This window comes from Zalophus californianus, chromosome 9 (assembly GCF_009762305.2).
Source record: "Zalophus californianus isolate mZalCal1 chromosome 9, mZalCal1.pri.v2, whole genome shotgun sequence".
Taxonomy (NCBI): domain Eukaryota; kingdom Metazoa; phylum Chordata; class Mammalia; order Carnivora; family Otariidae; genus Zalophus; species Zalophus californianus.
In genome coordinates, this window is record NC_045603.1 from 83,779,902 (window position 1) to 84,068,259 (window position 288,358).

General features: G+C 36.8%; 3 protein-coding genes, 1 long non-coding RNA gene and 2 pseudogenes across 16 annotated transcripts; 2 read left to right on the forward strand and 4 right to left on the reverse strand.

The window, feature by feature from the left end:
- Positions 1-212: 212 nt before the first annotated feature.
- Positions 213-66,109, reverse strand: ETNK1 (ethanolamine kinase 1). Its single transcript, XM_027592597.2, is given in 10 exon segments — positions 213-6,024; positions 6,026-6,044; positions 6,388-6,461; positions 14,841-14,855; positions 14,857-15,002; positions 16,873-16,956; positions 26,197-26,339; positions 29,310-29,450; positions 48,990-49,249; positions 65,690-66,109. Coding segments are annotated over 10 exon segments (1,092 nt in total). The 5' UTR covers positions 65,846-66,109; the 3' UTR covers positions 213-5,970.
- A 26,192-nt stretch (positions 66,110-92,301) lies between these two features.
- On the reverse strand, positions 92,302-98,200 carry LOC113922296 (potassium/sodium hyperpolarization-activated cyclic nucleotide-gated channel 1-like). The gene is given in 4 exon segments (XM_035729328.1): positions 92,302-92,455; positions 92,458-92,971; positions 92,973-94,050; positions 98,166-98,200. Coding segments are annotated over 4 exon segments (1,695 nt in total). The 3' UTR covers positions 92,302-92,387.
- Positions 98,201-105,145: 6,945 nt separating this feature from the next.
- On the reverse strand, positions 105,146-135,164 carry LOC113921437. 2 transcript variants are annotated; one of them, XR_003519687.1, is made up of 4 exons: positions 134,742-135,161; positions 130,407-130,571; positions 128,728-128,797; positions 105,146-105,703 (listed from the first exon to the last, which is right to left on the reverse strand). It is a non-coding gene; the product is annotated as an uncharacterized LOC113921437 (long non-coding RNA). The 2 variants fall into 2 exon arrangements; XR_003519688.1 differs by lacking the exon at positions 105,146-105,703 and adding an exon at positions 110,037-110,089 and having other exon boundaries at positions 134,742-135,164.
- Positions 135,165-135,170: 6 nt separating this feature from the next.
- On the forward strand, positions 135,171-231,384 carry C2CD5 (C2 calcium dependent domain containing 5). Of its 12 annotated transcripts, none has more exons than XM_027592078.2 (28): positions 135,171-135,386; positions 135,543-135,661; positions 149,436-149,522; positions 154,586-154,757; positions 157,323-157,418; positions 160,514-160,669; positions 161,918-162,116; positions 167,755-167,906; positions 173,196-173,281; positions 178,972-179,080; positions 181,784-181,849; positions 191,408-191,522; positions 194,378-194,473; positions 197,162-197,353; positions 199,926-200,112; positions 204,816-204,980; positions 208,324-208,464; positions 210,616-210,679; positions 211,883-211,944; positions 212,160-212,258; positions 212,941-213,030; positions 213,509-213,596; positions 214,534-214,620; positions 223,996-224,046; positions 224,941-225,042; positions 226,356-226,546; positions 229,250-229,396; positions 230,062-231,381. In XM_027592078.2, the coding sequence occupies exons 2-28, from the start codon at positions 135,572-135,574 to the stop codon at positions 230,191-230,193; spliced, it is 3,222 nt and encodes a 1,073-aa protein (XP_027447879.2). In that variant the 5' UTR covers positions 135,171-135,386; positions 135,543-135,571; the 3' UTR covers positions 230,194-231,381. The 12 variants fall into 12 exon arrangements, with proteins under 12 accessions (XP_027447879.2, XP_027447880.2, XP_027447883.2 ...); XM_027592079.2 differs by lacking the exon at positions 167,755-167,906 and adding an exon at positions 166,649-166,773 and having other exon boundaries at positions 230,062-230,663; XM_027592082.2 differs by lacking the exons at positions 167,755-167,906; positions 181,784-181,849 and adding an exon at positions 166,649-166,773 and having other exon boundaries at positions 230,062-230,663.
- On the forward strand, positions 157,676-159,077 carry LOC113921607 (annotated as a pseudogene).
- A 41,091-nt stretch (positions 231,385-272,475) lies between the features above and the next one.
- On the reverse strand, positions 272,476-272,932 carry LOC113922933 (annotated as a pseudogene).
- Between the last annotated feature and the right edge of the window lie 15,426 nt (positions 272,933-288,358).

Consider the following 288,358-nt stretch of genomic DNA (forward strand, 5'->3'; position numbering starts at 1 on the left):
TGATGGACACTGGGGAGGTTATGTGCTATGGTGAGCACTGTGAATTGTCTAAGACTGATGAATCACAGACCTGTACCCCTGAAACAAATAATATATGTTAATAAAAAAATTTTTAAAAATAATCACTTCAAATACATAGTTACACATTTTGAAGTCTTGTTTTCTGCCCCCTCAAAAAAGAACCACCACCAAAATAAGTTGAAATAACAAGATTTATGGTACACTGCAGTTAGAACCCAACTTTATTGTTACAACCAATTTTTATTTACAGAATATAAATCTCTTCAAAAAGATACATTCCTTCATTTAATCAATGGTGAAAGGCCTTATTAAACAGAAATAAAGCCTAAACATCACTTATATTCAAACAGAAATACAAACAACTTCATTAAAAGTTTATGAACATACAGCAAAAATGTATTTTTACTTAAGCAGTTACATGAATGAGGCTGTTTTTAATTTTCTTCACTGGCAACCTCATTTTTATCCACAGAACAAATTTTACACTTAAATTAACAGTAGTAAAAATGTAAAAATTAGATTTTAAACATGAAAATATGCAATGAAAAACAGGAAGTATCTCCATTAACAGATTAACAAGTTCTCAGACACTCAGATACTTTCTGAGGCATATCAAAACACCTACATCAAAATTTGCATTCATTTGAGAGGTATCAATACATTTTCAGTGCTGAGACTATTTGTAGCACTTACAGTATATACAAAGCAGCATTATACTACTATGGTTCACATTTGATAAACACAAATTTAAGCTTTATGCCACAATTTTCCAATTCAACATACAGCTAACGCAGTTACAATTATTCATTTTGTTTTTTCTTCTGAAACTCAATAAGGAAATTATTACTTGAGAACATGGAATAATGCCATGTCTTATTTCTTATGATAACAGTATATTTTAAAATTCAAATACTTCGTATCATGGAAACTTCACCCAGCTGTAAAAAGGTTCCTCAATACAGTACAGTTAAAAAGTTTCCGCTTAGCAGATTTCACCAATTTATAGTTAGTTTAGTACACATAAACAACAGGGAATTTCTTCAGATTACTGGACAATAAAATTTCAGTGTGTCACTACCTAAATTGAAGTAGCAGCACACCACAATCATGGCAAGTAAATCTTCTCGTCTCCTCTACTGTTTTTTGGGCGTTTTCTCCAGGCCATAAAAGCTAGTTTACATGGATACTACTGGGTCTCAACCTATCTCTGAAAATTCCTTTATTAAAGAGTTTTGAAATTTAACTAATGAAACAATTCAAAGCCAGCTTCTTCTTACCCTTCACTAACTAGCTGAAATACAACATGTTTTCAATTTTTATAAACATCTTGTGTTTTGTTAAAATGATTAATGGTATTTATACCATTAATGGGTAAGATGTAAACAAAAATATGCCTATATTTAGGGATTGAGTATTTTACAGAGCAATTTTTCATAACTAGAAAAGCTGAAAGATTCATAATGAACAGAGATTTTACTTTAACCTGCTGTTTGATAACATCTATAGCGTAGTAAGTGCATTAAGTACAGGAGAAAAGAGAAAGCAGGTTTTAGGACAGAAACCTACAAAAAAAGTTGAATTTGGGATGCCTGAAACACAAAAGGGTATTTTTCTATAAGCCTGTCATTTTTTCCCAAAGAGTTGAAACCTTCTATTTCAAATTATGATCCAGAAATGAAAGTTGTTTGTGTAAAAACCGTGTTCAGAAAAATCTAATTCAAAAAAAAAGAAAAATCTAATTCATTATGTAAGATACATTACTAATTTCAGTTTTCAAGTATTCAAGTAATGCAAACCCAAGCATTTTCTTTTATATCAACACATTTACAGACTAAGCTTCAAAGATGGGGGGGGAAATATCATTTAAAATAACTGATATGCTTTTCTGTCCAAAAACATCAAACCCAAGACATAACACTGTAATCACACAAGTGATATGTAACTGGGAAAAAAAGGTGGTTCAATATAACTACATCTTTAAAAAAAAAGAAAGAAAGAAAGAAAAGAAAAGCAAAACAGGTTGCTTTAATATGTAGCTAAGTTTCCAGTCAAAGGACATTCTAAATCTAATGAACTAAGGAAGAAAAATCAGAGCACATCAATTTTGAAATAAAGAGAAAGCTGCTTTACCACATACTTATAATTCATTTCCTTTGTGTATAATAATTACTTGTGTTTGCCTTTTGAGGAAAGTAGTGTAAGTTGCTGCCCATAACAAAACTCTCCTCCTAGCATAAAGCATTGGTAACTTTGTCTATCAATTGAATGACTGATTAATATTAGAAGCTTAAGTCTCTATCACTTTGGAATGCATCTAAAATGCTTATTAAAAGCAATTTAAAGCAGAAAATCAAACTGATAGTATTCTCATTCTTATTATGAAGGAATTAAAATGATACAGAAATCTTTGTATAATATAAAAAAGGATAACCTATATAAAGTGAAGGTTTTTAATTTTTAATTGTGAGTGCTTGGGGGAATTTTTTTCCTTTAATTCTGGAAGCTTAGTAACATATTTATAAGCTGAAATAAATATTTGTAGTTCAGCAAAGATGAAAATAGCAGTCATTAAAAGATTACTCATGACTTACATCTTTTGTCTTTTACAATCCCCTAATGAACAACTTCATATTTAGAGAAGCCACATGAGATATGCTTAAGTTGAACCAAGAGCTATTATCATATCTCATATATATGGGATTTAGATTCATACAGAGACATGTAAAATTTCAAGGTTTTTTCTTCTTTGTAGAAAAAAAGTTAACAACCTTGAAAATAGGAAAGGATAATACTTCAGTCTGCAATCATCACATTATATTTTTAATTTGCTTTAGCTTAGAATCATGACTCAAAGAAAGGAGCTCTAGCAGTGTATTAATTTACTGCTTATAGGAACCTAATCTCACAAAAACTAATGGCCAACTAAAGAATGAAGAAAAGTCATATTAGGCACTGAGAGGCTAAATAAATAAGTACTGACATTAACAAAAACTGATAAACCCTATTTTTCCAGTTCCTCTTGTTATCCCACTGTGCAGCCAGAACTTTTGGCTATTTCCAGTCTAAAACCGAAGAGCTGAATCATTTGCTTACCAAAAAAAAAAAAAAAAAAAAAATCTACAAAAGAAAATGCAAAACAATACTCAATCTCATATGCAACATACAATTCACACTACTTTACAAATTTTTATTTACACCGTTTTATATACATTCCAGGCAGACCTAGTTGAGTTTTGTGCTCATGTTGATCTCAAATGACCATGTGAACAGTATGATTACTACCATATCTCTCTGATTTCCAGAAAATCAGGTGGTAGCATAGGGTCAGGAGGGAAAAAAAAAAAAAGAAAATATATATATATATATATATATATATATATATATATATATATATTACTGGTCAGGTAAGATCATACAAGTATATAAGGAACAAAAGGAAAAAATGTGGAATTTTGCTTGTTAAAGCATCCAGGCCACTATGGTCTATTGACTAACAACGAGTATACATGAATGCCACTTCTCTAACAACCATTTTCGTTATTTACAAAATGAACTTACTACCAGCTGAGTTATTAGGTAAGGCATTCAAGTTCCTTAGCTTAACATAAAAAAGCAACAGACTATCTCAGCAAGCCAAAGGACAAATTTTAGAGGGTTGTTTTTCCTTTAGAATCCTTTAAATGGTCAATAAAAAGGGAAGCAATTTTGAATCCTCTTATTAGTCTGCAGCATGATCCCAAAAACCTGTACAGGATGTGGGAGCATCATTACACCCAAAATCTAGCCACAGAGTGGGGAAAATATCTTAAATGTCTCATTTTGTTTCCAGCTTCCACTGCATACTCCTAGGGCTAAAATGAGAGCCTCTCTTCACCTTTACATTCAGTTCTGTATGAACCTCTCTGAGTATCACAGCTAGCAGCTATGCACAATCTACCAGCAAAGGCTCAGTGAATCTCTACTCAAAGTAGTTGGAAGAATATGGAGTAAAGTAGAAAACTGGTCTTCTCTCCTCCCATAGTTCTCCAAGATATATACTGTTGCACTTTAAGTAAAGTTAGAAAACAAAAAAAATAAAAAATAAATAAAAAATAAATCAAGGGTATTACATATTATTCATTGTCCTAAGAAAATGTTCCAACCACAGATGAAAATTCCACCAAAAACAATTCTTCAAGCTCACTCTAACATTATGTAAAAAGCTATTAATTGTTTAATTGGTTCCATTCAGTCAATTAGGTAAAATTCTACTGATCCTATAGTAATATGGTTTATAAAAACAGAAGTGAACATTTGTAACATTGGGGAGGTAGAAAACAAATCTTAGTCTAACACTGTTATAGACACAAGCAGATTTTAAGATTCTATTTATGTAACTAGAATTTACCATTTAAAATGGCCTTTTAAGTGTTTCTACTTACTTTATTAGCTTTAAACATCTTGAGATAATCCAAGTATTTTAAAGCACTTATCTGAGAATATAAGTCATTTGGAATAATACATCAAACTCCCCAGAAGATTTCTCAGAGGATATATTTGTAGTTGCATATTCTGAATATGCAGATTCATTAAGTCAACTTTGTACATGGGCACTTATGTGACCGAAGTGCAAAGCTTGTCAGACTAATTTTCTAAGTAAAGTTAACCATGACTGCTCAACTCCACACAGCAGCAAGCAGTCTTCAAAACTTGAAGCCTACTTATTGCAAAGATCTAACTTCCTTCCATATAATTGCCACCCTTTCATTCCCAAACGAAATAAAAAATACACAAACAAAATCAAGAGAAACTAGAACAGAAGCCCTCCTACCATGAATATTTGTTTAATTCACATTTTGTTAGATTTTAAGTGTATCAGATCAATGTCCTAAATGTTCCTTATTTCTTTTAACTGCTTTTAATTTTATTTCTCTGAAGCTACATATATCACGCAATCATTTGCTATCACTCTAAAGACGGAGCCAAACTAAAACATGAAACAAAGTCTTAAGGAATGAATCTTGAAAGGTAAAAAAGAATCTATCTAAATGCTATTTTCTTGTTCCCAAGTATGATAATCATTCTATCTTTGTTTCAAAAATGAGCATTTGTTCTACTAGGTAAACAGACAAAAACACAGAATATTTCAATAAGTAAAACAAAATTTTTGGTTTAAAAAAATGTGATATCAAATTTTAAGAACTAGCAACTTAAATGACCATATTTAGTATATGAAAACATTATTTAATGCAGATTTTGGTAACATAAAATCATATATCTATTCCAGGATTATAGGTAAATATTAATATTTATACTGCCAGACTATGTATGGAAAGGAGAATTTAATTTTAAGATATATTCCCCCCCAGAAAAACTTTCCAATATTCAATTCAAAAAGATGTACCACTAAACGTAGACAGTAAATGTAGTTTACCCTCATACACAGATACTTTTCTATGAACACCCTAAGCTATCTATACCAGTATCTGGCATTTCAAGAGTGAATGATTCATATTTCTTATAGTGTATCAAGATAAAAAGGTTACACTGAACACCTAGATTTTTTTATTAAAGTAAAACTTTAAAAAAATTTTCTCTGGAACATTTCCATTGCTTACACTCAACCAACAGATGAAACAGATGAAAGCAGTCACAGAATTATGTTAAATTTATAATAAATAATTCACATATAACATAGATTAAATTATCAAAGAAAGGATTAAACTGACATATTTATACTTTTTGCAGATTTAACAAACTTCTAATCCACCACATACTGATAGCAGTAGGTATACTTCTTGACATCATTCAGTCTATTTAAAAAATAGATTGGTTGTTTAGAGGCATAATTTGTAAAGCAAGATAACCAAATTAAACAAGAGAATTTTAACAAATATTGGCTTTTCAAAATTTCTTAAGAAAAGATACACAAGCATTGTTCAGCTACTTGAGAATAATCAAATCTCTTCTTTACTCAGGCACTTTTAATGCAGTAACTTCAGGCTTCATTTTAAAGTATTGGTTTAAAACGAACAATTGCATACCTAGTGAGAAATGAATAACAACAGAATTAATAAAAAATGAAAAACTTAATCCTTCTTCATTTTCCACTCACCCTTCTAAACCGATTTTTTTTTTAAAGTTTTAGGATTTTTCAAAGGACATATTTTTTAGTTTATTGCACCACCTACTGGACACTTTCCTAATACAGGTATTTAAGAGATGATACCAGAATTTCCTTGCAGACCAATTATTTAAATGTATGCAACCCTTATAACATTTGACTAAAATAATAACTACAGTGTACCCTATGGGTTCTACGTGTACATCGAAAGAGAAAAAAAAAAGCAGGGACAAATGTAATGCGTATAGCACAATTAAACTTACCCAAGGAAATCAAAATCAATAGTGGAGTATTTGGCTTGAATCAAAGCCCATAATCCCCAAAAGAAATGAGAAGCCTAAAAAGGAGAGAAGGAAAATCAAGAATTATGATAATATATTTCTCTATAAAACAATTATCAAATAATTAATGTTTCCCCTTTTCATCAACTCCATGCAGAATACTGTCTTGATGCTTTTTTTTATATAAAATATTTAAAACACAGGTAATACTAAAGTGTGCGGTTACCTGGATGGCTACAGATCACTTCTGTCCACACCAAAAGAGGTTAGAATATATTATAACTGCTTAAAACATAAGCGCCCAATTCCTGTAACTGCTTTGTGGAGACAGAGTTCGGCATAAGCACTAATAGATGTTGGTTATAATTGCTAACAGGCTTTCCTATAAAATACATAATTACCAAAAGACTTTGTTTTTTGACATAAAAAATATAAACAAAAAAGCCCAAATCTCAAAAACAAAAGATATATTTAAATATGAAAAATGTTCTAGACATAACATCTGAAAACAATTTTTACTGGCCCAACAATTCTGCATAACCAACCATGACATAAAGTAACATGATTTTACTTATGTCAGAGAAAAATGGGTCTTAAGACTTTAAGAGAAAAACAGATGAATGTGTAGGGACTGTAAAATAACTACTTGTGTGTGTGCTTTATAATCTATTTCCAGTTAAACACGAAAATATTTTAAGATTCTGATAATCATTAAAACTCCACTTCCCACGAAGTAGTCTATTCCAACTAGAAATATTACAACTAGAAAAAAAAGTCTTAAAGACTTTATAAGGGTCTTATTTCAGCTAAATTCCCTATAGTAACAACAAAAGTATCTAAAAAGAAATTACTCCACAGCCGTGATCTTGGTATGAAAACAACCAAACAACCCAATCTGGTAACGTAAAACAACACGGTGTATGAGAAAGGATTCTTAATTTGAATTGAGAACTGTGAGGGTTCAAGTTCAGGTCCTGTCACTAACTCCTTTTGCAACCTTCAATAAGTCACAAATTTTTAATGTCCAAATCATCACTTAAAATATGAGAAACTAGGGGCACCAGCGTGGCTCAGTCTGTTAAGCATCTGCCTTCAGCTCAAGTCGTGATCTCAGGGTCCTGGGATGGAGCCCTGCATCGGACTCCCTGCTCTGCGGGAAGCCTGCTTCTCCCTTTCCCACTCCCCCCCTTTGTGTTCCCTCTCTCACTGTGTCTCTCTCTGTCAAATAAATAAATAAGATCTTTAAAAAAAAAAAAGATGAGACTCTATTAGCCATTCTGTATTCCACACAGGATTAATAGAAATTATACATATTAAAAAAAATTTTACCCTCTAAAGATCTCTTTACAGTATGTTGCTGTAAAAATATCTATTTTAAAATTATTGCATTTGTTTTTAACTTCCTCAAAAAAATCACTATCAGAAATATATAACTTCCATCAAATATAGAAAGAATAAACAATGTTGTAAAGAGTAAACACCTAAAGTACATGTACATGAAGCCTAATGGTTAACTTAGGGAAAAAAAAAAGCTGAGCTCTGGAGTCTAACTGCAAAAATTACTAGCTGTATGGCTTTGAGCAATTTAATTAACCCATCTGTACCTTTGTTTCCCCATCTGTAAAATGAAGATGTGATATTCATCTCTTCCCAAAACACATGTGTGAAACAGAACTTTCTTTATATACTTTAACCAAACCAATATATTGCAACAGATGAAATGCAAAAGTAGATATAAGAATCTGGCTTTTATTAAGCAGATACTACAGAGATTTGCAAAAGTTTAAATAATGCCATTCTTCTAATTGTTTTTTGTTTTGGAAAACAGTTATTTTTCATTTAAATGCTGTTTATGTTAACAAGTTTTTTTTTTTAAAAGATTCATTGGAGCCTAGTCTCTATATCCAGTATGTAACAAACATTCAATAAAATGCTAATAAATATCATTATATAAATAAGAATGATAAAAATAATAAAAATTTTCAAAAATGGTCTTCTTTCTACCCAAGGATGTCTCAGGTATTGAGAAGTGAATTATGAGATGAGATGCACCTTCCTTCTTTTTAAAGTATAAAACAGTGGTTCTCAACCATGGGAGATTCCTGAGGCCCAAAACTATTTTTTATAATATTATTAATGTGTTACTTGCCTTTTTGACTATCTTAATATCTGCACCGATGGTTTAAAAAAGCAATGGTGGGTGAAGCTACTGGTACCTTACAATATGTCAAGACAGCGGTACCAAACATCCACACACACACACACACACACATCATCACTACACACAGTAAAAGGCCAGTCTCACTAAAGAATGTCCTTTATGAAGCCACTGAAACTATTCACTTTATTGTATTTCTACCCAAAGGAGGAAGATTCTTTTAAGAAAAAACATTTATGACTGAGTTGTGAACTGAACTTGTACATCTTTAATGGAAAATCATTTTTACTTGAAAGAATAACTGATATTCGAACTAGTTATTAGACTTGGACATTTGGCAGATATTTCTCAGATTAAAAAAAGAGAACTTGTCATTTCAATGAAACTAATTGACAGTAGTTGTTGCCAATGATAGTCTTCAAGTATTCAACCTAAAATTAGAACTTTGGAAAATCTGTATTTGACCCTGTGAGCTTAACAGCTTCTCAATACAGTACTTAAAACTTTTTCTGATGATACTGATTGTGGTATCAATGGATGTGATATTTTTATATAAGATGTATCAGTATTTGTAAGATCTATACAAACTCAAATCAGTATTTTCCAAATAATACTTACTTACTAATGTTAAAACTACAAAATCACACACTACTAAAAGAGTCATTCAAAGTGCAAGGTAAACCAATGGATTATACTGTACTGGAGTACAAAAAGTTAACTGATGTTTTCAGACTGCACATTACAACTAACCTTTAAGAAATGATCACTTGCTGAGTTTTGGTGAAGTAGCAAAGAGAATATCCACAATTATCTGAAAAGGCAAAATATTCACCTCTTCCAACAACACGTGTGTGAAACAGAACTTTCTTTATATACTTTAACCAAACCAACATATTGCAACAGATGAAATGCAAAAGTAGTTTTAAGAATCCAGCTTTTATTAAGCCAGATATTACAGAGATTTGCAAATGTTTAAATAATGCCATTCTTCTAATTGTTTTTGTTTCAGAAAATAGTTACCTCATTTATTTTGGCAGGGGGAACAATCAAGAGGGGTAAAGGGAAAGGGCAGAGAGACTCTCAAGTAGATTCCATGCTGAGCACAGAGCCCAATGCAGGGCTCAATCCCACAACCCTGATATCACAACCTGAGCCAAAACCAAGAATCAAATGCTTAACGGACTATGCCACCCAGGCACCCCTAGAAGTTTATTTTATTTTAAAAAATTATTAATAATTTGAATTTAATTTTCAATACGATAAATCTTCACAATTAACCTAAACAAACAAAAGCTCATAGAGGTCTTAAAAAAAATCTTGAAGTGTAAAGGGGAATCCTGAGACCAGAAAGTTTGAGATCCACTAGTCTAAATCACTTAGGTATATTTTAAGTGATACAAAAAGCATCTGTAGATGCTACTGTAATGTCCTCCTATTAGGCTAATTCTGTAAGTAGGAAAGACTGAAAGTGGGAAATTCTACACCTAAAAATAACATCAAACCAGCTCTTCCCTCCACCTCAGGCAGCATTCATTCATATAAATAAATGATTCTACACTAGACAAGAATTATACATAAAACTTTACAAAAATCTCATTTTGGCAGGTTAATACCTTTTACAGGGTGAAAAATGAAAAATTTATATGTAAAATTAGAGTCTTAAATGGATGAAAAGGAAATGCAGGAAAGAGTCCATTCATCATTTGTATTCCCCAAAATGGCAAAGAGAATATTTAAGTCCAAATAAAATAATGTAATGTTCTGTGTGATTTACCTATTTTTTTCAGATTTGGAATTTATAGATAGGTAAGTCTATCAAAGGGCATTTTTAACTTCTAAGCTACTCATCTCTGTTGCAAAAGAAAAATTCAAGGCTTTATATGATGAACAAATAACTAAAATGTATCCTTTCTGAAAAACCCCTAAAAACTCTTAAGATTTCATTTAGAAATAATCCAAAGTCTGAAAATAATGTGTCTAAAGACTCTGAACAGCTTTAAAAACCCATTATGTATACTCTAGTTGATTTTACAGTACAATACCTACTTTTGTTTACCATCTTAATATTAGTTACAGTAAACAATCAATGACACGTGAAGTCTTTTAATATTACAAGTCTGCTCATGCCCTCAGCAATAAACAAACATTTAACCAGCCATTTTCCAGGGCACTGGGTGGCTCAGTCGGTTGAGCATCCCACGTGGCTCAGGTCATGATCTCAGGGTCAATGGGATGGAGGCCTGTGTCGGTCAGGTTCTATGCTCAGGTTCCATGCCCACTAGGAGTGGAGTCTACCTGGGATTCTCTCCCTCTCCCTCTCCCTCTCCCCTTCTGCCCCTTTCCCTGCCTGTGTGTGTGTGTGTTCATGTGTGAGCATGCACACGCACTCTCTAAAAATAAAATCCTAAAAAACCCTCTTTTCCCCACTTATCATCTCAGTTTTCAGTTTTATAATGTATATGAGGTCTTTGTGACAAGTGATCAAAGAAGGAAGAGTCCCAAAGGAGGAAACGTATTTAAGACATGTCCAAATGGAACAAGAGGAACTTGTCAGAGGATGCAGGGGGAAAAGGGCAGTCTAGGTAGGAAGAAATAATTATAAAAAAGGCATATAGGCTTCAAACATCATGGATCGTACAGAAAACAAGATGATTCTGCTAGAGCAGAAATGGGAGGTGGAAAATGGAAATAAGAATTTGAAGAATGTTATCATTTGGATTTCACTCTATAGGTCACAGGAAACCATAAAGTATGAACGTGATAAAATTAGATTCATGAATTAGATCTAGTTATTAAAAAGGTAACTTTTTAAATGACAGGATGAAATACAGATAGAAAAAACCTGGAGCAAAGAGATCGGCAAAGGCTAACACAGGTGAGAGATTAAGAGCTTAGTCAAAGATCATACAATTAAGGAGAAAGGGTTAGAATTGAGAGAATCTTAGGAACTGGGAGTAACAGAACTTGGAAATAGAAAAAAATGTGAGAATGAAGAGTAACTCAAAACGTAAAAGAAAATTCCTCCTTTCCTGGTTTCAGAAAACAGAATTCAGATGATATTTTAATTAAACCAAGACAGAATAAAGAATAATAATGGGACAGAAGACAGGGTGCATGAAATAAAATTCAAGTTTGGACATACTGTGCTCAATTACAAATGGAACACCAGATAGAGGCAGATACTAATCGGGAGATTGGCAGAGGAAAGCAATTCAACTTGGGATCATTAACAGAAAGGACACTAAAAGTCATGGAATTAGGTAGGGGGACCTGGGTGGGCTCAGTCAGTTAAGCATCTGCCTTCGACTCAGGTCATGATCCCAGGGTGCTGGGATTGAGCCCCAAGTTAGGGTCCCTGCTCAATGGGGAGTCTGCTTCTCCCTCTCCCAATGACCCTCCCCCCCTGCTCCTGCCCTCGCTCGCTCTCTCTCAAATGAATAAAAAAAAAAAATCTTAAAAAAAAAAAAGTCATGGAATTAGATCACCCAATGAAAGTATATAAAGTGAAAGGAGAGGGGAGAGCCCATATTCAGGACACTAGGGAACACCAGTATTATGAAAGGATTGGGAAAAGAGGAAGAAAAAATAGAGTCAAGGAAGGAAACTGAGGAGGAAAACACAAATGAGGAGAACCAAGGAAGAATGGTTATCACAAAAGGCAATGAAAGAGAAAATTCTAAATCAATGGCAAATACTGTTAAATGATATGGGGCAGAGCAAGTAAGATAAAGACAAAGTTTACAAAAAGATAAGTCTAGGGCGCCTGGGTGGCTCAAATGGTTAAGCATCTGCCTTCGGCTCAGGTCATGATCCCAGGGTCCTGGGATCGAGTCCCGCATCGGGTTCCCTACTCCCTTGGGAGCCTGCTTCTCCCTCCTCTCCCTCTCTTTCTCTGTCTTTCATGAATAAATAAATAAAATCTTTAAAAAAAAAAGATAAAGTCTAACTGGACTTAGTATTAAGTCATTATTGGTAACCCTGACATGAACTTTTTTTTTTTAATAGTGAGAGGAGAAGACAAGACTGCAGTGGTCTGAAGAGTGCATGAAAGATGATAAAGAAAAAAGATTGAGGGTTTGCTTTTATTTCCCCCCTACCTTCCAATTATTTACTCATTCAAACACTTGAGACTGTGACAGACATTTACTAAACGACTGTGGGATGAAATTAAGAGTTGGTAAGAGAATTACATAAACTGGCTAGTGTAAAAAAAAAAAAAAAAACCTACAAAAACAATCTTGAAAAAGAATGGCAGATTCATCAAATCTCAGGAAAATTAGTAATCTCAGTAAGAGGGCTGAAGCCAAATGTGAGCATTCATCTAAATTTTGCTATATTCTTTCTATTCTGAAGATAGCAAAAGAGGCCCCTGATGCAAGAAAGTAACCCACCTCAAAAGAGAGAGGATTCCAGCACAATTTAAATAAGAGGAGGAATTCAAAGAAACTTGGCTTCATAACTGGTTCTCAATGGTTTCTTAATGGGGAAAAACTGGAAACTGGTATGAGAATCTCAGAGCATAAACTTACTGTGTAATGATTACATGAAAACTAAAGATTATGTAAATTGAAGACACGCTAAATGAGCAGCATTATTAAAAAGGTACTGAAGTTTTTTGTCTCAACCATCCTCTAATTCTTTTTCTATAAGACCTTCTACTGAACATGTGACATTTCATGAATATGTCTGCTGTACATTTCATATATTCTTTTTTAAAAAACAGGTTAAATACTGTTTTTTTTAATCAGGTTAAGTAAGTTTCCCTCCAATTCTAATTTGCTAAGTATTTTAAATAGGGATGGGCGTTAAATGTTACCCAAAAAGAAGTATTTTGTACATTATTTGCCCTTCCTAATTATAAGTACTTTGAAGAAATGCACTGTTTTATTCTTCTTTTAAGCCTCCAATCTACATGACCCAAAGTAATAATAATTACTAGATACCTGATTAATAGATATTTATAAACAATTTGATAATCAATCCAGAATTATTTTTCAATACCATGTATATATAATACAACCACAGTATCCAAAGTTGTTGAATTTTTACCATCAAAAGTTTACAAGGAACCCAAGTTAGCTCTCTAATAGTAAACAGTGGTTCTTTGACTAAGAAATTTATAAGGTATGTGGACTTTTTGTGGAAATTAATAAATTCAACGCATTAGGAATAATTTATGTTAATGGGTGCATAAAAAATATAAATTATAGCAACAATAATATTCCTCATGTTAATATAGAAACTGGCTAAACAGAAGTATTAGGGTGATTCTAAAGCTCATTAAGTGATCTTGTGAGAAAAAAACCCTACATTCCCTACTTTAAGATCATGCTTAAATAGAATATAAAGAAACAGCAGGCATCCTAGGGCCAGCTGGAGAGCATGCCATTAGTTTAGTCAACAGTTCTACTGAAAATAGATACCAGAATAGAAGATGAATCAAGTTTCTGCACATCCTCTTACTTGAGATGTATTCTGAATGGCTCTGGGAAAATGCTGCTCTTAAGACAATGGAAACAGTACACCTATGAGCCATCAACAGGGTCTATTTGTAAAGACAACACAGCAAATATTCCCCATGTCAACTGTACCAAATTATATTAAAACTAAAAATAAGTAGCTAAAATAACTTCAAACTAGTATTCAATTTAATTGTGTAACACCTTAGCTGAAAGCTCATTCTAATTCATCACATTCTCAAAAGGTAATTTAAATGAACTATTTTTTAAAAAACAAATGTGCTTAAGAGTACAGAGAAGTGGGTCTTGAAATAACCGCTTATCAAAGAAGATAAAGACAAAATACTGGTTATGAAAACAATTCTACTGGTTCTTCCAATCTACTTTTAATATCTTAAGATGTGATGATTAACTGTACTGTGGAAAAACCTCATTTCCCATAAATCTGTTCTTGATTATATGTTTTTTGTAACATAAAGAGAATAGATATAATGTAAAGAAGTGCTTCACAATTAACCCTAACTCTAACTAGAATCATTCATTAAATTATTCCTGGGCATTTACCATGTGGGTAGGCACTGTCTTTTCTAGAGGTTAGGGATATGTAAGTGAATGAAACAAAATCTCTGTCCTCAAAAGCATTACAACAGAGGAACTGTAAACAACAGTGTTTTGTCCTTATTTTGAACAAAAAATGCACAAAATTCAAAATGGGAAACTGTTTTATAAGATGATGAAAATTTAAAAGCTTTTTAAAAATTATATTAAAGAATCTTACCAAAAAAAAAAAAACTTTCATTGTTTATATTTAAACTCACCAAAGCAAACTGATTGGACCTGAATGAAGAGTATTTCCACCTCCTTTTCAGTAACTTCAGTCCCAAAGCCCTTAAATTCTTTGTAGGCTTCGAGGTAAGAACGCAGCCACTGGCCCTGTAGTTGCCTGTCTGGATAGAGACTATAGTCTACATCACTCACACCTGAAATGGAAAAAAAGTACTCTAAAAATTTTAAAAAACACATTATCTTTATGTATTTAATAATCCCTAGAGGACGGGGCGCCTGGGTGCTCAGTTGTTAAGCGTCTGCCTTTGGCTCGGGTCATGATCCCAGGGTGCTGGATCGAGCCCCGCACATCAGGCTCCCTGCTCCGCGGGAAGCCTTCTTCTCCCTCTCCTGCTCCCCCTGCTTGTGTTCCCTCTCTAGCTCTGTCTCTCTGTCAGATAAATAAAAATCTTTAAAAAAAAAAAATCCCATAGGAATCCTAACTAGATGTTAATAGCATTTATTAAAATAAACCAAAAAATCATAATGTATTCCAACTTAAATTCTAAAACACAATACATTTCATCATCACCAACATCAAAAGTGCTTTTAATAAGCACTTCAGGAAATTCTTATGCACACTAATATTTAGAGCATTTCCTAGAACTACAGCTCTAAAAACATTTTTGACCATTATGCCCGGGGTAAGAAATACATTTTATATTGAAACTTGATATACTCTCCTAGTATTAAGTTCCACAAAACAATATGTACTCTAACTATACCTTCCAACTCTGATATTTCTTCTTTTCTTTTCCATTCCTTGCTTTAAAATAATTACCCTGCAAATTGGTTTTAAGATGTGCAGTTTGAAAAAATGCTAACCTAGAAAATAAAGTTCATACTATTTTGCCTAGCACTCAACATTCTGCATAAGTTGATCCAAACTTTACTTCCCTGGTCTTATACCCAAGCCCTAAATTCTCCTTCATCAGTTTTATATCCAGAAGCAGGTACACTCACCTTGACATTTTCTTCCTCCTTCCTTCAAATTCTACCTAACTTGCAAGCTTTAGCTCAATTTTTTCCTACAGAAAATCATCCTAGGATCACTGGAGTTTCCTCTTTCATAGCAGTGACTACCCATTATACTAACAAGGATATGGTGATATCTCATTATATGCACAGCTGTTTTCCCTCCCAAAGATATGTGAAAATATGTACAGCACATGTTGTGGGGATATAGTATGTATATGAAAAGTCTGGTGTAGGAAAATAACTGAAAACATGTAAATTAAAATCCTCCCCAACTTTTTCCCAGTCTGATAACCTGAAGTATATGAAAATATAGAAATGCATGAACTTATACAAATATAAATTCAGCAATGAAAAGTTCCTACTAAGTATATACCATCCAGGGGGGAATTTCCAGGGGGAATCTTTAGTTTTAGAACATGTCGTGTTTCTAAATATAGTCATAAAATGCATTTTAAATTAATTCCTTTTAATATAAACCTAAAACTTTTATACTTAACAGTGATAAAAGATGAATTTTCAGGGATAAATGGAATGCTTTTCAATTATTCATAGCCAAAGACAAAAAAACACAAATTATTGAGCTTCTTAGTCCTAAAGCTCAAGTATACAATGGAAATAACAAAGGGCTTTTAAATGATTTAAAAAAAATTTTTTAAATCTTAGTTCTCTGTATTTTACTGTGATCTTGGTAAGTTACTTCTCCATTTGTAAACTGGGAATAACCTAAGTGACAGGATTCTTGTGGAGGAAGAAAATGAGAGGAGATTTATAAAGCACCTTATACTACATCAGGTCTTACTCTAAGCCACAAGTATTATTTCTTTTCTTATTTTCCTTAAGGAATTAAAGAAAGGGTCATCTCTTCTCCTTCCTCCAGAAATAAAAAAAAAACAAACAACAAGGTCAGAAAAGCATTAAAAAATGTTGTTCCTACTCCCAGGTGAACTTCTCTGAAGAAAAACTACAAACCAAAAAAAAAACAAAAATTCTAAAAGTATCATTTCAAAGTTATATATGTTGTTCTATTAGTTAAGCCCTGGATTTTACCTGCAAATTCATTGAAATGATTTCCGATATCATATGCCAGGTAGTTGTATCCAGAATATTCATAATCAATGAACTGTACATCACCTATGTGAGACACAAAAACAAAGACATAAGAAATCATATATAAGATCAGAAAATCCCTATGCTATTTGTAATTAAATAGCTTCCAAAATTTTGTCTCATTGTATGTGCTTGGTTACATGCACTTCTGAGACAATACAGGGTAAGGCTGTGAATTTTATGGCAATGAGCTTTACAAAATTCAAATTACATATTGTCAACAGCTTCTTTGTGAACATTAATGTCCACTATATTAAAGTCAAAATAATCATTCTCCAAATTCAAACAAAAGCAAAATATCCCTTTCACCACAAGGGGGCATCAGTTACTTAAAAATTCAAGTTTAATTAGAAATGAATAGTTATCTTTGGAAATTAATAATCTGTGCAATTTTAACAAAGTATGATAGTCCAAAAGTAAACTGACAAGCTATTTTACATATACAAATCAAATATAAACTTTAAAAGATGAATTCTGTGAACCCTGCAGTTATGCTATGATACTTGATCAACTTAATATCCCTAATTTAAGAAATTGGTTGCTATAAACTCTTATTTTCCTGCAATGTTAGGTAAATAAGATTTCCAATCGCATACCTGAGCAGCATTAAGGTGGTTATCTTTTAAAAAGAATAAAAGTATAGTTGCTTATTGTAAACTTTTTTTAATTTGAGAAATTTTTACATAAGCTAGATTCCTATTCTAAATTAATGCTAAATATATATGCATATTTCATTCCTTTTTTTCCAAAGACAATCCTGTTCCACCTGCCCAAGGAACATACTCCTGCTCAGGAACATTCATTTTTGAGTACTAAGTATTATAGAGAGTTTGTCTCAACAAAGATAATAGGTCTTTTAAAAGAGAGATAAGAGAAAAAGTTTAAGAGAGAGACAGAGAGAAAGTTAGAGACATTAAAAAAATAAAAATAAAAATGGGTCACTGTCAACACCAGGCATCACAAACTCAAAGGCTTACGGGGCCATACAGTTAAAATGGATACACAAACAGAGATGGCTGTAAGAACAGTTCCTAAGCAGCTTATACCGAGAAAATGCATAGCAAATGCCTCATTACACATTTAAACGTCAAACTGAAGTAACAAAACAAACTCCCGGTCTACACACACTGGCATTTCCTAAATAAAAGAGCTTTTGATCTGATACAGATATACATGTTTAATTTAGGAATATACGTTGATCATATCCAAACTCAGAAAAAGAGAATTACATGACACAAAAATATCATGGCAAATGGAATATTTTACATAAAAGCAAAAAAAATTTTAATGTAATTGCATTTAATATGTAATTCTAAACTTGTATAAATAAGTCTAGAGTAAATTAAGTAAGCATCTCCAGAGTAGCAAAACCCAGTTATCAAAATCTACATGCATACTGACAAAATATATTTAAGGTTTTAAAATGTTGGTGAATACAATAAATCACTGCAATTGAACCACAAGTATCATAGTCTTGAATTCAAAAAACTATCCCACAGTCTTAAAGTTAACCAAATCACTTTACTAAATTGCAGAATGGGAAGTGAGAACATGTTTTAGAGTTTGTTCTGGGAATAAAAGGGTGAAAATCACCATCATGATAAAATACTCTGCAGCCATGAAAAAAATGTTCATTTTCAAAAATTATTTGATGACCAGGAGAATTACAAATGTTATATGAAAAAAAGATATAAAATAGTAAACACAGTGATCCAAATTATTAAAATAGTATGCCTGGAGAGAGAGGAAATAACATATAATGCATAGGGGGAAAAAGATGAATGGAAATTAACCAAAACAATACATTTCAACTGGTTTCATTACAGGTGATAGACAAGTGACCTTTTTTCCCTTGTATTTTAAATTATTTACAATAAACATTACTTTTAGGAGGAAAAAAACGACAGTTTAAAAAGATTAAGATGAATTCTCTAAACAAAACTGTCAATAGATAAGAGACTAATAAACACAATAATTTGGGATATACCTATCCAACCGGTCTTATGAAATCAGGATTCAAGAAGATTCAACAGGTTGCACAACTGAGCCAACCAAAACAGTTTTAATACACAGTTTTTTAAATCGTAGCTGTTGATCACTTTAACTCTTTAAACACAAATTCTTGTAGAGCTCATATTAACTGTTACATGCCAATAAAAATACACAGCCCAGTCCTGAAGCTTACTTTTGCCACATAAACAAAAGCTTCAATTTCAATTTTCAAAATTATATTTAGAATTTGGCAAATACAGTTAAAATGGCAGGTAAAAAATGCCTGCTTTAAATACAATTTAAATAAAGCATAGATCATTTTAACAAAAGTTAAAATCTGTTTCAGTATGAAAATTTTAGCAATGACTTTTTGTAGCAGCATTAATTCATTAAAACTAGCCTTTATTTTTAAATGCAATGTTGAGTTTATAAATAATGAAATTTAAAAAATAAGAAAATGAAGCTAACAAGATACAGATGAGGCTGTTACCAGGCTCCGTGCATGTGAACAAGTGATGCGATAAACCTCCAGTCAGTGCGTTTAAGAAGCACGGGGTGCGCCGCCACATGGCAGCAACAATGGCATACCTAATCTGTAGCAGATGAAGAAAATTTGGCAAACTCACATTTTACAAGACACAAAGCTTAAAAGGAAAATTTTTTTTAAAAAATCTGCATTAACTATTCTTTTTTCAAACTATTGCAAACAAAGTGGAACTCAACCTTAAATTTAATCTTCTGCAACAAAATAAAATTAAAGAGTCCTACTTCACTTATTTTGGGTGCCAGAAAAATCAAATTACTGGAAAATGCTTTCCTACTAACAGAAAATACACTGAACTTTTTTCTTATACAAACTTAAATTCTGATTTCTAAAATTTCCAATTGTTTATAGAGGAACATCCACATCACTATTAAGAATTAATAGCTCAGATGGCACGACTATCTTGTTAATTCTTTAAGACATGAATTTTTAATTGAGGTTTCAAGGGTGGAAAAAAAATGATACTCCTTAAAATTTTTTACAAAATTTTATGTGTATGTTAATTTTCTGAGGACATTCTCAATTTTCCAGATTCTCAAGGGATCCCCGACCTCTAAAAGAGTAAAGAAGCACTGCTTTAAGGGCAAAGCCTATGTTTTATCTTTATATAATTAGCACACTGACTACACCTAATGGGTGAATCATAAGATTAATGAATAAAATTATAAACCAGATTTTTCAAAAGCTACATTTTTCCTTTCATTACTTTATTTCCTGCATATCTTCACAGAAATGAAATCCACACATTACTGAGTTTAATTGTTCAAATCTCAGTGTAGTTGAAAACAGCCAATTTTTTAAAACCCAAAAAATTAGTTTATTTAACTAAGGCTATAAAATTCACATGCTACATTTGTTTGGATTCCCTTATTTTGTTGTTAAGGAGAAAAGGATAAAAATAAAAAGCAAAATAACCAATATGAGAACTTGAAAACCTTTTCAAGTCACTCTACTTGCTCTGCAGCTGTTAAGTAAGGCAGAAAGAGAACAAAGAGAAAAAATAACCACAATTACACTACTGTTAGCAAATTGCTTTTTCTCTTATACAGAGAAAGGGAATATTCTGCTCTGAGAAACTTTCCCTTCATCCCTCACTCCAGCATCCAGTAGTACCTGTGTATACCTTCACCACAGCACTCATCATTCTGAATGTAATTATGTTTCATGATCTGACTTCTCCATTACATGGACTATGGCTTCCTGGAAGGACAATAGGTCCCTTTCATCTTTAATCATGCAATCCACAGAGTAATTTCTAGCACACAGTAAGTATTAAAATGCTTATCAATGGAGGTTTTTGCATAGAATGCTGAGACAATGATAACACACATTATTTAAATGGGTGGTAGGGAAGAAGGAATAAGCATTAAACACTAAAAACAAAGTATGGCAGTTCTGACATTCTTATCCACGTATATGCTTGAACATATAGTGGGAATGAACGTATGAGTAAATAAAGAAAAAACACTAAACTAGTAACTATTTTAGGCAGCTCTTCCTTAAGAGTTTAGTTAATAGTTTAGGCTTTTACAGTCCATTTAAGCTTTTAATAACCTGATTTAAGGATAATTTATTTGATGCTAAATAGTAATCTAGAATACAAGTTAAAACAAGGTTAAGACTATCCTTCATAAAAACTCCACCTTGGAAAATACAGGTCACCAAATACAAAAATACATTTGTATTTACTTAAATTTTAAAACAAAACCAACAACAACAACAAAAAACTATGTCATTAAAATATCAATGAAACAACCAAACCACAATATCTTTGAATAATAACTAGAGTGGGTAAGATTCAGAGCCAACTGAGTGATTGAGAATGGTGCCTCACACATTTTCTCTTTACAGTGTGTAAACTCTAAAGAAAACCCTGGTTTACATTGTAATTCCCATAAAAAGCTTCCTTTTTCTTCCACTCATGTGTATTTCTTTAAATAGCTGTAAATCAGCATCTTGTATTTCACTGACAGGGAAAATAATCAATGACTGCCATTACTGAAATTTAAAGTTCTATATTAGATCTTTATATAACTTTTAATGAAGAAATGGGGAGAGGGAGAGAAATGAAACAGCTACCAATAAACATTCAGAGAGAGCACCAAGACATGAGAAAACATACTCAAAAGCTTTAGCAATTACTTCTAACATGGCAGCAGTTAAAGGGTTAGTGGAAATTATATTAGAATTGAAGTCAGTTAGTCTATAAGCAATATTACAATTTGTTCTACTTAATATAAATTCTTTTTTAAATTAATGATTAATTTAAAAGATGACTCACAGATCTGGAAGCAAGAACACTGCTTCCAGTTCTCTTATTATATAATAAATTCTATCATCATATCATTAAGTATTCTTCCCTTACCTTTTTAAGATGTCATTTCACCGAAGGCAAGAAATGGGGCCGCTGTTTACCAATCACCTAATTCCTGGCACTAACTTTTCAAAAATATTGACAGCTACCACATTACCTTCAGAAAGGAAGCTCACTGTTCTCCCATATTCCTGTGTCCTGTCAACTGACATGGTGAGAAGAGGTAGAGGCAGTATTTCTTCCTGTGATGCCTACCATCTCCTGTAACATTCCCAGGTGCAGAAGCCTATAAACTGCAGGTGCTCACAGTCTTTGTGTATGTGTGTGTGTACAAATATGTACTTATATATTCATACACACATACATATATACATTTTTAAACTTTACTCACTCAAGTTATAGTTAAGATAAAATCTGTAAGCTGTACTTAAAAGACAAACTGAATTGTCATCTCATACCTATGAGCCATAATTCCCCTAGCTATAAGACATAGTCAACCACTGGCTTATGGTAACTATTTTCACTTTTTCAGAATCAAGCACATTGTAAAATGCATCCTGCAAACATAATAAAGGGGTTGGCAAACTATGTATGCCCAGGCCAAATCCAGCCCACTGTGTGGTTTTGTAAATAGCATGGAACACATTTATTAATGTATTTCTGTGGCTGTGTTTGTGCTACAACAGAGTGGAACAGTTGCAACAGATCCTGTAATATGGTACACAAAGCCTAAAATATGTACTATCTACACCTTACAGAAAAAAGTTTGCCAACCCCTATTATAATAGCAGCAGCTGTGAGCTGCTAAGTACCTACTCCAATCTGTGTACTTTATACACATTATCTAAAATTTTGTCAGCAACCATCTGAAATAGATATTACCTCTAAGTTAGAAATAAAGCAAATTAAAAGTTCTAGATTATCAAAAAGTATAAGCAGTGCATAGAAACATGTTAAACATGCAGATTCCTAAGCCCATTTATAGAAATTCTTGTTCAGTAAGCCTTAGATGGGACCCCCAAATCTACATTTTTTTCCAAGTACCCTGGGTGATTCTGGTGCAGAAAGTCAAGGATCAAATATAAACACTTAATAAAGAGATAAAATGCAGGGCGCCTGGGTGGCTCAGATGGTTAAGCATCTGCCTTCGGCTCAGGTCATGATCCCAGGGTCCTGGGATCGAGTCCCGCATCGGGCTCCCTGCTCCTTGGGAGCCTGCTTCTCCCTCTGCCTCTCTCTTTCTCTCTCATGAATAAATAAAATCTTTAAAAAAAGAGAGAGAGATAAAATGCAGATGCCTGGCTGGCTCAATCAGTGGGGCATGTGACTCTAGATCTCGCAGTTATAAATTCAAGCCCCATGTTGGGTGTAAGAGATTACTTAACGATAAAATCTTTAAAAAAAAAAAAGATAAAATAATTTGTCTAGTATCACCTACTTCTATATGTGATTGAGCAGGGATGTGAACCTAAGTGTGCCTGGTTCCAACATGTACATTCTTTCTAACTTCTCTTAGTTGTAATTAAGCTCTAATACATCTGCTTTTAAGAGTTACTTAGGAAAAAAAAAAGAGTTACTTAGAAATGTTTAACCTGATGACAATAAACAAAATCTAAGTTATTATGGTTGAAAATTACATATGGAGACTACAAGTTGATCCAGTATAAATTCATGAAGTTTAACTAAAATCTGCACTTCTGAGAAATGAAGGGTCTGAAACATACTACAGAGAGATACTAACCTTGATGATGTTAAAGCCAATCCCTTAGCTTTCATCTTATTATGTAAACAGAGAGATACTAACCTTGATGATGTTAAAGCCAATCCCTTAGCTTTCATCTTATTATGTTTACATATTTTTACCTCAAGTAGGTACAAAATAGTGAAGTCCTGAACTCAGATCACACGAATGACTTAACAAGTGATAACAAATTAAACACATCTGTGAATATAATATGCAGCTTAATCACTTATTCTATGTAGAAATTGTTTTAAACTCCAAAGACTTCACCCTTGGCTTTTAGATACTGTAACAAGTTAACCAGTTAAGGTAAAGAACTTTTGCAGTCCCTATTTCTAATTTTAATTATCCTCCTTGAGACTGCAGCTATAAGTACTAATGCTACAATCTTTTTGTTCATTAAATTTACTAAATTTATAGAGTTTACAATTTTTTAAGCACAAGGCATGGTATCTTCTCCTTATAACTAAAGGCAAATATGTCATAGTTACATTACTTCAAAACCATTAGCTCCTAATTTGAAAGTTAGATAATACACAGAACAAAGCTCTTGCCACACTCTCATGAGTTTTAGATTCTTACTTGAACATTCCAACCGTATTTTCTTAATGCTATGTATCAACTAATCACATAGCAATTGATTCCTTTTTTTTAATGGATGCCATAAAGTCCAAACTTGCCTTCCTAAAAGACACTATAAAACCACTGGTAAGGAAAAAGAACATATCCATAACATACAAATATAACCACAAAGACAAGAAGAAACAAATGGTACACAATACACTCCTTGAAGAAAGGAAAACTCTAAAAAAATATATCAAAATAGTTACATTTGTTGAACTGTGAAATTCATTCTTCTGTGTAGGGAAGAAAAATTAGACACAAAAATATGACTTAGGTAACTCTTGGTAAAATAAGCAAATGACAATCTTAAAATCTTAAGAGTCAAACTGAAACAGAAAGATTTTGTTTGAAAATATGAGAACTTTTCATATCACTGATAAACAATTTAGATTGGCAACTGATTAAAAGTAAAAATGCGTTTTTTTAATACCTAAGACAAAGTAATCTGATTTTTTGGTCCCTTATATTTTAGTTTTATAAGTTTGCTCTGTGAAATGAATATGCAAAAGAAACTTATAAAATAAAAATATGAAAAGTTAAAATATATTCCAAAGGAAGTAACAGATTCTCTGATTAACTTGCAGTTAAAAATAAAGCTGAGTGTCCACTTCAAACGTAAGATGAAGTCCCTCACTTGAAATTCCATTATATAGAATGTGTTATTTGGTCTTGCTCTGAACTTAAAAAGCTAATACATCGCTTTAATGTATAACTAATACTTCTGTCTCACAAATGGCATTGAGATTTGGTTACTAGTATATAAAGTAATATATACATGGCAATTAGAAAAAATAAATGGACAATAAATAATAAAGGACAGTCAAGTACTCCATGGTTTAGGACACACCTTAAGTTTTTTTAAAAAAATGCTTCCACACAAAGACTTCACAATATTCAAAATAAAGATGTCAGCTCAATGTATTCTTAAGAAATAGAATCTCTAATCCATACTAAAATATAAGATATAAAAGATACTCAAACATGTTTTTAAGAATATGTGCTTCAGTCTACCATCCTTGACAGTGCTCTTTGGTTGATTTTCTTCAAGTTAAAGTCATTTACAATATTAACAACCTTTGCATTAGAACAGTCTCAACTTAAAATCTATTAAGAATGGTCATGATAGTAATTTCATAGAATTATGACCATTAAATCAGAATTGTTTGGCTTTAGTATCTTCACAAAAACACATTCTTGACTGAAAATAATCTTCCAACTATAATGACTATACTCAAAACTGGTTTCCTTTAAAACGCAAGTTTCATAGTTTCAAACTTTTTGAATTAATAATCCTTCAACCAAAATTATATTTTCAAATTTCAATTTAGCATTGAAGGGGCATCTATGTTTTAGCAACCAAACCTCAAACCACTTTATCCAATAATATAATACAACCAGTGTCTCTTAAATATGGAAACAGAGATTTTGAATACAGCAAGATATGATCACAGAAAACATTTCACCAAAATGTATCACTATCTATACCTAAAAAAATGTTAAAACTATTTACCAAAGCTTCTTGATTACTACTTTAATAGATATAAATTTCAACCAGTACACGTAACATTTCCTCCACCTGTGGCTCTCTCCCTAGCATCAAAATATCGAACAAATCAGAATAAACAGGTAATAGAACACCTGATAATACTGCTGTCCTTCCCAATACTGAGAAAATCCTATAACTTATTAAGAGCAGTCCAATGTCAGTTGGTTTTTCAATAACCCCCATTATAAGCAGGTACATTTTCAAACCATGAATTACCAAATAGGTTTCACAGTTAAATTTAAAAACAGTCATTTTATTATTGTTCATTTAAAATTCTTAACAAGAACCAAACTTTCTAGAAACATATTTTATATAAATATATAGAGAATATATATTCCTAATTTAGCAGTTACCATGACTTTATAACATAAAGAAAATCTTTAAAGACTTCATGAATGTTTTTAATCCTTATATCTGAATTAAATTTACTGATACAAAGATCAAAGGACCACTAAGAACATCAAAGAAATCAACTTTACTTACTGCTAAGGTCAGATACCTACCTTGTTTCTCATTGTAGATTATATTCTTACACAATAGGTCATTATGGCACAGCACAACAGGTGAGCCCAGGTTGGAAAGAATCTCCTTCATCCAAGTCATTTCTTCCTGAAGAATCTGAGAGCTTGGGATATCACTTAAGAACCTTTTGTTTAAAAAAAAAAAAAAAGTGTTATATATTGTTTATATTAATGACTTTTTTCAAGTTTAAAGATTAAAATCTATTTTTAGTAAATTCTTTCCATTCAATTGCATAGACTCCTGAATTAAAACAAGCCAATTATTATGCAAGTTGGAATAAAGGAAAATCTTTACTTAATGAGCTGAATATGAATAAAATCAAACTAAGCAAGTTAAAATGCAGGGCAGAAAAGCAAAAAATCTATTATTACAAAATTGGGGAAGGAAAGTAATATATATACTTAATAGCTAACATTTACTAAGCACTATTCTAAATGTTTTACATTTATCTCCAAGACACAAAGAGTTTAATAAAAAGAAGCTTAAGTATATTAAAGTTATAAAGACAGTTTATTAAAGAACTAAAACATCTATTTCAAGCTTTGAAGGGTGAATGCAGTACAAGTCAGCTAAATTTATCTATCTATCAAAGTCAACAGACATGATCTACTATTGATAAACCTAATCAATTCTGATAATCATCAGATATTATCTATGACAATCATATCATAGAATACTCCATTATCTATTATAGAAATTGCCTCATAGTAGTGAGACTGGGAAGTATGGTAGGTAGAGTGGCAAACAGGATTGGAGATCATGGCTTTTTAATTCTACACTCTTCTGTACTATTTATTACACTATATTTATATTCATTTGATAAAAATAAAATGAAACAAAAATAGAGTACTACCACTCATTCCTCAATAGCACCATCTGGCTTACAAAATTGCTGTTCGTTTATGCTTTCTCTTCCCTTAACACTTTAACCTTAGCTTTCTTCATTCTTTCTCTACAGTCTCTCAAATTATAGCCTTACTTTTCCATTTTACAATATGATAAAGATTCTCTATCAATGAACTTAACTTTAATGAATTTGCCTAATTCAGGTGGTTGCTGCCTGTATTTTCCCACTACTGTATTCTTCTCTACACACAGCTACCAAAAGTAATCCTTATACACTCTTTTCAAGATGGTAACTGTTATGGTTCAAAAATCTATTTAAAAGATACAGAGCTGAATAGAAATAATAGAACTAAAAGGATTGAACATGGTAATTACAATCATATACAAACAAAAAGGAACAGAATATGAAACAGATTTTTAATATTTTTTTTTAAAGATTTCATTTATTTATTTGACAGAGAGAGAGAGAGACAGTGAGAGAAGGGAACACAAGTGGGGGGAGCGGGAGAGGGAGAAGCAGACTTCCCACTCAGCAGGAAGCCTGATGCGGGGCTCGATCCCAGGACCCTGGGACCACAACCCGAGCCGAAGGCAGACGCTTAACAACTGAGCCACCCAGGCATCCCCAGATTTTTAATATTTTAATTGTTTTTAATGTTTTAGTTGTATATCATGTATTAGGGCAGGGTGCTTTTTGCACGCTGTTCTACATACTTTGTATATAATAACTCAATTAACCCTCATAAAAAACTCTTAAAAGGTAAATATACTACTCTTATTATTTCCATTTTTATTTTGCCCAAGGTTACACAGCAGAACTTTTGCCCAGTTAACACAGTTAACTGGAGGAATTAAGGCTTCATCCTAGGCAGTCTGGCTCCAGAGTCTTGTACTCTTAACCCACACAATACAATACTGCCTCTGAACTCTGCATTATCTTAAGAAAATCAGGGGCGCCTGCGTGGCTCAGTTGTTAAGCGTCTGCCTTCGGCTCAGGTCATGATCCCAGGGTCCTGGGATCGAGCCCCCACATCAGGCTCCTTGCTTGGCAGGAAGCCTGCTTCTTTCCTCTCCCACTCCCCCTGCTTGTGTTCCTTCTCTCACTGTGTCTCTCTCTCTGTCAAATAAATAAATAAAATCTTAAAAAAAAAAAAGTCAAGAAAATCATACATTCCTTACTGCCACATATTTCATTATTTTTAAATTTTTCAATAAAATAGTTATTTCAAAAGAGGATTTTGCGGTTTTATGCTGTCATTTCTTGAGTATTTAGCACATTGGACACATTTACAGATGTTTGCCTATCCGAGTTAAAAGGGTATACTATTCCTATCAAATTCAAAGTTTGACAAACTACCTGCAAATAAAAACACATACACTGAGTGAATCAAACTAATCTCTGAAATAATAACTCAACAGAACAATACAGCTATTTTTCTCTAATGAATTATAATAAGTAAAAAGAAACAAGAAAAACTCTATAGGTCCTGCCTGTCTCTACTGTTCTTAAAATGAAAAATTCCTGAATACAAGTTGGGAGTATGTTTTAGATATAAAGGAGAAAAAAGAATTCCTAATTTTTGTACTAGTAGTAATCACTATAAAAACATGTCCATATAATTTAGATTCTAAATGCTAAGTTACAATTTTTTTAATAAAAAATAATGAAATACCTTACTTGGAACCTGGGGAGTCAGTTTTACAAAAGCTGAGTAAGACTCCAGTAATTGAATTTTCAACCTCATTATCTAGGACTTTAGTATAGTCTCAGTAAACTAAGACAATCCAAACTTTTTCACACTCTAATATTACTACATTGTCCCAATGCAAATCTCTAGGCCTATTTAAAACAGCTTTGAAAAGAATTCTTTTAAAAAGGGCTCCATGGCCAACTCATTCTGTGCAAAAAGCACCATTCATAGCAATCATTATATTATGTTTACTTCCAAATAATTGTTCTATATTTGTTTCTTGGCTGGTCACCTCTACCCACTCCCACCCCTACCCCAGGCTTTTGCAGGCTGTTTTTTGTTGTTGCTGCTGTTCTGTTTTGTTTTTGAATTGGCTGGGAGAGAGAGACAGTTATATTAATGTAGTGCCACCTAAGAGTCAAATAAATCAGTGCTAATTTAATCAAATGCAAAGACAGCAACCAAACCAGATTATATACACAAAAACCTTGTAAGCTATCTCTGAAACTTTATAGCAAAACAAGGTAAAACGATTTCAAATGTAAAAGTAAATTTACCTTTTATTAAGGTCTTCATCTGCAAATCCTGTGGGAATGAGAGAGAAATATTTTCCCATCTTTAGCCATAGATTAGATTTAGGAATCCAGCCATTGTGTGCATGGATAGCATGGATTTTAGCAAGCTGACGTGCTATTAGCCTGTTTGAAAACAAAACAGCATAAAAAGAAAATGTTAAGCATCATAGGGTTCACGTCTACTCATGAGTAAACTAACTTGGTGTGCATTCATTTTATAACACGATTTCATTTTTACCTAAGATTCAGAATAATTTGTCAAGTCAACTCTCACAAGGAGAGGCAAACAAATGTTTAAAGCATCAGTAGGAAGAAACACCTACAATCAATTCAGTGAATAAATACTGTGTCCAAAAGAGGATGAGTGTCTGGAAGCAGGTGGTCTATTCTGATTACATAAATAACGGTTAGGACCAATACACATTATAAATGATTTCAAGGCCCATATTAGACATTAATCAGAGACACATTTTGAATTTTGATCCTCTACAGTCACTGAGGTTAAAGGACAAAAGGGGACTAAAGTAAAAAGGTAACTGGGCAGATGAATGGGTTATAGAAGTTAATTTCTATAACTGTGTTAAAGACAAATTTCCTGAACAAACGTTAAGATTTTATGTCAGAATCAATCTTCTTGATTCAACAATAAAATTTGAAACTGTGTATACTTGTATCCATGCTATCTTTGTTATCTGTAGAACAAAGAACAGCAGATGCTAACATTAAGAATAAGCACACAAAACAGAAATAAGTTACCAGTCTATATAGACTAGTAGGTGAGAAAATGACTTAATAGTAATCTATAAATTAAAGAACTTAAAACTGGCTAATTTGGAAGATGCTCACAAGCTAATGTAATGCTCTTTTAAAATATATATATATATTATTTATTTATTTGAGGGAGAGAGAGATCACGAGCAGGGGCAAAAGGTAGAGGGAGAAGCAGACTCCCCACTGAGCAGGGAGCCTGAAGCAGGGCTAGATCCTAGGACTCTGGGATCATGACGTGAGCTGAAGGCAGACACTTAACTGACTGAGCCACCCAGGCGCCCTAATGTAATGCTCTTTAAGTACAGTTCTAGGACCTATTAACATTGCGCTACCTAGTAATGTCTGAGGCCCCACCTCAGATCCACTGAATCACAATCTTTGGGGGTGGGCCCCAGCACTCTGCATTCTAAACAAGACCTCCAGGTGATCTCAATCCACTGTAAAGTTTGAGAAACACTGATATATATCGCTTCTCGGCCTTTGGCTAAGATCAAGTGGAGAAACACTGATACAATGATCCAATTCTGCAGCTTGGCTCTATACTGAAATCAAACTGGAAACTTAATAAAACAAACAGAGGCATAAGTACTACCCCTAGAAATTTTGATTTAATTGGTCTTGCGTACAGCCAAGGCATCAAGATATTTAAAAGCTTCCTGGGGCACCTGGGTGGCTCAGTCAGTTAAGCATCCAACTCCTGATTTCAGCTCAAGTCATGATCTCAGGATCATGAGATCAAGCCCACAGCAGCTCCACGATGGGCATGGAGTCTGCTTAAGATTCTCTCCTTCTTCCTCTGCCCCTCCCTCTACCCCTTTCTAAAAAAAAAAAAATGTTTAAAAGTTTCTCAAAGGATTAAATATGCAAAAATATTTGAAAACTGCTCAATTAAGACAGAGAATCTACCACTGCAGTACTGTGATTACACATTTTTATACTACAGTGAATATTCTCTACCTGGTTTATAGTAACAAAAGAGTTCTGATGTTCCTTTAGAGAAACCTCCATCCCCTTTACTTTTACTTCATGTGGTTCATACAGAGCTGACCTCAATCCTAACTCTCTATCCTATCCACAGCACTAATTTTAGGAGTTAAGATGACACAGACTTCGCCCAGAGCATTCCATCCTTCTATACTTGTTCCACAATGACTGGTTCTGAGCATGCTACCCAAACTAAGCCAAAAGGATTTGATCTCAGGACTGTGACTGATGCTACTTTGGTTGAAGCTGTTAGTAGAAGAACGTCCCTGCTCCCTACCCTCCTCCCACCATGACTAAACTGATCAGATAAGCCTGCAACTGCTGATAATTATAATTGCCATCCCTTTTTTTTAAGGTTTTATTTTCAAGTAATCTCTAGACCTAACATGGGGCGCAAACCCACAACCCTGAGAGCAAGAGTCTCACATTCTACTGACCAAGCCAGCCAGGTGCCCCAATAATTGCCACTTTTAAGGAAAATTTGCCAGAATATAAAGCTAACACAGACTAAAACAGAAGAGTAATACTCCCCTAATGACAATGTTACAGTCCCTTGACCCACCCATGTTTAAACTCAGTATTCTCAGTTGTATGTACCAATAAATTCCTTCTTCTTCAAGTCAGTTTGAATTTTCCAATTATCAAGAGGCCTAATATATTATCAAAATATCAAAATCTTCAATCTTTTTAGGAATAAGTGTCTTGGGGGCGCCTGGGTGGCCCAGTTGGTTAAGCGACCGCCTTCAGCTCAGGTCATGATCCTGGAGCCCGGGATCGAGTCCCATGTCGGGCTCCCTGCTCAGCGGGGAGTCTGCTTCTGTCTCTGACCCTCTTCCCTCTCATGTTCTCTGTCTCTCATTCTCTCTCTCTCTCAAATAAATAAATAAAATCTTTTTAAAAAATTAATTAAAAAAAGGAATAAGTGCCTTGGTTCATATCTTTCAAACAAATTAGCAAACAGTGCTTTACATAAAATTTAATTATTGTTTACTGACCTTCCACAAGGTCACATATTCATGTCTACAAGAATACATACACAGGGGTGCCTGGGTGGCTCACTCGTTAAGTGTCTGCCTTCAGCTCAGGTCATGATCCCAGGGTCCTAGGATCAAGCCCTGCATCGGGCTCCCTCCTCAGCGGAAAACCTGCTTCTCCCTCTCCCACTCCCCCTGCTTGTGTTCCCTCTCTCACTGTGTCTCTGTCAAATAAATAAATAAAATCTTAAAAAAAAAAGATAAAAGAAAAACATAATTACGGGCCTATTGTATAACCCTGATGTTCTCCTTCAAATCTAACATGGTATGAATACCAGAAAAAACTTATGTAAAAATTTAATCAACTGAAAACTTTACATTTAATAATGACAACATGAACTTCACATTCACATTCACATACAAAGATCCTATAGACTGATTTCCCATTTCACACCAATTTCCTATCAGTTACAATAAACAGTAAATGGACATAAACTATGAAGTTACAAAAGTAAAGTTTTCCAAGTGATAGTGATTTTTATCAAAAATTTATCAAATATATGGGGCGCCTGGCTGGCTCAGTTGGTACAGCATGTGGCTCTTGATCTCAGGGTTGTGAGTTTGAGTCCCATGGTTGGTACAGAGATTACTTTTAAAAAATATAATCTTTAGGGGCACCTGGGGGACTCATTCGGTTCAGCGTCTGACTTGATTTCACCTCAGGTCATGAACTCAGGGTCCTGGGATCCAGCCCCACAAACGGCTCCACATTCAGTGGGAAGTCTGCTTGAGACTCCTTCCCTCTGCCCCTCCTCCTGCTCACATGCACATTCCCTCTCTCTCTCAAATAAATCTTTAAAAAATTTATCAAATATAATTTTCTCCTCTAAACAAATTTCTGAAATTATAGATGAAATAGAACTACTTTTACATGAAATCTTTTAAAAGTCTGCCTAAACTAATATATACCTACTCAAATGTAAAACAAACTAAAATATTAATGATCATACTATAGCAAAAGTAATATTTACAAAAAAAGCTCTATCAAGGGATGCATGGGTGGCTCAATCAGTTACGCATCTGCACTGGGCTCAGGTCATGATCCCAGGGTCCTGGGATGGAGTCCCCGCATCAGGCTCCTTGCTCAGTGAGGAGGCTACTTCTCCCTCTGCTGCTCCCCCTGATTTTGTGTGCAAGTGCGCTCTAATAAATAAACAAAATCTTTAAAAAAAAATCTACATCAAAGATTTGGATACAGAGCTTAAGAGCTAATGATTAGTATCTTTTAAAGTAGATTATAAATATATTTGCCCTATCTATAGGTACACTGATAAAATTAGATTATATAAGGAACAAAATCAATATTAAATGATAGTATCATATCTATAATAGGTAAAGGTGTATTCAGTGTTATTTAAAATGTTTTGTAGCATTTTCCCATAGAATTCAAAATGGAATAGCAGCAAATAATAATAGCAATAACTGAGACTGTTTTGGGCACCTGGGTGGCTCAGTTTGTTAGGCGACTGCCTTCGGCTCAGGTCACGATCCTGGAGTCCCGGGATCCAGTCCCACATCGGGCTCCCTGCTCAGCGGGGAGTCTGCTTCTCCCTCTGACCCTCTTCCCTCTCGTGCTATCTCTCATTCTCTCTCTCAAATAAATAAAATCTTTAAAAAAAATAATTGAGACTGTTTTATCAACGCTATTGATAAATACTACCATTAAGTTATCCTATAAGGGACAAAGACTATTCTTTTACCTCTTGTAACACTCAGCACTTGGAGAAGGTACTTTAAAAGATACTCAATGAATGAGAGTCATTATCTTGGCAACAGACTCTGAGTAGATTTAGAAACTTACTGTTAAGACCAAGGGATCCTCCCTCTATTAGATTTTAATCTACCTGACAATAAACCTATCTTGAATTTTTTCTAAATCTCATATAGTAAGAATTATAACAAAATTAATACCTTGCTATATAAAAACAAAGTGACCATCCATTTGAAATACTACTTGTTCTTCGACAAGACACATTTTGTGGTTTTTTTCTTTTCTTTTTAAGATTTTATTTACTTATCAGAGAGAGAGAGAGAGAGAGAGAGAGAGAGAGAGAGGCAGGCAGAGAGAGAAGCAGCTGAGCCACCCAGGCATCCCTGCATAAGTTTTCTCTTAAAGTCTAGAATTCACGTCAATTTCTATGAATCTTAGAACTAGTGGTCTATCTTTTCTTAGCAAAATTAAGAAGAAAATCTATGTATAATACAAATATCTTCATGGAAATAAAAAGTATAGTTCAACCACAAGCACAGCAGCTACAGAAAACTAGGCCTTGCTAAGAGTTTTAAAAAATTAAGTCCTAATTACAAGTTCCATACTCATCTAAAATTTTTGATAAATTGGGCCTCAACAAAACATGCAATTTGTGAAGAATGTCTTTGTTAAGAAAAATAGTTTTTACTAATAAATGAATTCAACACAGTTGCAAAATACAAAAGTAACATGTAAAAATTAGCTGCAGTTCTACATTAACAATAACAATCCAAAAAGGAGATTAAGAGAACAATTTCATTTACAATAGCATCAAAAAGAATAAAATATTTAGGAACAAATTTAACCAGGGAGCGGCACCTGGGTGGTTCAGTCGTTAAGCGTCTGCCTTTGGCTCAGGTCATGATCCCAGAGTCCTGGGATCAAGCCCCATATCGGGCTCCTTGCTCAGCGGGAAGCCTGCTTCTCCCTCTCCCACTCCCTCTGCTTGTGTCCCCTCTCTGTCTCTCTCTTTGTCAAATAAATAAATAAAATCTTTAAAAGAAAAAAAAAACAACCAGGGAAGGTGAAAGACTTGTATATTCCAAACTACAAAACACAGCCAAAAAAAATTAAATACACAAATAAATGGAAAGACATCCCATGTTCACGGATTAGAAAACTTAATATTGTTAAGACGTCAATACTACCCAAAGTAATCTATAGATTCAGTGCAATTCCTACAAAAATCCCAGTGGTGCTTTTTGCATAAATAGAAAAACCCATCTTAAAATTCAAATGTAATTTTAAGAAACCCCCAGATGGCTAGAACAACCTTGAAAAAAAATAAAGCTGGAGGTCTCACACTTCCTGACTTCAAAACTTATTACAAAGCTACAGTTATCAAAACAGTGTGGTTCTGGCACAATGACATACCGTATAGACCAATGGAACAAACAGCCCAGAAATAAATCCTCAAGTTTATGGTAATGATTTTCGATAAGGGTACAAAGACCATCCAATGGGCAAAGGACAGTCTTTTCAACAGCTGCTGTTGGGAAAACTGGATATCCAAATGCCTTACATCATAAAGAAAAATTAACTCAATGAATCAAAATCTAAATGTAAGAGCTACAGCTATAAAACTCTTGGGGCACCTGGGTGGCTCAGTCGGTTAGGCATCTGTCTTCGGCTCAGGTCATGATCCCAGGGTCCTGGGATCTAGCCCTGTGTCAGGTTCCCTGCTCAGCAGGGAGTCTGCTTCTCCCTTCCCCTCTGCCCCTTACCCACTCTCATGCTCTCTTTTTCTATCTCCACTCACTCTCTCAAATAAATCTTTTAAAAAATTTTTAAAAAATAAAGCTATAAAACTCTTAGAAAAAAGGAAGAAAGCTTCATGACACTGGATTTGGCAATGATTTCTTGCATATGGTATCAACAGTACAGGCAATAAAAGTAAAATTAAATTAAACTATATCAAAATTTAAAACTGCATCAAAGGATAAAATCAACAGAGTGAAAAGGCAGCCTATAGAATGAGAAAAAATATTTGCAAATCATGTATGTGATAAGGCTTAATATCCAGAATATATAAAATACAACAGCTTGACAACAAAAAATAAACAATCCAATTAAAAAATGGATACACAGCGGCTCTTAGATGGCTCAGTCAGTAGAGCCTGAAACTCTTGATCTCAGGGTTGTGAGTTTGAGCCCCATGTTGGGTGCAGAGATTACTTAAGAATAAAATCTTTAAAAAAAAGAAGAAAACGAGTAAATTAACATTTCCCCCAAGAAGCCAACAAGCATAAGATGGCCAACAAGCGTAAGAAAAAATGCTAAATATGACGAATCACTAGGCAAATGAAAATCGAAACCTCAGTGATGTAACACCTCATAGCCATTAGGAGGACTACTATCAAAAAAGCAAAATAGTAAGTATTGGCAAGGATACGGAGAAACTGAAGCCTTGCGCACTGTTGGTGGGAATGTAAAATGGTGCAGTTGATATGGAAAACAATATGGTGGTTCCTCAAAAAACTACAAACAGAATTACCATATGATTCAACAATTCCACTTCTGGTTATATATTCAAAAATTGAAATCAGGGGTCTTGAAAAGATATTTGTACACCTATGTTTGTAACAATCTTATTCACAATAGCCAAAAAGGTGGAAGCAACCCAAATGTCCATCCATGGATGAATGGATAAACAAATCACAGTATATATACATAAAATGAAGTATTAGCCTTAAAAGGGAAGGAAATTCTGACACACGCTACAACATGGATGAACCCTGAAGACACCATGCTCAGTGAAATAAGCCCATCACAAAAAGCCAAAAGTGTGATTCCACTTTTATGAAATGCCTACAACAGTCAAATTCATACAGACAGAAAGTAGAATGATGGCTGCCCAGGCTGGAGGTAGGGGAGAATTGGAAAGTTGCAGTTTAAGGTATATAAAATTTTAGTTTTGGGGGTGCGTGGGTGGCTCAAATGGTTAAGCGTCTGCCTTCGGCTCAAGTCATGGTCTCCAGGTCCTAGGATGGAGCCCCACATTGGGCTTCCAGTTCAGCAGGGAGTCTGTTTCTCGCTCTGCCTCTCCCCCATGCTCATGCTCTCTGTCTGTCTCTCTCAAATGAATAAATAAAATCTTTAAAAATTTTAGTTTTGTAAGATGAAAATAATTGTGGAAATAGGTTGCATAATAATGTGAATGTACTTAATAATACTTAATGTTATACTTTAAAAACAATTAAGATGGTAAATTGTTATATGTATTTTACAGGTAAAAAGAAATTTTTAGTTCACTGCCCAGCAGCTCTACCAAAAAAAAAAAATTTTTAATTAAATAAATCAGTTATAAAAATATTGTTCTTAACAAGACTTGATTAATTTTTTTCTCCCAACCCCCTCAGAGAAATTGTTTTCTATCAGTAAATTTATATACAACTAAAAAAAACTATAAAAAAATCTCTTCATTAATATAATTCTGCAATAAATAAACCATGAATCTTTATTTGTATGTATCAGAAGGTAATTAAAAATTACTTAAAGATTTCTGATTTTCACTATCATAGATTGGTCCTTCTTCTACCTAGTCTCAATAAATAAGGCTTCATCCAAAGGCAAGGGAAACACTGGCAAAAATGAACTATAGGGACTTCATCAAGATAAAAAGCTTTTGTACAAAAAAAAAAAGCTTTTGCACAGCAAAGGAACAGTAAACAAAACAAAAAGACAACAGACAGAATGGGAGAAGGTATCTGCAAATGTCTTATCAGATAAAGGGTGAGTATCTAAAATCTATAAAGAACTTAACAAACTCAACACCCAAAGAACAAATAATCCTATCAAGAAATGGACAGAAGACATGAACAGACATTTCTCCAAAGAAGACCTACAAATGGCCAACAGACACATGAAAAAATGCTCAACATCAGTTGGCATCAGGGAAATAAAAATCAAAACCACAATGAGATACCACCTCACACCAGTGAGAATGGCTAAAATTAACCACTCAGGAAACGACATGTTGGCAAAGATGCGAACAAAGGGGAACCTCATACACTGATGGTGGGAATGCAAACTGGTGCAGCCACTATGGAAAACAGTATGGAGGTTCCTCAAAAAGGTAAAAATAGAGCTATCCTATGACCCATCAATTGCACTACTGGATATTTATTCCAAAGATAAAAATGTAGTGATCCAAAGGGGCACCTGCATCCCAATGTTTATAGCAGCAATGTTCACAATAGCCAAACTATGGAAAGAGCCCAGATGTCCATCGACAGATGAATGGATAAAGAAGATGTGGCATATATATACAATGGAATATTATTCAGCCATCAAAAAAAAAATCTTGCCATTTGCAACAACGTGAATGGAACTGGAGGGTATTATGCTAAGTGAAATAAGTCAATCAGAGAAAGACAATTATCATATGATCTCACTCACATGTGGAATTTAAAAAGCAAAAGAGAGCATAGGGGAAAAGCGGAAAAAATAAAACAAGATGAAACCAGAGAGGGAGACAAACCATAAGAGACGCTTAATCATTGAAAACAAACTGAGGGTTGCTGGAGGGGAGAAGGTGAAGAGATAGGGTCACTGGGTGATGGGCATTAAGGAGGGCACGTGATGTAATGAGCACTGAGTATTATAGAAGACTGACTGACTCACTGACCTCTACCTCTGAAATCAATAATACATTATATGTTAATTAACTGAATTTAAATTAAAAAAAAAATTAGCCCCCCCAACCCAAAAAATAGTAAGGCTTCACTGCACTAACATCAAGGCAAATACTACCTTAAAATCCCATTCTCAGTAAAGCAAAACATTTGAAAATTTCAAGGCTTCAGAAAATTTTCTTAAATATCCACTAATACTAATTGTCCCCACTCTTGGAAGCTTTTAAAAAATTAAGAGCAAGGGGTGCCTGGGTGGTTCAGTTGGTTAAGCGACTGCCTTCGGCTCAGGTCACGAACCCAGGATCCTGGGATCAAGCCCCATGCCGGACTCCCTGCTCTCTCCCTGTCACGTGTGCTGTCTCTCTCAAATAAATAAAATCTTTAAAAAAAAATTTAAGAGCATTATAATAATAGGAATTTTTTAATTGAAAAATAATCCCTAAGCCTACCACTCTAATAGTTTATTTCATTTTTACATACTCCCTTTGGATTTTCACATAAGCCAATTATTGTGTAATTGCAGCCATAGTTCAGCTATTAAGCTGATTTTTTCTCTCTTAACCCTGCATCAGCCATTCTGCATATTTTAGACAGTATTCAAAATTATCATTTCAATAGTAGCATAATATTTGTGCTGATGTGCCTTGGTTATATCTGAATATAAGAGCTGTCATGACATAAACATATAACTTTCTTTTATGAATTATTATATATTGTCCTATTAATTTCCAAGAGAACATTACCAGTATTACTTGTAACTCACAATGTACCAGTTCCACTACAATACATTCCAGCACTGGAAGTCAGTGTTTTCTACTTATGCTTTTTGATAAATGTACAATGATTAATTTTAAACTGCATTTCCTCCTATTATGTCTGTTGCTGGGTGGTTTTTAATTAAACTGCAGGCAGGATTCCTAGCAAAAGGCAAGTTTCAAAGAAACACCTGATGAGAAAATTCCTAAACACCTGTGAATTTTTTTTTAAAGATTTTATTTATTTGACAGAGAAACAGCGAGAGAGGGAACACAAGCAGGGGGAGTGGGAGAGGGAGAAGCAGGCTGTCCCCTGAGTAGAGAGACCGATGCGGGGCTCGATCCCAGGACCCTGGGATCATGACCTGAGCCAAAGGCAGACGTTTAATGACTGAGCCGCCCAGGCGCCCCCACCTGTAAATTTTTTAAAATTATCTGAATATCTTGGGGTGCCTGGGTGGCTCAGTCAGCTAGACGGTCTGCCTTTGGCTCGGGTCGTGATCCCAGGGTCCTGGGATCGAGCCCCACATCGGGCTCCCTGCTCAGCAGGGAGTCTGCTTCTCCCTCTGCCTGCCACTCTGCCTACTTATGCTATCTCTGTGTCAAATAAATAAATAAAATCTTTGAAAAAAAATTTTTTTCTCAATATCTCTGTAATACTTGATTGCCACAGAAAAGTTCAAATAAAACATATCATGATAAATTTCCATAAGCTGAATTACTAATTAAGTGTTAACCTGGTGCAACTCATCTTTACGCATCATACCATTCCTTCACGGCCTCTTCCATATGCTCTGCCTCTTCCTTTAAAGTCCAGTTCTGGGGCGCCTGAGTGGCTCAGTTGGTTGGGCATCTGCCTTTGGCTCAGTTCATGATCCCAGGGTCCTGGGATCAAGCCCCACATTGGGCTCCCTGCTCAGCGGGGAGTCTGCTTCTCCCTCTGCCCCTTCCCCCAGCTCATGCTCTCTCTCTCTCAAATAAATAAATAAAATCTTTAAAAATAAATAAAGTCCAGTTCAAATGTGATCTCAGTGAAACACTGCCTAATTTCCCAAGTATATGACAGTAAACGATCTGTATTTTTTTGAAAAACTTTTCTGTTCTTCTGTGTATACTATTTAGCATACTTTTTTCCAAGATTATTGTCTGTCACACACTGCAAATTACTTGGAAGGAGCGCAGGGACTGTCTGAATTCTTTTTCTTTCCCTAGACTAAACATAAATATATATCAGATTTTTAATATTCAAAACAGATACTCTATAACAATCATAATACAGGCAAGTAGCTATGTCTGAATGAACCATAGCAAGAAAGCTCTGTGGACTTTGATCTAAGGCTCAATCAACACTTACTGTTGGCTGCTTATCAGTTTACCTAATAACAATGGCTCAAAATGTGATAACTAATCCAAAATTAGCAATAAGCCCTATTAATTGATAAAGACCTTTTTTATCAAAAATATACAAAATTCATTTTTTAAAGGAGAAAAGCTAAATATATAAAGCACATTATCCTATATTTGTTTCCCTAACCTCTTCTTGGGGCTCTAGAATTATCATTCATTCAATTGCTGACTTGATATTTTTTTAGAAAGTACTACCCTGTACTTACTTGAAAACAATAAAACATTCCTTTTTAAAATCATTTATACTTCAGCTATTTTATCAATATCCCCTTCCCTCAATTAGCTCTTTCTGTATTTTCTGTTTTACAGTAATTAACAAAACCTTCTGAACACTTAAATATCCCATGAGAGAATTACAACATTACCTGAAGTAAATTTAATTGCGAAATAAACTAAATAGCCAGTATTACTACTCACACTGTCAACTAACCATATCCTTACTGTCATCTTTTCCTTCCTTTCTCAACCTCCATTCTGCTTCTTTTTTTCAAAACTGTGAGTCAACTCAATGTTATTCATTGCAAGCCAACTGTAATAGAACTTAATTGAAAGTATTGCTATTTGGTCTCTAACACTATTTTTTTTAATGAAATGTGCATATGCCTGCATTAGTATCATATATTCTAAATAAGGAGATCTAACTGAAAGTATAAGAAAAGGCTTCTTCCAGTAGACCTTTTTTTAGAGCAGTTTTAGGTTCACAGCAAAATTGAGGGGAAAGTTCAGAGATTTCCCAAATGTCCCCTACCCAACACAAGCATCACCTCCTCCATTATCAACATTCTCCACCAGAGTAGTGCAGTTATTGCAACTGAAAAACCCATACTGACACCCAAAGTCCATGGTTTACATCAGGGTACACACTTGGTGATATACATTCTATGGGTTTGAACAAATTTATGACAGGTATCCACCATTAAAGTATCATACAGACATTTTCACTGCCCTAAAAATCCTGTTTCACCTATTCATCCCTCCTTCCCCACTAACCCTTAGCAATTACTGATCTTTTTAGTGTCTCCACAGTTTTATCTTTTTCAGAATGTCATAATTTAATGTAAACACGTTTATGACATGTATCAAATACCAAAGTGAGCTTTGGCAAACCTTTTTTTTTTTTTAAGATTTTTTTAAAGATTTTATTTATTTGACAGAGAGAGAGACAGTGAGAGAAGGAACACAAGCAGGGGAAGTGGGAGAGGGAGAAGCAGGCTCCCTGCTGAGCAGGGAGCCCGATGCAGGGCTCGATCCCAGGATCCTGGGATCATGACCTGAGCTGAAGGCAGACGCTTAACAACTGAGCCACTCAGGCACCCCGAGCTTTTGCAAACTTCAGTGTTCTTGATCAAAAACTGTAATTGAATGATTAATTGAATAGGCACCTGGGTGGCTCATTCAGTTAAGCATCTGACTCTTGACTTCAGCTCAGGTTATGATTTCAAGGCTGTGAAATCAAGCCTGTGTGGGGCTCCACAGCCAACGGCAAGTCTGCTTGAGATTCTATCTTTCCCTCTCCCTCTCCACTGTCCCTTCCCCATTTTACACTCTCTCACTTGCTCTCTAAAATAAATAGATCTAAAAAAAAAAGTCAAAAAAGACTATAATCTGTAATTATTCTCTTTCTACTTAAGATTACTTAAAATCAATTATGCAGGGGCGCCTGGGTGGCTCAGTCGTTAAGCGACTGCCTTCGGCTCAGGTCATGATCCCAGGGTCCTGGGATTGAGTCCCTCATCAGGCTCCCTGCTCCTTGGGAAGCCTGCTTCTCCCTCTCCCACTCCCCCTGCTGTGTTCCTTCTCTCACTATGTCTCTCTCTGTCAAAAAAATAAATAAAATCTTTAAAAAAAAAATCAATTATGCAAAGCTTTCCTTTTAAAACAGAAATTCTATAGAAAGCTTAATGACAATTATTTAATTATATAAAATGATCCCAGATCAATAAATGGGGGAAGTCTGCATTTATTTTCTTCAAGTCTTTTCACTTCAACTCTACAAATTTTCTTAAGTTTTTTTTTAATGTGCTATAACAAAGGCCTTACTATTTTCCTTTATATTTTATGATCTTTTCTCAATAAGTAAAAAGATTAAGTTACTCATTAGTATCTTTTGGGATATACTTTTACTAGCCATGTGAATGACCTTACGCAATTACTTAAAATCTTTGCACTTTACTTTCTTCATGTATTAAAATGGGATCTTAATATTAACTATTCCCTGGGATTATTGTGAGTTGAATTTATTACTACACATAAGGTGTTTTGGGAGGCCTGGCTGGCTCAGTCGGTGGAGTATGCAACTCTTGATATCGGGGTCATGAGTTCAAGCCCCATACTGGGCATAGCTTACTTAATAAAAAAAAATATTTGGGGTGCCTGGGTGGCTCAGTTGTTAAGCGTCTGCCTTCGACTCAGGTCATGATCCAACGGTCCTCGGATCGAGCCCCGCATCGGGCTCCCTGGTCCACGAGAAGCCTGCTTCTCCCTCTCCCACTCCCCCTGCTTGTGTTCCCTCTCTCACTGTGTCTCTGTCAAATAAATAAAATCTTTAAAAAAATAAATAAATAATTTAAAAACATATAGGGATGCCTGGGTGGCTCAGTCCTGGTTGAGTGTCTGACTCTTGGTTTTGGCTCAGGTCACATTTCAGGTTGTGAGATGGAACCCCGCTTCAGGCCCATGCTCAGTGGAGAGTCTACTTGGGATTCTCTCTCTCCCTCTCTCTCTGCCCCTCCCCCTCCAATCTCTCTCTCTAAAATAAATCTTTTTAAAAAAAATGTATTTATTTATTTGACAGAGAGACAGAGAGAAAAGGAACACAAGCAGGGGGAGTGGGAGAGGGAGAAGCAGGCCTCCCACTGAGCAGGGATTCCCCGACACAGGGCTCAATCCCAGGACCCTGAGATCATGACCCAAGCCGAAGGCAGACACTTAACAACTGAGCCACCCAAGCACCCCTAAAATAAATAAATCTTTAAAACACACACACACACAAAGGTCTTTAGAAGAGTGTCCAGCTCATATTTAGTGCTGTATCAGTATTAGCCACCATCATTACTTTAATATATCATTTCTCTAATTAATAGTAACATACCCATTACTACCTTTTTTAGTATCAACTAAAAATAAGTCTTGACTTTTTTAATTTTTTTTTAAAAAGTATGCAACTTTTTTTTTCAAGATTTTATTTATTTGAGAGAGAGAGAGAGCGAGAGAAAGCACAAGCCAGGCAGAGAGGAAGAAGTAGACTTCCCAATGAGCAGGGAGCCTGATGCCAGGCTTGATCCCAGGACCCTGGGATCATGACCTGAGCTTGAGGCAGCCACTTAACTGAGCCACCCAGGCACCCCAACTTTTTTTTAAGATTTATTTGAGAGAGAAGAAGCATGCGAGCTAGGGGGAGGGGCAGAGGGAAAAAGTCTTCAAGCAGACTCCCCGCTGATGTGGAGCCCAATGCAGGGCTCGATCCCACAACCCATGAGATCATGACCTGAGCTGAAACCAAGAGCTGGATGCTTAACCAACTGAGCCACCCAGGCGCCTCTAAAATCTTGACTTTTTAATATAAAATGGTCTTTTAGAGGAAGTTAAAATAAAAACCAAAACAAGGGACTACTCATGGGTAGTAATTACCTAAAATCACTTAGTTGAGAAAGACTCTGAAATCTCATCTATGTTCAGAAGTAAAGAGTTCCAAGACTGATTAGTTTTGTCTGTCACAAACAAGAAGGGGGGTTTAGTGGTGGCAATAATTACTTGTTATGCCACATCTACATGCTGCTTGCGTACACTTTAAAGAATACTACATAATATGTTATAATAAATAGTACCTAAGAGCAAAAAAGTCTGAATTTTAAAATTCAGAAAATGTGTTTCTAAAAGCACAATAACGGATGCCTGGGTGGCTCAATGGGGTAAGCGTCTGCCTTCAGCTCAGGTCATGATCCCAGGGTCCTGGGATGGAGCCCCACAACAAACACCCTGCTCAGTAGGGAGTTTGCTTCTCCCTCTCCCCATGCTCATGCTCGCACACACTCTTACTCTCTCTTGCTAGCTCAAAAAAATAAAATCTTTAAATAAATAATAAAATAAAGGCATAATAAAGTCAACTGATTAGCAATAACCATAATTTGCCTAAATATTTTAATACTTTAATTAATGTCTAAGTTATCTGCCTAAATCAGATAAAATATGAAAAGTCTTGAGGAAAAAAAATTATAATAATTATAAAACCTAATATTTACATAGTGTTTAACATATGCCAGGCACTGTTCTAAACTTTTTACATATACTAACAACTCTAATCCTTACAACAACCCTAGAAGTAAGTACTATTATTCTCATTTTTTAGATAAGGAAACTGAAGCACAAAATGTTTAAGTACTATGGCCAAATTCACACAGCCCATAAATCTGAAACAGTCTGGTTTCTACTGTGTATCCTGAGTGACAGAGATATAATACCATATATAGAATTTCACATGGCTTTAGATTCCATAACTTTCCACAATCACTCAAAGAGAAAAAAAACTGCCCTGCCCTAGGCATCCAGCTTCCATCATGAGACTATAGAACAAATAAAAAGGAGAAATCTGAATATGAACCTCTGACCAGCAAACAGTAACCACTGCCAATAGTTCAACTAAAAGTTTAAATTCGGTGTGTTAAAGACAGTTTAGGAATATCAATGTCAAATGCATAAAAGTATGTGTTTTACAAAGGCAGTCAAGACTTTTACACCAGTAAAAGTATTACCCTTAAGCAACTTTCTTCTTAAATCTTTTGGACACTGACTCTTTATAAAACTAATATTTTTCTCCCTGCTTTAGTTATACTAGGAAGCTCATATGGCCCTTCTCTAAGAACCTTATAGAATATACTTTTTGTATCTGAATCTAACTCCAGCTTTTCCTTTGGCCTAATTTATGCATCTAATCACTTTTAATCCTGTTATATAGATGTATCTCAAACATGGTGAACAAGACAGGATTTATAGGGACACCTGGGTGGCTCAGTCAGTTAAGTATCTGCCTTCCACTAAGGTCATGATCCCAAGGTCCTGGGATCAAGCCCCATGTGGGGCTCCCTGCTCAGCAGGGGAGTCGGCTGTTCCCTCGCCCTCTGCCCCTGCTCATGTGCTCTCTCTCTCACGCTCTCTCAAATAAATAAAATTATTTTTAAAAAAAAATTGAGGATTTATAAATAAATCTGATATACACACACACACACAAACCTAAAGACCACAAAAAATGTGACACAAAAGAAAAAACATATTATCTGTTAATCAGGATCCTTCAATACATTCTAAACGGTACACTCACATAAGGGAAAAGACTATCTGGTTAAAAACTGGGGTTTGAGGGGCGCCTGGGTGGCCCAGATGGTTAAGCGTCTGCCTTCAGCTCAGGTCATGATCCCAGGGTCCTGGGATCAAGCCCCACATCAGGCTCCTGGCTCAGCAAGGAGCCTGCTTCTCCCTCTCCCTCTGCCTCTCCCCCTCCTCATGCTCTCTTTCTCTCTCGCTCTGTATCTCAAATGAATAAATAAAATCTTTAAAAAAAAAAAAAAAACTGGGGTTTGAGTAGATAGATTTCTATGCCAAAATATTTTTAAATATTATTTGAAACCAGTTTAAAATAGGTAAATAGTAGGCCATTCCATTCTCACCAGCGTTAATGAAGCAACTCTCAAAATATGGTCCAGGCTCTCTCTCCATAAATAAATAAAATTAAAAAAAAATAAAAAAGAAGGGGGACCTGGGACCTGGGTCCTGGGTGGCTCAGTCTGTTTAGCCGAAGCAACTGTCTTCGGCTCAGGTCATGATCCCGAGGGTCCTGGGATGGACCCCTGCATCAGGCTCCCTGCTCAGTGGGGAGTCTGCTTCTCTCTTCCTAACCCTCCTGCCCCTCCCCCTGCTCATGCTCGAACTCACGCTCACGTGCTCTTTCTCTCTCTCAAGTAAATAAATACAATTTAAAAAAATATATATGATCCAGGATCCCTAGAGACTCAAACCCTTTCAGGTTTATGAAGTTAAAAACTACTTTCATAAGATTTTATTCCCCTTTTTCACTCTCATTCTCTCATGAGTACATGGTGTAGTTTTCAAGAAGCTACATGAAGTGATGTGATAACGTTATCACCCTGACAGCTAACAATGTGTGCCTGATATTCTTGTATTCAAAAAAAGTTTTAATTTCTGACATGGTAAATACTGATAGCTATAACTCACAAAAACTCTTCAGGTCCTCAATAACCTTTAAGAGTTCTAAAGGGGTCCTGAGAACAAAATGTTTGAGAACTTCTGGTTTAAACTATGAATGAATTTGCAGTTTTCAAATCAAGCTCATTCGCTAGTTTTTAAGAGCAGAAAAAGAACTGTAAAAGAGTAATTTTGGAAAAATGATCTAGCATATGCAAGAAATTATTCTTACAGAAAACATACTGAATTAAATAAAGTTTAAAAAGTAACATAATATACTGAATTAAATAAAAAGTTTAAAAATTAACAGTGTTAACAGAATTAAAAAAGAGGGGCGCCTGGGTGGCTCAGTTGTTAAGCATCTGCCTTTGGCTCAGGTCATGATCCCAGGTCCTGCGATCAAGCCCCGCATCAGGCTCCCTGCTCAGCCAGGAGCCTGCTTCTTCCTCTTCCTCTGCCTACTGTGCCCCTGCTTGTGAGCTCTCTCTCTCTATGTCAAATAAATAAATAAAATCTTTAAAAAAAAAAAGAATCTTAGTAATCAAAAACTCTGAAAATATGAGCAACTGAATTACAAAAGTTAGTGATAAGAAATGTATAATGCTTTGGGGCTCCTGGGTGGCTCAGTCGGTTGAGCCTCTGCCTTCAGCTCAGGTCACAATCCCAGGGTCCTGGGATAGAGCCCCGCATCGGGCTCCCTACTCGGCGGGAAGCCTGCTTCTCCCTCTCCCACTCTCCCTGCTTGTGTTCCTGCTCTTGCTATCTCTCTCTCTGTCAAATAAATAAATAAAATCTTTAAAAAAAAATGTAAAATGCTTTAATCCAAGCACTACTTTAAAAAAATTAAGGGGACCACTTCACACCAGTCAGAATGGCTAAAATTAACAAGTCAGCAAACAACAAATGTTGGCGAGGATGCGGAGAAAGGGGAACTCTCTTACACTGCTGGTGGGAATCAAATTGGTGCAGTCACTCTGGAAAACAGTATGGAGGTCTCTCAAAAAGGTAAAAATAGAGCTACCCTACGTCCTAGCAATTGCACTACTGGGTATTTATCCCAAAGATACAACTGTAGAGATCCGAAGGGGTACCTGAACCCCAATGCTTATAGCAGCAATGTCCACTATTGTGGCCAAACTATGGAAAGAGCCAAGATGTCCATCGACAGATGAATGGATAAATAAGCGTGGTATACACACACACACACACACAATAGAGTATTACTCAGCCATCAAAAAAAAAAAAAAAAAAAAAAAAGAGGCGCCTGGGCGACTCAGTGGGTTGAGCAACTGCCTTCAGTTCAGGTCACAATCTCAGGGTCCTGGGATCAAGCCCCGTGTCAGGATCCTTGCTCAGCGGGGAGCCTGCTTCTCCCTCTGCCTCTCCCCCTGCTTGTGTTCTCTCTCTCTCTGTCAAATAAATAAATTAAAAATCTTAAAAAAAAAATGAAATCTTGCCATTTCCTACAACGTGGATGGAACTAAAGGGTATTATGCTAAGCAAAATAAGTCAATCAGAGAAAGACAATTACCATATGATCTCATTCATACGTGGAATTTAAGAAACAAAACAGAGGAGCATAGGGGAAGGGAGGGAAAAATAAAACAAAATGAAATCAGAGAGGGAGACAAACCATAAGAGACAACTTAATTACAGGAAACAAACTGAGGGTTGCTGGAGGAGAGGTGGGTAGGGGATGGGGTCACTGGGTGATAGGCATTAGGAGGGCATATGATGTAATGAGTACTGGGTGTTATATACAACTGATATATCACTGACCTCTACCTCTGAAACTAATAATACACTATATGTTAACTGAATTTAAATTTTAAAAAATAAAGTAAAATAAATAAATAATTAATCAATTAAGGTGAAGTCTTGATACTCTGCAGCAGACTAATCCAAAACGACATCTCACAGTCCTTTTTTTTGCAGAGTCAACAATGAGACAGCAGACAGAAAGGATTTTTTTTTCTTCAGCAAAAACAAAACAGAACCCTAACTAAAGTAAGTTTCTAAGGTAACCAAATAGTTGCTCAAAGAAAAAGGCAGTTTTAAAAAATAATTTCCTTAGTGCGCTTAATACTCTTATTTTTCAAAAAGAAAAATTATTAGAAAAAGAAATGTACCTGAAAATGGCAGGGTTGCAGACATGCTTTGGATCCAATGCTTCTCCCTGTATAAATTCATAGCACAGTCCGTTATTGAAGGTACAGTAGAGTTGCGGTGCACAGCCATGAGCCTGCAACACTCGGAAACTCTTCACTTCCTCATCTCGATCAACTAACAACTCAGTCTTATTGCCATAAATTCGCACCAGGACTACATCCTCCATCGTATTACTCACATAACAGCCAATAAGTTTATTTGTGATTCCATCTGTGAAAAGCTGCCAAAAAAAAAAAAAAAAAAGAAAAAATGAGGGAAAAAAGCGATTACACACATTTAACGAATGAAATAGCAGATAGCTTAAAATAATTAAATACTAATTAAAAGAAAATATCTACTTTTTAACATTAAAAAAACTTTTAAATACAATTTTGCCTAACGTGTGTATAATTTTAATTCCACTTAAAACAAAAAGGAATGCTATAATTCCTATAACATTATGACTTTCTTGATCCAAAAGTGTTAATTATTCAATCTCCAGTAATTCCACATAGTGTTTTGATACCTATTATATCTCACAGTATGCTTGTCCTGCAATCATTGCAAATGTGTGTGCATACACACACAATCTCTCCTATGTCTAATAAACTGGAAAGTCTCTGAAGACAGAAACACTGCCCTCCTCCAGCATGACATATAACATATAAAAGGTCTTTAATAACGTTCCCAAGTGTAATATACAAATACAAGGCTACCATAAGTTACACATTATGGTAAATATCCAACTTATAAAAATTAATTTTAAATGTTAATTTTAAAGGTTTCTTAACACAACATGCATTAGAAATTGTTTAAAGCATTCAGGTTATAATTCAAACTTGAATGCTATGGCTAAAAAAAAAGCACAAACTTAATCAGAGGAAGTGAGAGCTTAAGTAGAGATTTCTACAATATTTTCTTTTTTTTTTTAAGATTTTATTTTATTTATTTGTGAGAGTAAGAATGAGAGAGCGAGAGAGAGCACATGAGAGGGGTAAGGGTCAGAGGGAGAAGCAGACTCCCCGCCGAGCATGGAGCCCGATGCAGGACTCGATCCCGGGACTCCAGGATCATGACCTGAGCTGAAGGCAGTTGCTCAACCAACTGAGCCACCCAGGCGCCCTTACAATATTTTCTAAAAGGGACTTGGGGACTTTTCAAGAGCTTAAGTCAAGAATTGCAAGTTCTTTTTTATATCTGAGCACAAATGGTACATTTAAAAAGCAAACAGATGATTAGCAGTATTAGTTCAAATCCACTCAAAATTTGCAACTTTTGGGGTGCCTGAGTGGCTCAGTCATTAAGCGTCTGCCTTCAGCTCAGGTCATGGTCCCAGGGTCCTGGATCAAGCCCCACATCGGGCTCTCTGCTCAGCGGGAAGCCTGCTTCTCCCTCCCCCACTCCTTCTCCTTGTGTTACCTCTCTCGCTGTGTCTCTGTTAAATAAATAAACAAAATCTTAAAAAAAAAAAGCACATGATAAAATTTAATACTCATGTATGATGAAAACATTTGCAAACTAAGAATAAAATGAAAACTTCCTTGGAGCCCCTAGCTGGCTCAGTCCATATAGTGTGCGACTCTTGATCTCAGGGTTGTGAGTTCGAGCCCTACATTGGGTGTAAAGAGCACTTGAAAATACATACATACATAAGTTTAAAAGAGGAACCTTCCTTAATCTGACAGAGTATCCAAAGAAAACCTATGGGGCACCTGGGTGGCTCAGTCGGTTAAGCGTCTGCCTTCGGCCCAGGTCATGATCCCAGGGTCCTGGGATCGAGCCCCACATCAGGCTCCCTACTTGATGGGAAGCCTGCTTCTCCCTCTCTGACTGCCTGCCGCTCCCCCTGCTTGTGCTCTGTCAAATAATTAAAAAAATAAAAAAAAAACAAAGAAAACCTACACATAACATCATACCTCATAATAAACTATTGAAAGTATTCTCCCTAAGACAGGGAACAAAATAAGGGTGCCCACTCTCACCTATTTCAACATTGTGCTGGACGTCCTGGCCAGTGCAGTAAGGCAAAAATAATAAAAATTAAAATTAAAAAAAATAATAATAATAAATAAAAGAATAGGAAAGGAAAAACAAAACTATCATTATTTGCAGACAGAGAAAAAGCAAAAAGCATACACATTAAACATAAGAATTAATGTTTGAAAAATTCAATACAGATCAATTGAATTTCTGTATACCAACAATCCTTTTTTATTAAGTTATACCTTTTATAATAATATCAAAAAAAATCAAATTCCTAGGGGAAAAAAAAATCAAATGAAACATGCAAGATCACAACACTGAAAATTTTAAAAAGTCTGAGAGAAGGGGTACCTGGCTGGCTCAGCCTGTAGGGCATACAACTCTTTTTTTCTTCTTTTTTTAAAGATTTTATTTATTTGTCAGAGAGAGAGAGAGCACAAGCAGGGGGGCAGCAGAGAGAGGGAGAAGCAGACTCCCCGCCAAGCAGGGAGCCCAATGCAGGACTTGATCCCAGGCCCCTGGGATCATAACCTGAGCCAAAGGCAGACACTTAACCAACTGAGCCACCCAGGCATCCCAGGGCATGCAACTCTTGATCTTGGGGCCATGAGTTCAAGCCCCCCACTGGGGAAAGAGTTTACCTTAAAAAAAAAGTTTGAGAGAAATAAAAGGACTAAATAAATGGGATATACATTGTTTATGGATTTTAAGACAGTATTATTAATGATTTTACTTCTCAAATATCTATAGATTCCACAAAGTATCAAACTCTCACCCAGTTTCTTCTGTAAAAATTGAAAAGCTAAGTCTGCAACTTATATGACATTTGAAAAAGTCAAGAAAAGTCAAGGCAATTTTCAAGAACAAAGTCAGAATCCTATACCAAGGACTACAGTAAGTATATCACATACCAACACCCATAGCAATTCATCAGGTTCTATGCCTGATGATGTGTGCTTTTTATTATCACTTATCCCAACAAGAAACAGATTTTTATTAAAAAGAGTTACTGTAATATTCAGATCAGGAAGAATGTACTTTCACAGAATCTTCTCATTACCTTCAATTCATAGTAATCTTAGAGAAAATTCCCCAAAGCTTTATGGTTTCCAAACTGAAAAGAGGGGCGCCTGGGTGACTCAGTCATTGTCTGCCTTCAGCTCAGGTCATGATCCCAAGGTCCTGGGATCGAGCCCCACATCAGGCTCCCTGGTCCATGGGAAGCCTGCTTCTTCCTCTCCCACTCCCCCTGCTTGCGTTCCCTCTCTCGCTATGTCTCTCTCTGTCAAATAAATAAAATCTTTAAAAAAAAGAAAAAGAAAGAAAGAAATATACAGGTCCTTCGGCACTTTCTCTAATTTCTACCTTAGTATTTTTTTAATTTTTTTTAAAGATTTTATTTATTTCTGAGAGAGAGAGCGTGCACGTACATGCACATGAGTGGGGGGAGGGACAGAGGGAGAAGCAGACGCCCCACCAAGCGGGGAGCCTGATTCGGGACTCAATCCCAGAACCCTGGGATCATGAACCTGAGTCAAAGGCAGACACTTAACCGACTGAGCCACCCAGGCAGGCGCCTTCTACCTTAGTATTTTGAGGAGATACAGATATAAATAAAGATATACAGATGGTCCCCAACTTACGATGATCTGACTTAAAATTTTCCAACTTTACAATGGTGTAAAAACGATACACATTCAGTAGAAACCACAACTTCTGAGTATGAACTTAGGGCTGGCAATATGCAGTATGATCCTCTCTCTTGATGATAGGCAGCAATAGCTGCAGCTCCCAAGCAACCACACCATCATGAGAGTAAACAACCGATACACTTAGAACCACTCTGTACCCATACAACCATTCTGTTTTTCACTTACAGTACAGTATTCAATAAATTATATAAAATATTCAAGACTTTGTTATAAAATATGCTTTGTGTTAGATAATTTTGCCCAACTATAACCAAGTATCAGTGGTCTTGGCATACTTAAGACAGGCTAGGCTAAGCTAATGATGTGCAGTAGGTTACATGTGTAAAATGCATTTTCGATTTAGGATATTTTGACTTACAATGGGTATTAGGATGTAACTACATCATAAGTCAAAAGATACACATACACATATGAAATTAAATTAAATTTCTTAGCCTAGGGGCGCCTGGGTGGCTCAGTTGGTTAAGCAACTGCCTTCGGCTCAGGTCATGATCCTGGAGTCCCAGGATCGAGTCCCGCATCAGGCTCCCTGCTCAGCAGGGAGTCTGCTTCTCCGTCGGACCCTCCCCCCCTCATACTCTCTATCTAATTCTCTCTCAAATAAATAAATAAAATCTTTTAAAAAAAATAAAAATTAAAAATTAAAAATTAAAAAAAAATTTCTTAGCCTATTACATGCATACAGATATCACCACCAAAGGAGCAAAAAAAAAAATCTTAGGTATTACAATAGTTTGTAGACCATCAAAACTCAACCCTACAAAATCCTATTCTTTGGTACATAATTTCTGTTCGGTAGAAATCAATAAAATTTTTAATTAATTTAAGCTTTCTGTTTAGAGAGTAATTATTAAAAGGGTTGAGAAACAACAGCCTAGAACATAGACATATTCAATAAATGTTTGTTTATGCAGACTGATTGTAAAATACCCTGGAAATGACCAATTTGTAGAATGAGAACACTATGGCCTAGATAAGTTCCCTTCCTTATCCAAAGTTACACAATGGCAGAACAGGTTAAAAAGCTGGTATCATGACGCTTAATCTGTTTCAAGGATATCAAGACCCACCCTCAAGTTCACTAGCATGATCCTAGACTCACTGTAATATTGCTAAAGCATTATTTGGGGAAAAAAATAAAGAAGGGGTTAGAGATGATAAATCCCTGATGCTAGGTATTTGCCAAATTACCCGGAGTATTAAACAGCAGGCATGTTGCCATCTGTTACAGGAGGTAAAAGTAAATGAAACCTAGCAATGACAGATCTAAACCCAGGAGTTTAGTCACTGAATCCACAATAAAATGCAAAATGAGAAACCGGCTAAATGCACAATTCCCTGGCTATTGTTAGCATAGTACCTAGAACAGAAAGCTAAAGACACTTAGGGCAGACTGTGACGTTACACAGACCCAGATTCCAACTGGTCCAATGCAACATCAAGCTGCTAACCTCAAAACCAACACAAAAGAGAAAAATCACACTGAACAGTAGATTTAGAGCTGCTTACCAAAATGACTCAGGTGGCAAGGAGAAAAAAAAAATCAGGAAACTACTAAAACCAGGGGATATAGCGTAAAAGTTGTCTCATTTAGTGGCTCAAGCTAGCTCCCTAAAAAACCTGTATTAATATGGCCCATAAGAATGGTTAAGAAGCAGTCTATGGTTTGAAGAACATGACATGTTTGCATTAATGCAGGACCCACAGCTCACTACTGACAGTTCTTAATGGCAGTGACTAACCCAAACAAGAGTGCTATAGTCTGGTACAATGAATGAAAGTGGCTAGAAAGTTTGTTTATCCTGAGGAGGGGAACTGTCCTGTCCTTTGCATGCAAAGTGAAGTAGCTGATATGCTATCATGCAGGCCACACTAGACCTGCTTTATAGTGACCAAGATTTTCAACCATTTAATATGTCCCAGCCCCAGGTCATGGTGAATACTGTGTGATAAAGATTACTCCTACTGGGACGCCTGGGTGGCTCAGTCAGTTAAGTGTCTGCCTTTGGCTCAGGTCATGATACCAGGGTCCTGGGATCGAGTCCCGCATGGGGCTCCCTGCTCTGCAGGGAGCCTGCTTCTCCCTCTGCCTCTGCCTCTCTCTCTCTGTCTCTCATGAATAAATAAATAAAATCTTAAAAAAAAAAAGATTACTCCTACTACATGAGTCCCCCTGTAACTTTACTATTACCAACACAAGAAACTATTCAGAATATTGGATCAGATTTGCTGTCTCAAGCTCACCATCATGAGTCTCAGGAATAATACCAAGAAAATTAGAATGGTTCACTAGCAAGTGGAAAAGATAAGGAGATGGCAAATCTACTTCCCAGTTGAATGGAAGTTTTTAGTGGTTATTGAAAAAGCAGATAAATAAAACAGATACTGATGGGGCACGTGGGTGGCTCAATTGGTTAAGCAACTGCCTTCGGCTCAGGTCATGATCCTGGAGTCCTGGGATCGAGTCCCGCATCGGGCTCCCTGCTCAGCGGGGAGTCTGCTCCTCCCTCTGACCCTCCCCCCTCTCATGCTCTCTATCTCATTCTCTCTCTCAAATAAATAAAATCTTTAAAAAAAAAAATGTGCCACCAATGTGGGAATTAATCAAGATAAAAAATGATTGATGGTAGGATCTACCTCAGTAGCCAGGGATCCAAGACCAATGCAAATATGTGGGTAAAATGGCCTAGAGTTAGAGAGAAGAAACTTTTTTGAGATTCCTTGATATGGAAGCCCAACGCATTGAATCTAACACCTATGTGAGAGACTCTAAAAGGAGCAACAGTTAAAACTGGAGATATGGGGAGGCTACTATTGATGGGAAAGTTTGGATGCAAATTAGAGTCTTGGAACAGATATTATATGAGGTGGTTTTGTCTCCTCTGCCAGAATGCATTACTGAACAGATTATGTTTTATAGGAATGCTTCCCTTATTTACTATTGTAAAACAGAAGACACATAAATTTACCCTTCAGTCTGGACTTATGACCATATCAATTGGGAACTTACAGAATTGCCCAAACCTGCCACAGATGCTATTTACAGCAATACAGAATACCTGGTGGGCAAAAAGAGTTTATAGCTTTAATGACACAGAAGTTAAACTGGTATCAATAAACTTGAAGGTCATCTTAAGACCCCCAAAACACTAATCCAATACCTTCTTTCAGTATGTGGCACTGTCCTGCAACTACAAACCCTGAGATGATAAAAATATTAAACTTTATTTAGCCACTGTGAAATTTCTTTAGTCCTAAGGATGACTTAAGATACCAAGCAGGGAACTTGTTTTGACATGTATTTATGGTCTAGGATGATAATTACTGAATTTAAATGAATAAACTCTCTCTGGCCAATAAAATAGTAAAGACAAGCTTCAATTAAGATGATTACTAAACAAAGTAAAAAGTCTAGAAAGGTGGAAATTAATACTTATCAGTTAACTGTTTTGTAGAAGAAACCATTGGATTCCATCATCTTCCAAAATAACAAAATTAAAAGGAATATAACAAACAATACCATTTTCATGTATCCCACTGGCAATGTTTAAATTTGGTATCAGGGATTGGACAAGGTATAAGGAAAACGTACTCTCCAACACTGTGTTGAGGAGTATATATTAACACAACTTTCATGACAGTTTAGCAATATTAAAGTGAGAAACAGCCTGATAGTTTTATGTGTAAACTTGGATTGGCTATAATACCCAGTTACTCAAACACTAATTTAGATGCAGCTGTGAAGTATTTTGTAGAAGCACTTAACATCTACAATCAGTTACATGGGTGGGCCTCATCCAATCTTTAAGGAATGTAAAAATAAAACAAGTTTTAAGTGTCCCTGAAGAAATTCTGCCTTAAGACTACAGCATTGGGCATCTGGGTGATTCAGTCGATTAAGCATCTGACTCTTGGTTTTAGCTCAGGTCACAGTCTCATGGGTGGTGGGGTTGAGCCTTGCACTAGGACTCCACGCTCAGCAGAGAGTCTGCTTGAAGATTCTCTCCCTCTACCCCTCCCCTAACTTGTACACACACATGGGCTCTCTCGCTCTCAAATAAATAAATCTTCAAACAACAACAACAAAAAAAGACTATAGCATTGGGGCGCCTGAGTGGCTCAGTTGGTTAAGCGGCTGCCTTCGGCTCAGGTCATGATCCCAGGGTCCTGGGATCGAGTCCCATGAGCAGGGAGCCTGCTTCTCCTTCTCCCTCTGTCTCCCGGCTTGTGCTCTCACTCTCTCTCTGTCAAATAAATAAATAAAATATTAAAAAAAAAAAAAAGACTACAGCATCAACTCCTGCCTAAGTTTCTAGCCTATTATCCTGCCCTACAATTCAGACTTAGCCTCGACAACTGGTATGAGCCAATTCTTTGAAATAAAGCCCAGACAGCATATATATATGAAGTTCTGTTTCTCTGAATGACCCTAACTGGCACAGTTTTTAACCTTATAATTCCACTAATAAAGTTTAGGGGTGCCTGGAAGTTTCAGTCAGAGGAGCATGTGACTCTTGATCCAGGACTGTGAGTTCAAGCCCCACATCGGGTGTAGAGATTACTTAAATAAATTTAAAAAAAAATTTACTCTGAGGACATATTTAGAAAAGTTATCCAAAATATACATATAAAAGCAGTTCACGCAATACTGTTTTTAATATGCAAAAAATAAAAATAAAATAAAAATAAAAACAATGTTGTTTAAAAAATATGGGCAGGGGCACCTGGCTCAGGCAGTTGAGCCTCCAACTCTTGGTTTCCACTCAGGTCATGATCTCAGGGTCGTGAGGTCGAGCCCCACATCAGGCTCCATGCCCAGCAGGGAGTCTGCTTGAGCTTCTCCCTCTCCCTCTGCCCCTCCCCCCACTTGTGCAAGCATGCATATGCTTCACACTCATGCTCGCTCTCTCTCTCAAATAAATAAATGCTTAAAAAAATATGTGGGTAGGGGCGCCTGGGTGGCTCAGTCGGTTAAGCGTCTGCCCTCAGCTCAGGTCATGCTCTCAGGGTCCTGGGATGGAGCCCCACGTGGGGCTTCCTGCTAAGTGGGGAGTCTGCTTCTCCCTCTCCCTCTGCCCCTCCTCCCCACTCATGCTCTCTCTCTCTCTCTCCAAATAAATAAAATCCTAAAAAAAAAAATATGGGGCAAAAATATGGGGCAGACTACCTATACTTATGACATAGAAGGATGTCTAAGATATATTATTTTAAAATGCAACATACAGAATGCATTGTTGTGTATACAAAAGGAATATATTTATATTTACTGATATTTATTTTTTTAAGATTTTATTTATTTATTTGACAGAGAGAGAGAGAGAGCACAGCAGGGGGAGTGGCAGGTAGAGGCAGAGAGAAGGAGGCTCCCCACAGAGCAGGAGGAACCCAATGTGGGACTCGATCCCAGGACCCCAGGATCATAACCTGAGCCGAAGGCAGTCGCTTAACCAACTGAGCCACCCAGGCACCCTATTTACTGATATTTATTAACAAAGGTAGGTATGTGCCCTAACAAATCCACAATCTGCTGATTTTTAGAAGTTCAAAAACTGCTCACCTAATTACTGTGGGGAGAATGAATGACTTGGAAGTTGAGGGAGTTAAACTTTTTATTTTTCATCTTATAGCCTTGTATCTGTTTTAAGTATTTTATTAAGAACATATGTTATTTATGTTTTTTAAACAAAGTCAACAGGCTTAGATAGGATATGAACCTTTCTAATTTTCTACTTTATACTCTTCAGAATGTTTAAACTTCATTTTAATAATTAACTCACATGATGTTTAACATGACCAAATACTATATTTATAGCTATCAAACATTGAAGTCAATAACATACCAACATCATGCGAAAGTGAAAGAAAGGCAGCATGAAAAAAAGGAATACAAAATTGTACATATGGTATGATATGTATGAAAAGTAGAAGACAACAAAAAAACAGTTGATTTTTTAAATAAAATATGGATAGTAAATGGTTTTTCTTCCTAGTCAAAGTTTCAATATTGTAATATATCTTTTTAGTAAAACTAAATTATTTCATGTTCATGTCCCTTATAAAAGGAAATTCATACACTTAATATATTATTTTCTCATAATACTGACTTGCAAAGAAATGACTATTTCAAAATACTGTTTAAAAAAAAAAAAAAAAAAAAACTGCTATTGTGACTACCACTAGAGGGAAGGAGAGATTAGGACCAGGAAGGAAAAACGGTGATATTCTGGGTTGCTGATAATATTTTATTTCCCAGGGTTTGGGTTACACAGTATTTGTTCTACAAAAAAACGTATGTTTCATGCATTTTCCTGTATCTTTGTTGTATCTCACGATTTTTAAAAGGGTGATAAAAATGTATTTATGGCCAATCTGTTCTATCAAAGAGCAACTCCTGAGAAGACAAAATCATGAGAAATAACCTGATTCCTTAAATTTAGGTCTACCATTACTTCCCCATCTTTGTCACCCACAGAAGAAAAAAACTCTTAAACTTCTCTTTTCCCTCACCTGCAAGCCATTAACTCCTGCATATTTATTTTCTGAAATGTCAAATCTGTGCTTTATTTTCATCTCCCAGGCCACTGTCCTAATTTGGGTGACAGCACCTCTTGTGTAAACTAATGTTAACAGGCTCTCCTAGGTTAAGTCTTTCTCAAACATTTTTTATGTGATACTCAGACAAAAATATACATTTATCTAATTTAGTACATACTTTCATATGAAACTAAAACAAGCTTCACCAAGCAGTCCTTACCTTATTATTTGCAAGACTCTATGATCTATCCTATCACTTTTAACTCATCTTTTTAAACTGTAGTGGTGAGCGCCTGGGTGGCTCAGTTGGTTAATCAACTGCCTTCGGCTCAGGTCATGATCCTGGAGTCTCAGGGTCGAGTCCCGCATCGGGCTCCCTGCTCAGCAGGGAGTCTGCTTCTCCCTCTGACCCTCCCCCCTCTCATGTGGTGTGTGTGTGTATATATATATATATATATATACACACACACATATATATATATATACAGTTAATAAATAAATAAACTGTAGTGGTTTCAACCCAGTATACTGATTTGACATCCAATTAGTGTGGGGTAACCACCAGTTTCAAAACCAATGTCCTAAGCGATCAATTATTCCCCAATTCAAAACATCTCATTCAACTATTGCTGCCTTCAATACAGCCTGCCACTGCTCTAAATAATACACAATATAACTCACCTGCCTAAAAATATTAACTGGCTTCCCAATATATCCTAGATAATAAAGTACCACCTCCTGCACAAAAACTTCACATCTAACAACTCCCTTTCTCAAAACTCAGTCCCACTTCTTTTCTTGTTCACACTCCATTCTGCCCAAAATACTCATGGTCTAGCTGTGTTTCTTTTCCCTCAGAGTATAGCTTTGTGAAAGTAGCCTTCATGCCCAGAAATGCTTCCCCATTCCATGTGACCATATCTTTCCTTCAAAGCTCAGTTCAGGTATCTCCTCCTCAATGAAGCCTCCCCTCCTATATTTTCCCATGCCTACCTTCTGTCATAGTTAATTGTACAAAAGAATGCTGCTTAAAATTAGCATCATGCCTGCTATAAAAAATATATACCAGGGGGCACCGGGGTGGCTCAGTCAGTTAAGTATCAGGCCCTTGATTTTGGCGCAGGTCATGGTCTCAGAGCGTGACGTTGAGCCCGGCACTGGGCTCTTTGCTCATTGAGAGTTGGCTTCTCTCTCTCTCTCTCCCTCTCCTCTGCCCCCTCCTCACCTGCCCACACTCTTGCTCTCCCTCTCTAAAATAAATAAATCTTTTAAAATATATATATATACACATACACACACACACACACATATGTCAGAATTACTGAATTTTAGGAGATTACAATTGTTTCAGATCAATTATTCCACTTACAAATGGGGGGGTTGCTGAGGGAAATGGAAGGGGAAGAGTTGGAGGCATGTAGTATTAAAAATACTATGCATAACTTTATGTATTTCATTTCTCAGGATATTCTACTATTAGTAGTAAAGTAGTAAAAATTGGTGCTGTAGTAAAATTACCATTAGTAGTAAAGCAATATTAGAGTAATATTATAGTAAAATTCTATTATTTTCTGCTAGTCTACTATTTTCCAAAGTAGATAATAATCCCATTTCACAGAGATTTAAAACTTGCCAAAGGTTACAAATAGGTGGTATCAGGATTCAAAAACCATCCTCTTTCCACCACATTATGCTGAGGCCCCAAAGAGAGATCAAGTTGTTTGTTTAGTCCAAGTCACACAGCCATTAATACCTGAAAATGAACTAGCATGTGAGGCTTCTTTTTAGTCACATTTTTTTTCAACATTTTATTTATCTGACAGAGAGAGAGATAGCAAGAGCAGGAACACAAGCAGGGGGAGTAGGAGAGGGAGAAGCAGGCTTCCCGCGGAGCAGGGAGCCCAATGTGGGGCTCGATCCGAGGACCCTGAGATCATGACCTGAGCTGAAGGCAGATGCTTAACAACTGAGCCACCCAGGCGCCCCTTTTAGTCACATCTTAATAAAAGACATGGGAGCTTATTACATCCTTGGGGAGCCTCGCTGTTGGTAGTGTCAACTCCTGCTGTCAAGGTCATGAGTTCAAGCCCCCCGTTGGGTATAGAGACTATTTAAAAATATACATTTATATATATGTATATATATATATACATCTTTGATAGGAGCCTATCAAACATCATACATCTCTCTTAGCTATATTCAACAAAGTCTTAGGGCCTACCACCCACCAAATACTTTATTATTATAAAACACTGAAAATGGAAAACTGGACCTAAATGCTGATATTAAAAGTTATGTTGAATAAAAAACTATAACCTCTTAGATTTATCTACTGGATTCAAGATTCTTATAAATATCATGTCCTTCTGGCACTCTTAATATGTTACTTAAATCTACCTAAGACTTTTCAGAGATTTCTATCACTTAAAGAACAAACTGTTTTTTTTTTTAAGATTTATTTATTGATTTGAGAGAGACTGTGTGGCACAAGCGGGGGGGGGGGGGGGTGCCTGCAGAGGGAGAGGGAGAGAGAGTATCTCAAGCAGACTCCACACGAAGTGTAGCCTGGAGCCAGAAATCATGACCCAAGCTGAAATCAAGAGTCAGACGCTCAACCTACTGAGCCACCCAGGCACCCCCAAACTCATCTTTTTAAAAACAGGAAAAAAAAAAAAACCCACCTGGGGGCACCTGGGTGGCTCAGTCATTAAGCGTCTGCCTTCGGCTCAGGTCATGATCCCAGAGTCCTGGGATCGAGCCCCGCATTGGGCTCCCTGCTCTGCGGGAAGCCTGCTTCTCCCTCTCCCACTCCCCCTGCCTGTGTTCCCTCTCTCGCTGTGTCTCTCTCTGTCAAATAAATAAAATCTTTAAAAAATTTAAAAATATTATTAAAGGGGCGCCTGGGTGGCTCAGTTGGTTGAACCTCTCCCTTCAGCTCTAGTCATGATCTCTGGGTCCTGAGATCAAGCCCCGCATCGGGCTCCGGGCTCCTCGGGGAGCCTGCTTCTCCCTCTCCCCGCTTGTGTGTGTGCGCACTCGCTCTCTGTCAAATAAATAAATGAAATCTTTTTTTAAAAAATAAATATTATACGAAATATCAAATGTCAATATTAAAATAAGAGGGATTATAGGTTTTCTAATAGGGTATTTTAGCGACTATCTCCAACATAGCTAAGTAAAGAAAAGGGGATAGGAAATCTGCTATGCAGCTACACAACCAAACACAAATACTGGTTTCCAAGATAGTATATGTATGCTTAAAAAATAATTAAAACTATGCATGCAAAAACATGAAAAACTTGTAGTACAGCAGAAAAAAAACCAGTATGCTTTTTAAATGTTCTTCTGTAGTCTTTGCACATGAATATGAATTTTCATTCCAAAAACACTATGTTGTGATTGTTTTATCTTCCCTATTAGACTGGGAATTTCAATAAAATATTATGAAATAAAAAGCACTGTGACTGGTACAGTTGCTTCTGATTTACTCTGCCTACTCTAAGTAGGGTACACTCCAAAAAGCTTACCACCCCTTTTATATTTTATTTTTTCAATCTTGTGTGAATAGGAAAACCAAAAAATTAACTTGTCGAAACCCCACGTAAAAAGAGATATAGCAGTTCATGTGTCTATAAGTTTTGGGCCCTGTATCATTTTGACTGCATCAAAGTCTTTTTTGCTTGCTTCTGGATTTACCAGTATGTTCCGAATAGTTCAGCTCAGACGTAGTAGCCAGGTAAAATAAGTATTACTAGACTAAGCTTCTAAGGTATATTAGAAGCATATTTTAATTACATAAAAATTTTAGAAAAAAATTTTCTTTGAAAAAAATGGGCTATATACCAGTATTAATCTGTTGAATATATGATACATACTTCCCCTTCTGAAGTGTTAAGTATGACTGTTTTCTTTATACTTCAAAGGAAATAAAAGCAAATCTCAAAAGAAATATTCCCATTGAGATTTACTAAAGAAATCGTGAAGCATCATAAAAAAGAGTTTGGGGGTGCCTGGGTGGCTCAGATGGTTAAGCGTCTGCCCTCGGCTCAGGTCATGATCCCAGGGTCCTGGGATCGAGTCCCGCATCAGGCTCCCTGCTCAGTGGGGAGCCTGCTTCTCCCTCTGCCTCTCTCTCTCTCTCTCTGTCTCTTATGAATAATTAAAATCTTTAAAAAAAAAAAAAAAGAAGAGTTTGGACTGACAGAATATGGGAGTCAGATTTTCTCAAGGTGAGAAACCACCAATGAATGACCACCAATTCAGAATAACAGCTGTCTCAGCTTCTGGATCAAAAGCATTGTTTGCACAGGGAAGGATTATATTTCTAACTCATAATCATCCTTACAGCAAAATAAGTGGTAGTATTTACCTTCACTGACAAATAAGTAGTTAGTTTGGATTAGGAGGCCAAAGGCCTTAAAGTCAAAAGTTGATGCATAGGAGGGGAAGAATGAAGGGGGGCAAATCGGAGGGGGAGACGAACCATGAGAGATTATGGACTCTGAGAAACAAACCGAGGGTTCTGAGGGTGGTGGGGGGATGGGTTAGCCTGGTGATGGGTATTAAAGAGGGAACTATTGAATGGAGCACTGGGTGTTATACGCAAACAATGAATCAAGGACCACTACATCAAAAACTAATGATGTAATGTATGGTGATTAACATAACATAATAAAAAAAAAGTTGCTGCATAGATAAAAGGTAGATTCAATCCCAAGTACTTTCTGACAATCAAAAAGTTTGATGTAACCACATTTGTCCCTTTTTCACCTATACCCTGGCTTTATTTCACTGAGTTTCACCTTAAAAAAGAAAAAAAGTATCTACCTAATACACTTACTTGTAGAATGAAATGATAAAATCTATACATGACCTAACTCACAACCTGGCATATTGGTACTTGAGCGTAGCTATTATTACTGTTCTACAGACAAATACATCATCAGTGGAAACACCAGTTTTCAAAGCTTCAAATTTTAAAGTCTCTACTTAAAAAGTAGCATAGTCTGCCAGTACCAAAGTTTCCCAAGAAGCAGCACTGCCTTTAATTAATACCTATTTAGTTTATAATTGACTGCCAGAATATAAATCATTTTAATAAATATAAAACTCTTCTGTAGTAAGAGGTAATGAATAATAAACTAAAGAAGTTCAGAGTTTCAATTTGGAAGTTTCGATTCTGGAAGTTTCAATTAATTTAACTTTCTTAGCATACTAATTTTTTTAAATTACACATGAAAATCATTCTGAATTGACTATGTCCTGTTTAGTTAGCTAACACTCCCTTAAAATTTCAAAATTTTTGTCTAACAATTTTCTATCCCAAAACATATGGGTCCTTTCAATATGCTCAAAACTCTTCTAGGCAACAAGAACTGAAACTAACACTTCTGAAAGCCCAAGTGTCAGGAACTGTTCTGAGCCCTAGAGCACCATTCATGTTTTATTCATCTTTGTATAGGTGACTACTTTAGAATCTGAGATACTGTTAAGTCAATAACACTGAATAGTCAACACAGTAAAGCAGATAATTGAGCTACTTCTTACATTATTGCTCGGATTTGAAACAAACACCAAATATCTCAGCCTTCAAAATTATTAACTATTTTGTATATGCAAGGAAAATGGAGGTTCACTGCCGTATATCCTGAACCTCTAAAAGTTAAAATACTCAAATGTCATACATACTAAATCATAACTTAGAAATAAGTTTTTAGAAAACACCTAGATCCCTAAGGATTTTTTTCTCCCAATTTTTGTTCTATGAATACAATGGCACACTGATCGATCTAAGATCAAATATGGTTAATTTTACTAACACGACTAAAAAAATTCAGAAATATCGATTCAAATAAAATATGTGTAGTGCTACCTAAGAAATCAATCGAGTAATGCATGACCATGGTTATTACTTTGAAATCGAGTACTCGCCAATCCGAGGATTTGAGAAGATAAAACGCAGGGTGAGACATCAATGGGAGTAAACCGCCGGGGAGGGGGAGGGGCGGGAAGGGAAAGGAAAAGATCAGAAGGATTAATTACTGCATTATCTGTGGAAGGAAAGAAGGTACCTAGGGACGACTGAAGAGGACCCCTGGCAAGGGGAATGGAAAAGGCTCCTTTTGCAGTTAGTAGGGACAGGGGAGTGGGAGGAGGGGCAACTATCAACAGGAATTTTCCCGGTGTGAATGGGTGCGTCACTTACGTAGCTGCTTCCAGAAAGAAAATTTGCCCTAAGGACAACCTCAATAAGCATTTGTGAAGGAAGGGGGAGTGACCTTCGTAGGTTTGATGGAGGAAACACACGGTCACTTCCCAAAGGACTGAGGAAGAAGACGTTCCCGTTGGTTCTCCCCGATCATCAAGGAACTGAAGAGATTGTGAGAACCCCCCCCCCAACTCAGGGCCCAGTCTGAGCTGTGAGAGACCCCGTGCTGAGATGTGGGCGTTACCTGCAGGGTCACCTCCTGAGGGTCCCAGTGCGGCCGCAGGTGTTGCAGGAGGCTGAGGGCCCCCTCCCGGCAGCGCTGCTCCTCCTGATCCTGAACCGTGACGTCCAACTTGGGCACCTCCGGGGAGCCGTGCGGAACGTGGATGTAATTGGCCATGGCCCAGGCGACGGCAGAGACTACCACCACGACGACGGCGACGGCGACCACGAGAACGGCGGGCGCCGACAGGCTGGTGGATCCTTCCGTCCCGGGGCGCCCTCGCAGGAGGGCTAGGGGCACTCAAACTGACGGGCGAGCGGTAGGAGAATGGCTGGACGCGGCACTTTAGCCGACCCGGGTCTGGACAGCAGCTGAACTGAGCAGAGGATGTTCACGGGAAATATTCCGCTCCTCTGCGCTCCACCGCCAGCGACCGCGGAGCATGCCGGGACTGGCCTGACGCTGGCGTCATGCGCAGGGCGGGGCCTCGGTCTGCGTCAGAGGCTGAAGACGACGTTCTAACCTCAAGCACAATGGGCCCGCTACTGTGAGCTCGATTTTTTAGTCATAAAACACTCAGCCAGGTTTCCTACTAGTCCGAAAACGCAGGCTCCTCCTCGGGCATGAGCCTGATTTCTGACAAGACCCGAAAGGCTGTGAAGCTTTAGCTCAGCTGATCAGGAGCGTTTGGGGGGCTGGGTTTGAGTTCCGGCTGAGTTTTTCAGGGAAGCGAGGGGCATGCCCTGAAATAACCCCCGGAAAAGTCTCTGAATTTGGCCTGAGTATGGGCAAGGGGGATTAACTGGATCGCCCTGGTCGCAGAGCTGCTCTCTACTGTTGACCGCACAGTTGGTTGGGCAACTAAATTCCCATCAATTGTATACTGAGATCATGGTATTTGGGGCAAATTTGAGATATTTGTGTAAAACAACGACAGGACTTCAAGATTTATTTTTAAGGCCAAATGTTTGACCATACTGAGAATTTTTTTTTTTTTTAGATTATTTATTTCGGGCGCCTGGGTGGCTCAGTTGGTTAAGCGACTGCCTTCGGCTCAGGTCATAATCCTGGAGTCCCTGGATCGAGTCCCGCATCGGGCTCTCTGCTCAGCAGGGAGTCTGCTTCGCCCTCTGACCCTCCCCCTCTCATGTATTCTCTCTCTCTCAAATAAATAAAATCTTTTTTTAAAAAAATATTATTTATTTCACCAAGAGAGAGAACATAAGCAGGGGGAGTGGGAGAAGCAGGCTTCCCACTGAGCAGGGAGCCTGATGCGGGGCTCGATCCTGGGACCACTACCCAAGCCGAAGGCAGACGCCTAACGGCTGAGCCACCCAGGCACCCCATACTGAAAATTATTGAGAGCCAGGAAAAACAGGTTGTAGTCTAGGATGAAGATGAAGGGAAGGGAAGGAAAGAAAAATAGTTTTGAGACTCAGCACTACAGTGGCTCCATGCCTATTTCAGGGTATTCTTGCATGGACCTTAAAATAACTACCTTAAAAACTTTTAGCTTCCAAGTTTTATAGCAGCTGTTTCCCCTGTTAAGGTAATATCGGAAAGTGGATAATCCAGAAGTAATTTACTGGGACCTCCTAATTTTCTTTATGATTTAGGAAAATGATGTAAGATGTGACATTACTCTGTCTTCCCTGAAATACTTAGGACATGGCGAATATGTTTAGTAGTGGTAAATTAAATCACTAACTGGATTCAACTTAATTAACATTCAAGTGCTTAATTGCCTCCTTAACAGAAGTTTACATTCTGATTTTTCAGAATGAACCTACTTAGTTTTGTAAATCACAAAATAAATAGCTCACTATCAATAAGGGTAAACTCATAAACTAAAAAGAATAAGAGGGGTGACTGGGTGGCTCAGTTGGTTATGTGTCCAACTCTTGATTTTGGCTAAGGTTATGAACTCAGGGTGGTGAGATCAAGCCCCCAAGGGGGAGTCTGCTTGAAATTCTCTCCCTCTCCCCCTCCTTCCCACCACATGTGTGTGCTTTCTCTCTCTCTCTAAAATAAATAAATTTTGGGGCACCTGGGTGGCTCAGTTGGTCAAGTGTCTGTCTTCAGCTCAGGTTATGATCTCAGGGTCCTAGGATCCAGCCCCGAGTTGGAGTCCCCACTCAGGAAGGAGTCAGCTTTTCCCTCTCCCTCGGCCCCTCTCTCTGCTCATGCTCTCTCTCACTCTGTCTCTCAAATAAATACAACCTTTAAAAACATAAAAAAATAAATAAATTTTTTTTAAAAAGCAGAGAAACAAAATATAGTGTTAAAATACAGCAAGGGACTTGAATCAACATTTTCTAGACTTTGGCTTTTTTTTTTAAATCACGTACTATAAAAAACATTACACAATCCTTCCAATTTGGAGAGAAATAATATACTAATACTTTCACATTTCAGATAGTATCTCTTGTATTTTTGTACAATTTATATGTATCTTATACTAAAAGAGTTGACATTTCAGGAATTTTAGAAATATATTTTGAATTATAAAATAATAGCAAATTATTAAAAAATTATTTTGAGGGGCACCTGGCTGACTGAGTCAATAGAGCATGCGACTCTTGATCTCGGGGTTGTGAGTTTGATCCCCTTGTAGGGTGTAGTGATTACTTAACAATTAAATCTTAAATTATTTTGAGAACTGCACAAGTTTGTAATTTTAAGGAAGCATCCGTTAACAGGAAAAAAAAAACAACTATTAGGTACCTAAGAATAAAACAAAAGATGTGCAAGGCCTTAATGGATAAAATTATATTAATGGACAAATCTTTTCATAAACTTCATACAAAGGTCTCAGTTTTCACTGAACTAATCAATAACTATAATGTATTAATAATTAAAATCTCAACAGGGTTTTTCACAGAATGTGTTAAAATGACATTAAAACTCATACCAAAACTTAAGGTCCAAGAAAAGCTGCTATAATTTGTGGTGGAAGGAGGGTTGCAGAATAAGTTGGGAGAACCCCTTCTGCTAGGATTTATTATGTAACAGTTTAGGAATGGGCAAATAGACCAGTAGTACCCAATAAAATTTCCAGAAAAAGACCTACACATATATGAGGTGGCATTAAAAGTTAGGAAAAGATGGGCTAGTCAATAACTATTACTGGAATAATTGCCATTCAATTGCCATTCAGATGAGGGAAAACTTATCCTTCCAGATTATGTATAAAAATTAATTCTGGGGGCGCCTGGTGGCTCAGTCGTTAAGCATCTGCCTTCAGCTCAGGTCATGATCCCAGGGTCCTGGGATCAAGCCCCACATCAGGCTCCCTGCTCTGCGGGAAGCCTTCTTCTCCCTCTCCCACTCCCCCTGCTTGTGTTCCCTCTCTCTCTGTCTCTCTCTGTAAATAAATAAATTAAATCTTTTAAAAAAATTAATTCTGGAAGATTAAAAACCTTAATGTTATAAACAAAACTTTATATAAGAGTGGTGCCTGGGTGGCTCAGCCGGTTGAATGTCCCACCCCTGATTTAGGTTCAGGTCATGATTTTGGGGGTGTGGGATTGAGCCCTATGTCAGGCTCCACACTCAGTGGGGGGTCTGCTCCTCTCCTTCTCCCTCTTCCTCTGCCGCAGCTCATGCAAACATAAGAGCACCCATTCTCTCTCTCTAAAATAAATACATAAATCTTTAAAGTATATATATAAGAAATGTCCATTCTTATCAACTTGATCTATATATTCGATGCAGTTCCAATGCAAATCCCAACAAGTTATTTTTGTGCATATTGACAAACTGATTGTAAAGTTTATATGGAAAGGAAAAGGACCCAGATTAGTCAATGAAATACTGAAGAAGAACAAAGTCATAAGACAGACGCTACCCAACTTCAAGACTTACTATAAAGCTACAGTGATCAAGACAGTGAAGTATTAGCAAAGAATAGACAAATTAATGGAACATGATAGTGCAGAAATATATTCACATAAATATAGTTAACTGATCTTTGAAAAAGGAGCATAAGGCAATTCTTGGAGAAAGGATAATTTTTTCAATAAATGGTGCTGAAAGGATTTGATGTCCATACACAAGAAAAGAGGAATCTAGACATAGACTTGATATCTTTCTGAGAGTTAACTCAAAATGGATTATAGACCTAAATGTAAAACAAAACTATAAAATTCTTAAGACAAAACATAGGAGAAAATCTAAGTGACCTTGGGTTTAGATACAACATCAAAAGCATAATCCATGAAAGAAAAATTAGTGAGTTGGACTTCATTAAAATTAAGAACTTTTGCTCTGTGAAAAACAGTTAAGAAAATGAAAAGTCAAACCACATGACTGGGAGAAAATATTTGCAAAACACTTATCTGATAAGAGACTTGTGTCCAAAGTATATAAAGAACTCTTAACAATAGGGGAAAAAAATTTTCAAAATGGGCAAAGGAGGGGGCGCCTGGGTGGCTCATTCCGTTAAGCGTCAGACTCTAAATTTCAGCTCAGATCATGATCTCAGGGTCATGAGATTGAGACCCATGTTGAACCTGCTTAAGATTCTTTCTCCCCCTCTCCTTCTGCCCTGCTCCCTAAGTGCTCTCTCTTCCTCCCTCTTTCTCTCTCTCAAATAAATAAATCTTAAAAAAAAAAAAAAGACCTGAGCTGAAATCAAGAATAAGAAACTTAACTGACTGAGCCACCCAGGCACTACAGGACTGATAAGTTTTTTATAATATAATTGCCTATGTAATATGATCAAAAAAGAACTATTATTCAGAATACCACTAATAAGAAAACCAAACCACTCAATAGAAAAATGGGCAAAGAATATCAATTCTCAGAAGATGAAATCCAAACAGCCAATAAGCTTAGGAAAATAATCAAAGTAATGCAAATTAAAACAATAATGAGATACCATTTTATATCCATTAGATTAGAAAAAATTGAATTCCTATAATGCCAATTTACATTATTATTTTCTTTCCAATTGTACATTATTGATGGGAAAGTAAATTTATTGGAAAAAAACTTTGGAGAGCAATATTGCAATATTAAAGTTGAAGATAGGTAGGTATTCTTTACCACTCACAAATTTCCAATTTCAGATACATACAAAAGTCCCACACATATACATGAGAAAGTGTGCAAGAATGTATACTGCAGTATTGTTCAAAATAGCTAAAACTCTCAACAACCTAGCTATCCTTCATTAGGGAAGTGATTGAAGATAGATAGATGGATAGATAGATAGATAGATAGATAGATAGATAGATAAGGAATATCCCACAGTGGGGCGCCTGGGTGGCTCAGTCATTAAGTGTCTGCCTTTGGCTCAGGTCATGATCCCAGGGTCCGGGGATAGAGCCCCACATCGGGCTCCCTGCTCGTCAGGAAGACTGCTTCTCCCTCTTCCACTCCCCCTGCTTCTGTTCCCTCTCTTGCTGTGTCTCTGTCAAATAAATAAATAAAATCTTTAAAAAAAAAAAAAGAATATCCTACAACAAAATAAAGATGGCAGGTGGAATATATGCATGTATTTATGCATAACAGTGGTGCTAGAAGTCAGAAATCAAGCAGTGGCTCTTGGAATCCAACAGCACCTCTGGTTAGTTTGCAAACAATTGGTTTCTCTGTCTCTTCTCTTTCCACCTGTTTTTATCTCTATTTTGCTTCTTTTTTTTTAAGATTTTATTTATTTAGGGCGCCTGGGTGGCTCAGTTGGTTAAGCGACTGCCTTCGGCTCAGGTCATGATCCTGGAGTCCCGGGATCGAGTCCCGCATCGGGCTCCCTGCTCAGCAGGGAGTCTGCTTCTCCCTCTGACTCTCTTCCTTCTCGTGCTTTCTATCTCTCATTCTCTCTCTCAAATAAATAAATAAAATCTTTAAAAAAAATTTAAAAAAAGATTTTATTTATTTATTTGACAGACAGAGACACAGCGAGAGAGGGAACACAGGCAGGGGGAGTGGGAGAGGGAGAAGCAGGCTTCCTGCCGAGCAGGGACACCTATGTAGGGCTTGTTGCAGGGCTCAACGCAGGGCTCGATGCAGGGCTCGATGCAGGGCTCGATGCAGGGCTCGATCCCAGGACCCTGGGATCATGACCTGAGCCGAAGGCAGACACTTAACGACTGAGCCACCAGAGCGCCCCTCTATTTTGCTTGTAATCTGTTTTTGCTTCCTTGTGATTTCTGCCCACTGGTTTTTCTCCATGTATGTCCCTAACATTCAGATCTTACCCAAAAATTGTTCCCAGGAGGTCTTCCCATTGCTTCCTTTATCACAACAAGTTCTTTTTTTTTCCTTAAGATTTTATTTATTTGAGAAAGTGTATGTGTTGTGAATGAGTGGGGGGGAGGGGCAGAGGGAGAGGGAGAAGCAGACTCCCTGCTGAGCAGGGCTGGATCCCAGGACCCTGAGATCGTGACCTGAGCTGAAGTCAGACACTTAAACAACTGAGCCACCCAGGCACACCCCAAGCTGTTTTATTTTTTAGGTGTCACTTAACACCATGTAAGTTATCTTGAAATCAACAAATTTACTTTTTTAGAATTTATCTTTTGTACTACAATGTTACCCCCAGGACAGCAAAGCCACAGTCTATCTCGTCTATTGCCACACTGCCTGAAATAGTGCCTAGAACATAAAAGGTATTCAATAAATAAATGCTTAGGCTGGGATGCCTGGGTGACTCAGTCGTTGTTGGGCGTCTGACTTTGGCTCAGGTCATGGTTCCAGGGTCCTGGGACTGAGCCCCACATCGGGCTCCCTGCTCAACGGGAAGCCTGCTTCTCCCTCTCCCACTCCCCTTGCTTGTGTTCCCTTCTCTCTGTCTCTCTCTCTGTCAAAGAAATAAATAAAATATTTAAAAATAAAACAATAAAAATAAATAAATGCTTAAGCCCACCTAGTTAGCTCCTGAAATTCTGCCAATCTTACATAAGAATAGCCCTCAGTCAAGGGTTATATTTTCTCATCCCCATAGAGTACTCTGATTATGTTGAGCTGTTCTACCTGATTACTTCCTAGACCACAGGCCAGCCCATTCATTATCTCTGGCTTTGGAACAAATTCTTTGCTGCAGGGTATCATTAAATCTGCCCAGCACTTTGCAACAGGTCTAGAGTATAGAAGATAGTTATGAAAATATAACATCCATATAAAATGTCTGACATGTTTTAATCCCCTTCCTGTATTTAGCATGACATTGGGGTCTCCAGTACCTACTTATCTCCCACTCATTCTTCAGAGCTTACCTGTCCAGCAATCATGTTCATGAGGCTGAAGGGGAGCAGAATTTACCATCTCAAAATATGTCACTTTGGCATGAGGATTATTTTGAGCTAAAGGCAATCAAAACCCAGCAGATTCAGGAAAAGCTCTTTACCTCCCCCTCAACTGCCTAAATTTACATTGGAAAGGGGGCCTGTACTGGAAAAAAAGCTATTCCAGAGGTACCTTTTTCCCTAAGAAACTTACCTGCATAGCAGGGCAAGCTTTGTTTTCCAAACATTTCTTCTGACTTCCTATGAATGGCCTTCCTCCCCTTTGTATTCCCAAACCACTATCCCTTTTCTTAGCTCAGGATGTTACATGAGCCTCGATTACCAGACTGTCCTTTGAGTCTCCCTATCTTTATAGGGCTCCCATATACATAATTTTGTTTGTTTTTCTTCTGTTAATCTGATTTATATCAATTTAATTTAGACCAGCCAAAGAACCATAGAATGGATGAAGGGAAAAATTTTCTATCCTTATAAAGCCTATCTGGATTTTCCTAGTCCAAATTTACTTCTCTCTTTTATACATCTTTTAGAACACCTAACAAAAATTCTGCCATATGCCACCCACATTGTAGATGTAAGTCATAAAGATTGTGCTACACATAAAAGACTAGTAAAATGTTTATAACTTGTTAAATAATGAGCATTTTGTATGAGGGAATGAAAGGATCATTGAATATAATTCCAGAGGCTCTGGTCATAATTTTTTTAATTACAGTGGAGTTAACTTTAGTTACCAGAGTAATATCATAAAGAATTTGCAGGGGTGCCTGGGTGGCTCAGTCGGGTAAGCGTCTGCCTTCAGCTCAGGTCATGATCTCAGGGTCCTGGGATGAAGTCCCACATCAGGCTTCCTGCTCAGCGGGAGTCTTCTTCTTCTCCCTCTGCATGCTGCTCCCCCTGCTTGTACTCTCTCTCTCTCTGTGTCAAATAAATAAAATCTTTTTAAAAAATTTAAATAAATGAACTTTTTAAAAAATGTAAAAGACATGAATACTCTGTTCTATTCCATCACCAGAATGAAAAAGGAAGAGCTTCTAAATGCTTAGGTTTTCAGAGATGCTATATAAAAATGAGGCTGTACCTGTTCTGCACTTCACAACTTTAAGACAGCCTAAGGGGTCTGGCCATGTATAAAACTACAACAGCCACATTAAACATCTGAGAAAGGCTGTGCTACTTATATGTGTGCTCAGTTATAAGAGCTAATTAATATTTAACTCTATAAAATATGTCTATTGGTGCTTGTTCTAGCTTGCCTGTCTTTCATATTCCTAGAATTAGATTATTACTCCATTATTTCACATAATAGATGAAGTCCTTGAGAGCAAGAATTGTATCCTTTTCGTCTTTACATCATCTTCCATGGTCTCAAGGCAGTGTCTTGCATACTGTAAATTACAATTATGGATTTAATTGAACAGAGAAATTTTCATTTTAATTTTAACCATCTAGGGACGCCTGGGTGGCTCAGTCGGTTGGGCATCTGACTTCGGCTTGGGTCATGATCCCAGGGTCCTGGGATCCAGCCCCGCATTGGGCTCCTTGCTCAGCAGGGATCCTGCTTCTCCCTCTGTCTATTGTTCCCTTGCTTGTGCTCTCTCTCTCTGACAAATAAGTAAAATCTTTTAAAAAAATTTTTTAACCATTTAAAATATATAAGAGGAAAAACTTTTAAAAATCCGTATGGTGGTGAGGCACTTAGCTGGCTCAGCTGTTAGAGCATGTGACTCTTGATCTTGGGGTTGTGAGTTTGAGCCCCATGTTGGGCAGAGAGATTACTTTAAAAAAATAAAATAGGGGCACCTGGGTGGCTCAGTTGAGCATCTGCCTTTGGCTCTGGTTATGATCTCAGGGTCCTGGGATCGAGCCCCCCATCAGGCTCCCTGCTCAGCAGGGAGTTTGCTTCTCCCTCTCCCTCTGACCCTTCCCCTCCTTCGTGCTCTCTCTCTCTCTCTCAAAATAAATAAAATCTTTGAAAAATGAAATAAAATAAAAGACGATTTGTTTAAAAAAATCTTTATAGGAGTAATGAAAGGGGATGCACCTTACCAAATGTTCAATCATTTCATAAAGCCATAAATTGTGAGGCTGAGGGTGCCTGGGTGGCTCAGTTGGTTGGGCGACTGCCTTCGGCTCGGGTCATGATCCCGGAATCCCGGGATCGAGTCCCGCATCGGGCTCCCTGCTCGGTGGGGAGTCTGCTTCTCCCTCTGACCCTCTTCCCTCTCGTGCTCTCTATCTCTCATTCTCTCTTTCTCAAATAAATAAATAAAATCTTTAAAAAAAATTGTGAGGCTGACACAGGAATGAATAGATCAAAAGAAAAAAGAAGAGAAAGAGAAAAAAACAAGTATACATAGGTAGTATGCAATCAAGGTAATATTTTAAATCAATGGGGAAAGCAGACTAATTTAAAAATAATATTGAGATTATATTTTTCATAGAATTTGATGAAGTGGGTTTAGCAGTCCTTATTATTGTTCTTCAAATGTTATTAATTAAAAGTTCACAAGTATTGATCAATACTTTATCTTAATTCTATAAATCAGTGGCAAAAACATCACCTTACACATAAAAGAACAGATATTTAGCCTCCTTAAATCCTGTGTTTTCTTTTTAAATCCATTTTTTCCTAGGATTTAGCTGATGATTGGCATTTAATAGGCACTTAATAATAATTTGTCAGATGATAAAATAGGTAATAGAATAAATATGTTCTGCATTACAGTTTAAAACAATTTTTTCAGGGACGCCTGGGTGGCTCAGTCGGTTAAGCGTCTGCCTTCGACTCAGGTCATTATCCCAGGGTCCTGGGATTGAGTCCCACATCAGGTTCCTTGTTCAGAGGGGAGCCTGCTTCTCCCTCTGCCTGCCGTTCCCCCTGCTTGTGCGTTTTCTCTCTCTCTCTCTCTCTCTCTCTCTCTCTGACAAATAAATAAATAAGATCTTCAAAAAAAAAACAAAACAACTTTTTCAGACTCCTAAGGTATACTGATTTGAATAATCACTCTATATTGTTTTACTACCATTCCACTTTCCCAGATGTACCTAATTAGTTTAACATCAATTCCTAAGTTAAACATTTAATATCTCTCCTCTTATGCCTACTCCATATCCCATAAAGAGTGTTTAAAACAATATTTTGATAGTTGTAGGTAAGGATTTCAGAGCAACTCTGTGTGCACACAAATTACAAAAGGCTAATATCTACTACCTGTATAATCACCACATATGAAAAACACACAAGTAAGGACCACTTACTGCAGCTTCAGATTTTCTCTATCTTGTCCAAAGGACATAGTTTTGCTTTCTAGCTCTTTAAAGCATATTACACAGAGATTAGAGAGGTAATGAAGGAGTTTAAAAGGATTTGAGATTTGTAGTTAGACATCCTGCTATAGAATTTGAGAAACTTATTTAATCTTCTTGATCCTCAGTTTCCTTATCTGCAAAACAGTAATAATAACAGTGATATCAAGAAGATTTAAATAGATTTAAATACATGGTTGTCAAATATTCAAAATAATGGCTGGCCCTAATAAGGGCTCAAATCTCAAATATGTTGTGAGTCCTTATTACTAAATGTTTATCTGAACTAAATGAAATGGTACATAATAATTATTACTAAATGAGATGGTTCTGGGCACCTGGGTGGCTCAGTCAGTTAAGCATCTGCCTTTAGCTCAGGTCATAATCCCAGAGTCCTGGGATCGAGTCCCTCATGGGGCTCCCTGTTCAGCGGGGAATCGGCTTCTCCCTCTCCCTTTACCCCTCGCCCCCGCTCGTGTGCTCTCTTTCTCTCTCTCTCTCAAATAAATAAATGAAATCTTTAAAAAAATAAAAAATAAAAAAATGAGATGATTCTATTATTACTCAATAGTAGAAGGTAAAAGACTTTCTTAACTTAACCCAGGGGAATTGTTCCAATGTTTTGACATTAGTTCAGTAAATGAATTTCAAAACCCAGAACTGAGTTATGGCTTTGGGGTCTGCCTATCCCAAGGACGTTTCTTTCTTCTTTCAGAGCTTAAAGGAGAATATTCTGTAAGGAGAGTATCAAGAACCTACTTTCACTGGCCCTTTGTAATCCACTAGGTCTGCTCATGTTACTCTCCTCTTCTTCCCATTGTATATTTTAAAGCTGCCCTGAGTAACATGACCTGGAAAGAGAGCACAATAGCAAAGAATGAGGAGTGACATAGTGACTGGTGGCTCGGTGATAATGTCGGCAAGTCACCTAAATCCAAAGCAGATGCAGAGGTTGGCCATTGTTTTAGAGGATTTATGGATATGAAAATTCTGAAGATTGCTGCTGAAGAGTTAAATAAAATACCAGGTGTTTTTGTTTTTGTTTTTTTACTTTGTTTTGGTTTTTAAATGAAGATGGGCAGAATGATCCTTATTAATCGTAAACTGGCAAGATAAACCAGGATGCCCACTAGATAAGAGCTTATCAGGCAATCCAGTAATATAACAATCCAGAAGACCTTCAAGTATAGCAAAGCTAAATCCTGATGGTTTAAAAAGGACAAAGCCTACTGAACTAATTAATTAACTTTTATGATGGTGTCAGGCCATTAGTGACAATGAGGAAACACTGGATTTCATGTATTTGGACTTTGGTAAAATGTGATTCTTTCTTCTTGTCAACATGTTAGGACCATAAGGCCTAGAATCTGGTATTAGGTAGTAGAGAGAATTGCACAGTAGAGAGAAAATTGACTGAATATCTTATCCAAATAGTTCACAGTACCACAGCTGCCGAAATATGCCAAATGGGGTTACTTAAGGATCAGTCCCAGGGATTTTCAATCTATGTGACAAGTATGAGACATTTTACAAAAATCAGGAGTAGTGGGGTGCCTGGGTGGCTCAGTCGTTAAGCGTCTGCCTTCGGCTCAGGTCATGATCCCAGGGTGCTGGGATCAAGCCCTGCATCGGGCTCCCTGCTCGGCGGGAAGCCTGCTTCTCCCTCTCCCACTCCCCCTGCTTGTGTTCCCTCTCTCGCTGTGTCTCTCTCTGTCAAATAAAAAAAAAAACAAAAAACAAACCAGGAGTAGTTTCTACCCACTCCTACAACTTTGAGTCAGTGTCCAGAAATAATAATAGCTAAACCAAATTACACCTTCTTGACCCAAAGCCATATGTCTGAAACAAATATATGAGAGGTGACCAATACACAGACCTTCAGATGGAAAAAAATCAAAAGTTGGGTGGGGGGGAGGGAAGGAGAAGAGGCAGAATGGTAGAAAAATCCAATTAATATAAAGTTTCCTAGTTACCCATAAAAGAAATATAAAACTTATGTATTATATAGACACGAATTGATTTTTTAAAAATATTTTATTTATTTATTTGTCAGAGAGAGAGAAAGAGCACAAGCAGGAGCAGTGGCAGGCAGAGGGAGAAGCAGGCTCCCTGTTGAGCAGGGAGCCCGATGTGAGGCTTGATCCCAGGACCCTGGGATCATGACCTGAGCTGAAGGCAGACACTTAATGACTGAGCCACCCAGGCACCCCAAATTGATTCTTTTAATGTTAATTGTACTTTGTGTTGATCATAAAATAATAAACATTAAAACAGAACACATGCCAAGTCATACAAAATCAAAATTATTTACCTGTGGTTGAAAAGAAAGGTCAAAAATTAAGAAACAAAGAAACATCCTTCTAAATAAAAACTGAGTCAAAAAGGAAATTTAAAATACATTAACGATATTTGGGAAATAATTGATATGAAAACAATATACACAAGATGGGCTGCTGCTAAATCAGAACTTATACTTGTGGGTTAATTTATGACTATTTTGTCATCAAAATAGGAAAAAAGATAATAAGCACTGTGTTTATCATTTTAAAACCCCCTGGGTGGGCATCTGGGTGGCTTAGTCAGTTAAGCAAGGACTCTTTTTTTTTTAAGATTGTATTTATTTATTTGAGAGAGAGAGAGAGAATGAGAGATAGAAAGCATGAGAGGGAAGAGGGAAGAGGGTCAGAGGGAGAAGCAGACTCCCCGCCGAGCAGGAAGCCCGATGTGGAACTCGATCCCGGGACTCCAGGATCATGACCTGAGCTGAAGGCAGTTGCTTAACCAACTGAGCCACCCAGGCTTAGCCCTAAGCAAGGACTCTTGATTTCATCTCAGGTCTTGATCTCAGGGTCATGAGTTTGAGCCCTGCATTGGGCTCCACACTGGGCATGGAGCCTACTTAAATAAACAAACAAACAAACAAATAAATAAATAACATTAAAACACCCTACGAAAGGAAAAGTGGGGGCACAATGAGACCCATAAAATCAATCTCTCTCTGAGCTCAGCCAAGGCTATCTTAGTTAGAATATAAAAGTGTATGGGGTGCTGGGTGGTTCAGTCAGTTAAGAGTCCAACTCTTTTTTTTTTTAATTTTTTTATTAGAGATTTCATTTATTCACTTGAGAGAGAGAGAAAAAACATGAGTGAGGGGGGAGGGGCAGAAGGAAAGGGAGAAGCAGACTCCCTGCTGAGCAGGGAGCCCTGAGCCAAAGGCACACAGTTAACCAACTGAGCCACCAAGGTGCCCCTAGCGTCTGCCTCTTGATTTTGGATCAGATCATGATCTCAGGGTCGTGAGATTGTGCCCTGCATCAGACTCAGTGCTGGGTGTAAAGCCTGCTTAAGATTCTCTCTCTCCCTCTCCCTCTGTTCTTCCCTGCTCCCCCGCTGCCCCCCCCCCACAGCTCACACATTCTCTCTCTCTCACGCTCTTTCTCAAAAAAAAAAAAAAAAAAACGTAAATGGGATCTATACCCCTCCAATAACTAGTATGGAAGAAAAAATATTTTTTAAAAGATTATATTGGCAATTGCAACAAAAAGAATAAATTACCCAGAAGTAAAGATGTGCAAGAATTATTTTTCCTATAGTACATACTAATTTTTAAAAACTACAAAATACTAATATGTAAAAAGAAAAAAATCCTGTATTTTTTTCTACTCAGCAATAATTATCAATAACATTAGCTTCAGATGATTTGGTTAAAATAATTTAATCAAAATGGCAATTAGCCAAAACATATTCCCAGTAACTTTAACTTTCAAATGTGATGCCCCATTTAACAATTTGTCAGTATTTATTTATATTATTTTTATTTATTGTTTAAACCATGGAGATTTGGAAAACTGTATGTTAACCTCAATAAAACCTAGTCTATTCTGAATGATAGTTGTGACTTAAAAAGTTTTCAGATTATTGCACCAAAATGATTAAGGTTTGGGAAACATTTAAATGGCTTTTGAGACTTCATGGCATAAGATAAAATCTAAATGAATCAAATTATTTGTATTGGGAAGCTAGTCAAAATTTTACAATGATTTAAAATATCTTTTGGAACCTCTGAAATGGAAACACGATTAAGAGACCTTTTGTGAAGCAGATAAAATGAAATTGGTCGTCAAATAATATCACTGTGTTAAATTCTGCCAAGTAACTGGTAGAATTTACATGGGAAATGTTCCTTTGAATCCCATTTGAAATTCTAGAGCCTGAAGTAAAAATGATTCTGACCATTAAGGGTTAAGCTATATAATTTAGTTGTTAATTATAGGCCTTTTACTAAAATTCTCAAATCCTAAAAGCTCTAAAAACCAAAAGTTCTTTTTGACATTTGCCACAGACTAATTAACAATTCAGAGCTAAACTGAAATCAAATTTCTTATAGTCCTCATTCATTCCACTTTGTGTGAATTCGTAAGTTTAAATCAGGTATATTCATTTCTTTGCTTATAAGGAGGTTCCCAGACTCTGCTGGAAATGTTATACAAATTTGCTATATGCTCTTATTTACCTTTCTAAAATCAAAATTCTGAATTCCAAAACACATCAAACCTCATGGATTTTTGATAAGGGGTATGGGCTTGTAATATTTAACATTTTTTATAACGTATATTCTGTACCAGACTACTCTAAATGCTTTATTTATTTTAACTGAATTCATCTCACAATTCTTATAAGAAAGGTACAGTGGTTATTTCTATTTTACAGATGGGGAAACTGACACAGAATGGTGAAATAATTCACAAAGCTAGTAAGGGGTGAAACCTAGATTCATATCACTGCTCCAGTCAGACAGCTGGACTAGCTCAGCTGGCTTTTGAAGCAGAGGTCAAGACTTACTTAGCAGGTAGGTAAAACAAAGCTAGTTTAATGACTATTCATACTTAGTTTTCTCATTGTAAAATGAGAATGATATTACTAACTAGCTTATCAGATTATTACCTTGATTAAATAAGACATGTAAATCGCTAAACGCAATGGCACATAGTATCTACTCAATATGTTTGCTATTGTTAACAGAGTTGGTCAGATTATGTCAACCTGAACTACCAATCACAATGGGGACTTCGAAACGCTTAAAGGCAATTTAAATTTTGCATCGTAAAAAGAAAATATCTGGGATGCCTGGGTGGTTCAGTCAGTTGTGTCTGCCTTCCGCTCAGGTCACGATCTCGGGGGTCCTGGGATCAAGCCCTGAGTCAGCCTCCCTGCTGGGAGTCCGCTTCTCCCACTTCCTCTGCCATTCCCCCTACTCATGTGCGCACAGATGCGCGCGTGTGCGCTCTCTCTCTCTCTCAAATAAATAAATAACATCTTTAAAGAAAAAAAAAGAAAATATTTTTTCTGTGTTCATAACTTTATTTTTTTTAAGATTTTATTTATTTATTCATAAGAGACAGAGCGAGAGAGAGAGAGAGAGAGAGAGGCAGAGGGAGAAGCAGGCTTCCCGCGGAGCCGGGAGCCCAATGTGGGACTCGATCCCAGGACCCTGGGATCATGACCTGAGCCGAAGGCAGACGCTTAACCATCTGAGCCACTCAGGTACCCTGTGTTCATAACTTTAAAAAAATAATTTTTTTTCTTGTGCTGTGGTTTATATAACACAGTGACACAGAGTAGATAATAAATATTTCTTTAATGAACAGTGTTGAAAGTTATAAAGAGGTGACCACGTTTCAAATTGTGAAATGTTGTTTCTGAGTCCATACAAGATACATATCACTGAAAGACTTGGTTGATAATGTTAGATAATAAAATGTTAATGAGTTCATTGACTTCCTATAAACAAATAGTAGAGTCCACAGTACATATTTCATTAGGGTTGTGCTGAAGAACATCTTACCATACTTACCTGGCAAAATGTGCAATAAAGAGAAAAAAGAACAGAGCTTTCCTTCCCATTCTAAGTCCCTCAGGCCACAAACTGGCTGACATAGGGGAAGGGAGACACTCTGGTGAGGAGAACCCAGACCTAGTGGGTCAAACTAAGTTGAATTTTAAATAACTGAATATGACTGGAAAGCTCTGGGATCTGACTGAGATGTCAGTAAGAGACTAATCAGGGGATTTTGATTGAAGAGTTGAAGTCATTTAGAAAAATGTAAGTTTTATGTTCACACCATACTGAGGGGAGACTGCTTATTAAACTAGTTTTTTTTTAAATATTTTATTTATTTATTTATTTGACAGAGAGAGAGACAGCGAGAGAGGGAAACGCAAGCAGGGGGAGTGGGAGAGGGAAAAGCAGGCTTCCCGCGGAGCAGGGAGCCTGATCCGGGGCTCGATCCCAGGACTCTGGGATCATGACCTGAGCCGAAGCCTGACGCCTAACGACTGAGCCACCCAGGCGCCCCATTAAACTAGTTTTTGTTTTTTAAAGATTTTATTTATTTATTTGACAGAGAGAGACACAGCAAGAGAGGGAACACAAGCAGGGGGAGCGGGAAAGGGAGAAGCAGGCTTCCTGCTGAGCAGGGAGCCCAATGTGGGACTTGATCCCAGGACCCTGGGATCTGAGCTGAAGGCAGACGCTTAACAACTGAGCCACCCAGGGGTCCCATTAAACTAGTTATTGTATATTTTTCTGGTAAAAGGGCTTTGAAAAACTTTTAGAGCCCTTAAAGATTTGAAGAGCCCATAAGATACTTCAGAATAATTTATAATATATATGAATCACCTGACATTAACATTCGTAAAAAATAACTTGTATACCAAAACTGTTACATTATTTATTTCACTTAGCTATATCATGCTAGAATACCACTTGTGAACTGTGTTTAATAATTTATCATAAAAACAGTGGAACACCTAAAATATGTCCTTCCTTTGATTTGTACCCCCCAAAAAACTCCTACTCATATTTCAAGATCAGTACAGACCAATAAAATGAAAAGGCAAAGGTGTCTGGTTGTCTCAGTCACTAGAGCACGTGACTCTTGATCTTCGGTTGTGAGTTGAACTCTATATTGGGGGTAGATGTTACTGAAAAATAACATCTTTTAAAAAATTAAAATAAAATGAAAAGGCAACCTTTGGAAGGGTAGAAAATATTTGCAAATTATGTATCTGATAAAGGATTAATATCCAAAGAGCAGATTGGTCAATGCTTGGGAGGAGGGGGGATGGGGAAAGAATAAGTGAATATGGTCAAAGAGCACAACTTCTAGTTATAAGATGAACAAGTTCTGGGGATCTAAAGTACAGCATGGTGACTGTAGTTAACAATACTGTATTATATACTTGAAAATTGCTAAGAGTAAATCTTGAAGGTTCTTATTACACAAAAAAGTAACTTTATGAGGTGATGCCTGTGTTAACTAACCTTATGTGTGTTAACCAACCTCATTTCACGGTATATACATATACCAAATCATCATATTATACACCTTAAACTTACACAATATTATATGTCAATTTATATATCAATAAAGCTAGGAAAAAAAGAAAAGGAATTGTTTGGAACTAGATAGAGATGGTCATTGCATAACATTGTGAATGTGCTAAGTGCCGCTGAATTGTTCAGTTTTAAATGGTTAATTTTGTTATGTCAATTTCATTTTAATGAAAACAAAAAGTAAAAGACCAGTACAAATGTTGCCTTTAGTAAAGTCACAAGTAATATGCTTCCATTTCATCCTGTATTATAATTATCTATTCATGTTTCTTTCCCCCTAACTGGATGTATGCTCTGTAAAGATAGAAACTACATTTATTTGTTTTTGTATCCCCTGCCTAGAACAATGTCTGCCACATAGTAGGCACTTAGAAAATGATTGAGTTAAAAAATAAGTTGTGATAGAAATAATCTATGAGAGGCGTTTTAAACAAAATTTTGATATCAGTGGCAAAATAGTACCCAATTATATGTCCTGTACTGTTTGTGTTTTAGACCTGTGACAAATGAAAATGTCTTTTCTAGGTGAGAAAATAAATTGTGTTCTATGGTTAACAAGATTGAAACTCATCTCGACTTTGAGGAATAAACAAATCAATTTGGTTTTAATTGTAAAAAAAAAGAAAATGATTGAGTTAATTAAAGAATTAAATAAGTTATATGTATTTCTCATCATGAAAGTTGAAGTTAAGTTTTGGATGACTACCACATTTTGGAAAAGTCATTGATGTTCCTGAGCATGAAGTGCTGAATGTGCCAGGTTATTTAGACCTTTTTCATAAGATTACAGGAGATTTACCTAACAGAGCTGGTAATTGACTTCATTTCTCACCAAATTACTGACACTAATATACCTGTTAAAATTATGAAGAACATCTAAGTTGTGTTGGCTTTTTAAAGATAACTTTGTTTACTTCAGGCTGTGACGAATTTATTACTGTGAAGTCAGTGAAACAGTTCTAAGAGATCTTAATTTCCCGGTAACGTGATAGCGAGCTAGATGGTGGAATATGACCTAAGACTTGCAATTCTACACGATTGTTTAACTTCTTCAAGTAACTCATTAACTATTTGTACTGTGAATATAAAATGCATGATGATTTTGAAGTAACTAAATAGACTGATAAATGTTTATGGAAATAGGAAATTCTTCATAATTTTATGCTCTTAGAGGGCTCTACTGCTTGTGAGTTGTCTTTCACTCACTGGAATGTCCCCTCAAATATTTCCTTTGTATGTAACTATTCCAGCCTCAGATGTGGTGTGGTTAGGGTTGTAAAGCCTTCATTTGAACTTTGTTTTGTGATTCATTTATCATAACAATGGAATTTTCAATTTGGCACATACTCAAATATGTGCTAGGAAATATTCTTCAAAGAAATAAACATAGTGATGCAGTGATGAATTAAAAAAATTTTAGTAAGAAGCAAAGTTAATATTGTTTAGTTTAGATTCTGATACATGATGGTATACCTTTAGGATTTTAACTAAAGTAACATTGGTATTAATATAGTTATTTTCTCAGCTTTACAACTCTGTTACAGGTCTCCTCCTATCTGTTGACTTAGATAAATTGTCTAATATAGACATAAAATTTCCTCAAATAAAGGTGAATATTTTCAGAAAAAGTCTTGTTCATCTTTTGTCTCCTGACAAAAAAAGGAACCTGGACTAATTATTTTACAATTTAAGAGTATTTGAACTGAACTGCTATTAAAGAATCTTCTTTGTTGGGGCACCTGGGTGGCTCAGTAGTTTAAGCGTCTGCGTTAGGCTCAAGTGAGGTTAAGCGTCTGCTTTCGGCTCAGGTTATGATCCTGGGGTCCTAGGATCGAGTTCCACATCACATCCGGCTCCCTGCTCAGTGAGGGTCTGCTTCTCCTTCTGCCTTTCACCCCAATGGTGCGTGCTCTCTCTCTATCTCAAATAAATAAATAAAATCTTTAAAAAAAAAAGAATCTTCTTTGTTTTTTTTGTTTTGTTTTTGTTTTTTTTAAAGATTTTATTTATTTATTCGAGAGAGAGAGAATGAGAAATAGCACGAGAGGGAAGAGGGTCAGAGGGAGAGGCAGACTCCCTGCTGAGGGGGGAGCCCGACATGGGACTCGATCCGGGGACTCCAGGATTATGACCTGAGCCGAAGGCAGTCGCTTAACCAACCGAGCCACCCAGGCGCCCTCTTCTTTGTTTTTGATACATAAGTATGTTTTCCACACATGGATGAGTATCTCAACAAAAGAAATAGTTCCACTGAACTGAGTTCAAATCAGCCCCTTATAGGATTGTTATTAATTTATAATGTCATTAAAATAAAGACAAAAGAATAAATACTCTTTTAATGAGGGTGTGGATAAATATAACCTGAAAATCTAGGCTGATTATATGTGTGCCTCCTGGGAGTTAAAGTAATAGGTCAGTTACTAGTATACAACTAACGTTTATTGAACATTACTCTATGCTAGCCAGTGATCTGCACACTTTGTGAACATCACTAATCTTCACAAGCACTCTGTGAGAGAGAACCATGAGGTACATAGCTCTCTTCAAGGAGAGAAAAAGTTTTAACTAAAACTTAGCAATATTAAGCTATTGAATCTATTCTTAAAAGATATTGCCAGGGGCGCCTGGGTGGCTCAGTTGTTGAGCGTCTGCCTTCAGCTCAGGTCATGATCCCAGGGTCCCCGGATCGAGCCCGCATTGGGCTCCCTGCTCAGTGGGAAGCCTGTTTCTCCCTCTCCCTCTCCCTCTCCCACTCCCCCTGCTTGTGTTCCCTCTCTCGCTGTGTCTCTCTCTGTCAGATAAATAAATAAAATCTTTAAAAAAAAGATATTTCCAATTATTTTCTCTTTTTTTAAGATTTGATTTATTTATTTGTCAGGGAGACAGAGAGAGAGAGAGCACAAGCAGGGGTAGAAGCAGGCAGAGGGAGAAGCAGGCTCCTCGCTGAGCAAGGAGCCGGACGTGGTGGGGCTCGATCCCAGGACACTGGATCATGACCTGAGCCACCCAGGCGTCCCTCCAATTATTTTCTTTTTTTTTTCCTTTAAAGATTTTATTTATTTATTTGAGAGAGAAAGATCACAAGCAGGGGGGAGGTGTAGAGGGAAAAGCAGACTCCCTGCTGAGCATGGAGACCGATGTGGAACTTGATCCCAGGGCTCTGGAATCATGACCTGAGCCAAAGGCAGACGCTTAACCGACTGAGCCACTGAGGCACCCCCTCCAATTATTTTCAGTTGTAGTTTTTGCAGAGGCTGCTTTTAGGCAACAGGCTTGAGCAATGGAAGCTTGAGCGGGGCCTAAGGGCCCACAGGGACCACCAAGCTGAAGGCAAACAAGCTCATTAAGTGACCTACCTCAAAATAGCCATAGTCTGTAACTAACCAATGGGCTACTTACAACCAGGCACCATTACCAAAAAAGGGAAAATTCCATATCTCCCCATACTTCCTCACTCTGCCCTATAACCGGGGCCCCTCACCATGTGGCTGATAGTCTCTCCTTTGCTGTCCTGCCTGCCACTCCATTGCGGTGTATTCGATAAACTTCTATGTTCTTCATTCTGCCTTGGGTGAAGACTTTCACTGACGGCTCCACGAGCCCCCATCTGATCGGAGCGTCCCACAGTTTTACAAATGACGTGTGATGTCGCATCTGAAATCCTGCTGTCAGTTCTGAAAGAGAACAAAGAAGAGCATGGTTGAGAAGAAGAGAAGGTTGAACAGGTTAGTAAAACATTTCCAAATGTTGTTGCTTATGGAGAAGTTAACATCATCTGGCTCTGTGGCCTAGAGAAGACTTCTATAGCTATCTTTAGATATTTGAAGGGCATTTTTTACAAAACAGATTAGATCTATTTTTGTGTTGCTTCAAGGCACAAACAAGATAAATGAGATGGGAAAGGGAGGGTGTGTGAGTGAATGGGGTCCCTTTGTATGCCTGAAAGCACTCGAGATTACCATTACCAGGAGAGAGAGTTTGTTTTTGTTCTTTTCTCTTTTTTTAAGATTTTATTTATTTGAGAGAAAGAGAGCTCGAGAGAGAACATGAGCTGTGGGAGAAGCAGAGGGAGAGGGTGAGGCAGCCTCCCTGCTAAACAGGGAGCCCGATGTGGGGCTCGATCCCAGGACCCACGATCTGAGCTGAATGCAGACTCTTAACCAGCTGGGCCACCCAGGCACCCCTGTTTTTGTTCCTTTAACATGTATTTCAAAATATAAAACAGCTTTATCAAAAAATGGGAGGAGGGGAAGGGAAGAAAGGGAGGAAGGAAGGAGGGATAAACATAAGGATAATCTATCACTTTAAGAAGTCAATGCAAAGTAATGTAAAATGTCGCCAGGATGCAGGGGTGCAAAAACACCTGGATCCAGGAGTCCCAGAAAGCCTAGGTTCGGCCACTCGCTGCTCACAAAATCCAGAGGCATAGAGACAAGTGATGGTGAGACAGGAAAGGAATTTATTTCAGTGAGGCCAACACCAGGAAGACAATGGACTAATGTCTCAAAGACTGTCTCTGAAGTGCTGAAATACTTCGAGTTTTGTATGCAGAAAATGTGGGACAAAGTTGGTGGGTACAAGCAGCTGGGCAGTAAAGATCAGGTCATCATTGTCATGGATGGGGTCTTGCTGCCTCAGGACAGGCCTTAAGGGGATACTTGCCCACAGGGTCTTTTGCCAAAATTAAGAGATAAGATGGAAAGAACTTAATCAATTAGAAAGTTTGAGGGGGGCATGGAGGGAAGTAGTTGAAGACCTCTTTCAGAGATGATAGTCATTATTTTCTGATGACAATAGGAAAGATTCCAATCTTATGATTTGACAAGCATAATAAAAATCAGAAAAACAATCACATAAAAAAAGCACTAAGAGGGGCGCCTGGGTGGCTCAGGTCCCATGATGTCAGGGTCATGAGATTGAGCCCCATGTTGGGCTCCACGCTGGGCATGGAGCCTGCCTAAGATTCCCTCCCTAAAAAAAAAAAAAAAAAAAAAAAAGGAAAGAACGAAAGAAAGAAAAGAAAGTAATCAATGACTGAATAAGTCTTTTCATAATCTGAGAGAATCTCCAAAGAAGATAAGCTGGGTGAAGTGATAGATAACCGTAGCATGAGAGAGAAAGAAGAGCTGCAAGCAGTGGGAAAAACAGAAGTAGAAGTTTTAAAGCAAAAAGAGTTTGGTCCATGGGAGGCTCAGTTGGTTAAACGTCTGCCTTTGGCTCAGGTCATGATCCCAGGATCCTGGGATCGAGCAAGGTTGGGCTCCCTGCTCATCAGGGAGTCTGCTTCCCCTCTCCTTCCCACTCTTCTCCCTCTCCTCCCCACTCATGCTATCGCTGTCTCTCTCTCTCTCTCTCTCTCTCTCTCTCAAATAGACAAATAAAATCTTTAAAAAAAACAACAACAACAATAAAAACCCCAAAAAACCCAAAAGGCGGTGTTTATGGCTGGAAGGTAGTGAAGGAAAAGTAGTGCAAGAGGTGTTTGGAGATGTAGGCAAAGGCCAAAGTATATAGGCAAGAAGTGGATTTTATTTTAAGTGGAATGGGAAGAAACTGAACTTTTTTTTAAGATTTTATTTATTTATTTGAGAGAGAAAATGAGAGAGAGAGAGAGCACATGAGGGGGGGAGGGTCAGAGGAAGAAGCAGACCCCCCGCTGAGCAGGGAGCCCGATGTAGGACTTGATCCCGGGACTCCAGGATCATGACCTGAGCCGAAGGCAGTTGCCCAACCAACTGAGCCACCCAGGCGCCTGAAACTGAGCTCTTTTAAACAAAGGAGTGATGTGATCTAGTGCATGTGTGAGGAAGATTCATCCACAGAAGCACTGGGGGCAGGGCAGAAGCAGAAAGACCAATCAGAAACCTGTAGCAGGAATCCTCCCTCAGTGTAAGTGATCTGATTGCTGTTGGGGTGGCACAGTGGAAAGAGGTGGATGATGACATTTGCCTGGAGCCAAACAGCAGAGCAGCTTCAGACTATTTGAGTGTCAGCTGTACCCCTGGCCCTGTGTTAGATAATGGGCACTCAACAGTGAACAAAAGTGACACAAACCCATGTTAGTGCAGAGAGTAGAACCATGAACACACACACAAGTCCCTATATGGTGTGCTGGAGGGTAAGAAAATGGAGAAACAAAGCAGAGAAAGGGGAATAGTGAGTAGCTGATGGGCCATTTTAAATGCTACAGTTACTTTTGTGCAGTTTGTGACCTTTGACTTTGGAGATTTACATTTTTGGAAAAAAGAACAAAGTGTATCTAAAAGCAGAGTTAACAGGGCCAAAGAGGCATAAGGGTCACTAAGGGTCCTATAGTCCTCCATGGAGTCAGTAGTGAGATTCCCGCCGCTCCCAAAATCAATAGGCTCAGCTTCCTGCCAATATTAGTGGTCACATACTTTGTTTTGTTTAATTTAATTTAATTTTATTTTTTTTTAAAGATTTTATTTATTTATTTGAGAGAGCAAGAATAAGAGATAGAGAGCACAAGAGGGAAGAGGGTCAGAGGGAGAAGCAGACTCCCTGCCGAGCAGGGAGCCCGATGTGGGACTCGATCCCAGGACTCCAGGATCATGACCTGAGCCGAAGGCAGTCGCTTAACCAACTGAGCCACCCAGGCGCCCAGTTTTGTTTAATTTTAATTCCAGTATAGTTAACATACAGTGTTATATTAGTTTCAAGTGTACAATGTAGTGAATCAGCAATTCTATACATTACTCAGTCCTCATCACGGTAAGTGTACACTTAATCCCCTTCTTTCACCTATTTCCTCACCCACCTCCATGCTGGGCATGGAGCCTGCTTAAGATTCTCTCTCCCTTTCCCTCTGCCCCTCCCTGCTTGTGCTCACTCTCTTAAAACAAAACAAAACAAAACAAAACAAAACAAAACAAAACACTAAGCCACTAAGCAATAAAACACCTGGGAACCACCATCTTTGGGTAATTTGAAAAATAACCAACACAAAGGGAAAGAGGAGCCCTCCCCCAACCCCCCCTGCCCCACCGCCCCGCTATATTCTCTAGGGGTTTTTAGAAAACATGGAGTGGTTCCATTGTCCACAAACATGCAAATCTACAAGAAAGGTGATATTGTGAACATCAACGGAATGGACACTCTTCAAAAAGGAACACCCACACACGTTACCATGGCAAAACTGGAAGAGTCTGCAACGATCAGAAAAGAAGGAAGCAGAAAAGTTCTTGGGTTCAACTGAAGCTCCAGCCTGTTTCGCCCAGAGAAACACACTTTGTGAGAACCAATGGAAAGGAGCCTGAGCTGCTGGAACCTGTTCCCTATGAATTCATGGTATGATAAGCATAAAAAAAATAAAAGACCTCAAGACTGTAAAAAAAAAAAAGAAAAAGAAAAAAGAAAAAAATTGACAGTATAAAACATAACTTTCATCCTATAATTTCTATGCATCTATCCTGGTGAAATATTTTAAACAAGAAAGAAACCATGATTACAAATACATTTATCACAATGGATTTTAAGTAGTAGAAGAATGGAAATAATATAAGTCCAATAATAGAACAATGCTACTTTAACTACAATATATGCGCTTTATAGAAACTTATGGTATCAATGAAGGATAGTTAGAAGAAAGGCAAGCAGGGACAAGGGCCCTCCCCCAACGCCCCCCCCCCCCCGCCTCCCCACCCCATCCTAAGAGGAAAACTACCCTTAAAAGGAAAAAGAACCCATCTGTTATTCTAGGCTTTTTACTCAGTGCCCCAGCTTTGAGTCTTCCTGTTGGGGGGACTTACAACTTGAATGTGACAGAAAGGAAGGGAATGGCCTTGGGCATCCTAACCCAGGCCCAAGGGTCAGTTCAATAGCTGTGGCATATTTATTTATTTATTTATTTATTTATTTATTTATTTATTTATTATTTTTTAAAGATTTTATTTATTTGACAGAGGGAGACACAGCAAGAGAGGGAACACAAGCAAGGGGAGTGGGAGAGGGAGAGGGAGAAGCAGGCTTCCCGCCGAGCAGGGAGCCCGATCCCAGGACCCGGGGATCATGACCTGAGCTGAAGGCAGACGCTTAACGACTGAGCCACCCAGGCACCCCGCTAGTGGGATATTTAAACAAAGAGCTTCAACTGGTGGCCTGTGGCTGGTCAGCATGCCTTAGGGCAGCGACGGCCACCGCCCACTTGATCCCTGAGGCTACAGAATACCACTCTGGAAGGAGCCCTCCATCCTGACTGGGTGTGATAGGTGCATGGAGGGTTAATCAGATTAAAACAGCCCACACTAAAGAGCCCATAAAAAAACCCTAGATTTAAACACCAAATTGCCAACCCTCTCAGGTCCCCTTCCTCTACAGGAGCTTTGTACTATTGCTCAATAAACTTTGCTTTGCTGCCCACCACTCTTCGTCTGGTCTACGTCTTCATTCTTCGGTGTGACCAAGAACTGGGGATGCTAAAGGAAAAGAAATTCTACAACACTATCATCAAAAAGGTGTTTTCTTTTTTTTTTTTTTTAACATTTTAAATCCTTTAATGGTTTAAAGAAAGGAAGACATATGACACTGAATGCTAAACAGGTCTTTTGAACTTCTCTTGGGAATTTAGATAGATATTTAATAGTAGATATATATTTATATATTTTACATTTTACATGTAGGCCGGAGCTGTCTAAAATATCTCTTCATAGTAGGCTATAGGAATCTATCAGGAGATAGAATAAAATAAGGTCTGAGAAGATGCTCAGTTTATTAGAGTATTTCTTTCTGCTTTGACAATCAGCAGGGATCATAAATTTGAAGCAAATCGTGGCTTTTCTGCCTCTGGGTCTGTAGTTAAGACTGAGGAAGACTCGGAAGAGCAGCTGCTGGTGGAGGGGGTGCGGGAGGGGCTCCGCGGTTAGGGGGAATGGCTCCCGAGGACATCTGTCGGAACAGGGTGACTCGCTGGGGGACGGTGCCCCTGCCCCCAGCCTGGAGGCCTGGGCCGTGAACGGCGGTCATGGGCTGAGGGATGGAGGCCAGGGACTCGCCCACAGTGGGATGAGGTCTGGAAATGAGAGTGGAAACCTCATGGGGCAGCGAGGGCTGCGAGGCCGACAGGGGCCGGACTTCTCGGGTCAGGCTGGTGTTGTGGAGCGCCTGCGTGCTCCTGTGCACGTCGTTTTTCGGCGTGGAGCCGCCGGGTGTCTGTGGCTGCGGGGGCGGCTGTGGGGGCTGCGGGGACTGCTGGAGCTGCTGCTGTGTGAGTGACAGCTGGGAGGCAGTAGGGGAGGCGTAGTGGAAAGTTCGAGTGGCCAGCGGGCTCTGTACGGGAGGGCTGCAGACTGCAGTGGTGTAGGAGCAGGGCGACAGGACGGCGGATGGCTGGGGGGGTCTGTGTGCTGGGGCTGGGGGAATGCAGGTTGCCGTGGGACAGACTGGTGGCTGTGTACACCGGCGGAGACTGTGTCCTCATGCGGGAGGTCGGAGTCGTGGAGGAGGTGGAATTCAGGGCTGTCATTTGGGGATAACTGATTGGAGCGATTGCCTGCACCATCTCGCAGTCATGCTTCACGATCTGCTTCAGGATCTCATTCTCCTGATTGTTGAAGATGCCAGTGTTCAGATCCTTCTGGAACTTTGGCAGAAGAATGGAATTTTTCTTTCCTATCCGATCTAGTCGGTCAACGGCAACGGTCTCGAAGGCTCGCCTCATCATTGGATATTCCTCCAGGACCTCATTGAAATTGTCCACAGAAAGTGAATAAAGTCGACATTATGTATCAGCTCGAACACTGGCAGTGCGGTGGCCCTTGGTCAGCAAGCAAATCTCTCCAAAGTAAGAGCCTTCTGTCAGCTTCATTTCTTTACTGGATTTTGTGATGACACCAGCAATGCCATGTTGAATGAAATACATTTTTTTACCCACAGCTCCTTCTTGTATGATGTAATCTCCAGGTTGAAACACCTCAAATCTCAACTTGCTCCGCATGGCAGTCACAAAATTGGGATCAGCATTAGCAAACAGAGGCATGGTAGCCACTAGCTTCCGACAGTTGAAGTTGACGATCTCCTCTCTCAGAGGATCATTGAGTTCATTGAGAATGTTTTCCTCATCAAAGATTTTGCCTTGGTATCTGTGTTCATAGTAGTTGTGTATTTTCTGACGCATATCAGCTGGTAACTTATGGAATGACATGTTTTGCTCCATTTGCTTATACTTCTCTTGATACTGCCACCTGGAGGAATCCAAAGACTGGATTAAAGCTGTGGCATGGCCGACAAACATGGCATAGCAGGTGGCCCCAACGATCATGCTTAGCATGGTAATCCAGAGGTCCGACATGCTGACTGGGGCCTGGGCTCCATACCCGATGCACAGCATATGACTCATAGCTTTGAAGAGTGCATATGAATACTGCTTTCCCCACGAGTCATTCTCATCTACTTTAATTCCTTTCCAGTCTGTTCTTTGGAACAGCCAGCAACAAGTCCAATCCAGCCACCTCCATGCTTAGTTTCCTCATAGTCCAAAAAGGTGTTTTCAAATATGTACCAGCATAGAAAAATATTTGTTGATAAATGGAAACATTCTCAAAGATGTGTAGTTCAAATAGCCAAAATATTTTTAAAGGAATTCTAATAATTTACTTGGCTGTCCTCTAAAATTGTCAGTAAACTTCGATTCATATACCCCACCAGCACTCCCCACATTTTTTTCTCTCCTTTTGATTTTCTGTAACCCCACATTATTCTGGAGCCACTTGTTGGCAAACCACACTCAATAATATTCTCTTCCCTTTTTCTCAGCTGCTTTCCCTTTCTCTCCAACACCTCTGTTTTATTTTTATCTTTTTTGAAAGATTTTATTTATTTATTTGAGGGGGTGGGAAGAGAGCAAGCACAAGCAGGAGGAGTGGCAGGCAGAGGGAGAATTAGGCTCCCTGCTGAGCAGGGAGCCCAATGTGGGCCTTGATCCCAGGACCCCGGGATCAAGACCTGAGCTGAAGGCAGGCACCAACCAACTGAGCCACCCAGGCACCCCTCCATGACCTATTTTAAATGACCCTCATCAATTAGCTTTTTCTTTTCTTCCCACCCTTCCCAATCTTGAATTTTGCACCTCAAAGCTCCTTCAATCCAGTCTGGCAGAGTGACCTTTTCTCTGGAGGAAAAGCGTGGGAAGCTGGCATGGGAGGGGAAAAAAAGCAGTCAGCATTTGCATTCTATCTTTTGACAGAAGGAGGGTCCTTTCCACACTAAGAATTTTTTATCCTGTTCAATTATGAACAGGCTAACAGAACTTTAGATACCAAATATTGAAACTTGGTATTCAAGTATTATTATCAAACTAGGTTTTGGTTTCAATGTATCATCTTAAGCATATTCCCAGCAGAAATTCATCATCTATTATCTTCATCAACATTGGGTATTTCTTCATCCCTTTCTTCATGTGAAACAAAGAAAAATTGTTTTAAGATACTGATACACACTGGGCACCTGGGTGGCTCATTTGGTTGGGCGACTGCCTTCGGCTCAGGTCATGATCCTGGAGTCCCTGGATAGAGTCCCACATCGGGCTCCCTGCTCGGCAGGGAGTCTGCTTCTCCCTCTGACCCTCCCCCCTCTCATGTGCTCTCTCTCTCATTCTCTCTCTCTCAAATAAATAGATAAAATCTTAAAAAAAAAGATACTGATACACACTTAAATTAATAGTAACCTAAATGGAAATGTTAAAATATAAAGGACTACAAAGTTCTCCCAGACAGAAGGGTCAGGATTTTGCTGCAAAAATAAAAACTTATATTTGAACTGTGTCCTAGGATCCTGCCAATCCCTTGATGGTTTACCTAAATATGATTTACGTATATCCTAGTTACACTGAGGGGTCAGAGTGCCAAGAAGTAGCCAGTTGTTAATAGGGAATAGGTCAAGAGGAAGGAAAACAGAAGTAAAGGCTTAAAACTGCTTCCTTGTTTTTGATTTTTAAAAAATTTCCATTTCTAAATATAATGATATTACTAGAGCCCTGCTGTTCCCTTTGATTAAATGAGAAAAGATTAATTGCTACACTTTGCACCTCACTAGATACTTCCTGTAATATTCTGTTTTCTGTTAACTACTTGATAATTCAATTAAAAATCAGTAGAATTATAAGTAGGTGAGATGAAGTCTCATGAGGTTTTGGATTTACTTTAAAATACTTTAGCAGCAAAAAGAAAGAAAAGGAGGGTAGATGAATCTAATATGGCAAAATATTTATAATTTTTAAATCTGGGTGTAACATATATTAATAGGCATTCAGTGTACCAGCCTCTTCACTTTTGTGAATGTTAGAAATTTTCCTAAGATTAAAATCAATGGTTACATTGAATGCAATCAAGCTCTTAGCTTTAAAGAATAAAGTTTTATTTTCTACCAATGAAGAATTTGTTTGGTTGAATCTTGATTTATCCAGAATAGTATTGAAAATTTCTGATACCTGAAAATTTTCTAACTCTCTAAAGCTGAAAAAAAAAACAAACCTATGCAATGATAAATATCAGATTCAAGACATTTTGACATTCAGCATACCTAATAGTAACACCGATTTGTACTAGTCACAAGTGAAAAATCCAAATGTTCCTGATACCCAGATTCTTCCCTAGCTCTTTTCCACTTCCCACCCTACCCCTCTTGTTCTTTACTTTAGTCTTGGATTTAGCCTTAAACACCCTTTTATCTTACTTTATTGCTCTTACTGATTTACTTGAATGAAAAATAAGCTACATAACATCCAAGAGAAAAAGACTCTTGGATCAAAAAGAATTTTAGAAGAACTAGGACAAATAATAAGAGTGGTGGTAAATAAAGAGAGAAGGTTTCAAGTCCTCTACTATGGACCAAGGCAGTATTATGGATATTTTACATACAGCAGAGTAAGACATTTTTTGATATTGTTTGCAAGAAATGCTTATTATTGGGTGCCTGGGTGGCTCAGTCATTAAGCGTCTGCCTTCGGCTCAGGTCATGATCCCAGGGTCCTGGGATCGAGTCACACATCGGGCTCCCTGCTCAACAGGAAGCCTGCTCTCCCTCTCCCACCCCCGCTGCTTGTGCTCCTGCTCTTGCTATCTCTGTCAAATAAATAAATAAAAATCTTAAAAAAAAAAGAAATGCTTATTATTTATTTCTTGAAGAGTCACTAAAATGGCCCTATTCTTTATACAAATGTCAGGCAGGCAGGTCTTTAATGAGGGTGTAATGCTCTGTAATAAGAGTATAACAAATATCTTTCATTGCTTCATCAAGTGTGTCACTCACTGTGACTCCTGAAATGTAAAGCTGGTTACTTGGGTCAGAAGTAGATGAATTTGCATAAGGAGCTCAGGACCTTCTGGGAGAAAATAAATCCTAAATATTCTCTCTGGGGATATCCTACCTCCTCCTCTCTGAGATACAAAATTAGAGAATGCTGCTGGAATGGAGAAGGCAGGCTTCATTCATCCAAGGGCCAGTGGTAGGGATAGGCAGCATGTCTCCTAAAATACAATTAATGTAAAGAAAGGAGTTTATTTGGACGGGCAGCTCTAACTCATGACACATAAATAATACAGAAGTAAGCAGAGTAAGTGGCACCTGGCTGGCTCAGTCAGTGGAGCACGAGACTCTTGATCTCAGGGTTGTGAGTTTGAGCTCCACGTTGGGTGTGGAACTTACTTTAAAAAAAGAAAGAAGTAGAGTAATAACATATTTATACTGTTTTACACATAAAGCATTAATTGGTACTTAACATCCTTCCCTTAAATAAGACAAAAATTTACCTCTCTTTGATTTTCCCATCCTTCACCATACTGCATTGAAATTATCTGGGAATTCAGCTCTAAACTATTTATTTACATCATACCTCTACTTTCTTGGGAAAATTACCTATGTATAAACTAGTGTTGCCTGTATTTTAAAATTAAAGGAGGAGCGCCTGGGTGGCTCAGATGGTTAAGCAACTGCCTTCGGCTCAGGTCATGATCCCGGAGTCCTGGGATCGAGTCCCACATCGGGCTCCCTGCTCAGCAGGGAGTCTGCTTCTCCCTCTGACCCTCTTCCCTCTCATGCTCTCTATCTCTCATTCTCTCTCTCTCAAATAAATAAATAAAATCTTAAAAAAAATTAAAGGAAAATAATTTGGAGTCCGTCGTAATGGACAAAGCAAGAAGTATTCAAATCTCATACAATCTGTTCTATGGCCCCCAACTTCCTCATCCTAAACCCTGACTTAGTTCCCACCTTGCTTTCTTACCTGAACAGTTCTCACCCTTGATTTCCCATGCAAGGCCTTATTTTCCTCTTGAAATCTCACCAAGCATCTCGCTTCACAGAGATGCTTTTCTGCTTCTGAATTCCTATTACCTTTACCATTCATTTTCATGTTTTTCTCTATTGTTACATTTTAAGTGTATATATAATAAACTAAAATGGGGCTTATTTGAGAGCAATGACTGTGTTTTAGATCTCTCTGTACTCTTCAAGGGGCTTACTGTGGTATTTTAGATACAGGCTAAACATTAGACTAAAACTCTAATTTAGAACACACAAGTTCTTCCCCTACCTCTCCTTGGTTCTTTTTAGCTTAGTAACCGTCATGGACGACTGAATGTGAGTCTTAGGGCTTTTATAGGTCTACCTAGCAACCAGGAGGGTTCCCAAGGATACAAACCCTGAAGATACATGCTTTTGAAATGGTAATGAATGGAACTAAGGAGATAGCCCTAAAACAGAGTACATTTCCATATAAACTGAAATCATATGTCAATATTAGAACTACTGTATAATTAACTGTGGCTTTATGGTGTCAGTAGGAGCTATTATTGCCCTCTATAATCAAACATTTTATTTTAGTCACATCAAGCAAACATCTCTAACTTTTATAAAATGAAATAATGAGGACTGACTAAAGGAGTACTAAGAACAGTATTACAACCAACCGTGTTCACCTAAAGGAGGTTTAACAAATACTAACATTTGGCCAGATTTCCTGAGAAATAAAACATTATAGAGATGAAGCCCTCTCACCTTGTTTTCCTTTCTCTTTCCTCAGAAGAACAGCTATCCCAAAGCTGATATGTATATGTATATATGTATATTCTTCCTTTCCATGTTTGTATATATTTTACCATACATGTATATAACATTAACATTATATAACATTATTCTTCATGTTTACAAATATTACACAAATGTTACATCATACATAGTATTCTGCAAACTATTTTTTCATTAGAAATTATGTGTTTGAGATTTAAGCAGGCAGATATATGCCGTGGATTCACTTAAATTGCTGCATAGGATTCCATACAGTGAATAATATACAATTTGCTTATCTATTTTCTTGTTGAAAAGCATTTAGATTATTTCCAGTTTGGGGGTGGGCACTGGGTTGTCTCAGTAGGTAGAGCATAGGACTCTTGATCTCACAGTTGTGAGTTTGAGCCCCATGTTGGGCGTAGAGCTAACTTAAAAAAAAAAAAAAGATTGGGGCGCCTGGGTGGTTCAGTTGGTTAAGCATCTGAGTCTTGGTTTCAGCTCAGGTCATGATCTCATGGGTCATAGGATTGGACCCCAGTCCAGCTCTGCACTCAGCCGGGAGTCGGCTTGAAGATTGTCTTCCTCTGCCCCTCCCCCTCCCACATGTGCATATGCGCTCTATCTCTTTCTTTCTCAAATAAATAAATAAATCTTTAAGAAAAAGATTGTTTCCAGTGTTTTGGAAATTAAACCAAAAGAGCAGCAGTGAATATCTTTGTACCTGACTGGACAGGTGTGAGAATCCTTTTAGTGTAAATATTTGAATATGAAATAATGTTAATATGTTAAATTGTTACAGATTTTCTAATGTTAGATAGACCATGTTAATGTTCATGAAATAAATTTTATTTGGTCCTGACTTTTTTCAGGTTTTATTTATGACTTTGGCTCTGCATTCATAAGTGTTATTTTCTTGTTAGTGTCCTTGCTTCTGTTACCAAGGTTATAGAGTCTTCTAAAATAATTTGGGGAGCTTTCCCTCTTTTACTATTTCTAAAACAGTTTGATTACAACAGAATTTATCTCACATTTATTTTTATTTATTTATTTTTTGATATATTTTTTAAGATTTTTATTTATTTATTGAGAGAGAATGGTAGAGAGAGAGCATGAGAGGGAAGAGGGTCAGAGGGAGAAGTAGACTCCCTGCTTCGCGGGGAGCCCCATGCGGGACGCGATCCTGGGACTCCAGGATCATGACCTGAGCCGAAGGCAGTTGCTTAACCAACTGAGCCACCCAGGTGCCCTTTATCTCACATTTAAAAAACACTGAAGTATTTTTTGTTTTGTTGCTATTTTAGATTTTTCAAATACTTTTTCAGAGTTAACTTTTTCAGAACATTATCCATTTTATCATATGTTCATATTAATTGACACAAGTGGGAGTATCTCCCTTATGATTTTAACAATCTAAACTCTGTCTATAGTTATACTCTCTTTTCACCCGTTTATGTTTTCTCTTTATTTTTCATTTTCACTAAATGCATAACTATTTTATTAATTTCTTCAGTCAGCTTCTCAATTTGTTTATCCGGTTTTTCTCCTTTTTCATTATTTTCTACTTATTACTTCTTTCTACTCTCTTTGGCATACTTTATTATTTTTTTTTGAAATCCCCTTTATTTCTTTTTTTTTTTTAAGATTTTATTTATTTATTCATGAGAGACAGAGAGAGAGAGAGGCAGAGGGAGAAGCAGGCACCCAAGGAGCAGGGAGCCCGATGCGGGACTCGATCCCAGGACCCTGGGATCATGACCTGAGCCGAAAGCAGACGCTTAACCATCTGAGCCACCCAGGCGCCCTGGCATACTTTATTATTCTTTTTGTAAATATTCCATGTGTGCTTAAAACATATACATATTCTCTGATTGTTATGTGTGTGTATATTTAAAAATGTGCTCAATTGTATTACTCAAATATTCTATATTCTTTCAAATCATTAGTCTGATTCTTGAGTTTCCGGTAGAGTTATTAGAGATTTGACAGTTTTTCCCTGAAACTATATTATTAGGAATATGCCAATTCATCATTATTGTAACTCAATGAGTTGATCCTTTTTCTTTGTGCAGCATTCATTTTTAACCGTATTGATTTTTTGCCTTACATTTTTATTTGCTGTTAATATTTCTATATTAGCCATCTTTTGTGTAGTATTTTTCTTTACTTGATATTTCCTTGTTTAATTTTTTTCACCATTTTATTTTCAGCCTTATCATGTTGCTTTGCTTTTGAGATGTCTCTTATAAGCAGCATATATTTGTATTTTAGGAATTTCTATTTTGAAATAATTTTAGACTCGCAAATAGTTGCAAAAATAGTACAAAGTATTCTTTTTTTAAAAGATTTTATTTATTTATTTGACAGAGAGAGAGAGAGAGAGGGCATAGCAGGGGGAGCAGCAGAGGGAGAGGGAGAAGCAGTTTCGCCAAGCAGGGAGCCCAATGCCGGATTCGATCCCAGGATCATGACGTGAGCCGAAGGCAGACGCCTAACGACTGAGCCACCCAGGCACCCCAGTACAAAGTATTCTTATATACCTTTCACATAGCTTCCCCCAAGTGTTTACATTTTATTTTATTTTATTTTATTTATTAAAATGTTTTATTTCTTTATCCATAAGAGTCAGAGAGAGAGAGAGAGAGAGGCAGAGGGAGAAGCAGGCTCCCAAGGAGCAGGGAGCCCGATGCGGGACTCGATCCCAGGACCCTGGGATCATGACCTGAGCCAAAGGCAGATGTTTAACCATCTGAGCCACCCAGGCGCCCGTGTTTACATTTTAAATGGGCACAATACAATGATAAAAATCAAGAACTTAACATCAATACAATACTATTAATTAATTAATATGATATACTTAAATTTTGCCAGTTGTGGGCACCTGGGGATAGGGGAGGGGAGGGGTAGAGGGAGAGGGAGCAGCAGACTCTCCGCTGACCAGGGAGCCTGATGTGGGGCTCAATTCCAGAACCCTGAGATCATGACCTGAGCCGAAGGCAGTCGCTTAACCAACTGAGCCACCCATGCACCCCGATAATAGCCATTCTAACAGGTATGATCAAATTATGTATTTTTGAGAAGAATATGATATAAGCAATGTTTTGTCCATCTCAGTGCATCCTATCAGAAAAAGCGTAATGGTTATATCTCTAGTTGCTAGGTTAAGACAATGTCCACTAGGTTTCTCCACCACAAAATGATTTTTCTCTTTGTAATTAATAAGTATCTTATGGGGAGATACTTTAAGACTATGTAAATATCCTGTTTCTCAGCATATATTTGCCTACTAATTTTAACATCCATTGATGACACTTGTCTAAAACAATTATTACTATAGGGTTTGCCAAGTGGTTATTTTCTACTTGCAACATTCTTTGTACATTTATTAATTAGACTTTTACTGTAAAGAAGAGCTTTCCTTCTCTACCTATGGAATAAGAAAAATATCTGGTCTTTGTCCCCAGTTCCTGGCACAGAGCTCCTAAAACCTCTGGAAGTTCCTGAGTGGTAAGGGCAATAGGAATGTCTCTTGTCCTGATAAAGGGGAGTCTTGGCAAGTGCTTAGGTAGCTTCAAGATGGGACTTACACACCAGAAAGACCAAACCTTGATTAGAAGCTTGGAACCTTCAGCCCCACCCCTCACCAACTGGAGAGAAGAAAAGAGCTAAAGATTGAGTTAATCACCTTTGACTATAATCATGCATATGTAATGAAACTTCCATAAAACCCTGCAAATGATGAGGTTTGGGGAGTTTCCAAGCTGGTGAATACATTCACGTGCTAGGAGGGTGGTGCACCCAAGCTCCACAGGCTCAGGACTCCTCTCGACCTTGCTCTTTTTATTCATTGATATACCTTATAATAAACTGTAATAGCAAGTAAAGCATTTTCTTGGGTTCTGCAACTTGTTGAACCTGAGGGGGGTAGGCTTGAGGAAACCCCTGAATTTGTAGCCACGTCAGACAGAAGTGTGGATAACCTAGGACCTGATACTTGTGACTGGCATCTGAAGTGAGGTCAGTTTTGTGAGACTGAGCACTTAAATCTGTGGAGATTGATATTAATACTGGGTATGTAGTGTCCACATTGAATTGAATTATAGCACACTTAGTTGATGTTGTAGAGTTGGAGAAATTGTATTAGGAAAGACACCATGCATTTGGTGTCAGGAGGAAAAAATCTCTTGCCACCATTGTGGATTTGTATTTTATTTTAGTTACAGTCAGTGTTGTCCTGGAGCCAGGTTACACTGGCTCAGAAGAGTCATTTGTTAACTTTAATGAAATTTGTGGGCTGGCTTTTAAGTACAATAAGACACACCCATACCACCACCACCACCAATGGAAGCAGGTTCTGGGCTTTATTTTGACCTTGCTTTTTTCTTTTCTTTTCTTTTCTTTTTTTTAGGATTTACTTATTTGAGAGAGACAGAGAGAGAGGGAGGGAGCGGGGGGGGGGGGGAGGGACAGAGGGAGAGAGATAATCTCAAGCAGACTCCCCAATGAGCAAGGAGCCTGACATGGGTTTTGCTCCCATGACCCTGAGATCGCGACCTGAGCTGAAATCAAGAGTTGGACACTTAACCGACTGAGCCACCCAGGCGCCCCTATTTTCTCTTATGTAACAATCCTGAGGTAACTGGGCCAAGTTTTCTGGCTGATTCTGCTCTAGACAGTCATTAAATGGATCTTATACTTTCCATCCAGTGTCTTCACCATTGCCTAGGGCAAGAGGTTTTTTTTTTTTTAATCGAAGAATAATTGGCATACAATATTGTATTAGTTCCTAGTTAGGGCAAGAGTTTTTAACCAATTTTTGTGCCATAAATTCCTTTGGCACTCTCTTCAAGCATATATACTGTCTCTCAAAATGATACATAAAATACATTTTTAACACATAAAATGAAATACATTTGGATTTAAAGGAACCAAATTATACTGGATTACAGTTATAAAATAGTTTTCTAAATAGTTATATAATAATAAATATACTTAATTCATTAAACAACCTAATCTAGCAATGGGTCTAGCAACAACCATAACTTTGAAGTACACTTGAGCATAAATGATATTTAGAGAGACCTGAAAAAATTGTAATGTGATATGAAAAATTTTTTTGAGTGGCAAATTCATAGGTATTACTAATACCACAGTGTGACTCATTGTCTATATTCATAATTGAAGAAAATATTAATTTCAGCTAGAGGCTAATGAAGACAAGGATATATTTTCCTACCCAAGTTCATGAACCTAAGATTAAGAACCCCTGCCCCTGGGTGTGTCTTTCACTTGAAGCTGAGTCCTAGGCAGTGTTCTCACTTACAAAAAGGGGAAGAACATGAAAAAGTGTATACTCGGTGTTTTATTGTTTTTTAAATTTTTTTGCACACTCATTGTTTTAAAGTTCTGCTCTGAAAGTGGTATATGTTACTACTGCTCACTAGGACTTAGTCAGTGGCCACTTATAGCTAAAACATAAGCTGGGAAACATAGTCTTTCACTGGGAGCCACATGTCCAAATATAACCATATTACCTAGTAAGTTAGCAACTGGCAATATCCTCCATGCTCTTGTAAGAAAAAATACTTTTTACATGTTTTAACTTATAAACAGATATATGGGAGGGTGGGTTTCCTTGAGCATTTCTTTTTTTTTTTTCTTAAGGTTTTATTTATTTATTTGTCAGAGAGAGAGAGAGAGAGAGAGCACAAGCGGGGGGAATGGCAGGCAGAGGGAGAAGCAGGCTCCCCGCCGAGCAAGGAGCCCAATGTGGGGCTCGATCCCAGGACCCTGGGATCATGACTTGAGCCAAAGCCAGACACTTAACCAACTGAGCCACCCAGGTGTCCCTTCCTGAGCATTTCTTAATGTACAAACTTCATAAGCATTTTAATTATTTTTATGTGTTTTAGTTAGATGAAATATATTTTTAAGTTGCAAACCTAAAGCACATAACCTAAGCTAGGGTGGAAACAGGGAATTAGCTCACCACAAGGTTGTGAATTAGGTAAAATTTATTTCTGTCTCTACAACATTTTCATTTCTACTCATTTTTTAAAATATCTTCTCCTCTTCTCTCCCATTTTATGAGCTTGCATCTTTTATCCTCTATTTCCATTTTATTTTGAACATTTTCAAACATACAGAAAAGTTTTTAAAAATAGTATATTATATACCCTCCACCTAGATTCAAAAATTGTTAATTGTTGGGGCGCCTGGGTGGCTCAGTTGGTTAAGCGTCTGCCTTCAGCTCAGGTCATGATCTCAGGGTCCTGGGATGGAGCCCTGCATCGAGCTCCCTGCTCAGCAGGGAGCCTGCTCCTCCCTCTCCTTCTGCCTGAAGCTCTCTCTACTTGTGCTTGCTCTCTCTCTCTGTCAAATGAATAAATAAAATCTTTTTAAAAAATTGTAAATTGTTAACATTTGCTTTATCCCTCTTTATTTTATATCTATATATACATTTGTCACAAGCACACTATGAATGCGCAGATATGAGTTGTGTCTTTCCACAATGTTGGTTTTATTAATCATAAAGCAAGGCTAACATAATTACAAAGCAGGTTCAGGATTCCAAACTCAATGACATTTTGTTACACATTTAACTTGGTTTCATACACATTAAACAAAGCAAAGCACAACACAAAGTCATACAACAAAGGGTGAGAAGTTAATAACAAACATGAAGTCAGTCCATGAGCACAGTTGAGATGAGGCCTCAGTCCAGTCCAGGGCAGCTCTCAGTGCGTGCTGTCTATTTTGTTCTAGCAGTGGAGGATCTCTATTATGTTCAGAGATCAATCAGGCAGAGCCTTTGGCACCAGTTGTCTCTTCAATGTGGTGAGATGTGAAAGGATCAGTATCTGCAGTCTGACAGTTTGCTGCGAAAGTCCTCAAAGGAGTTTAATCAGTCTTGGGCCTTTGCAGGCCTCTTCTGGTTCTGCTGGTTATCAGTTCTGGACGTCATTTGGGCATCTGTGCTGGTTTCAGCAATATCTGGTCTTAGCTACTACGCCCTTGGCTGCTGACATGAGTCACTGCTTGACGTGAGTGACTCCATCTTGCTCTCTACAATATTTTTAAACAATTTGAATGTAAGTTACAGATATCATGAAACTTCACCCCAAGATACTTCAGCATGTACATCCAAAGAAATAAGACATTCTCTCACATAATTACATTATCACTCTTAAGAAAATTAACAATAATTCCCTAATATCTGATAGGCTTTCGGTATTTAATTTCCTAATCATTTCTCTTTTTAAAAGATTTTATTTATCCATTCGAAAGAGAGAGTGAGAGAGAGAGAGAGAGAGAGAGCACAAGTAGGGGGAGGGGGAGAAGCAGACTCCTTTGCCAAGCAGGGAGCCTGATGTGGGGCTCAACGCGGGGCTCCATCCCAGGACCCTGGGATCATGACCCGAGTGAAGGCAGTCACTTAACCAACTGAGCCACTCAGGTGCCCCAATTTCCTAATCATTTCAAAAATATTTTGCATAGGGGTGCCTGGCTGGCTCAGTAGAGCATGCGACTCTTGATCTCTCCATCTCAAGGTCATGAGTTCAAGTCCCAAATTGCGTGTGGAGCCAACTTAAAAATTTTTTTAAATGTTCTGTACAGCTGATTTTTCTGTAAAATGCATCTTTTAGTTTGGCAACAGACCTTTTCAACTTTGAATGAACCTTCTTAACATCTAAGTAATATCTGTGTTTATCTAGACTTTTTATTTCTCCTTGTGTAATTAAAGGTTTTGCATCCAATTAATTCAAAGACAGGAGGGGAGAAGACTTGCGTTTTTTCCATTCTATTAAGTGGGTCTTTTGCTTGTACCTAATATTAAATTAGACCTAATGCTGTTGCTAAAAGGATGTAGGTCTTAGTGATTTTAAATAAAAGGGGTGGATTATAGGGTATTCTGGGACTCTCTGTGCCCATTTTAGGCCACATTTGACCTCTTAGCTTTCTTTTCAGTTTTTCAAGATTTTCAAGATTCTACCTATGTTTACCGACTAGTCAATATGTGCTAGGGACATATAATTAAGATAGACATGGTCTCTGCCCTCAAGGGAGAAAAATCACTTAATAGTTTCAATAAGAAAAAAACAATCATGTTTACTGAAAATGTACTATACAAGAGCTCAGAACTGGTATTCCCTTTAATCCCAGCCTCCATCTTTTGTGTTCCCTGGCCCTGAGGTCTCCATATGTCAGACATCTGGGTGTCATTGTTATATGCCATCTCCCCGCCTCCCCCATGCAGTGCCTTAGCCTGGTGCTCCAACTCTCCAGTCCTGCAGCATTGATGCTATGTATTCACCCCTAAAGCACCAATATATAAGTTCTAGGCACAAAAGTCCTGGAGCCTCAAGCCCTTTGGTTCCACGACTCCTGGATTATGACTGGGGAAAAGAGAGTAACTGCCCAAATGTTTTAGTCAGCTATTGCTGCAAAAATTCTGCAGAATACACCACTCCAAATTCAGTGGTTTAAAACTACAAGCATTCAAAAATAAATAAATAGGGGTGCCCGGCTGGCTCAGTTGGAAAAGCATGCGACTCTTGTTCTTGGCCTTTGGAGCCCCACATTGGTATAGAGATTACTTAAAAATAAAATATTTTAAAATAAAAAAAAGCATTCATTTTCTTTTACAGGTCTGTGGGTTGCTTGCTCCTTGGCTATTCCAGGCAAGATACTTTTTTTTTTTTTTAAGATTCTTATCTCTAGTCTCTGGGTTCCAAGTTCTAGGTCGAAGGTTGGGTTCACATGTGCTCCATGTGTTTGTATAGCAGCTACCCAGGTCAAATTGCCACAGCACAAGAAGACAAGAGGCCTGTGTTCATATAATTTCCTATTCCATCATCATATACTGTTGATTAAAGCAAGTCACATGGCCAACCTCCAAGTCAGTAGGGCAGGGAAATAGAGTATGCCAACTCAGAAGGGGAGTAGAGTGAATTTTTGTGGAACACTAATATATTAGACCAAGATTTCCAGGAAAAAAGGCACAGAAGCGGGTAGAAAGGATAGATTCAAGGGTAGGACACATAAAAGCTAATTCTGGCCATGATTAGAGCTGGAAAAGCCCTCCCAAAACACTACCAACCAGGAAGTAATATGGAGGACCCACCTTAAGTGTGTGTAATGATAATAGTGATGAAATGCTATATCATAAAAAAATTCATCATAGCCATCAAAAAAAAAATGAAATCTTGCCATTTGCAATGACATGGATGGAACTAGAGGGTATCATGCTAAGTGAAATAAGTCAATCAGAAAAAGATAATTATCATATGATCTCACTGATTATGCAGAATTTAAGAAACAAGGCAGAGGATCGTAAGGGAAGAGAGGGAAAAATGAAACAAGACAAAACCAGAGAGGGAGACAAACCATAAGAGATTCTTAATCTCAGGAAACAAACTGAGGGTTGCTGGAGTGGTGGGGGTGGGAGGGATGGGGTGGCTGGGTGATAGACATTGGGGAGGGTATGTGCTATGGTGAGTGCTGTGAATTGTGTATAAGACTGTTGAATCACAGACCTGTACCCCTGAAACAAATAATACATTTTATGTTAATTTTAAAAATAAATTAAATAAATAAATAAATTCATAAACATTGGTACTGCTGAGAGAGATGAAGAATCAACAAATGAGGAAAATATTACAATTTTATTTTTTATTGTATAAGATAAATTATACCTCCTTGCTTGGGCTGCTTACCTTTTTTTTTTTTTTAAGATTTTATTCATTTATTTAACAGAGACACAGCGAGAGAGGGAACACAAGCAGGGGGAGTGGGAGAGGGAGAAGCAGGTTTCCCACAGAGCAGGGAGCCCAATGCAGGGTTCCATCCCAGGACCCTGGGATCATGACCTGAGGTGAAGGCAGACACTTTAATGACTGAGCCACCCAGGTGCCCCGGCTGCTTACCTTTTATGATTCACAATGTAGGTACAATAACTACTACAAATATCATTAGATATGTCAAATTGTGTTATTTTACTTATAGTAGAAAAGTTTATATGCTGTTTATAGATTTTTGCCATGCAATTTGATTTTTTGCTCATAACTAGAGGGATCCATGATCCAAACTAGAGTGGAAGCTAAGATAATAGAAAGAAAAGAATATAATAGCTATTTTGCAGAAATTATTAATAGAAAAAATGGTTAAACAATTGGATTAGATTTAAGAGATAGATAAATCCAAGATATTTTTGTATACAAGCCTATGTGACTTCTTGAATAGTATAATCAACAAAAGCCAGAGAGTTGTGAGGGGTCTGAGAAATAATCTATGATATTGTGATTTACAATAAAAAATATGTATTTGGTCTTTAACTCATTCCTGGCACAGAGCTCCTGAAACCCTTGTAAATTTCTAAGAGATAAGGGCCCTGGGAGAATCTTTTGTTCTAATGAGGCTACTCTAGGTGGGCTCCCGGATGGCTTTTGGATGCAGGCTGGTAACGGGAAAGACTAAGCCATGATTAGAAATTTGGAATTTTCAGCCTCACACCCCACACCCCAGGGGAGAGGGGCTAGAAATGGAGTTAATAATTGATCACTGGTATATGAGGAAGTCTCCATAAAATCCCAATAATATGGGGTTCAGAGTGCTTCCAGGGTTGGTGAACACATCCACACACCCCAAATCTAAGGAGACAGAAGCTCCTGTGCTCAGGACCCTCCCATACCTCGCCCTATGTATCTCTTCATCTGGCTTTTCATCTGTGTCTTTCATCATACTACTTAAAAAACTGATAAACATGTTTCCCTGGGTTTTGTGAGCCACTTTATCAAATTAATTGAACCTGAGAAGCGGGTCATGGGAAACTCAGATTTACTGTTGGTCAGAAGCACAGGTGACAACCTGGATTTGTGGTTGGCCTCTGAATTGGGGTGGGAGTAGTTTTGTGGGACTGAGGACTTAAGCTGTGGGATCTGATGCTATTTCCACGTAGATAGGGTCAGAACTGAATTGAGTTAAATTGTAGGACACCCAGCTGGGGTCGGAGAATTGCTTGGACTAGAGAGAAAACTCCCATACATTGAAATTGGGTGCAGAATCTTAAGACTGTCAACTGTTCTTCTCAATCCTATGCAACACATGCTGCTTCTGTCATCCAGATTGCCTTGTGACTTGTTTTGACCAATGACCTATGGCAAAAGTTATATTGTGCAGTTATGCTGTGCAGTTAAGGACCTTTCTGTTAAGGGGCCTTCTTGAACATTTCAGCCTCAGCGGAGCTCCCAGCTGAATGTAGCCAGAAGAGTAGTCCTAGTCAATACCATGTTAGCACGGACGCCTGGGTGGCTCAGTTGGTTAAGCATTTACCTTTGGCTTAGGTCATGACCCCAGGGTCCTGGGATCAAGTCCCACATTGGGCTTCTTGCTCAGTGGGGAGCCTGCTTCTCCCTCTGCCACTCCCTCTGCTTGTGCTCTCTCGCTTTCTCTCTGTCAAATAAATAAATAAGATCTTTTAAAAAATAAAATAAAGTTAAGCATACATTTATAGCACAACCCAACAGTTCCGCTCTTTGGTATTCATCCAAAGGAAATGAAAACATATACCTATGCAAGGACTTGATCCTGAATATTTATAGCAATTTTATTCTTAATAGCTCTAAACTGGACTCAACCCAAATGTCCATCAAGAGGTGAATGAAGGGGCGCCTGGGTGACTCAATCAGTTGGGCATCAGACTCTTGATTTTGGCTCAGGTCATGATATCAGGGTTCTGAGATAGAGCCCCAGGCCAAGCTCCACACTGGGCATGGAGCCTGCCTCTCTCTCCCTCTCCCTCTGCACTGCCCCCCACTTCTCTCTCTCTCTCTCAAAAAAAGAAAAAAAGAGGTGAATGGATAAGCAAATAGGTTTCCTTTTATTGCTAAGTAGCATTTCATGGTATGGATGTACCATTCAGTGTACCACATTGTTTTCTATTCTCTCTCTCTCTCTCTCAAATAAATAAATAAATAAATAAATAAATAAATAAATAAATAAATAAATAAATCTTTAAAATGGCTATACATGGGACGTCTGGTTGGCTCAGTCGTTAAGGGTCTGCCTTTGGCTCAGGTCATGATCCCTGGGTCCTGTGATCAAGTCTCGCATCGGGCTCCTTGCTCAGCCGGGAGCCTGCTTCTCCCACTGCCTGCTGCTCTCCTTGCTTGTGTGCTCTCATTCTCTCTCTCTTGCTCACTCTCTCTCTCAAATAAATAAATAATATCTTAAAAAAATAAAAAATAAAAATAAATAAAAAAATAAAATGGCTATACAGGAGTGCCAGGCTGGCTCACTCGGTAGAGCATGTGATTCTTTTTTTTTTTTGAAGAGTTTTATTTTATTTATTTTATTCATTTATTTGGAGCATGAGTGGGGTGAGAGGCAGAGGAAAAAGAGAGAATCTTTTTTTTTTTAAAGATTTTATTTATTTGACAAAGAGAGAGAGACAGCGAGAGAGGGAACACAAGCAGGGGGAGTGGGAGAGGGAGAAGCAGGCCTCCTGCCGAGCAGGGAGCCTGATGCGGGGCTTGATCCCAGGATCCTGGGATCATGACCTGAGCTGAAGGCAGACGCTTAATGACTGAGCCACCCAGGCACCCCAAGAAGAGAGAATCTTAAGCAGTCTCTGCACTGTCAAGCCCGACATGGGGCTCGATCTCATCACCCTGAGATCATGACCTGAGCTGAAATCAAGAGTCAGATGCTTAACTGACTGAGCCACCCAGGTGCCCCGAGCATGTGACTGTTGATCTCAGGGTTGTGAGTTCAAGCCCCACATGGGGTGTAGAAATTACTTTAAAATAAATAAACTTCAAAAAAATAAATAAAATGGCTGTACAGTTTGTACTTCCACCAGCAACTCCTAATTTTTATGAACTGAATTGTGTCCTCCCCACCCGAATTTATCTGTTGAAGCCCTAACCCCCAATGTGACTATATTTGGAGATATATCCTTTAAAGATATAATAAAGGCTAAATGAATTCATGAGGGTAAGGACCTAATCCAATAGGACTAGTGTCCTTACAAGAAGAGAAGAGACACCAGAAGTCCACACCCAAAGGAAAGGTCTAGTGAGGACACAGTGATATGGCGGTGATACGGTGGCCATCTACAAGTCAGGAAGAGAGGCTTCACCAGAAACCAGCTCTGTCAGCACCTTGATTTTTGACCTCCAGCCCCCAGAACAGTGAAAAAAAATCTTCTGTTGCTTATGCCTCCAAGACATATTCTGTGATAGCAGCCAGAGCAGACTAATCCAGGTATATAGTGGTATTTCATTGTGGTTTTAGTTTTCATTTCCTTAGTGATTAATAATCTTAAACCTCTGTTTGTGTATTTATATGACATCTCTAGCTCTTGTGATGTATCTGTATATAATTATGAATATTAGTGCATCAAAACCAATTTTTGCTCTACAAATTTCTTAATTTGTTAGGATAGTTGTTTCTACCATGATGCTGTGATTCATCAGCATTTGTATTTGCATAATCTTTGTAAAACTTAGGTTTCTTTTTCTGTTTTAGATATAAGGTTTGGTTTTTTTTTTAAAGATTTTATTTATTTATTTGACAGAGAGAGACAGCAAGAGAAAGAACACAAGCAGGGGGAGTGGGAGAGAGAGAAGCAGGCTTCCCGCTGAGCAAGGAGCCGGATGTGGGGCTCGATCTCAAGACCCTGGGATCATGACCTGAGCTGAAGGCAGTTGCTTAACGACTGAGCCACCCAGGTGCCCCCCAAATTAGGTTTCAATGCTGAAATTTTTAAATGAAATTTACAATAGCCTTCACAATGTTAGATGTTCACATGTTTCACCTTAGACAGAATGACCTTCCAAAAACTTTATATTGATTTCGTGAGTTAGATGAAAAAAAAAAAACTATTATTGAAATGAATGGATTTTCTGTTTGAAGCATCTAATAACACTGACATAAAAGCAGGCACCATTTTAACTGTAAAATCTTATTCTGCTAATGGAGCCAACACACTAACAGCTATTGCTCCACTTTTCATAAGTGCATAAGAAAGCATTCAATAAAAAATGAGTAAATTAATTGAAACAGTCATTTGATCTAATGCATCACATAGTGGTAGGTAAGTCGGCTTTCTACACCTGCTCATGTTAAATTTTTGTCTTTCAGCATAGTCTTTTTACTTTTTTATTTTTATTTCTTTAAAGATTTTACTTATTTGACAGAGAGACACAGTGAGAGAGGGAACACAAGCAGGGAGAAGCAGGCTGCCCCCTGAGCAGGGAGCCTGATGTGGGGCTCGATCCCAGGACCCTGGGATCGTGACCTGAGCCGAAGGCAGATGCTTAACGACTAAGCCACCCAGGCGCCCCGGGCATAGTCTTTTTAAAAAAAGTGCTCCCTTTTGAAGTAGATGCCAACGCTTTTTCAACTGATTCGTCTTTTGGATTTTTAGTAGTTGGTACAATCACTGTGGCCCCCATAGTGGATGTAAATAGTGGCAAACACATTGCACAAGTTACACTTCCATCATCGATGGAAATACAGTACTTAATTTTTCATTAAACATGCATGTTATGGTTGAATTATGTTGTGTTCTTCTCCAAAATTCATGTATGTTAAAGTCCTAGACTCCAGTACGACAGAATGTGTTCTTATTTGGGTGTAGGGTTTTGCAGATTTTTTAATTTTTATTTTTTTTAAAGATCTTATTTATTTGACAGAGAGAGACAGCGAGAGAGGGAACACAAGCAGGGGGGAGTGGGAGAGGGAGAAGCAGGCTTCCCGCTGAGCAGGGAGCCCAACACGGGGCTCAATCCCAGGACCCTGGGGTCATGACCTGAGCCAAAAGCAGATGCTTAACAACTGAGCTACCCAGGCGCCCCGGGTTTTGCAGATTTAATTAGTTAAGATGAGGTATACTGGAGTAGGGTGGGCCCCTAATCCAATATGACTGGTGTCCTTATCAAAAGGCTAAATCTGGATACAGGCACATACACAAGGAGAATATCATGTGAAGATAGAGATTGGGGTGATGCCAAAAGATGCTAGCAAATGACCAAAAGCTAGGGGACAGGCATGGAATAGATTCTCCTAAACAGCCCTCAGAAAAAACCTGCCCTCCCAATACTTCTTTTCAGACTTCCAGCCTCCAGAATTGTGAGAAAACAAATTTCTGTTGTTCAAGCCTCCCAGTTTGTGGTACTTGTTATATGGAAGCCCTAGAAAACTAGTATCTGGGTCCATGTGTTGGAAGTAACCACATAATAGGAAGTTCTCTTAATTTACTATCCTGTAGAAGAAAATGCTAATTTAAAGAGGAGTAAAAATGTGATACTTGAAGCTTACATATGTATTGTTTTTTTTTTTTTTTTTTTTTTTTACAGAGTGTACTTGGTTTATTTGAGGAACAGTAAAAAGTCAAGGGGTTAGAACACTAAAGACAGGTAAAGGGTAGATCATGTTTGTGATGATTAATTTTACATGTCAACTTGATTGGGCTAAGGGACACTCAGACAGCTGGTAAAACATTAATTCTGGATGTGTCCGCGAGAATGTTTCCAGAAAACATTACCATTTGCATCAATAGACTGAGTAAAGAAGATCTACCTTTACCAATAGGGACAGACATCATCCAATCCACTGAGAGGCCAGTTGAACAAAAATGTGGAGGAAGGATGAATTCTCTCTCTCTTTCTTCTTGAGCTGAGACATCCATCTTCTCTAGTCCTCAGACATCGGAGCTTCTGGTTCTCAGGCCTTCAGATTCTGGGACATCCTCCAGCACACCACCCCTCCCTTCTCAGGCCTTCAGCCATTGGCTCCCCTGGTTCTCAGGCCTTCTGACACAGACTGAATTATACCTGCTTGCAGACGGCAGATCATGGGACTTCTCATCCTCCCCTTAGAGTCTTTCAAGGCATTCTTGGAAACATGTCACTCTTCTAGGGTTTCCAGATAAAATACAGGATGCCCAGCAACATTTGAATTTCAGACAAACATTACAAGGGACACACATCTCCTCCAACTGCAGGACTTTCTCAGATGGCTGCCATGTTCTTTACAGGATTGGAGATCAGCTTTTGCTCAACAGCGAACAAGCAGACGCCAGAGGCGAGCCTGAAGCTTACATATGTATTGTTAATAGATCAATAGTCTCGGGGCGCCTGGGTGGCTCAGTCAGTAGGGCATCTGACTCTTGATTTCGGCTTGGGTTGTGATCTCAGGATTGTGAGATCTGGCCCCATGTGAGGCTCATCGCTCAGCGCTGGGTCTACTTGAGATTCTCTCCCTTTCCCTCTGCCCCTCCCTGCTCATGCTTTCTCTCTCTCTCTCAGTCCTTAAGCGTCTCCCTTCGGCTAGGGAGGTAGGCCACTAAATTTTGGGGTTCATTTTTATGCAGCAATAGATAATTAAAGCATCATCATAAGGATTTTGGCTTTTACTCTGAGTGAAATGGTTCTATGAACTGAATTGTGTCTCCTCCCTGCCCCTTCCATTCAGATGTTGAACCCCCCATGTGATTGTATTGAAGATAGAGCCTTTATAGAAGTAAGGTTAAATGAAGTCATAAGGGTAGGGCTCTGATCCAATAGTATTAGCGTTCTAATAAGAAAAACCACCCAGAGAGTTTCTTCACATTTTCTCTGATATGTGAGGACATAACGAGAAGACAGTCTTCAAGCCAGGAGGGGAGCTTTCACCAGAACCCAAGCAGGCTGGCACCCTGATCTTGGATTTCTGGTCTCTAGAACTGTGAAAAAACAAAGTTCTGTTGGTTGAGGCACCCCGTTTATGGTATTTTGTTATGGTGGCCCAGGCTGACTGATACATATAGGAAGATAATAGTTTTTGAGCCAAGAAGTAACATCATCTGACCTTTCAAAAAAATTATTCTGGCTGCTACATTGAAAAAAACAAAGAGAAAACCTAGAGGTAGCTGAGGGAAGAAACAAGAAGACCAGTTAGAAAGGTGGTGGAATGATCTAGATAAGATATAATAGTGGCTTGGACCACTTAGGTAGTAGCTATGCAGATGATGAGAAATGATAAGAATCTGATTTATGAATCTACAAACAAGGTTGCTGACAAATTGAATGTGACGTACAAAAGAGACAGTCAAGGATGGCTCAAAGTTTTTTTGCCTGAGCAAGTAGACAGGTGAGATCATTTAATGAGATGGGGAAGAATGCGAACAGCAATTTGGGGAGGACTGACTAGTAAGATCAGGAAATCTGTTTGAGAATATTAGGTTTGAAATACCTGTTATGATTCTGCACCCAATGTTGATGTATGGGTTTTTTCCCCACAATTCTCTAACACCAGCTGGGTATCATACAATTTAATTCATTTCTGACACTATCTACCTGATAGTAGTGTCAGATCCCACGGGATAGGGACTCAGTCCTTCACGACTGCCCTCCCCCCACTTCAGATGGCAGGGCAAATCCAGGTAGTCACTAATGTTTCTCACCAAATGACTATGGGTTGGAGACTCCAACATAACCCCCTCCTTGGGTTTGATTAACTTGCCAGAGTGATTCAGATAACTTAGAGAACATTTTACTTGCTAGATTACCAGTTTATTATGAAAGGTTAATTCAGGAGCAGCCAGATGGAAGAGATGCACAGGGCAAGGTATGTAGGAAAGGACATGGAGCTTCTGTGTCCTCTCCAGGAGTGCCACTGTCCCCGAATCTCCATGTGTTCACAAACTTGGTGGCTCTCTGACCCTAGCCTTTTGAGTTTTTATGAAGACTCCAATTCTGTAGGCATGATTGATCAAGTCACTGGCAATAAATTCAACTTCCTGCCTCCCTTCCCCAGAGGTCAGGGGGGTAGGACTGAAAATTCCAACTGTCCAATCACCAGGTTGGTTCCCCTTGCAGACAGCCCCCATTCTTGGTGCTTTCCAAAAGTCTCCTCTTTAACATAATCTTAGAGGTGGTTGAAAGAGGTTGGTTTTGAATATCAAGATACATTTATCACTCTTTTTTTTAAAGATTTATTTATTTATTTAAGAGAATGAGAGAGAGAGTACATGAGAGGGGGGAGGATCAGAGGGAGAAGCAGACTCCCCGCTGATGCGGGACTCCAGGATCATGACCTGAGCCGAAGGCAGTTGCTTAACCAACTGAGCCACCCAGGCGCCCTACATTTATCACTCTTATTACTCAGGAAATTCCAAGGGTTTTAGGTGCTGTATGCCAGAAATGAGATGAAGACCAAATACATATTTCTTATAAATTACAATATTATACCTATACACATCCATTCAACAAGAGAAATATTCAGTCTGGAGACATAAATTTAGGAGTTGTGAGAATACCTAATTTAAAGCCACAAAGATATCTAGGAACTGAGAGTAAACTGAGAAGGGGAAATACAAAGATTAAGTCCTGGGACCCTTGAATGTTCAGAGCAACTACTCAAATTATGGTTTGTGGCTCCATGGGGTTCTTTGAGATCTTTACATGGGGGCCTGGAGGTCAGAACTATTTTTGTAATAATTCACAAACAGTATCTGCCTTTAAAAAAAACTGTATTAACAATTGCTTTGGAAATACAAAAACAATGGTGGGTAAACCTGCTGCCACTTTAGCACAAATCAAGACAGTATCATTGAACTCTATTAGAAACCACTGTACTTTTCATCACTGCTCTTGTAGTTAAAATAAAGGTGTCAGTTTCATTGAAAAATGTTCTTGAGGACAGAGTAAACATTACTCATTAAATCTCAACCCTTCAGTACATATTTATTTAGCATTCTATCAACATGGAAAGTCATTTTATAGCCAAAGAACTAGGCTTGTCTTAAAGAAAGACACTTGTGCCACTGTTTGAATCGCAAGTTGAACTAACTGATATTTTTCATGGAACACAATTTTTACTTGAAAAAAAAATGACTAACAGAAAAAAATATGCTTTTTCAGGCTTGGGTTTTTAACAGACATTTTCTTAAATGAACCAAGTGACCTTGCTACTTCAAGGAAAACAACTGATGGCATTCATTACCGGTGATAAAATTTGAACTTTCGGGCAAAACTTAGAATTTTGGAAGACTTATAGATGCCCCTGTGAGCTTGACAGATTCCCAATACTTGTTTGATGAGATGGATGGTGATAATAGCAAATCTAATTTTTTTTGATATCATATAATGAGATGTGCAGACATTGGGAAGATCTGCATAATTCAGGGAAACAATATTTTCTTTTTTTTTAAGATTTTATTTTCTTAAGTAATCTCTACACCCAGTGTGGGGCTCAAATTCATGACCCTGAGATCAAGAGTAGCATGCTCTTGGGGCACTTGGGTGGCTCAGTCGGTTAAGCCTCCAACTCTTGGTTTTAGCTCAGGTCATGATCTCAGGGTCCTGAGATGGAGCCCTGTATAGGGGCTTCATGCTCAGTGGGGAGTATGCTTGAGATTCTCTCCCTCAGCCTCTGTCCCTCACCCCCCTCGGGCTCTTTCTCTCTCAGATAAATATTAAAAAAGAAATACTCCTTCCTTTTCCAAATACATATCTGTGTGAGGTCAGATGTTCTTCATATGCTTCAACCAAAACAACCTGTTACAATAGATTAGCTTTTAAACTGGACTAGGTAGTGGGCAAATTTTTTTCCATAAAAGTCCGTATACTAAAAAAGTCCATATTTTAGGATTTGCAGGCTATATGATCTTTGTCACAAATATGCAACTCTTCCATTGTAGTGAAAAAGCTGCCATAAACATACAGAAGTGAATGCGTATGGCTGTGTTCCAGTAAATCCAGCAAAATAGGCAGTGGGCTGAATTTGGCCTGTAGGCTATAGTTTGTGGATCGCTAGACCTCCAAGATGGACATTAAAGAGATTTTTAAAAATGTAAAACAATGTCAGTCTTATCACAGATTTGTTTTGGAAAAGACAGTTTTCTTTTTCACAAAAATGATATTTATATTAACATGTAATTGAATTATAATTATTATTTTTAAATGAATCAATAGATAATTATTATAAAAGCCTCAATTTTAATTTCTTTTTTTTAAAGATTTTATTTATTTATTTCAGAGAGAGAGAAAATGAGAGATAGAAAGCACGAGAGGGAAGAGGGTCAGAGGGAGAAGCAGACTCTCCACTGAGCAGGAAGCCCGATGTGGGACTCGATCCTGGGACTCCAGGATCATGACCTAAGCTGAAGGCAGTCGCTTAACCAACTGAGCCACCCAGGCGGCCCTCAATTTTAATTTGCAGTGGAGTAAATATTAATAGATACAAGCCACATAACCAAAAGCTTTTTGATGTTCTCCATAATTTTTAAGATAGTGTAAAGGGGTTCCTGGGACTAAAAAGTTTGAGTAGTAGTAGTAGTTTAAAAGTTGGAGGTTTAGGGGCACCTGGGTGGCTCAGTGGGTTGAGCGTCTAACTTTGGCTCAGGTCATGATCCCGGGGTCCTGGGATGGAGCCCTGCATCGGGCTCCCTGCTCAGCAGGAAGCCTGCTTCTCCCTCTGCCTCTGCCCCTCTGCCCACTTGTGTGTTCTCTCTCTCTCTCTCTTTCAAATAAATAAATAAATAAATAAATCTTTAAAAAAAAAATCTTTGTAAAAAAGTTGGAGGTTTAAAGTTTAAAAGTTGGGGACATGAGAAGGAACCAGCGAGACAGCTCACGACAACGTAGGAAAACTGGAAATGTGAATTCCTGGAAGCCAAGTCAAGAAATTCTTTCAAGGAAGATGGTGTGAGGTTAACTATGTCCATTGAGAATAACCTTGTCAAAATGCTAATGAAGAAACCAACAGACAGGGAAGTGTTAAGCTTCAAGGGAGAGAAGGACTAATCATTTTTTGAAGGACACTGGAGAAGAGGAAGGTGATGGTATCAGAGCACTGGTTGAAGACTTTGTTTTAATGAGTGAAAAGTCCCACTTCTATTGAAACAAGAGGTAGTAAATAAAGGATGAGGGCAACTGCAGACACATTTGTAGGTGCGGAAGCAGGAAACTGAGGGAGTGCCAATCTGATGGCTTCTATTTTCGCTTAGGAGTAGGAGGCTGACGCATCTGTTGAGATGAGGGGGTGAAATGTTTGGAGGCATAGAGGATGAACAAAGTGAAAGGCTGGAGAAAAGAGAGCTAAGGAAATTAGAAGGGAGTCCAGGTAATGTTGAGTTTCCAGGTGGGATTTAGGATCATGAATATATCATTCAATGCACCAATCTGTATAATTGTTGGTTTTTCTCTAGCAAGTATTTAACAGTCCAAGCGTTAGTAAAGACTTACAGGCAACAGACCTGCTGGACAGGGGTAGGTAAGTATTTTTCTGTAAAGAGACAGATAGTACATATTTTAGGATTTGTGGGCCAGATGGTCTCTATCACAGCTATTCAACTCAGCCTCTGTAGTGTGAAATCAGCCATAGACAATATGTAAACGAATGAGCATGACTATATATTCAAATAAAACTATTTATGGACACTAGAATTTGAATTTAATACAACTTTCATGTGTCATAAAATATCCTTATTTTGAATTTTTTAACCAGTTAAAAATGTAAAAATAATTATTAGCTTGTGAGCCATACAAAAATAGACAGCGGGTAGATTTGATCTGCAGTGCCCACAGTTTGTGAACCTTTTTTTTTAAAATATTTTATTTATTTATTTATTTGAGAGAGAGAATGAGATAGAGAGAGCACACGAGAGGGGGGAGGATCAGAGGGAGAAGCAGACTCCCTGCCGAGCAGGGAGCCCGATGCGGGACTCGATCCCGGGACTCCAGGATCATGACCTGAGCCGAAGGCAGTCGCTTAACCAACTGAGCCACCCAGGCGCCCAGTTTGTGAACCTTTGCATGCACTAGACTGTGGCAGATTATTTTTTTTTTAAGATTTTATTTATTTGTCAGAGAGAGCGAGCTAGCACAAGCAGAGGGAGTGGCAAGCAGAGGGAGAAAGCACAGGCTTTCTGCTGAGCAAGGAGCCCCATACAGGACTTGATCTCAGAACTCTGGGATCATGACTTGAGCCGAAGGCAGTCACTCAACCTACTGAGCTACTCAGGCGTCCCTAGACTGTGGCAGATTAGAAAAAGTTGCACCCGGGCGCCTGCGTGGCTCAGATGGTTAAGCGTCTGCCTTCGGCTCAGGTCATGATCCCAGGGTCCTGGGATCGAGTGCCGCATCAGGCTCCCTGCTCCCTGGGAGCCTGCTTCTCCCTCTGCTTCTCTCTCTCTCTCTCTCCCTTTGTCTCTCATGAATAAAAAATAAAATCTTTAAAAAAAAAAAAAGAAAAGAAAAAGTTGCACCCTCAGGGAAGAACTACCCCAGGACTTTGAATACAGCTTGGGTTGGTTTCCACTTGTTCCCTTTGTAGGGTGCTCTTGTGTAATGTATAACATGCATCTATTTATTTTATTTTTGTTTTTATTTTAAGTAGGTTCTAAACCCCACATTGGGCTTAAACTCATGACCCTGAGATTAAGAGTTGCATGCTCTACTGACTGAGCCAGCCAGGCACCCCAACATGCATCTGTTTATATGATGGTCCTTGCAGAGTTAGTCTATCAGGTGATATGACAAAAGGAAATAGAGCATGGGAATTGAAGATATGGATACAAAATGTCTGAAGTGATGCACCACTGCAATATAAACAGGATAGAAATAGAAGTTAAAGTAGAAAGCAGCTGATAAGACACCCATGTCAGAGGGTCAAGGGCAACTAAGTCTTGATGAGCTCAAGGAACTGATGGTTAACAGAAGTGACTAAGGGAAGAATTGGAAGGAAGAGCAAAGTTCTAGAGTGGTATGTTTGCATGTAAGATTTTAGAGTGAAAGAGCTCCAGGTTAATAACAGGATATGGATGGTTCACCCAGGGGTCAAAGTCTTTGATGAGAAAGAGGTAATGACCAAGTTGTCAGTAAGTGACACTACCAACAAAGGTTAGAGATTGATGTCATGAATCATAAAGGAACAGAAAGAGTACAAATGTAATGATCTGAAAATGGTTCAAGGACAAAGCGAAGATCCATCAGTTGCTCTAACACATGCCTGACACTCCTTGGTCATCTCCCTTCTAAAAACTAGCTCCCAATCTTTTGCTCCTGTGCTCCAAGGAGTTAGGTCCTTCGAGATCCTTTTCTTTCCTCCCATAGAACTGGTCTGGCAGGAAGACAATAGTGTAGTGTATGTAGTCATGCCACATTTCTGCTTAAAATTCTTTTTTTTTTTTAAAAAAAGACTTTATTTATTTATTAGAGAGAGAGAGAGAGCGAGCACAAGCACGGGGAGCAGCAGGCAGAGGGAGAGGCAGACTCCCCCCTGAGATCATGACCTGAGCTGAAGGTAGATGCTTAACCGACTGAGCCACCCAGGCATCCCTCTGCTTAAAGTTCTTGAGTGAATCCCTCTCAGGTTAATTCAACAAGAACTGCTGGTCCCTGCTTACTATTTTAGCCTCTTTTGTAGATTTCCTCCTCCTTTACTCATCATCACCGTGACTAACATTGTGCAAGAGCATAGAATGAACACACTGGTTTTAGAGCTTTACATGTATTATCTCATCCTATATGATGAAGTGGGGTAAATACTATTATTTTATTTATATACTATATTATAGCCAATTTCCCCATTTTCCACTGTCTGGAAGACTCTTCAGTCCCCTTCTCTAGTTACTTCCTGTGGCAGGCTAAATAATGCCCCCTTGTCCCACAGAGACATCCACATCCTAATCCCGAGAACCTCTTACCTTACATGGTAAAAGAGAATTTGCAGATATGATTAGGTTAAGAATTTAAGAATTTTGAAATGGGGTGATTATCCTGGATTATTTGAGTGGGTCCAATGTAATCACAAAGGCCCTCACAAAGAGGGAGGCAGGAGGATCAGAGTGAGAGAGAAGATGAGATATGGAAGTCGAGCAAAGTGATGCCATTGCTGAAAGGGGGCCATCAGCCAAGGAATGTATGTGGTCTACAGAAGTAGGAAAGGGTAAGGAACAGATTCTTCTCTAGAGCATCCAGAAGGAACACAGCCCTGGAACACCTTGATTTTGGACTTCCAATGTCCAGTGACCAGAACTGCAGGAAAATAAATTTGTGCTGTTTTTTTAAATTGATATATAATTGGCATATAACATTATATTAGTTTCAGGTATAAAACATAATTATTTGATATTTGTACATATTGTGAAATTACCACCATGATAAGTTTAATTAACATCCATCACCACACGGTTACATTTTTTTTTCTTGTGATGAGAACTTTTAAGACCTACTCTCTTAACAACTTTCATTAAGTATAGTCACCATGCTGTACAAATACATGTTGTTGTAAGCCACTAAGTTTGTGGTAGTTTGTTACAGCAGCAATAGGAAACACTTCTCAGGGAAGCCTTTTCTGATCTCCCCCCACCCCGCCCCAACCAAATTGGATTAGCCACTCCTCCTCAATGTTTGCTCAACTCCCTGTCCTTGCCTCTCCCATAGCATTTGCCTTGCTGCATTGCATTTCCTTGTTAGGAGCCCATCTCTACCTCTAGGCTGTATGTTCCTCCAACAGGGATCATGTTATATTGTTCCTCCCTATCCCCAGAGCCTAACTTAAAGATACACACCTGCGGCTCAATAGATATTTGTTGGATGATTGAATGAATGAATATGACTTCTCAATCAAAGAGGGCTAAGGTTATGTATTTATATTAAAATCATATGTAGTGGCTATTTAGTTTAAAATGCAACTGAAATTTGTCTTCCTAGCAAGAAAAATAAAAATAAAAAAGGCACAGATTGGACTTTCCTGAATGCCCCATGAACATAAAAGGAAGAAATGGTTACCTCAACAACAATGAGAAATCTGCTTTCCTTAGAGAAACGAAGTAACAAAGCCACAGAGTGAAATAATTAAGAAATTTTGAGGCTTAGCAGGGGCATCTAAGTTTTTTACACAGTGAGACATATGCCTAGACATGACATACGCGCCCACTACCAGAAGTTTTTATTCATGACAATAGTGAATTAAATGTGGCTGTGCTGGGCTTGTTACTACCATAGCATATGACTCCATCATGAGTCAGGGCCACATGACATTTTATTTATTCTTATCTTCCTTTTGTTGTAAATCTTTGTTACACCCCAGTTTCACAATGTAATTTTAGTATGCTGATTCTCAAAGGCAGAGGTCGTTAGAGAATTTGGAGGGGTCATTACAAAGTCACCTGAGTTTCTCTCCCATCCTCTACCTTACCACCTGTTCAGAAGTCTGGCATGGTGGCTGGGTTCTCTGCTCAGGATACTACAAGGCTGAAACCAGAGTCAGCTCAACTGAGCTTTTGTCTGGACGCTCTGGGGAAAAATTCACTTCTAAGCTCATTGGTGTAGTTCGCAGAATTCAGTTCCTCGTGATTGTAGGATTGAAGTTCCATTTACTTGCCGGCTGTCAGTCAGGACCTGCTCTGAGCAACTAAAGGCTACTGTTAGGTCTTTTCCCCTGTGGCCACCATTGTTACTTCACAACATGGTATGTTTGCTTTCTTCCAGGCCAGCCAGAGCACAGTCCTCAAACTTCATATCCTGCAACCAGGCAGAGAGAAAACTCCCTACTTTTTAAAGAGTTCATATAGTTAGGTCAGGCCCACCCAGATAATGTCCAGGTAAGAGCTGGTAAGAGCTCAATGAATGATGAGCTAAAACTCCAGAAGAGCAAAGGCTCTTCTTCAGCTGAAGTAGCAGTTTCTAGATTTTACAGAGTGGGTAAATTGGCCATACATATTTTGAAATTTGTGCATTGTTTAGATTAGAAATCCAAAGCTTTTGCTAAGTTTTCTGTTATTCAGAGTACCAGATGTCTTAAGCAACAACTGTGTGTTTTGTAACCACTTAATAGAGAATGACTTAAAAAAAAAAAAGCCCTGTTATATGTAACTGATGAATTATTGAACTCTACATCTAAAACTAGTCATGTACTATATGTTGGCTAATTGAATTTAAATTAAAAAAAAAGGGGGGCCCCTGGGTGGCTCAGTCAGTTGAGTGTCTGCTCTACATTTAGGTTGTGATCTCAGAGTTCTGGGATTGAGCCCTGCATCAGGCTCCCTGCTCAGCGGGGAGTCTGCTTCTCTCTCTGCCCAACCCCACCCCCCGACTTACGCTTTCTCAAATAAATAAAAAATAAAATCTTTAAAAAAATAAATTCTAAAAAAAAGAAACAAGATGTTAGTTGATAACTAAATAAGTAAAAATAAAAGCCCCCAAGGAGCAAGGTACTTATTTTCTCCTAGACCCCATTTCTGTAATTCCAGTTACCATCACCATGTGACAAGGAAGGCCCATCAGTGTTTTCTCTGTGGATAGGTTACACCTGGCAAGGTAAGATGAGAGCTGAAATGAGCCTGTGATTTAGTCAATTATGATGTTGACTATAAAAAAATATTTTAAGGGATGCAAGGCTGGCTCAGTTGGAGCATGCAGCTCTTAATCTCAGGGTTTTAAGTTTGAGCCCCGTGTTGGGTTGTAGAGATTACTTAAAAAAAATTTTTTTTAAGTATTTTAAAATAACTATTGTATTTACATTTTAGCTTGTTACATAATGAAACATCAAAATAATATATCCTATGATCAACTTCATTAATTTATTTATTCTTTTGACCCCAAGCAAAAAATTTCCAGGCAACTTTCCAATGCCACGCATCAGCTATTTTTTCCTTACATCCTAGTTGTTAAATCTTCATGTGTCGCTACTCCAAGCCTATAATAATTGAGGAACTTGACTTCGGTATCCTCATTCTGCTAATCCTGGCTTATTTTTCACAAAATTACTAATCTTCAGGGAATATTGCAAACCATCATTTCTATTTCTGAGTCAGAAAAACAGAAAGTGGGGAAAGTTGTGGATGACAAGGACTCTTGGAACATTAGACAATCTGTCTTTTATCTGGAAAGAGATGGATTTGATATACTGTCATTATAAGTTCAAGGTGCCCCAAAGCTAGGATTATTTAATTTGAAATACGTAACTTTTAAAAACTAAGACAAAGTAAAAGGAAAAAGGTATAAAGGATGTTTTTGTCTTTGTATCTTACTCTATGTCATGAAAATTTTTGTATTTATGCAGCACCTCAATTAAAGGAAGCCCACCTTTCAAGGCCCTAAATATAAAAAAACAAAACATTTTAGTTTGATGTCATTTTAGGCATCAAGGTCACTTTGCAAGGAAAGAAGTGACTAGGTTATGACAATAGGTCCTGACCACAGATGTACTTTTCAAACTTTAGAAACAGTGAAGGCAATACATTTCACCAGCAGATAGCTTTTGCCCTATTGGAATGCTGCTTGAGGTCAAAGCGTTAGAGCCAATCCATCTTGCCATAGGATCTATCCTGCTACGCAGAAGAGACCTGACAGCCAGCGCCAAAATGACAGATTTTTTTTTAAGATTTTATTTATTTATTCATGAGAGACAGAGAGAGAAAGAGAGAGAGGCAGAGGGAGAAGCAGGCTCCCAAGGAGCAGGGAGCCTGATGCGGGACCCGATCCCAGGACTCTGGGATCATGACCTGAGCCGAAGGCAGACGCTTAACCATCTGAGCCACCCAGGCACCCCAAAATGACAGATTTTTAAGGCCCACATTCCAGTGTAGTCAACCTATATGCAATTACATAAGTGGGTCCAGCAAAACCTACAGAACTGATATAGGCAGGCCAGGTCTGAGAACGCAAAAGGGGGGGTCCCACAGGACAAGCCAAGAGAGTCCTTCCTTGGCTTCACACAGGATAGAAATCAAATTCAAGCCAGGAGGAAGTGAAAGCAGAGTTTACTGAGTTGTGTAAGTGATTGAGTATAGCAGATGGAGTGTCTGGGAGACTTGGAAAGGAAAGGAGAGTGAGTCTCTTTATTGCTTGGGGTTAGGGGTTTATACTGGAAAGGGGTCCAGGGTACCTGTTTCTTCAGGAATCCAGGGCAGGGTCTGATCAAAGGTGAGTGACAGGTGAACAATAGGTGTTATTTCAAAAATCACTGAAGGTAGGGGGTATTGATATCAGCGTCAGCTGAGGTTTGTTCAAAGCTAATGTCCTGGAACACGTTTAGGATCCAGTTCTTAGATGTCATCGGGTATTTGGGGGCCTATGATGAAATTCAAAGAATGATTAACTTTCTTGCTTCCCCACTGGAGTGGGAACATAGCTTCTTTGACTTATTCAGATGCAAGGTGAAATATAGAACATGAGGAAATGGGGCCTGGCAGAAAAACAGCAGAGATGGAGCCTTTCTAAAAAGGAAGTCCCTTTAGTTTCCCCTCTCAGAACTATCCAACCAACCCACAGAACAGTGAGCATAATGAATTCTTGTGAAGTCACCAGATTTTAGGGTGGTCAAAACAGATTAGAATAGTTGAGGAAGACTTCATGGAACTCAACATGAACAAAACTTTTTTCTTGACTTTCAGACTTCATTTTTTCTAATAATGATGCTACTACTTCTTTTACTCTGTTTTGAAACAGATGCACTTTTTTTCTTCCTGTCTTTCTCTCCCTGATATATAGTGTCTAATTCTTATCAATTTTTCCTTAATGATTTCCTTCTCAATTATCTTTTCTATTACCGCTGTCACCATGTAAGTACAGCAATGATTTTTTTTGCTTTCGGTCTTCGGCAGTTCAATTGATCTTGAATGCTCATGTAACTGTCATTGTACCAAAATATTGTTCCAATTATGCTTCTTTCCACCAAAAAAATTCTTCAATGGCTTCCTTTGCCTACACAAGAATGTTCTTGATCATCAGCTTTATCTATCGAATCACTCCCTTCCCAATTCTGATTGCTATGTATATTTCCAGGCATAGCCTAGTTTTCAAATTATCATTTTTCTCCAAAAAAAAATCCCAACTCCAGCCAAACTAGCTTACTCATAGTTTCTAGACTATGCCATAAACATTTTTTAATATTTTTGCTGTTGATTTTTTTTTCTAAATGAATTCCCATGTATCTAGAAATGTCCCATTCAAATTCTACCTTCTATGTGAGGCTTCTTCCTTAATTATTCCCAAATTATTTTTACAAACTCCTTTAATATTTTATTGTCCAAATCATTCAGTTAATACCCACGACTATATAGTCATTTATTATAGTTACATTTATCATGTATATATGTTTTATCTACACACCTAAATTGTAACCTTCTGGAGATCAAAGTCTGCATTTTATGCTTTATATAAAGTGTTGTCAGTAAATATTAATTGATGTTGAAAGAAGCAGTAAGATTTGAGTAGGGGGGGAGAGAAGGCCCATTCTAGAGGGATAGGAGCAACAAGTGAGAATATGTGTGGTTTATTCCAGAGATGGGAAAGATAGTATCAAATAAAGGGTCAATTTAATTACCCAGCAACAACAACAACAACAATTCAGCACTCAGCTATCATTCTTCACCTTGCTTACTTTTTTTCCAAGGCACAATGATGCTCATTTATGCCTCAGGACTTTTACACTGTTGTGGAAAATATGATCACAGAAATAGAATTTTAAAAATACTTTGTTGTTTGCAAAAACTGTGTTACAGGAAGGAAAGAGGGGGAGTGTTCGCTAACCGGAGGCAAATTACCACCATTCGCCAGTGCCAGGATCTTTTTTACACCTAAATTGTCCTCCCCATCCCCCAGTTGCCAAGTGGTTAGCAGGGGAGGAAATGCCTCAAAACACCCAGCGGGGTGGGGGAGGTGTGAGCCGTGTAGTCAAAAGGAGAGTAATGCAGATGGCATTGGCCAGTGGAAGAGTCATGAAAAATAAAGCTAGTACCATTGGTAGGGGCCAGGTTACATGTTCTAGCAGAGTCTTATAGTCTCGATTTTAAATTTTGGTTTTTAACTAAATAGCAGTAAACAGGCACTGAAGAGTAGGATGAATTGGGGGATGTTTGAACAAACCTCCCTTAGCTGGGGGAGGTGATGGGTCAGTTTCTTTATTTAAGTGGGAAGGGCGACACAGGTTATCTACCTGGTGGTCAAGACACAAGGGGGAGTAGCAGTGGGTACGGTCCCAGGGTATACAGCCGGATTTAAATTTGTAATATGGATTCAAGTCCCAACATCTTTATTTATTTACTTTTTTAAGTCCCAACATCTTTAGTATTAAAAGATATGTAATTGACTTACCTTATTCCAATATGGTTTCCACGGTATTGCTAAAATTTCAACTTCACTTCATTTGAATTGCAGTAGCTGTCTGCAAGTATAGTACAAGTAATGTGTGAAACTACTCCCTCCTGTGGGAAGCAACACAACTTATAGCCGGTTTAAAAATCCCTTACTCAGCTATCTAGAACAGACTGAATAGGGTTCATATCACAGTAAGCTATACAGGGTACTAGCCATAAACTCAGCTCACTTTTGTTCTTGCCATCAATTGTAGTAATTAGTAACCTCTCCACTTGTCAGCATTCTTCTGTTGAATAACACTTGTCCACACTGGGAGCTGAATCTTGCTCATGACAATTTAGTAAATATATAGCTCTAGGTTTGCTTTCCAAGGTACATTGGATATATTACTGGACTCTCCTCTAACAATATGAGAAGATTTGAAGTTAACAAAGGGGTTAGGAAATTATATATCAATGTAATTAATCCAATTAATGTGTTAGTGCCCTCTGTGAAGATAATGGCTTATAGGATCATAAAAACTCTATTAGTGCCACCTAATTGGCAAAGGAAAAATGATCCATATAAGAGGAAATACAGTGTTAACTTTTAAGGGTCAGGCATATAACGTGGATCCTATGAACTGAGGTGAATTGGGACCTATTTCAGTTTGTAGATACTGAAATGGAACAATTCATTTGAACAACAATTCAGCTGAAAGGAATGATCTAGGGCTAGGTGATAGATTAATACAAGGGGGAGAAGGCATAGTTTGACTTTAAAAAACCTAAGAAGGCAAAAATAAATAAAAAACCCACTTCTGATGTCCTGCTCTTGAATTTCTGAACATTTTTACTTTTTTTTTTTTTTAAAGATTTATTTATTTATTTATTTATTTGACAGAGAGGGACACAGCGAGAGAGGGAACACAAGCAGGGGGAGTGGGGGCGGGAGAAGCAGGCTTCCCGCTGAGCGGGGAGCCTGATGCTGCGGGGCTCGATCCCAGAAGCCTGGGATCATTTTTACTTTCTTATATAGAAAAGGGTCTGACAAGAATAAGGGATCTTTGGCAAGCAGTTTCCCTAAACAGAGTGATACGAGTATTTGTTATTTAAAAAGATCACTTGCACTACTTTATAGTAAATGGATTAGATGAAAGCAAGAGTGAAAGTGGGGATTGCAGTTTTCCAGGTGAGAAATAATAGTGGAAAGTAGATGGATTTGAGAAATCTTTAGGAGTTATAAACAATAAGACTGTGATTAATTGGGTGTCAAGGGTAAGGAAGACGAAGAGTCAAAGATAATTGTCAGTTGTGGCTAGAGTTTTCCACAAAGGCCTTGAGTAGATATAAGTGGGAAGCCTCGAGGCTTTGCAGTACAGGCAGATAAGAAGAGCTCGTCCTGGGTGCTGGCATAGTAAGAAAGTCAAAGCCTATAACCTTTCCATTCCACCTAGGTGACATGGCTCACTGAATGCATTGATGAGTACTGATACAAAGCAGTGTGTTCTACTTCAGGATTCTTCCAATCTAGAGAATGTTTTACTTAATGAGGCCATTGTGTCTCCTATACATGAGACACACCTTTATGAGATACGAGGGAACCAATGGGAAGGGGAGCTGACTTAGCTATTTAACTCATTTTTACCCTTTACTCAGCTGATTTGCTGCTTTAGAAGTAAATCAAAGTAAAAGTACCTGAGAGTTCAAGTTGCCATTTGTATCCACCCTCAAATCAGTGATTTTCTGGGTCCAGCAATTGACTAGGTAGCTGGTGTTCTGCAATTTGAGACGGGTAACGTAGTAGAGGAGGACCAGGCTTTTTATTTTGTTGTTGTTGTTGTAATTGCTGTTGTTGTCATTCTGGGAGAGATAAAGAAAACAAGTTCAGTTTTGGACGTTGGGTTTAAGGTCACTCGATACTCCACATGGAAATAGGAACCTGGCATTTTGAATACATGGGTCCAGACACCAGAAGAAAGTTGTGGGCTAAAGATAAAAACGTCAGAATCCTCAGCTAAATAGATAGAAACTGAAATTACATGCATGAATGAGATCACCTAAGGAGAGACTATAGTTAGAAGAGAAGAGGGTCAAGAACTGAAACCCTGAGGAAAATCCATATTTGTTAAGGACAGTGAGGAAGCTGAGAAGGCAAAAATATATATGGTGCAACAGGGTAAGAGAAGCATGGTATCTGGATATGAAGTGGAAAACCATTTCAAAGGGAACACAATCAACGGTGTCAAACGCTACTGGGAATCCTGTAAAATGAAAACTGTCCACTGGATTTGGCAGTCAAAGGTTATTGATGGCCTTGGAGAAAGTTGTGGAGAAAGTTGTTTTGGTAGAGAGGCTGTAGCTAAAGTTAGAAATAGTTTTGTTTTTGTTTTTAATTTAGAGAGAGAACGGGTATGCATGTGAGCAGGGGGAGGGCAGAGGGGGAGAGAGAGAGAGAGAGAGAATCTCAAGCAGACTCCATGCTGAGCCAAAATGACCTGAGCCAAAATCAAGAGTTGGTGGCTCAACCGACTGAGCCACCCAGGTGCCCCAAGATCAGAAATAGTTTTAGGAGTGTTTCTGAAGTGAGGAGAGGGCACCAAATATAGATAACCCTTGAGAAGTTTAACCTTGAGGGGTGGAGAGGGATTCAAAGGAACATTTTAGGAAGCCAGAAAAGAGAGAGCAAAGCAGTAAATGTATATGTGTTATTAACATTTAATTGTATAAGCATTTGTGGATTACATGAAGGGCACAGGGAGGGAACTGAGAATTGAGAGATGGACAAGAAATAGTCCTTCCCTTCAAGGTGCTCAAAGTTTAATAGGGGAGAGAGAAAGATAAATAATTATGTATATAGACCGTGCAATAATAGATGCATTAAATTTAGTAGTAGCATAGTGGTGGAAGTGAAGAGTATGTTTATCAGGAAGGAGATAAGGGAAGACATTAAAATTGAGTTATGAATTCTTAAGTGTTTGCTAGGAATACTATGAGAAAAAGAAAAAAACATAGTTTATAGGAAACTACACAAAGCCTTTAAAGAGGAGTTCTTGGAATCAAATTGCCTAGATATAAATCCTGCCTCCAACATTACTAGCTCTGTGACTTTGGGTCATCATCGAGTAAACATTGCAAAGCTTCAACTTCATCACCTATAGAATGAAGGCTGATAATTCCTATTGTATGGGATTTTAGGGAGCTTTAAAAGCTGCCAAACACTGAATTCAGTAGCGGTACACAGCAAATACTCAATACATGGTATTATTATGGGATCTAAGATGCAAAAAGAGTGGTGAAGTATGTAGCTACAGAAGCTGATTAGGAACCAGATCATGATAGATTTGTCAGGAAAGTTAACACTGTTCCCTGCATTAATTAAAACAAACTAGTACAATTATTAGAAAACAAACCGAAGTCAGGCTTAATTCTACTAAAAAAAAGTCTTCAGGAAGCATCTTAATTATAATCTCCTGTTAATGAAGCCTAAGGCAACAGGTATGTACAAGTACCTTACAGGATACTAATTAGGAGGCTGAGATTGCTAACCTCTAATTGTGCAATTTGCAAATATATTTTTACATTACAACATCTTATAATACAAAGCATTGTTTTCCATTAAGATTGTTGCAAAACTTCAGTTTTCTCATTTTTTTCTTTTTATGTTTCAGTACTTTTAAATTTTTTTCTTTTCAAATTCTTATTTAAATTCTAGTTAGTTAACATACAGTGCATTATTGGTTTCAGTAGAATTCAGTGATTCATCACTTACATACAACACCCAGTGCTCATCATAACAAGAGCCCTCCTTCATGCCCATCCCCCATTCAACCCATCCCCCACCCACCTTCCTCCATCAACCCTGTTTGTTCTGTCTTTAAGAGTCTCTATGGTTTGTTTCCCTCTGTTTTTTCTTTTCCCCCCACCCATCTGTTCATCTGTTTTGTTTCTTAAATTCCACATATGCGTGAAATCATATGGTATTTGTCTTTGACTGATTTATTTCGCTTAGTATAATATACTCTAGCTCCATCCACATCATTGCAAGATTTCATTCTTTTTGATGACTAATACTCCATTATATATATATATATACACCATGTCTTCTTTATCCATTCATTAGTCAATGGACATTTGAGCTCTTTCCATAGTTTGGCTACTGTTGATACTCAGCATTTTTTCTTCTTTTTTTTTAATGAATTGGTAGTGTGGTAATACTTTGATTTCAGCAAAAAATCTATTTCAGGGGTGCTGGGTGGCTCAGTTGGTTAAGCGTCTGCCTTTGGCTCAGGTCATGATCTCAGGGTCCTAGGATCAAGCCCTGCATTGGTCTCCCTGCTCAACAGGGAGTTTGCTTCTCCCTCTCCCTCTGTGTTCTCTCAAATAAATAAATAAAATCTTAAAAAAAAAAGAAGTTATTTCAACTCTACCACCAAAACAAAATACACCCAAATTAACTGATCAAATAGTGTTGCTCACCATGGTAAGGGCATTTAAAGAGTAGGGGTAGATTCCACAAAAAGCTGCAGTGGGATCTAAGGAAATCTTCATGTGAGCTGTAGCCTTCTAGCCTTTTGTTATTGTTTGAGTGAATGAAGTTTTCTCTAGTCTGAAAAGTCAGTGATTTATGTTAGATTTTTATTTTGAGGAAGCCTTTTTCTTTTCTTTGGAAGATTTCAACTTCTCACTTACGTGAACGATATTCCCTCTATAGAAGGAAATTTTGCCCTTTTAAAGAGAATTCTTTAAATACCTATTCGGCATTTTTTAAAAAAATATTTTATTTATTTATTTGACAGAGAGAGACACAGCGAGAGAGGGAACACGAGCAGGGGAAGTGGGAGAGGAGAAGCAGGCTTTCCACGGAGCAGGGAGCCAGATGTGGGGCTTGATCCCAGGACCCTGGGATCATGACCTGAGCTGAAGGCAGACACTTAACGACTGAGCCACCCAGGCGCCCCAGTATTTTATTTTTTAATATTTAATTTTAAGTAATCTCCACACCCAATGTGGGGCTTGAACTCACAACCTCAAGATCAAGAGTCACTTGCTCCATCCACTGATCCATCAGTATTTTTGAAGTTAAAAGGGTATATCAGTTTGGGGCACCCGGGTGGCTCAGCGGGTTAAGGATCCAACTCGGTTTCAGGTCGTCATGATCTCAGGATCCTGAGACCCAGCCCCACAAAGGGCTTCTGGCTCAGTGCAGAATCTGCTCTAGGTTCTCTCTCTCTCTCTCTCCCTCTGCCCACCCCCACCCCCATGCTCGCTCTCTTTCTCAAATAAATAAATCTTAAAAAAAGGAAAAAGGTGAATCAGTTTAAAAAAAAATCTTCATTTGGGAATTTTCCATTCCTGATGAATCCAGTGGTAAAATCTTTCTACCAGAATTTTTTTTTTAAAGATTTTATTTATTTGAGAGAGACAGAATGAGAGAGAGCGCGCACATGAGAGGGGGAAGGGTCAGAGGGAGAATTAGACTCCAGCTGAGCAGGGAGAGCCCATCCCGGGACTCCAGGACTCCAGGACTCCAGGATCATGACCTGAGCCAAAGCAGTCACTCAACCAACTGAGCCACCCAGGCGCCCCTCTACCAGAATTGTTAATGGTGACTTTGTTATTTGATATGACATGTACTGTTGATATTTGGTATAGGGTGACTTGTGTCACATCCTATGCGTGTGCCTCAATTTCCCTAATTTTTTTCTGATGAGTTGAGCCTATAGATTTTGCCTCGTTTTTGCATGTATATTCACATATATAATTGGGTCGGTTGTTCAAGGTGTTTCATTAAGCTCATCTTCGTTTCTTGCAGTTGACTAGAAATTTCATGAACTCCTGCCAGCAAAGTAGGTCTTAGGGTTGTTGATGCTTAATAAACACACTGAGCCAATCCAGGCGTGCAGGGGAAACTCCTTTAACCAGTGGTTTTGGATTTCAAAGTTTTGTTTTCCCCCAAGACCTAACAGTAACATCTATAACCCAGTATACGTGTATATGACTGAATAAAAAATGTTGCTATAGCATACTTACCTGACTACCCGAGATGTGCCTGAAATTTCCAACTCTCCTGCATATAAAACAAAAACTGCATCCCTTCCAGGTAGAAACCAGCTAAACTGATTCTACAAACCACTAACTGGTGGTTAAAGGCCGACTGAAATCGCTCCTCTAGCAGTCTCCGCCGCTGCTTTCTGTCACACCCCTCGAAAATGCAGCGTTTGTAGCTGGGAAGGTGGCGACCCGCGGAGTCACCGAACAGAGCCCTACGAGTGATTCGCCCCCGAAGGACGGAGTCAGCTCTCAGAGAGCGGGGAACCAACCTACAGCCCCGGCACGGTGGATGATGCAGGGCTCGACCCACTTCCCTGCCCTCCGGCTTCCTCGAAGTCCGTCCCGCCCCCTCCATCTGCTCTCCGTGAATTTAATTTCTCCCCTGCGAAGTGGGCCGAGCGCCGAACGATCGATGTTTCCTCCACGCCCTGAGAGCCGCCATTTTGGGGGGAGGAAAACACAAGTAGGGGTGGCAGAGCCTCCACGGGATGTTGACTGGCTTTTGCTTCTCTTGGCAGCACTGTGGGACCGGGGTAGAAGAATCCACCCGGGCCACTCCTCCTACTGCCTCTCCGGAATGAGGCCTCAGCGCCCGCGCGGGACGGCCCCCTCATTCATCCGAGAGTGAGTGAAGATTGGCGGCGTGGCGCGCGCTCTCGCGCGCCCTCCGCTGTCAGTTATCCCGCGCGCTCCCGGCGGCGCGCGCAGCTCCCCGCGCGCTCCCGCCCCTCCCCCGCAGGGCTAAGAGCTCGGCGCAGACTCGCTTGTTTGTTTCTGCAGGAGCCCTAGGAGAGGCCGAAGCCGAGAAGATGCCTGGGAAGCTGAAGGTGAAAATCGTGGCCGGGCGCCATTTGCCAGTGATGGACCGAGCTAGTGACCTGACTGATGCCTTCGTGGAGGTTGGTGCAAGGTCCTGCCCCTCAAAACACAGGGAGTGCCAAGCCCTTGAAGGATCCTACTCGCCTCGCCCCCAGCTCTTCAGCCCATTCTCCTTTCGACTGCTGTCCTTTGTGCGGTGCTTGTCCAAGTCCTGCCTTGAGGGCTGACTGCCGAGACTGCAGCCCATGTGATGGGTGCACCGCTCCTGGGCGCCTGTGGCGGAGAGCGCCGCGCGGGGAGGCAGTTACTGCTCTGCATGCGGGGGTGACCCTGATGTCAGGACTCATAATAGGCCACCTGCCAGTCAGGAGGAGATCCCGAGGCGTGTCCGCGTAGCCACCGAAACACACACACACATACACACACACGTACGTTCTTCTGTTAAGGGAGAGGTGGCTTCTGAAGCCAAAGTGATGCAGGTCACGTTAAGAAGGTAGATAACAGTTCGTTACGGGCACTTGGAGACCTACAAGGCGAGGCGATCCACTCTTGAGCATAACATTTTCTGAATCATCAGTGTAAGTTTTAAAACACAACCATAATGCTTTCTGCTCTTGTATGGACTGGTAGGTAGATGAGCTGTTTTAGGGTAATTTAGTGCCTTGAGGTAGGAAGCGAATTAAGTGCCATGGATTTAAATTGCAAAATTGCTTTTTAAGCCAGATGATTAGTTTAAAACTTATGCAAATTAGCCCAGGCCTAGGGCCCGGAAAGTAATAACCCAGAGTCTGAAAGAAGCCAAGTAAAAATTGTAATAAAAATTGACTTGATGAGCCAGAGCATTAGAATAATAATCATTGGGCTAGTAATGCTTGGAGTTGACAGCTATAGGATAATATACAGCCTGATTTTATCTCAATATAAAATATTCTTGATGTTCCCTAAAGGTTCTCTAACTTAATAACTGCAGTTTTTCCCCCCAAACATTGCCATGGTCATTCTTACTCCCAACTTCATTTTCACTTGAGAAACAGATGCTGAGTGTGTTCTTGGGCTAGATGTTAGGTAATGGGGATACACAGATTACCAGGGCATAGTCTTTGCTTTCAGATAGCTCAGAGACTGACCTGTATGTTTAATAACTAATAGCTAACATGTGTTGAGTCTCATTATTGCCAGGTCTTTGCTAACTACTTTTTATTTATTTTTATTTATTTATTTTTAAAGATTTTATTTATTTATTAGAGACAATGAGAGAGAGAGAGAACACGTGAGAGTGGGAAAGGTCAGAGGGAGAGGCAGACTCCCTGCCGAGAAGGGAACCTGATGGGGGACTCGATCCCGGGACTCCAGGATCATGACCTGAGCCGAAGGCAGTCGCTCAACCAACTGAGCCACCCAGGCGTCCTGCTAACTACTTTTTAATTCTTATTCCTCATAACAGTCCTGCTATTATATTACTATACCATATTACGGTTAACTGAGGCCTAGGAACAGTAAATAATTCGCCCAAGGTTTCTTAACCTTGTAAATAGACTTGTGGTCTGTTTTCTTAACCACTGTGCTAACATTGCCTCTCTAGACAAGTTGATGAGTGTTGTAGAATATGGAAACTTCATTCTGTCTTTGAAGGTTTAGGAAGTTTTCCTAGAAAATGACATTTGAGCTGAATCTTGAAGGACATCAGGATTTTACTAGGCAGAGGGAACATCAAAGGCACAGAATGGGATACATGGTATGTTCAGGGAACTATCTTAGTTTGAGACATGTCTGGAGTAAAAGGGAATATGTGGGTAGTGGAGGTTATGGGGGATGAGGCTGGAAAGGCAGGGTGGTACCAAATCTCATTTTCTGTACTGAATAATTTTTCCTTTATTTTATAAGCAGGGGCAAGCAAAGAGAACTTTTTAAGGAGAAATGAAATATGATGTTTATTATTAGGTTGTTTATAGGATGACTTGTGTGGTAATGTTATTGATGGACTGGACAGATGAGAGATGAGACAGGGAGATCAGTTAAGAAGGAGGTAAAATTATCCATGCAATATGTGCATTTTGAGAATGTCTGTGGGAACCGATTAGAGGAGAAAGACTTGAGGGATATTTCCCTTGTTTTTTCTTACTTAAAATTTTATTTATTTGGGAGAGAGAGAGATAGCAAGAGAGAGCATGAGCAGGGGCGGGGGAGAGGGAGAAGCAGGCTTCTGGCTGAGTAGGGAGCCCAAAGCGGGGCTCGATCCCAGGACCCTGAGATCATGACCTGAGGCGAAGGCAGATGCTTAACTGATTGAGCCACCCAGGCACCCCTTGAGGGACATTGCTTAGGTAAAATCATCATGCCTTGGTTATAAATGGTTTTGATGGTGAAGGAGGGGTTGGATTCAAGAGTGACTTTTAATTCCTTCTTTCAGCAAGTAGTTATTGAGTGCTATTTGACAGGCCCAGTGCTAGTCTCTGGTGTAGCTGATGCATACCTGATAGTGAACAAAATAGACTTGGTTCCTAGTTCTATGGAGTTTATATTTTGGTGGAAGAGACATTAAAAAATAAAGAAATGATTAAATAGGTAATTATGATGAGTGTCATGGAAGAAACAATAGAGATTAACAGGGAACATCTACTTTAGGTTGGGAAATCAGGAGACCTCTGAGGAAGTGTCAATCGAAGACCTGCTGGATGAGGAGGAGCCAGCTGCTCAGGGAGTGTATTAGGAAGGGAAGGAAGACGGGTGTGGCTGGCATGTGGTGTAAGATAAAGTGGGAGAGTTAGTCAAGGAGCCAATCATGCAAGATTTTAGAGGCCATGATTAGGAGTGTGGATTTTACTCTCAATTCTATGGGAAGCGGTTGTTGAGATTAGTTTTTTTTTTTTTTTCCCCTGTCTGGAGCATGGACTAAGCTGAAGCAGGCAACTAATTAGGAGATTCTATAATACTTCAAAAAAGAAAAGGTGGGGGCCAAGATGTTGGTTTGGTAATGGAGAGAAGTGGATAGATTCCAGATATACCTTGCAGATAGACTCTAGAGGATTTGTTGGTTGACTGGAGTAGGGGGCCAGGGAAAGGGAAACTAAAAGATGACTCGTAGCTTTCTGGAATCTTTGGGGTAATTTTCTGAGGCTCCATAGGATTTGTAGAGATTGAGTAGGTGGAGAATCAATTTCTGTTTAGGTGTGTTAGGTCTGAGATGTTAATTGAAGTTGTCCACGAGGAAGTTATATTTGTGAGTATCATGTTCAGAAGAGAGATGTGAGTTAGAAATGAGCTCATATAGGCCAGTGTTTTTCCACTCTGTGAGACCCAGTGCCCCCTTTATATATATAGCAGGTATTTTGAAATCCACTCTTTACTGTGCTGGCATGATATTTATGGTCAATGTAACCTAGCCTCACAGTTAAAAAAAAAAAAAAATATATTGTTCTAACTAGTAGTATGACAAATTAGAGAATTTTTTTTAGTATGTATTTCAATTTAGAAGTACTTGTTCATGATCACAGAAGGTACGAAGTAATCAGATTGAGTCCATGAATATTTATTAAGCCTTTGTATATGTCCATCACTGTACTGGGTATAGTACAGTGTGCTGGGGATATAGTAGTGAATAAGACAAAAATTTCTTTAATCATGGAGCTCACATTTTAGTGGGAGAATGGAGTTCATAAAGAGGATAATTAAAAGGTAAACTGATAGATGATGAGAATATGGAGAAAATAAAGCAAGGATACAAGGTAGGGAGTGTCTCACCTATGTGTAAAAATCACATGAATCTGACTCCTCATACTGAGTGAGACAGTTGTGCAGTTTTGACATCTCAGATAGTCCTTCATTGCTATCTGATTTTTTCAAAATAATCAACTCATGGGGAAAAGCAGAATTTTCCCTTAATTTACATGATGGTTGTATTTCTTGACAATTATGTATATGAAAACTGCATTACAACACTTTTTTTCCCCCATTACACTTTTATCTGTAAAATGAGTTAGGTTTTTAATCCTATGTGATTATCTGGTAGGACATTTGAAAGTCATGACATGAGACAAGTCTTCATTGTAGGGAACTATTTCTTGCATTGCAGGACACCTAGCTTCTTTGGCCCTTCCTTCTAAATGTTACAACTATTCTCCACAAATACACCCATAGAATTTTCTAAAATTCCCTTAGGAGTTGGTCTGTCCCTTTTGTAAACCTCTGACTTAGCAGGAGAGCAGCGGTATGGATCCTTGAAAAACTTGCCATTAAGCTGTCTATTAGAGGAGGAGGACTAGGGGAAGAAAACTGAGATTATCAGCCAATGGGGAGAGAGAAAACAGGGAAGTAATGTCTCAGAAGGCAAGAGGAAGTTTCTAGAAAGAGGAAGCCCTCAACCATTAAATGGCACTGAAAGGTCAAGTAAAGAGGACAAAAAAAATCATTGGATTGGACAGTATGGAGGTTGTTACTGCTTCTGACAAGGAGCGTGTCAAGGAAGCCCATACTGTAGTGAATTAAAGAGGGTTAAAGTACAAGAGAGGTGAGGAAGAGGTGTGGTATGAATAGGCAATTGTTTCAAGAAGCATGGCTGAGAAGGGGAGAGGAGAAATAGTGTGGTATTTGGGGAGTATGTACCTTTTAGTACTTAAAAAAAAGTTAGAAGAGACTAGAACATATTTGTGTGGTAATAGGAAAAATCCGGCAGAAAGGGAAAGATTAATGCAGGAAAAAGGGGATAATGAAGGATTACCATATAATAAAGGGATAAATTGTGTGATGTAGCCTGTTAAGTACTGTATAAGCTTGTAGGAAAGGGAGATAATGATGCCTGAATTGGTCATGAGAAGTCTTTGTGCTGGGCTTGAAGGATGGTAAAATTTCTATAGGCAGAGAGGAAAAGCGGCATTTTTTAGATGATTAGGACAAACTCAGTAAAAGCAAAAGGAGAGGGATAGAACATATGTAATTGAAGGGAGGGTTCTTGTGGGGAATAAAATTTGCTAGGTAGGGGGGATGCAGGTTATTGAACGGTCTGAAAACGAGGGGGGTAGACTGTATAGTAGAAGCTCTCTTAAACAACTTGCATTAACTCACTTATCACAGTCCCCGGTGTTCTGCATTCGTTCCATAAGCCTATTCTTGAATATCCCACATTGCTAGATTATTCTCTCTTATGACTGCTTCTCCCATCAGTTGGCTGATAATACTTTACCAAGAGGCAGTTATGTTTTTTACCCAAACCTGTTTATGCCGACTCTATTTGTTACTGTAATTTACTTAAACCTTATGTAAATTGGTGAAATAAGAGTGAAAATGAAGTTGATAACGCTATGTAAAGACATATGGATACAGTCACTAAACATTACTCTAGAATTAGATGGAGAAAAGATTGTAAAAAAATCTAGGATTCTGTGTTCATACATTTTTACAAGCAATTTTAAGTTCTACCACCACATAAAAAAACCCAAACTGGAAATCACAGATGGTACATTATGGGTGTGGTTTATGCAAAAAAGATGATACCGAACTCTATTAAACAGTGGACCCTTACTCAAAGAAGAGGCCTTATTCATTCAAATGTAGAGGAATGAATATTTATTTATATGTTTTATCTTAAAATATTTACCGTTTGAATCATTTTTAATGATTCTTTGATTTAACCAAGTTACCAAATTATTTGATTAACTAATCAAAAACTGGTCCTGATTTCATTGGTTGAGGGAATTTCTACTATCTATGATGTGAGGAATTTAGGAAGCCAGTGAAGACCAAATAGTATGCATGCATGTATATATGTATGTATGTATTTAAAGATTTATTTATTTATTTTAGAGAGAGAGAAAGAGTCGGGAGGGCCAGAGGGAGAGAGAAAAATCTCAAGCAGACTCCGTGCTGAGCACAGAGCCTGATGTGGGGATCGATCTCACGACCATGAATGAGATCATGACCTGACCCGAGACCAAGAGTGGGACGCATAACCAACTGCGCCACTTAGGCACCCCACCAAGTAGTGTTTAAAGATGATTATTGCAGGAATCCCCAGAATGAAAGAGATGAAGTTCTGTATAAAAATAGTATTAATACTGGGAAATTTATTCCAGTGTTAATGTGCATGTTACAAACTGTTTGGTAAGCTGTATTATCATTTTGTCTTTATCCAGGAGCCTTTGAGGGAACAGGGAGAGGAAAAGAAATGAATATTTAATGATATACCAGACATTTTGCTAGGTCTCTACATGCATTTTCTCCTGTAATACAACAGTCCCCCCTTTCAGAGGAAGAAGCAGCCTTAAATAACAGGTTAAATAACTTTCTCAAGGTAATTTAGCTAATGAGTGGGGGGAGAGAATGCTTTTACTTTACTAGGGAATCTCATTAAAATCCCTGATGTTCTTTAACAAAGTTGTAAGGCATTCATTTAATTACTGGGTAATAAAATCTTCAAATTAAATAAGACCAATTGAACTATGATTCTTCTTTAGTAGAAGGGGAATCATCACGATTTGGCAAAGTACACACACTGGCCTTTTTCTTTTCCTAAAATCTTGTTTTTTTGTTTGATGCAGTTGAGGGCTATCAGATCTTTACTATATCTACAATAGATAGTTGACCAAAAGAAGAATAAAAGGCACAATATCGCAGTACAGTATAGTGGAACAAACCTGAAGAGGGCTGAACTCATAATTAATTAAAAATTTATTAAGAGATTTTATTTATTTATTTGTCAGAGAGACAGAGAGAGAGTGAGCACAGAAGGGGGAGCGGCAAGCAGAGGGAGAAGCAGGCTCCCTGCTGAGCAAGGAGCCAGATGTGGGACTCCTTGTGGAGGCTGAGGTGTTTAATATTTGTGTTGTTGAGGTTATAGAAGTAATTATTGAATACATTTCCATTTTTTTACAAAAGATTTTATTTATTTGTTAGGGAGAGAGCGCACGCAAGCAGGGGAGCATCAGACTGAGGGAGAAGCGGGTTCCCACTGAGCAAGGACCCCGATACGGGACTTGACCTGAGCCAAAGGCAGATGTTTAACTGACTGAGCCACCCAGGCATCCCTGAACTCATAATTTAAAGAATGATAATGGTAGTTTTGGCAGTTGAACCCAAACTTTTGGCTTTTGAAAGGTTTTGAATGATTTCATAATCCTAACAATATTTTACTTCAAATAAAGCTGTTATTAGGTAAATTAAGAAATAAGTATTTCCTTGATGTTTTGAATATTAAAATGAAATGAAAATTAAATTAGTAACTGAGCAGTAACTTCTTCCCAGACTCCCCCCCACCCACATCCCCATTAAGTTTCATTTTTTACTGTTTGTGATTAAAAAAATAAAAATTATGGAAATAATACATGAATGGCTGCCTTTACAAAAGATTCAAATAACTCAGAAGTAAAACTTGAAAGCCCCTTACTTGGTACTTGCTACACTGTACTGTATTCCCTATACCATGTCAGTCCTTTCTCCAGAGACAATTACTCTCAGTTCTTTGGCATGTGTTTATTTACTTCCCCCTCATTTCCTTTAAAAAAATTTTTTTTACTTATATTTTAAAAAACAAACGTAATCATGCTTTATATATTCTGCAACTTGTTTTTTTCAGTTATTATGTTATTGACATTTCCATATAACGGTACTTAAAATCAACTCCATTCTTTAATAGCGGTACATGTGATTTATTCAATAATTTTCCTTTTGAATGATTATTTAGATTTTTTTGGTGTGTTTTAGGAAGGAGACTCATGTGAAAGTGCTTCTTTAGGATAAATTCCTGGAAGTGGATCCAGAATGCTATAATTTTAATCAAAATAAATTTATTATGATTTTAATTGGAATTTTTAAAGTTTTCGAGTTTTAAAATAATATATTTTACAAATAGGAAATATATGTACATGGTTCAGAATTCAGAAGATACAAAATGGGTCAACCTCTCTCACATTGTGTTTCTTTTAACCAACCTGTTATGTTCTTTCTAGTGGCCACTGTTAACATTTGTTGTATAACCTACTAGAAATAACCTGTGCTATATAAAGGCATATATTATGTGACTTACAACATTTTGCCATTTTTTTCTCCCAAAGAATGCCATACGTGCTGCTCCACAGAAGAAAGATCTATCTAAATGGTGATTGTTCTGTACCAGTGCTGAGAAAACTGCTTTATTCTTCTATTTAGCAGTATACTGTGTGGCTTTACCATTCTTCATTTAACCAGTTCCAAATTGGTGGATATCTAGGTTATTTCCAGTCTTTCATTACTATAATGCTGCTTGTACATGTCATTGTGCACTTCTCTATGAAGTTAAAGGGTGTAGGCATTTAACATTTTGATACATTGTCAAACTGCAATCCTTAGAGATTGTTTTATTTTATACTCCCACCAACAAAGTATTAGAAGACCTCATCAACAGTGTTTTCAAACTGTTTGCCAACATGATAAGTAAAAATGTTGGCTTAGTTTGCATTTCTCTTGTGGTTGATCATCTTTTGATATATAGTTGATGCTTGAACCATGTGGGGCCTTTTACGGGCTGTTGACATTCTCCTCTCAATCCAGTGCAGTTGAAAATCACATATAACTTTTGATTCCGCCCCCAAAATTAACTACAAATGGCCTGCTGTTGACTGTCAGCCTTACTGATAACATAAAGTTGGTTAATACATAGTTTGTATGTTATATGTATTATATACTATATTCTTACAATATAAACTAGAGAAAGGAAGATTATTCTTAAGAAAATCATAAGGGAAAAATCTATTTACAGTACTCTACTGTATTTGTAGATACAGTAAGTTTACGCTGTATGTTTACAGGATGAATCATGTCAGTAACTATATCAATATTGTCTTAAATGATACAAAACACAGTAGATGTTATACATATTACTAACACTAGACATCAAAAATGAAAAGATAATGTGAAAAAGAAATTCACATTTGTTTACAAATATAATGATTTATGGGCATTGATAACAAAGAAGCAGCAGTATGATTGCTTTATGGTAGCCTAGTGTAATTGATAGGATTGCTTCACAGTAGCCTAGCCTATATACTAACAAATGAATCGTTATAAAAAATTTTATGGCATACAGTATTGCAGTCATATTTATAATACAGTAATGTAACTTTTTAAAAAAAATCATTTACTTGTAATTAAAGGCTGATAGTTTCTCCAGTTATGAGAGAGAGGCATACTGTAGTTATATAATTCTTTGAAAACAAAGTTATAAAACAGTAAGAAAACGAACTTCTGGGACACCTGGGTGGCTCAGTCAGTTAAGCGTCTGCCTTTGGCTCAGGTCATGATCCTGGGGTCTGAGCCCCACGTTGGGCTCCCTCAGCAGGAAACCTGCTTTTCCCTCTCCTTCTCCCCCTGCTTGTGTGCATGTGCGCATGCTCTCTCTCTCTCAAATAAGTAAATAAATTAAAAAAAAAAACAACTAACATCTGATTAATTTTGTATTAAATATTGTTCATATTGCTTAGTATAAGCTAAGCACTTCTATACAAGTCTTGTGTCGATGACTACTTAGGCAATGATGATGACACAGAAATGCCTCATATGGCTCTTGCCATGCAGTTATTAGATTTTCACATGAAGACATTCACATATACACAACAGATAAGTTTATTAACTATATGGCCTGATGATTATGTACTATTCATTAAGTGGAAGTGGATTGTCATAAAGGTCTTCATCCTCGTCTTCATGTTGAGTAGGTGGAGGAAGAGGAGGGGTTGGTCTTGCTGTCTCAGGTGGCAGAAGTGGAACAGGTGGAGGAGTTGGAAGGGGAGGCAGGAAAGAGGCACACATGGAATAACTTTACTGAAATGTTGTAATTTCTGACATTTTTGCTCTTTCATTTTTTAAAAAACATTTCTGTCCAGTACCACTGTTTGCTTTGGTTTCAGTGCTAGTATCCTAGAAAGGTCCATGTTGTAAAAGAAATCAATAGCAGTCTTGAATAGTCAGATCCTTTCTGCCAGGTTGTCTAATACCAGTTTGTTTTTGGTCACTGCTTCTTCTACAGCTTCTTTCTCGTCGTCTGGCACTGGTTTGCAAGCATTCATCTCCATTAAGTTATCTTCTGTGACTTCTTCTGGTGTGGTATTTATTAGCTCTTAAATGTCTCTTAAGATCCAAATCTTGAAACCTTTCACTCTCTACCTTTTTTGTCATACCCACCAACTCTTCCCTTATTCCCTTGATTGGCTCTGTTGTAAATCCTATGAAGTCATATATAATAAATGGGCATAGTTTTCTCCAGCAGGAATTTGTTTCATGTTGATGGCTTTCATGGCTTTTTCTACAACGATGGTGTAGTTGTGTAGTGGTGTAATCCTTCTACACTTTCATGTTTTCTTATCAGAATTCTCTTCCATAGGGTTGACAGTCCTTTTCAAAGAATACCATGTAATGAGCTTTAAAGGTCCTTATGACCCCCTAATATAGAGGCTGATTATAGAGAGCTTGTGTTTGGGGGCAGGTAGGCCACTTCGATGCCCTCGGTGTTGAGCAGTTCTGATCATAGTCCCGACTGCATTTGCACAAAATGGTAGAGTTAGCCTACCTACTCCCTTCTTGCCTTAAATCCTGGAGCTTACTTTTTTCTCTTCCTAATAAATACTTTGTGGCATTTTTTTCCCCCTCCAGAATAAGGTACTTTTGTCTATATCAAAAATCTGTTCAGGGGCACCTGGGTGGCTCAGTTGTTAATAAGCGTCTGCCTTTGGCTCAGGTCATGATCCCAGAGTCCTGGGCCCTGCATCGGGCTCCCTGCTCAGCGGGAGGCCTGCTTCTCCATCTCCCGCTCCCCCTGCTTGTGTTCCCTCTTTCGCTGTGTTTCTCTCTGCCAAATAAATAAATAAAATCTTAAAAAAAAAAAGAAAACATTCTTCCGTTAAAATCTTAAAAAAAAAATCTGTTCAGGCAGATAGCCTTTCTCCTCAGTGATTTTCTTGATGGCATCTTGGGAACTCGTCTGCTGCCTCTTGGTCAGCAAGAGCTGCTTTTTCTGTTATCTTGACATTTTTTCAGCCAGTCCTCTTTCTAAAATTATCATACCATCCTTTGCTGGCATGAAATTATCCAGCTTTAGATCTTTCACCTTCCTTTTGCTTTAAGTTGTTACCTAATGACTTCACTTTCTTCTCGAATCATATTAGAGTCTATAAACATACCTGCCTTATAGCAATCCTGCACCCATATAAAAGCTGCATTTTCAATATGAGATAAAAAGGTATTTTGCAAAAAGTGTAAGGTTTTTGCATCTGCTGGCATAGCTGCAGTATTGGCTTCACGAATTTTCTTTTTTTACAGTGGTCCTTATGCTGGATTCATTTATCTTGAAGCAGCAGGCAAGTGCAGCTGCAGACCTCAATCTACAGTATATATCAAGCAATTCAGCTTTTTCTTGTAATATCATGACTTTTCTTTGATTCTTGGGAGCACTTAAAGCAACACTAGTGGCACTTCTTATGGGTCCCATGACCTTACTCAAGGTTTATGGTATTGCACTAAACACAGTGAAAAATATACAAGAACTGCAAGAGGTCACTTTGTACTGCAATATGCAATTTACTGGAGAGATGAACTGCTCACATAGAGATGGGTAGCATCATACAGTGTTCTAAGTGGATACTAGCAACACTTGGGCTCATGGCAGTAGCAACAGAAGGTGGTTTAAAATTATTACGATAGTACAGTACATACTACAATTCATTTTATGCAGTTATGATTTAATACCACATCTTTCCATTCATTTATATTTCTCTCAACTGCTAATGGCGTCATGTGTGCTCTGTTACGTATTTTTGTGCATGTTTTGATCAATTTTAATTTTTTATACTTAGTATTTTATGGTAGTAAATGATAAAATAGACTAGTATTTACATATATTTTATGCATTCATGACAACTATTTCTTAGTTTTTTTGCTATTTCTAGGCTACATGGTTTGTCTGTGAGTTTTTTCAATTTGTCACAAATCTCCAAAAGATTTTCCAGTATATTTATTGAAAAAAATCTGCCTATACGTGGATGCGTGCTATTCAAATCCATGTTGTTCAGAGTTTAACTGTATTTTATTTATTTTTAAAAAGATTTTATTTATTTGAGAGAGAGAGAATTAGAGAGAGACCACATGCGAGGGGGAAGGGTCAGAAGTAGAAGCAGAGCAGGGCCTTCAGGATCATGACCTGAGCTGAAGGCAGTCGCTTAACCAACTGAGCCACCCAGGCACCCCTAACTGTATTTTAAAAGCATCTATGTTAAAATAAATAAAAACATCTATATTTCCATTTCTTTGCATTGTCTGTTCATGTGTTCTGCCTATTTTTTTTGTTGGGTTATTGATCTTTTTCATATTGCTTTATAGGAACTCATTAGAAATTGTGGAAAGTCGCTCTTCAGTATATATTTAGCAAATACTTTTTCTCAATTTCTTATATATCTTTGACTTTTTTACATTCTTTATTGTGTCAGAGGTTACTATTTTCACATAATTTTTTTAACCTTTTCTACCCTCTAACCTGCCTAAGCACCAAAATGGTTGGTACCATGCCTAATAATTCAGATTAAATGATAAAACACCTAGAAAAATATGCAGAAGATAAAAGCAATTATTCTTTTGGATATTTTGTTTTTAGAAATTTCTTGGACGGATAAATGATAAAACAGGAAAATCAGCAAATATAATACCAAAGGAGAAGGAGGTTTCTTTCAAAAAAGAAAGGAGTTTTCATAGATTATCTGCTTGAACTAGCATTTTGTAAGAATCTACAGTGTATAAAACTATGTGCTGGATATTGTCTTTTTTTAATTTAAATTCAATTAATTAACATACACTGTATTATTAGTTTCAGATGCAGAGTTTAATGATTCATCAGTCTTATATATACCCAGTGCTCATTACATCATTGTGCCCTCCTTAATGTCCATCACCCAGTTACCCCATCCCTTCACCCCCTTCCCCTCCAGCAACCCTCAGTTTGTTTCCTATGATTAAGAGTCTCTTATTCCTGGAAATTGTCTTAAAGGGGATAAGCTTTAGTGAATTTAGAGGTAAGGAAAGATAATGATAATAACTAATATAATTAGGGAAGAGATCAAATTTAGGAAAGGTGAGGCCATCTAGGAAGTAGTTTGCAGCTGTTTTGCTCTTAAGCCTCCTGACCAACTTCTCAAGTTCAGTCAGATTTCATAATCTCCATTCTTTGTTGGAATCAAGTTCCAGGGATTTAGCCTGCTTTCTGCTTTCTTCATTCCCTTCTTATTTATTTTTGGATCTTTGTGATTTAGTGTCTGCCAAGACTGGTTGTGAAATAAGATAGTCTCCCCATCCAATCCCTTTCATTGTCCCTGAAGATAAAGCCCTTAATGATAATGGTTTGTTTCTAATCACTATGTGTGCACTGATAAGGGATTAAAAAAAATAACAAAAAGGGGAAGCTGGAAATTACAAGGATATATTTCTAAGTTCTTACAATAATGGGCTGGAGTTCTGGAATCCCAAGCTGAGATGGTGAAAAGAGGGTCAGCTGCTGTTTTTACCTTCAGATTTTATCCTTGCTGGTCTCTGCCATCAAGATTCCTCTTTTGTCTGAGCTTTTGTTCTCTGAAGGCTATATTGACTCCTTCCTTCATGTTGACAAAATAGTCTGTTTTTAATTTTTGTGTAGAGCTAGTCAACCAGAGCAGTAGGTAATCTCTTCTTTCAGGTGTAGCCTATCAACTTATTGGACTGTACTTTCTTCTCTTTTGTTTCAGGGGATAGTTGCCCCCCCCCTCCCCCCCCCGTCCATGGTTAATCTTCCCATTGGTTGGCTGATACCAAAATTTACTTTTATTCACATTTTTGATGTTTATGTTTGGATTGTTCATTTGTTTTTAGGTAAAATTTGGAAATACCACCTTTAAAACAGATGTGTATCTCAAGTCCCTCAACCCTCAGTGGAACTCAGAATGGTTTAAATTTGAGGTAAGTTTTTAATTTTTTAAAAAGTATTTATTAGAGGGGTGCCTGGGTGGCTCAGTCGTTAAGCGTCTGCTTTCGGCTCAGGTCATGATCCCAGAGTTCTGGGATCGAGCCGCGCATCGGGCTCCCTGCTCCACAGGAAAGCCTGCTTCTCCCTCTCCCACTCCCTCTGCTTGTGTTCCCTCTCTCGCTGTGTCTCTCTCTGTCAAATAAATAAATAAAATCTTAAAAAAAAAGTATTTATTAGAGCAAGACAGAGAGCACAAACAGAAGGGGGGGCAGAGGGGGAGGGATAAACAGACTCCCCGCTGAGCAGGGACCCCCCCCCCCCACATGGGGCTCGATGCCAGGGTCCTGGGATTATGATTTGAGCTGAAGGCAAGATGCTTAACCGACTGAGCCATCCAGGTGCCCCTTAAGGTAAATTTTTAAATATCAGCATTTTTTAGTATATATTTTTGACGTGACCCCTTCCCCCCAGGAATGATAGGAGTACCTTTTATTTCAGGTATAGTAGTCTTCCTACACCATAAAAATACTTTCTTTTTGGCTTAACCAAGATTAAGTTTTTAAAAAATAATGTTGTAGTTAAGAAAATACAGTTTATGAATGCAAGAACACAGATTTAAAAAAAACAGTCTCTTAAAGTATTACATTATTATTACTGTAATATTCTCTGGATTTTAGCATATGCCAAAAACCACTTAAGGATAGTGTACAGATTAAATTTAAAAAAAATTGTAGTCAAAAGTATATATTAAAAAATGCCATTTTAACCAATTTTAAGTATAACTCAGTTGCATTAATTACTTTCACAATGTTGTACAAGCATCACTACTATTTCCAAAATTTTTTCATCACTCCAAACAGAAACTACTCATTCAGCAGTAACCCTCACCTCTTCTAGTCCCTAATAACATCTAACCTGCTTCCTGTCTTTTGAATTTTCCTATGTTAGATACAAGTGGAATCATTATGATATTTGTCTTTTTGTGTCTGGCTTTCACTTAGCATAATGTTTTCAAGGTTTATCCATGTTGTATCATGTATCAGAATTTCTTTACTTTTTATGGCTGAATAATAGTCCTCTGTGTGTGTGTGTGTGTTTATGTGTATGTATCACATTCTGTTTGTCCATTTATCTGTTGATGGGCATTTGGGTTGTTTTCACTTTTTGGCTACTGTGACTACTACTGCAGTAAACATTAGTGTACAAGTATCTGTTTAAGTACCTGTTTTAGTTCTTTTGAGTATATGCCCAGAAATGGAATTGCTGGGTCATATGATAAATTGTATGTTTAGCTTTTTGAGGAACTGCCAAACGGTTTTCCATAGTGGCTACACCATTATACATTCCCACCAGCATGTATGAGAAAATTCTGATTTCCCACATCTTTGTCAAGCTTTGTTGTTTTCTGTTTTTTTTTTTTTAAATCATGCCATCCTAGTAGGTGTGAAGTGATGTTTGCAATGTAATTTTAATATGCATTTTTGTCATGATTGAGCATGATATGCTTTTTTATGGTTAAGGACCATTTGCCTTTCTTTTACTTTGAACTGCCATCTCATATTTTAACTCCCCAAAGAAGATATTTAGAGATGACACTATGGAGGTAGACTTCACAGGACTTGGTGACTAGCTTAATGTGGAAAATGTAGATGTGATATGGTATGTCATTGGTTTTGATTTGCATTTCCCTAATGACTAATAATGTTGAGCCTCTTTTCATGTGTTTATTGGCTGTTTGTATGTCTTCTTTGGAAAACTGTTCAAGTTCCTTGCTCATTTTTAAGTTAGGTTATCTTTTTTGTTTTAAGTTGGGTTATCTTATTAGTAATTTTCATGATAGTAGGACATTCAAACTTAAGAATATTAATTTCATTTTATTGATGATGCAGTACAAGAATTTTTAAAGCTGCAAAGTACTCAAGTAGCTTAGGTAACTTTAAAAGATAATATATTTGTACTTACTTCTCTGAAATAAGGGATTTAAAAAAATTTTTTTTTTAAGATTTTATTTATTTATTTGACAGGAAGAGAGAGACAGCGAGAGAGGGAACACAAGCAGGGGGAGTGGGAGAGGAGAAGCAGGCCTCCCGCCAAGTGGAGAGTCTGATGCGGCGCTCGATCCCAGGACCCTGGGATCATGACCTGAGCTGAAGGCAGACGCTTACTGACTGAGCCACCCAGGCGCCCCGGGATTTTAATAATGTTAATGAGATTTAGCACCTAAAGTTACCAGCCATTTCCCTTAAAATTTACTAAGTTTACTATTTTGGCTAGTACTTCTAATAATAGTGTATTTTGTGTGAAAGATGTTCTTAAACTTTGTGTTTATAGTTAACATTAATTATATACTTTTTAAAACTTGTTTGTCGGTTGCTATTAGCATTAGTTTATATGTTGTGAACTCTCAAATATCATGAACAAGTGGATGTTTAGTTTTCTTTTATATAAAAGAAACATTGGGCCAGGCAGTATAATGATATTTTAGAAGCTCCATGTAATCATTTGGAACCTAGGATCCTTTTGCCTTCTCCATCATCCGTAGTCTGTGGCTTCCAATATTCATGGTCACATTAGCCTCCAAGTTAGCAGCTGGAGTTCTAGTGATCACATCAGTGTTCTAGGCCTGGAAGAAAAAGCAGGAGAGGTGGTGATGAGTTAACATATATTTTTCAGCTGAGCAAGCCCTGTTTGAGAAATTTTTCCCTATCCTATCTAGTTCTATATAATGATTTATGCTTGTTATCTCAGTAGTTACAAAGGAGGGTGGGAAATTTAGTCTTTTAACTGGACAAATTGCTGTGCAACTAACATTTTTAAACACTTAAGACATTTATGAGGAAGTCTTAATTTATATTATTTCATGATTTGATATTGGCTCAATTAAATCTATGAAATATCCTTAGTTATTTTATTAAAATTAATTAAAATTAATTCCGGAATTTCTTTCTTAGATTATTTGTATTATTAGCTATCTATATATATCATAAACAATTCTAGTCATTTAGTTGGTATGGAGACCTATAGTGTCAGGGAAGGAATACCTTAGAGTACCAGTACAGAAGATGAGGGTACTCATAGGTAAATGTGTAAGAGGTTAAATAAGTGTACACAAAACATGTTATTAATGGAGGTAAAAATTGAAGGGATGTCTTTGGAGCAGTGGTTAATGGCTTAGTTTATGACTCTTTCCTTTTTACTAAATATATAGGTAATGCCATAGTATGGAATGCCATTGATGACATGATTTAGAATGGCTTGGAAATCAAAATGATTATTTTAACATTTCACTATGGAAATTTTCAAATATGCATAAAAGTAGGCAGGGTACCTGTCCATCATTTACCTTTATTTTTACCTATACATTGTGCTGTTCTTGTTTTACCCGTTACCCCACTCCCTACTTGGAGGCTGGGGTGGCAGGAATATTTTAAGGCAAATTCAAAATATTATGCAATTTCATCCATAAATTTTTAGTTATGTTTCTCTTTTAGAGAGGTATCCCCTTTTTTGAAAACAAATCATCCAGTCACATTATTACATCAGTGATATCAACAATAATTCCTTCTACTTTAATTCTTAAAATTATCTTCAGAGGTTAGATTATTAATCTAAAATCAACAAGAAATTAAATGGAATGGAGAAAGGCATAATATTTCATAATTAAGTTTAAAAAATTAACCAAAGTATATAGGTTTGCAGAGATCTCACTTGACCAAAGCATATGTAAGGAAAATACAGAGATTTTAGTTAACCACAAACTGTCTTAATGAACAGTATGGTATATCTGCTATAATGACAAACATTCATAGACTGCATTTAAAACGTATAGTATTTTAGTTACAGGAAATAATAATCCTTTTATATTCCATCCTTACAAATATCTGTAATATTGTGTTCCATCTAGCCACTACATTTGATGAGGAGTACTGGCAAATTGGAGGATGATATGGTATACAGAAGATATGATGTTCCATATCTGAAATAATGAACATGTCTTCCAAAGGGAAAAATCTTTTTTTTGCCTCATTCTTTGCCTTAGTCAGTTTGCCCTGTTGTAACAGAATACCGTAGAGTGGGTGGCTTAAACAATAGCCTTTTATTTCTGACATTTCTGGATGCTGGGAAGTCTGAGATAGGGTACCATCGTGGTTTTGTTTTGCTGAGGTCCCTCTTTCTGGCTTGTAGATAGTGATCTTCTTGCTTGTCCTTTCATAGCGGGGAGAGAGATCATCTCTCCCCATCTTTACTTGTAAGGATACCAATCCCATTTGAGAGGACTCCATCCTTTTGACCTAATTACCTCCCTAAGACTCCATCTCCAAATACCATCATTTTGGGGATTAGGACTTCCATATACAGATTTTCAGGGGACAGAAACATATAGTTCACCGCATTCTCCATTGTAGTCCCTCTTTTTAGCCAGTGCTTGGCATGTGATAAGTAATTGATAGAAAGTAAAAGGAGAGAGAACAAAATTTCACTTACTTAATTCATGAACTTTAGTTTTTTTTTTTTTTTTACCAATAATATATTAGTTTTTCCTACAGTTTTATTCTCTGAAATTGTCTTTACAAATGATGGTACCATGGTGCTCATTAGCATCCTTGCACTCCTGTAGATAATGTTTGGACTCATTTTTACTGGATATTATAAGTAGACTAGTAAAATACAGGATAATATGTAGAAAAAGAAATTAAACATGGGCCTGACACAGGATAATATGTAGAAAAAGAAATTAAACATGGGACCCAACATGGCTTGAACTCACGACCCTGAGATCAAGACCTGAGCTAAGGTCAAGAGCTGGATGCCCAACCAACTGAGCCACCCAGGTGTCCCGAACTGTACTTTTTTTCCTTAGAAATTTGGCATCTTTTATAGAAAAAGGGGTTATAACTTGTGTGTGTGTGTGTTAATTCCTTTACCTTTGTGCTTAGAGATAGATCTGTAAGTTTTTTTTCTAGAAATAAGTAATCTTTTACATTTGGTATATGTATATATTTATGGTAATGAAGACTTAAAAATTAAAAGATTTAATTTTAAGGTATACTTTTAGGTGGATGATGAAGATTTACAGGATGAACCTCTGCAGATCACAGTTCTTGACCATGACACTTACAGTGCAAATGATGCCATTGGTAAAGTGTACATTGATATTGATCCTTTACTCTACAGTGAGGCTGCAACAGTCATCTCAGGATGGTTTCCAATTTATGATACTATACATGGTAAGGAGTATATAATTTGAAGTAATCCCTGTTAAATTTATATAATATAGTAAGTAAATGCATTATTTAAAAATCATCTTGGAAATACAGTGGAGTTTTCTAGAGGTTTTATGATATATAATATTACCACATATTGAATGCAGAGCAGAAATAGAATCTAACTGTATGCCATGAAGCTAGACATTATAGAGAACTACAAAAATGTAAGTGCTATTCTTATTACTAGTTTTTTGTTTTTCAAAATATAGTTATTTTTATAAAAATGTTTATAGTAATAAGTAAATATTTTTTAAAATTCTCAGCTTTAATTTTAATTTTCATTCTCTTTTAATTTAAATTTTAAATTTTTAAATTTTTAAAAAGATTTTATTTATTTGAGAGAGAGAAAGAGAGAGGGAGAGAGAGTGAGCAGCAGGGAGGGCCAGAGGGAGAGGGAGAAACAGATTCCCCACTGAGTGAGGAGTCTGATCCCAGGACCCTGATATCATGACCTGAGCTGAAGTCAGAGGCCCAACCGACTGAGCCACCCAGGTGTCCCTCTCAATTTTAATTTTAATTATAACATAGTAAATATTGATATATGATGCATATAAACAAAAACTCCTTGAAGTTCTCAATAATTTTTAAGATTATAAAAGTGGTTCTATCATTACAAAGTTTGAGAACTGCCAGCCTGAAAATATGCCATCTTTTTAGAATGGCAAATGGACCCATAAGGAACTGGCAAATGTTTCTCTCTATAGTCTAGCATCTTTCTGCCTATTTTACATTTTTGACCTGGCAATCCTGTTGCTAGTTGTTTATTATAAGAATAATAAACTGAGATTTATGCAAAAGTATATTTATTGTGAAACATTCTATTATTATTTATTAATATTTACAATGATAAAATAAATTGGAAAAGAGGATTTACTTAAATAAATTAGAGCATATATAGACCATGAATTATGCAGCCAGAACAAAATGCATGTTTTTAGAGTAGAGTGGCATGAGGAAATGTGTATGATTTGTAAAATTGCAAAATTTTATAAAATTCAGATTATAAAACATTACAGGATGATTACATATTTGTTTAGAAAGAAAAGAATTGCATATATGTGATATCATGTGATAAATTGGCAGAATACAAGATAAAATGTTTATTCTTTTTTTAAGAAAAAGATTTATTTATTTATTTATTTTAGAGAGGGAGAGTGTGAGGAGGGGCAGAGGGAGAGAATCTCAAGCAGACTCCCTGCTGAGCACAGAGCCCTATAGGGCTGGATCTCAGGACCCTGAGATCATGACTTGACGTGAAACCAAGAGTTGGACGCTTAACCAACTGAGCCACCCAGGCACCCTGATAAAATATTTATTCTTGGATAGTTTTATTTCTGGACTGTAATCCTATTTTTTCTCTTTTCCTTTTTTTGTATTTTCTACAACATAAATATATTATCTTTGTAGTCAGGAAATAAAATCTAGTCCCATAGTATATTATCAATAAAACATGCTACTGGAGAAATAATCTGGGCTTAGATTAAAGGCAATAGCAGTAGGCAGGAATGAATTTTCCAAATATTTTATATTAAATACTGTTTATAGTTGGTTTAATATGTTTATGGACCCTTTGTTAGGACATAATCTCATTATTTCAATGGGTAAATGAGCAAGTCACTCTTCTTAGGCCTTCTGTAACTCTGAATTTGATTGACATGCAATCAGGACAGTCCAGTAAAAGTATTTAGTAAATGTTAGAGATAGAGACTGGATCATTTTTATTTATTAGGGCATGTTCTGAAAAACCCTAATTTTTGGAATTTCTTAGCTCATTTTAACTTAATATATTCATTGAAAAGAATAAAACTTTTGTGTGGGCGCCTGGGTGGCTTAGTCATTAAGCATCTGCCTTCAGCTCAGGTCATGATCCCAGGGTCCTGGGACCCTGCATCAGGCTCCCTGCTTGGCAGGAAGTCTGCTTCTCCCTTGCTTGTGTTCCCTCTCTCGCTGTGTCTCTCTCTCTGTCAAATGAATAAATAAAATCTTTAAAGAAAGAAAGAATAAAACTTTTGTGTTAAATCAGATTCTTGGCATTTGTTATGAAGACCATTTAAGATATGACTTCTAATCCTGGCTGTACTACTTAACTAGTTATTGATACTATGCAAATTATTTAACTTTCATTAAACTTTAATGTTTTCCTCTGTAACATGAGGATGATAATACTACAGAAATTACCTTACTGGGTTGGTGTGAGAACTGTGAGATACTACACGTAACGCATTTAGAACATTATCTTTGCTCAGATGTTACTGTCATCATCATTGTTGTCATCAATTTAAATGTGGCTCCTTTGCAGTTAGTCTTGATTCAAATAAGTAGACTTATTCATTCTCTAATATATATGTATACTTCAGAAAATGTAATGAACTACTTAGAGTAAAAATAATTAGGAAACAAAGTTAGCACTGCTGTTATGATTGATATGTTATTTTAAAATCATCAGTTGGCATTCATTTGCTAGATTATTTAATTGTGCTTTATTTTGTTAAGGGTAAAAACTTGATTTTCCATTTGAAATTTTAGGTATCCGTGGGGAAATCAATGTAGTTGTCAAAGTAGACCTCTTCAATGATTTAAATCGATTTAGGCAGTCATCATGTGGAGTCAAATTCTTTTGCAGTAAGTAAATGCATTTTATTTCTCACTTAATAGGAAATTTAATTGTTAAGTATAGGGAATCAAATTAATATTTCAGAAAGCTAATGGAAAATCTATTATACTTTGGTTTTAATGCCAAAGAGAAAATTGTTCATTTTTCAGAAACAATTACTGTAGCTCTGGGGACTATTTATCTGATTTTAAAGTAAATGAAATCTAATTTTTTACAAGTTCTTAGGAATTTTTGTTAGAATAGTCCATTGGGGCGTGAGGTGTACATGGTTATCATGACCCTACTCTGGCTTGCACTCTCGCCCCTACTCCACACTCTGGAAGGAATCACATTAAACATTGCTGGTAACTTATTTGCTTATTGCTGGTAGAAGGAGTGACTGGTGAAGATTTTGGATTTTTTCCCAAATTTTGAAGAAGAATCCATGTATTAATGAAACAACTTAATCTTGTTTACTTAAATCTTATGTTAGTAATATTGGGCCCAAAGGTGGAGAATTGATTATAAAAGCACTGCATAACAATACAACTCTGAAATACCTAAGAATGACTGGAAAGAAGTTTGAAAATGAAGGTGGAATGTGTTTTGCAGGAATGCTACAAATTAATTCATCCTTAGAGAAATGAGATCAGAGTGACTGTGGTCTGGAAATGCAAAATGTGACAGCATTTGCTACAGTCCTAACTGAAAACCAAACAACTAAGGGAATATACCCAAACCTACCTATACTGTATGGTGAATAGGAGGCGTCCACAGTTCATCTAGGCCACATGCTGAAAGAAAATCACTGCCTTGTTGCATTGCTCATGTGTAAGCATGATATTATAAAACAGTTAGTGATGCACTGTATCTGAACAGTAGCCTATGCTAACTTGATGTCAGCTGGTTGTCAGTAGTCAGCAACAACATAGGGGGAGATGGGCTTCTACTTTCATAATCAATGAAAACAAATCCCACTCTCTCTAATATCTACATTTGGAAAAACAAATTCAATGACTACATGTATGATATAATCAGACTTAATTCAGATTCAAATCAGACAAATTCAGATTCAAATTCAAATGGGCCATCTAAAATTAGGTAATACAGATATGGAGCTATTTGTGGTGGGTGGACAGGTGTATTTTGCAGAAGTCTCCAGTGACCTTAAAAAGCATTACTATCAGACATCAACTTACGGAGAAGCTTGCAGCACTCATCTAATGCAGGTTTTACTCTTTTTTTTTTTTTAAAGATTTTATTTATTTATTTGACAGAGAGAGACATCACAAGAAAGGGAACACAAGCAGGGGGAGTGGGAGAGGGAGAAGCAGGCTTCCTGCCAAGCAGGGAGCCCAATGCGAGGCTCGATCCCAGGACCCTGAGATCATGACCTGAGCCGAACACAGACGCTCAACGACTGAGCCACTCAGGCACCCCTCCTTTTTTTTTTTTTTAAAGATTTATTTATTTATTTGAGAGAGGGAGAACATGCACATGGGGGGAGGGGCAGAGGGAGAGAATCTTCAAGTAAACTCCCCACTAAGCAAGGAGGCTGATGTGGGGCTTGATCCCAGGACCCTTGAGGTCATGACCTAAGCAGAAACCAAGAGTTGGACCCTTAACCGAAGGGACCACCCAGGTACCCTGCAGGTTTTCCTCTTCTACCGGTAGGTCAATCTCCATGAAAAACAAGCTCTAAAATAATTTTCACATATTTATCTTATTACTTTCACAGCAATGAATATTTTATTGCCTATTAAGTTTTTCTTTTATAAATTAGAACAAGTTGCCTTGTTAATATGTGAAAGATATGACTATATTGAACTTTGTATAACTGTCAAAAAAGAAAAATCCAGATTTTTTTTACCTTTATTTTTAAAGATTTTATTTTTAAGCGATCTCTAATCTAACATGGGGCTCGAACCCACAGTGCTGAGATCCAAGAGTCATATGCTCCACTGACTGAGCCAGTCAGACTCTCCTTCAGTGGTAATTTAGTAGAAGATGTTGTTAAGATAGGAGCAGAGCACTATTGCCAAACATTGTGATGCTATCCAAACTTACATAGGTATCTACAGGTACAGTCCCTCAAGTGCCATGAAAAATGGGTTGGCATTGGGCAGATGTAGGCAATCACAGCCAGCCTGGATTAATAGGATTGAAAACTCCTAAGTAGTTGAGTTAGCTTTAAGGCATGGATGTCTATTTTAAGAGACTAATTTGGTGTAGATGTTATTAGGTTCTCCCTTTGTTTATTGTGTTTTTTTTGTTTTGTTTTTCTATAGGTTATCCCCTTTTTGAATCCGACTAGATCTTATTTTATTTCAGATTTTATTTATTTATAGAGAGAGAGAGAGAGACAGCGAGAGAGGTAACACAAGCAGGGGGAGTGGGAGAGGGAGAAGCAGGCTTCCCGCCCAGCAGGGAGCCTGACGCGCGGCTCGATCCCAGGACCCCGGGATCACGACCCGAGCCGAAGGCAGTCGCCTAACCAACTGAGCCATCCAGGCACCCCCGACTAGATCTTATTTTAAATCTAATGACATTTGGTGTTATTTATTTTAAATGAGTTTGTTAAATAGTATAGTGACTACTGAACCAGTTGGCCATATGGCCATGGATTATTGGAAATTGCAGGGCTGTATGACTCCTCAGATTATGTCAGAAAGGTAATTGTTTGATTTTTAAGACTGCACTGTATGTTGTACAAAAGAACTTTTTCAAAAGGTTTTGAATAAAGTTTTTTGTATTTATTACCCACTTTGTACCTACTTTTATAATGATTACCTAGCTGACATTCTGATTTTTTTAAACTTTGTATTGAATGCTATTTAAGATTGTCTGTGGCTATTTTCCAAATTATAAAAATACAATTTCTATCTACTGTGTTTACTATGAGAAAAACGAGGTCTCATTATAGAAAATAATTATTTCTAAGAATAATATGGAATTTAGAAGACTGATTGGAAGTATGACTATTATAATTACATTGAAATTAGCACAGTAAAAAGTCTTTTTGTATTATGTATCCAAAAGGTAAGAATTTAATTGTACAATTTTAAAAAAAATTGAATTTAACCTTGTGATAAATAAAAGCATAATAGACAATTTCTTTTAACAGCAACATCCATTCCAAAGTGCTATAGAGCTGTAATAATTCATGGTTTTGTAGAAGAGCTTGTGGTCAATGAAGACCCAGAATATCAATGGATTGATCGAATTCGTACACCAAGGGCATCAAATGAGGCCAGACAGAGACTCATTTCTTTAATGTCAGGTATTTAAAAAAAATAACTTCATTACTGATTTACTTAACACTGTTACATTTTTCACGTCCTTTTGACATGCTACCTGAAATTTTACACTGAAGGCTATGAATTATATATGACTGATTCTCTACCCTGGCCCTGTCTTCCTGAACATACACACGTTGCCATCTTATAAGAGGAAATCTGAACTAGAAGCTTATATTTCCTTCTTAACTAGTTAGTAAAAGGAATTTGTGCTCATGAAGTGGCATAGTGGAAAGAACCCTGAGCAAGGAAGTAGGAAACTGGGTTCTAGTTTTCCTTCCTCTAGCATTTATTTGTAGTCAGAGTTTAGGTAATCTCTCTATTGTTTTTTTTGCCTTTTCTTTTTTCTTTTTTTTTTAAAGATTTTATTTATTTATTTGACAGATAGAGACATAGCAAGAGAGGGAACAAAAGCGGGGTGGGGAGTGGGAGAGGGAGATGCAGACTTCCCACCGAGCAGGGAGCCCGATGCGGGGCTCTGTCCCCGGACCCTGGGACCATGACCTGAGCTGAAGGCAGACGCTTAACGACTGAGTCACCCAGGTGCCCCTTTTGTTGCCTTTTCATAGTCCTTCTCTGACAACTTGTTTTAACTCCCTGTACTTCTCCCTGCCATTCTGAACCCATTACTTTTCTTTATTTTTCTTTGAAGAACTTCTTTATCATTTTAAATTTTATATGTATATATATATGTATATATACTCACATGTATATCAGACAATAAATAAGTATAAATGTTGTATTTAATAAATATAAATATGTTATACTTATATATAATAAATTTATGTTTTTAACTATAAAATATAAATAGATTTATTATTAATAAATATATCGATTACATTTTAATATTTATAAATCAGTATAAATATATTTATACTTAATATAATATAAAATGTATTTAATATATTAAATAATATATCTTTTTTGTTCACCTCTGTATTTCTAGCACTTAGAAGAAAGGAAGAATGCCAGGCACATAGTACACAACCAAAAATTATTTGGTAAATGAATGCATGAATGAGTGAATCTTAATTTGCCACATTGTAAAATGCAACTAGTAATGTCTTACCTCCCTGAAATTAGGAGGCTGGAGCAGATAGTCTTTTAGGTTCTTTTCAAGTTTAAAAATCTGATTTTTTGACTTTTTTTTTTTTTATTGCTACCATATCCAACTTTATATTATGTAATGTGAAGACCTGAAGCATAATGAGTTTTCTTCCTTTTTTTTGTAGGTGAACTGCAGAGGAAGATTGGCTTGAAAGTGCTTGAAATGAGAGGAAATGCAGTTGTTGGGTACTTGCAGTGTTTTGATCTGGAAGGCGAATCTGGGTTAGTGGTACGAGCCATAGGAACAGCGTGTACACTGGATAAACTAAGTAGCCCAGCAGCTTTCCTTCCTGCATGTAATTCCCCATCCAAAGAAATGAAGGAGTAAGTATGAATCAATGAATCGTTCTTATGGAGCTTTTTATCTTTTACCTATATGTTTTCATTTGATTTGAAGTATTCTAGTGTAGTTGTTTAACATACATTTTTTGCTTTGGTGATTTTTTTTTCCTATGGTAATTTTTGCTATCAGAGATGACTATGAAAATCTGAAGCTTTAATCTATTTAGTTATTCCTAATATTTTATTTATACTGTCTTAATATGAAATTCAGGTTAGTAATGTAAAACTAAACTTATTTCAGATCTTTAGGCACTATATATTTAAAGTGTAAAATGGGGATTTATGGAATTTTTACTTATTCTTTGGGGAATGCTTAAAACCCATTATTATACCTGATAATCTAATTATGCTTATGATTAGCAACATCGTATAGAAAGGAAAAGTATAGCAGGGAAGATTGACCTGTGCTGGGGTCTCATACAAATGTCTACAGAGGCCAGACCATTTACATAAATAAAATAATTCAGTATAATTAAGTAGGGAGTATTGAGGACTGTAAAGCAAATGTTGGCAAACTTTTTCTGTAAAAGGCTGGATAGTAAATACTTCACGCACTAGCCATATAGTTTCTGTCTTTGTTTACCAAAAAAATGAGTTTGCTGATCCTGATCTAAAGGTATTTAGGCTCATATATTTTTTAGAAACTGAGTGTGATTCAACAAAACACTTTGGTTGACTGGATTTGGCTTACATGTTACCATTTTTGCCTAAGGCAGAAGATTCTCAACGTGGTGGGGTGATGCTATCTATAAGGAATGTTTAAAATGAAAATTTTCTGTCATAATGATTGGGGTGAGGAAGATCCTGGTTGGGGACTAGAAATGCTGATTGTTGTATACAGCAAAGGACAACTCTGTACAACAAAGACTTGTTCCATCCTAAGTGTCAGTAGTACTTCCATTGAGACCCACTGATTTAGAGATTCTTCTAGATCAAGGGTCAACAAATTTTTTTTTTTTTGTAAATGACCAGAAGATACAGGTAAATAATAATGTAGTCTTTGCTAGTAACTACTCAGCTTTGCCATTGTAGCATGAAAACAGTCATTGACAGTGTGCAAATAAGTGAGTGTGGCTGTGTTCCAATAAAACTTGATTATTTACAAAACAGATGCAGGATGGATTTGACCTGTAGGGTATAGTTTGCTGACCCCTGCCCTGTATCATCAGGGTGTCAGAATTCTGTAGTCAGAAAACCTGAAATGCTTCCCAGATTAACAATAGTCAAGAGAGGTTGACTAGAAAACAATCACGTTCCTTTTTTAAAAAAAAATTTAATTCCAGTATAATTAACATGGTGTTCTATTAGTTTCACATGTACAATGTGGTGATTCAACTTTTTCTTTAACAATATTTTTAAAAATGAGATTTTCCTCTTAAGCTTATTCTTTTTGTCTAATTATTTCCTTTCTGTTGGCCTTTAGTTATGTAGATTAAATTTTAGTCACCAGAGGGAGCACATTATATATGTATTGCCTGATTTTATTGGGAAATACAAGTGAAATATTGACAAGTGAAATAACTTGTTTTAAATAAATTGGAGAGTGAATTTGCTTTATATTCCATTTAAGATATGTTTTAAAAAGATATGAACTGTCTGCTGCCACAGGTAAAGTCAGATTGCCGGTGTAACTTTTTGAGGGATTCAGTTTTTATTTTCTTTTTCCACACCAAATTTACGTAAGGACTTGGGTCCCTCCTTTTCTTGCCATCCTCCAGCTTTACCTAAGTTGCCTGAAGGGGCCTGGCTTTTGCAGTTGTGATGTCTGAAGTTTTCCTCTTTTCACTAAATTATTTAGTAGAAAGAGAATATTATATTGCCTGTTGGTGTCTTAAAATGATATATTGATAGTAGTGGAATATATTTGGCCTACATTTAGGAATAGTTCCATTAATGTAAATCTTCTGGGATTGTGTAAGTGTTCTCCTTTTCTAATTTTGTTGTAGCCTATCTGCCCTAAGTTGTCAAATATTCACGTCATGAAGAATTTAAGTTGCTTCATTAAGATTTTCTAAAAGTCATCTTGCTACCTTAGTCATGCTGTTAAGAAACGAACTCAGTACTCAGGCTGCTTTATTTCAGCCAGCTTCTTTGTATTTTTGACAATGAATCAATTTTGGGTGCTAGTTTTTTTTTTTTTTTAAAGATTTTATTTATTTGACAGAGAGAGACAGAGCGAGAGAGGGAACACAAGCAGGGGGACTAGGAGAGGGAGAAGCAGGCTCCCCGCGGAGCAGGGAGCCGGATGCGGGGCTCGATCCCAGGACTCTGGGATCACGACCTGAGCTGAAGGCAGACGCTTAACGACTGAGCCACCCAGGTGCCCCTGGGTGCTAGTTTAAATTGTTTCATGATTCAACTGATTATAATTATTTTGATGTTATAACATTGATTCTAGACAGGAGTTGGTAAAAGGTAGTTTGGATTATGTTCCTGTCTGAATGGATTTAGTATTAGAAATGTCACTGGGGAATTATTGCAAGATAATCTTTCATGCAAGGGGACTGATAAGAATTAGAACTCCAAGAATACATGTGGTGATGCTCCATTGTATTTGGATTTAACTAGATGTCATGATTTGAACCTTTTCCAATGTTCATTTTATTTTATTCATTTTATTTTACCTGTATTAATGGTGTGTTTTACTCCATTGTTTTTTTCCCCTTTCAGATATTTAGTGTAATGAATGATATAATGATATAAATCTTTGATATTTCCTTGCTGAACTATCTTAATGGTACAGAGTGCATTTAAATATGATCTACTGCTTCTCTACTTTAAAAAAAAAAGTACTGTTTAAGAGATGTTAACTGTAATTTCTCCTCTGTACAGCACTGATGCTTAGAATTTTTAACTTATTTAGTCCCTTCAACAGAGAAAGAAAAAACAAAAACAAAACCTCACTCAGTTGTTTGTATACAGATAGGTCACCAATGAGATGTTTGATTTTTATCAGTTGTATTAAACACATTTTTCTTTTAAATTAGCAATAAAAACAGAAACATTGTCCTATTGTAAAACCAGTGATATTTTCAGAAAATAGTCTGTAGATTCTGTGAAAGACCATTATTCCCAGTTAATGATAGCTCATGTTTGAACCTTAGCAAATTGTGATTGCTGGGAATGTTCACTGGCCAGTAGAAAAGAAGAGGCCAGGAAAAAGTTGAGCTCTTGGATGCCTGGGTGGCTCAGTTGGTTGGGCGACTGCCTTCGGCTCAGGTCATGATCCTGGAGTCCCGGGATCGAGTCCACATCGGGCTCCCTGCTCGGCAGGGAGTCTGCTTCTCCTTCTGACCCTCTTCCTTCTCGTGCTCTCTATCTCTCATTCTCTCTCTCTCAAATAAATAAATAAAATCTTTAAAAAAAAAAGTTGAGCTCTTGATCTGCTTTTAATTTGAATTCTAAAAAATGTAGATATGATAGTTTTTCAGAGTGTATTCACATATGTATGATTGATTCTTTTTTCCTCATGATGTAAATATATCTATACATACATATAGATATGATCTATTGCAGGATGTCAGTTGATATAAAATTTCAGTTCAGAATGTAGTTTAATAGGTTCTGTTTATTTTTTAATTTATTTATTTTTAAAGATTTTATTTATCTGACTCAGAGAGAGAGAGACAGCTAGAGAGGGAACACAAGCAGGGGGAGTGGGAGAGGGAGAAGCAGGCTTCTGGCTGAGCAGGGAGCCCGATGCGGACTTGATCCCAGGACCCTGGGATCATGACTTGAGCCGAAGGCAGACACCTAACGACTGAGCCACCCAGGGGCCCCTAATAGGTTTTGTTTAAATTTAAATAATATATTCTGTTTGAGAGCTAGACAAAAATTATCTACATTGTTTTATTAATGTGTTTTGAAAAGTGGTGTCCCCTTGCTTTGTTTTGTTTCCAGTGTAATCTGGAAAGCAGTATACTTGGAGTGCTTCTACTGGAATGTTTATATTTGCTTATTATATCCATTCAGTTTATTCATTTTTCTTTATGCTGTCATTTTTCATATTCTTTAGTCCCACTATCTTGCGATTATAGACAGAAACAGCTCTGTTAAACTTTCTTTATAGAAAAATGTAATTTAAAAAAATAGAAAAATATAATTACATGAATTCAGTTTCAAAAGTAACATAAGAACTTTATATTTGACTTTTCACTTTTATTGGTATTTTGTCCCTGTGTAGTAAGCTTTATGGTGATCAAAATAATAACAAACATTTTAAAGCAACTCAGAATCCAGATCTTAGTCTTTTTCTTATTTAATGCCACTATTTCTGCTTGCTGTTTTTCTTATTCACAGTCCTAATTATTAATCTGATCCCTTAAAACTATAACTGTATCCTAACAAGTTAGTATTTAGCTATTCTTTTTAAATTTCAATTTGTTTTTTGCATGTTGGGGATTAAAAATTCCTCTCCCCTAACTAAAGCTCCTTTGAAATTATTTTAACATAACTTTGCTATCTGTTGTATGTATTGTTTTCTTTTCTTCCACTTTGACTACAAATTCCCTCAGGTCTCCGCTGGTTCATCCTCCAAGCCATGGATGCCGCTCGACTCACAACAGCCCAATTCACACTGCTACTGGCTCACGACTTACTCAGAACTTCTCTGTGTCTGTTCCCACTCTCATCTATACTGGTACGAGACTGCTCAGACTCAAGAGCTGGGGAAGCCAGGCCACAGGCTGCAAAGGGCAGGCAGGCAGGTGGTGTAGTGTAGGCAGGTACCACAAGTCTTTGCTTCCTCCTTTTCTTACTTGAAGTCCAGCTGCAGTGAAGAAATCCAGTATATAGCCACCACAGAGGCTCTAACTACTTTGAAGTGAAAGTGTTCTTCTAGCTTCCAAAGTCTCTTCCATAGATCCTGTAAGACCCCTATCTTATGTATGCATCATGTAAGTTTTTAGGAGTATTCTCCAGTATGTGTTTTGCCATTATTTCTGCATTTGGTTAGAAATAAAATTGATGATTGGATTCTAAATGAAATAGCTGCCAAAGCTTCTGATTTGCTTATTTTATTTATGTACAAAACCTTTTACATAGTAGGGTCTGGTTTATTCTGTGGAAGAGAGCTGTTGGAAAACAGGTAAGCAACTCTTATGCATAAAATGCAATGGTTCTTTGTAGCTATATTCATTTTTCTCTCTGCCGTGTTTTTAGCTGTGGCACTCTTGATGCTATAGGATAAGGAAACATTTTTTCTTTTGAAGATATCTGTGTGTGCAAATATAAAAACTATTGTGAATATTTGCATACACCATTTGCAGCATCATTTTTTCTTTTGTAACTTAAAAAAGCATTATTTGGAAGTATTTTCAGTCATGTATTTATTTTTTTTGTTTATTTTTCCTTTTAATATTTTTTACCCCCTTAGTCTGTCATTTCATGCTTCTTTGCTTTTTTACTTGGCTTATTAACTGTTTCAGTGCAGATAATTATTTATCTGGAGAATGATGAATGGTTGAACAGCAATTGGTTGTCTTTGGCCTCATACCCAGCTCCACACTTAAGAAATGACTGCTGGCCCTGCCCAATACTTTCCTGGTGTTTGGATCATGCTGCCTTCTGTCAGGTCCTTTGGCACATGATTGCTTAATATTTCTCCACCTTCTTCTGGCAGGATTCCCTTCAATGAAGATCCCAATCCCAATACTCACTCATCAGGACCCTCAACCCCTCTGAAAAACCAAACTTATTCCTTTTCACCTTCCAAGTCCTACAGTCGACAGTCCTCTTCTTCTGACACAGATTTGAGTTTGACACCCAAAACTGGTAAGGCGCTTCCACCCACCTTTTTCTTTTTCTTTCTTTCTTTTTTTTTTTTCAAATTTGTTTCTATTCTTTATTAGCTTTCCATCCAAGGCTTTCCTCCTGTTTTTGGCATTTAAGTTAAAAGATTATGTGAATACTGATCATTTTCAGTTACTATCATTAAAATATGAAAATTTCATATAGCTCAGAAATGATCTTGTTCAAAGATCTGCATATGTTGATTTAATCATAATGTAGATATGAAGTCCAGAATTTATTTTTGCATGTAGACATTTTTCATTTCATGCTCATATTATGAGGAATAACATCTTAAAGCTTTTGAATAGAAAGTAACATTAGTAGCTTGCAATCCAATTCCTCATGTAGTGGAAACATTTTCGAATTCATTTTTCTGTCTATTTCTGAATTTAATTCTAAGATTTTATTATGAAAAAATTTTTAGAACAATTGAAATGGTTATATTGGAGTACATATATCTATTTATTAACTTCTTGCTATTTAAAATGTTTGGTTTTGTTAGTTTTGCTCTCTAGGTTAGAAAGTAGCATTTTTGCTTTACTTATTCTTACATATTTCTCAATGTATGCAATTTATAATTTTTCCCTCCTATTTGTATTTTGATGAATAATTTCTGTGAGTTTTTATGAATGTTTTATGATAAAAATTGTTTAAAAAGTCAAATTATTTCATTACTTCTTAAAGTAGAATTAACTTACTCAAACCATTAAGAAAAGTAAAATGTAAAAAGTTAAAAAGTTAGTAGTTAGCAATTTTTGTAAATATTGTTTTTGTCTGGCAGTTTTCTCCAGATTGATGAAAACATTTTGCATTGTTCCTGTTCATTTTTATCATCTTTAATAACCTTTTGTGTATTAGGCAAGAAATTTACAAAATGATCCCAGATTTTATGAAAACAATGAAATCTAATTCAAAAACCAGTGCTAATTCTAAAGTAAAGAAAGGGCATTAAAAAGAAAGCCTATAGATTTAGTATCTATTTTTATAAATATAGTCACAAAATGTGAGGAAGATAATTATGAATACCTAAATCTTTGAAAAGAATAGCTTTATTCTTTATTTACATATACATAATATGAGTAACTTCTAAAATCATGAGTTTTTTTAAAAGATGTATTTATTTTAGAGAGAGCGAGCGAGTGAGCAAGCGCACGTGTTCGTGGGGATGGGGCTGCAGGGAGAGCAGAGAGAGAATCCCAAGCAGACTCCCCGCTGAGCATGGAGCCCCACGTAGGGCCAATCCCAAGACCGTAAGATCATGTCCTGAGCCGAAATCAAGAGTCGGACACTCAACCAACTAAGCCACCTAAATCATGGGATATTTGATAGTCATTGATACACGGAATGTGGCATTGTAGCCATATTTATGCCATAAAAACTGAACCATTCAGATGGTAGTGAAGTATTTTTTTTTTTTAAATAAAGGATGAGATTCTGGCCTTCAAATTCATGCCTATCAAAACAAAAAAGACTTAGGATAGTATTTGAAGAATAAGTTTTCTTAAAAATACTTTTTCAAGCTTTGACCACTGGTTATTTGTGTATTCCAGGCTACTTTTCAATATTTTTATCTTTATTTTATTCTTTGCCATAACCACAGACAATTTTTTTGAAGTATATTCTTGGTCTTTCTGTTTCCGTTTCTTTAATTCACCAAAAAGGCCAAGTCTAAAAAAGATTGTCAAGTAATAAGTTAACTGAATCAGATTTGTCTTCCCTTAGCTTTCTTGTAGGCAATCAATTATCTTATCAATGAAAACAGTTTTGCATTTTATTTTCTAATTCCAAAATTTTAGTTTTTAAAGATTCATTTATAAGTTACTATTCTCATATATTTCTATATTTATCAGATGCCTTTAGATAATTTTGTTTTTCTACTATCATATGCTATTCACTATCTTTAGTAGCATATTTATAGAACATTAACAGTATTTTTGCTTATCATGAATCCCTAAATATCTTTAAATATTCCTGAGGAGCATTCCAGAAGAGATTTGAAATGGCAAAATTATGATTGTTTTAAAATTTCTAAAACTGTAATTGAGTGTGTATTTCATAATTCTCTGCTTTCAAATTTACCTATATACAAAATCAGTCTCTTGAGAAATAGGGGGTAAGCTGATTATGATTGATTGATTATATGTAAACTGGGGAACCAAAAATAGAATAAAGTTAATAAAGCTTTAGACTGAGAAAGTTGGTTTTCTATTTGTAGTTAAAGCTATTGTCTTTTTTTTAAAGATAGGTCTCATTTAAAAAATTCATACTGATTTATTTCTGTAGATTCTAATTTTTGACATTTTACAAGGTTTCATTTTCATATTTTTTTCCAAGTACTCAACTAGTAGGAATGGAATTTTAGAATGCTAGTTTTAGGATATTGATTTGACACCTGACTCAAGCTAATTTTTGCTTTAAAAAAAAAAAAGAAAGCTTTTAACCATGTATAATTTTTGTGATTTGAGAGTATTTGCCCCTTACATACTCAGATCTTTGTAAATGTGAACAGTGTTATGATCAAACTTGAATATTTAAAATTTTAGAGGAAAAAGAAAAGTAGTAATATACATCTCAAAGATGAACAGAAAGAAATTAGTATTTATTTTAAATTAATGATGGCAACTGTTTAATGTGGTGCTGTTTTTTTATGGATAAGTGATATGTTTTAGTAACATTTGAAGAACTACTTTGCCACTTTAAGTAATGTTTATATTTGAGGCAATAAGTTTCTGGCTTTAAAAATTTATAAAATACACATTTTAATTTTATACATTCTTAAGCAAAAAAAGTCAGATAATTTAAGTGTTTTTGAGAAATCAGCTCCATGTGATTAGAATGGCATAAAATCCCATGTTAATGATTTAAAAAATTTTAATAAATGCAAAGTTTATAAAGGTTTTGCTAGGTTTTCGACTGTTCCTTTAATTTATATTGTGTTGGGTAGATGGTCTTGCTAATGACTTCATATGCTTAGTGTAATTTATGTAGCATTTTAAAATCCATTTTTACTGTTATGTTTTGCATCATCATTGCTTTCCTTATTCTGCATTTTCTGGTCATCTTCTGAATCTGCATCTTTTCTCTGCTACTTTCCTCCACAGCACCTTATTTACAGGGGCCTAGGATTTACCTGTGTCCCAGCTCCCCCTCTCTCTCTTGTGGTTCCCTTCATCTTAAAAAGTCCTGTCTCCTCCTCTCGGAATCTAGCCTTCCCCCTCATCATTCTAGCCCTGTCAGCCCAGTTCTGAGGAAAAGTGTTTCTTTCAGTGAAGAGCTGTTCCTGGCTGCTTCTGGTAGGATAACATGTCAGCTTTTTAATCCCTTTATTTTAAATCACCTTTGAAAACAAGTAATTATTTCATACTATAAAGAAGTGTTGGATGTCTTACACAGGGCGTACTTCTTGTTTTTCTTGCTGGTGCACAGAATTAAATAATTACGATGATCGTGAGGACATGGTTGAGGATTACTTGATGAATAATTATGAATATTCTGCTGAAATTATTTTATTTATTAAAAAATTATATGTCTGAGGACATAGATCTTCATATTTCCAGTGATTATTGGGTTCTCATTACTAGAGTTTCTGTTTTAGATGCCTTACTTTCTTTCCCTTCACACCAACTCCATTCACATTGGACCTGCACCATCATGTTGCTAAGCCATATGGTTAATTAGTAAATTATTCTGTTTGAATCAGTTTAAGTCTCATTTTGGTGGTATTCTTTCTTTATCCATTTTTTTTCCTGTCCATTGCTTAATTTTCAAATTATTCTGCTGTATTTTCTGATGTTTTATTTATCTCTACAAAATACATTTTGTTTTATGGCTTTCAGTATGCTTCATATAAAGATCTTAGTTTCATTTCTATGTTTAGTATTGTATAGTCTCTAAAAAACATATTTAGGTTACTACAAGAAAAATATGTTCCTTTTTTATTTTTAAAGAACAGAATGGGACTATACACATGCTAACCTTTGTTTCCTTATCCAAGAACAGCTAAAAATGTAAAAGTAAATTAGTTCCTTTTTTAAGTCATTGCAGTAAATCTGACTGTATGTATCTTCCGTTTTGAAAGGGTGGAATTGAACTGTTAACTCTAACCTGTAGAGCCTATAGCACTATAGAGCACTGGCTTCTCACCTGTCCCCTGCTTTCTATAATTCTTTGATCGTAATTGGTCTGTTGGTACTATCAAAAGAATAAAATAAAGTAGGGAAAGAAATGGAAAATTAAGCCTTTAAAAAATACATCTAAGAGCTTAAGAAATACAATTCTTTTCATCCATAACTATGTACATTTGTGATGTGTCTATTATATGTCTGTGATTTTTTAGTTTTAAAAAATATTTTATGTTGATTTTTGCAAATGAGTATTGAAAACTATGAATGTTAATAGTGTTTTGTCATAAATGATATATTTAGGAATGGGAAGTTATCAGAAAATAGATTTGACTATCTTTCAAAATTGCCTAAAACTCATGCTCTTTAGAGAATTTTGGAATATTTTTAAGTAAGCACAATTAAAAGTGCTTTTTCTTTCTATAGTTCCTTTTAAACAAGCATTTGATGTTTCTTGATTTATTTTAGTATTCTTAAATTGTTAGCATAGTAAGTACAGTTGATCCTTGAGCAACACACCCCTGCTAAGTTGAAACTGTGCATGTAACTTCTGATTCCCCAAAAGCTTAACTATTAATAGCCTACTCTTGACCACAGGCCTTACTGATAACATAGTCAATTAATACATATTTTGTTACATATATTATATACTGTATTCTTGCAATGAAGTAAGCTAGGGAAAAGAAAATGTTACTAAGAAAATCATAAGGAAGAGAAAGTACATTCACAGTACGGTACTGTATTGAAAAAAATTCGTATATAAGTGGACTGTGCAGTTCAAACCCATGTTGTTCAAGGGTCAATTGTAATTGGTAGTATCTTGATTATTTTGTATTAGAAGACTCAACTTTTAAAAATTGAATATTATACAAAAATTCATTATATTAACATAATTTAAAAAATAAGTTTTAGAACAGATTGAGTCTAAACAAATAAATTTAAAACTGATCAGTACAGTTTTGACATCTTGCTTCTAAAGAAAACTTTGTGAATAAAATAGAGTAAAATATGTGCCTAATTGCATGTCAAATACTTTAAATGTTTGGATCATTTTAAGATTTTGACTCATGATATTTATGAGGATGAATGCAGTTAAACTTTGTTTCTGTAGTTGTTTTTTGGTTGTTATTTATGTACTGATGTTCTGTAGGAATGGGAAGTGGTAGTGCTGGAAAAGAAGGGGGGCCATTTAAAGCTCTTTTAAGACAACAGACTCAGTCAGCACTGGAACAAAGGGTAAGAGACATTCAACATTCTTTATTCTTACAGTTAATATGCTTTTCCTATCATGCTTCCATGTATTTATAACTTATTTCCATAAACTAGTTTTGATCATGTATCTGTAATGTAATTTCAGAGTCCAAAATTTATTTAAGGTATCAAAGAAATTTGTTTATGAATAATTAATTTTAACTTGGAATAATTCTGTAACTTTTTTGTTTTGTTCTCCAGTTTTTTATTAGAAATAGTCTGTTTGTAAATATCCACTGAATGATGAAATCATTTCTCATCTTACTTTAAAATTATAATATATAGAAGGAAATAGTAGACTTTTTCCAGAAAAAAATATTTTAGGTAATTCTTGGGGTACCTGGGTAGCTCAGTTGGTTAAGCATCAGACTCTTGATTTCAGCTCAGGTCTTAATCTCAGGGTTGTGAGATCAAGCCCATATTGGGCTCTGTGCTGGGCATGGAGACTACATTAAAAAAGAGAAAAGAAAAGAAAAGGTAATTCTTTAGTGTATTAATATATTGATATGCTGAGATTGTTTTTATGGCCAGCCAATCTCTTAGGGGTAAGAAATGCACAGATTCAGTATTTCTACAGATTAACATGAACAATGTGGTTATTTGGTATGTGAATACATCTTTTTTAATTATTATAAGTTTAATGTTTAGTTAACTATGTTAAATGGGAAAACAGTCAAAATTTATGGGTGATTTTTCTCTCTTTATTTTTTATTTTTTTGTATAAACTTCATTGCTAAGGGAGGATCGCCTCATAGGTTCTGTAGAAGGCGGGTATGTTTCTGAACATGTGTGAGAGCCTTTTTCTTGTATTGGTAGCTGTTCTAGTTTTAATCTCGATCATTTAAGTTTTATTTAAGCTTTAACAAATGTTGCCAGCTTTATTTCTTTTCGTAATGCAATTTTTAAAAATTTATTAGCATTATGAGGCTCATTTTTTTTCTACTTAACTAATACAGTGCATGATTATTTATATGTTATGTCAGTTATTTTAAGGCACAGTTCCATAGCTTTCATTGTGTCTGATTTGGAAGTTTATAAGCATTTACAGAATTTTCTTTTACATGTTCCATTTTATACTACCATTAAAAAAAAAGATGAAACATAGTAAATACCTATAAAAGAATGCATTCTGTTAAAAAAGGTATTCTCTAGAGGTTAGCTTTTGAGAATAGTGTTTTCAGATTCTGTTACTACAAACAATATAACAGTTTACTTTTTTTAGACTTTCTTTCCTGTGCAGAAAGTATCTGTATGCACTGTTTGCCTTTTAGACAAGGTTGTGGGGAGCAGAGCAGAGCTCAGCTGAGCTAAGCAGAGTGATGAGACTTTAGCGACACAGTTGTTTGCCTTATCCCTTACCAGGCAGCAGTTGGGCTTGAGCTACTTTCACACCTTGCAGGCATACCAGCTACTGTCATGCAAAAGCCCACTTAAACATTGGGACCATTTATTAAAACCAAATAGAGAAAGAGACTGAAAACACAGAGAAGAGGGTCAGGGTGAAGGTATGCCTGTTCACTTGCCTTTTTTAAAGCCAGAATGCTCTTACCTCCACCCTGCTCCCAGTTTTACATTCTCTACAGAGTTCCTTACACTAGGAGTATTTCCTTGTAATTGTCATTCTAGAATTCACAGGAACGGAAAAACTGATATGATATGAAATTTTGCCTGTATCTTGTGCCTGTGACTTCATTATCTATATTAAGAACTTTTGAAAACATCTAGCTTTAAAAGAAGAAAAAAACTAATCAATAAAAATTGTTTTAGATTTAGTTTGGATAAAATTTATGTTTTCAAATATGCTTTTAAACATTCTTAAAGTTTTGGACACATTATCACATTGGGTATACATTACTAGATAATCTTTATGGAATTAATGGTAAAAGATGTGGGAGAGCTATAGTTTTCATTTACAACCTTGTAAAATCTGAGTTGGCAATAGTTACTTGTCTTTATGAGACTACCTCTCTGTCCTGGGTACACAATAAATAGAACAAACATCATTTTTAGCTTTCCCATTAACCTGTGGTTGCCATTAGTATGTCTTTGTTTTGGGGAAAAAATTTGTTTAGAAGTATGAAGAATTCTCACATGTGTTCAGATATGCCTTAACTCTGCCAAGTCGAATACTACATCATGGTGAACAAATGATATACTTAATACCATTTTTATATTCATTTTTTTAAGATATTTCTACCCCTTGCCACCCTTCATAAAATGTATGGCTTTTTTTTTTCTTGAGGAAAAGAGAACCTTTGTGCAGCATCTTTTATTTAATGGGTTCAAGTAGCAGTTCTCAAAAATAAAAGTGTTATTTTTTTTCTTTCACAAAATCAGTGAAAAATAAATTGACATGATCTTGGTAATAGGTGCCAGATGATTAGAAGATAAGATGTAGAGATAAAAATTTGATTAGATTTAGGTTCTACCTATGAACTATTTGATGTAAAGCAAATAGATTTATTTTTCAGTATGACTCTTCTTTCACTTGTAAGAAAAATGAAGTTACTTTTCAGATGCTGGGACTTTTTTCTTCAATAAAGAAACCTAGTTGACTTGGTTTAACCTAGTGTTCCCCAAATATATTTTACAATGGAATCTTCCATGTGAAATACCTGTTAGTGACGACCACATTTTGGGAAACATTGATATAAAGCAAACTCTTTTGATAATTATGATGTTTTTAATAGTGGGATAAAATTATACAATAAATCATAGTAGGAATCTGGCACGGAGTTTTCTTATCTAGAAAGTTGACTCTCGTTTCTTGGGATAATAAAAAGAATATTTGATTGAAAAAATAAACTATTTAAATATATTCTAAGAAAAATTCTATTTAAATGTTAAAAAATTACTCCCGTTGTGTCCCCAGATTTTCCAACTAGCCTGTCTTTGAACACATGGTATTAAATAGATTTATGCTTCATGCACTTGGCTTACTGTCAAAATGTCAACATACGAATTCTTACCTAGTGGTACCACAAGGCAAGGCACTTTAAATATTAGGACTTTGCAGAGAAAATGTCTTCTGTGGTCCCTGAAATTCTCATCTAGGCATTAGAAACGAGTTGGGCTTGGCTGATCTTAAGGAAGCTGTTCTTTTCAATGGAAGAGAACCTATAAACTCATCAGGTATAATGATAGACTAGAGATTAAAACCAACTCCTTGTCTGTTTTAATCAGAAATTTCAAGGAGCCAGATGATAAGGTTTGTTGCTCACATAGAGTCTAGGCCCTCTTGACTCTCACATTAGGGCATGGGAAAGATGATAAAGCATAGTTTCAAGATACTGTGCAGAGGTCTGGCCCTCTGTAAGCACTTCATAGTAGTTGCTCTGTGATGGGGGTGGAGATGAGAGGTATTTAACCGTCACTGGTAGTCACTGGTGTCACTGGTGATGGGTTGGAGATGAGAGGTATGTTAGCAGTAGGTATTAGCCATAGTTCTTCTGAGAGAGTTATCTGAAGATGTAGTTTTGGTTGAATAAGCATACCATTTTTATGTACTGCAGGTTAAATTTTGTGTGTTAAAGTAGGTATGCTGATTGGACATGTAGGATAGTTTAAGTTGGCAGAGCGGTCGTCCGCCTCTTTGGGCAGCCATTCCCCTACTTTTTCTACTTATGACCACCAACTCTACTACGGTGCTTTCCCTGTTGTCCTTTTATCCCATCTTCTCGAATTTGGGGAGAAGTGTCAGAATCTCAAGTAGAGAAGTCATTTAGGTTAATTTTTATACCTACCTAAATTCTTATATGCAGATGTTTTCCAATATGTGAATTTACCTAACTTATTTCTCAGTTTCAGAAGGAAGTACAGCTTTCCATTTAGCTTATAAAAATTTTTATTTTCAGTGTCTCTTGTCCAGGATATTTAAAATGTTTAAGTATAAAGATTAAATGTAAAGTACTTTTTTCTAATATGCTTCAGTATTTTGAGGAAATTTAAAAACTGTGTACTTAAAATTGAAAAAAAATCATAAAGGCCTAACTTAGGTAAGATATTTAAGCTTCTAATAGCATAAGCTTATTTGTATATGTCTCATTTAAAAAATTTAGGTGGAAATAAGGAGGCATTTTGACTAAACATTTTATAATTCATGTAAGTGAGATTCCCCTCCTACCCTCTCCCTTTTTTCTTTTTGCTTGTCAGCTGGGCCAAACCTGTCTATTTCCATAGATTGGTTTTTCCTTTTTTTTTCTTAATGTAGCCTAGGTTTTTCTTACCCTTGTTAATTTAAATATTACTTTTAAATTCTAACTGAATTTATTTCTAAATTCTCTCTATATTTTATACTATATCTTCATGGGTTATTGAAGTGTGCAAGACTGTTTGCCTTTGTGCTAAATGACTCCAAGTTGCTATGCTTGTGAATTATGCTTTGGTGAGTTTGTATTCTCCATGCTTTAAGCAGCCAGTCAGTAATCTTGCCGCTTTTAATGTGCCTGCTTCTAGTAGTATTCTCTATGTCTTTATCTCTCAGCTTTTGTTTGCTGCATTTAAACTGCTATGGTCCAGAAAAAAAAATACTGCTAGACTTTAAAATATGTTCCTAAAATTATATGTTTATAATTGCTGTATGGCATAGTATGGATATGATCTATAGGGATTTCTTATGAATCAAGTACATAAATTTTAGTACTTGGAAGTATAAGTTCTTTTGACTATTGAAAGCTCTGTTTTGCTTATTTTCCAGCTCTCAGTTATGTTCTGAATAGCTGAGGCTACTGGCAAATGACTTCTGGTTAAGTGAGCTACATTAATCTTACAGCCAGATGAGGCAGATATTAAATTTCCCTTGCTTGTGTCCAATTTTGTGTAATGTGAGAGGCCTCTATATTTGGAGAGTCACGAGAGCTCCCCGTTCTTCCTGGATGCTATTTCAATGAATTTCCTTTCTCTGTTTTCCCATTTCCCTCTTACCTCTAAATTGATGAGATTGATGTCCTTGAGAGAGAAGGGGAGAATGAAACTTGGGAGAACTTGTGGAATTTTATTTCCTCCCTTGCTGTCATCTACATTCTTCTCCCTTTTCCTTAATATGCATTTATGTACTTAAAATTTTCTCCAGCTGACCTGGTGTTGATAGAGTAAATAATCTTACACAGCGATTCTCTACCCACTTCAGCGTGGTATTTGCCCTTTGCTTTTCCCTGAATCTCTTAACCCACACTGTTCATTGTCTCACTCCTCCCTCAGTCCCATATTCTTGTAGATCTCTTGCACCAGGCCTTCAGAGCCTTTATCAGTAGCCTGGAATTGGGTGTGTGTATGTGAGGAGGGTTCTGCCCCACTGAGAAGTAGACTCAGAGTAGAAGGGCAGGGAATCCCCACATCTCACTGTGAATTTGCATCAGAGTAGGAGATTGAGAGGAAGGAAGAGTGTGTTCAAAGATCTTAAATCAAAACTCTGAGAACCTTTTTTTCTCATTGAGAACTGATAAAAAGAGTGTTTGGATTCTGTATAACATGGTATATATGAGAAAATGAATTAGGAACTCTAAGCATCTAAGAAAACATTACAAAGCATGTGTAATGTATAACTGGTAGCCTTTTGTTAAGGGATAGGATTCCTATCTCATGAATATAATCTATTGGGATCAGGCTTTTTAACAAGCAAATTTTTTGTACTTTGCACATGGTCAGTTATATTTTTCCCCCTTTATTTTTACTAGGAATTTCCATTTTTTACCTTGACGGCATTTCCTCCTGGATTTCTCGTGCATGTTGGGGGTGTTGTTAGTGCACGCTCTGTGAAGCTTTTGGATCGTATCCACAATCCTGGTATGTTCTTTAAAAGTTTGTTTTCAGTGTTTCGCTTACTTAAACTGTGGTTATTAAGATTGATTTTTATAGTAAAAAAAATCAAATCTATCTAAAAAGAGAAATGAAAAAGAAAGTATAAACTGGCATGTTGCTTTAAGTATTTGCAGTAATCCTAATTAAAAATGATCAAATAAGTAGAAGTATTATTTTTGTTAGCTTTTTATATAAAACAAACAAATCTTGATTCATTTTTTTGGCCAAGGCATCACTTTGAAGGAATTCTTAGGTAACTTTTCAGTCAGCTCTTTTCTTTGATCCAGGCAGATAACAAATTTTGCAATTTGACCATTGTGGCCATTAAGACGTTAATTCTTTTCAGTAGCAATAACTCTTTGTAGATTATTTTAGTAATTTTCTTATTCCTAAAAGAAGTATTCCTTTGAAATGTAATTATAAACATTGTGTAGTATCTGAGAATTAAAAAAAATAGTGCTGTCTATTCATTCTCGGTTTCTTTTCTGAAGCTGTTTGTTCTGTATAAGTGAACAATGAACAAGTAAGAATAGTAGCTCACTTCTTTAAAACATGGGGCCATGATCGTAAAAGAAGAAAGGCATCAAATCAATCCCAATATCGGGCCCTTGGATTAGGAATGTTTGATGGTTTTTCAAAATCCAAAATAAGCATGGCAAGTGTGGTGGAAACTTTCCATATGGTGTGTGTTCTTGCATCTCTCATTGACTGGATTCCCAGTAATTTGCTCAAGGCACTTACTTTTTGATGACATACTAAAAGAGCTGAAGTTATGTTAGTAGTCTTATTTGGCATAAATACATACATATTTTTGAAAATTTTAAATTGTCACTTTCAATAACCTCTTCCTGAGGCTTGTACTGACAGCTACAAAAAGAGTAAAACACCTTGAAATTATTTTATGCAAAACATTGCAGATAGTGATTTTGAGGTTACAGAGCATTACCATTCTTTTAAGTTAAAAAAAATTTTAATCTGTGCCTTGTGGTTTGATGTCTTTTCAGTTAATAATTCCAGAGAAGCAGAATGGAATTTTTCCCAGAGCTTGAATGAGAGTTCAGAAGAGGAATAGTAGCTAGGATTATTTAACTCTTAAAGCTGAACGAATACATCTTTTAAGCATTAGTCTTCTCTTTTCCTTCTCTGGTTTATTATTTTTTTCTGCTATTCCTTATTTTTTCTAAGCAATTTAAGATCTTTTCTTCATGTAGTATTTGTATATTCTGTAGTAATTAAAGGCATATTTAGACTCATGCCAGTTTAATGTATTGAAACCTTGGAGACTCTTCAAGTTCCATATCTTTGTGTTTAGGAACTTGAATTATTTGGAAAGTGCAAGGAAATACTGAGTTAATGTACCTGACATTAACTGTGTGACCCAAGGCTTGTTACCTGCGTTTCTTTGGACCATTGACTCAAATATTTTGATATATGGTGCCCACTGATAAGCTCCAAAAATGGTTTCAGGAATAAATTTAACTGTTGGTGATGTCTTCTGTTTACTGAAAACATTTTGATTTTATTGTTGCTTCCATGTACTCTGAGTAAGCTATAAAGTCTGGGAGAACAAACAAAGGTTACTTAAATAAGTTTAAGTAGAGAGCTGTATTTAAAATCCTATCACTTTTTACAAAAAACTCTTTTTTGGGGTTTATCATACTTGCCGGTTTGTTCTAGCGGTGTGATAAATATAAGAATCCAGGCCCAGGGAAGAATACAGGAATCTTTATTACAGAATACATTTTGTGTATTGTAATTATCAGCTTATCCATTCTCTTCTTTTCCTCCCCTTTCAGAATATTTTTTTCAATTCACATGTAGGAATTCTCAGTTACTAATGTACTTATTTCCCAAAAGATTATGGGCGTATAAATATAAATGCTTTTAATGATATATGTTACGTTTTAATTTTGTTTTATTTTCAGTTAAATACAAATCAACTATATATTCTAATGGTTTCACTATTACATTATTTTGATATAAAAATCACATTCTTTGGGTTGTTTTATATATGTATTATGCATTAAAAAAGGAAGATTTTCTTAAGAACATTTTATTGATGTTCTTATTTCATAAATAATTATTTATGAAAAAGATTTAATTTGTTGAAAAAAGCTGAATGTTAAAACAAAAAAAACCCCTCTAGATTAGCATCTACCATGATGATGATGTATTAATTTTATGACACTGAGTTACTCTGCTGAGAGAAACTTAAGATGGATTGAGATGCATGTGCTGTTAAAAATGCTGTATTTGCACTCTCAAATGAATCTTGCAGCTATTTTTTGTTTAGTGAAAATGGGAAATTTTCATTTTACACTGAGTGTAGAAGGAATAAAACCTTATTTTAAAACCACTACCACTTGCTAACTAAGGATTATTATTTTGGAGTTTGTTCTTTTAGAATTTTCTCCTTTGTTAAATATTAAAGAACAAGGAAAAGAATGGGGTGGTTTTAAAAATTAAGGTCATTATCTTAAACAACTAGACTTTAGTTAATGTTAGATTATGATAGCATGCTCCTTCTTCTCTTTTTACTTCTACTTCTTATTAACTCTGCTGTCTGTGTCTTTCCAGTTCCTGTCAAGTGGTATTGTCAATTGTGTTCTTGTTTGTAGTGTTTTTTTTGTTTTTTTCCTACTATTCTGCACCTAAAACTGATCTACTAATTTGCTGTTTTGAACTCAGCCTTTGTCGGAATTATGGGTAACACAAGATCTTACAAACTGCTAGACTGGAATAGTTTCAATTCAGGTATTTTGATGGTCATTCAGTACTACATATGCTGACAAAAATTATGGCAGCTCAGTGAAGTTTTTAGAAATGTTCTAGATTAAATAGATTTAATGTCAATTCAGTTATACAGATACATTCTGCAGTACATATGTTATAACTCTTACAGTTTCCATGGAAATGCAAGTATAAAAATGTGTTAACTAAAATGAATTAACCAAAACCATAGAAATACCATAAATTACAAATGGCTTTTGTTAGGTGATTAACTTTCAGAAACCTAAATTTAAATTATATTTATTACATTTTTGACAGTTTTTCATATCAGATAAATAACATAGGCATTAGCTTTATGATTAAAGAAATATTAGTTGTTAATTAAATGGCTAGTTTGATAAGCTTAAAGTATGTTTAAACATTAATTTAGATTTGAATATAATATATTTAGTATTCTATAAGTACTATAAAATTGTAACTTACCATTTTTATTTATAATTCCAGAAGTGTTTCAAAATTTGGTAAGTAAGAGCAGATTTGGAGGGATTAACGGCTTTCATAAGCTCCCTTCCTTCCCCTTTCATGTGAGAATATAATTTTTCTTTTTAAGTAATTTTGCATATGGATATAGTTTATAGCTTTTAGAGAAACTAAACTAAGATAACTTTACAGCTGATGATGTGGTTTAGAGTCAAAGCCAATTTTTCTTTTTGATAAAAGTATATTCTTTTAATATAAATATGTAAATTTTTGTGTTATTTTTGGAATTAAATAATAAAACCATTTTGATTCAGTAATAGAAGTTGGTATTTTGCCTGAAGGATTTTACCAGTTCTTTGTGTCAGAAAGTATATATCTATTTACAGAAAAACAAAAACACCAAGAGGCTCAGCATTTTAGATAATATCCCATAATCTTTTCAATATTGTAAACTCTTTTTGTTCTTAGGAGACCAGGATGTAAGTTCTGATGTAAGTAATGCATGTTTGACTATGAAGTATCTCATGTTCATCATGCAGATTTACCTAAGTTCAGTCTAGTAAACAATCTGATCAGGTCCAACCTTTGCAGATTTAGACTAACATCAATTGGTACGTCTTCAGGGAAATTAACTCTGTCTCCTATCCAAGTTTTTGCCAGCATGTTATCACATTGATTAGAATTAAAATAATCATTTTTAATGTAATATGTTAGACTTGGTTTTTAGAGATAAAAATACCCTGCTGAATTCATTTAATAAAAATAAGAATATATTTTTAAAATGTAGTCAGATTAGTGTATAGGAAGTGAAAAAGCCTAATTATGTAAGAAAAGGACATTGGGAATAGACTGATCATTAATAATTTAAGGAGCTTAAACGTTGTCAGGGCAAAGATGTTTAGGGTGAGATGTGTGTTAGATGAAAGAACAGTCTTGGAAAGTAGACAAGTAGTTAAATCTTATAATACTTTGTCGTGCATAAGCAGAACTACAGAATTTGGCAAGGAGAAACATGGTTGAGGAAGCAGTATATCTTGCCATCATTTAAAATAAAGTCAGGTAGTGAGTGTATGAAAAAAAGATGGATATAAGTTACAGAATCTTAAAAGAATATCAAAGATGACTTTCAGTTTAATGTTCTCATAGCTCTGTGCTTTTGACTGAGATATTAGAATCTTTATGCTAATAGTACTATTCAGAGATCAGGCTGATTTTGATATTAGGTTAGGAAAAATAATGTGGTAATTCTGAAATATAAAAACGTAATATTTGATAAATATATTCAAATCATTTATGTATTCTTCTCTGTGATTAGGGAATAAGTTAGCCATTGCTGTCCTGTATTATTACCATAGAAAATCACGAATTGGCCACGTCAGTAAGAAAAATAATTGTTGATATAATTTTTATTAATGTTAGAAATTGTTCATCAATACTGTATTTCCTGGATTCTCTGACACCATTTATTATGTGAGGTATCACCAATTTAATAATAGCTTTCCAAGAGAAAAGAGAAAGAAACATTACCATATTTAGTATATTGATTAATTATTAGACATTTTTATTTCAGAAACATTAAAATGTGGAAAGATATAAGAACACGTTTTTATCACACAGTAGTATTTCATGAAATATGATCTATCGTGCAAGCATTTATTAGAACTTATTTTGTGCCATATGGTTTGCTAGACGATAGGTGTGCGAAGATGCCAGTCACCCTGCTTTCACGAAAGTCATATTCCGGGAGGTTAGAAAAATATGTTAATGGTTTACTGTGTGGTGTGGTATGGTGTGATATAAGATACAGAATTAAAGAGGAAGGCATGATTAACTACGTGGCAGGGAAGCTTGGAGAGGTAATTCTTGAGTTTAGTTTGAAGGATATATAAAAGATTCACACAGATTTTATATTTCAGACAGTGTATTTGGAGGCATATTGTTCCATCCTTTGAATGTAGTTCTGAAACTTGAGTAGTGCATTGCAAAACAATATCCTAGCCATTACCTGTTTGATGATGTTTACGTAGTTACTTCCTACCTATTGTTTGCCATTGAATACAGAATGTCTTTGTTAGTTCAACTTTTTTTTGTGTATTTCCCTTTTTCTCCTGCTTTGCTGTCTTAGGTTGTGTTAACTACAGTGATAGAAAATATTTTTATATAGCAGGGAGAAGAAAACTCAGTTATCTGAGAATTTATTTTAAAATTACTTTATTACCTTTTCTTATCTTGCTTCTTATGTTTCTGGCCTGGTAACAGACTTTGAGAAAGATAAGATGAATCTTGCTGCTAGAAAGGAGGAAGCAGCATTTGCAGATCTTGTGTATGATATGCCAGGAATGGGCTGCATAGGAATAAGACGGTATCCCACGGTCACATTTGTGTTAGATCACTGATTATAGAATGAAGAATGGATTTAAAGGCAGCAAGCCTAGACACAGGGAGGCCAGTTAGTTGACTGCAATACTCCTGGCCTGATAAGTGACCTAGGATTTGGTGGTGATAGGAGAGCTAAAGTTTATAGAGCCCTTACTATGTGCCAGGCACTCTTCCTAGTGCTTTATGATAGCAGGTCATTTAATTCTCAAAACACAGCTCTGAGGTAGGCATTTTTCCTATTTTGTGGATGGGCAAAATGAAACAACAATTTCCCCAAAGTAAAATAGAAATTTGTTGAGCTACAGTGTGAACCTAACTACTCTGGCTCCAGGGCTTACACTCTTAACATAAATTTAGAAAATATTTAAAATGTAAAATCAGCAGGACTTGGTAATTAGAATGTGGCAAGTCGAACAGTCTCTTAGCAACTTTGAGCTGAGAGAAAGAGAGAAAGATAGATTAGGATTATCCCACATAGCTACAAGTCTAAAATCCCAGTGAGCAGTTGAATCCTATCTTTTGGAAACCCAAGTATATTTGAAAATTGAGTTGTAAAAATATTTTAAGAGTAGATTTTAAAAGTTCTAGCGCATTGTTTCTTAAATGGCTATGCTCTTTTTTTTTCTTTCTTCTGAGTTTACCACTGAAAGTATTTCTGAATAGCCTACGGATATAATTTTTAATTAAGAATAGTCTCAGTGTAGCTGAGAAAAATTTGGTATTCTTTTTTCATGTAGGATACATGTGAGCTTAGATATTTTTTCAGGAAGTCACAAGAGGAAATAATAAAGTAGCTATATAAAGTGATTTGAAAAAATGCTAGTTTGAAATAGCTTCCAAACTTAGACAATATTTTTAAGAGTGAATGTTTTAAGTTAGTAAAACAGCTTGTTTATTTTTATTTATTTATTTATTTTTAAGATTTTATTTATTTATTTGACAGAAAGAGACAGCGAGAGAGGGAACACAAGCAGGGGGAGTAGGAGAGGGAGAAGCAAGCTTCCCGCTGAGCAGGGAGCCCGATGCAGGGCTGGAGCCCGATGCAGGGCTCAATCCCAGGACCCTGGGATCATGACCTGAGCCGAAAAGCATACACTTAATGACTGAGCCACTCAGGCGCCCCCAAACAGCTTGTTTAAAACTAGATAACTTTTCTTTTGTTTTTGAGAATATTTTAAAAAGTTATATTTTATTATTTTAGATTGTAGATTTTAGGACATATGCTTAAGATTTTCTCAGTCTTACAATAAATGAACCTTTACTAGTGCTAAGGGAAGCTTTACATTAGTGGTCTGAATTTAGAAAATGTTACTCTTTTTATTTGGTCATCTGAATTATAGTTGTTTAGAAAATTTACTTTTCTTTGGGGTTAAAAATTAATAATCAAAACCAAGAAAAGTAAGTATAATAATTACTTTAAACATATTTTAACAAAATGAGTCAACTGATGTGTAAGGAAATATTTATGGAATACACATATCATTCTGATTTTTTTTTTTTCAGTTTTAAGTAAAAATCTTTTATTCAGTGGATGTTTGTGGTGTGCCTACCATGTCTTGAGCATGACGTTGGGGATTGGGAACATGATTGTTCAGCCAGGCAGACAACCTGTTTATACACCCAGTCTAGGCTATTTCTTATACTATTTTGCTGTGTGTATGTGTGTGTGTAGTAGTGGTGGTGGTGGTGGTGGTGGTAGTAGTAGTAGTAGTAGTTAAATGGAGAGAGGCTTTCTTGGAACTTGAATTCTACTGATTTGAGAGGTACTCATGAGCAGACATGCAAAACTAAGCCTAAAGTAGTTAAGCAGCTTTTGGTTTTAAGAATTTTAATAAGGGTTTTAGGAAGTAGGTATTTAGAGTTCAAGAGGGCATAAATATAGCCATGTATGATGTGTGAGCTTCTCTTTATATGTAATGTAACATATAAATGTAATAAATAATTTTGTATATCTATAGTGTAACTGGATATTGACTACTGTCCATTCTTTATTATCTGTAAAAAGTGAGATATGTAATTTCCTTAATTTTGAAATTTTACTCTTTATATATATCTAATATAACTGGATATTAATTACACTATTATAATGTGACATGTAAATGTAATGTATAACTTTATATATATAAAGAGGGAAATCTCACAGATAAGGAGTAATTATATATCTGACTTATTTTATAAATAGTGAAGACTCCAGTTTGATCTAACATGGATTCTATCCCAGCTACCATCCTAACATCCCAAATTACTGATGTCTGCTATGAATTTGCACATCATTTCCTCCACGATGGGACTGTTCTTCCTAGGTTGGTACTGAATCCCCACCTAGTTTGAGATTGTATACACACTTAAACCTGAACTCTCTAATTTCTGTTTCATTAGGGGAAATTTATCTTCTTCAAAAAGTTGTTTTGTGTTGGAATAATACTTTAAGGTATTTAAGAATGTGGCTTTCTTATGCTGTCCAATAACAAAATAGATTATCATTGTATTAAAAATGTTTGAGCCCACCTAACACTTGATCTCCTCCTGTTTATTTAAAAATTAGATTGAATAATTGTCCATTTCCTTTTTTTCTTTAAGTCAGATTAAAAGAGTCTCAGTGGCAGAATTATTCTCTTCCAGAACTATGTAAAAATAGAATTAAATTGAACACTTTAGGTAGTCAGTGTTTCTTTTTTTCTTTCTTTTTTTTTTTTTAAAGATTTTACTTATTTATTTGACAGAGAGACACAGCGAGAGAGGGAACACAAGCAGGGGGAGTGGGAGAGGGAGAAGCAGGCTTCCCGCCGAGCGGGGGACCCGATGCGGGGCTCGATCCCAGGACCCCGGGATCATGTCCCGAGCCGAAGGCAGACGCTTAACGCCTGAGCCACCCAGGCGCCCCGGTAGTCAGTGTTTCTTAGTTGCAAGTGTGTGATTCCCTAAAATCTCAAAGGGATTCAGTTTTATAAAGGCGTATTATGTTGAGTTGTTCACTTCTTCACTTTCTGAGATAGAACCATTTATTTTCATTTTAGGAATCTTTACCAGTTTCACCTACATTTCAGAAATAAGATAAAATGTTAAAAAGATGGCAAGATATCAAGCTGTGGCCATGCTCTAGAAAAGTGACAGTAGTAAAATGAATTAATTGTGATGCCAACCCAAGTGTGCAGACATTACCTCTAAAAGAAGCATCAGTGAGGTATTGACCTACAGCCCAGTTCATGACTACAAATAAAATGATATATTGAAAGATTTGCGGGGCACCTGCCTGGCTCAGTTGGTGGAGCATGCGACTCTTGATCTTAGGGTTGTGAGTCCGAGCCCCATGTTGGGTGTAGAATTACTTAAAGATAAAATCTTAAAAAAAAAAAAAAAAGGTTTGTGATATTATCTATGAAGAGTTTGACCCATAGGAGAAAAACATAATATAGTATGAAATATAATTTATATAATAAATAAATTTTAATATCTTCTAAAATGAGGTCTTTTTTAAAATTATAAATTTAATTCTATGGATTATTAGGAGGAGCATGATGTTTAAAGTGAAGATATTTTTTTCTTGACATCTCTGAAATGATTAATTGCACCTTCACATCTCAGCTGTATTTCCTTCAAATGACTAAGTTGTATTCAGTTTCATGAGTGGCATGTATAGTTGCCATAAATTTTTAAGCCAGACTCTTTGTTTTGCCTTTTATATGAGTATGGTATATCCTCAGTTTTGACTTTTGGAGAGTGAATAAAACAATTCAAATTCAACTAGTGTGTTTCTTAGAAGAATATAGTTAACAGTTTTTTAAGCTTTAAAAATTCTATTATAGGATTAAATATGGTGATTTTTCTGAATTTTCAGTTATGTAAGTTAGGCTGAATCATTACCATGTGAATATTCTCTGGCTCATCTCTGGCATAAATATAATATAGGCTTTGAAGATAAATTTAATTTTTTAAATATTAAATAAATTGATTATTCTTAATTTTATTTTAATTAAATAATCCCTAAATTTAATAGCCAACAAATTCATTCTTTGGCTTCTTGCTTACAGTTGTAGGTAATTATTGTTAATTCAGTTCCTAGTTTGTGATGAAGTGCTCCCTACTGTATGCTTGCCTTGCTTTCACCTAGAATCTAGGGCCATTACTTTCTGTAACCATTTCAGTGAGCTGCCATAGTTTTCAGTCTGTACTATCACCTGATCCAAGCATGCGCCAAAATATCCACTGTTTCTGGCTCCTGTCTGCTGAATCTGCTTTGCAAAACCCTTTGTTCTCTGAGCTTTTGCTTAAGCCAAAAACAAAATTTAACAAATTCTTTGGAGTGTGGACATATGCCATTTGCTTCCTTAGCTCCCATGTTATGTAACTCTTTAGCTTTTATTGAACTTGTAAATACTTTATTAAATACAACAATGGCATCCCCATGTGCAGTTGTGTGGCTCATGTGTCAAAATAAAGGCTGCTTGTGAACTTGTCAGAAGAATATGAATGCTCCACTTGCGCTGCATTCAGCTTTTTATTTTGTTTATTATTTTTTTAAATCAGCCACTTATTCTTTCATAGTTTTTGGTTTAATTATCTGATTATTTTATGTGTTATACCAAGGTAAGTTTGATGTAAATAAACTTTGTATTCTATGTGGTTATATGTATTTCACAGTAATTATTATTACATACTTTTTCATTTAGACATGCTGGCCATTTCTAAATAAATATATCCTGAACTTAAAATAAGTAACTTCCTCCATTTTTTTTGAAATAAATTAAAAAAAATGTTATGGATTACTTTCTGTAAAATTCAATTTAAAACAGAAAGGCTACCATGTATTACTTGTGGCACAGATATAGGCAAATCTAATGTGAGAAAATCTGTTTTTATAAAAACATAGCATACAGTTATTTGCTTTAGCAAATAATATTTTAAACTCCCAGAAACGTTTAAAAAGTAAATAGCAGGTTCAACTAGTGTTTTTAAAGAAAAGTTAAACTTTATTTTACAGTTTTTCAGGGAAAATAGTTTTCTAAACTGAGATATATTTCTATTATTATTTACGATAACTGTTTTCAGAGAATCATGAATAATTTGATAGATTGAGCAGCTGCTTGAATAAGTTTTTGTCTTATGATAAAAATTCCTTTATTAGGAAAGGAAGATGTTAAATAGATACCCAAATTGGTCTGGGAACATGTATGCCTAAAAAAGAGAATGGATTTGAGAGTGTATTTGTGCTGTTAATGTCTATATTTCAGGAGGAATATGAAGAAATTCTTTAACATAATGTATGTGCAAAATAGGGCTACCTAATTGCCTACACATTTCTTAATTCATAATATTGATTGCTAATACCATATTGTAGTCTTTTCTATTTCTCTTCTTTCTTTATTTTATCTCGTCTTTGGATCTTTTCCTCAGTTTCCTGGCGTCTGCATTTCTTTGTTTTTTTCTGAAAGAAAGTTTTAGTGTAGCTCTGTCTTGGATCCAAAACTTTAATACAAGAACTGGCTGGCATCATCTGTAGCTCTGGCTTTTATCTCATTTCTCCCTTTTGCTGATCTCCTCCCTGTGGAGGAAACAAAATCACATCATAGGAATGTCAGCTATAACAAGCCTTTTAACCTTTCTTTATTTTGCTGTCTTCAGTATTTTACTAGTGAGTATAATTCCACTTATTCTACTTATTTAAAAAACATTTTGAAAACTGGATATGTACTGAAATTCAAAAACGCAAGTTTTTGGATTGTTTGATTTTCAGTTTTAATAGTGCCTTTTATGTGGAAAATTTACAATAAGAGGTTAGCCTCCTATTTAGAGTTAGATTAAGTTTTTTTCTATCCCAAATTGTTCCCAAATGAAATTGACCCCAAAAAGAAACACATTAGAATATGCTCATTATAGACTGATTTGCACATAAAATGTTACTATAATTTGCAGCTGCTCTTCCCCAGTGGTTTGCAGCCGCATGCACGTGATTAGGCTGTATGTGTGCCAGATGCTCCATTTATAATGCCCCATTACAAGCAGTGTTGGACTCCTCTGTGGTAATAAAATGCAATGCGGTGATTCTGAGGCATTTTCTTAATTACAGAACCATACATGAAGTTACAGTGTGTTAACTGAAATTAACCAGATTATTTATCATAATCTTTAAATGTATTTGCTTTTTTTATTTTAAATTGGCTAGTCCCTTCATTTCTTGTTACTTTGCTTTAGGACCCACAAGGATGGCTACATGGCTTTCTCTTTTTTAACATTGACAAACCTTTGCCTTGGAAAGAACCTAGAATATAGTGGGTTATAAAAAAAATAGGTACCAGGAAATGAAATCAGAATTTAAATTAAATTTATGGCTATGACTCAAAATGTTCACTGAGCAAGGTGAGTGAGACACAGAATATCCTCTCAGTTTAGGATTAGAATCTGGAAACTCTGGGTCTACATTTTAAGTTACATCTAATAAAATACATCCCTATAGATGTCCCCTGAAGTAATAAAGCAAATAGAACTAGTTGGTTTATTTTCTGTCACTCAAGTTTAAAATATTAAACTTTTTGAGGAGTAACATTAAATTAAAATGTTAATAAGCATTTTGAGAAGTAACATTTTAAACATGTGAAGTTAGTTTTAAAATCTGTTATAGACCAGTATGTCTTTGCCTTCCAGAGTATGTTTATTTTAAACATTTCTTTATCATATAGACAATGTGCTATTGAGTAGTGAACTGATTTAAAATTTATTTTTCAGATGAACCAGAAACTCGAGATGCGTGGTGGGCAGAAATCAGACAAGAAATAAAATCACATGCTAAAGCATTAGGCTGTCATGCTGTAGTGGGCTACAGTGAATCAACTAGCATCTGGTAAATGATAATAACTTGATTTTCTAGATGCTGTAATTTACAGATTGTCATCTGAAAGGGTAAAAGGTTTATGCAAATATAGAGAAAAGAATTGTGGCGTGATCTAGGAGCCATGGGCTTTGGAGTACATCAGACCGAGGTCCATGTGCCACTTTGGCCACTTAATTGCTGTGAGACTTTGGGAAAGTAACTACTCCTCTGAGCCTCAATTTCTATGTTGAAATGGAGATAATGATCACCTATCAATTAAGATTTTTGAAGAATTAAATGAGAATTGATACTGGCACATAGCAAGTATTAATTCTAGGCCAACTTTACTCCACTTTGTGACCCTGCTAACTCCTTCCTCTGGGATATTGGGACCCTTGATCTGTTGTAAATGAACACCATTTTTCTTTAAAGTTTGTCTGTAAGCTCTTTCTGCCTTCTGTTCCTAATTTGTAACGTAAATTTCTCCTGCCAAGTTAGGAAGGGACTTGCATACTCTTACTCTGAATTCCTTTTTCTCCTCCCTTTCGTTTGAATAACCTCTCTTACTTTAAAGTCCTTGCCATTCCACAGTTCAGACTTTTCTACCTCCAAAACATTCTCCCGCCTTTATTAATTCTGTGCTATCTCCACCAGTTGAACAGGATTACTCTCCTTCTAACAGCTTGACCTTGTGCTTTCTCATTCTCAAGTCTTCCTCTATCCCCACTTAACTTTCAACCACATTTTAGACTTCATTATTGCTCAAAACTGTTTCCCTTTAAAAATTTGAAACTATAAAATTTCACTCTTGGATCACAGCTTAATATTTTCTACCCATCTCATTTGCCCATTTACACCTGGTTTATTTTGACACTTACCTTAACCAAGACTTTGCCCAGTTCCTTACTCAGGTTCTGATTTAACTTTCTGACTGCCATTGATGAACCCTATTTTCAACCCCTTGAAAAGTTTGTAACAGATAACATCTAGAAACTGACATTCTGCTGTCTTATTTTTCCACCTATTCTTGGATAATTCTTACTGTCAACTGTTACCTGGGTAATTCTTTTGTGCATATGGTGGTCTTTATTGTTAGAGAAAAATGATTAGACTCCAGTAAATGTGGACATTACAGAGCCAAGCCATGCTGTTTCATCTTCTAAGGGCCCTTTCTTTTCTTTTGCTGACCATGTATGATATTCTTGCACCTTTCTGTCCCCAGTGTAGCTATTCTACTTGTGTTAAACTAGTAATTTGTTATGCTTATCCTGCCTTACTTCCCAATAGATAGTTTTGGCTCATTCATAGTTTTAGTGTCATATGCTTTCAGGTCCTAAGGTTATGGTCTTAAAAGACATAGTTGTTTTTTTTTTAAAGATTTTAATTGTTTACTCAGAGAGTGAGCATGGGGCGGGGTAGAGGGAGAGAGAGAATCCCAAGCACACTCTGCGCTGAGCACAGAGCCTGACTCGGGGCTTGATCCCACGATCCAGAGATCATGACCTGAGCCGAAATCAAGAGTCGGTTAACCACCTGAGCCACCCAGGGGCCCTTAAAAGACATAGCTCTTGCCATCAGATTCATAGTCTACTGGAGGATTATGACAAGTATAACACATTTTATGATAGAGATATCCCAGGATGCTGTGGGATCCAGAGGGTTGGAGTTTAGAAGTAAGATTGGAAGAAAGTGTTAATGAAATAACTGAAACTTAAACTGAATTTCAGGGGATGACTGTGAATTATGTAAATGAAGAGGGGAGGCATGAGAAGAGTGTTCAAGGGTCAGAAGAGTAGCATACAGAGAAGGCCAGAGGTGTAGATTCAGTGTGGCAGGAGATAAGTCACAGATGCAGGGGTCTAAGAAATAAGTCAGTTTACTTAGAAGTAAATTGATTCAAGCTCCTTTTTTTCCTCTGGACCTCAAAAAAAGTCTTTGTATTAAATCCTATCTACTAATTTTTTTTCTGTTCTAATCCATCCTGTTTACTATTACTGGATAAACTCTCTGAAATGTACTTCTGCTCTCATAGCTCCTTCTTACTTAATTCAGTACCGTCAGTGGCTCCACATTATTCCTTGACATTTCTCAGTGCCCACTTAAAGCCTGGCCTCTCTCTACTAAATCACAGAACAAGTGACCATTTCTTTCATGTCCTTTCAGGCTTCTGGTCCATTTATACTTTGTTTCCATCATTTTGTCCCTAGACTGCTACTTTTCTCATTTGCTTTGGGTGATTTTATTCAATAATTATATTGATTACTTAAAATTAGGTGATATGTAATCAAGAATTCCAAAGAATTCTTTTGAAAATCACTTTTTGTATATGATGATTAACATAACAATAAAAAATTTAAAAAAATCACTTTTTGTCATACATATAATGATGTAGTTTAAGCTCCATTTAGTGTATTTTGGATATTGTTTATTTCAGATACCTTTTGTATTAAGTTTAAATTAAGCTGTAGCAATATTGACATTGATCATTACATATTAAGCTTTTAAAGTAATTTTAATAAACTTTAATATGCATTTAAAGAGTGCTTTAATACAGTTTTATGGATTATTGATGAATTCAGCAATATAATTTGTTACTACTTTTATTTTGAAACATTCCAGTATTTATCAGTTTTACCATATTTTAAAGGAATTTACTGTCATTAATATTATACTTTATCTTTTATACCTTTTAAGTAATAATTCTTGCCCTTTTCATTTTAATATTTCTATTTTTTATCCTAGGGTAGGAGATAATCCTATGATATTAATATTAGTAGTCTAACTTGAATTTAAATTGTCACCCTTATAAACACTTTGATATTTAACATTTTCCAAAGCTAGGTTGCCTGAAGATATTAACTATTTTATATTCTTTTCTTTTATAGTGAAGAGGTCTGTATTTTATCTGCATCCGGCACGGCAGCTGTACTCAACCCTAGATTTCTGCAGGATGGCACCATGGAGGGCTGTTTGGAGCAGAGGTTGTCATGGCAGGCTGGCTTATTTTCTATAAGGGCAAAGAAGGGAGAAGTTGACTTTTAACTTTAGAGCCAGGATAGTTCTGTATGAGGGTGGGATACTGTGGTGCACTATAGAAATCAGGACCAGTGCACTTTACTGCTTTTTACCTAACCTGTAGCAGCAACAGAGAAGTACTGAGTTCTGTACTACGTGACACACCTTATTATAATTTTCCTAGTATCTTGATAAATTACATGTGTGACTCTCAAAGAATTTCAAGTATATATTTTTTTGTTTGTTACACTATAGAAATAATTTTTATTTTTTCCTTTCCCTTTGTCTTACCTCTGAAACAGAAAAAGGTCATGAAATAATTTACATACAGAAAATTTATAATTTACAAAACAATCAAAACACTATATTGTACCAAAATTATATATAAAAGTTCCTGAAAAGTGAAGTGTAACTTTAATGTTTGTGAAAGAGAAAGTAAAAGTGAAATTACTAATTTGAGATTAAAATGAGATTACTTTTTAGTTTATTTATTCGTCCCCTAATCTGTTGGCTTCCATAAATGTCAAAAATGCTTTCCATAAACAGATGAAATTATCAAATATACATACAGAAAACTATTAGTTTGGTGCCAAAGTATACCTGGATAATATAATTTTAATTACTCCTTACTCCACTGTATGCATATTTGCTTTTTTTTTACTATAAATTTGCAAGTCTCTGTATAATAAAGATATTCTAGCTCAGGTAGGCAAACAGAAGACCTTGGTCGGTTTCTTCTTTAGCTTGTATTAAAGATGGATTTTGACCGTAATATATTACTGAGCATTGAAAGTCGTCATAAATAGGAAAATGGAGGTGTGGAACATTTTGAAGTATGTTAAAAATCAGAGTGTTCTGTTGAGAAAACTGCATGCCGGTGAGTTGTCCCAGTGCTGCAACATAGTTCTGACACATGTCAGTTCATTTCATTCTTGAGTAGATAGAATCCTGATTTAACAAATGACCTTTCCCATGCAGCTTGATTATTTTGGTATTGTGGCTTGGATGGATACAGTGAATTCTCTTATATGGCAATCTAGAGCAACAGATACCATCCCTATCTGTAAAAGAGGAAAATGTCTTTTTTTCTTGCTATAAAATTATTTCTGCTTACTAGAGAAAATTTGAAAAATATAGGAGAGTAGAAGGAAGAAAACATTCCCTATAATCTCAGTATTCAGAGACAATCCCTTTTGTATATTTCATATTTAAAATGCTTTCTTAAATTTAAATACTTCTGGTTTTATGCCTGTGATATTACATCACTTAAGTTCAAATTTCTGTGAGGTGTTTAGTTAAAAATTGCCCCAATTTTCATCCTTTTATGCCCCTTTGTAACACGTGGGCTTTGGTTCAAACAACCTGACATTAGAATCTGAGGTCTGCTACTTAGTATTTAGTGTGACTGAACAAGTTACTTAGTACCTCAGGTTTGTTTCAGGCCAAGAAGAACTAATTTTTGTTACTGTTTGCTGCATATCATGTGGGGGGTGGTGGTGTTTAGCTGTGTGGTCTTACTTAATCTTCAAAAAAATGAGCCTTTCTGGGTAGATATTATTATTCTAGTTTTATAGAGGAGGCTCTGAGAAGTTAAATGACTTGTGCAAGGTCACACAACTCCACTTAGAATCTGTTTGATTTTCCTGTTCCTTCTAATATACCAGAATACCATCTCAACAATAAAAGAATAATACCTGGGAGTGATTAGATTTAGAAGGCTATTGTGGATATTCAGTGAAATAATGTGTATAAGAAATTTGCAGGAAGCCTGACTTGTAGTAGATATGGTATGAGTTTTCTTTCTCCTTTTTAATTTGTCCACTTGACAAGCTTCAACTTCTAACAGGTTGCTTTAGCTTGGAGTGAATTGGGAACATCTTTCCAGAGCCCTAGAAGGTGTGGCTGTGTGAAAGTCTGGAGTTCTCTCTGGAACTTCCTTCTGCTTCCATTTCTGTTGTTCCTTGAATTTCCTTAGATTGGAAGAGTGAAAAAAATACTTACTCATTCTAAAATGAATTCATAAACAACATTATTGCAACAAACATTTTACAACGATTGGGAAGGTTGTGTGTTATCATTTGTGGTTTATATTATGATATATATGTTGTTTGTGAAACAGGTGTATGGTTTCTCAGAAATCATAAAGCAGTCATTGGAAATTAGAAATGTTAGATTATGCCTATTTTTGACTTTTTAATGGGTTTGTTTTTGATCATAATTTTTTTTTTCTCCAAGTTGTTAGGTTGTCTGGTTAAAGAGGTTTTTTTTCCTTGGGAATATTTGATTGATTATATTTGAGTTATATTTGTCGGATAGTAGGAAAATGTCACCCATACCTAACCATTTATTTTTATTGTTGTATCACAAAGAATAAGCTCTCGGATAATAGTGGTTTTTGTCAGGTGGGACATCCACAAACATATGAATTGATGCAATTCAGTGACTACTTGTGTAAGTCTTTTCTCTCATACGAAAGTGTATGGTTCTGATTTCATGGTCATTTTTAATTCTTAGTAGTCATAGTGGTACTCTCATAACCTACTGTGGAAGTTGTGTAGTTTGTACATAAGTACTGTATATGAAAAATATGTTTTTGAAAAAATTCATAGAATTTTAAAGAATGCTTCAATTTTTTTCTTGATGTATTCATATAGGCTAGAAGAAAATTTGCCTGCAGGCTGTGGATTTTGCCACATACCATATGATGAACTGAATATGCCATTTCCAGCTCATCTCACATACTGCTATAACTGCAGGAAACAAAAAGTTCCTGATGTTCTCTTTACAACTATAGACCTCCCAGTAGATGCAACAGTTATTGGAAAAGGTTGTCTTATTCAAGCAAGGTATATTTGTGCAAGTAGTATTTGGGGTCCTTGAAAGAGTTATGGGATATGAAGTCAAATAGACCTGTTTCAAATGTCAGCTGTACTGTTTCCTACCTGTGTGATCCTGGGCAGGCTGGGCAATGCTATCCAAATCTTGTATTTAATCACATAGAAAATTGGGAGGAAGAGTACACTCTTTATAAAACTCAAATAAGTTCATATGCAAAAGCAGTTTTAAACATTTAAATTCTGTACAGATGTTTACTATTATGAAGATTACTAATTAACCTGTTGCAGGATAGTAATGTGGCTCTGTTTTAAGGACATTAAATATGTAATACATTTTAGAAATTAATTTTTTTCTTATAAAGAACAGTGCCATGTAGTGTTTCTTTCACTACTTCATTTAGCTGTTAACAGTTCCTTTTAGAATGTACTGGAGCAGGAAATGCTAAATTGTGGTTGGCATACAGGAAGCAGCCATAACTGTCTAGGTCACTAACAACTGCCAGGTTACCAAATCCATTGAGCAGTTCTGTCCTCATCTTACTTGACATGTCAGCAATATCATACAGTTGATCATTTTCTCCTTCATATGCCTTTGACTTCATAGTGCCCCCTGCCACCACCACCCCAGGTTTTTCCTACCTTTATGTATAATCCTTAGTCTTCTTGTTGATTTCCTCCTCCTTTTCTTTTTTTTTTTTAAGATTTTTTATTTATTTGATAGAGACACAGTGAGAGAGGGAACACAAGCAGGGGGAGTGGGAGAGGGAGAAGCAGGCTTCCTGCCGAGCAGGAAGCCCGATGCAGGGCTCGATCCCAGGACCCTGGGATCATGACCTGAGTCGAAGGCAGACGTTTAACCATCTGAGCCACCCAGGCACCTCATGGATAGTTCTAATATCTGAAATTTTTTGTATTCTGTTATTTCTGTTCATTATTATTCATTGTGTTTTGTTTCCTTAGACTGTGATTGTCTCACAGGAAGTTGCAAAAGTGGTACAAAGAATCCCATCTACTCTTCACCCAGTTTCCCTCATTGGTGACATTTATACAGCTATGTAGAGTATCAACTAGAAAATTAACATTGGTGTAATACTGTTTACTATACACCTTACTCAGTGTTTATACATTTATAAACTTGCATTCATTTCTGTATTTGTGTGTATATGTATGGTTCTGTGCAACTTTATCCCACAAGTAGATTTGTGTAACCACCACCATAGTTAAGACACAGAACTGTGTTCCATTACCACAAAAGAATCTCCTTGTGCTGTCTCCTTATGTTTATATTCTCCACTAAGCTCTGGTCCTGTAGTGCTTTTAGGAAGATTCTTTAAAAATATATAAATTTATCCAGTTTTTTGTTTGTTTGTTTTAGGTAGGAAGGAGTTAGTGTCCATCAGCAGTTTTCAGAGTGTCATCCCTAGACCAATAGCATCACCATTCTTGAGAGAACTTAATAGAAATGCAGATTCTCAGGCTCTACTCCAGACCTGTTGAATCAGAAACTCTGGGGATGGGTCCTAGTAATTGTTCTTTAATGACCTCTCAAGCTAAAGATTGATAACTACTAACCTAAATACCCTGGTTTGCCAGTTGTGGGATCTTTCCTTCATCTTTACTGCTACCTTTTTAGTCTGAGCTCTCATTGTCACCTATATTGCTTTTTGCAACCATCTCCTCATCAGTTATGTCATCCTTATTCCATGCTCTGTATAGCAAGATAAATGATATCTTAAAACATAAATTGGATCATGTTACTACTTAAAACCTACCTGGAGTTTCTTATTGCTGGTAGAATAAAATCAAACTCCTTACCATGACCTGTAGGCCCCTAACATGATCATGCCCCTGCTTAACTGCACCCCCATCCGTACTACTCTTACCCTTGCTCACTTCACTTTAGTGTAGTAGTGTAGTAGTCTCCTTTTGGTTCCGCTACTTTGCCAGCCCCATTCTGTAATTGTCTTTCTCCAGCTCTCTTGGTTCCATCTTGTTTTTAAGATCCCAGGTCAGGCATCATCTCTCCTGTGAGGCTTTCTCTCTATTTATTCCCACTCACTTCACCTGGTTCATTTTCTTCAGACAAGTTGTTACCTTTTTTCTTTGTTTATCCCTCCCCCATCCATAGGAATATAACCATGAGAATAGGGACTCTGTGTTTTGTTTGTTGATTAGTGCTTACCACCTAGAACAGTGCCTGGCACCTGATAGATACTCAGGAAAGTTTTGTGTTCTTTTAATGAGTAAATTAACTTTTTTCCTTTGCTACCCACTCATCATATGATCACATGGGGTTGTGAAACCTAAGATTTTAAATTATATTCTCTAACAATTTTAATCGGTATTTTTTTCATTTCTGGAGATTTTGAGATTTTTCTTTTTCGTTTATTAAAATAGGACTTTTAGCAAAAGCATACACAATGAAAACAATGGCAGAAAAGATTATTGATATAACTTAATAAGCCCATTGAAAACAAGTAAATGTTTTATTAGGTACACTTAAAGAAAGTTTTAAAAATTGGACAGTTCTTAAGATGGTACGAAGAATACTGTCTAGTGACTAACTTATTTTCCTTAACAGGTTGTGTCGCTTAAAAAAGAAAGCACAGGCAGAAGCAAATGCCACAGCTATCAGTAATCTGTTGCCATTTATGGAATATGAAGTGCATACTCAGCTAATGAATAAACTAAAACTCAAAGGAATGAATGCTTTATTTGGACTGAGAATTCAGATCACAGTGGGTGAAAATATGTTGATGGGCTTAGCGGTAAGTTTAGATGTTTTGGTTTTGTCTTGTGATTCCTGTAGTTGTAATAGATTCTGTTTTGTGTGATTCAAAGAGTCTTTTAAAAGAACTTATTTAAAGAAACTGGCATTAAGATCTTTAAGGGTTGGGGACATTATAAGAAATAAAAAATCTGGTGATAGGCTTTGAAATATTTTGTTTTTACAATTTATGAATTATTTAAAACTCAATAAAATTATATAGAATTTATTTATATTTATATTATTATATTTTTATATTCTGACCATAATCTCAATAGTCAGATTTCTAAAAATTATCATATGTAGCTTGTTTAGTAAGTTGGTCATCATTGTTCTGGACTTCCTTATTTTTTATGCATTGCTAAAACAGGTTTTCTCCTCAGCACTGTTGACATCTGGGACTAGAAAACTCTTCGTTGTAGGGGGCTGTCTTGTTCATTGTAGAAGGTTTAGCAGCCACCCTGGCCTCTGCCCACTAGATGCTATAATGGCTTCCCTTCAGTGTGACAAGCAAAAATGTTCCATATATTACCAGATGTCCCTTAGGGTGCAGGATCACTCCTGAGGGGGAGGACCACTATGTTAAAATAATCTTTAGTTGTATGGAGAAAATAAAGCAATACATATGAAACACTGCCTACTGCTGGATAGAGAATTAAGTTTCATCATAAATGTGCACCTGTGGTCAACAGTGGAATGTGCAGTTAAGTATGTGTTTCTTTTCTTTTTTTTTTTTTTTAAAGTATGTTTTTCTTAAGTGTTGATAAATTGTGAGCCGGTGGAGGGGTGCTGGGTGGCTCAGTGGGTTAAGCGTCCGACTCTTGATCTCGGCTCAGGTCTTGATGTTAGGGTTGTGAGTCTGAGCCTGCTTTGGGCTCTGTCCTGGGCGTGGAGCCTACTTAAAAAAATAGAAGAAGAAAAATTGTGAGGGAGTGGAAAGCTCTTTATCTCAGCCTTATGTTCACCTTGGCTTAATAGAAAAGAAGTTCTGACTAGAAAGTTGTCAGTGGGCAAATAAGAGTTGTCTTTATAAGTCATCTGAGACCCAGAGAACTAGGTGCTTGCAAAATACATATTGACCAGGTAGAAACTGATTAACAGTATTTATGGTAGTCCTCTCCTATTTTAGAAACTTTGCTAGCTAGAATCTTTATCTGTGACACTGGCACTTTTCAAATTGGAATTCTCTGCCATCTTAGATGCATAAAAATTTAAATTAAATAAATTTATAGAACTTGGATATTTTTTTTTCTCAGTATGCGTTTGTAGATAAGATGCTAAACTCTTTCCTGTTCATACATTTACAAATATGTAAGTTTCTGTAGGTAGGGGATAACTGTGTGGTGATGATAAACAATCAAGTAATCACAATTTTTTAACAAGAGAAATTTGCAATGATTAATGAAAGTAATCTGATTTATATTAAAATGTTTGATATCTAGATTAACTTGTGAAGAAAGTGTTCATTATAATTCATTCATTTAAAAACTCGCATGCTTAGCAATTATTACAAATGTATAATTTGGGCTTAATACAAAATTGTAGTTATTGGTGGGTGTCTGTGAGAACTAAGAGCTTGATTCAGATTCAAAGATTTAAAAAGCATTGTGCCAACTGTATCAAATACTTCTGATGATTGAGCCCCAGGAAACTAGTTTGTGTAATTTTTCAGTGCCTGCCTAAAATACCGCCTTTTCTGATTCTTGCTAATCTTTTCCTTCTTGGCCACTAGTGACACTCATTATTAACTGTTTGAGGTTTTGATCTTTGTGCTGTGGTTTAGCTTGTGCACTTGAATCTCGGGGCCCCAAGGGTAGCTTCCATGATAATTGATCTCGGATGAATGCCTACTGGGTATCTGGCACTGTGCTACGCCAGAAGGAATGCAATATTATCTTTCAAGAGGGGAAAATGGATGCTATGATAGATTGAGACTTGTCCAAAGTGGTCTGATTGGTACTGGAACTGAATTTCAAACCTAGGCCTGTCTTATTCCAGAGTCTGTGTTCTCGACCATTCTGGGCCGTTGCCTTGTTAGTGAGCACAGTTAGAACGTGTTAGAGATGATGTGCTAAGGTTTCATACGGCAGGAGGATTCTAAGTTTGAGCATTAGAGACTGGGTCATACACATAGTCATGGACACTAATGAACAAACCAGGAGAGAGAGCTTCTGAGGATCAGTCTCATCTACTGCACGTCGTCATAGAGTATCATACCCTTTTTAGGATGGACTTTCACAAAATTGGCATTTAATTAGAAAGAATAATAATAACCCACACAGGAGGTTCGACTCTTGATTTTGGCTCAGGTCATGATTTCAAGGTCATGAGATTGAGCCCTGCGTTGGCTTGACTGGGCGTGGAGCCTGCTTAAGATTCTCTCTCTCCCTCTCTCCTCCCCCCCACCTCACTTGCATACTCTTTCTTTCAAAAAAAAAATTATAATAACTCACACAGTTCAAAATACACAAATATCCAAAAAAACAGATGTCTTTTCTTGTCTACATTCCACTCCTTCAATGTTAACAATTTGATATTTATACTTGTATATATATTTTTTGCTTTGCTTATATAAGCATGTTTAAATGTAAATGCACATGGTGTGTGTGTGTGTGTGTGTGTGTGTGTGTGTGTGTGTGTGTGTGTGTAAATATTGTGGTTTGTATTTCCCTTAATAGTTTTTTAGTGCTGATGGCATGTGGTACAGTTAGAGTCAGAAATTAATAGTCAATTAAATATTTAAAATAAATCTGTATTAAGTAGTTTCCTTTCTTGGTAATTATGAAGGTAGGGAAGTGTCATGAAAAGTTCTTGGATTTTAGTTTTTTTTTTTTTTTTTTTTGAGAGAGAGAGAGCACGTGTGCCAGCAGGAGAGGGGCAGAAGGAAAGGGAGAAGTGGGCTCCCTGCTGAATAGGGAGCCTGAGGCGGGGCTCAATCCTAAGATCCCAGGATCATGACCTGGGCTGAAGGCAGACGCTTAACCAACTGAGTCACCCAGGTGTCCCAGGTTCTTGGATTTTAGAGTGAGAAACATATTCAGATTTCTTCTCCATGTTTATTAACAGTGTGATCTTGAGTAAGTTTCCTGTCCTTTCTGAAGTTCAGTTTCTTCACTTGTTTTGCAAAAGTTTCCCTTTTACTTTTGCCATTTAAAAGGGAAATTATTTACTCACTCATGAAACATTTACTTTTTAACAATTTTTAATCTTTTTTTCTACACTGTTTTTTAATTTTATTTTATTATGTTATGTTAGTCACCATACATTACGTCATTAGTTTCTGATATAATGTTCCATGATTCATTGTTTGCATTATAACACCCAGTGCTCCATGCAATATGTGCCCTCCTTAATACAAATCACCGAGCTAACCCATCCCCCACCCCCCTCCCATTTGAAACCCTCAGTTTATTTCTCAGTCCATAGTCTCTCATGGTTCATTTCCCCCTCCGATTTCCCCCCTTCCCTTCATTTTTCCCTTCCTACTATCTTCTTTTTTTTTTTATAACATATAATGTATTATTTGTTTCAGAGGTACAGATCTGTGATTCATCAGTCTTAACACAATTCATAGCGCTCAACATAGTACATACCCTCCCAAATGTCTGTCACCCAGCCCCCCCCACCCCTCCCACCCCACACTACTCCAGCAACCCTCCGTTTGTTTCCTGAGATTGAGTCTCTTATGGTTTGTCTCCCTCTCTGGTTTCATCTTGTTTCATTTTTTCCTCCCTTCCCCAATGATCCTCTGTCTTGATTCTCAAATTCCTCATATCAGTGAGATCATATGATACTTGTCTTTCTCTGTTTGACTTATTTCGCTTAGTATAATACCCTCTAGTTCCATCCATGTTGTTGCAAATGGCAAGATTTCGTTTTTTGTTTTTTTGGGGTTTTTTGATGGCTGCATAATATTCCATTGTATATTTATACCACATCTTCATTATCCATTCATCTGTTGTTGGACATCTGAGCTCTTTCCATAGTTTGGCTATGGTGGACGTTGCTGCTATAAACATCGGGGTGCACGTACCCTTTCGGATCCCTACGTTTGTATCTTTGGGTAAATACCCAGTAGTACAATTGCTGGGTCATAGGATAGCTCTATTTTCAACTTTTTGAGGAACCTCCATACTGTTTTCCAGAGTGGCTGCACCAGCTTGCATTCCCACCAACAGAATAGGAGGGTTCCCCTTTCTCCACATCCTCGCCAACATCTTCGTTTCCTGACTTGTTAATTTTAGCCATTCTGACTGGTGTGAGGTGGTATCTCATTGAGGTTTTGATTTGTATTTCCCTGATGCCGAGTGACGTTGAGCACTTTTTCATGTGTCTGTTGGCCATTTGGATGTCTTCTTTGCAGAAATGTCTGTTCATGTCTTCTGCGCATTACTATACTTTTTTTAATGCAATTTATTTTTTACAATCATAAGGTAAAATTTAAAAGTGCTGTTGGGTATGCAGTGAAAAGTAGATCCTTCTTTCATTGCTGATCCACCTGCCTACCCAGTATTCTTGCCAGAAGCAAACAATTCCTGTTACCAGTTATGTGTTTCTGTGCTCTTCCAACATATGTCCAGTACGTGTACTGATGCTAATTATCTTTTTCCTGTAAGGCAAAGACAGCTTTCCTAAATACGAACACTTAAGGACTATTATTCTTTAGCTATTTTTTCTGATTATTTCCCCCATTATTTTTACAAGTCGGCCACAGGTGTGTATTTAGCAGCTTTACCAACGCCTGGTGGCATTCAGATTGCGGGGAAGACGCCTAATGACGGCTCCTACGAACAGCATATATCGCATATGCAAAAGAAGATAAATGACACAATTGCTAAAAATAAAGAATTATATGAAATCAGTCCTCCGGTAAGTAAAATAAATCTACATTGTGAATATGTAAGTTATTGTCTAGGGGTTAGTTTGTTTTGGGGTTATCTTATTTTGGACATAAAATATTTCTTTTTCACTGTTGAGAGTTGTTCTCCTCATTCCTCATTCTTTTCACCTCCCTTTACAGTCATGCTCAAACGTCTCGTTTTAGGGAGCTGACTCTGACCACCTTATTTGAAAATTGTATTCTCCCATCAAGTTTTGATACTCCCTATCCCCCTTCTGTGTTTTATTGTTTTTTATTTCTCTTATCTGTGTGTATGTGTGTGTGTGTAAACACAAATATGTTTTTGATTTTTGTAATTGCTTGTTACTCCTAGTAGAATGAAGCTCCCCTGGGTTTGTATTCCTGAGGCCCAGAACAGTTCTTCCTCATAATAGCCTCTTGATAAATATTGCTGAATGATTAAATAAATGGTTTAAATGTTCATTTTTAGTAAAAGGTTGCTTTTCTATGATTAAAATGTGAAAGAATACACCATTTTTCGGTTTTAGCTTCTTTCTCACAATTTTCCTACCAGTCACTTCCCTAGTCAATCTTTGATACCAAATTTATAGTAGGTATCACAGTGTTGGGGTGCCTTATAGCCAGAGTCTGAATTGAAGGAAAGAAGTGTTGGAGCTAGAATGAATGTATTTGTTTTTTATGAGTTTCTGATAATGAAATACTTCTGTAAAAGGAAAGTGGGTAACATTATTATTGTTATTATTTGATTTCATACACATTTTGGTTGGTTGTCTGGGACAGTGCATCTGCATTCTAGCTTCAGACTTACAGCTTTGAGCAGAGTTAAGCTGAGAGGAATTTTAAAGATATGACAGAGCTACACTGTTAAGTGTGGTAGACAGTGGTCACATGTGGCTATAAAGCACTTGATATGTGTCTGGTTTGAATTGAGAGGTGCTATCAGTATAAAATACACAACCGGATTTTGAAGACTTAGTATGAAAAAGAATGTAAATTACCGTGAGTATTTTTTATTTTGATTGCATGTTGAAAATGTAATCTTTTGGATATAGTGAATTAAATAAAATATTTTATTAACATTGATTTTGTTTCTTTTTGATTTTATTACCTATGAGGCTTGCTTTATATTTCTATTGAACAGTGCTGATATAGAGCTTCTTTAAATTCACTAAGAAAGTTGGTGTGTTAATATATTAATGCTTAAATAGCCATTGTAAAAGCTTTCCACACAACACTACTGACTGCTTGTTTGCAGTACATTATTTTTCTTTTGTAATTATGTTTTGATATTTGAACATTTACAAATCGTGTTTATGCCTATTGGGGAGAATGATTTGCAAAGCTTTATGTTAGGGCTCCATGATACAAGCTGAACTCTTTTGCTTACCAGTATTTATCAACTATGTACTTCTGTGCTGACCCCACAGGAAGAATTGACCCTCTCCTTCATTATATTCCTATTGTATCTGTATGTGCTTCTGTCATAGGGCCTGTTCCATATTATTGCACTTAGTTTTTACACGTCTGTCTGTCTTTAATATGAGCCTTTTAAAGTCAGACATATTTAGAGACTGTGAATTAAATTCATCTATTCAATAAATATTTATTGAACTTCTGTTTTACTAGTACATTTTAGAGGAGGGAATAAATCTGTTATGATTCTTAAAATTTCAGCATATCTGGATTTCTTGTGTTGAATATGACTATATTTCCACAAAAAGACTAAACAATTTATGAATTTTCTAATATGTCTCTCCTTATTTCAGATACTGAATGCATATATCTTTCAGCATAACATCTCAGAATTTGTTTCATAAAGTCAGTGTAGTAGGCCACTACTCATATTACAATTTTGTCTTTTCTGTTTCTAAAACAATGTACGCCCACCCTGAAAATGTGGATCAGTGTGTTTCTTCTCTTAGGAAGGTAGCTCCAGCTGAAGTGAATGTACTTTGATTTTTTTTCTCAACACTGAAAAATCTTTCTAATGTGGAGTAGTACCACTTAAATGGAGATAATTCAGTCAACCAAAGGTATCAAAAGGTGCAAAACTTTTAGAATAATAAATGGTACCAGTGATGAAACTTTGTCAAGAATCTAAGATATATTAAATAACAGATAGTTGCTTTTATTAGGTCCATAATATAATGAACAGAAGCATAACCAAATCTTTTAAACTACTAAAAAATTATAAAAAGAAAGGTGTTATCTAGTGGGAAGAACATTGCACTGGATAGGTTTGTCACTTAAACTAGTTTTCAAGTGCAGGCAAACTGCTTTACCTCTGAACTGTAGCTCTTTCTCATTTTGTAGTCATTATAATAGGCACCCTGTCAGAATTATACAGGGCAAGTTAATTTGGGGTACAAATAAGAGAAATAAATATGAAATTACTTTATAGATTGCTGTTATGAAATTGTGGTAGTCTTACATAAGGTATGCACTAGCAATGAACATTTAAAGCTGCATTTTTGAAAAAATTTTCTTATATTCCTTGTTTTTTTAAAAAACATAGCTCTGTTTTCCCAACAATAGGCTCTGCATTTTGCATTTGTGCTCACATATTCACATTCTGATAATCCTGTAGCCAACAGATATTTAGAATCTCTGGTTAGCTCTGATCTTTGGCTGTGTAGTAGGTGAAAGCTTGCAGACCCATATAGGGTTGCACCATACACTGACCTCAAAAAGGTCATTGTTGTAGCTACCAAAGTTTATTTAGCTTAATAATTTGCACAGCAAATACCTGCATAACATATGTGTTATGTATACATGCACACATTTATCCCTCATTTTATTATGTGGAGCTTTGAAAAATTACCACTGGATAAGAAAAGATATAAAAGTTTAGAATCCTTTTCGGAGACTACATTTTTAATGATTTCTGGGCTGTTCGGTCTTTTAAATGTTGAGTAGAAAATACCTTCTGAGCTGGAAGGACTGCCAATTCCCTATTCGTTGTGGTGTCTGCTCTGTACACTAGAGGTCAGTATTGCCTTGCTATCTGTGGCCGTCCCATATGTTAATGGATTAGTGTATCAAGGCTGCTATTATTGATAAGAGGAAATATCCATGTACTCCATAAAAGGCTAATTAGTTATAAAAGTTATAATTAAATATAGGCTGTGAATATATTTTACAGACTTTTTCTCTACAGATATTTATTAATATAAAAATTTAAAACCAAACTGAAGTATACAAGTATTGAATCATGTTGTGTATCTGAAATTAATATAATGTTATATGTCCATTATACTTTAGTAAGAGGAAAAAAAGACTGCAGTTTATAAAATAACCCTCAAACTGAAAAAGACAGTCTTATATGATATAAAGCAATTGTATTTCTTTTAGGATATATCTGAAGAGATTATAGGATCACCCATCCCAGAACCTAGGCAACGCTCAAGACTTTTAAGATCTCAGTCAGAAAGCTCTGATGAAGTTACAGAATTGGACCTTTCACATGGGAAAAAAGATGCTTTTGTTTTGGAGGTATTATTGCATTAGACTAATTTCTTAAAGTTTTTGGAAGATAAGATTTTCATTGTTACAATCAGATCCTAAATTGATGTGATGTGATTTTGTATTATTACAACTGCTATAAATATATAAAAATTTTATTATAGAAATTACAACAAATTTGAAAATATTAGAAGCTGGTAATATATTTTTTTGATCAACACCAGGTACAATAATGCAGGTAGTTCTGGAAAAATTAATGTATGGGTTGAAATAAATTTAAAATAATGCTAAGCTTAAAAAATAATGCTAAATTCTTAGAGCTATTTTTGTAAACTTGAATGATTTTAATTAAAATGCTATTCTTTGACTTCCTATGTCTACTTGCTTCATGTGTTATAACATGTTAGTATAATTGTATCCTTTTACATGTGGTATAATAGCACTACCAATTCTGAGTGTAGTGTTTTCTCACTGAATTCAGAAGGTATAGTTGAACTTCCATTATAAAAATAAACTCAGAACTTCCCTGGAGAATAAATGTGGCATGGAAGATGTATGGAGCTTCCTACCTCACAAATCTGCTCCCTCTGCCCTGCCCTGTAGATAGTTAGCTTTGATGGAGATAGATGATCTTCCTTTGGTATTAAGGAAAGGAAAACAAATGAGGATATTCAGAAATGTTCTGGTAGGTTCCAGTTGAGAGAAAAAAACAGATGCCTTTATTTTAGGACAGCAAAAAGCTCATGGTAGAATTGTATTGGGATGGGATTAGAAGTTTGAAGAATCTGGAACAGTGCCCATGATCGTGATCAGGTTGTTAGCCATGGGAGATGCACAAGACTTAACTGAGATGAGAGTGTTAATTTGTAGAAAACTCAGACTGTATGGATGTGTGCCTGTTTCTCATATTTTTCTACAGTCTGAGAATGAAAAAAAAATGGAGGTTGGTAAAAGAATATGTCAGACTGAGGAGGTAGAAGGTTCTAGGGTACTGTTTGGTGTAGTGCTACTTAAAGTGTGCTGTGGCTACCTATAGCATCAGCACCATCTGGAATCTTGTAAGAAATGCAAATTCTGGAGCCCTTGCTTCAGACCTAGTAAATGAAAATTTCAAGGTAGGTCCCAGGGATCTGTTTAACAAACTCTCCAGTGATTCTTAGCATCCTAGAATATTATTGATCTTTATGGTCCTGCATCCTGGCTCAGCAGAGAATGAAGGTGCTGCAGATCTGGACAGAAGGCTAAGAACAGAGGCAGATTCAGTAAGAGAAGGAACAGACAGGACATTGTAGTTGGATCTGCGTGTGGAATGTTTTTGGGAATAGTGGGTTGAGGTATGGCCATGACTGTGGGTAACTAAAGTTAAAAACGGTTCTTAAAGTCTCAAGGGTAATGTGAAGGAACACTTGAAGTGTGTGAGAGTCAGTTAGACTCCCGATGTACAGATGAATGTCAGTATGTGCCTAGTTGGGTATTTTCACTATTTGTTATTCACAGTGGAATACTGTGATAAAAGAAAAATAGGATTTGGGTTTTTGTTTTTTTTTTTTTTAGATGTGCCTTTAAATGTATCCCTATGTAATTCAGTTTTTTTTTTAAGATTTTATTTATTTATTTGAGAGAGAGAATGAGAGAGAAAGAAAACACAAGAGGGGGGAGTCAGAGGGAGAAGCAGACTCCCTGCTGAGCAGGGAGCCTGATGCGGGATTCGATCCTGGGACTCCAGGATCATGACCTGAGCTGACGGCAGTTGTTTAACCAACTGAGCCACCCAGGCTCCCTGTAATTCAGTTTTAAAGCAGTTTTGTATTTAAGTCAAAAGATCTTTTTTTTTTAAATTGCACTTTATTAACTTATACAGGTAGAGATGATAATTGCTTATGGTGTCTTTGTAAGCCTTTTGAAACATGTCCTTATAAAAGGCTTGAGAAAAGGCTTTTTTTAACTGAATTATACTTTATAATGTGAAATATTTACTTAGAAGTGTTTATAGTAATTGTGGAGAAATTTATAGATATTAAAACTTTTTTTCAAGTTTTGTATTTTAATTTAGGGAAAAATGGCTCTGCATTGACTCTGATGTTTTCTATTTAGTAAATAATAAAAACAATGATTTTTTTTTAATTTGAAATTACTGTACATTTAATACTTACATAATAGTTCTAATCTTTTTATTTTCAGATCGATGACACGGATGCTATGGAAGATGTACATTCTCTGCTTACTGATGTTCCTCCTCCTTCAGGTGAACAGAAAAAACTTACTTTTGAGATGAGACTAGTTTTACATATCAGTATTTTAGTTCATAAATTATTATTGTACTAACTTTATTTTAAAGGCTTTATCAGTGTCACATCCTGTTATGTACTTTGCTGCTCCAAGGCTAAAAACCATAGTTTAAAAATATTTATGTTAGTGGTGGGCGGTGGGAGGGATGGGGTGGCTGGGTGATAGACATTGGGGAGGGTATGTGCTATGGTGAGTGCTGTGAATTGTGTAAGACTGTTGAATCACAGACCTGTACCTCTGAAACAAGTAATACATTACATGTTTAAAAAAGAAAAAGAGAAGACAGTAGGAAGGGAAAAATGAAGGGGGGGAAATCGGAGGGGGAGATGAACCATGAGAGACGATGGACTCTGAGAAACAAACTGAGGGTTCTAGAGGGGAGGGGGGTGGGGGAATGGGTTGGTCTGGTGATGGGTAATAAGGGGGGACACGTATTGAATGGAGCACTGGGTGTTATTCGCAAACAATGAATCATGGAACACTACATCAAAAACTAATGATGTATCAAAAACTAATGATGTAATGTATGGTGATTAATATAACAATAAAAAATTTAAAGAGAAAAAAATACTTATGTTAGAACTTAGGTGAACTGAGGGGATGCCTGGCTGGCTCAGTAGAGCATGTGACTCTTGATCTTGGGATTGTAATTTCGAGCCCCATGTTAGGTGTATAGATCACTAAAAACTAAAATCTTAAAAAAAAGTGTATGTGAACTAGATTTTTTTTTTTTAAAGATTTATTTTATTTATTTGAGAGAGAGCTCACCTGCATGAGCAGAAGGAGGGGCAGAGAGGGAAAGGGAGAGGATATCAAACAGACTTCTCATTGAGCACAGAGCCTATGGGGCTTGATTTCCCAGGACCCTTAGATCATGACCAGAGCTGAAATCAAGAATCAGATGCTTAACTGACTTGAGCCACCCAGGTGCTCCTAGGTGAACTGATTTTTAATCCTTTTATGTTCATACATTTAAAAAAAAAACCAAACTGATAATTTGTTAAGATGGTCTAAAGCTTACTGAAGGTGTAGTGTTTTAGAAAAAAAGAATAAATAGATCTTATAGTTAGAATTCATGTAATAAGTGAAAAATGTTATTCTTTAACATAAAAATAGATGAAATATTATCAAATAGTTTAACTGTGATTTATTTTGACAGGTTTTTATAGTTGTAATACAGAAATTATGCCTGGTATAAATAACTGGACATCTGAAATACAGGTAAGCCTTTCATAATTTTAAGCAAATACAACGTAATGTGATTTTAGCAAGTTCCTTCTTATGTTTTCTCTTTGACCACCTTATTGCAACTAAAATGTTAGCCTTTTTCATAACACATTATTTATTATTACTCATTATTTGGCAGTTTTATCAACTGTTACAGTATTCAGTTAAAAATAATAAAGTGACATGCTATTATATCTCCCCATATTTAGATGTTCACATCAGTAAGAGTAATCCGATTAAGCAGCCTTAACCTGACTAATCAAGCCCTTAATAAGAACTTTAATGATCTCTGTGAAAATTTGCTCAAGGTAGGAACCTTTTGACTAACTATATTTTGGTTAAATCTCCTAAGAATTATGAAATTAAAAAAGTGTGTATATTATCTGGAATATCTTACACAGTTGTGGGTTGAATGATTTTTATTTACATATTGTATTAATCTTAACTCTCACTGGTAAAATGCTAAAGCTGTCCTCTCCATCTTAATATGCCACACTATTAAAGAAATACATTTTAAGTTATTTCATAATTTTAAGCTTCATAGAAATCTATTGTGTATATAAGTGAAAAATTTTTTCTCATATTTTTATGACTGATAAATATTAAATCTTATTGTCTGCTTAAATATTTAAAATAATGTAAGAATACACAAAATAGAAATGGACCAGCTTCGTTTTAATCCCTTAAACTTTCTTTTGCCATGATATAATGTTCAGTGAAAAATCAGTTTTGAAAAATTTTTAGGGGTGCCTGGGTGGCTCAGTCGTTAAGCGTCTGCCTTTGGCTCAGGTCACGGTCCCAGGGTCCTGGGATCGAGCCCCGCATCCGGCTTCCTGCTCGGCGGGAAGCCTGCTTTTCCCTCTCCCACTCCCCCTATTTGTGTTCCCTCTCTTGCTGTGTCTCTCTCTGTCAAATAAATAAATAAAATCTTTAAAAAAAAATTTTTTTTAATGAAAAGAAGTGATATTACTAATATTTTCTGTTATTTAGAGTCTGTATTTTAAACTGCGGTCTATGATCCCCTGCTGCCTTTGTCATGTAAATTTTACAGTATCTCTGCCTGAAGATGAATTAATACAGGTAATTAAGATTCAGTTTATTATTAAAGAAGATTTCTAACGTTTATCTGATGTTTTAATATTATAAATCTGCCATAATTGAATAAAAATAAAGGATTTTACTTCAAAATATTTTTAAACAAACACACTAGAATGAATCAGACCACATATGTTTTATTTTTCTGAACTCCAAATTATCCAAAGGTAGAATCACATTTCTAGCATATATACAATAGGATGTGTTCTTATGTGGGATTTCTTTGGTCTCCATATTTTAGAGAAGGTACTTGAGCTCTTTCTGGAATATCTAGGGTTAGGTATATGTGTCAGACTCAGTTGTAGTCTAAATATCTGAGGTTATCTGTAATTCTGGTTGAGAATCTTAACCAGCAAAAGCAGATTAGCCAGTTAATATAAATTGTTCCATTGTACTGAAGATTTTTGAGAAACTTATTTTGTAAGTGATTATTTTGCTAACCATATTGTTTCTGTAATTCTAGGTTACAGTCACAGCAGTTGCAATAACTTTTGACAAAAATCAGGCTTTACAGACCACAAAAACACATGTTGAAAAGTCATTGCAAAGAGGTAAACCTGTGATGGATGGGAGCATAGTTAATGTTTGTCTACAGTTATAGTTAAGTGAAAAAGGTAGATTAAATAAATGACTTGTTTCTTGAAGAAGAGATACTGTCACTTTTTCTGTTTATCAAGCTAACTTTGTGGTTGACTTGGTATTTTTCACACGTGAATACCTGGTTGACAGGTGTTTATTTACATGGAGAATGCTGCTATTTTTTAGACTTAGGTTATAGCATATTCTGTGGTAATTTAGAGGTTTCTGTCCTAGGATCTCTGGGGAGGTCTTCAAGGCATCTGAGAACCTACTGATGTAGTAAGCACCACATATTTTTCTTAGGAAAGGTCCTCAGAGTTGTCCTTTATCCAGTAAAAATCTAGGAAGTACCATTTTTAATATATTCCAAAGAAACTCAAATTGTTAAAAATTGCTATGTGTTCTGAAAAAAGGAGAGGGAAATAGCATGCTTTCTAAAATTTAAGTACTTAGCAGCTAAATAAAATATTCACGATTAGTCTAAAATTTTTATAGTTGATTACATTCTACATGTGAAGCATTAAATTAATGTCAAATAGAGATGTATTAAACAATTGCGTTCAGATATTTATCAAAGAAGATAGAAAATAGCTGGTTTAAGTATCATAGAACCAGTATGGTACAAAGAATAGGATAATAATAGTTGTTATTGAGTTCTTATTATTTGGAAGGCATTGTGCTAAGAGATTTATACTTAGTATTTTTTCGAAGACTCACAACAGTCCTAGCGGGAAAGATAGCATCTCTCATCATTGTGCAGGTGAAGGGTGGGTCTCCCTGGGAGAAACCAAGAAGAAAATAACCAGAATAAATTGGATTGGGGGAAAAATATTTTATCCCAGATTCTTAATTTAAAAAAATTAATACTAGGTCATTACTAAATAAGCAGTGTTTTTCTTGCCTCTCAAGCCTCTACAGATAATGAAGAACTTCTGCAGTTTCCACTGGAGCTCTGTTCAGATTCACTTCCTTCTCATCCTTTTCCACCAGCTAAAGGTTGGTTAAGTGAGGGAAATGCAAACACAAATCCTAGTTTCTAGTTCCTTTAACTTCTTCATCGTAGGCAGTTTTACTTAATCCTGAGATGATTTATTCTTCATTCCCTCATTGTCTATTTCTTCATGTTCATACAGGGGAGAGAGTAATATTCCTCTTATTTTAATTTCTCCAGTAATCTCATCATAAATTATTAAAGTTTAAGGAGCATCATGTGATGTTCCATTCTTATACTTCAAATGTATTAAAATTTTATTTTCAGAGATCTGGATTTCCCAAAGTAACTATTCACACGTGATATATTGATATTTATATCTGGTAAGGTTTTTTCCAGCCACAATAGAAATTTTACAAAAATTTTTAGATTTTTATAAACAACAAAATACTGATTTTCTTCAGAAGAAATGTGGAGAGAGGTTTGGGTTGGGGTAGTACAAGTGAGAAAGGGATGAGCTGTCTTTTGAGTGTCTTGGTTATTATTGAGGAACATTGTTATGTACTTCAAAAGATTCTGCCCTATTTTCAAATGCAAAATGATAGTCTCTTAACCTAATAAATTAAATCTACCTAGATCTGTACTAATGGGAGGTAGTATTTTCTATTTCTCTTCTGATTTCAGGGCAATTTTTATTATACGAATTTTCAGAATTACTATACCTTATTTCATAGCATTAGTTATGATACAGAATAGTTTTACATTCACAATTGCATCTATGTCAGTAGAGTCTTTACTAAATTAGTGCAAGGCCTGTTTATGTATGTAGATAAACAGATCTTGTCTCATATTTTGAAGATGAAAAGATAAGCTACTTTCAGATTCTGAACTTTCTAACATGGTAACTGTGGTCTTCTTTCTTTTTTTATCTAAGTTAAAATTCTAATTTAGAACCTAATAGAGAATTTTAGCATAATTGAACTCCTTGAAAGAACAGACAGGAAAAAATCAAATCCAAAGATAATTTGAGTTCCGATTCATAAATTAAATACAGCTTCCAGAACAAAAAGAACTGTGAAGAATCTTCCTTAGAACTGGCTAGACAGAATTTTTTAAAAAAATACCTACTTTATACAGAAACTGGTATTTAACATAAGGTTAATTCCAAATCACTTTTAGGTGTTGTTTCGTTTATCCTTACCCTGCAATGGAAGGGGTGCGATGTGGAGGGGGGAACCAAAACCAAAAATCTAATCAGCAACAACAAAAAGATTTGATCAATTGCTAATATATAGGTGTATATATATTTATGCAGATCGGGTCCCTATTAGCTCAGTTTTACCTTGTTAATCATTACTGATTTCTGTAGAAGATTGGATTTAAATTCTGTAAATTTGTCATATCTACATTGATACCTTGCAGTTTCTGCATTAGCTTTCAAAATGTTTTCAAAGGTAATTAGCATTCGTGCTTGTGGGTCATTACTCTATTTTGTACAAATGACACTCTGAACTGAAGAACAACAAAAGAAGAATTTGAGTAGAATAAGCCCTATCTGAACAGTACTTAAAATATTGCAATTTATTTTGTAGTGTGGAGAGGGGCCATGAAGTGGAGTAATAAAGTAGCAGACCTCGATTCTCTTCTCAGTTCTGCTACCGATAGTGTGAGAACTTGGGCCAGTTAACCTCTAATAAGCCAGTTAAGCCTCAATTCCTCATCTGTAAAATGTGAAAAGATTAAGATTCTCTCTACCCTTTAAAATTCTGATTCCTTGGGTTTCTGTGGTTTATGGTTTTTCAATAATTAACATGTTTCTATTATGAAAAACAAATCAAAAACCATTTAATCAAAATCAAAAGCTAGTGTTACATTAAAAATTTACAAATAGTTTCAAATCTGTTAAACCAATAATTTTTAACCTCTGCTTCTCCAAACCATGGAGTTTCTTCAGAGGTACCTCACGGCCTTCTAACAGGCAGGGTGGGAGGGGCTGAGGGGAGAGTGGAGGAGTCTCTGGACCCCCTTCCCACCCTTGAACTGGAGCAGCTTCAATTCAGTGTGCTTTTATTTATTGATTTTCTGTATGTGATTTTGTTGTAAGACAGAATTTCAAAAAGTTTGAAAACCACTGAATCAGATTGTGCTGCCATCATCGTCATTTTCATAGTGTTCAGTAGCATTACATCTAATACTAATATATATAAAACTTTTTTACTAAGTATTAACTGTAAAACTTATATGCTTTTCCTTGAATGTTACATTTTAAAATCATCAGTAAACACTAAATAGTTTACCTGTACCTTTTTATAAATTGTTGTGTAAATTGTAGTTTACATTGCATGCTTATTTACTGTCTTTGCTTTCTCAAGGCTTTTCAGGAGGACATGGGCTATCCTAAATATACTTAGAAAAGTTATCACAAAGTATTTTGGAAGATTTGAGGATAGAGGGGTTTTGAAAAGGTCTGAAAAATGTAATAGAGTGTAATATATGAATGTAGTAATTGAGCATTGTAACATAAAAGGTTTTAAATAGAGAATAGAAATATGTGGCAAAAGTTAAGCTTAGCAATTTAGAAGTAACAAGCAAGAGAGGAAGGTAAGGGTGCTAGGAATAAATGCTCAAAAAATTTCTCTACTTTCTTATATGCAACCACAAGAGGCTTAAAAGTTAACTGCTAATATTGATAAGTAAATAAATGTATAGTTTTTATGGTTTTGTTAGGTCAATTCGCTAAGCTGATGGAGCTTTTTCCTTTTTTTTAAATTCTGAAAACTTTGAATCCTAATTTATTTTTCATGTTCTTATTACAAATGTGATTCAATAAAATTTTTATTTCTTTTATGTTGACAGAGTAGTTTCAAGAGCTATGCACAGTATATATTAATACTTCCATCTTTTAACTTGTAGATAAACCTTTCTGATAGTTATCTTTTTATGTTACTGAAAGTGAGTGAATATTATGTGAAGAAAAGATGCTTCAATTACATGTATCCTAATTCACTGTGTAGAGTAAGCCTGGGCCTGAATTGTCCATCCATGTTCAATTTTTTCCTTTCATCTTTTGTTATATTTAGTTTCGTTTCTCAAGGTAACAAAATAGTTTGATGTTGGTTTGGTTACCTTGCTCTAAGTATTTGATTTTTCTGATTTGAAATATTAAAGGGTGCTGAGCCTGAGTAATTTCTTCCAGGAAATTATCATGTGAAGGTCATCAAAATTCTTGATGAATACTAAGGAAAATAGATGATTGGCATCAATGTAAATTACTTATATGAGGCTGTATTATGAGAAAAAGGATGGTATAACAAACTTTTTATACCACTCCCATGATGTTTTTTCCTCATCATTAATGTCTGTACTTTAGTTTTCTGAATATTTACTACTTTACTCTGAAATGGTTTTAAGAGACTTTAAAAATAAAATGTTATCAAGGGAGAGAGCAAATACAGTAAAAATGGAGAATCTGAGTGACAGTAATCTGGGTGAAAAGTAAAAAAAAATAAGATTTGTTTACAGACTGTAGTTGATCTCAGAAATTTCATATGCATGTAGTTTTTATAGAAGGTTAGCATATTATTTTTGATACATGTCTGAAGACCTAAATCTTAGTATCTTAGATACCATACTGGGGGGCTTAAGATCTTAGGTAAATGTGTGTGAATCATGTGCCACTATAAATATATCAAGTACTTTATAAGTTCAATCTATAATAGGATAATAGTTTTCATTAAAATTCTGAGAGTTTAAGCCTTTAAAAATATTTAATGAAGTCAATTTAGTTTTTATATACTGTTGGGTGAAACTGTATAGAAGAAAGGTCTTTTATACCAACTTTGTTCCTGCTTTCATTTTGCTTTATGCTGGAGTGATAGCCTCACGTTCAATGGCATAATAGGCTGGCAGGAGTACTCTTTTCATTAAGCAGCTGCCGATTAATGTGACAGGCATAGGTCAAAATCTGGATTTCACTATAAAAATAAAACCCTCAATACATTGTACTCCATAATTAGGTATCACATTTGAAGTTTTTTTATCTTTATTGAGGCTATAAGGGTTATTTTTTTGTTAAGCCAAATTTGATTCTAAAAGGTAGTTTAATTTTTTAAATTTAATGGCTTGCCTTACATTTTTTAAGCTAGTGATTAGAAATATAAACCTATAAAAACTACAAGAATTAGCTTTTATTTTATCCTGCCAATGAATGGTTCTAAATTCTTAACAACTATTACACAATTCTTTGCACAAACTAAAAATATCTTTATGTATTAACAATTCATTGCATGTCTATTTTTTCTCTCTTTTTAAAATGTATTTTATTGGGGCTCCTGGGTGCCTCAGTTGTTAAGCATCTGCCTTCGGCTCAGGTCATAATCCTGGGGTCCTGGGATTGAGCCCCGCATTGGGCTCCCTGCTTAGTGGGAAGCCTGCTTCTCCCTCTCCCACTCCCCCTGCTTGTGTTCCCTTTCTTGCTGTGTCTCTCTCTGTCAAGTAAATAAATAAAATCTTAAAAAAAAAAAAAGCAAAACATAAAATGTATTTTATCATTATGACCAAATGGTAGCAAAAATAAAAAGTGCTGAAGTTCTCCATGTTATTGATGTCCCCAACAATTAGTAAGATGTCCTGAAAGGAGAGAGATGCTGAGGGGAAGGAGATTGAAGGGAGAATAGAAAGTAAGGAGTGGAAAATGTATAAGAAACTTATCCCAGACATGGGAAGAAAGGAAGGAAAGAGAAAATTGATGGAGAAGTAGAGATAAGGAATCTTCGCTTCTTCAAGGCAGCTTGAGTTCAGTGAAATCCAGAGTCTGAGGAAGAGGGAGTAAACAACAAAGAAAATTGAATTGGGTTACTAATGAAAATAGGTATTATTTGGAAGAGAAAATCTGAAGGTTGGAAGGGAGGGGAGAACTGGATGCCTGGAAACAGAGGCAGGAAAATAGAAGATGGGGATTGAAGAAAAGTGGTTTAGGCTGTTGTACACCTTTAGCTGGAAGCTTTAATGACCCAAATTGAGAAGCTAATTGTGTTTGTTATCTAATGTATGTATTGTGATGGTAGTTGAGTTTTTCCCCTTAGTGGGCTATGCAGATTGAAGCTATTTATATTTTTCTCTATGCTTTAATAATTTTTAGCTATAATACGGCAATTTCATCATCAATCCACCAATATTTGAATACCATTATGGACTAGGTTTATACACATAATTTGTTTAAGTCCGTCATTAAGCCAGATTTTATAGTTATAGGACATAGCTAATCAGTGCATTATAGATTGATGGAAATGCCGACAGAGACATAAAACCAAATTTTGATCATAATAACTTAAAACTGAGAATGTTTAGGGACCTGGGTGGCTCAGTCAGTTAAGTGTCTAACTCTTGGTTTCGGTTCAGGTCATAATCTCAGGGTCCTGGGATCGAGCCCCATGTTGGGCTTTGCACTCAGTGAGGAGTCTGAGATTCTTTCCCCCTCCCCCCATGCACACACTCTCCCTCTCTAAAATAAAGTCTTTTTAAAAAGTTTAAAATACAAAGCCCAAGAATGTTTTTTTAATTTTTTTAAAGATTTTATTTATTTGAGAGAGAGAAGCAGACTCCCCACTGAGCGGGGAGCCAGACATGGGGCTCCATCCCAGGACCCCAGGATCATGAACTGAGCTGAAGGCAGTTGTTTAACCCACTGAGGCACCCCTGTTTATTTTTTAAAAAAAAATTCATTTTTAAAAAGATATTTATTTGAGATAGAGCGAGAGAGAGCATGAGCAGGGGGCAGGGGGAGAGAGAAGCAGACTCCCCGCTGAGCAGGGAGCCGGCTCGGCTCGGGGCTGGATCCCAGGACCCCTGAGATCACAACCCAAATGGAAGGCAAGCAGCCATCTAAGCGCATCCCCTACCCCCCGCCCCCAAGAATGTTTAAATAACTAAATAAAGTATACATTTTTAAAGACTTCAGATTGCATATGTTTTCTTTTAAGTAGGCTCCATGTGCATCATGGGGCTTGAACTCACAACCGCAAGATTAAGAGTTAAATGCTCTAGGCACTGAGCCAGCCAGGCGCCCCAGATTACATATATTTTAATCTGCCAGAGAATCTTCAGAAGTTTCAGGAACTTTTTTTAGTTTTAGTAATTTTCTTAAGATGACCAGATAAGATTATCTCAGATATTTTTAAATTATTCAGAACAAAGATGATCTGTAAATTCTAACGATATAAAGCGAACAACTTGTCAGAAGAGTTAGTGATCAGCGTAGAGCTTTATCATAGCCAGCTGATACCTTTGTCATTCGTTATGACCATTTAGAAGAATGGAGAAGTCTCAAATTTCAGAAGCACTGGAGCATGTATAATTGAGGGAGGAAGAATCCTTGCCACATCGTTTTCTGTTGGTCATCAATATGCTCATTTCTACTCAACTGCTTTTAACCTAGGTTAGTCCCCTTCCCCACTGACAGGACTTGTTAAATACTGTTAAGAGTATAGAGTATACTAAGAGAATAATAAAATCTTATGTTCTTTTTGCCTTGCTGACTTCGTAGGGTTGTTCATTTATGGATAACAGGGTTATCACCTACTGGTGACTTTTTAGTGGAGCAGAATAATCATTTTCTTGTATCTAGTGGGAAAGGAAATTTTAAGAGACGTGGGCTGCTGTGTGGCTTGATTGAGACTTTCTGCAGCAAAATGGGAGGAACCTAACATAAGAAGTGTTTGTCTCAAACTCTTCTACATAGATAAGGCTGACAATGGGCATTAGCTCCTCAACAAAGCCCAAAAGATTTTAATAAGATTTCTAATCCTGAATATGAAATATGTTGTCTTTTTTTTTTAGAGATTACATATGGGTTTATTTCTTTTTCACCATAATTACTAGTGTATCAATGAGCCAGACAGCTAATACCTGCCATACCTTCTGTTGTGAGAAACCTATTACCTTGGAAGCCAAACTGTAATTGGAAGAGCAGAGTGACTGAGAATCTGAGGTCATTAGATACCTGAGGTATTCAAATGTGTGAGGTGCCAATGTTCAGCTGTTCCCAGGACCATCTCATCTTGGGCCTTTTCTCTGAGAGAAAAATTAAGATCCTAGCAAACATGTTGGATGAACTTGCTCTCCTTAAGTGAGATAAAAAAAAATCATCTATTTTAACCTTTCCCTTAAGCATATCTGCAATTTACAAAGGGAAGAAAGAGAGCGAGAGAGAAACAGACTTAATTATAGAGAACAATCTGATGGTTACCCGTGGGGAGGGGAGTGGGGATGGGTTAAACAGATGATGGGGATTAAGGAGTGCACTTGTAGTGAGGGGCACTGGGTGATGTATGGAACTGTTGAATTACTATATTGTATAATTGAAACTAATATAACACTGTATGTTAACTAACTGGAATTAAAATAAAAACTTAAAAAAATTATCTGCAATTTAAAAACTTTTTTTTCCCAGATATTAATTCAAATACATTCATATGTGGAGGCAGGGAAAAGACCCACTTCTCCACCCTTTGTAAAATTTTTTGGGAAAAGTAATAAATGTGCATGGTGAAAAATTCAAATCTTACCAAAAAATCATACAGTCCAAAATCAAACTCCCTTCTCCATTTCCCTTTTCAAGAGGCAACTACCCTCAACCAGCTTTATTGTCAGTCTTTGCAAAGATATTGTTTATTTTTTAAAAAAACAAGTATTTTACAGATCATTGTGTACTTTTTTTTTTACTTGATATTTAGAGATGAGAGCAGATACTTTCTATATATTTAAGCTCTTGTTGTGGACATTTGTCATTAAGTTATACACAGTTGCCCCTGGGGAATTTCATATTACCCAGATAATACTGAGATGTAGAAGATAGTTTCATTTTAGTCATTTTCACATTATTTTTTAGCTTTTGCCCCCTGTTCCCTCATTTTTAAAAACTTGCACAGAATTCCTAATGCCCACTATATTTTCTGTAAGTCTGTACTCTCCCAAGTCTGTACTGCATAGGACATAGGAGAGCCCTGGGACTGTCCCGGCATTTGTAAGCTTGGGTAAATATTTGCTGTCCCAGCTTCTGCACTACAGCCTTTTTCAGTGCTGAACTAGCTGTCTTTTAGAGATGTGGTAAGCTTCTGAATGTCAGTTCTGTTCTGGTCTCCTTCCTGTCGGTTCCATCTCCTTCCGGGCTTCCAAAGCTCAGGATCCTGAATCAGGGAGGATGTTTTCTTGCCTAGATCTTCAGTCTGAGGGCATGATGGTCAGGGCACATCCATAGCATGGTACCCTCACAGGCGTTTTGTGGATCCTGCCTAGTGATCCCATTTACTCAACAGCCCAGTATTATAAGAGGAATGACAGTCACTATACACTTTCCAGTATTAGCTAGTGGTCACTTGCTTTATAAAAATGGGAAGGGGGGGAGTATGAGAGATACTCCCATTGCACCCAATCAGCAGAAACCTGTACAAATCTTATTTTTAAAAGGTATAACTTTTATTAATTTAAGAATATTACCAAAAGATTAACACATTAAGCAGAGATAAAAATATGTATTTAATTTATAAATTAAAAAAAAACTGGGTGACAAATTATTTTCAATTTTTTTTTTAGTTATTTCTAACTTGGCAACACTATTTCAGTTACAAAATTCTTTGAAACAAAAATTCAAATATGCTAATGTAGGTAGAGTCTGAACTTTAAAAAATAGATTAAGAAGTTTTTTTTTTATTAGTGCTGTTTAAATTTGTATAATACTTTAAATAACTATAATAAAAATACAAAACACTAAGAAAAATTCTGGATGCTTCTTTTACAAGTTTACTGGAAAGGGAGTGATTCCAGTTTGGGATCTAGTTCTATCTGTGGGGAGCACTTTTTAGTTCTATGACGTCTTGATACCACCAGAGGGAGCTGTTGATAGTGAAGTCCCTGAATGAAGGGGGGTTGGCAAAGGGGAGGGTTATGGCTAGTAAGCAAGCAGTTTGTGTTTATCTGTGAAACATAGGTCATTGCCTGGTCTGTAATTTTTAATCTTACTGGCTCTCCCCCCCCCCCCTCCGCGCCCCCACACAAACATTTTCCTTCCGTGTTTCATTTCAGATTTTCTTCCTAATACATTGATGCTTTTCTCTGGTCAGTTTTCTCACCCTGCTTTCATCCTACTAACATTTGTTACTATGTTTACATTTTCTCATGTCTATAATGTTTCTGAAACTCTTCTTGTGTTACAGTAACAAGTAGTCTTCCTTGGCATGATATTTATTAAATGAGCTAGTTTTCATAAATCAATAGAAACTGCATTTAAAACCTAAATACTTCTATTTGGTTTGCTTTTTATAATGAAGCCATAAAGATATTCTCGTATTCATTTGGCTTATAGAGGTATTAACAAACAGCAAAGAAGAGATACTGGCTTGTACTTAGCATTCAAGCTAATGTTGTTCATATTGTCTTATTAGAACACCTGGAGAGTGCAAGTTCTAACTCAGGTATACCAGCTGCACAGAGAGGTGAGTTTGTCTAATTAAGCAAATAGTCACCAAAGGTGTGAAATTCTAGTGTGGTGGTGCATAAACATACAGACATTGGAGAAATGCACTGGACAGTGGAATAGACACCAAAACATGGCTTTATTACAGTTAGAATGTGTCTTTTAAAATATTAATTAAACTAATATTTACATTTTTAGCATTTTAATAGTTTCCCTGTTTCTAAAAATAAAATCTTAGCTCTTTAACATTTTTTAGCTCAGTAATAGTAAAAGCTATCTTTTTTAAAAAAGGAGAACTTGTTAGACTCCCACCTGCCTCCCCGCTCAATGTCATCAGAAGCTTTGTTGCCAAAATCAGATGTGAAAACAGAATATTGACCAAAGTGACCCTTTGGCTTTCCTGTTACTGATGGTAGAAAGAATGTGTTTTAATAAAAGATAAGTCAACTAGTAATTTTTTTAATGTATTCTTCAGCATTTGATTCTCATTATTTTTTTGATTTTAAGGTAAAAATAGGGAAGGGAATTATTCACAAAGTTTGAATTGTAAATTAAAGTTATAAAATATAGACAGTTAAAACATTGTAAAGTAAAAAGAATGGGAAATAAAGTTAGTTAAAGCAGTGTATGGTCCTTTCACTGATATTTCTGTTAGACCTTGTTTCCATTTTCCCTAAGCGACCACACCACTAGGATATCACCAAAAACACTCAGCCAGCTAATTGAGAACTTGGTTTTGGACAAATCAGTGTCTAAAGCTTGACTCTTTACTATCTCTCATATCTGACTTGAAAAGGACCATTCTTTTTCTAAGTTACAGTTAAATTACGTCAGAAGGAGTGTTATGACGAGTAAGAGACGTCATCCATATTTTTTCTTTGTTTTTTCTTTTGTTTTCTGTCTGTGTTTTCAGCAACGTCAGTTGATTACAGTTCCTTTGCAGACAGATGCAGCAGCTGGATAGAGCTCATTAAACTGAAAGCTCAGACCATAAGGCGCGGATCAATTAAGACAAGTAGGCGGATGTTTCTACCACATTATGATCTGAGAAGCATATCCCTGATTTCCCAGTGGTGAAGGCTAGACCTTACTATCCAGTAATAACATTGCCAATCAATCATGTATTGGAGTGTGAAAGCTGCAGACTGTAATGGTCACTTAGCAAAAGTTATTGAAGGGCCTTTAGATTTGTTCATTTTAACTGTACAATTGTTTTTAAAATTTTACTTTTTGTGAAGGTATTCTTAAAAGTGTATAAATAGATATTATATCCTTCCAATGGAAGGAAATTATGAACTCTCTTATTGAGACATTCTTCCAGGACCCAAGCTACTATGTAGTAGATGGCATCTGTTAGCTGGCTAAGAGTGATATCCAAAGGGCTAAAAGAATGAGGTATTTCTGAATAGAAAGTAGTTAATTCTTATCTCATTGCTAGAATCAGCATCATAACTTACATGTTCTTTATACTCCATGTGTTTTGGTAGACTCTGAGGTAAATGTATTTGAGTGAAAGAATTTACATTAAAAAGGAGGAAACAATGTTTTAGAGGAAAGATCACAGGATATGGAACCAGCCAGATATGGTTTGAGATCCTAGAAGTGTCATTTTAATAGCTGTGTGACCTTGGACAAGTTATTTAACTTCTCTGAGCCTCGGTTTCCTCATGTGTAAAATGGGGATAATAATACCTATGTTGCTGGGTTGTTGTAAGGATTAGATATATATACATATATATGTCTGGCTTATGGTAGTTACTTGTCAAGTGGTAGCTGTTATTTATGTTACTTTATAAACAATCAGCTTTTAGACAGCCAAGGTCATTTGTTAAGTTTTTAAAATTACGAGTTTGATCAAAAAGGTTTGGAGAAGAAACCTATTACAACTAGTTAACATAAGGTTTATCTACAAGTTGACAATGATGAAGTCGTCTGAAAAAGATGGAAAAAACTGCACTGGGAAATATAACAACTTTCACACTCTCTGTAATAATTTGTTCCTACAGCAGATAATTTTTAATGCTCTATTGCTTTTTCTTTTTCTTCACTTTATAACGATCATTGTGTGTGTAGCTACACCGCATCAACATTTTCTTTTGCAGGAATGCCATTTTTCTTCCAAAAGAATTCCATTCCAGCATTTCCTCTTAAGTTATTCTTTCTCTCTCTTTTTAATTGCATGCAGTGCATGATAATTTCTTTACTTTCATGACATGGCTTAGCCTCACAGACAGCTGAATGTTGTCACCACTTATTTGGAAACCTTAGGGAATAATTGAGTTACCAACACCTGGTCTTGATGTTTTTTTCTTCTTTCTCCAAATTTAGCTGTGACAGTTGAAAAAGCAAGTCCTATGGGTGAAGGAAATTTCCGGAACCGTTCAACTCCACCTTGTGCAAATTCTACAGTTGGGGTTGTTAAGATGACACCTCTTTCTTTTATTCCTGGGGCAAAAATAACTAAATATCTTGGGATAATTAACATGTTTTTTATTCGGGAAACCACTTCTCTTCGTGAGGTAATTTTATAACATTGTTTTTGTGAATTTTCTGATTGAAGACATTAGTAACAAAACCAAACAAATTCCAGATTGTTATTTTTTGCCAAAGTAATCACACACGCGTGTGCATACCCACACCTTTTTGTTTTGTTTTGTTTTCAATAACCTGTATGGATTGATTCTAGATTAGACTTACTAAATTTCATATAGCACCTAGTATTATCACAAGAGTTATGTTGGATTTAATTTCATTTATTATTAGAAATCCCAGATCCTTATGATAAATAAAACAAGTAAATTGATCTGTGTTTGATTAGAGATTTGAAACAGCCTGAAAGAACAGCTTAGTTTCCTCAGTTATTTGTCTGAGATATATTTAAATAACAGTTTTTGAGGCCTTACATTTAGAAATCGTAAAGGACTATATTATAGATAGATGTCTATGGGGATAGTTTATCATTTTCTCCCCCTGAAAAAGAAGGCTGCTCATTTTATTCCCACTTCTCCAAAAGTACATGAGAATGCCATTTATTCACATTCTTACCTCCTACTGGGTAACTGTAGTAATAATGTTTTGATGTGGTCAAATTTAAGAATTACAGTCAGCCTATTATATCTTTAATTACACAGGAATTTAAACTCAAGAAAAAAATTATATTTATATTGTGTCTTACGTTATGAAATAAGGCTAGAGCAAATTAATATTGTGAATAGGGAAATTTTTTATTGAATAGTTACAAAACCCAATAAACTCTTCAGCAGTTTGTATTTTTTAAAAGTGTGTGCATTATAAAGATGACTTAACTATGCTTTTTTCCCGTTGTCTCACCGTCAATGTTTCTACACTTTCTTAGAAATAATAGTCCTCATACGATTTTTTTGAGTAGGCTCCATATGGAGTTTGAACTCATGACCCTGAGATCAGGATCTGAGCTGAGATCAAGACCAGCCCTCATGCTATTTTTTAATATCATGCTCACCATCCTGTACCTGGCACAGTGCCTGGCAGAGTAGACATAGGTATTTTTGTGTAAATGAGGGAATGACTTCTGACAGATTGGTTAGATGGATGTTTCCTTTATGATACATTAGGTTTTAAATCATATTCTAATTGTGTTGAGATGGAAAAGACACTTAATATAGTCTCAAAACCCTTTCTAATATAGAATTAAAATAGGTGACACTTTTAAGCCCATTTAAGTTTGACAAAGTTGGGTGTGAGAAGCTGGTATAGATTGGTGAATTAACTTTCCAGTTGCTCTTAATAGTACATAGATATTGCATTATTGTAGTCCATAAAATTTTATTTCCTAAGTGCCTTCTCTACTGCTTAAGCAGCCATACCCCCAAAATGTTGCTTCATAGTAGATTTCCCTTCAACAGAGATTTGTAATATTAACTGGATGGCATAATATCCCAAATTTATTCATTGCTTGATAAGTTATTTGCTTTCTATTATGTAATCTTCTAAGAATTACCCCTCTGTAGTCTTTATTACTCTGCCATCAGAATTTCGAGATTTAAAAGGCAGGAGGAAAACAGATACAAGTAAAAGAAAAAAAATGTACTGAGCTATGACTGAGTTGGAGTTAGGCTGAAATACCTCAATTCCTTAATTACAAAGAGCTACCTTTATATGTAGGATCTATATATAGGATCCTCTGGCATTTTAGTAAGGTGTGATCTGGTCAAATGTTTTTAACAGTGCATTAAATTTTGCCCTTAACTTCCAGTTTAAAGTTGGAAATTTCTTCTTAGACTGTAAATAACCTCCAGTAGAATTCATGGAAAACTTAGGTTCTAAAGCATTTTAGGCTCTCAGCTAGACTTTGGTTTCTGTTTTATTTTTGAATACTGAAAACATTCCCTAAACTACTGGATTCATTCCCTAACAAATAGGTATGGAATGCTTAGTGTGTGTACCTATTGAACTAGGTGTTAGCATATAGTTATGAGCAAAACAGATGGCAGTCTCTGACCTGATGGAATTTACAGTCTAGTGAAATGGAGCATGGTGAACATTCAACAAATTATCATGTAACTAATGTATAATTACTAGTGATAGTAAGTAATATAAAGAAATACAATAGAGGCTATCAGAGAATTCAACAGGGGAAGTTAATTTAGATCTGATAGTTAGGGAACATTTCTCTGAGAAAGTTACATATAAACAGGGACCTGAAGAATTGAGTAAGAGTTATCCTGGCGGAAAATTGGGTGAGGAGCCTTCAGAAACAGTATGTACAGCATGCACCTGAGGCAGGAAAAGTGCTTGATAGGTTTGAGAAACTGATAAAAAGGCAGATGTACCCTGGAACATGCTTCGGAATGGGAGATATGGAGAGCAGAGAAGTTTTATTGTTTATATTTACCATCAATTTCTATGAGTGATAGGAATGATTTGATGGAGACGTTGAAGTTGGAGAAACAGTTTGAATTCTTGCTCTGCCATTTATTATTACCTATGTGGTCATAGTCATGGGCATATGACACATTCTCTGACTTCAGTTTTATCTGTGAAGTAAGGATATTAATCCCCATCACAGACATGTGTTCAGTAAAGGTTTGTTTGTTCATTCATGCAACAAATCCCTGTTTTGAGGGAAATTAAAATGATCCATCCATTATATTAAGATTATTTAAGATGTTTTAATATATATTTTTTGGCATTTTATATACAGTCATGTCTACAGTTTGATTTTCTTTCATATTATTTTCTAGGAAGGAGGAGTCAGTGGTTTTCTCCATGCTTTTATTGCTGAAGTGTTTGCAATGGTGAGAGCTCATGTTGCTGCATTAGGAGGGAATGCCGTTGTCTCCTACATAATGAAGCAGTGTGTCTTCATGGAGAATCCAAATAAAAACCAGGTGAGATGTAGTCAAAAACTTCTTTTGGGGGAACCTGAGGATTTACCTCCCCTATGGCTTTCCCATCTCCCACCCTCCCCCCAACCTCCACCAAAGAGAATTGCTCTTCAGAACTTTTTGATTCTAGATGCCTGAAACATGTTTTAACAAATATATTAATAACCATGGTCATACATAGATCAGATGCTGTTTTCACATCTGGGTATTCTTAAATACCTTTGGAAGTTTAGCTCCTAAGTTACTGTGAGGGACAACCTTTAGTTTGGACTATGATCTGTCTAGTTCTAATTGCCGTAGTGGTGAAGAGTACGTTCCAATTATTATTCTTAATAAATACTTCTGTTAGTGGGGGCAAAGAATTGTTGCTTAGGATTAATTTTAGAATAAATTTCTTTTATCAGTATTGTTCATATAATGGCTCACTTAGAATTGTTAAAGTTTCCTTTAAAAAACTTAATTCTGTCAGTGGGGTTTTTTTGAGTTTCCTTTCTTGTGAGTTGCCTTCTTTTTTTCCCCTTTGTTCATTTTTCTATTGGGTTGTCTATCTTTTCCAAGTGACTTAAAAGCCTGTGCTTTTTTAGCTATGTAGAACTGGCCCTAAAATAACAGAAAATTGTGAGCAGATTGTTGGGTTGGTGATTGAACATTTCCTGTTGTTTGTATAGGCACAGTGTCTTATAAATGTAAGTGGTGATGCAGTGGTTTTTGTTCGTGAATCTGAATTAGAAGTGGTGTCAGCTCAGCAGCCTACTACCAACTGCCCCCCATCATGTGCTGGAGGAGAAGTTACAACCTGAAGTAAATCAGAAAGAGCTCAACTCAGTGAAATTCATCTGTCTCCATTGTTTTATCTTTCATTATCTTACTGGACTTTTAAAAGTGAACTTAATTTGAGATAATTAAGAAAGAATTGGTACATTAGGAGTAGATTTGATTTATCTGGAATCTCTTGGAGGCATGAGAATTCTCAAATCTTGATGTTTTGTTTGCTAGTCCTAGTCAGTCCCCATGGAATCTTGACTCCTCACCAAATTCAGATAGATTTCTCAGAGAACTGTAGCAGAGATGGAAGTTACTGGTAATTTATGTTGACTTAAATAAAATCATACTTTGAAACAATGGTAAGATTATCAAGAAATTGTAATAGCTATCCTAGTGTAATTGAGAGAAACTAAGCAAGAAATTTACAAATTGTCAATGAATAAAATCTGATTTGAGGAATGTGTGAGAAAATGGAGAAAAGTTTTGAGAACACTATGTGGGTTTCCTAATGTGTTTTATTTTGAGAACAACTGAATTTGTTATTCGGTAACAACCGAAAGGAAGAATGCTTCAGCCATCTTTTAAAAAGAAGTTAAAATTCTGCAACTTGTATCCATACTGTATCCTAACTACTGTAAAATAAAAAGTAATTTATTAGAGCCAGTGTCCTTCCATTGAAAGTTCTAATAATGTCTGTAAGGAGCGAGGAAAAAACTATGTAATTTTGTAACTGGCCAAATTTTATTAGTGTTTACTTTGTCTAAAAGAGGCTTGGCTTTAACTGGAAGGAAAAGGTCAGTGAATTTTGTTGAAGTAGTTAGGGTATAATTGATCTAGTAGGAACAAAAATTATTTCTGATAGAATCATACTGCACTCCTACCAAATAAACAGAATTGTATCTTAGGGATTTTTGATGGTGAGTTAGATTGTATTTGGCATAGAATTTGGAAATGTAACTTGAATGTAAATACGCTGCAAAGTGTTGAATGTATACATAGAAATACTTTTTCTGTCAATGCCAAATACCTATTGTAAATGAACCTTACAAAGTACATTCCTCCTTTGCACAATAAAATTTCTTTATAAAACTTATGGTTTTGCTCTTTCAGGATAACAAACTACCCTAAAGATTAGGAGTCATTTCCTTGTTATCACAGGTGTCAATATTTTTCTGTATTTTGTTTATAATTTTATTTTTTAAATAAAAAGTTTATAAACTGGAATATTGCTAAATCTCTTGTTTGCCTCTTTGTGTAGTATAGTACTGCCAGTAGTCTGAAATCACTTTCCATCTGGTCACCTCCATTCATTCCTGCAGTCAGCAAACATCCATTGTGTAGCTACTGTAATCCTTGGGGCACTTCATGGTCTTTGGTCAGTAGGTATTCACATTCAACAACTACTGAATGCCTACTAGATCCCAGGGCACAGTTTGAGGCAGTGAACAAAACACATTTAAGTTCCTATGATCACAGAGCTTATTTTCAGTGGCTACACTAGTAAATAATTTGTAAAATGTGCTGTGTGTATGTATATGTGTATGTGTGTGTGTGTATATATATATATGAATAAAGCTAAATTTTTAAATATATATACATATACATACTATTCATATATATGTGGCATATATATATGTTTATCACGTGTATATGTATATGTATATACATACACTCTAACAATTGCTAATGTTAATGTTTACTGAATGCTTACTATATGCCAGGCAGTATAATATATATATTTATATATAATTTTAAAGATTTTATTTGTCAGAGAGAGAGCGAGCACAAGCAGGGGGAACAGCAGCAGAGGGAGAAGCAGTCTCCCCACTGAGCAGGGAGCCCGATGTGGGGCTAGATCCCAGGACCCTGAGATCATGACCTGAGCCAAAGGCAGACACTTAACCGACTGAGGCACCCAGGTGTCCCTAATAAATATATTTTTGTATTAACCCTTTTAATCTTTACAGAAACCCTATGAGTTAGAGGTAAATATCATAGTTAAGCCCTATTTTATAGTTGAGGAATCTGAGTAGAGTTTGATCTGCCAAAAGATTCAAGCACAGGCAATCTGGCTCTGAAACCCACACTATTAAGTGAGAAGGTAGGCATAGCTTGAGATGGAGGTAGCTTCCCAAAGGAAATGATAATTTATTTTTATTTTTTTAAAAGATTTTATTTATTTGAGAGAGTTCGAGAGAGAGCATGAGCAGGGGGAGGGGCAGAGGGAGAGGGAGAAGTCAGAAGTCACTTAACCAACTGAGCCACCCAGGCGCCCCATGCATTATTACTAATTCTTGAACATGAAAGTAGCATTCGCTCCATTTTGGTATGAACAATTGTATACTCAACAGAGGCCTGCGCTGATATCTAAAAGAGCTAGACTTTCCTTAACTACTCAGGCTTGCTCTCTGTCTGCTCACATGGGCCATTTGCTCATGTGCTCTACCTCTGAAGCATAATCAGCCCATGCCAAGCTAGGCTTCTTGCGGAAAAGCTAACGTTGCCCTATACCCCAAGAGCTGCTGCTCTTTCCTTCGTGTGGATTCCTCAAAAATGATAATTTTTACAGATGGGCTGGGACTTACTCTTTTGGGAATACTGAGGCCAGTTACAGTATTTATAGCAGGCCTCATATGTATCTCTTTCATTCGTTATTGCTGCTCCAAGGGTAAACTACAAAACTTAGCCAATGTTAGATTTGCTAACTGCACTGTCCCACTTCCATCTCCTTCTTTTCCCTAATCCATTGCAATCTGGCTTCCAACTCCTCTGCCCTTTGTATGCTAATGATACAAGTATTGGATTGCTGACAAGCTTTTTTTATACATACATACAATTTTTCATTAATGTATAGACGGGATTACATACACAATTTTAAATAGAGTGGCTTTATTTTTTACCTTTTTGCCTGGCTTTCTCCTCTTTCCCATCACATCTCTATTAATCTGCTAAGGAGTGATAATTTACATTCAGTAAAATTAATCTAAATGTACAGTTCAAGGGGCTCTGACAAATAGGTTCAGTTGTGTAACCAAGGTAAAGAACATCCCCATCACACAAGAGAACATTTCCATCTCACACATGCACACACACACACAAAACACATTTCCATCACCCCAGGTTTCCCTTCTGCCCTTTGGCAGTCAGTCCACTTCTCCTTTTTTGTAAATGGGATCTTGTGCTTTTTTTCTTTTTTAAGATTTTATTTATTTGAGAGAGATAGTAAGAGAGAGAATACAAGGGGATGGGGGTGGGTGGGTAGGGAGAAACAGACTCCCTGCTTGGAGATCGATTCCAGGACCCTGGGATCATGACCTGAGCTGAAGGCAGATGCTTAACCAACTGAGCCACCCAGGTGCTCCGGAATCTTATGCTTGATAACTTTCACCTAGTGTAGTGGGTGCATCTACATATAGACAACATTTTTGGCTATTATGAATAAAGCGATTTTTTAAATTGAGTTGGCACTTTTCTGTGAAAATTGAATTTCTCTTTGGAGTTTACCTTGTTGGTAATTTGCCATGTGTTTGACAAAATTTCCCCTTATTTTGTTGTCCATCAACATAATTTATGCTACCTTTTTATCATATCCAAACATTTAATTTTATTATGGACAATATGACTACCTTTTCTTTCTTAGATTCCCTTAATTAAAATTATCTCCCCTTGATTTTTTGGTTATCTTGGAGGTTCCTGAAGGTTCATCAAACATGTCCTGAATTGCTCTCATCTCGGTGGCTCCCCACCAAACTTGATACCCTTCCTTATTTCTTACTAGATAAATGCCATCACATTTAGTCAGTCTTAGCTTGAGCCAGATAATCTGAGGGAGATTCAAAGCCTATACCTTTTCCACTACACCACCCAATTTCATGGAACAAAATGCATAAAAGTGTGAAGGCATGAAAATGCATGTTATATGAAAGTAACACATTATTTACAAACAGTTTTGTAGTTTTCCCTCTCCCCCCCCCCCCAGGGGGGGCCTTTCACAGAATACTTTGAGAATCTGACCTAAACTCTGCAACTTTTCCCCAGAAAAATAAGCAAACACTTGAAATTCTGCATACTACCTCAGGAGGTTTATTGAAACATTTTGAAACCCCTAGTATAGAATCAATGGAGGGGAATAAGGAACCAGGCCGAAATAGAGATTAGGAATAATTGGGTAAATGCTATCTAAAAATTTGCCTTTTCCCCAGTAGGAAAGTCAAGATACTTTCAAGATTAGATTTTTAAATATTAAAAAACCTAGGGGTGCCTGGCTGTTTCAGTTGGTGGAGCACGTGAGTCTTGATCTTGGGGTTGTGGGTTCGGGCCCCCCGTTGGGTGTGAAGATTACTTAAAAATAAAGGATCTTTAAAAAAAAAACACACACCAATATATCTATGGTAGGCAGAATAACCTCACCCCCTCAAAAATGTCCACAGCCTAATTTTCAGAACCTGTGAATATATTACCTTACAGGACAAAAGGGACTTCGCAGATGTGATCAAAGTTAAAGGCCTGGAGATGGGGAAATTATCTATGGTTATCTGCAAGGGTCCTAGATTCTAATCATAGGAAACCTCAAAAATGGAAGAGGAGGGTAGAAGAGTAGGTGAGAGAGATTCTATGAGAGGTGGACTCAAGCTGCCCTTCCTGGCTTTGAAGAAGGTTAGAAGGGAGCAACAAGCTGAGAAATGTGGGTGGCCTCTAGACTCCAGGAATGGCCCTCAGCTGACAGCTAGCAAGAAAATGGGGTTCTCAGTTCTATAACTGCAAGGAACTGAATTTTAACAACTCAAACCGGCAAGGAGATGGAGTCTTCCTTAGAGCCTCCAGAAAGGAACAGAACCCTGCTAGTGGCTTGATTTTAGCCTTGCAAGACCCATATCAGATTTCTGACCTAAGGAACTGTAAGATAATAAACTTATTTAAGCCACTAAGTTAGCGATAGTTTGTTATGGAAGCAATAGAAAACTAATACAAAGTTCTTATAAATTTAAACTATGGCCATGTATAAAGTATAAAATTACAATATAGTGCTATTTATGGTAATATGAAATGCTTCACAAACTCAGGATATTAAGTACAGATATCTTTTATTTTTCTAATTAATTTTTTGAATACCCACCCAACTAATTAGGATAAATCCAGAATCTCTCACCTTTGAGGTCATCTCCACTTCTAAAATTGTCCAAGAACTCTAGGGGCTCAATGCAGTCCTCAGGACTTTTAAGAGCAGCTTCCCCACACCCAAGCTTTAACGTGAAGCCTCAGGAAGGTCTGTGGAACACTGTTGCGTTTGCTTCTCACTGCCACATGATGTCGCTGTTGGAATGTTGTTCCGCACAGTAAAACAGTCGATGCTGGTCTCCCGCAGCGATGACGCCAAGATTCCTGCAAAGGTTTGCTTGATTCTTTAGCAGGTAGTCCTATTTCCTCCAGGACAAGGAAGCCTGCCAAGTTTCCGTTCCTAATGCTCAATCCAACTGTCAATGGAGTTGTGAGAGTTTCCTATAAATTCTAGATATCAGAGGTTGGTTGGTTGTTTTTTTAATACGCATTTTGCAGACATTTTCTCTCAGTCTGTGGCTTATTTTGCATTCTTCAAACATTGTGTTGTGGGGAACAGAAATTTTTAATTTTGATGAAGTCGACTTTTTTTTTTCTTTTGTGGTTTGTGCTTTCTGTGTTCTAAGAAATTTTTGCCTGACCCAACATTGCAAAGGTTTTCTAGAAATTTCAGTTTTTGGCTTTACTTTTAGGTACATGATCATTTCAAGTTACATTTTGTATATGATGTGAGGTATGGGTTAAGGGTTTTCTCCCCCTTTTCCTCTCTTTTTTGCACATGGATATCCAATTGCTGAGCACAATTTGTTGAAAAGATGAACTTTTCTACATTTGCCTGACTTGGTATCTTTGTTGAAAATTGATTAATTGGTTGAAACCACATATAGATGTGTGGGTTTCTTTCTGGATCTGTCATGTGTTCCACGTATCTACCCTTTTTCTAATATTACACGATCTTGATTCTTCTAATTTTATAGGTCTGGAGATCAAGGAATGTGAGTCTTAAAACTTGGTTCACATTCTTAAAAAATATTTCTGACAATTTTAGTTCCTCTGTTTTTTCCATGTAAATTTTAGGATAGCTTTATGTTAAAAAAAATCCTTTTTAAAACTGGGTTTATGTTGAATCTATAGATCAGTTTAGGGATAATTGACAATATTGAGTCTTTTAATCCATGAACATGTTATTTCTCTTCATTTAGGTTTTACTTTCTTTCATCAATATTTTGTAGTTTTCAATACACAAATCTTGCACAAATCTTGTGTGTGTGTGTGTGTTAGGGGGGTTATATCTAAGTACTCCATGTTTTTTGGTCCTATTATAAATGGTACTGTTTTAATTTTCTTTTCTCTTTTCTGCTGTAAAAAGCTTTATTGTTTCCATTTGGTCCACAGCTTGGGAGAGGGCTCCAGGGTGGTTTAGAATGCTGCCTAGTGGCTGCAGGGAGGGGCTCCCGTACAAGCCCTGGCATTAGGGGGATGCCCGAGGGGCCCCTCAGAGGCCGCTGGGCTCTGGAGGCTTTCCGAGAGGAAAAGATACCCGCCCAGCCCGGCCTCGGTGCTGGCCGGCCTGCAAAAATGACTCAGGTGCTCGCCACCTTCTTGATGAGTTTCACCTCCTCACCCAGAAAGTGGTTCTTCAGGAAGTCTCTGAGATGTGCCTCTGCGCAGACGGAAGCCGGGCACGCGGAGCGGGAGGGCTGGCTTCCGGTTCTTCGCCAGGACTCTGGCAGGTTCCATGGAGTTCAGGGCTTTGCCCCACTCATCTTGTCATCTTGGCACAGTTTCTACAAGTCCTAGAAGAGAGCCGGCTTCCGCGCTGGTTTTGCATCTTCTAGAGAAGGTCAGTGTCCTCGCGCTTCTCAGCCAGCTCTTGCTAACCCTCTCCATTGCCACCTCGTCACCACAGTGGAAATAGAAGCCCAGAGAGAGGTAGGTGTTGGAGACCTGCAGGTGCATGTTGACCAGGCGGTTGACGGTGGTCTCCATCTGGGTGGAATAATTCTGAGGAATCCGGGAGCTCATGGGTTGATCAGTAATAAGGAGCTAAGCTCAAAATAGGATGTTGGCTGGTCCCAGAGGCAGAGGGTGGCCAAGGAGATGCCTCCGAAGGTTGCCACTGGGGAAAGAGGTTGCAGGGTGGTGGGAGGCTGGTAGAAGGGGAGGCACTGGGTCTGTTCTGTCTAAATACTGTTGAAGCAAGAGACAGATCCGGGGGACCTCAGGGCGCACACTGCCTTAATTTTAATTTTTCAGCAGTTATTTATTTTTAGTGTATACAAATAGAATTGATTTTTTTACATTGATCTTGTATCTTGCAGTTGTATATTGATTCTAGTAGCTTTTTTTGGTTATTATATGAGGTTTTTATGTAGACAGTCATTGTCGTGATTGTGCATCGGGACTCTGAATGAATATTATTTATTTTTCTTGCTCCTTACCAAAATGGCCTTATTAATAATCAGCTTATTAAAATATCAAGTATAATGTAGACTGGTTTAAATATTAAGTATGACGTAGAATGGTAAGAATGGGCATCCTAACCTTTTTCCAGATCTCCGAGGTAGCCATTCAGTCTTTCACTATTAAGTATGATGTTATCTGTGGGTTTTCCCAAGAACTTCTTTGAATTTTGTCAAATGCTTATTCTCCTCCTGAGAAGATCATATTAATCTTATTCTTTGTTGATATGGTGATTACACTTACTGATTTTCAAATGTTAAACCAAATGTTCCCTCCTTTTCTGTTTTCCTGAAGAGTTTGTCTATAATTGATGCTGTTTATTTCATAAATGTGTGATAGAATTTGCCATAAAGCTGGCAAATTTGAGTTTTCTTTGTTGGAATGTCTATAACCCATAAATTGGTTTTATTAATAGATATGGGGCTATTCAGGTTATCTTTTTCTTCTTGTGTAACCTTTGGTAGTTTGTATTTAAGGAATTTGTCCATTTCTTCTAAATTGTCAAATCTGTTGGTAAAAAATTATTAATACTGTTTCCTTATTTTTATTTTTTTTAAGATTTTATTTATTTATTTGACAGAGAGACACAGCGAGAGAGGGAACACAAGCAAGGGGAGTGGGAGAGGGAGAAGCAGGCTTCACGCTGAGCAGGGAGCCCCATGCGGGGCTCGATCCCAGGACCCTGGGACCATGACCTGAGTTGAAGGCAGACGCTTAACGACTGAGCCACCCAGGCGTCCCATCCTTATTATTTTTTTAATACCTGTGGTTCTGTAGTGATGTGTCTTCTTTCATTCCCGATATAGGTAATTTGTGGCTTCTCACTTTTTTTTCTTGATCAGTTTAGCTAAAAGTTCATCTCATTTATTGATCTTTTCAAAGAACCAGCTTTTGGCTTCATTGATTTCTCTCTGTTGATTTTTCCTCTTTTTTCAGTTTTATTTGATTCTACTTTTATCTTTATATTTCCTTTATATGCTTGCTTTTGATTTAATTTGCCCTTATTTTTCTAGTTTCTTAAGGTGGAAAAAGATCATTGGTTTGAGGCCTTTCTTCTTTTCTAATATAAGTATTTAGTCTGATACATTCCCCTCTATACACTACTTTAATAGTATCTCCAAATTTTGATGCATTTTTAAAAGTTTACATTAAATTAAAAGTATTTTATAATTTCCTTTTAACTTCCTCTTTGACTAATGGTTTATTTAAAAGAATGTTGTTTAATTTCCAAGTGTTTTGGATTTTCCAGGTGTATTATTTGTGGTGAGTACAATTAAGATATAATCTTTTAGCAACTTTGAAGTTTATAGTACAATATTGTTGATTATAATCACTATGCTGTGTATTAGAGCTCCAGGACTTATTTTATCTACCATTTGCAAGTTTGTGCCCTTAAGCAACATCTCCCCTATTCCCCCAATGCCCAGCCCCTGGTAACCACCATTCTACTCTGTTTTTATGAGTTCAGTGTTTTTATTTTTAAATTTTCATTATTAATTTTATTAATAAATTAACATATAACATTGTGTGAGTTTAAGGTGTTCAACATATTGACATATTTATATATTGCAATTTTTAAAAAAAGATTTTACTTATTTGAGATAGAGCATGGGGGGGAGCAGAGGGAGAGGGAGAAGCAGACTCTTGCTGAACAGGGAGCCAGGCAGGGGTCTCAATCGCAGGACCCTGGGATCATGACCTGAGCCAAAGGCAGATGCCCCCCCTTTTTTTTTAAGATTTTATTTATTTATTTGACAGAGAGAGACAGTGAGAGAGGGAACACAAGCAGGGGGAGTGGGAGAGGGAGAAGCAGGCCTCCCACGGAGCAGGGAGCCTGATGCGGAGCTCCATCCCCGGACTCCGGGACCATGACCTGAGCCGAAGGCAGACGCTCAACAACTGAGCCACCCAGGCGCCCCTCAATATATACTTTTAATTTATCACAGTCTATCTTCAAATAACCCAGGTACTAGGTTATGAAGTACTTAGGTGTGAAACCCTTCCCCCTCTCCCACACACAAAAGGACAGATTTGTATATTGAAAATACATGAAGTACTTAGGTATAAGTTATAGTATTTCTTATTTCAAATAAACTAGCATAACTACTTTGTGGTTGGAGACTATTTTCTGAATACTTGTAATCCAGTTTATTATTTTTTTCATTCTTCTTTCTATAGGCTTTATCAGCTTCTTGGGGTGAATGCTTAAGCTTGTTTATTGTCAGTCTTTCTTAGTTCATAATAAGTGTATCTAAAGTTATAAATTTCCGTGCAGTTGCTCTTTTATCATTCCACAAGTTTTATGCATTGTTTTTATTTCTTTTAAATCTTAATATTTATAGTTACTATTGTGATTTCTTCACTAGTCTGTAAATTATTTAGGAGTGCATTTCTAGTCTCCAAATGAATGGGTTTCTTTCAGTTTGTTGTTTTCTAATTAAGTTGCACTGTGATAAAATATTGTGATCTGATTGACAAATTCTTTGGAAATTCTTGAAACTTCCTTGTTGCTTTTCTGTTCAATTTGTATAACTGTTTCATATGTACTTGGAAAGAAAATTTGTTGTTTATTGCATACAAGGTTGTATATATATCTCTGTATCATCCATTCATCATCTATCATCAGGTATCTATAAAATCAAGCTTGTTAACTAATTATTAACTCTTCTACATCCTTAACCAATATTTTTGTCCCCTTGATTTACCGATTTCTGAGCAAGGTAAATGTGGTATATTGATTACATTGATGACCTCTGTGAAACTGTGATTTTGCAGCTCCTTCCATCAAGAGGTGGAATCTATTTCCCCGTGTCTTGAGTTTGGGCTGGCCTTCTGCCTTGCACTGGCCAGAAGAATACAGCAGAAGTATTGATGTGCCTACTCTGAGCCTACATCACAGGTGTATTTGTGTGCATCTGCTTTCTCTCTGGAACCTCTATCCTGCCATACAAATAAGCCCTGACTAATCTGCTAGAAGATGAGAAACTTCATGGAACAAAGATAAGTCATCTTAACTGTTCATCTTGCAGTTGGATTAATTAGCTAATCAGCAGATTCATGAATAATAATGACAGTTATCTTAAGCCAGAGAGTTTTGGGATAATTTTTATGGAGCAATAACTAACCAACACATAGCATTAACATTTTCCACTGTAATTATGCAGTTGTGAATTTGTCTTTATAATTTGGTACTTTTACTTTTTATATTTTGAGGCTATGAATTTAGGTTTATGTAATTTTATGATTTCATATCACCTTTGTTGTTTACATCTTTTACCAATGTAAATGTGTTTTTTTAATTAATGTTAAATGTATTCCCACAAATGCATTTCTTAAAAATCATATATTTTGAGCAATATGAACATTGGTATGCCAGTTTTCTTTGGGTAAATTTTTGCCTGGTGTGCTTTTTTTCCCCAAACCATTATATTTAAATTCTCTGTGGATTTTTGTTCTGTGTATATGTGGCCCACCATTCCTTTGCTTCTTTTTGTTTTCTCTTTCTGTGTTTTCAGTTGAATTCATCAAGTCCTCCCACTTTTTTCTTTCATTACCAGTTTGAAAATTCAGATTTCAGAAAACTAACGTGATATTTTGTTTTTCCCCATGTGTGTTCTGAAGCAACTGAGAAATAGACAAGAGAGTGAGGCAGACAGAAGTCAAATGTCACTTTTATTACTGATGAAGGTTTTGGAGAATGTGACTCTAAGTCTGTTGTCTGTGAATTGGGCAGAATTATCTGGTCCCTAGTAGTGCTAAGTAACCACAGAACTCCTTCCTCAGGGACAAGCAAAGTTGAGCAGAGTAGAATGTATGTTCTCTCCTGATAAAGAGATCACAAGAGAGGAAGGAGATTAGAAGGCGCTGAGCTAAGTGTTCAGTTTTGTTGGAGGAGGTCACTGAGAGGATGTGACCACTGGCTGACTCATGAGGTGGACCCAGGCAGTCAGAGGCTTTTCACCCCCTCCCCTGTCCTTGGAATGTATGTTCTATCCACTGTTCCCACAGTAGGAGCTGTTCCAGGGACATACCCTTGAGAGAGTAAGGGGTTGTTGAGACCATCTGGACAGTATACATGACCGAACCCAGCTAAGTGCTAAAAGTCTGGCGGGTAGGTGCAGGGATTTTCATGTCTTGCAGCAAGCCTCCTATGCGTTTCCTTGCTTATTAAAACTGTCACTTGCCAATCTGGAGTGGGCTGCCTCTTTCTTCAGTCTCTTCTTGTCCTCTGTGTACAGGGGCTGGTTTGCAACCAATAAATTGCCTTTCCCAAACTGTCATTCTGAGAAGTAATTTTGTCTACCAAACAGAGTGAGAAGGAGTGGCCTGAGTTCCCAAGAATATTATTTTAATAAAAATCACCCCTAGAAACATAAGTGGAGGCATACGTATTCTTAGAAAGTAAATAATATATTCCACATCTGTTCTTTCAGTTACTATGTCCACATTTTTAATGTATTAGTTTCGTATGGTTGCTGTAACAATTACCACAAATTTGATGGTTTAAAGCAGCACACATTTACTTTTTTTTTTTTAAGATTTTATTTATTTATTTGACCGAGAGAGAGAGAGCAAGTGAGCACAAGCAGGGGGAGCGGCAGGCAGAGGGAGAGGGAGAAGCAGACTCCCTGCCAAGCAGGGCTCAAACTCAGGACTCTGGGATCATGACCTGAGCCGAAGGCAGACGCTTAACCAGCTGAGCCACCCAGGCGCCCAACACACATTTATACTTTTACAGTTCTGGAGGCCAGAAGTCTGACAGCAGTATCCCTGGGCAGAGACCCAGGTGCTATGCTCCTTGCAGGTGCTCTAGGGCGTCACTCTGCTTCCTTTCCTTTTCTACCTTCAAGTCCTCCATCTTCAAAGCCAGACATTTAGCATCTTCCTTCAATCATTACATTGCCTCTGTCTCTGCTCTCATCAGATCTCTTATGTGGACACTTCTGATTACATATAAGACCCACCTGGACAGTCCAGTGTTGTCCCAATTCAAGATCCTTAATCCCATCTGCAATGTCCGTTTGTCATATAAAACACTCTTCATAGGTTCTGGAGATTAGGACATGGCTATCTCTGGGGGCCATTGTTCAGCCTAGTACACATATATACTTAATATTTTAGTTCTCTAATAAGTCTAAACTCAGAGCCTTTCTATCCTTCTCCCAAATAAGCCAGGGCTTAATGTTGTTGTCTATGATTTTTAATTCTAGCATTTTGAAACATAAACAAATTATCATTGTTTTTGAGATTACCAAATGTGCTTTTCCAATGTCTACTTATTAGTTTTTGCATATCATTCCTTTCTTCTGGGTTCGTTTTCCTTCTTGCATCGCAAGTATAGTTTTAAGACATTAGTTTATTCAAATTCTTATCTTTTGATAAAAATTTATATCTAAAATTATTTTTATTCCACCTTCACTTTCCATCTAATTTAGTTGATTATAGAGTCCTGGGTTCTGGGGTGCCTGGATGGCTCAGTCAGTTAAGCGTCTGACTTTTGATTTCAGCTCAGGTCATGATCTCAGGGTCATGAGATCGAGCCCCACATTGGGCTCCTTGCTGGGTGTGGAGCCTGCTTAAGATTCTCTCTCTCCCTCTCTCTTTGCCCCTTCCCACCTCCCCAAAAAAGAATTCTACGTTCAAAATATTTTTTCCTCAGAACTGTACAACAATTCCTAGCAGAGTACCAGAACCTCTGGATGAATGAATGAGTTTTACAGATATTAGGAGAACAGAATAGTGAAAATAATCCTGGATTAGGAGTCAGATAAACTGGCCTTAAATGCCAGATCTTCTACTTATTACAATTAGGCTTTGGCAAAGCCATTTAGCGTAACAATCTCACTTGAAGATGGGACCCTAATTCATAACATCCTTGCGAGTTTCAAAATAAAAAGAATATAATGAATTTGAAAACTATTTGTTAATTGTCAAATTGTACAATTTCTAAGTAATCGATTAATTATTGCAAGGTAATTAATATCAATTGATAAATGTCTCCAGGATACTGATTTAAATCTGCATCCACTTACTGAGTTTGATAATGTGCCTTGCAGATGATTTAGAATTTTTGATAAGGTTGGTTTATTTTTCACTGCTAAACAATAGAATTATTTTATTATGCTTCACAGACATAACTCTTACCCGTAGAGTTTAATTATATCAATTAGTAAGTATACTGGCACAGCAAAAATGGATATTATATAATTAAAGAATCAATCCAGTATATCAATATATTGCTTTCATTGTGGTTTTTAAAATAACTTTAAGTATAAATGGTTACTTGGGAAACTTGATATTCCTAGCAGTAATGTTTTCTTGACAGGAAATTATTTATTTGAGATTAAGTGAATTATATCTGTAGAGAAGATGACAGATGAAGTTTAGAATGAATAATGACCCAGAATCTATGATGGTTAGAAGAGTTTTTCTTCTTTTGCATTGCTGTCAGTTGTGCAAGCATTTTTTAAAAATTTTATATTTTTATTTATTTTTTAATAATTTATTTATTTTTATTTAAACTCAATTAACATATAATGTATTATTGGTTTCAGAGGTAAAGGTCAGTGATTCAACAGTCACAGGCCCTCCTTAATGGCCATCACCCAGTTACGCCATCCCGTGCACCCCCCCACCCCCAGCAACCCTCAGTTTGTTTCCTATGCTTGAGTCTTTTATGGTTTGTCTCCCTCTCTGATTTCATCTTGTTTTATTTCTTCCTCTCTTCCCCTATGATCCTTTGTTTTGTTTCTTAAATTCCACGTATCAGCAAGATCATATGATAATTGTCTTTCTCTGATTGACTTATTTGGCTCAGTGTAACAACCTCTAGTCACACAAGCATTTTTCTCACAGATAAGATTTTCAAAGAAACTACTAGAAATCAGGTCGAGGGAACAAAATGGATTCTTTTTGGCATAAGGATACCCATACCCTACAAGACACAAATGTATACACATATGTTTTAATAGCAGAGTCATCTAGTTAAATTATTCTTGTCTGCCTTGGTGGTATTTGCTAAGCTTACTTAGAGAAACTGGTTTATCTGTAGATGTCATCCCTGTCTCTTTGTCATTCCCTGAAATTGAGGAGAAATTATTTCTATTTTTAACCTGGCCACACTCAGTTACGTTTGATGGGCCTCCTCCGAATTTAAATTGATCAGTTTCCTAATCCTCCACTTTGAAATAAAGTACTCAGCTGTTATTGGTTCTCTGTATAGATATTAGAAATGCTTATTGGTCTGTAAGGCTTTTTCCGCACAAACACCTCATTTACCAAAGTGGTTATAATAGTGGAAATAAAAGCTGAAGCATCAGTTCATAATGGGTAGAAGGAGGTGGGTAGCAGCTGGGTTCATCGGGTTGATTGCTGTTTGTCCCCTTGGGCATTTTCCAGAGAGGCCTTTCAGATTTATTCTCATTATGTTGCAGAGGCATGAACCTAAAGGATTGCCACTTAATGGTCCCCACTATAGACCAATTTTCTTTCATACTCAACAGGATGGACACAGTACAAATTTACCCCTCAGATTTTAGGTCTCAAACTGTTAACCTCTTTACAGTTGCTTTTATATTGCTTCAGCTAATCTTGGCATGTTAAGGGTTCCACCACCACGAACAGTGACTAGTACATAATAGGGGTAAGTAAATATTTATTACATGTAAAATGATTGAAAGCTTTTATTTCTTCTTTTTTAAAAAAGCTTGAAATGCTACTTTTTATGGCCCAAGATAAATGTTTAAGCATAAAGATGTTTAAGCTAAAAAACAGTTAATTCCCTAAGTGTTTATGTATCTTTAATAGCTTGTTACCATATTAGTGTCATGCTGTCTGAGTTTTAATCTATCTAGGAGTTACCGTGTGTGTCTTTTTTATTAACATTTTATTCTTTGATCTCAGTGTTTCAAAGTCTTTGAAAATTTTATCACTTCTTTTGTAGGCTTGTTTTTGGAATCTCAACATCATACTTTAAAAGGTCACTAACCAAGAACCTTTTATTTGATTTGTAAACACCCTGGTTTTAAATACCTGCTATCTAAACAACAATCAGTCTGGGAAAGAATGAAAAGCCAATGAGGTCAATTATTCCTTTGCCCAAAATCCAAATTGATAATGTTCAATTATGATATTCATTTTGTCTAATTATTTAAAGCTTTGGCAAAAGTATTGATGGATGAGAAAGTTGATGTTAAGCCTGCCTGTCTTCCTTCTTCTTTCTTTTCTTTTCTTTCCCTCCCTCCCTTCTTTCCTTCCAGCCCTCCATCCTTCCATCTCTGCATTTCACAGAGATGTTCAAGATTCATTCTCACAACATGACTTACTTCGTTAAAATTTGGATGTGTTTCATTGCATAAAATACCACCTATCTAAGATAGTTATATTTCCATTTAAAATGACCAGATGAAGTAGTTTGCTCTAAAGGCCACATTTACTTTGAAATAAGAATAATACTACTAGAGTGAAATTTAAAAAATAAGCTTTGGCACAGTCATTAAACCATCATCCAGCCCAGGTATGTTGGCAAGAATGCTGGTATTCAGGGAACACTTCTGGTCCTGGCTCTTCCACCCATCTAGTATGAATACTTCTTCAGCTTAAAGTCACCTCTATGAGGTGAGAAACTTGATCATCTAAAGAAGCCCAATTCTAATTCTGTACCTAGCACTTACCACTCACTAGAGGTTTTCTGTTCAATCTAGTCTTAAAGGGTTCAAGGTCCAGGTCAAACAGTAAGACTCCCACCCAGCCCTTCTTTAGATAATTGGTGAGAAGTGTAAAACCTAAGATCAGAAGATGTGTTATGTGAAGTCTGGGGATTTTTGCCATATTTAACTGGCCCTTTTCTCTCCCTGGTTCTAGCTGGTTAGTATATAGTACGTAAAACACTGTCACCAGAGAGAGAGAAAGTAATCAGTGAGAGGATTTACACATGGGAAGAAATGTATGTTTAATCTTTATATAGCTTAGTTCCCAGGGCATAGGGAAGGGAGGGCCTCTGGATTCTTTGCAAGGTTAGAAAATATTTGGAGGGGCCAAACAGAGACTAGACCTCCAGCTGCAGCCATGACAGACCTGCCAACCAACATGGGAATATCTGGCGTAGCTGCAGGTGACCCAATGGGCAGAAGTTAAAAAATCTTGGTTTTCAAGTAAGATCTGTATGTCTGTACACAGCCCTCAGAATCCTATCTGTAGATGTGGCTGAACTGCCACTTTGTAAATACAGAATTGCTCCTTTGTAAGCCTGAAGCCAGTGCCTACAAACTGGGGGAATCACTCCACGAACCCCCACATAACCTGTATATATGCACATTGTCCAGCTAAAAATATCTATAGGCCGTGCCCAGCATGGCTACTTACACCCATTCATCTCCATGGCCTTAAACTTACTATACATCTCACTATGTTTCTGGAGGCCCTCTCTTGGCTACAGTGACCTCTTGCACATCAGTCAAAAGACTGAAAGTAGAGTCAGGAACATCAGGATTGGTTTCTACTTTGTTTCTTCTATTACTGAAAGTATCTGACTCTATTGTAATTAATTGCTTCCTGCCTGTTTCTTTCCCTGGGTTATGAGATACTCCCCAGAGAACTGAGGAAGAACAATGGAGTACATTATTATCTAAAATCAGTGCCTTACTTTTTTTTTTTTTTTTAATAACCGTTCTGGAACAGATAATTTATCATAGTTTGATGCCTCAGGAAACATTCCATTTTGGTTACATGGCACGGAGAGAAGCTGTCTTAAACTTCCCTCACAGACTCCTTCATATACTTGGCATGAGGCTAATGCTTCACACTGGAATCTTCTCTTCCCAGCAAAATTTGAATTTCTACTTCTAGATTAGAATCAAATAAAGATTAGAAAGCAGTCCATTTTAATATTTAAAGACCATTTTAGGAATACTTATCATATCCTGCCAGTTATTAATGTATCCTGCCAGTTATTAATGTATTGCATTTACTAAAAATTGCTAAGTACACTGCCAAATTTTTGTTAATATTATAATCAGAGTTACTTAGTTACTGGTATTTCTGCAACCATGGAAAATTCCATGCAATTATATACAGAATGTATTTTCTCCTTCGAAACAGCAAAGCCCCCAAGGTTCAGCCTAATGGCCATGCTCTTCCAGATACATTATTCATTGTAAACTAGCTTTCCAGAGTCCTACATTATGGAAAACTAATTACCTGTCACATTTTAAAACATATGTAAGCATTTTGAACAATCTTTCATTCCTGGTCAACTGCTTTTTTTTTTTTAATTATGAACATTTTTTGGTAAAGTTTAAAAAATAGGAAAATAACAAATTAGGGAAATTTGACTAAATAAGAATTTGCCGCAATTCGTTATTAGATGAATGATAAGTAAGTAAACTGTAGGATGGGTAAGAGATTTATGTGCTGAGTCAACTATTAAAATGTAAGTCTTCATTGCTTTTGATTCTGTGTAGGTGCTAGCCCTGAAATGGAAGTGATAAGAGATGTGTCTCCCAATTGAGGACATGAAAGACACCACTCACCAGTTGTGGGCAACACCTTTGAGAGGATTAAATGGGATGCTTTTGCTAGGTGCCCTGCTACCTGTATATGGAGGTTTCCCAAAGCATAATATATTGAATTATATGCCTGGAGGGGGTTTTCAGGTCACCCAGACCAGTCTTATGTCCTTAAGTTCATTCTTTGCTATAGTTTTTAGGGAAGGATATTCAAAACTAGTCTCAAGTAGAAGGGGTCAGAAACCCTGGGAAGTCCTGAAATAGTATCATCCACAGAACAAATATAGAGAAAAGTTAAACAATAACAACAAACCAGGTACAATTTTTTGGAAAGATTTATTTATTTTTGAGAAAGAGCATGAGTGGGAGGGACAGAAGGAGAGAGAGAGAGAATCTCAAGCAGACTCCACACTGAGCACGGAGCCTGACATGGGGCTTGATCCCAGGACCCTAACTAAGATCATGACCTGAGCCGAAACCAAGAGTCTGACGCTTAACCAACTAATGCCACCCAGTCACCCTGAAACCAGGTACAATTGTATTAGCAATATCTAGAATACAGATCTCCTGCAGTCAAGTTCTCTCCATTAACTCCACCACCCTGCATTGATGTCTCATTAAATTTAGAATGCATTTAAAATCCTGCAAGATTCTATATGAATTGTCCCCTGCCACTCTATCTGACACTAGTTCTTATCACACTCTCACAGTGTTCCTGGCTTCCTCTGCTTCACCTACCAGAAGGTAGCTGCAATCACTGCATCCCTTACATATTATTTAATAAATATTAGGACTCCTGGGTGGCTCAGTTGGTTAAGCATCTGCCTTCAGCTTAGGTCATGATCCCAGGGTCCTGGGATTGAGTCCTGCATCAGGCTCCTTGCTCACTGGGGAGCCTCCTTCTCCCTCTGCCTGCCACTCCCCCTGCTTGTGCTCTCTCTCTCTCTCTCTCTCTGACAAATAAATAAATAAAATCTTAAAAATAAATATTTAGACAAGTCTACAAAAAATGGAGAAGTTTCAAAATGCATTTGTATGTGTATATATATAAATACATGTTTGCATGTACATATATGTATGTGATCGGTGCTTTATAGTTTTCTAAGTACTTGTTTCCTTTGATTTCTATCTTGTTTCCAGAAACTTTCTAACAGTTTCTATCAGTTCTCTAAAAATTCCCATATTCTCAATATTAGATTATTAGGATGTTAATTATTAGGACATTAGCAGTTGTTAGAAGTAATTAATAAAAAAACCCAAGTCAATCAATGTGGCTTATTGGAGGCATTGAAAAAATAACTTAGTACAAAAATAGATGGGAAAAGTTCATTTATTGCTGTCAGAAAATACATGAAAAAGTCAGTGACTCCAGTTAGAAAAGTCAGACAGAAAGTGAAATTTTTAGCACAGTCTTGGAACCAAGGTAAGACCAAGTGCACGGATACAGAATGGAGTGACAGCTCGCCAAGATTCAGTTAGAGTATGGTGAAGAAACTGCATTTAGGGGAAACCTTGTGTGTCACAGACAATAGCCTCCAACCAGAGGAAAAAGTCATGCATCCTTAGACTGAAAAGCCTGTTGTGTCTTTAAGCCTCTCTTGTATGAAGATGATGATAGCACTTTCCATCATGGCACCACTTAATGAGAGTAGGAAACCCGGGCTCATGTGCCCTCCATAGGAGGAATAACTAACATATGTGTTCAGATTCTGTTTATGCTTCTGCCATAAATGGAAGTCATTTTCTAGGTCAAATGAGAAAGGTCGAATGCTTCATCCTAGCTCCAAGTTCAGCCTACGGCATGAGCCGGCTGTTGACCACACTGGCTGTGCTCACTTGCCCAGCTCTGAGCTTTCCCTCCCTCACTCGTGCTATGACAAAACTTCAACAGGAAGTGCTTATGTGTTACATATCTCTGAGGTTCAGTTGTGAAATTAAGTGTTTAATTTAGGTATAAAAGCTAGACCACTTTTTGAAGAATGTTGAATGAAGGGACTATAAACAAACAGGAGGGTGATACAGACTTCTCCCTCCCCTGCCAAGTATTTATCAGTAAGTTTTTATTTATTTTTTTAAGATTTTACTTGTTTATTTATTTAACTTATTTATTTGAGGGAGGGTAGGGGGAGCACAGAGGGAGAGGGAAAGGGAGAAGCAAACTCCCCGCTGAGCAGGGGCCCGATGTGGGACTTGATCCCAGGACCCTGAGATCATGACCTGAGCCAAAGACAGACGCCTAACTGACTGAGCTACCCAGTCTTCCTATCAGTAAGCATTTAAAAGACATATGGTCCTGCTCACAATGGGACTAATTTGCCATGAGTTATTGTGTGGCACGTTGTATTTTCCAAAATTGACAATGCAGTATTTTGAGTTCCACATGCTCTCCAGACCTTGCCTTTCCCCACCAAGAGGTGAAGTAGTTGTTTTCCACTTGAAATTGGAAATAGAATAAAAGCAGGAGATAGTACAGGAGATACTACCCAGCTTCGGAGGCTTCATCATAAGAAGCTGATATAGTCAGTTCTCTCTCTCTCTCTCTCTCTCTCAATACTCAGCCTTGGGATCTAGCCACCATATTTTAAAGAAGCTCACATGGCTAATGTGAAGAGACCACATGAAGCAGTCATCACCAGACAGCCAGCATTACTGCCAGACATGTGTGAGAGTGAGTTTTCCCTTGATTCCAGCCCTCAGTTTGTTAAGAGGCAGTTGATAAGTAATACAGATTTCATGTTCTTTGCACATGTTCTTTGCTCATTTGGAGGCTTACGATAACCATGTTCTATGTGATTTGCTTTAGGCTTCTGCATGCGTCATGCACTTCACTTGGAATGCTCTTCTCTTCTAAGCAAATACACGTTCCTCATTTTCATTTCCCGGCATAACCGAAAATCTCTTCTCCAGAGTCTAAAGCTATTCACCTTAATCTGCATGTTCCTTCACTCAGTGAACTCATTTATACTGTATTCCTCTTCATTCATGTGTGTTTTGTTTTTCTTTCTCTGCTTTTTCCCTGAGGGCCAAGTCCTGAATATTCAATTAGACCACTAATGACTGGAAATTACAGGGAAGCAGAGTCGGGTGGTGGGTTAAGAACATTGGTTCAGGGCTCAGACTGCCCAGGTCAGGAGAGTGGCTCTACCACTTATCAAGCAGTATGCCCTTGAATAAGCTACTAATATCTGTATCAGTCAGGGACCTACCAGAGAAACAGAATTACTAGGAGATCTATACATAAGTATATACATACACACATACAGAAAACAGGTTTATTTCTAGAAATTACATGATTGTGACCTGACTAGGAAAATTTGAAATCTATTTTCTTTTTTTTTTTTAAAGATTTATTTATTTATTTGAGAGAGAGAGAGTACATGAGAGGGGGGAGGGTCAGAGGGAGAAGCAGACTCCCTGCTGAGCAGGGAGCCCGACGTGGGACTCGATCCCGGGACTCCAGGATCATGACCTGAGCCGAAGGCAGTCGCTTAACCAACTGAGCCACCCAGGCGCCCCTGAAATCTATTTTCTTGCCACACCAGTTGACAAGATCCCAACCCTGGGCCAGGCAAGCCATCCACCCTTTTCTTGCAAATTGGTGCTGGAATAATCTCAGTTGGACAGCAAGCAATCCATAGTAGACCTCATCCCGTCTCTGGCGGGGTCCCTCTCCCCTTCGTCTCAGTAGCTATTTCAAACCTTATTTATTCCTCCCCACTCTGCCAGAGGATGGGGGAGCTCTCCTCCTGTCTCTGGCTAGTCCCTTTGCTGAGTTGTAAATCTAAATCTCCAATTCTAGTTCATCTCTTTTATTTTTAAGCTTTCCTCTCTTCTTGTTCTTGATCTTAATATATAAACTTGTTCCCGCTCTTTCCTATGTCAGTCTTTAGCTACTGGCCTCCCTTCTTCAAACAAACTTATTGAGAATGTAGTCCTCTTTACATCCTCACTCGCTATTTACTCTTCCATCCATGGAAATCTGCTTTCCACTGAAACTCTGCTTACAAGGTTGATGACCTAAACCATAGATCCGAGAGGTGACTAAAAAGCATGTTGAGCAAACTTGTTCCACTCTCAGCAGCTCTGGACACTGTTTACTACTCTGCTCTGTATGGACCCGTCTTCTCTGGGCTTCTGTGGCATTGCTTTCTTAAATACTCACCTCCTTTGATATTCATAGTAATGGCTCAGCCTCCGTTTGCTCAAGTTCTCATGTCCTCCAACCAAATGTGTAAGAACCTGGAGGCTTACTTAGTGCAGAGGGGCCTCTCTGTTGTCCAGGTGCCGGGGGAGGAAGGAACCGAAGACTCTGACAATCCATTGGGAGACTCACTTTTCAGCTGCTATTACTTCAGTCACTGCCACTCAGCATTCCTGTGGGAAACCTGTGAGACGTGGAGTCTTCAGGGCTCTTTCTTCAATGGTGAAAATGCTGATCAAATTAAAAACATGGGTTTGTCTGAAGAGAAAAGAATTAGGGAACTTTAAATGGCCAGTTTTAAAAAATTCTGCCTAATTGGGCATTATCATACTTCACAGATTCACTTCTCAGTTACATGAAAATTTGTTATTTTTAAAAAAGATTTTATTTATTTTTTTGATAGAGAGAGACACAGCAAGAGAGGGAACACAAGCAGGGGGAGTGGGAGAGGGAGAAGCAGACTCCTCGCTGAGCAGGGAGCCCGATGCAGGGCTCAATCCCAGGACCCTGGGATCGTGACCTGAGCTGAAGGCAGACGCTTAACGACTGAGCCACCCAGGCACCCGAAATTTAAGTATTTCTTAGAATATAGTTGCTTCAAGTAGTTTGGACATCTAAAAAATATATTTTTATATTTTTTTGGAGTTGTCAAATTAATTCTATTAGCATTAACTCTCTTGGTTATTATTTATTGACTGTAATTTGGCCAGTTCCTGGCTTATATAATGTTATTAGTGTTACATTTGCAGGCTATATGTAACCTTAGGGTATAAATTTTATAATCTTCCATTTACTGTGAAATATATGAGATGGGTTTTAGGGATGTCAAACTGTCAAGTGTAAAGTAAAGAAAGCTAAGGGGCCATATAATAATTGCCTCAATTGGCTGATGGTCAGCTATCAGAAAAAGCAATCATTGAAAAGGGGACCTGAGTGCCTTGAGGTGAATGAGTGAGTCAGTAGTTTTCCTGAAGACCAAATCAGAAGAAATACACTGAAATCAATAGTAGAAGGTAGGACATCAGCTCCATGTTTGTTGTCCTTTATTTCCACCTGAACAAACCACAGCAAAAATAGTGGACATTTATATTATGCTTGTTATATACAAATGCTACTCTGAATGCTTTACATCTATTAACTTTTCAATCCTCACAACTATCCTGTGAGGGAAGGGTTATCCTTTCCTCATTTTTTGTTTCATGTTCTCCATGAAACACAGAGAAATGAGTTATTTTCCCCAAAGTCACACAGCTAGTAGTAGAAAAACTATCATTTCAATTTAAACTCTGAGTTCATTGCAATAAAGGCTGAACAGAGCTCTGTGGCTCCATTTTACCAACACAAGTGACCACAGCTGCTTCTGTTTTTAATTTTAATATCTTTTATATTGCTTCCTCTTCTGTCACAAGAAAAAGACACAAAGGGCAAGTGATATTATAGAACAAACAAGTGCTTTGCCCCTGGGATACCTGCTATAGACCACAAGGCAACAAGAACAAGAAATGACTGATGTTACTCACTGCAAGGCATCAGGTAGTGAGAGAGGAGGCAGTTGCTGGCCTCAGAGCTGGGAGAGGGACATGCAAAAGTATAGGAAGGTTTTGAGGGCATCTGCAGTTCTGAGTCAGTGGCATTTTGGATATTTATAACTTTTTCAAAAGATGTGCAGTGGCTTCTATTCCACTTTATATCACTGGAAACTGCTAAAATAGAAATTACTGTGAATGCTCAGCAGATGTGGAAAAAAAAATCTGATGGCCCTTTACAGGCTACATATAAAGTAATATCTTGCTGATACTCCTTGTGGAGGCTGAGGTGTTTGATATTTGTGTTGTTGAGGCTATAGAAATAATTATTGAATATATTTCCATTTTTTTAAAAAAGATTTTATTTATTTGTCAGAGAGAGAGTGCAAGCAGGGGGAGCAGCAGATGGGAGAAGCAGGCTCCCTGCTGAGCAAGGACCACCCCCCTTAATACGGGGCTCAATCCCAGGACCCTGGGATCATGACCTGAGCCGAAGGCAGATGCTTAACCGACTGAGCCACCCAGGTGTTCCTATATTTCTATTCTTAAGAGCACAACATTTTTTTGAATGAGATGATTTTTCATCCCAAAATTCAGAGGACTGATTTTGTCTCTTTGCTCTTTTGGACTGAGATTCCACAGGACTTTAGGTCTTGTCAAATGTAAATTAACAAGGAATTTATTTTCATAATTTCAATGATAAACCTCAGCAGCCTCGACTTGAATAGTTCCTGTGAAAAGAAACTTACTACTCACAAGGCAGCTTATTCTATTCTTAAAAAGACAAATTGAAGTATCAGAACACTGATATTAGGTAATTGTCAGACAATGTTTTCACGATCTGTAAGTACAAAATATTCCTCATAGTTTATGGCTAAGCAAATGTCCATCTGACAGAGGTGTAACCAGGATATGCTTTCAAATCTACAACTACTAGTTTAAAGGACTCTTTGTCTCCTCCTTCCTCCCCATGCCTGGGTTTGGACCCAAGGTTGCCCAGATGCCAGTGCCCCACTCTATGCTCCCCCAAGACAGGGACCTGAATCTAGGGACCCACTTCAGTACAGTCATGTAACGGGTGTCACCACCCTGCCGAGTTCTGACACAGAGAATTCTTCATGAAGAATGTTTAGAACGGGGGAGGGGGTGGGGGGAGGGGTTAGCCTGGTGATGGGTATTAAGGAGGGCACGTTCTGCATGGAGCACTGGGTGTTATAAACAAACAATGAATCATGGAACACTACATCAGAAACTAATGATGTAATGTATGGTGATTAACATAGCATAATAAAAAAAAGAAACATTAAAAAAAGAATGTTTAGAATAGCAAACCTCTGTGATTACATTTCCTAATTTTCTACTTGAGACAGTTTTTAGTTTTTCTGACCTTAAGAGCCAGACTTCTAACACAAAGAGCAGACTTGTTTCAGAAATCCCATTGAAAAATTATACTGGTAGTCGAGAAAACTTGCCCTTTTAATTGTAATACTGACATAAACAAGTTAAAATTCTAATAAGACAAGGGATTTCTTTCTTTCTTTCTTTTTTTAAACAAAATAGCCACATTGAAGTTCCCAGTGTGGTTCTAAGACAATGGATACTACTCAACACTTACCAGGAAAAAAGGGCCAGAGAAGTGATTACTGGAACTGGATTGTGTGATATTGGATATGAAAGTCATCCAAGATTTAGCATTGTCCTAGTAAGGAAAGTTATGATACCCCAAATACCACAAGGTAATATTCGTTATAAGTGGTGCTGGAAATATGTGTGGGAAGGAAACATTATCAATATCTTTAGCGGTTTTCCTTTAAGAATGAGAGTGTAACAGATACACATTGGAAACAGTGAAGTGATGTATTTTCTTTCCCTTTAAATTATGATGTTCTGGGACTTTCCACCAATGAAACAGTAGGTTTCAGGGCATCAGAGAACATGCTATTTCTTGCATGGATGCATTTAGGGCTCTTGTAAAAGCAGACTTCTGAGAAGCAAAGTTTGTTGAGAGAGAAAAGGATTTCTACATTCCCAAACTCCTTGAAGTCTTAACTTCAAATTTTACTAGGGAGCACAGGAAGAGGGAGAATACAGTCTATGATATGGGTAGGCCTCTGTTGGTGTAGAGAAGGACAGGAAATCTCCAGGAAAAGAAGTAAGTGGAGAAGAAGAAAGAAGGGCATGTGGTCACATCTATGACTTCTTTCTCCCTGCTCCAAGTCAAGTTCTAGATAAGCCTCAGGTATGTGGGAGCAGATGGACTTTCTCATTTCCCTGGGCACAGGCTGGGATTTCAAGCCCCCTCAAAGAAGGAGAACAACCAACAAGGTGCATCCCAGGTGACAGGTTGGAATGACTGAGGGGATGCTCTCAACAGAGAAGAGGAAGAGTCAGCTCCTCTTCTATCCTACCAAGGCCAAGTTCAGATAGTGGAGGGACCAGCCCAAGGATCTGGTCAGGACAGAGAGAAGACTACAAGTTCCCAGGGCACCTGGGTGGCTCAGTTGGTTAAGCGTCTGCTTCAGCTCTGGTCATGATCCCAGGGTCCTGGGATCAAGCCCCACATTGGGCTCCTTGTTCAGCAAGGAGCCTGCTTTTCCCTCTCCTTCTGCCTGCTGCTCCTCTTGCTTGTGCTCTCTCTCTCTCTGTCAAATAAATAAAATCTTAAAAAAAAAAAAAAAGACTACAAATTTCCCTTCCTGTGGGTTTTAGCAGCAGCTACCAGGAAGATGCCTGGTGTCCAGGCAGGATGAGAAATAGCTTGGCAGAGTTCAGGGATGGCCAGGAGCACAATGCTGGACCCAACCCCAGAGCTCCAGACCCCAGGATCCTTTTCTCCTCATGTCTACACTCAGATACCCTCTGACAGGAGAGACACTGATCAACTGAGCAATTACCTGAAATAAACAAAGCTACACCCAAATAGGCTTTTAAAAAATAAGGGAAAAAAAATAAGGGAGCCTAAGTTACTTTTAATTGGCAAGTTCAATTCTCCTTTTGCTTCAAGCCTTTACAGGATAAGGCTCAGATCAAGATGAGAAGGCCTCCTTTATTTTCTAGAAAAATAAAGAATGCTTATTTTTTTCTCATCCCGTAGTATTGTAGAGGTGCTGATTCCTCCACAAAAAACATGACTTTAGATGTATTTGTTAATTTTATTTTGTGCAGGCACGAGTTCCCACTGAGAAAATTCTGGTTCCAAAAACAATTTCATATATTCATGGTCACACCAGCGTGATGGTCAGTGGCAAGGACATTGCTATATCCTCTACCCAGCCCTGTTTCCTTTTTTCTCCTGGGCACAAAGTTAAATTACATTTAAATTACATCTCAGCCTCCCCAGTAGTCAGGTGAGGTCATATGACTACATTTTAGTCAGTGGAATATGAGTGGAAGTAATATAGGCCACTTCCAGGCCAGGCCTCTAGAACTTCTTATGCAGTCTATGTTGGTCCTTCTTTCACCTGTCAGCTACATCTAGCTGAGGATGCTGGCTGGAAGAGCCACTGGATGGAATGTGCCTGGGCCCCTTGAATGATTGTGTGGAACAGAGCCCCAAACTCTACCTGTTAAGAATTGTGATGGGTCTGGGATTTTACCCTACTTGCAAGATAGCAAGTTAACCCCTTACTGTTTCTTGGATCCTGGCAGAACACCCAAAGCTCCTGAGTCAGAGACAAAGGACTTCATTATTCCTGGCAAAAGCAGTAGCCCAGTGCTTCATATTGGCTTGTGTCTATTCTTGTCTCCCAAGTTCCAATCAGGCAGCACAGGACATATGAGGGATGTCTACACATGCAGTGGAAGGCTTGAACACTGAGTTTGGGGAATTCACCACTTTAATAGTAAGGAGAAGCAAGACTGCACTTTGCCAGGGGGAGGACATTATGTCATTTTTCAAGATGGCTCATAGGAAGTGTAACTCTGAGAATGGCTCTGGTAAAGAATAGTTGGGGTCTTGACATGACCAATAAAACTGGCAATGATACCCAGGGCCCCTGCAGAACTGGGCAGGAAATAAACCTTTAGTAGGTTAAGCCACTGGATTTTGAGTTGCTGTAGTAATTAGCCTATCCTACCTGATACATAGGCTCATCTGGGAAGAACCAACCTTGCTCATCCCAGAAACTGAGAGGTAATTCCTTCTTTTCTTCTGCCTCATGCTTCATTTTCTCTATCTACAGCTGATAAACACCCAGGGGCTGGATTTTTAGACTGAAGGAAGCATCCATTTTTTTCTAAGGTAACTTTTTTTCCCTCAAAAATTATGACTAGAATTCAAGTATCAAGGTTTCATTTTTTTTTAAAGATTTTATTTATTTATTAGAGAGAGAGAGAGAGCACAAGCAGGGGGGAGTGGCAGGCAAGGGAGAGGGAGAAACAGACTCCCTGCTGAGCAGGGGGCTTGATCCCAGGACCCCAGGGTCATGACCTGTGCTGAAGGCAGATGCTTAACTGACTGAGTCACCCAGGCACCCCTCATGGTTTCAGTTTTATTAGATTCAGTGTCAATGTTTTATCTAAATATACACATTTGAAAAATTTGATCAGTGGCAATTCTGAGAAATTGGCAAAAATTTTCAAGGTGTCCCAATTAATGAGCCATTACTAAGCATAATAAATATTATTACTTTTATTTACTAGTGTTTATATACTAGTAGTAATAATAATTATACTATCACTATCATTAAGTTTTTAATACCTATTTCTTTTACTCACAATGGAAAAGTCATGTGCTAAAAATATTGTAAGAGTGGGTATTGTGCAAAAGAACTAGCAGTATGATGTTTTGCAATATCCAGGGAAGCTAGCAAGAACATTAGAATGTATTTCTTCTCCATGAGCTACTGTGGTGAGTTCTTTTAATGTTTAATGCTGAACTAGGAAAATTCACAAGAAGACACATTTTTCTGTGGAAAATAGTGTGAGTTATTACTAGGTCTCATATGGTATAAAAGTACTTTATGTCATATCAAGAGTGAAACAATGGGTTACATTGCTTGAAATAATATTTAACATTTTCCACCACTGATAGGAGTTACAAGTATCATTTGTGTTCATAACGATTGGATCTCTTTCATTTTAAAGATGATACTACTGATCTGCCACCTGTGGAATGAGACATTTGAGTAGCTTTCCAGTAATAGAGATAGATTCATATAGACCCACTCCTCCCACCCCCTTTCTGTCCTGTTAAGGGCAAATTGTACAATATAACCTGAAAACAAAACAAAACAAAACAAAAAATTGGCCCACCAGGGGGATATGAACATACAACTTTTACCTCATTATTGTACATTGGCACCATTTTCTACTCAAAAGAGCAACCCTGTCACAGATAATAGGTCCCTGCCCCGCAAAGTTCTTTTTTTTTTTAAGATTTTTTAAAAAATTTATTTGACAGAGAGAGACAGCGAGAGAGAGAACACAAGCAGGGGAAGCAGGAGAGGGAGAAGCAGGCTTCCCGCGGAGCAGGGAGCCCAATGTGGGCCTTGATCCTAGGACCCTGGGATCATTACCCAAGCCGAGGGCAGATGCTTAACGACTGAGCCACCCAGGTGCCCCTAACAATATGTTCTTAATCAATTTTCTATTTTCACAGCGTTTCAAGCAGACTGCACTATGAATGCATCACACTGAGTTATATTTCTGTTCAAATATAGAGACGTAATATATATTTTTCCTCCTAGAATTGATCTTCTGGGGTTCTACATTTTGTAAAAATAAGAATTTCCTATTTGGATTTCTGGATGACTTAATTTATGACTATCCAACCAACTTTGATGTCTGATACCCACTGTGGCAAAACTAGTGACTGTCCATAATGATATATGGGTGGATGCTATTTCCTGAAGTGATTTGTTGATGTTTGTTTCTCCAGCAGATTTATGTTGTCTATTAAGTCTTTCACCACCGTCTGATATAATTAATGACTTGTGAAACTTGCCTCTTGTAGCACAAAATCCATCACATGGCAGGCAATGCAGATGGGCATTCCATGAGATGAGCCAAAATTTTTAACAAAAAGCCTTCCTCAGCCCATTGGGAGCAGATATATGAAGAGTCCTTGCCACCTGGAATTTATTCTCCTTCCCTATTCATTGTCCCAGAACATGGGGCAGCAGCTAGACTTTGATTGTGGCTGAAACGGAAGCTTTGGTTAGCAATAGGGTGAGCCTAGTCCAAACCAGTGTGGTCATCCAAATGTTTTCTTCAGACTTCACTGATATTTGCCAGTACCTTTGTTCTTCATTCACAGCTCTTTCCTTTACTCAGTATTTTATGAAATTCTATATATATTGTGTTAGGTTATTTCCTAGACATTTAATAGTTTTATTGCTATTGTTCAGGGTATCCTATTTCCTAGTACATTTTATAGTTGGGTGGTGCCGCGATAGAGGAATGTTGTCGATTTTTACATGTTGATCTTGTATTGAGCAAACTTGCTGGACTCCCTTATTCTCTGCACCAGTATTGGTTATTTTGTCTCTTTCCTTCCAATTCTTATACCTCTTATTTCTTTTTCTTGTCTCGTTATGTTGTCCAGGACTTTAGTACTATTTTAAAAAATAAATGGGATAGTAGAGGATGTCTATGTGAATTCTCTTCATGAAATCAGATGATTGCTGTGGCTTGCAGTAGATAGTCTATTAAATTAAGAAGTTCGTTTTCTTAGTTTCCCAAAAGAAACACACTTTTTAATGACTGTATAGTATTCTTTTGCACAAATACATTGTTATTTATTTAGGCAATGTCCTACTGAGAAATATTTAGGTTATTTTCAGAAATGTATTTTTGCTATTACAAAAAATCCTACAGTAATAATCTTTGTACATATTTCTTTCCACATTTGTGTAAGTATGTATGTAGGAAACCTTTCTTTTCTTTTTTTTTTTTTTTAAGTAGGCTTGATGCCCAGCATGGAGCCCAATGTGGGGCTCGAACTCAGGACCTTGAGATCAAGACCTGAGCTGAGATCAAGAGTTGGCTGCTTAACTGACTGAGCCACTGACACCCCAGTAGGAAACATTTCTAGAAGCATAACTGCCGAGTGGAGGATGTGTTCTTTAAATTTTTGATAAATGTTATCAAAGAGAGAAAGACCTGAGCATTTATTCATCTTGTTCTGTACATTATTTCAAGTTAACTAAAGACCCTTAGTTGATGAGAGTAAGTTGGTTTTATAGAATCCCAAATGAAAATATAGGTAAGGCGATAGCATTATAAATGCATCATTTTGTGATTTTCAAAGCAGTAATTGATTCAAAGAGTGACCGTTAATGGATGTCAAAATCTTGAAGGGAAAAGTTGATGATTATAACAGAAGGATCGACAGTCACTGTCTGAATATACTTGTTAGGGTTAACATTGACATAGCCCAATAACCAGACTTTATGAAATATACATGAAGTAGTCTCACAAAAAAGCTTGAACCTGAATCTAGGCTTCTAATATCTAATTTCCAGTTTAATGGGAGGAGAGGGGAAGGAAAAAAATTTAAATAGCACCAGGAGGAAGCAATCAGACAAATCCAATATGGGGACACTCTACAGAAGAACCATCTTATTTCATTCACAAGTCAGTGACATTAATATGAAAGGGAGAAGTGACTTCTAAATTAACAGAGCTTTAAAAAATATAACAAATAGCATGTGTGGACCTTGTTTGGTTCCTGTTTCAAATGAATCTGTGAAAGATATTTTTAAGACAGTTGAGGAAATATTATTACAAGCAAGGTATTAGATGATACTGAAAAATTACAAAACTGTTACAAAAGAAAATAGAATTACATTTATGTCCCTATATTTTAGTGAAACTTATGGAAGGTACCTATGATTCTAAATAAAACAATACCAGGGATTTTCTCGAAAGTACTATAGTACCACCCCTCAAAAAACAAAACAAACCAAAACTAAGCCAAACCCAAACAAAAAACAACAAAAAACAAAAACAGGAAAAAAAGGAAGGAAGAAAAGAAAAAGAGTAGTTGAAACAAATATGGAAAAATGTTGATAATTGTTTAACCTGAGGAATATGCAGGTCAGTTACATGGTTCTCTGTACTTCTGTGTGCACTTTACAACTTTCATCTCAAGTCCTTTTTTTTTAAGATTTTATTTATCTATTTGTCAGAGAGAGTAAAGCAAGGGGAGCGGCAGGCAGAGGGAGAAGCAGGCTTTCTGCTGAGCAAGGAGCCTGATGCAGGACTTGGTCCTAGAACCCTGAGATCATGACCTGAGCCAAAGGCAGATGCTTAACTGACTGAACCACCCAGGTGTCCCATCTCAAATCCTTTTAATTATTACAAATTAGCTAAAGTCTACAGGGTTTAAAAATCTGAAACCAAATTATTTTGCTTTTGTGAATTGCAAATACAAAAAAAAGTCATAATAAAATTTTCTTGATTTTGGAAACTCCAAAGAAATTATAATCCAAATGTCTTAAATTACTCCCCCCACCCTGCCCATTCTCCCAATTCTAATTTCCCAATCTCTTTTCTGCTCAGTCGCAGCCAGATGATTCTCATTCCAGTGTCTGTGTAGATTCAGGGATTATTTAATACAGTGATTCTGAATCTGATGACCAGACTCCTTGAGTTTCTGATTTCATTTGCTTGAGATGAGCTAGGGCAGTGGTCCTCAAACTTTACTGTGCCTTAGAATCCCTGTGAAGGTTCAGGAAAACAGATTGCTGGACCCTACCCCCAAGCTTGCATTTCTAACAAGTTTCCAGGTGATGTTGGTTCTGGTCATGGTCTGGGGACCACAGTCTGATAATTATTGGGCTATGGAACTCACAGTTTTTAAAGGCTTGAAGTTGATTTTAATGCCAGCCAATGCTGAAAATCAAAGCTAGAGAAGCTTCAATGGGTACTGCCTTTAAAGGATATGGTTCTTTTGGGAGCTCAGGAAGTTAATTTAAACAGGCTTCCTCTTTATTTTTTATTGTTATGTTGATCACCATACATTACATCATTAGTTTTTGATGTAGTGTTCCACGATTCATTGTTTGCATATAACACCCAGTGCTCCATTCAGTGTGTGCCCTCCTTAATACCCATCACCAGGCTAACCCATCCTCCCACCCCCCTCCCCTCTAGAACCCTCAGTTTGTTTTTCAGAGTCCATCATCTCTCATGGTTCGTCTCCCCCTCCGATTCACCCCCTTCATTCTTCCCCTCCTGCTATCTTTTTTTTCTTAACATATAATGTATTATTTGTTTCAGAGGTACAGATCTGTGATTCAACAGTCTTGTACAATTCACAGCGCTCACCATAGCACATACCCCCCCCAGTGTCTGTCACCCAGCCACCCCATCCCTCCCACCCCCCCCAGCAACCCTCAGTTTGTTTCCTGAGATTAAGAATTCCTCATATCAGTGAGGTCATATGATACATGTCTTTCTCTGATTGACTTATTTTGCTCAGCATAACACCCTCCAGTTCCATCCACATCGTTGCAAATGGCAAGATCTTATTCCTTTTGATGGCTGCATAATATTCCATTGTGTAACATGCTTCCTCTTTAAACAACAGTCTACTCAACACAATCACAATTTCAGCCCCCTGCACCTACCCCACCACAAAATTTAAAATATTCCCAAACTCCTAGAGAAGAGCTATCCCAAACAAAATGATGTTCCCAGAACATAGTAAGTACTCAGTAAACTCCAAAGTTGGGAACTCTGGTGACTGAAGGAGATAGACTGAAAAGAAAAAACTTTGATTTCAGGTTCATCAGAATGTCCATCTAAGTGAGTTTTTTGAATTCCATGATCTATGAATGTCAATTCGCCAGAGGTAATTATGGTACTGTGTGTTTGCATGTGAGGGAGGAAAAATCCACCTGTGGATACTGTCATCTCTCTCAAGAACACAGACATTTCAGTGATAGCAGACCCAGTTAGGAGGTCTTTTGTGGATCTCTATTTTTGCCTCAATAAGAATATTCAAAACCTCTTCATTTCCATTTACCCTTTGAGTGTGGGCATTCTTTGGCAGCGGCTACCATCCTTTTGTAAGCCCCCGAGTTCAGGTCATGCTACGGAAGCCACTTCAATGTCCTCTTCCTAAGGAAGAGCCTGTGAAATCTGCTTCTCCTGGAAGATTTTCACATAGTCTCCACTTATGTTCCAAGTGGAGAATCAGCCTCAGCAGATTCCTCAACTGAGGCTCCTCTTGTTGAATCTCAAGGGTTTGTCTCTGGGAGCATAGGGTGGATGGATGCTTCTGATATGTGCTCCTCAAGACATGTTTTCCTCAGCCTTTTTTTCAGGACTCGAGTAGCATGTCTTACTCTTATATCTTTATTTTCCCAATTGTGGGATATATCTCAAGTACTTCTTTGCCCACTGCTCTTCCTCTTCTCCTTTCAGAGAGGCTCAGCTGAGTTTTTCACATTTAAATCACTTTTAAAAATCATATCCTGTACTTTTCTACTGTAGAAAATTCCAAGAAATTCCATTTTTGTTTTTAATTCTTCTTTCTTCCCATCCTCAATGATTTTTTTCTCATGTACTCTTCCAGTTTGTTTTGTGGGATCTCCCATTGTAAGAGAAACGAGTCATTAAGGTATGGATCTACTAAATTATCAACTATTAAAGCAAACCTCACCTATCTTCCCCTTTTAAAATTGGCTAATCTGACATAGGAGGTGTTTTTCCATCAACAAAAATCTAATGCAGGCCTACACTTGATCTATTGTTATCCTGCCTGGCTCCCTTTTATCTTGCCTCATCTTGGTTGTGTCTTTCCTTAAGAGTCCCAAATTCCATGCATTTCTTGGCATGTTCCTACAAGGCATGGTTAATACTTACATTGTCCACTTATAATAAACTGTGTTATTTTGAAACTCACCCAATAATTCTTTGAATATTTTACTCTATCCTTGGTCCCCCCACTGAGTCTGTCCAAAAATTTTATTTAGCAATTTTGCATACTTTTCCCAGTCTTCAAGCGTGATTCCCCCAGTTGATCTCACCATGGCCTCTCTACACCTTTAACCCTGTCTCCATTGGAGGACATGCGGTGGATCATTTCAGATGACTATTGGAGACCTCATCTCTCTTTCTTTTGTCAGATTTTTTTTGGGTTCCAGTCACCCTTTATGCTATAAAACTTGTACATCTTTCTCTTTTCCAATACCTGGGGGTATTGGAAAAGATCTTTTTTTCATTTAAATATATCTATTCTGGTCTCTAAAATCTCATTTTCCCTTTTGTGTCTCTCTTGTTTGCCTTCTGTCCAACTTCTTAAAAAATCTTTCTTCCTTCAGTTTAATCAACTTGTTTTCCTTTAGTTTTCATTTTTTTGCTGTTTTCTGTTCTGATAGTAAGTTAGTCAGACTATTAGTTTGAATCCTGTGTGTGGTGTTCATGTTAAGGACATATCCATAAATTCCTATTTTATTGAATTTTAAAAATCAAGATTAGGAGTAAATTTTTCCACTCTGCCTTGCTTTCTGAAAATTCACGGTTCCTGTTATTTTATGTTTCCTTCTATGGTTTGTAAAGATATTCCCAATTTCCCCCACCTAGTACCTTCTTTTCCTAACTCCTTTTTATATTTCAAGCCATCTTTTACTTCTTTTCTTTTTATTATATTGTGTAGTCCTTCTTCTCCATTTTCACTAGACAGTTTTACTTTCCTTGCCATCTATTTCCACTATGATTTATTAATTGGACCAGGACTCATAGTTGAAATGAAATTCTTTATTTCCAAACATGGAATATTCCCCTGTTATTTTTTTATTAACTGACCTCTAGGTAACTGAATTATGATCTTTATTTATATGACTTTGAAATTATCTGAGAGTAGTTTGGGGGCCAACTCATGACAATTTATGTAAATAATTGATATGTATTTGAGAGAATGTGGTTTGCAGTGTTTGTGCAGTGTTCCATATCACTCCATTAGGTCAGGTTTGTAGGGTGTGCTATTCAGTATTTTATAGCCTTTTTTCTTTTTGTCTGTATTCTATCAGATACTGGGGAAAATGTGTTAAAATTTTTTCCATTTTGATTGTGGATATATTAACTTTCCCTTATAGTTATGTAAAATTTTCCTGTCTATATTTTGTGGTTATATAAATAGACACATATACATTTAAAACTGTTACATTTTCTGATATATTAAACCATTTATTTTTATAAATAAAATGTTTCTCTAGAATCTTAGGTGAAATGTTACATAGAAGTGGTAAAAGTAGACATCCTTTTCTTGTTAATGATCTTAGGGGGAAGGCATTCTTTCACCATTAATTATATTAGCTTTGTGGTTTTTGTAGATGACTTTTATCAGGTTGAGAAATTTCCTTTTATTTCTGGTTTATTGCATGTTTCATTATGAAAGAGTATTGGATTTTAGCAAATGGTTTGTGTATTGTGTGTGTGTCTATTGACTTGATTGTGTAGATTTTGTCCTCTATTCCATAATATGGTGCTTTCCATTGATTGGTTTTCATGGTAAACCAACCTTGCATTCCTCAGATAAATCTCATTTGGTCTTGTTATATAATCTTTTATGTTTTTCTAAATTCAGTTTGGTAGTATTTTGTTGAGAATTTTTACATCTCTATTCATAATGATATATTAATCTGTAGTTTTCTTTTGATATGTATTTGTCTGATTTTGTTATTAGGATAATACTGGCCTCATGGAATGAATGAGTTGGGAAGCGTTCTGTACTGTTCCATCTTTTGGAACAATTTGTGAAGGATTGGTGTTAATTCTTTATTTGTTTGGTAGTATTCACCAGTAAACCCATTTAGTCTTTGGTGTGTGTGTGTGTGTGTGTGTGTGTGTGTGTGTGTGTGTGTGTGTGTGGTGGGGAGGGTTTTTTTTTTTTAAAGATTTTATTTATTTATTTGAGAGAGAGAGAATGAGAGATAGAGAGCACGAGAGAGAAGAGGGTCAGAGGGAGAAGCAGACTCCCCGCTGAGCAGGGAGCCCGATGTGGGACTCAATCCCGGGACTCCAGGATCATGACCTGAGCCAAAGGCAGATGCTTAACCAACTGAGCCACCCAGGCGCCCCTAGGGGAGTGTTTATTACCAATTAAATCTTTTTGCTTGTGATATGTCTATTCAGATTTTCTTTACTTCTTGAATCTATTTTTTTTTTTAAGATTGTGTTTATTTATTTGACAGAGAGAGAGACAGTGAGAGAGGGAACACAAGCAGTGGGAGTGGGAGAGGGAGAAGCAGGCATCCCACTGAGCAGGGAGCCCGATGTGGGGCTCAATCCCAGGACCCTGGGATCGTGACCTGAGCTGAAGGCAGACGCTTAACAGCTTGAATCTATTTTTTAATAGCTCATGTCTTTCTGGGAATTCATCCATCTCACTTAGACTATCTAATTTGTTGCCATTTAACTGTTATAACATTTTTTGGGGAAATTCTTTTTTTCTATAAGATCAGTGGTGATGTCCCTGCTTTCATTTTTGATTTTAGTAAATTGAGTATTGTGCCTTTTTTTTTCCTTTGTCAGTCCAGCTAAAGGTGTGTCAATTTTGTTGATCTTTTCAAAGAACCAGCTTTTGGTTTTATTGATTTTCTCTTTTATTTTTCCAATCTCTATTTCATTTGTTTCCACTCTATTTTTTATTCCTTCCTTCTGCTTACGTTTTGTTTAATTTATTCTTTCCTAGTTTCTTTTTTTTTTTTAAGGTATTTATTTATTCAGAGAAAGAGAGAATGGTAGAGAGCATGAGAGAGAGGAAGGTCAGAGGGAGAAGCAGACTCCCTGCTGAGTAGGGAGCCCGATGTGGGACTCGATCCCAGGACTCCAGATTCATGATCTGAGCCGAAGGCAGTTGCTTAACCAACTGAGCCACCCAGGCGCCCTCTTTCCTAGTTTCTTAAGATGGAAGGTTAGTTTATTAATTTGAGTTTTTTCTTCATTTTTAAAATGTAGATGTTTATAGCTAATAATTTCCCTCTAAGCACTGTTTTAACTGCATCTCATGATTTTTGGTGCACTGTAATTTTGTGTTTATTTATTTAACAATATTTTCTAGGTTTCCTTGTGATTTGTTGTTGGACCCATTGGTTATTTAGTATTGTGATGTTGAATTTACACATTTTTTGGAAAATCCCCCAAATTTGCTTCTGTTACAGATTCCTAATTTCATTCCATTGTGGCCAGAGAATATACTTTGTATGGTTTAAACTTTTATAAACTTACTGAGGCTTGTTTTATGGCCTAACATATGGTCTAAGGTGAAGAATGTTCCATACACCCCTGAAACAAATGTGTATTCTGCTGTTGTTGAATGGAGTATTCTGTGTCTGTTAGATCTATTTGGTTTATAGTGTTGTTCAGATCTTCTATTTCCTTGTTGACCTGCCTTGTTCTTCTATCTAGTATAGAAAGTGGGCTATTGAAGTCTCCAATTAATGATAGTGAATTGTTTATTTTTATCTGTCAGTTTTTGTTTCATGCATTTTGGGGCTCTAGTGTTAGGTGCTTATATGTTTATAATTGCTATATTTTCTTGATGAATTGATTCTTTTATCATTATAAAAGCCCTTCTTTGTCTCCAGTAACAATTTTTGTTACTAAGTCTAAATTTTGTTTAATATTAGGATAGCCACTCCAGTTTTCCTTTATTTACTATTTTCACGGTGTATCTTTTACATTCTATCAATCTGTGCTGGAAATTACAATGAACATCTTAACTTAAAACTACCTAATTCATATTAGTACCACCTTAATATGAAAACTTTGACTCAGTACAGTTCTGTTTCCTCACTGCTCCTTTGTGCTATTATCATAGAAAGTACATCTTTATTCATTATAAGCCCTTCAGAACAGTTTTATAGTTATTATTTTATGCAGTTGTCTTTTAAATCAGATAGAAGAAAAGAGTTACAAATTATAGTACATTTATAATGTCTTTTATATTTCTAAATGTAGTTACTTTTATTGATGCTTTTTATTTTTTTATATGGATTTGAGTAATTATTTATTGTCCTTTTATTTCAGCCTGAAAAATTATTATTAGTGTCTCTTGTAGGGTGTATCTACTAGTGATGGATTCTATGTTTCTATTTATCTGGGAATGTCTTAATTTTTCATTTATTTTGAAGGTTAGTTTTGTTGGATATAAAATTGTTGGTTGACAGTCTGTTTCCTTCTTGTCCTACTGTTCTTTGGCTCTGTGATTTCTGATCAAATGTGTGAACTTGTCAATCATTATTTTTCAAATATTTTTTCTTCCCCCTTATCTCTTTTCTCTCCTTCTGGTATCAAATATATGTTGATAAACTTAATGGTTTCCCACAGGTCTCTGAAGCTCTGTTCATTTTGTTTATTTTCTTTTCTTTCTATTCCTAAGTGTGGTTAATCTCGATTAACCTAGGTTTAACTTTTCTGGTTCATAGCTATGACAGTTGTGAGGCTCTTGGTTTTCATGGCTTCTACAGAGCTGGTGAATGCAGATGAGACTAGAGAAAGTTAAAACATCACAAGGCTCACTACTGTTACTGTGATTCAGCCTTGAGTAAATGTCCCATGGATTGTTGCAAGCCAGTGGCTAAATTCCAGAATACTGAAAAAGTTGCTTTTGACAATATTTTATTTTATGGAGGACCTGATTTTCAGAGATCCTTATCCGACAATCCTGAAAGTACTTCCCCATGTTTTAAAAATATTTTCAAAAAATGTTAAATTTGTTTTTCTCATTGTGCAGCTTTCTAGATAATTTCTTCTGACCTATTTTACATTTCACTAATTCTCCCTTTAGCTCTACCTCATTTGCTATTAAAATTTCCCAATGAATTTTCCTCTTCCTCCCCCCTTCCACCTTCTTCTTCTTCTTCTTCTTCATAGTATAGTTTCTTTCTTAGTCCCTTTCTTTCTTTCTTTTGTTTGTTTGTTTGTTCATTTCAGGATCCCAATGAGTTTTCATCTCAATAACTATGTTCCTTTGAGTCAATATTGCCATAGTTTGTAAGAAACTTTTCAAATAAGGACGTAATGATGAAAAAAATAAGTACATCTTATGTTCATGAAATTCATTATTACATTTTTTAACACTAGGAGTTCTGTTTGCAGCCTTTACAAATCTGCTGGTCTTTCTTCATAGTTTTCTGATTCCTGCAGATGCTTTCACATGAGTCATTTATGTTTTCACAGTAATTGTAGAATTATATTTCTGATAACTTCAGTATATAATCTTTTTTATGCCTGTTTCTGCTGTTATTTCTGCTGGTTTTGCTCATTCTACCCTGTTTCTTCCTGTTTCCAGTGATTTTGGGGTGTGATCTGTACATCTTCCCTTTAAAATTATTTGTGGAGGGGCACCTGGGTGGCTCAGTTGGTTAAGCTACTGCCTTCTGCTCAGGTCATGATCCCGGAGTCCTGGGATTGAGTCCCACATTGGGCTTCTGGCTCAGTGGGGAGCCTACTTCTCCCTCTGACCCTCTCCCCTCTCATGCTGTTTCTCTCTCTCTCTCTCTCTCTCTCCCAAATAAATAAATAAATAAAATCTTTTAAAAAATAAAATTATTTGTGGAAATTCCTTGATGCCTAAGGTGAAGATGAATTCTTACAGAAAGGATTTATGTTTGCATTTGCCAGACTCCAGGGAATACTACAATCTGAGATAATTTTAAACTAAATTCTTAATATAAGATGTTTTCACAATCCAGGAAATATGAACATGATCTAATGATCCATGTGTGCACTTATTTGTGTTTCTAGTTTTTCAGATTCATTCTCACTGCTCTCCTTTTCTGTTCAACTGAGATGCTGTTCTTTATGAGTGTTTCTAGGTTTGGGCTAGTAGAGTGGGTTGACATTGTTTTTACATTTATAGGGCTTAGGGTTTCTTCTTAGTTTCCTGAATTTCTCAGCATAATGACCACAAGCTACTATAGCCAAAATCCTCGTGGCTTACAAAAAATAAAAATGTACTATTTTGTTCATGTCACAGTCAGATATAAGTCAGATGGCTCTCCTGGGTTTATCTCCTTCACAGTTTCTCAAGAAATCTTTCACTTTTAGATAAGGAAGCTGAGGACCTTACAGATTACCTTAAGGGCCAGGACTGGAAGTGGTATACAGAAGTTCCATTGTCCAAAACTAGACATGTGCCCACAAAGAAACTATGAGTAGGAATAGGAACAGCAGTCTCCCTGTGGGTTTGAGATGAAGAAAGAGGATCTGTGAGCACATCTGCTTTACCTCTCCATCCAAGACCATAAACCCCTGAAGGCAATGAGGACAAAATCACAAGTTCTCCAGGTTCAGCAAATACTCAGAGCAAAAGTAGCCTCCTTGCTTGTTTTCCCTCTTGGTTCCTATCTTCAACTAAATTTAGGCCTTGGAATTGCTTACCATCTCCTCTTCTCGTCAAGGCCTTTAAGATAGATGAAAGCATGTAAGCTGTATTCAGCATTTACAGTTGTTTTCAGCTGGAGTGATGGCTCAGAAATCCAGCCAGCCTGTGTTTCAGAAATGGAAGTCATGAAAGCATTTTCCATTGCTTGGGCTTTTTAGGGATATGCTATTCATGTGATTCCCAGGAGCTCAAGTACCCAAAATTAATTGTTTGTTTGGAGCTGATAATTATTAGGTTCTTGTTTTGCAAATCTAAATAATACATGTGTGAAGATAGAAGGAACAGCATTACATAAGTTTTAAGTGATCTTACCTCTAAGCCTCATACCAGCAATTTCAGGAAGAGCCACTTTGTCTTTCTAGGTGAATGGCAAGACCCTTGGCCTTATCCTCTGTCTACTTGGGGCAAAGATGATCTGCTTTTTCATGAAGCTAATCAAAATTACAGATGATTTCCAATTTACCATGATTCGACTTAGGAGTTTTTGACTTTATGATGGTATGCAAGTGATACACATTCAGTAGAAACTGTACTTCAGATTTTGAATTTGGATCTTTTCCTGGGCTAGCGATAGTGGTGTAACCCTCTCTGGTGATGTTGGGGAGAGGCAGCAGCAGCTCCTGGCCAGCCACGTGATCATGAGGGTAAAAAACCAGTACACTGACAACCATTCTGTACCTGTACAGCCATTCTGTTTTCCATTTTTACTACAGTATTCAATAAATAGCATGAGGTATTCAACACTCCATTTTATTTTATTTTTTAAAAGATTTTATTGGGATGTCTGGGTGGCTCAATCAGTTAAGCATCTGCCTTTGGCTCCGGTCATGATCCCTAGGTCCTGGGATCGAGCCCCACATCGGGTTCCCTGCTCCACGGGAAGCGTGCTTCTCCATCTCCCACTCCCCCTGCTTGTGTTCCTGCTCTCACTATCTCTCTCTCTGTCAAATAAATAAATAAATAAAAATAAAAAAAAAATAAGTAAAAGATGTTATTTGTTTATTTGAGAGAGAGAGAGAGTATGAGTGTGGGGAGAGGGAGAAGCAGACTCCCTGCTGAGCAGGGAGCCCAATGGGGGACTCAATCCCAGGACCTGGGGATTATGACCTGAGCCAAAGGCAGATGCTTACCTCACTGAGCCACCCAGGTGCCCCAACACTCTATTTTATTTTATTAAAAAAATTTTTTTTAGGTGTATAAACTATTAACAGACAAAGCCTACAGATTTATTTCTTCTTAGACACACCCACGATGCGGCCACGGCACCCTGTGATCTTGGTGTGCAGGCCTTGGACACCAAGTCCCTGGAAGTGGTGCAGCCCTCTGTGGGCCCTAATCTTCTTCAGTCACTCCAGGTCTTCACTAAGTTTGTTGTCTAGAACATTGGCCAGGACCTGGCTGTACTTTCCATCCTTCATGTTCTTCCATCTGTTCAAAAACCAGTCTGGGATCTTATAGTGGCAAGGATTCTGCATAATGGTGATCACACGGTCTGCCTCATCCTCAGTGAGCTCTTGGCCCTCTTGGTGAGATCGATGTCTGCTTTCCTCAACACCACATGAGCATATCCTCACCCCACACCCTAATTGCAGTGATGGCAAAGGCTATTTTCTGCCACCCATTGATATTGGTGTTGAGTACTTGCAAAATGTGCTGGAACTTCTCAGGGATCACTAGAAACATGGTGGCAGCCCCAGCGACAGCGTGTAGACCTCCTGTGGAAGAGCCCAACACTCTTTTTAAAAAATAGGTTTTTGCATTAGGTGATTGGGCCAACTGTAGGCTAATGTAAGGGTTCTGAGCACATTTTAGGTAGGCTAGGCTAAACTGTGATGTTCAGTAGGCTAGGTGTATTAAATGCATTTTTGATTTATGATATTTTTACTTTGTGATGAGTTTATCAGGATATAACCCTATCATAAGTAAAGGAGGAGCTGTACTCATTCTAGTTTGCATTTGCCTCTTACTCTTGGGCAGTGCTCTTTCTCCAGTTTTTTCTGACATTCTTATTTTAAATTGGTTCTGTCAACTTAGGCGTGTCCAAGCTCTACATGTGCAGGGATGGGGAAAAGTTCTGTCTTGTTTGAGTTGGACATCAAAGTGGAGAGACTAGAGACCATTTTCTTTATAGTAAGAGGCAGTATGTCTCTTGGATGCAGACTGCCTGGTGTGACCTGATCCCTTTCCTCACCTGCCATGTATACACCTTGGGTAAATCACTTAGCTCTCTTGTGCCTTGATTTCCTTGTCAACAAATTGGGTTAAAGAACAGTAATCCATATCATAGTGTTGATGTGAGTGTTAGGGGAGTTAATATATGTAAAGAATTTAGAACAGCTCTTTGTGCATAGTGAGCATTAAGTGTTACCTGTTATGATGGTTGACATAAAGAACATTTTATTAATCTCATTGTTTCATTCAATCAAGTTACTATTACTATAATAAAAGTAATTTAAAAAATCTGTTCCCAGAACCATAGTCTCAGACTTTTTGATATAGTGACTTTTCTGCCACTCACTACCCCTCCCAACGTGGGTAAGCTACTAAACCTCTCACTGTGTTAGCTTTTCCATTCACAAAAGTGGACATCACAGTAGTGTCCATTTAGAAGGTTGTTTGGAAGACCAGTTGAGTGAATATGTTAAACTCCCAGAAGAGGGTATGGTGTACATTATGCATATAACAAATGTGAACCATCCCCACATCTTGTCACCACCGTTGTAAAAGTCCATATGTCTCCTTTCATCTAAATCCTAACTCTCCTGGACCCATTTGAATACTAAACAGAACTCAGGTATATAAATTATGTTTTATTTTCAACCCTGTAAATTTTTGTATTTGTGAAATACACTAATATACCAGAATATTTTATTAAAAATAACTGTGCTTTTTTTTTTTTTTACAGTTCGGTGAAGTCAGTGATAAATTTCAAAAATCCCTTCTGATTTTCAGGATTGGGTCTCTAAAATGTAATAAAAACTATTAACTATAGAGAACAAACTGATGGTTACCAGAAGGGAGGTGGGTGGGGGATGGGTTAAATAGGTGATGGGCATTAAGGAGGACACTTGTTGTGGTGAGCACAGGGTGATGTATGGAAGTGTTGAGTCACTATATTGTACACTGGAAACTAATATTACACTGTATGTGTAATTACTAACTGGAATTTGAATTAAAACCTTAAAAAATTTAAAAAGAAATGTAAAACAACCAAAACCAAACCAACAAACAAAAAAACCCCTGCCTATTCTAGGGTATAGAGAGAAGGGTTTCAGTGTTTAGAGTAATATGATAATGTTATCCATCTTTCATATATTATGCCAAGTCCTTAAAAATGTCTCACTTAATCCTTATAGCAACCTTATAGGGTAGGTGCTGTTGTTATTCCCATTTATTAATGAATATACTGAATCAGAAAATGATTAAATAAGTTAAATAATTTGCCCAAGGTGACACCACTATTAAATGACTAAAGCACAAAAATTGAATCCAGGAAGTTTGGTTCTCAAACATGGACTCTTAAAATGCTATGATTTGGAGGGAGAAGGATTTTATTTTATTTATTTGTTTTTTAAAATGTGAAATGTTATATATATATATGTATATATTTCTATATATTAAAAAACTTTTTTAAAATCTCTCCACCCAACATGGCACTTGAACTAACGACCCCACAATCAAGAGTATATGTTCTACCAACTGAGCCAGCCAGGCACCCTGGGAGAATTTTTTAATCCTGCTTTGAACTTCTTTGACAATTGCTTTCTCTATGGATTCTTTCTTTTCTTAGGACAATATAATCAGATAGATCTAAAGTAGGGGCAGACACTGTGTGATATTTCATAAAGCAAGCAGTTTTCTGGAGGGCCTTTGTGTGTAGAGGAATACTCACTTTTATTTGTATGTCAGTTAATGTCTGTCTAATCCTTAATACAAATTTTTTTCAAATAGTCACATATTTATACAACTATAAATAAAAACTTATTTATGTAGCCAATTAAAACTTCCAAATATTTTAATATAGATTGTAATCATATTTTCATAAGTCTAACAGCAAATTTTCTTAAATGTTTTAAAGTCTTAAAAATGAACATAAAGCAACACAATGATTACAAATTTTTTCTTTAGTTTTATATGCAAACCAGTTTTTTAAATTTTATTTTTTATTTTTTTTAAGATTTTATTTATTAGAGAGAGAGTGCACACACAAGCAGGGGTGGGGGGGGAACGGGCAGAGTGAGAGGGAGAAGCAGTCTCCCTGCTGGGCTCTATCCCAGGACACTGAGATCATGACCTGAGCCAAAGGCAGACACTCAACCATCTGACCCACCCAGGCTCCCCACAAACTAGATTTTCAAGGATGGATATCATGACTCAAAATTGAGCATTATCTTTTTTCTCTTACAGAGAAGGCTGGGTCCATGAAAGCTAGAGAATTTTTCAGCTTCCTTCTTTCTCCCTCATCTACTTGAATACTTTTGTCAGAGTAAGAGTTTCACTCATTTAGATTTTCTCAGCTTTAAAAAATAGCTCTCTCTGTTTTATTTCTTTTATAAATTATCTGTCCACTTAACAAGGTGAACCTAAGTTTGTACTTTCTGTGCTTCTCAAAGGTGAACAATATTACCTGAGTTTAGAGATCCATTTAAAAGTAAATTCAATTTACTAGCTTACTATTATTGCAGGTAAAGAAGTACCAACTTTCCAAGTATTTGAAAATATAATTCTGCTGGTATTTCACACTTAGAGCTGGTCTCCCCCCTTTCTTTTGCTATTATTTTTAATAAGTGCCACAGGAACATTACTACTTTCCTATGGAGACCAGGTGTGCAATCTTCAGTACTGTGGAAGTTTCCACTCCCAGTCACAGGGTTTATTCCTCTTCAGAGTTTATGTGGCTACATAAACCAGGGCTCTGCAGCTTGACTCAGAAACCAACTGCAATGCTCAATATTACTAAATGTAAATACTAAAGTCTGCTAATGGAGCCTGTGGTCTCTTAACACAGAACCAAACATCCTTATGAGAAAACCCCAAATATCAAAACTACAAAAACAAGCAGAAACCCCAAATAAGTACTTGATATAAAAATAGGTATATTTTTATAAGGATGTGGATGTTAAGAGTTACAGATAACAGTTTCCCAACCTTGGCACTCTTGATATTTTAGACTGGGTAATTCTTTTTTGTAGAAGGTGGTCTTGTATATTGTAGAATATTTAGCAGCATCCTGTGCCTGGCCTCTACCCACTAGATGCTAGTAGCACCCTTCCCGCACTTATCACAGCCAAAAATGTCTCCATACGAGCATTGCCAAGGGTCACCTGGAGAACAAAATCTCCTTGGTTGAAAACTCCTGATATATCATATCATAATCCAAATGTATGCTGCTATACAGAGAATCAGACCCAAATAGAAGCTTTTTAAAAAACTTCTCTTACTATGATATTGCTGAGTAGAGATGGAGAGTAGAGGATTCTCAGTACTCCTCTTGCCTCTTTCCCTACTTTTGCAATTAACTACCACATCTACTGGCCCTTCACTCTTAATTGCTTTTTTAAAAAAATAGCTTGATTGATTAATGTAGAAAATGACTGGCTTATAAACTTTTTAAGCCTGGATGCTTTCCATTAGATTTGGCAGAATCCTAACTCAAATGGTCTAATAAACATAGTGAATTTATTCGCTCAAAAACTGGAAAGTTCAAAGGTAGATCTACAGAAATAGATCCAGAGACTTCCATTAGGATACTATTAGGATGCAGTCTCTACACCCATTTCTAAGCTCTGCTTTCTCTGTGTTGGTTCTTTCTCAACTCTGTCCATGTGGTAGTAAGATGGACACTAATATCTTTTTTTTTAAGATTTTATTTATTTATTTATTTTATTTTATTTATTTATTTGACAGAGAGACACAGCGAGAGCAGGAACACAAGCAGGGGGAGTGGGAGAGGGAGAAGCAGGCTTCCCGCGGAGCAGGGAGCCTGACGTGGGACTCAATTCCAGGACCCTGGGATCATGACCCAAGCCGAAGGCAGACGCTTAATGACTGAGCCACCCAGGCGCCCAGACACTAATATCTTTAGATGTACATTCAACTAGTTCAACTTCAGTACAAAAATATTTTCCATTTACTAATAATTTTAAAAAAATCCTAAAATAGAATCTTATTGACTCTGAGTGACCTGGGTTGGGTCAGGTGCCCATTCCTGAATCGGTCACCATAGTAAGAGAGCCACAGTGTTCTAATTGCCCAAGTTTAGTTCACAAGCCTAATCCTGGAATGGGGTGGAGTCAGTTTCATTTGCATTGCGTGGGCAGATACTACAGGAGGGTTGGCTGTTCCTGTGCTAGGACCGAAAGAAGGGGATTAGAGGCTGCAACAGAAAAAAACCTAAGATGTCCATTCTAAGTATGCTCATTGGGAATGCCAGGAAGAAGATTCTGCCATGTTTTGGTTCATACATTGGAAAACAAGACTCAGTAGACAATGCAATTCATGGAAATTCTCAGATTTTGATATATTGTCTTCTCTTAGCTTTATAGCATACTTGGAAGTCTCTGTGTATTTTCATTGGCATTTTAATAAATACAATTTGATTGGAAGGGTTTGGTGTTTTATTTTAATGAAAGAAGTTATTTCTCTATGCCATGAAGATATCCATGGCACATTATACTGTTATAAGTGTGAAAACACCACATAGTTTATTGATAACTTTATGGTAACCTTTATCTGCCTGATAAAGTTGATTTCAATGTTGTTTTTGATTTTTATGTTGTTTTGATTTTTATGTTGTTTTATGCTTAACATCTTTGGAGAAAGTAGTTTTCCTACCTTTAAGGGATATGAGAACCAGCGTCAGACACACTCAGAAGAGAACATTTAGATAATTTCATTTTCTGAGATAGTTGGTGATGTTTTATATGCAGCTCCAGGGGAAATAATTGACAATATTTTTGTAAGGAAGAAGACTTTAAAAAATCTGTTTCATTGTGTGAGAAAGTTAATACAACTTAGTAAAAGGCAGTAACATTTAGTACCCAGTTGTATTTGTTTTTGCTTTTATATCTACATTATGGGAAATGCATGCTGCCTAAGAAAGTTATAAAAATTTCATACACTCTGTTTCTTCCATTGTATTTTTTCTCTCTTTATCTTGTCTTTCCTTTACAACTCTCTTTTCTCTCCCTTTTTGCACTGTATTATTCTTTTATCCTCTTTTACTTTTCCTTTCTTTTCAATCTGGTCCCTTTGGGTTAGTTTCTTTAGCTCTTAATAGTTTATTGAACAGCATACAATGGTTTTACCTAATTTTTATATGGATATGAAATTGCTACAATTTAAAAATATCTTATCACTTAAAAATTTTTGATCTTCTCATCATTTCTCTGTATAAAAAGGTTTTTTACTAGTGAATAACCCCATGCAGAATTAAACTTTCTATGGTGGATTGTCTTCAAGAGTCTGTTCTCTCCCTTAAAACAATTATTGCTCGATACAAGCCTGAAGCACTCTGGCATAATAAAAAGCACATAGACATAGGATCTAAAATAATGTTTTATTTTAGTTTATTTTAAAACTTATTTTTGTTATAACATTTTAATTTTATATACAGTAAATTTTATGCTTTTGGGTGTCCAGTTCTCTGAGTTGTGAAACACACGTAGAGTCATATAATCACCACAACCACAGTCAAGATATGTAACATTTTCATCATCTGAAAAAAGTTTCTCGTGCTCTCTTTTTGTAATCAGCCCTGTCCTGTCCCAACTTCTGGCAACCACTTATATGTTTGCTATTCCTATAGTTCTGGCTTTCCCATGATGCCATATATTTGGAATGGCTTGGTATGTAGCTTCTTGAATATGGCTTTTTAAACTTAGCATGATACATTTGAGATACATTTCTGTTGTTGTGTATCAGTAGCTCTTTTTAAAAAAATTACTGAGTAATATTCCTTTTTATGGGTGTATCAGAATTTATCACTCACCAGTTAAAAGATATTTGGGTTGTTTCTAGTTTTTGGCAATTATAAGTTAATGCTATAAACATCCAGGTACACATTTTTGAGTGAACATGTTTTTATTTTTCTTGAGTAAATGTCTAGGAATGGGATTGCTGATTCATATAGCAAGTGTATATTTAGCTTTATAAGAAATTGCAAACTGCTTTCCCAAGTGACTGTACCATTTTGTGTTCCCATCAGTCATGTATGAAAGTTTTAGTTGTTTTGCACCCTCATCAGCATTTAATATTGTTAATGGCTTTAAATTTAATTATGCTATTTTAATTGTCCAGTGATACTCACTGTAGTTTTAAATAATTACTCATTATTTATAATGAATAAAGATGAAAAGCATCTTTTTAGGTGCTTATTTTTCATTTGTATATCTGTTTTGTTAAAGTGTCATTGAAATTTTTTTTTAACTGAGCTATTAATTTGCTTATTGCTGAGTTTTGAGAGTTCTTTATCTATTCTAGATACAAGTCCTTTGTCAGTAATGTGATTTGTAAATATTTTCTCCAAGTCTGTGGCTTCTTTTTTTAAAAAATTAATTTATTTTGTATTTTTAAGAAAGATTTATTTTTCTTTTCTTTCTTTTATTAACATATAATGTATTATTTGTTTGAGGGGTACAGGTCTGTGATTCATCAGTCTTACACAATTCACAGTGCTCACCATAGCACATACCCTCCCCAATGTTTATCACCCAGCCACCCCATCCCTCCCACCCCCCCCTCCACTCCAGCATCAAGTCTGTGGCTTCTAATTTCATTCTCTTAACAGTATATTTCAGAAGCCAAAATATTTTAAACTCAATGAAATCCAGTTCATCAACTTAAAAAAAAATTTTTTTTTATGGCTGTGCTTTTGCTGTCATATTTAGGAAATCTTTGCTTAACTTGAGGTCACAAAGATTTTCTCTTGTATTTTAAAATTTGTATACTTTTGTGTTTTATATTTAGGCCTAATTTGAACTAGTTTTTGTTTTAAGTATATGTTATGTATTGAGGTTCTTTTTTTTTTTTTTTTTTTGCATATGGATGTCCAATTGTTCCACTACCACTTGTTGGAATTGCTGTTTTTGCTCCATTAAGTTTCCATTATACCTTTGTAAAAAAGGTATTATTGTCTGTATTTTTGTTGGTCTACTGTAGGCTCCCTCTTCTCTTCCATTGATATAAATGTCTATTTTTCATCAATACCACACAATTTTCATTAGTGTAGCTTTACATTAGATCTTTAAATCAGGTAGTATGAATCCCTAATGTTTTTTTTTTCAAAATTGTTTGACTATTATAGTTCCCTTGGCTTTCCATATACATTTTAGAATCAGTTTATTTCTATTTATACAAAATGCTCCTGGGATTTTTTGGGGGGATTACTTTAAATTTGTAGATAAATGTTGGGGGAATTAGCTATTTAGCAATATTGATCCTTATAATCTATGGATATAGTATATCTCTCCATTTATTTAGGTCTTTTTAAATTTCTTTCACCATTATTTAATATTTTTCAGCATACTGATCCTGCACATATCTCCTTAGGTTTATATTTACTGCATTTATTTTTTGGTGTTATTTTAAATGGTACTTTTTCCTCTCAATTTTGATTTATAATTGTCTATTGCTTGTATATAGAAATATAATTAATTTTTATATATTGATCTTCTCTCTTATCACCTTGCTACATTCATTTATTAATTCTAGGAGCTTTTTGTACTTTCCTTTGGATTTTCTATATAGAGAGTGATGTGGGAAACAAAGGTAGAAGAAAAATTATTACATTTCTTTACTATCTACAGCCCATTGACAAGTCCTTGAAACAGGCAGAGTGGCATTCCTCTAGGGACTCAACTGCCTCATTGTTAATACTTTCCTAAGGGCAACAGGCAATCTTAGCCCAACCCCCAGGGTCCTGTAAATCTACTTTAACATATAAAAATTCCTTTAGAAATTTCCTTTATCTCTAAACCCCCCAAGATACATGTTGGCAATCATCCCCCAAGCATATGGCCCACCGATATACATCTGAAGGATCTCATGACTAAGGTTTTATTAGATGGTAATAAATGACCTTTTCCTAACAATAACTAGTCCCCTCAAGGTCCTGGAAATCTTGTTTCCAAAAGTCCTTAGAGACTTACGCTATCCCTAACCCCTCTTCCAATTTATAGGTATATAATCACCACCCCTTATGACCCAATTGCAGCTCTTTCTGCCCATGGGTCCTGTCCCCCGTACTTTAAAAAAATCACCTTTTATGGGGCACCTGGGTGGCTCAGTCATTAAATGTCTGCCTTCGGCTCAGGTCATGATCCCAGGGTCCTGGGCTCGAGCCCCACATCAGGTTCCCTGCTTGGCGGGAAGCCTGCTTCTTCCTCTCCCTCTCCCCCTGCTTGTGTTCCTGCTCTGGCTATCTCTCTCTCTGTCAAATAAATAAATCAAATCTTAAAAAATATATAAAAAAATAAATTAAAAAATCACCTTTTTGCGCCAAAGACGTCTCAAGAATTCTTTCTTGGCCTTCGGCTTCAAACCCTAATGTCTTTCCTACATCAGATAGTACGTGTCATTTGGAAATAGAGACAGTTTTATTTGTTCCTTTTCAATCTGTAGGCTACTTACTCTTTTCTTCCTTTATTACACTAGCTAGGACTTCCAGAATGATACTGAGTATGAGGGGTGGAAGCAGACCCTCTTGCTTCATTATTTTTTTTAAAGATTTTATTTATTTATTTGAGAGAGAGAGAGTGAGAGAGCATGAGAGGGGAGAGAGTCAGAGGGAGAAGCAGACTCCCCGCTGAGCTGGGAGCCTGATGCAGGACTCCATCCTGGGACTCCGGGACCATGCCCTGAGCTGAAGGCAGTCGCTCAACCAACTGAGCCAACCTAGGTGCCCCTCTTGCTTCATTATTGATCTTAGCAGGAAGTTTTCAGTCTTTTATTAGTGTGTCTTAGGTAGGATATAGGGTCTGGGGAAGTATTTTTATAGATTTCATTATCATGAGAAAAGCATTCAGTCTTTCATATTTCTAATTTGCTAAAGATTTGTATCATGAATAGCTATTGAATTTTGTAAGTTGCTTTTTTTTGGCATCTACTGAGATGACTAGTTTTTCTTCTGTTAATATTGTGCAGTACATTAATTGATTCTACATTGAAACAGCCTGGAATTACTAGGAAAATACCCACTTGGTCATGATTACTGTCTGTTTAACATGTTACAGATTCTATTTGCTAATAATTTGTTGAAAAAAATTATGATCATATGAAGGATAGTTTTCCATAGTTTTTATTTCTTGTAATTGTCTTTGGTAGTGGTATTAGAGTAAGGCTGGTCTCATATAATAAGCTGAGAAGTGTTCCTTTCTATTCTATTTTCTTGAAGAGATTATATAGAATTGGTATTATTTCTTCTTTGAATGTTGGTAGGGCATGGGGTTTTTATTTTATCTGTTTCTTCTTAAGTGAATTTTGGTAATTCCTTCAAAGAATTATTCAGATTCATTTGAAGAATTTTTCTATTTTATCCACATTTTCTTTTTTTTTTTTAAGATTTTTATTTATTTATTTGAGAGAGAGAGAGAGAAACAGCATGAGGGGGAAGAGGGTCAGAGGGAGAAGCAGGCTTCCCGCTGAGCTGGGAGCCCGATGTGGGACTCAATCCCAGGACTCCCGGATCATGACCCGAGCCGAAGGCAGTCACTTAACCAACTGAGCCACCCAGGCGCCCTATTTTATCCACATTTTCATATTATAGGCATAGAGAAATAGGTAGCATTCTCTAATTACCTTTTCAAAGTCTATGTGGTCTGTAGTGATACTCCTTCTTTCTTTCTGATATTAGTAATGTGTGTCTTCTCTCTTTTTATCCTGATCAATCTAGTGAGAGTTCTATCAATTTTATGAATTTATTTAAATAATTGGCTTTTGGTTTCATTTATTTTTGCCATTTAAAAAATTTCAATGTCATTGATTTTGCTCTTATTTTTGTTAGTTCCTTCCTTCAACTTGCTTTGGTTTCAATTTGTTCTTCATTTTCTTGTTTCTTAAGGTGGAATCTTTTTTTTTTTTTAATTCTATTTAGTTAACATATAGCATATTACTAGTTTTAGGGGTAGAATTTAGTGATTCATCAGTTGCATATAACACCAAGTGTTCATTACATCAAGTGCCCTCCTTAATGTCCATCATGCAATTACCCCATCCCCCCCATCTACCTTCCCTTCCACAAGCCTCAGTTTGTTCTCAATAGTGAAGAGTATCTCTTTAGGTGGAATCTTAAATGATTGATTTGAGACCTTTTTTCTTTTCTAATACAACCTATTAATGGTCTATACCTATCTATCTATCTGTCTATCTGTCTATCCATCCATCCATCTCCCATAATCACTGATTTAGTTTCCTGCTACAAATTTTGATATATTACATTTTAATTTTTATTCAGTTTAAATGAGTTTCTAACTTTCCCACAACTTTCTGTTTGCCCCATGTGATATTTAGAAGCAAGCTGTTTAATTTTCACTTTGTTGGCTATCTTCCATTTATCTTTCTATTATTGACGTAATTTAATTCTGTTATGGTCGAGAAATAATTTGTATGATATAACTTCTTGCAAGTATGTTAAGGTTTGTTTTATGGTCAAATATATAGTTTGTCTTGGTGAGTGTTCATGTAAACCTGAAACAAATGTGTACTCTACTTTTGTTGGGTAGAATATTCTATATTCTATAAACATCCATAAATGTTCACTAGGTCAAGTTTGTTCATAGTGTTGCTCAAATTTGTATCCTTGTTGTTTGGCTGTCTTCTTGTTCCGTCAATTACTAAAAGAAGACTCTTTAAGTGTCCAGATATAATTTTGGATTTATTTATTTATTTCTCTAAGTTGTATTAGTGTTTGATCCATAGATTTTGAAATTCTACTATTAGGTGAACACAAATTTAGGATTCTTGTGTATTTTTGGAGAGCTAATCTTTTATAATTATGTAATGCCCCTCTTTATCCATACTTCTTTAATATGAAATATCCTTTGTCCCATATTAATATAATAACTCCAGTTTTCTATTGATTAATAATTGCATGGTGTATTTTTTCCCTCCTCTACTTTTTTTTTTTAAGATTTTATTTATTTATTTGACAGAGAGAGGGACAGCAAGAGAGGGAACACAAGCAGGGGGAGTGGGAGAGGGAGAAGCAGGCTTCCTGCTGAGCGGGGAGCCAGATGCGAGGCTCAATCCCAGAACCCTGGGATCATGACCTGAGCCGAAGGCAGACACTTAACGACTGAGCTACCCAGACACCCCTCCCTGCTCTACTTTTAACATATCTATACCATTGTAGTTAAAGTGAATTTCTTGTAGACCGCATATAGTTGGGCCTCATTTTTTTAAATCCAATTTGAAATTCTTTGTCTTTTAATTAATATACATAGCTTATTTATATTTTATACAAATATTAACCTGTTTGTGGTTCAGTCTGTCATTTTATTATTTTTTCCATCTGTTTCTCATTTTCTGTGTTCTTTTGGATTGTTTGATTTTTTTAAATATTCCATTCATTTCATATTATTGGTTTATTGGATATATATTGTGTGTGTGCAGGTATGCACATGCTGTGTAGGGATTACAGTATACTAACCTAACCTTTCACAGTCTACATAGGGTTAATATTTTGCCACTTCAAACAAAATTTAGAAATCTTCTCTTTATCCTCTTTCTTTTATGTTATACTTGTCATGTTATAAACATAAATAACTGAAAACCCACATCAGAAAATGCTATAATTTTTGCTTTCAATGACTACATATTTAAGGAACTTAGAAGAAAATAATTAAGAAAAAATATTTATCTAAATGCATACCCATTTTTGTTGTTCTTTCTTTATTCATGAAGTTCCAATATTTCCCTGTTACCATTTTCTTTCAGCCAGAAGAACTCCTTTTACCACTTATTTTAGAGAAAATCTGTGGGCAACAAATTCGCTTAGTTTTCTTTCATTTGAGAGTATATTGATTTTGTCATCATTCCTGAAGGTTATTTTTGCTGGACATAGAATGGTGGGTGGATAATACTTTTCTTTCAGTACTTTTAAAGATGTTGTTTCATTGTTTTCTGGCTTCCCTTGTTTCTGATGAGAAATCTGCAGTCATTCAAATTGCTGTTCTTCTATATACAGTGTGACTTTTATGGCTCCTTTCAAAGGAGCCATAAAAGTCTAGCATCTTCACTCAGCCTTTGCTGAAGAAGATATAACCACTATTTATTCTGGGTTGTAATGGTTGCATTAGGGTGGTTAGCATGTAAAAGATATCTTTCTTGCTAATCTGCCACTTTTCTGTTCCTTTAGCTAGAGAGAGGCAGTTTTCCCTGAGAAAGAGAGAAACTCCTTTTCTTAATTTTTGGTGTTCAGCAATTTTATTGTAATGTGTTTGGGTTTGATTTTCTTTGAATTTATCTGAGCGTTGTTCACTGAGCTACTTAAATACATAGATTTAAGCCTTTCTTCAAATTTGGGAAATTTTCAGTGTAATTTCTTTAGATTTTTTTTCTTTACTAGTTGTTTCTCATTTTCCTTTGTGGTGACAATGATATGACTATTAGACCAATTAATATTGTTTCACAAGTCCCTAAGGCTCTGTTAATTTATTTTCTATTTCTTCCCTCTGTTCTTAAGCTTGGATAATCTCCTTTAATCTAGTGTCTACACTCTTCCCAGTTTCATCTCCATTCTGCTGTTGAGCCCAAGCACTGATTTTTTTATTCCCAATATTGTATTTTTTGGTTCTAAAATTTTTATTTGATTTGTTTTTATAGCTTCTAATTCTGTGCTTAAAATTTCTATCTTTCCATTCATTTCAAGAGTTTTCACCTTTGCTTCAGAGCATAGTCATAACATTAAAGTATTTTTCTGATAGTTTGGATATCTGAGTCATCTAAGCATTGTCCTCTCTTGATTGTTTTCCCTCTCAATAATTAGGTACATTTTCATGGATTTTGGTATTTCGAGTAATTTTAGATTGCATCCTGGACATTTTGAGTAGAATGACATGAACACTGAGTTCTGTTAAAATTCTCTGAAGAAAGTTGATTTGTTTTAAAAGACAATTAGAGTTTCTCTGGTTGCAAGACAAGATGGAGTAGATAAACTTTTCCTTATGCTTTCTAATAAGTACAGCTAAAAATCCTAGACAAAATACATAAAGCATAGAAGACTTTGGAAGGTAGAGAGAAGGCAGAAAGATTAGGGACATGGGACATTTGGAAAATCTGGCAGAGTTTCTCTTTGTTGATTTTGTTGTTGTTGATGATTTATATACCGGGGACTAGATGCTAAAGAGCAACCCAGAAACATTAATGGGCATAGACCAAAACAAGCGCCAGGGAAAACTGCCTCTCTCTAGCTAAAGGAACAGAAAAGTGGCAGATTAGCAAGAAAGGTATCTTTTACATGCTAACCACCCTAATGCAACCATTACAACCCAGAATAAATAGTGGTTATATCTTCTTCAGCAAAGGCTGAGTGAAGATGCTAGACTTCCCCTTCATCTAGCTGTGATGACACCCCTCCCCCAAACTCTGCTTGAGGTGCAGTAGAAAACACCTGGGGAGCCTGGATTTCCATCCCCACCTGGGAGAAGTGGAAAAGTATCCCTTCTCACCCACCAGCATGGTGTCAGAAAAGGTCTGCTAAATCAGAGGATTGATTTATTGATTTTTATTTTTTTTTTAAGATTTTATTTTATTTATTTAGCAGAGAGAGAGACAGCAAGAGCAGGAACACAAGCAGGGGGAGTGGGAGAGGGAGAAGCAGGCTTCCCACTGAGCAGGAAGCCCAACATGGGGCTCGATCCCAGGACCCTGGGATCATGACCCAAGCCGAAGGCAGATGCTTAACCACTGAGCCACCCAGGTGCCCCTGCTAAATCAGAGGATTTAGATAAGAGTCTCATAACAATATTCAAAATGGGGACGCCTGGGTGGCTCAGTTGGTTAAGCAACTGCCTTCGACTCAGGTCATGATCCTGGAGTCCTGGGATCAAGTCCCGCATCGGGCTCCCTGCTCAGCAGGGAGTCTGCTTCTCCCTCTGACCCTCTTCCCTCTCGTGCTCTCTCTCATTCTCTCTCTGTTAAATAAATAAATAAAATCTTTAAAAAAAAACAATATTCAAAATGTCCAGAGTACTATCAAAATCGTTCATCATTCTAAGAATCAGGAAAATCTTAACTTGAATAAGAAAAGACCATCAGTGCCGATACTGAGATGATGCAGATGTTGGGATTATCTGACAAGGAATTTATTATTTATTGATTTAAAATGGTTTTCTTTTTTTTCTTTTAAGATTTATTTATTTTAGAGTGAGAGAAAGTGTGAGTGAGCAAGAGAGGGAGGTGCAGAAGGAGAGGGAGAGAATCCTCAAGCAGACTCCCTGCTGAGCCAGGAGCCCCACACAGGGCTCAATCCTAGGGTCCGGGGATCATGACCCAAGCCAAAATCAAGAGCCAGCTGCTTACCCATCTAAGCCACCCAGGTGCCCCTCTGACAAGGAATTCAGAGCAGCCATCATAAAAGGCCTTCAACAAACAATTAGAAACATATTTGAAATAAATGAAAAAATAGAAAGTCTCAGAGAAAATAGATAATATAAATAAAAGCCTATTTTTCTGGTCCTCTGGCAAGAAAAAGAGGATTTCTCTTTGAGTTTTTGTTATCTGTGCCTACTGCGTAGTGGGCCACCCTTGTGTTAAAGTTGGGTGATAAAGGAGGGAAAAAAAAAAATCAGAAAACTCACTGCATTACTGGTCAACACAGTTTTAATTTCTTTTCCTAATCTGCCTGCTATGATTTAATTTTCAGAGCTCTCAGGTGGTTGCTTTTTGTATCATCCAGATACAACATCCAGAGTTGTAATTATGTAATAGTAGATGTACTCCATCTTGGCCAGCATGGGAATCTAACAGCATTTTGAAGTTAGGGTGGTTGCCGACCCACCCTGGGTTCAAAGTAGTGAAAGGAAAATGCCTGAGGAATAAACGGCTGGAAATACAACCCCCTGATTATAACAAACTGCTTTAGTAAAAGTTAAATCACTTATGGGGCCAGGG

Excerpts from the sequence above, each read along its gene's own strand:
- C2CD5 (XM_027592078.2), top strand. The coding sequence starts at position 135,572 with ATGCCTGGGAAGCTGAAGGTGAAAATCGTGGCCGGGCGCCATTTGCCA. Across the intron at positions 135,662-149,435 it reads TGACTGATGCCTTCGTGGAG|GTAAAATTTGGAAATACCAC; the intron begins GTTGGTGCAAGG and ends ATTTGTTTTTAG. Across the intron at positions 212,259-212,940 it reads TCTGTGAAAATTTGCTCAAG|AGTCTGTATTTTAAACTGCG; the intron begins GTAGGAACCTTT and ends TCTGTTATTTAG.